General features: G+C 45.1%; 1 protein-coding gene and 1 pseudogene across 4 annotated transcripts; both read right to left on the bottom strand.

The window, feature by feature from the left end:
• Nucleotides 1-107594: 107594 nt before the first annotated feature.
• Nucleotides 107595-277758, bottom strand: STARD8 (StAR related lipid transfer domain containing 8). 4 transcript variants are annotated; one of them, XM_061598408.1, is made up of 15 exons: nt 277561-277758; nt 256418-256451; nt 152894-152965; nt 143127-143208; nt 135730-135793; nt 131159-132504; nt 128154-128327; nt 126878-127037; nt 122665-122863; nt 121339-121549; nt 120024-120138; nt 115362-115586; nt 112815-113032; nt 111479-111655; nt 107595-109685 (listed from the first exon to the last, which is right to left on the bottom strand). In XM_061598408.1, exons 1-15 carry the CDS (start codon nt 277603-277605, stop codon nt 109568-109570), a joined length of 3240 nt encoding a protein of 1079 aa, XP_061454392.1. In that variant the 5' UTR covers nt 277606-277758; the 3' UTR covers nt 107595-109567. The 4 variants fall into 4 exon arrangements, with proteins under 4 accessions (XP_061454392.1, XP_061454391.1, XP_061454390.1 ...); XM_061598407.1 differs by lacking the exons at nt 256418-256451; nt 277561-277758 and adding an exon at nt 242818-243019; XM_061598406.1 differs by lacking the exons at nt 256418-256451; nt 277561-277758 and adding an exon at nt 216988-217248.
• On the bottom strand, nt 196952-208380 carry LOC133371372 (protein phosphatase 1A-like; annotated as a pseudogene).
• Nucleotides 277759-288358: the final 10600 nt, after the last annotated feature.

Below are 288358 nucleotides of genomic sequence, written 5' to 3'. Positions count from 1 at the left end.
AGACAGGTTGGATGAGCTGTTGGAAGATGTTTCGGAGCGTGCGTTGACTCCCCCTTTACCAAGCGGCTCTCAGGATGCTTCAAGCGCATCACCGCCCCATGACCTCGAGCCGGTTACTAAGGAGAAGGTTCTTTCAGATGAGGCATTGGAAGCGCGCGCCCCATCACCCCGCTTTCAATGCTGCGAGAAGCGGACGGGACAGAGGCAGGACTTGCGAAGGAGTCAGAGATTACGATCTAAAACTTTCCCTACTTAAGACTGCAGCCCTCTGGCTTGAGCTGCTGAGTCAACTTTCTTCACACGTTGCAGAGCATGTCTAGAGTGCAGTTAGGGAATTCTAGTGAGCTAGCTTAGAAGTTTCTATGAAGTGCACTGCCTTTGATGTATCCATTACTTTAATAAAACAAGATTTAATTGCACCTGCATCTCAGCCTCGTGAATCCCGCTTTGAACAGGACAGGGCCAGAGTGTAATAGCCCCTGGAAAATTCTGAAGAGCTCCGCTGGGCGGCACATTGATAATTTGATAGCGGCAGCAAAATATTGTAATAGTTCTCTTTGTCCCTACATACTAGTCACTGTATTGTTGCATTTAGGATTCCAACCTTGTTTCTATCTCCTTTTGCTTTTGCTTTCCTTCTCTCTTTAACCATTTTAAGAGTTTCTTCAGTCATCCATTGAGGTCTTTCTCTCTGTTTAACTAGAGGTATGGTCTTTTTGCATTCTTCCCTGATCATGTCTCTGACTTCAGTCCATAGTTCTTCTGGTTCTCTGTCAACTAAGTTTAAACCTCAAACCTGTTCCTTATTTGATCTTTATATTCTTCTGGGATGTTATTTAAATTGTATTTTGGCATTATGATTGCTTTGTTATTCTTCTTTAGCTTCACTCTCATTTTCGATACGACCAGTTCATGATCTGTACCGCAGTCTGCTCCTGGTCTTGTTTTTGCAGAATGTATGGAACTTCTCCATCTTCTGTAAATTGATTCCTATATTGACCATTTGGTGATGTCCACATATACAGTCGTCTCTTCGGTTGCTCAAAAAATGTGTTCTCAAGAAACAAATTATTGGCTTCACATAATTCAATAAGTCTTTCTCCTGCTTCATTTCTGTCTCCAAGGCCCCATTTCCCCACAATTCCTAGTTCTTCTCTGTTCCCTATTTTTGCATTCCAGTCCCCCATGATTATCATCATATCTTGTTTTGGTGTGTGATCAATTTCTTTCTGTACTTCTGCATAAAATCTCTTCTGCACTTGCCATTGGAGCATAGACTTGGATGGTGGTTATGTTAATAGGTTTCCCGTTTAATCTCATTGATATCACTCACTCAGACCTTGCATTGTAGCTCCTAATTGCTTTTGCTACCTCACTATTAAAGCAACCCCATTTCTTCTTAATTTCTCATTTCTTGCATAAAATATTTTGTAGTTGATTGAAAATGTCCCATTCCTGTCCATTTTAATTCACGCACACCAAGTATTGTAATGTTGATGCGTTCCATTTCTTGCTTGACATTTTCTAACTTTCCCTGATTCATGCTTCTCACATTCCATGTTCCTATTGTGTGCGTCGTACAATTCCAGACTCTCCTTTCGCATCTTTGACCCAGCGCATCATTAGTCACAGTGCTACTCGTACTTGTCCTTTGTTCTTCCCCAGTAGCTCTGTGAGTGCCTTCTGACCTGGGATTCTCATCTTCCAGCACTATCTCATGTTGCATTTTGGATACTCTGTTCATAGGGTTTGCGTGGTAAGAGGTATTCAGAGGTGGCTTACCATTGCCTTCCTCTGAGTTTGGATGCATCTTAGTCTGGCCCTATTTAATTTTTTATTTGTGATTTGTACAAATATGGTACACAACCCTAGTGCAAGTACTCTTTGTAGGATAGAATTTGTATTTAAATGCTATTCTTATTAAATGTATGTGCTGTACCCCCAGGTACAGGGCCCATTAAAAGAGGGGTGTTTCATATCTCCCAGGGTCCCACAGCTGACTAAGGGGGTCAAAGAAGTCACAGTCTCACAAGTGGTCTGTTCCAAGGGTGGCTTTATTCTAGATCTGTTCCTTCACAGGCTAGCCTCCACCAGGTCCCAGATTACTTTTGCCCAAAATTTCAATCCTTCTGTGGGCCTACTTTCCTGAGGTGCCAGAGTTCTGTATTGTTGCCCGTGGCAGGCTCAAGTCAAATACTCCAGGGTTTTTCTGGGGAGGAAGGGGGCTGGGCAAATCTGAAAAGCTGCTATTCCTTCTGTGGCCCCATTCACTGAGGCTTGGGGAGACAGCACCTGCAGATAACCCTCAGCTGGGCAGCAAGGCTCAAGCATCCCTTCTTTTGGTAGACGACCCACTCTTAGAGTTCTAATTACTCCAGCCTCTCCTCTGGACTTCCGCAGCCCCCCTTCCCCTCTCTGGGGTCTTTTTTATCTTCCAGGTGTCCCTACCATTCATTGTGGCTGAGTCTCTGCAGCTGTCCTCATTCCTTTCTCTTAGCCAGATGACTGAGAGGGCCCCGCCCAGCTCCTCCTAACACAGGTGGAACATCCAGGCTGGTACTCTCCAGATGCTTTGGATAATAATTTCCATGCATACACCCCATACAAACTCCACTCTCAACATACTCATGCAGGTCACACATTCCAATCACATAGAGTATTCTGAGGGCTGATTCACACAGGAGCGGAAAGATGTAGTAAAGACTCAATTTTTGCCATTGTGATAGATTTGCAAGATTCCTACCTTCAAATCTGCTGTTTTCTATTCACGCTAGTTGGCGTTCCTCTGGGAGGGATCAGTGTTGCTGTTTCGTGCCCCCACCCCAAATTTACATGTTTACTCCCTCCGATGTATCATTATTGCTAAAGGAGAAGGGGAAGGGTTTTTTTGTCCCTTCCCCTTCTCCGTTTCAGTGTTTCTCGTCAAATGCACACCTCTCCCTGCTGAAGCCTGACAACTTCTGGGTGTAATTGATATGATACTGATTGGGGGGGGGGAGATGGTTTTCTTTGTCAGTTTCATTGTTTCTTCTTGTCAATTGTGTGCCTCTCCTGGCTGAAGCCCAGAGCCTCAGGATGCAATTGACACAAAAGTGATTAGAGAAGGAGGGGGGAAGGCTATAGCAAACTCCACTGTAGGAGGACAGAAAGGGAAGCAGAAGTGGCTGGTTAAGATGCAGGAAACAAAATGGATTTCATGGAGAGTTTAGAGAGCCAGTGTGGTGTAGTGGTTAAGGTGTTGGACTGTGACCTGGGAGACCAGGGTTCGAATCCCACACAGCCATGAAGCTCACTGGGTGACCTTGGGCCAGTCACTGCCTCTCAGCCTCAAAGGAAGGCAATGGTAAACCCCCTCTGAATACTGCTTATCATGAAAACCATATTCGTAGGGTCGCCATAAGTCGGGATCGACTTGAAGGCAGTACATTTACATTTTTAGTGGGCGGAGAAAGGGGAGTATCTGAAAGCAAGTATCCACCCGCCCAGCTAAAAATGTTGAAGCAAAGCACCTACATGGAGTAATGCTATGAAGCTGAGACAGTTTCCCCTTCACTTTTCGCATTATCCCCAGGTTAGTTTAATGTGGATTTAAAGGGGAAAACTGCATCCTAGCTTCTCTTTGCCTACAACGCCATGTGAACCATGCAAATTAAACAGGGATGCAAGTAGCATCAATCTCACAGTCAGTCACCATGTGAACGGGCTGTGAGTCCCAGAAAACAAAGGGAAAGTTGAGGATTGAGCACGTGGGGATTGCGTGGACACCTCTGCCCCCATAATCCATGGATATAATTGTAATGTCCTCAGGCACATGACTGAACATGCTTGCTGTTGGTTTCTCTTCCATTTCTAAGAAAACAACAATTAAACACATATGGGGGAAATAACAAAAACTGCAAGGTTTTTGGCAGAATCAGAGTGCTGTAAATGTTTGTAACAAACATAGGAGAGCAGCATCTCGTTGAACAGAGTTCCTTGGACTTCAGGAGGAGGTGGGGGTATCGTATGGGCAGCACTGCCTTCTGGGGCCAATAATGGCTGGTGCATTGACCCCTTGGCATCTTTGAGGCCTAAGTGGAGTGAAGTCTCCACTGAATTCAGGAATGGCTCAGATCCACAATGCTCATTGTAATATTTCTTTTGAGGCCATTTATTAAAATATTTTGTAGGTGTATATTATTTTTGCAGAGAGGCACATCTTCTAACCCTGTGTCATGGTCAGATCACTATCTGGTGAATATAGATCTCTAGATGCTGCACACCCTCCGCAGGGGACAAGGACCTATTAGGATGGTCCACCCCAGACGCCTGATGGAACCACAGGGATTCCTGAATGCGCTGGGTGATTTGGAGCTGACTGAAGGATGCCTGGCCGAAGCCCTGGTGATGGAGTGGAACAGGGAGATCACTGGGGCTTGAAATAGTGACCAGACCTGCTTCCGAGTCATCAGACATGCACTTACTTCCTCTCTGAGTATTCATACACAACAGTTAGACCCACAATGTTTCACTAAGTGGTACAGCTCAGTTTAAGTACCTGTTCTGTGCCAGACCCTAACAGGAAAGGCATTGCCTTGTTCAGTGCTAGAGGAGGGGAGGACAGACAGACAAAGAGCTTTTAAAGGAAATCCAATATGTGGGGCCTCTCAACACAGCTGCTAAACACTGTCTGCATCTGGAGCTACTGAATCACGGGCCTAAGTAGCTTCCTCTCAGCTTCACAGGGGATGTGCTTTTATGTCCAACTGAAAAGGTATCCTGCTCAAATAAGCAGAGACATAGTGGGGAGAGCATCCATTAAACAGAAGGAAACGAGGGCATGTTAAGCATTAAATATTCATGGGGGTGCTTGCTGGCTTGTTAATGCATTTGTGTTTGCAAAATAACCATCAGTTGCAAACCAGACTGGGAAAGGTTGGGGTTACATCGAGGTTTAGAAAGGGATGCGGAGAAAGCTCTTGGGAGGCAAAGCAATGGACAAAGAGAGGTAAGTAGGCAGTGAACAGAAACACCACAACTGCCTTGCTGGACAGGACCAAAAGTCCATTTAAGCCAGGCATACAAGAGTGTCCAGGAAGAAAGATACTGTGAACCTAAAAATCTATTTCAGATCCAAACAAAGGCACATTGATGTATAGGCATTTTTTATTTTTAAATCAGTTATGCAGAGCAGAGCAGAATATATTAAAACACTGCGTTCGTAGAAATACTATCATTCTACTGTAAAAACAGATGATTCCTAGGAGAGTTGAGAGTCAACTTTGCAGAAATCGTCAGCTCACTTAATGCTACAAAGAGTAATAAAATTGATGCTTCTAGCACAGGAGGAAGAATGATTCAGAATGTTATTTGAATATTAGATGGGATTGTCACACCAAGGGTCTGCCTTTTTCTTGTATGAGCCCACAAAGTATTTCTGGTTCACAGTGTTGGAAGAAGCAATGCCCACTCTACTGAGAGGGAAAGGCCACTAAATGGTTAATGTATCTAGCTCCAGGAATATAAGTGGCCTTCCTGAGTTGTGAGTTTAGTTTCTCTTTCTTCCTTGCTTTTTGCTGTGACAAGTGATGGGTGATGTTGTTAAGCAAAGGCCCAGTTTGAATCTTATAGCTTTGTCTACCTTCCTTGGAATAATTCCCGAGAGTGACATTTTCATTCTGAATCATCCTTGTGTGTTGCAGAGTAGATTCTTTCTGCAACATACACAACTCTGATTCAGAATTAACATGTCACTCTTGGGAATGACTGTTGAAACAGACTGTCACAGAGTGTGGAGGAAGTTTGTTCACCAAAGAGAAAAGGCAGGATATATTCACAAAATAATATATTTTTTAAAAATAAAATCTCCAGGGGTGGGGAATGCAAGGGTCAGGAATCTGTGCCCTCTGGTTTGTGTTGGGCTCTAACATGGCTAATGCTCATGAATAATGGGAGCTGTACTCCAGCAACATTGAGAGAGCCACAGGTTCCCCATGCCTGACTTAATTCAATTGTACTATTACTGTTTCAATCATTTTAAAAAGCATATATATACTTATCTCTCAGTTGCCTAATGTTATCTTTCTTATGAACCAATGGAATTTGGGGTGGGGAGTATTTTCAGCAATGCCAGAAGTATCTCTGATCTTGCAAGTCAGGGGGCATCATGTAATAGCTATGCTCTGTTCTTTGGCCCCAGCATCGAGCATGCAGGGAAGTACTGTCCTTTATCAGAAAGGCTCTCTCTGGCTTATTGCAGCTTACTCAGTTGATAGACCAGTCTTTAAATTTGTTTAATTCTCAAGCTAATGGCAAGCATCACATATCATAGCAATGATTTCCGTACGTTGTGTGAAACATGACTTTATCCTGAATATGTATCCCATCAACCTCACTAGATGACTCCAGGTTCTAGTTTTCTGTGAGGTATGGCTGGTGGGGAAATTTGGCAATCTCTCTCTCTCTCTCTCTCTCTCTCTCTCTCTCTCTCTCCAACTCCCAACAGTCCCAGTCAGCTGGGATGAGCTGGGATGATGAGAGCTGTAGTCTAAAACATCTGGAGAGCACCGTGTTGGGAAAGGGTGCACCACACTTTTATTTAGGAGGGCCTTTTATGATTAGTTTTAATCTAGATATGTTGACAGGAGTTTTACAAACACTTTTTAGCAGTGCTGTTTTATATTGTTTTGTTATGTTGCAATTATATTGCTTTTGCTGGTTATGTGATGTTTTCATTGCTTTTGAATTTTGCAGTCTGCCTTTTAAGGAGTAAATGGTGGGGTGTGTATAAATAAAAACAATGCTTTAGGGAGGGGAATGTAGCAGGAGCACATGCTTTACATATCAGGAACTCCAGCTTCATTTTCTGGCAAGCTCAGTTAAAAGGATCTCCAGTAATGGGGCTGGAAAAAGGTTTTTCCTGAGGCCACAGAGAACCACTGCCAATCAGAGCAGACAGTATTGGCGTAGATGGACTAACAGTCAGTCTAACATGTGAATGTTCAGAAATGACTGGATATTTCAGAGGCACCTGAGGCCACTCTCCTTTACACAGAGTGATCCACAACCTTATTACTATCCCCTCATTGTTTTTATCAGGTCCACTGCACACTCATCGATATAATATAACTATATAATCTATTACATTTTATAGGATTGGGGGGTTAGTCTGGATGATGACTTTGGGTTCCCTTCCAGCCTGTGATTTTGAATCTGTGTAGAGGGAGTTGTAGCAGTGAAATCTGCTGTCAAGCCAATTTCTTTGTTTGGTTAATGGGTCTGTCAAGTACCTGATTTACATGTCTACACGGGCTCCTTCTGGGAGGAAGGGTGGGCTATAAATTTAGAAAATGAAATGAAGTGAAATGTCTAAATCCCAAAGAAACCGAACCCTGGCTAAGCACCGGAACCCCTGAAAGTCTTGCACCCTCAGAGATTGGGGTGCATGAAACAGTATGTTTTGGAAAGCTTTTTGTCTGTCTGTCTGTTCTCTGTGCATTTGGACACCTCTGAAGATATGGTCACCCAATTTGGCATGATGGTTCCTGAGATGGAAGAGCCAGTTTTCATCTGCATTTGGATACTGTTGGACACCATTTTGCATCTAAATGGTGGACCAAACCATTCCAAACTGCATTTATTTGGAGCCAGCATGGCCACTGGATTGGGATGATGGGAGTTGTAGTTCAAAAAAGTAACTTTTCCAAGCTCTGATTTGGACACCTCTGGAGATAATGTCACCAAATTTAACACAATGGTCCCTGAGAACTGGTTTTGGTCTATGTTTGGATACTATCAGATGCTATTTTGAATCAAGATGGCCAATGGAATCTTCCACATCTGCGCTGCTTTGGACCCTTCTTATGATATCATAACTGTGATACCACTGCTGGAAGAATCCTATTCAGAGGAGGACCTGGTGCTGCCCAAAGCAAACCTTGCAGAGGAACAGGCTGTTTTAGTGGACCATATGTAGAGGGATTCAGGGCTTGCAGGGGTCACAGCACCCCAGCTTCCTCCACGAGACATAGAGGATCACTGCCTAGAATCAGAGGTGAAGGCTGAGCAGCATCTCCTAAAGATGCTGGCCCAGTAAGCAGCCGGATGCCAGACTGCCCAACTGAAGAACAAGGACTCCTTGTGAGGAATCTGCTCTTCATGAGGAGACCAGACTCCTGAGATAATCCAGATGCCCTGAAACTGTGCTCTGGGCGAGGCTCATTATTAAAAGTCTCCAGTTCCTTGTAGAGAATGCTGGAATAATATCCTTGTAACAGCTATCTGATTTGCATGGGAGTGTACCTGGTGACAGGACTTCTGTGTGTTGTGACCTTGACGTTTCTTTTTGATTGCCCCCGTGAGTTGACTTTGGATTAGTGGATTTGGTTTCATCTGAAGTAGGATAGTAACCAAACTGTACGATGCCTCCTGCGATCGAGCATGCATTTTTTTGTCTGTTTGCATACAATTGGATGCCATTTTGAACCAAGATGATGGTCTGAACATTTCAAAACTGAATTAACTTTAACCAAATTTGGTAGGATTGTATAATAGTTTACCCAACAGCATTACAATTTTTTTTCATTAAGAAACTTTGGTTTCTTAGAAATCCCGGGCAATGCCAGGTATGATTTACCAGTTGGTTTATAAATATGGAACATCAGCCTCTGAGCTGGGATTGGCCCACAGTGCCTCTGGATCTGGCATTCAGTCTCTCCTTTGTCCCCAGCCATGCCCCTCCTCTACCCTGTCCATGACTCCCTTCTGGCACTTACGCTGATGATCAGCCCATGACCTCATCCCTTCCTTCCTTTCTGGCTCTGTGGCTCCAGCAGGACAGAAGGCAGAGCAGTGCTAGCCAAAGAGGACGATCCTGTCAGGAACGGTGGGTGGGAGAGTGAGCTCCATCAGGATGGGAGCTGCCATCTCAATGTGTCCCCAGTGTTTTGCAGAAGGGCCTTGCAAGGCTATTCTGCTTTACCTTTCCCAGTGGGGACCTCTTCGTTGGCCAGCAACTTCCCTGTTCTTTCCTTCCCACGGCAAATGGCCCCAAATGTTTTGTGCATCCATATTTTTGCTCACAGTCACACCACATGATGTGTTCTGTAGCTTTTACGCCCTCATCAGGTATTCCTGAAGGCTATCTGAGGAAGGGCCATAGGGCCATGTATACTACCTGCAGCCTGTTGACCCTGACCTTCCTGACCAGAGGGAAGACTAACCTCATTCAGGGTACAACAATCTTTCAGACATGCCCACTCAATACAGCAAAGTCAGGGGTGAATGGGGCAGGGCGGTTCACCCCCCCCTCCCATGAATAGAGTTTAAGGATATTTGAAAGGGCTATTCTACAGTGATTTATATTGGTGCCTACGAACTTTCTTGCCATAGAAAGTTTGGCTGTGACTTCCTGACCATCTGAAAGGGCAGACAAATTCTCCAGACAGGAGAAAGGCTTTAGAAAGCAGTTTCAACCCTAGCTCTTCCTCTGTAGTGGGGTAAAATGTAGGGATGTGTTTTAAATTATCATCAATAAAGGAGAGGACAATACAAATGCTCACAAGGCTGTTATGAGGAGTGAGCAAATGATTGCTCTGGTGGTTTGAATTTGCTGCTGGTAAATTATATCACAAAAAAACAGTTTCTTTTTCCAGTGCCCAGTTACATGAAAGCTTTGGCTATAAAGCTGAAATGCAGCCCTAAACAGGGCAGAAGCAAATGTCAGAAGGCAGGAGCAAGATCCCTCCTTCTCTCCTTTCCATTACTGTCAAATTTCAGTACAGGGGTTGAGGTCTCTCTCAGATTCAGATGCTGACACAATGATGCTGCCTTTTCAAATTCCAGATTGGGCCACTGTAATAAACTCTATTTGTGACTGCCCTTGAAGACCACTCAGAAGCCAGCAGGGGTGGTGAATGTCAGTACAGGGTTAAATGAAATACTTTATAAATGCCTTGACAAACACCACTAGCCTCTAGTTTGCAATCAGCTAGAATTCAAGATGTTGATTACTATGCATAATTATATAGCCAGCATGGAGTTTTCACATTCTGTCATATTAAATTGAAAATACCCTCATGCCATTCTGCTGCTTTCCATAAACTCATTTCAAAACAAAATCTTCCAAAACTTGTACCCCTGAACTCAGAAAAGCTTGCTTAAGAACCCTCTAAGTGTTCATGGTGATATACAAAACACTCTGAGAGAATCCAGAGTTCAAAGTGTAAAACAAAAGAAAAAAAATCCAGACCCCTGTTAGACTCTTTCCTCTCAGTGGTCTCACAATTCGTTGAAATTAATTAAAAATCAGCCATGTTCATGTAATCCTATTCACTAATAGGCAAAAGACCCTTGCAGTTTAAGAACATATGTTTCTACCAAACTTTAAAAAGCAGGGAATTGGGCAGCTATAGTGAATGCACCAGGGGAACGGGAGACCTGACCTCCTCTCTGAGATATTGTACTGCCCTACAAATTTGTCAAAATGCAAACACAATTTGGGTCAGTCTTTCACAGTCCAATCCACTTGCTGTGTAGCTTGGAAGAATTTGGTAACATGTGCCTCTGAGCATATGGTGAGTGGTAGCAACACCTGCAATCAGCCTATATAACAGAAACAAGACAAGTGCTGTGCTGATCTTGTTTTAGTAGGGAGGAAGCAATCATATTAAGACAGTTGATAGAGTTCAGATAGTCACTATAAATAAGTTTGATTTACTTTGCAATTTTAATGAAGTTTCCTAGGTAAATTATTTTCTTTTGCGTCTGTTTCTGTGAATATATGAAGTACAGAATAATGGCACTGATTATTCTCCAGTGGATATGAGGAGTGTCTCAGTTTGCATAAGATAAAACAGTGGGAGGTAAAATATATTCTAGGAAATTCCTAGGTGTGCTCCATGTTTTTAATTGACAATCCCCACCCTTCCTTAACTGGAGTAGTTTAAGCATAGCAGGCTGAAAACTTGCATCTTGGGCAGGCCAAGTTTGTTTTTTCCAACAGCTAGAGTCATTGCTTAAGTAGCAACATATTGTAATCAGTCTAATTTTACATTAACGCTGCCATTTCAGACTCAACAATGCATCCAAACTAGAAATAGAGCATAACCTTCAGTTTGAAACACAAAAGGATGTCTTCACCATCATATGACATTGACCAATAAAAATGATTTGAAATTAATACAAATAAATTTGACACAGATTTCTAGGATGAAAAATGAATGAAATATAATTTTCTAGGTTAGATTATCTGTAGAAAGAGTAGTAACACTCTGTAGAAAGAAGCAAAGTAAGAACACTAACAAACATACAAAAATGTAATTCTCTATCTTTGGAGATGCATTCCTGATTACAAATGTAGCCACCACTCACCATATGCTCAGAGGCACATGTTACCAAATTCTTCCAAGCTATACAGGAAACGGATTGGACTGTGAAAGACCAGGAGGTCTTTAATCCAGAAGGTAAGAAATGGAATCATATGCAAGCTTGTTGAGAATGCATTGATCATTTGCATGTTTATGGAGTTCAATTTACTCCCCTGCAATCATGCTTCGGATAGATAAAACTGCCCATGGGAAAGGGGAAGGGGAGGGGAGGATATTGGGTGTGGGCACTGGGTAGAAGGAAAGCCCCTTTTCTTTCCAAAAGGAAAACATTGTGTGGAAGGAAAAAATACTTCAAAAGAGCCAATGTGCAAAAGACTGCCAAAATGACAGAAGTTTATTGATAAGCAACAGCAATATACTGATGGCCATCAGGAGAGGGTGTTCAAGCATGAACAGGTCTCTCCCCTGGACCAGGTTACAGAGGTTTATATAACAGTATCATTAGTTTTTGAGGTTTCTCCCACCTTTTTCTTCTACAGAAGGCACATATAGTCGCCCACCCAAATTTAAATCAAAGCTGTCCCTGACCACATCCATACCAGACAGTGATTTCACTTTAAATAGTCATAGAATCATAGAATGGTAGACTTGGAAGGGGCCTATAAGGCCATCAAGTCCAACCCCCTGCTCCATTAAGGAATCCAAATCAAAGCATTCCCGACAGATGGCTGTCCAGCTGCCTCCTGAATGCCTCCAGTGTTGGAGAGCCCTCTACCTCTTTAGGTAATTGATTCTCTTGTTATATGGTTCTACCAGTTACGAAGTTTTTCCTGATGTCCAGTCAAAATCTGGCTTCCTGCAACTTGAGCCCATTATTACGTGTCATGTACTCTGGGATCATTGAGAAGACATCCCGGCCCTCATCTATGTGACAATCTTTCATGTATTTGAAGAGTGCTATCATATCTCCCCTCAGTCTTCTCTTCCCAAGGCTAAACATGCCCAGTTCTTTCACTCTCTCCTCAGAGGGCTTTGTTTCCAGTCCCCTGACCATCCTTGTTGCCCTCCTCTGAACCTGTTCCTGTTTGTCTGTATCCTTCTTGAAGTGCGGAGACCAGAACTGGATGCAGTATTCAAGGTGAGGCCTAACTGGTGCTGAATAGAGGGGAAGTAAGACATCACGTGATTTGGAAACTATACTTCTCTTAATGCAACCTAATATAGCATTTGCCTTTTTTGCAGCCACATTGCACTGTTGGCTCATATTCAGCTTGTGATCAACAACAATTCCAAAATCCTTCTCACATGTCGTATTGCTGACCCAAATATCTTATAACTATGCATTTGGTTTCTTCTTCCTAAGTGTAGAACTTTGCATTTATCCCTGTTGAATTGCATTCTGTTGTTTTCAGCCCAATGCTCCAGCCTATCAAGATCCCTTTGAATTTTGTTTCTGTCTTCCACGGTATTAGCTATGCCCCCCAATTTTGTATCATCTGCAAATTTGATAAACATGCTCTGTACCTCCTCATCCAAGTCGTTAATAAAAATGTTGAAGAGCACTGGGCCCAGAACCAAGCCCTGTGATACCCCACTCATTACTTCCACCCACTTTGAGAAGGAACCATTGATAAGCGCTCATTGAGTTTGATTCTGTAGCCAACTGTGGCTCCACCTGATAGTTGTTCCATCCAGCCCACATTTAGCTAGCTTGCTCATCAGAATTTCATGGGGCACTTTGTCTGAAGTTTTTGCTGAAGTTGAGATATATTATGTCCACAGCATTCCCACAGTCTACAAGAAAAGTTACCCGGTCAAAATATGAGATAAGATTAGTTTGGCAGGATTTGTTCTTCATAAATCCATGTTGGCTTCTAGTAATCACTGCATTGTTTTCAAGGTGCTTACAGATTGACTGCTTTATAATCCCCTCCAGAGTTTTTCAAGGGATTGATGTAAGTCTGACTAGTCTATAGTTCCCTGGTTCCTCCTTTTTGCCCTTTTTAAAGATAGGGACAACATTAGCTCTCCTCCAGTCATCCGGCACTTCACCAGTCCTTCACGATTTCACAAAGATAATAGACAGTGGTTCTGAGAGTTCTTCAGCCACTTTCTTCAATATTCTAGGATGCAGTTTATCTGGCACTACCGATTTGAACTTGTTCAAAGTGATTAGGTATTCCTTGACCATTTGTCTATCAATCTCAAGCTCCAGTCCTACCCCTTCTACTTCATGTTTCCTGGGAGGGTCATAGACCCTTTTTTGGGAGAAGATTGAGCCAAGTAAGAATTGAGCACTTCTGCATTTTCTTTGTCATATGTTATCATTTTGCCATTCTCATTGAATAGCTGCACCACCATTTCTTTTCTGTGTCTTTTACTATGGATGTACCTGAAGAAAGCCTTTTTCTTGCTTTTAGCATCCCTTGCTAACCTCAGCTCATTCTCAGCTGTAGCCTCCTGACACCATCCCTGCAATTCCGTGATACCTGCCTGTACTCTTCCTTTGTGGCCTTCTTTCCTTCTTTCTACTTCCTGTATGTGTCCTTTTTTGTTTTCAAGTCATCTCTAAGCTTTTTGTGATGCCACATTGGCTTCTTCTGCTGTTTCCCCCCTTTTTTCCTTGTTGGAATTGCTTGCCATTGCGCTTTTAGAATTTCCTTTTTTAGAAACTCCCACCTATCTTGGACTCCTTTTCTCATTAGGATCACTTGCCATGGAACCATACTTACAATTGCTCTGAGTTTATTAAAATCAGCTTTCCTGAAGTCCAGGGTGCGTGTATGGCTACTCTCCGCTTTTGCTTCTGTTAAAATCAAGAACTCAAGTATGGTGTAGTCACTTTCCAGAGTTCCCGTAACTCCCACTTCATCCACCAAATCATCTCTATTGGTTAGAATCAAGACCAGGATAGCTGATCCTCTGGTTGCTTCCTCCATTTTCTGTAGGAGAAAGTTATCTCCAACACAAGTCAGAAATTTTGTGGAGGGGCCGTGTTTGGCAGAATTTGTCTCCCAACAGATATCGGGATAATTGAAGTCCCCCTTTACTACTACATCATGCCTCCTCGAAACATTGGCAATTTGCTTTTCAAAAGTTACACTCTCGTCCTCTCCATGATTGGATGGTCAGTAGTAGACTCCAAGCACCACATTTCTTTTATTACTTGCCCCATTAATGTTAATCCAGATACTCTCAGTGGAGCTACCAAGCTCATCTTCCTGTATTTCTGTGCAGGCATATATATTTTTAACATATAGCTTGACCACCTCCCTTTTTATTCCTTCTGTTCTTTTTGAACAAGTTATATCCTGCAATTGCTGTATTCCAGTCATGGGAGTCATCCCACCAAGTTTCAGTTATACCTATCAAGTCATAATTACCCTCCCGTATTAAGAGTTCAAGTTTGTCCTGCTTGTTTCCCATGCTCTGTGCATTAGTATACAGACATCGAAGACCATGTGATTTATGGCTTGGCTTCCTTACTACATTTTTCTGAGGACTGTTACTGGACCCTATTAGAGCCGATCTCTCTGTTCCCGTTACTGTGCATAAGCCTTCATCAGCCATTACCACCAAATTTTCATCTCCCTCCCCCTTAGGATTCAGTTTAAAGCCCTCCTGATGAACTTCTCCATGCTGTGGCCAAACACATTCTTCCCAGTCCTTGTGAGATGCAACCCATCACTTGCCAGCAGTCCATCTTCCAGGAACCATAACCTGTGGTCCCAGAATCCAAATCTCTCACATCGGCACCACCATTCATTCACATGGAGTATTTTTCTTTCCCTTTCTACTCCTCTTCTAAGTACTAGAAGGATGGATGAAAAAACTATCTGGGCCCCAGAGTCCCTTCCCAGAGCTTCAGATCTAATGTGATTTCTTCATAGCTCCTTTTGGCAGTATCTTTTGTTCCCACATGGATAAGGAGAAAGGGATACCTGTTGGTGGGCTTGATGAGTGATGGCAACCCTTCAATCACATCTCTAATCCATCCTCCTGGTAGACAGGATCTTGTCGGCATACTTGGGTTTCGATCCCACACAGTAGGGAGTCTCCTACTACTAGTACTCTTCTTGTTATGGGGTGTGGTTTCATTGCCACTGCTTGATTGAGCTTCAGCCTCTTGCTTCGTTGTCGCACGGGGTCTCCTGTAATTCTTCCACTACAGGCTGTCCTCCAGTCTCATCCTCGAGTGGTTGAAAGCGGTTCCATAGTTCCACTGGTGAAGGGTGTCTTCTAGCTCTTCTGCTCCTAACTGTCACCCTTTCCCATGGAGTTTCCTCCACTTCGTTGTTTCTCTCCAAAGCAGTCTCTTCTTCTGCTACCACAAGCTGTTGCTGTTGCTCTTCCACCTCCACTTCTCTTTGTTGCTGCTGTTCCAGTGTTCTGTCTAAGAACTCTTCATCTTCTCTTGTAGTCCTCAGTGTGGCCACCCGTCATTCCAGGCCTCTCACTTTTTCTTCCAACAGTGCCACAAGCTTGCACTTGTTGCACATGTACGCCATGTTGTTCTCAGGCAAGAAAACAAACATGGCACACCCCTTGCAGGTCACAACCACTGGAGTATCCTTCCTGTTCATACTCTCTTCTACCTTTTGTTTCTGACCACTTGTTTCGGAGTGGCCTGTGCTTTGTCTTGTCCTACTTCAGGGTAAACTTGAGAGTCCCACTGGTATGCGGTGCACTGTGGACCAACTGAGACAACTCCCTCTGCTCTGCTCAGTTAGGAGTCAGGAAACAGAATCATGGCTTCCCCCAAAGAATCTGGGAAGTGTAGATTGTGAAGGATGTTGAGAGTTGCTACGAGAGGCCCTGTTCTCCTCACAGGCCTTCAGTCAGAGTGGCTGACTGTTAAACCCCTCTGGCCACTGGAGCTCTGTCAGGGGAATAGGAATCTCCTCTCAGCCCCCTTCACAAACTGCACATCCCAGGATTCTTTGGGGGAAGCCATGACTATCTCAAGTGAAATAAAGGTCTGGTGTGGGTGTGGCCCCCCTGACTAACCAAGCCCAGCAGCTGTGTGTCTGGCTTTTAGAACACTGACAGCTAGTTCTTACTGAGCATGCCCGACACTATCATAGGGTTCCAGCCAAAATTTCTTAAATTAATTAAAAATCAGCCAGGCATTTTTTTTTAACTTTTAAACTGCAGAAGATGAAGGTCAGAGTATGGGGCAAGGTCAGTAATAGGACTACAGGTACTCTGTGAACATGGCTTATTGTTAATGTATTTCAACATATTATGAGAACTCTGACAGAAAAAAGTTCAAAAGGGCTCTGGGGTTTTCCTCTCTTTTTAGACTTTGAACTCTCTATTCTCTCTGACTGTTTTGTGTATCGCCATGAAAATTTGGAGGGTTGTTAAGCAGCATTTCTGAGTTCAGGACTATAAGTTTTGTATGGCTTGTTTGGAAATGAGCTTATGGGAAGCATCAGAATGGCATGGGGGTATTTTCAATTTAACATTGTGGAATGTGAAAAATCCACGCTGGCTATAGTATACAGCCACTCTCTTGGCTGTATAATCTCTAGTGCCTCTTCCCTTTCTAAATCCAGCTTGGATATCTGGCATTTCTCACTCCATATATGGTAAGAGCTTTTGTTGTAGAATCTTGAGCATTACTTTACTTGCATGGGATATTAAGGCAATAGTTTGATAATTACTGCATTCCCTGGGATCCCCTTTCTTTGGAATTGGAATATAAATTGAACACTTCCAGTCTGATGACCATTGTTTAATTTTCCATATTGGTTGACAAATGTTTGTCAAAATTTGGACAGATTGAGTCTCAGTAACTTGTAACAACTCTATTGGTATGCCCTCTGTTCCTTGTGATTTGTTTCTTTCAAGTATTTTGAGAGCAGCTTTCACCTCACATTCTAAAATTTCTAATTCTTCATCATACGGTTCCTCTGTGAATGACTTTTGCAATCTTTTGGAACAGAGCTCTTGTTCTACCTTTGTTGTTGTCCTCTTCTCTTTCTATGCAACAACTATTCTAATAGTTCTCTTTGTCCTACGTACTAGTCACTGTATTATTGCAGGTGGATTTGGAGGAAGCGGATTATCTGGATCCATTTCAATCAGGCTTCAGGCCTGGACATGGGACTGAAACAGCCTTGGTCGCCTTGGTGGATGATATGAGGAGGGCGTTGGATAGGGGCGAATGCACCTTCCTCGTCCTCCTGGATCTCTCAGCGGCTTTTGACACCGTTGACCATGGTATCCTTCTGTACGGCCTGAAGAGGTTAGGCATAGGGGGCACTGTATTGCAGTAGTTCCATTCCTTCCTCTCTGGTAGGTACCAGAGAGTGGCATTGGGGGATGAGGTTTTGGATCCTTGGCCTCTCACTTGTGGGGTGCCACAGGGTTCCATCCTCTCCCCAATGCTGTTCAACATCTATATAAAGCCGCTGTGGGCTATCATCAGAGGATTTGGGCTGCAGTGTCACCAGTATGCGGATGACATGCAGCTCTATCTCTCATTCAAATCTTCACCGAGGTTGGCTGTAGAAACCCTATCCAAGTGCCTGGAGTCGGTGAGTGGCTGGATGGGAAGGAATAAGCTGAAGCTGAATCCTGCCAAAACTGAGGTACTGTTTGTGGGAGACAAAGGAAGGTTGGGGGGTGTTGACCTGGTACTCAATGGGGTACAACTGCCCCTGAAAGACTAGGTCCACAGCCTGGGGGTCATTCTTGACTCCCAGCTGTCCATGGAGGCTCAGATCTCGGCTGTGAGCCGGGCAGCGCTGTATCAACTCCATCTGATACGGAGACTGCGCCCCTACCTTCCCAATCATCTGCTCCCATCTGTGGTACATGCCCTGGTCTCCTCTCGCCTAGACTACTGTAATGCTATGTACATGGGGTTACCCTTGAAAATGGTCTGGAAGCTGCAACTGGTACAGAATGCGGCAGCTCGCCTGATTAAAGGCAGCCACCGGAGAGATCACATCACTCCAGTGCTAAAGGAGTTGCACTGGTTACCAGTTGTTTTCCGGGCCCAATTCAAGGTGTTGGTTCTGACCTTTAAAACCCTATACAGTTTCGGCCCAGTCTATCTGAAGGAGCACCTCCAGCATCAGCAGCGATGCCGCCCAACAAGATCAGCCTCAAAAGGCCTTCTCTCTATCCCACCAGTTAAAACAGTTAGACTGGTGAGGACTAGGGAGAGGGCTTTTTCAATTGTGGCCCCCACTTTGTGGAATTCCCTCCCAAATAATCTCCGCCATGCCCCCTCTATGATGAGCTTCCACCGGGCCTTGAAAACCTGGCTCTTCAGGCAGGCTTTTGGGTGGGCTAGGTTTTATTATTGTTGTTGAGATTTTTAATGTTTTAATGTATTTTTATGTTTTTATTTTGTACGTCGCTCAGAGTGGCTGGACAACCAGCCAGATGGGCAACTAACAAATTTAATAAATAAATAAATAAAATAAAAATTATTGCATTTAGGCTTCTGACCGTATTCCTACCTTTTGCTTTCCTTCCTTCTTTAACCATTTTAAGAATTTCTTCAGTCATCCATTGAGGTCTTTCTCTCTTTTTAACTAGAGGTATGGTCTTTTTGCATTCTTCCCTGATAATGTCTCTGACTTCATTCCATAGTTCTTCTGGTTCTCTTTCAACTAAGTTTAAAGCCTCAAATCTGTTCCTTGTTTGATCTTTATATTCTTCTGGGATGTTATTTAAATGGTATTTTGGCATTATGATTGTTTTGTTGTTGTTCTTTAGCTTTACTCTGAATTAGGTATGACCAGTTCATGATCTGTACCACAGTCTGTTCCTGGTCTTCACTTCTCCATCTTCTGCTGAGAGGAGACTCCTATTGCACTGACAGAGCTACAGTGGCCAGACTGGTTTAACAGTCAGCCGCTCTGATTGAAGCTCTGTGAGGGGAAGAGGGCATATTTTAGCAACTCTTAGCACCCTTCACTAACTACACTTCCCAGAATTCTTTGAGAGAAGCCATGACTGTCCAAAGTGAAATAAAGGCCTGGTGTGGATGTGGCCTGGGACAGCTTTGGTTTAAATTTGGGTGGGAGGCTACGTGTGCCTACTGTAGAATAAAAAGGTGGGGAATGCTGAAAAGCAATGATACTGTTCATAGTGTTTTCTTTTCAGAAAGGAAAGGGGCTTCCCCTCCGCCCAGTGCCCGGCCACCCATTCTCCTCCCCCTCCTCTTACCCTCTCTCCCCCTCCCCTGGGTCAGTGTTGGACTATGACCTGGGAGACCAGGATTCGCATCTCCACCCAGCCATGAAGCTCACTGGGTGACCTTGGGCCAGTCACTGCCTCTCAGCCTCAGAGGAAGGCAATGGTAAACCTCCTCTGAATACCACTTACCATGAAAACCCTATTCATAGGGTCACCATAAGTCAGGATCAACTTGAAGGTAGTCCATTTCCATTTTCAAACATGATTGCACAGAAATAAATCCCATTGAACTCAAAAAGTATGCAAATTATCAAACCCACCCTCCCTCCTCCTCCTCCTCCCCATAGTCAGTTTTACCTATCTTAAGCATGATTGCATGTGAGTAAATACCATTGAACTCTATAAGCATGCAAATGATCCAACCTGCCCTCCCCTTCCCCTTCCTTTGCCCCCCTCCAATCTGCTCCTTCCCCTTTCCTTTCCCCCTCCCTCTCCTCCTTCCACATGGTCAGTTTTACCTATCCTAACCATGATTGCATAGCAGTAAATCCCATTGAACTCAATAAGCATTCAAAGTATCAGACCTGCCTTTCCCCTCCTACCCCTCTCCTCTCCCTTCTCCCCTCCCCTCTGTTGTTGTGTAAATTTGTATAAATATATTATTAGCAGAGAACGGCAACGGTCTGAAATGCGTGTGTGCCAGTGTGTGAGTTTACCTAAGTGGCAGGCTTTTACCCTGCATTGAGATCCCTGAGACTTAAGACTTAGTAAAATAAGAAAAGCTACTTTATTTATAGAAATACATAGTAGATAGAAAGGCATACCTAGTTCTAAAGCACAGGCTTGGGAGTTGCCCTCATGGCTCAGGAGAGAGAGAGAAGAGACAAAGCTGTCTTCTCTCTCTCAGATAGTCGAAGAAGAGAAGAGAGGAAAGGGTGGAAGGAGGAGGGGAAGATAAACTCCCTAAGACATATCAGTCTAGTGACAGAAGGAAGTCAGCCAGAGCATCACAGGTAAAGGTAATCAAGCCTATCCATCTGGAGGACCCTAACTCTATCTCCCTTCTGGAACATAAACAAAAAGAACAAAACAGGAGTTGCTCTTGCCCCATTTCCAGCACCCTCTTCCTTCTTCTTCCTCCCCTACCAATTGCAGTCCTCCCTCCCCCTCCAGTTGGTTTTACCTATCCTAAGCATGATTGTACGGGAGTAAATCCCACTGAACTCAATAATGATCAAACCTGTCCTTCTCTTCCCCTCCCCCTCCTTCCTGCTCCCCTCTGCCCTTCTTCCCCTCCCTCCTCCTCCTCCTCCTCCCCTCCCCTTCTCATCCCCTGTGGTCAGTTTCACTTATCTTAAGCATGAATGCAGGGGAGTAAATCCCACTGAACTCAATAAGCATGCAAATGATCAATCCATTCTCAGCAAACTTGCACAGAACCCCATTTCTTACCTCCTGGATTAAAAAGCAGAGAAATTCACTAATAGGCAAAAAAACCTTGTGGTTTAAGAGCGTACCAATAGCCCACAGATATTTCTATCAAACTTTGAGAAGCAGGGAAATTGGGCAGCTATAGTGAATGCACCAAGGGAGCAGGAGACCTGACCTCCTCTTTGAGATATTGTACTGCCCTACATATTTGTCAAAATCCAAACACAATTTGGATTGGTCTTTCACAGTCCAATCCACATGCTGTGCAGCTTGGAAGAATTTGGTAACGTGTGCCTCTGAGCATATGGTGAGTGGTGGCAACACCTGCAATCAGCCCAGATAATAGAAAGAAGACATGTGCTGTGCTTATCTTATTTTAGCAAGGAGGAAGTAACGTTATTAAGACAGTTGATATAGTTCAGATGGTCACTTTAAGTATGTCTGATTTACTTTGTAATTTTAGTGACGTTTCCTATAGGAAATTATTTTCTTTTGTTTCTATTTCTGTGAATATTTGAAGTACAGCAACGCTCTGCAAAATTTATACTAAAAAACCCTCCAAAAATAATTGTGTAGTAATGTCACTGACTATTCTGCAGAATAGTTTTCAATGGATATCAGAAGTGTCTCAGTTTGCACAAGATAAAACAGCGGGAGGTGAAATATATTCTAGCAAAATTCTAGGTGTGCTCTTTGTTTTTAATTGATCATGAACACCTTGCCTTAAATAAAGTGGTTTAAACATAGCAGGCTGAAAACATGCATCCTCTTTTTTCCGACAGCTAGTCATGGTTGAAGTAGCAACATATTGTAATCAGTCAGTTTCAGATTCAACTGTTAATGCATCCGAACTAGAAATAGAACATAACCTCCAGTTTGAAACACAAAAGGCTGTCTTCACCATCATATGACATTGACCAATAAAAAGGCTTTGAAATTAATAAAAATAAATTTGACACAGATTTCTAGGATGAATAATGAGGGAAATAAAATTTTCTAGATTAGATTCTCTGTAGAAACATTAGTAACACAGGAAAGAAGCAAAGTAAGAAGAACACCAACAAACATACAAAAATATAATTCTCTATCTTTGGGCATGGCAGGTGTTGCCACCACTCACCATATGCTCAGAGGCATATGTTACCAAATTCTTGCAAGCTATACAGCAAGTGGATTGGACTGTGAAAGGCCAGCCCAAACTGTGTTTGCATTTTGACCAATTTGTAGGGCAGTCCAATATCTCAGAGAGGAGTTCTGGTCTCCTGCTCCCCTGGTGCATTCACTATAGCTGCCCAATTTCCTTTCTTTGTAAAGTTTGATAGAAATATCTGTGGGCTATAGTTACGTTCTTAAACCACAAGGTTTTTTGCCAATTAGTGAATAATATCGCAAACATAAGTTGGATAATGGAACGGACCAAGGAATTTCAGAAGAAAATCACCCTGTGCTTTATAGATTACAGCAAAACCTTTGATTGTGTAGATCATGAAAAACTATGGAATGCTTTAAAAGAAATGGGGGTGCCATAGCATCTGACTGTCCTGATGTGCAACCTATACTCTGGACAGCTACGGTAAGGACAGAATTTGGAGAAACCAAGTGGTTCCCAGTCAGAAAGGGTGTGAGACAGGGTTGTATTTTAGTACCCTACTTGTTTAATCTGTATGCTGAACATATCATACAGAAAACGGGATTGGACCAAGATGAAGGAGGTGTGAAAATTGGAGGGAGAAATAACAATAATTTAAGATATGCAGATAATACCATACTACTAGCAGAAACCAGTAATGATTTGAAACGAATGCTGATGAAAGTTAAGAGGAAAGCACAAAAGCAGGACTACAGCTGAACGTCAAGAAGACTAAAGGAAAGACAACAGAAGATTTATGTAACTTTACAGTTGACAACGAGGACACTGAACTTGTCAAGGACTATCAATACCTTGGCACAGTCTTTAACCAAAATGGAGACGATAGTCAAGAAATCAGAAGAAGGCTAGGACTGGGGAGGGCAGTTATGAGAGAACTAGAAAAGGTCCTCAAATGCAAAGATGTATCACTGAACACTAAAGTCAGGATCATTCAGACCATGGTATTCCCAATCTTGATGTATGGATGTGAAAGTTGGACAGTGAAAAAAGCGGATAAGAGAAAAATCAACTCCTTTGAAATATGGTGTTGGAGAGAGCTTTGCACATACCATGGGCCGCGAAAAAGACAAATAATTGCGTATTAGAACAAATTAAACCAGAACTATCACTAGAAGCTAAAATGATGAAACTGAGGTTATCGTACACAACAGCTGGTATAGCACAGTGGGGAGGAGAGCCTGGTTGGGAGTCCAGAGTCTGTGAGTTCAAATCCCCGCTCGTATCTCCTGGGTGTCAAGTGCCAGCTAAAGATCACCCCACAGTGAGTGGCTCAGGGGTCATGTGCCCTGCCCACCTGTACAGCCGTGGGTAAGCTGCATAGTCCCAAGGAGCCCAGTTGCCCCCCAGCTGGCAGTTACAGACAAGAAAGGGGCTGGCTTGTGCAGCTGTGGCAAACTGAGCAGGCCCTAGCCAGCTGTGGAGGACTAGCTTCAGAGGGAAGCAATGGTAAACCCCCTCTGAATACCGCTTACCATGAACACCCTATTCATGGGGTAGCCATAAGTTGGGATCGACTTGAAGGCAGTCCATTCCCCACTTTGGACACATAATGAGAAGACATGATTCACTAGAAAAGACAATAATGCTGGGAAAAACAAAAGGGAGTAGAAATAGAGGTAGGCCAAACAAGAGATGGATTGATTGCATAAAGGAAGCCACAGACCTGAACTGAGAAGATCTGAACAGGGTGGTTCACGTCAGATGCTATTGGAGGCTGCTGATTCATAGGGTCGCCATAAGTCACAATCACCTTTAAGGCACATAACAGCAATAATAGGTACGTTCTTAAACCGCAAGTGTCTTTTGCCTATTCATGAATTTTTAACTGGATTCCTATGAAGGCATAGAGCTGGTGAGACAATCTCATAAGGCAATCAGGTTCCAAAGTGGCTAAACTGGAGAAGAGTTCTGAGGGAGGGTAAAGGCATCTTCTAGGGAGAATTTGAATGTGTTGACCATCTGATAGTAGCTCAAGATTTAAGAATTAACCGTCCTCTCAAATCAATATATGAATTGACTTCAACAAGAAAATCAACTTTGAACATACTGTTTCAGCAGACTGGCAGATTCTCAAGAGATTCTGAATGTTTGATTTAGGATGAAGTATAAGATATAAGATTCAGAATTAGTAGAAGATTCATGTTCTTTTTATTCCATCAGCTCATTCTAAGCCACAAAAGCCTCCATGTTGAATTTAATGGGAGTGAACTTCTCAATAGGAAACAGGATTTAAAGAATCTGTGATAGTAATTTATCTTTCAGTTGGTACTTAATCTTAAGCCTGGTGTGCTGATGTACATTCCTTTTGTGTGTGTGCATGAAGTTAAACATCCAACAGATTCAGCATCGTGGTTATTAAAGGTCCCTGAGCCCCTTTATTATGTGGACCATGTCCATCATCTCACTAGCTGAGCATATCATAAAAGAATTAAAAACAAAGAACTGTTGCCAATCGCTGACATAGATCAAACTCACCTCTTCCCCACGGCCTCCATTCAGTGATGAGTTAAATAACCACTGGGTTATTGGCGTCCAAATTAAGAAATAGCCAGAGTCAACAAAAGAGTGTTTGCCTTGTGCATAAGGGGGGAAATCTGAGTGCTAGACTGGCTTTGGTGAGATTGCAAATGCTGGAGGCACTGAAACAGCAGGGGCCTCCATCAGCTCCTAATTACACTCTCTCTGTCCAGCTATATCAGCTCTTGTTTGAACAGGGCTTACACCAAGAACACAACTTAGACAATTCTCTTAAGGCAGTCAGTAATGTGGGATTCTTGGGTTCTGGGCTAAGTGAAGCACTCGAGGCACAGAAAAGATGAGAGAGCTGTATTCCTCAAATTTTCTGAAATGCCACCTTTCTCAAATAGCTTCTACTCCTCCCCCAAGACACCTTGTCGTTGGTACCTTGTTTTTGCACTCTTACCTCCTTCCTATTCCAGTCCCCTCTCCCCTTCTCCATCTTCTACACCTCACATGCACACACACACACACACACACCTTGCTAGTTCCTCCCCTTCTCGCCGCCTCTTCCTGCACCTGTTCACCATACTGATTTCATTGGTAGGGAATTGCAGCCCTATTGCTCATTTTTGACTGGTGTAGGGTTGCAATCACATTCTGGGTAATGCCTGTGCAGGCCTGTTACAAAGTGGACACACACAATGATTTGTGAAACCTCTCCATTGCTGATGTTCCCAAATCCTTAGGGGTGCTGCATTTTGTGTTTCAGGAACTCTGGGCTAGAGTCTTACAGAAGAAGCACAATGGCAGGCCAGGCTGGGACAAGATGAGGAAACTGAGAAGTCAGAGAAGCATGGAGCAGGCCAACATGTATGTATTCAGGGCCAAATGTGAGGGAAACAGCAGGGCTCCCAGGAACTGACAAGTGTAAGTAGAGAAAGGAGGGTGGGTAGCTGGAGGGCTTAGCTCTTTCCCCACAAAGCTATTCTCCACTCTGAATACCTTTCCAGTAGTATTAGGGTCAAGGAAAAGTTTCTTACCCAAACTTTTTTGAGCAAAATTGGGGACACCAAAAAAAGGGATGGGAAGTTTCATGAAACCACCCTGGTCATCTTTTTCACTGCTGCTGCCACCTGTTTATAGTTTACATAGTTTATAAGCTACACATAATTGTTTATATTAATTGGTCCTCCTGAGAGTCCCAGCTTCAGCTGGCCACTTTTTTCTTCCCCTCACTCAGGTTGGCTTATTGGTGACATGACATGATCATGAAGCAAATCACAGTGAGAACAATTCCACTCATTCTTCAGCCAGCCAGCAACAAAAAAATTGTATCTGCCAGTCACTGAGACTACCCAGTTAACCACCAGTTTCACTGCCTTTTGCACACACACCCCAAAAGTCATCGGCATGCCACCCAAACGTTTGCAGCATGCAAAATGGTGGGAAAGTTAGGGAAGGCATTTTAGCTCAGCACTATTTTAAAACTGACTTTTCCCCCTCTCCAGCTGTGCTCCAAATCTGAAGCCAGTTTGGCTGATGGGAAACTGATCTAGACATGCGTTATCAGCCGATCATTGGTAAGGGCAAAAGTGGATAAGTGCACCCCCCTCCTGAAATTGGCCCACCCTGCATTCCCATGGAATGTGGTGGTTCCAACCCAATCGAATGTTGCCTGCATTGGACCACCTCTAGTATCAGGCACCCACTCCTGTACTGTCATTTGTTTTAAAAAGACAGATTAATGTAGGCAAAATTATACACAACAATGTGTACAGTAGTACCTCAGTTAATGAAGTACATCCATTCCTGGACATTACTTCTTTAACAGAAACTTTGGTACCAGAAGTAGGAATAACATGGAAAGAATAGGGATAGGTTCCTACACCACAAAAAAGATGAGTAGTTCAACATATTTCAGCAAACATTTTATTCACAACAATAACTGATGTCTAAAATGAAATTGGGTCAGGTAAGCCTAGCATAAGTAAACAAAAACATTTTGCAACTTCTACAGACCACGTGAAGGCTTCTTCCAAAGTGCACCCACGGATGCCTGCCTTGACTTTTTTCTTTTATTGCGTAGATGGTGGGGGTGAGAGAGAGAGCAGATGGAGGAAGGCATTGGTGTGTGCTTTAGGGAGCATCATGCATTTTGAACTGGGGCATGCCATCCTTCCCTACACTCAAGCAAGCAGGCAAGGGGCAACCCCCCCATGGTTGCTCTCTCTCTGTCTCTGTCACCATCTCCTACACTCAAGCAAGCAATCCAGCAGGCAAGGAGGACTGATCGACTGTGGCTGCTCCAGGTGGTTCTCACACCCGCAGCTAGAGTTGCATTCTATACTGGGTTGCGCAAGCATATCTACAGTAAACAGAGGCATCTGCACCACTCGGCAAGGACTGCGATTCCAGCCACGTGTGAGAGAGTTTTCTGCACCAGCCGCAATCCAACAGTCAAGGAGCCACATTCTGACTATGTTAGAGTGTGTGGCCTCATTGCCCCCTTCACCCAAAAAAGCCTTCATTGGAAGGAGCTTCGTTCCTGGAGCATTCATTAACTGAGGTATTACGGCATAATGTGTGTATGTGTGTGTATATATGCATATATATCTTTCATATAATAAAAATGTAAGAGTGCAATCACTCAGCCCCCATTGGAGGATTTGTAGTGCCTCATAATCCTTGCTTTGTATGAAGTCAAAGTGGGGTAGGAGAGCCAAAGAGAAGGCAGATTCCACAACAGCAGTGCCCATCACATGGGAGTAAGAAGGGAGAGACTTTGACAGGGGAAAAGTGACGGTTTAAAACAACAAGAGAGGTCTGAATAAATTGGGAAGGGAGGAACATTGAGGGCTGGTTTAAAACCACAAATGTCTTCAGTGTTCCTTAGGGATGGGATCTGCTTGTTGGTGCCTGTTTGATTGTATTCTGTCAAACTGGCACGTGGGTTCTGTTTGGGTTAGTTATTTGTCTGCTCTCCTTTGCGAAGCTGCAGCCTCTGGATCATCGTCAAGGGCAGCCCTATGTAGCACATGTTACAGTAGTCCAAGCAGGACATCACTAGAGAATGGATAACTGAGGCCAGGCTATCCTGGTACAGAAACAGCCTAGGTTCCAATGACAAGCTGAAATCCAGGATTACTCCCAGGCTACAAACCATTCCTTCAGGTAGAGTGAGACCTTTCCCAGGATAGGTTGTACACCTAATTCTTGGTCATGGAAAGCATCCACCCACAATATCTCCTCCTTATTCAGCCTCAGTTTATTGGCTCCCATCCAGCCCTTCACCACTTCCAGGAACTGGTCCAACACTTTCACAGCCTCTCATGATTCAAATGGTATGAAGAGACAGAGCTGCATGTCATCAGCATACTGATGACACTTTGCTCCAAATCCCCAGATGACAGTGCCTAATGGTTAAATAGCATAGGAGATAGAATAGACCCTTGCAGGAGCCCACAGTTCCAAAGCTACAAGGCTGAGCAACAGTCTCCTAGTAGTACGTTCTGATGCAGGTAGGAGCAGAACCACTGTAATATAGTGCTTCCAATTCCAATCCCTCTGAGTTGTTTCAGAAGGACTGTTGGCGTGTGTGCGTTGTTGCGTGAAACAGCATACATTACGATGGAGTTAAGTTGAGCAAGAAACTTCTTCAGAGCAATAGAGCATGTTAAGAGTCTTTATTAAGACATTAAGGCTTTTCAGCGGTTTCCCCCCCCCTCTAGCTCTACAGCACATTTCTCTTCAAAAGCAAAAGTAAGACAGCCTCTCAGGTCAGAGGCATGATGCAGAAGGAACCCAACTCACAGACTCTGTTAGAACTTTCCCAGTCTATATCTTGATGGTTACCATAACAACGGCCTTCACTGTCCGTTCCCAGACTGGGCAAAGACATAACTCCTCTTAACTTTCAAAACTTTCAGACTTGATGGAAAACTACTAGGCCTCATGCCAACAAGCCTCCCTTTTTCTCATCATGTCTGTCAATTACAAAGAAATCTCAACAATACATCTCCACAATACATAGTCATACAGTAATACATTTCTACAATACCTCTTGCAATACATTTCAGTACATTGCATCATACATTTTCAGTTCAGTACAGTTCAAAATTACATCTCAGTACAGTTCAAAATTACATCTCAGTACAGTTCAAAACTTTATTCACTCAAACTTTGGTTGAACACATGTCAAATAAAGTGTCTCAGGATCCATATCTACAACTTTATTCATTCCAGGACTTGTTATTAATCCCACGGTAAATCTTTCAGGCGGTTTGCCTAAATTTGCTCTTGTAGAGCACCTTAAAGCTGGAAATTCTGCCCTCTCAGCTCCTCCATCTGAGCTGCTTGTACTTGGTACAGCCTGATCAGCCAATTCCATTTCCTCAGCTTTTCGTTTCTTATTTCTACTGCGTTTCCCACAAATGAGCTCATTCAAAGCATCTCTGAGAGGAATTTGTGTACCTTCCACTTTAATGTCAAGATTTGGCTTAAATGTCTGTGATTGTGTTCATGTTTGTGTGTCATCTGTTCCTGTAAGAATGACTGTCTGCCTTTGATCCCAAGGCTTTTCTGAGACTTTAATGCTTCTGCTCAGACTTAACTGCTGTGTTTCTGGACACCAAACTCTGAAATATGCATTCTGAAATCCCAAAACAAAACCTTGCTGTGCTCTGGGCGCAAGCTTGCCTCTTCTTTTTCCCTGTGGAATGTGGATCCAGCACCTTGCCCCGAATTTTTGAATGTGTTCTATTTTAGGCTTTCTGCCAGTAAGTTTCTCATAAGGAGACATTCCAATTGCACTGTGTAACACCCTGTTGTGAATGTAATTCACATAAAGAATTGCTTCTGCCCAGAAAGAATTCCCTAAACTGCAATCCATCAGCATGGCTCTCATTGCTTCCCCAAGCACTCTGTTTTTGTTCTCTGCAACCCCGGTGGAAGGTTTAAGTGCTATTTTCTTACTTGCCAGCACTTCATGCAATGCTTTACCCATGAATTCTTCTCCCTGGCCTGAGTGTATAGCCCCCACCGTGACGCCGTGTTGAGTTTCGATTCTCTTAATGAACAGTTTCAGCTTCTGCTCAGCTTCACTTTTATGCTTTAACAGAAAAACATGACAAAATCTTGAAAAATCATCTACCAGTACCATGAAGAATTTCGCACCTCCTCGTGAAGCATTTATTGGCCCTGATAAATCAACATGAACTAGCTGGTAGGGAGCTGTTGTGGTTCTCTCAGCCTCCCGGTTTATTGGTGCAATAGTCATTTTAGCTTTATTACACGCATCACAATCCATTAACTGTCCACAATCCTTTAAACACATGTTTTCACTGTGCAAAGGGGTTTTCTTTATCGTGTCAAGGTTTGTATGCCCCAGCCTTTGATGCCATTCATGGACGCAGCCCTGATGTACCTGTGCCTCAGCATTTAACACAGCACACCCTGCTTGACTGCTCTTTATTACATACTGTGAATCATTAAGGCTTCCCTGCAAACACACTTGATCTCCCCTCATTATATAACATTGGTCTTTGTGGAACAAAATTGAATAATTACAACTCACCAGTTTGCTCACTGACAATATGTTATGAGCCAATTCCGGAACAAACAAACAATCTGACATTATTCCAAGCTTATCAAACTTCACCAGACCACGAGCTTCCACGTTCTTACACGATCCATCAGCAAGTAAAACAAAGTCTTTCACTTCTTCTGAAACGTAAAACAAATGTCTGTCTTTAATTAATATATGGCTTGCTCCGCTGTCAAGAATAAAGTTAATTTGTTCCAAGTCTTTAGACTTCTGTTTACAAACAAAGTTCACACTGCCCTGCTTCAAGCCTCCGTCCCTGGAGTTTCGCTTGATTGCAGTCTTTACGGAGATGCCCACGAGCCCCACAGCCATAACAAGACTTCAGCTGCTGCTGCTCCCGCTTGTTTTCCTGTCTGCTTTCGGCTGCCTCCTCCGGTTCGGCATTTTTCTCCTCCTTGCTTCTGACAGCCTCCATCGGCTCGGCTCTCTGCGCCTCCTGCCTCTGCTGCCATTCCTGGGACAAATCCTGCAACGCGTCCCACATCTGTTTAGCCAACGGCTCATCTCTCACACACATCAGTTGAGAATCCGATAGAGCCAAGATTATAAATGCCTGCGCCCTCTGGTCTCGACGCTTCCAGGCCGCGGTCAATACCGCCGGGGGTGGTTCATCTACAATGTCCCATAAATCCTCTGTTACCAGCAAAGCCCGCATCCTCGGCTTCCAGCTGCCATAATTCTTTTCATTAAGTCGTTCCATCGGCAAGCCTCCCCCAGACAGGTTTACAGCCATGTTGCTCACCTCCATCTGGTTCAATCAATCAAGCTGCCCTCTCTGGAACTCCGTCTGCCGTTCAGACCAGCAACTTACTCCCGTGTAATGCGCTGTGGATCTGGGCTCATAACCCCTGTTGGCATGTGTGCGTTGTTGCGTGAAACAGCATACATTACGATGGAGTTAAGTTGAGCAAGAAACTTCTTCAGAGCAATAGAGCATGTTAAGAGTCTTTATTAAGACATTAAGGCTTTTCAGCGGTTCCCCCCCCCCCTCTAGCTCTACAGCACATTTCTCTTCAAAAGCAAAAGTAAGACAGCCTCTCAGGTCAGAGGCATGATGCAGAAGGAACCCAACTCACAGACTCTGTTAGAACTTTCCCAGTCTATATCTTGATGGTTACCATAACAACGGCCTTCACTGTCCATTCCCAGACTGGGCAAAGACATAACTCCTCTTAACTTTCAAAACTTTCAGACTTGATGGAAAACTACTAGGCCTCATGCCAACAAGGACACCCTGGTCAATGGTTTCAAAAGCCACTGAGAGATGAACGAGAATCACAGGGATGCACTCCCCCCAGCTATCTCCCAATAGAGGTCATCAATCAGGGCAACCAAGGCTGCATCAGTGCCAGAACCAGGCCTGAAGTCAGAATGAAATGGGTCTAAAAAATCTCCTTGCTCCAAGCATACCTGTAGCTGGCTGGCCACCACTTTACCCAAGAAGGGATTATTTGAAACTGAACGGTCATTCTCTACAACCTCTAGATCCAGAGAGGGCCTCTTCAAGAGGCACCTTACCACCACCTCTTTCAAGGCATTGGCCATAACTCCCTCCTACTAGATTTTATGGGCAGGGATCAAGAGGGCATGTAGTCAGCCTCACTGCCACAAGTGTCCTGCCCACATCATTAGGCTCCAACAACTGGAACTGATTCCATAGGCTGCAACTTAATGCTGCTGCTACAACCTCTAGTGGACCTGGGCTAACTATGGCATGAAGTTTGACATAGATCCGAGCAATTTTGCCCTCAAAGTGGTTCGCAAATCTTTCTCAGAAGGCTATTGAGTGTGCACACCATAACTGAGGCCCCAAACCGAAATATAATCCTCCCGCACAAGACATATGTTGCCTTTTAGAAATTTGCTACTAAAGAAAAACTGACTAATTCTTTGCCATCTTGGAGCCCAATAGATATGAGGGACACCTATCATATTTTTGCAAGACTTGAGTGCAGAGATGCTCTGCTGTCACCAAGTGAGGCAGGAATTTGTTACAGATGGAGGTTCCTGTTTGTGCTATTTACTGAAGCAGATGGTTCCCAGCAGAGAGAAACAATGAAGAAGGAAATGTCTTGCATCTTGTCCCAGTCCAACATCTCCATTCCATGGGAAGAAGATGAGTGGGAATCAGATGATCTATTGGATATGGTCTCAACAGGGGAGGACTGGAGAACCTTTCTGCAAGCTACGAAATGTTGTCACCTGCCTTGGGCAGACTCCATTCCTCCCAGTTTCTTAAGAGGAATACAAGATCTGCTAATGTGAAGAAGAAATGAAGTTGGGACTTTTATCTGGCTAAGTTTTTCATGAGTGGAGTTATTGTTCCATAGATACTTATCTACAGTAATGTGTCTTGTTTTATGGTCTCACATTAGTTAGTTAAGGAACACCATTCCTGGTTGCAAAAGTTTTGAATGGGTAATTACACACATGGAGGGGAGGAGATAGCCAGAGACTGGCTGCTGGGTTCTGAGGATAGCTTCTATGCTAGTGTCAGCTGCATGCTGGATTCCCTTGTTGTGTCTGAGCCCAGGCATCCAGATGTTTCCCAGGAGCCTTTTGTTGGGTGCGTTTGAGGGGTGGGGGGAAGGGAAAGCTTCTAGAGTCACAGAATGATATTATGCAGTTAATATGAACGTCTATTTTTTCAGCACAAGCAGCACTGTTAATTCTCCTTGCTGATGGTCATGTTTGGGACTCTTTTTTCTTTCTTCTACCAAGATAGGTTATGTTTCTGATACCATCTTTCCACATCTGAATTTCTGACATTTAATATAAGAGGCTTGGGGGATGTTTTGAAGCAGTGGAGGGTCTCCAAATATTTGCATACTCAGGGGCTCTCCATTGGTTTCCTACAGGAGACATATAAGGCAGGAGATGAAGATTGTTTTTTCAAATATCCCTTCTTTGGGGTGCAATTCGTAGTTCTGGGCTCTACCCACTCACATGGGGCTGGAATACTTCTTGCGATATCCTTGGATTTTTGGGTACATACGATTAATCATGATGGGGAGGCAAGGTTTATTTTTGTCAGGTGCCTTAGGGGAACATAATCTTACTCGTACGTCCATCTACTCCCTGAAATCTAACTAGTATACCTTATCAGCTAAGACTTTGAAAAAGACTATTTCAGTTTACTACTGGAGATGGGGTGATCATCAATGCCAGCTGTGATGAGGCTGTAGACAAAAACACAAGAAGATCCTCAGTCCAGGTGCAAATTTTTTTGCTAATCTCTTAGATCTTTTTCATGTGGTGGATGCCTGGTGTCGTATGAACCAGGGTGGTGGTCAGAAATTATTCTTTATTTTTTCTCCCAGATACCACTCTTTTTCTAGGCTGCATTATATCCAAGTTTCTGCCCCCCTGGTTCAGAATTGATATGGGCTGACATCCTCCCAAGGGTAATCGTGGATCACAATGTTACACCAAAAAAAGGCTCTTTTCATCTGGGGGAAACTCCAATAACACCAGATGGGAAACCAGAAAATATAAGACAACACCTTTATTGATTACCAATACCTTTTGCAAAAGAGAGACCAGATATTCGGCTCGCGCCAGAAAGTCAGTCTAAAAGCAGGGTTACAATGATGCACTTGATATATGCTTTCAAGCCTCCTCACACAGCCCCTCCCATCTTGCTTGTTATTTTGCAAGTTTTCCCACTGTATTGCATTGAGTTAGCGTTCTCTGACCTTGACTATTCATCCGTGCTGTTCCTACCTCCCCCTAAAGCAGTAAATTCTAGCCCAGTCGCTATCTACTTGAATGTATCTTGTTACATGGGATGAAAAAGCTAACAGAACATTCAGCCTTCACAGGCACTGTTAGGAATTTTTGTTTTTCTGCTTTTATGTGGATCAGGTTAACTCATTCTCTGCTATGTCAAACTAACACCACATACTACAGTTCCCAAACTATATATCTCTTTTCATTACAACAACACAGTAGAAGTAGGAATGTGATCACCTCATTCTGGTCCATTCACCCCTATTTGGCATATTGATCCTGTACTAATGTCAAACCATTTTGCAAGCCCCAGCTGCTGCTCTTCCTGAGTACTTTTCAACCAATATTACTCCAGGCATAAATTTTAATACTATATTGGATGCAATGAAAGCAACCATTAGTGGGTACTGCATTGCCAAATAAAAGAAATGTATAAACCAAATTAAAGCTCAGTTATTGAAGGTTGCAGAACTACAGATACAACACAAATGGATTGGGTCCCAGAAATTGTATGCTCAACTAGGTAAAAAGTACAAAGAACTTGATGCCTTAGATTCTGCTAAAATTGCCAAATTTTACTTTATGTTCACCATAAATATGATGAATCAGGAAATTGAGGATCCAAACTTCTGGCTCATGCTGTAAGGAAACAACAAACTTTCTCCAGAATTAGCTCGCTGTACACAATACAAAGGTCATTCATTCTAACTGCAGATTTTTTAAGAGAATTGTATAGTTCCAAATCTCTGCTGGCTTCACAGATTGAATCTTATTTGACTCAATTTAATCTGAAACACTTAATCTGATAACCAACAAGCAGACTTTAATTTGCTTTAATTTGGATTTCTGCACTGAGCAGGGGGTTGGACTCAATGGCCTTATAGGCTCCTTCCAACTCAATGATGCATGATTCCAACATGGCTATATCAGAGGAAGAAGTGATGCAGGCCATTAAAAAGCTGAAGCCAAATAGAACCCTGGGCCCTGATGGATTTAATAACTCTTTTTACCAAAAATTTAAAGAGTGCCATATCTTACTTATTTGTTTAACTTGATACAGTCAGGAGGCCCAATACGAGACACATGGCATTCATCCCATAAAATTATACTTCCTAAGCCAGACAGATACAAGAGATTGGTAGGGTCTTACCAGCCTATTATGTTACTAAATGAAGACCAGAAACTTTTTACCTCCATCATGGCCACCCAATTATATACAATTATTCCGGACATGATTCACTCAGACCAAACAGGCTTTATGCCTAAACCACATATATCAGACCCAAAATTCCAGTTGTTAAATGTCATCCACAGTACTATACATTCTAAGCAACATTTAGGTTTGCTATCATTGGACATCATTAAGGCATTCAACTGTTTGGAATGGGGATATCTAGAAGAGATCCTTAAGAAATACCATCTTGGTATAAATGTTTTCTCAGCAATTTCTAGTTCTGGGCTCCTGCTGGGAGGAACGGTGGGATATAAATCAAATAATAAATCAAATAAAAATAAATAAATAAATGTCTAAGGTATATACTAACAACACAGTGATAATCTGCACCAATGTGCTGTATGCTTCTCCTACCTCAGCCTTTCCCAACTAGTGGGCCACCAGATGTTGTTGGACCACAATTCCCATATTTCCTGACCATTGGCAATGCTGGCTGAGGCTGATGGGAGTTGTGGTCCAACAACATCTGGTGGCCCACTAGTTGGGAAAGGCTGTCCTACCTTGATAGAAAGGGATACCAAACAAGGGTGCCCGTTGTTACCTCTGCTCTTTGTCCTCTCCCTGGAACTGTTGGCTGACAGACTGCCCTGCCCTGCCCTGCAAACAATGAAGGCTATTGGATGAAGAGCACTTGATGAAAATGTATGCAGACGACATGCTATTAATGCTAGGTAAACTGGAATGATGCATTCAAACTCTTAGAGAAGAACTTGACTATTATTCTCATGTGGAGGGATTTAAAATCATTTATGATAAATTGGTTATCATGTTCTTTAGCATTCCTCCTTGCATGCAGTTGGACATATATAGGTCACTGCAAGTACATCTGTGTGATAAAGTTTTTCATTACCTAGGCATCCTCATTCCTAGAAACCCTGCCAGAATATCCAAACTGAATTTCTGCCCTCTAGTTAATAAGATGAAGAAAGATATGTTCAGGTGGTCTAAATTGAAGCTGGGTAGAATTACCTCCCTTCAGATGAAAATAATACCATGGTTCTTATACGTGTTTCAAGTTGTCCTCATCTTCATTCATCTCCGATCATTTTAAAAATGGCAACCTTAATGTTAAATGTTTAACATTAATTAAATGTTTAATTCATTTATACTTCAAAAAAAGAGTCCACATATTGTCATGAAGTTATAATACAATATATTGGATAAAAGGGAATGGGGATTATCTAACTTGCAGGTTCATCATGAGGCCTTCCAACTGTGATAACTAAGCGTTATGATGATGTGGGCAGATAAGGCCTGGATACGCCTGGAAGAACATATGGTATGTTACACTCGGAGTCCCTGGGATAGCTCCCCTTTTTATCCAAGTTTAAACATTACCTTATTTACCAAACGTACCTTTTCGATTTGGAGAAAATGGCAACCTAAATTATCCCCAAAATGCTCCCTCTTGACTCCTTTTCAGCCTTACATGGGAATGTGAGATAGCATTACAAAATGAGAAGAAAACTGGTACTCTTATTTACATGATTTTTTTAAATCAGAGGTCTAGTAATGATAGCTCAACTCCAAACTGATCTCCCCAATCTGTGTCTAGGGTGGCTTCAAAACCACCAACTTGAACACTTTCTTAAATGCCTCCGTGTCAAATCACATGCTACAAGACCCTTAATGAGGTTTAAAAGAACTATTCTAGACACTGACATGGGGACAGGATCTAGTCTCAGCATTCTATAAAATGATGCTTGATGTACAAATGAGCCCACTGTCAGAATTGAAGGAACTGTGGGAGGATGACTTACAGTTAGAGATAGACAATCAAGACTGGATTGCTTTGAGCTCTAATAAGCTACTGTAGATACATCTGCATCAGCTAACTTTAGGAAAACCAATCTGAAAATATTCCACAGGTGGCATATCACATTTTATCTAGACTTAGCCCAAACTGTTGGTGAGGTTGTTCCACAAAAAGAACATATTTGCATCTTTGGTGGACTTCATGAATTTTGGGTGGCCATTGGCTAAGAATTGGCAAACTTTACTAAAGAAAATGTAAATCTGGATCCTGGGTTGTGTTTGTTGTAATCATAGAATAGTAGAGTTGGAAGCAGTAAAAGTAGAGTTGGCTAATAAACCCACCTGCATGTCCCACTTACCTTTATCATCCTTGTAAATGGCATGCCATCAGCCCCTTAGGGAAGCCTCCACCACCATCTTGGTTGCATGCATGCTGCATTCACAGGGATGAGGGAGAGAGGTGGGGCGTGCATGCAGACTTATTGAAGCCCACACTGACTGTATGGAGGAAGGTGCCTGGGAGTTCCCTCTCCAAGATCCATGGCAAGGTCAGGAGCTGACACTGCCATGGGTTGCACAATGGGAGCACGACCCTCCCATCCTAAAGAGGGGCCCCACAGGGGCCCTTGGCCAGGGCCCATTCTAGCTGCCCCCTAGCGCTGCCCCTGGTTGAAAGGGTCCATAAGGCCATCAAGTCCAACCCCCTGCTCAATGTGTGAAAGATGTAACATGGATTTGAAATTTAAAATGTTGACATCTTACATTCTGGTAGCTTACATGGCAAACCATTGTACAATGGGTGACACTTTAGAAGGACTTGACCAAATGGCTTTGTGTAGGAATGTCTGGCAAAATGTGGTTATGGGAAAAAATTACTCATGAACTCTATCTTATGCAAGGAAAAGGCAAACCACAAGGCTTTAGTGCCATCTGGTGGAGATTTATTGAATACTCTACTGAACATGGTTTACAGGACAATTTACCAGCTGCTACTTAGATGATTTGTTCTACTTAATGACTTCTGTTCATGTAAAACTGTCGCAGAATATATTGCATTTTCAGATGGTATGATGTATGTCTGACTGTGACTCTATCCTTTTATTGCAATAAAGGAAAATTACAAAAAAGCACAATAATCAATATAACTGCATAGTATGTGAGAATAGTTAGTATTTTTAGTGGAAAAAAATCACTGTAAAAAATTCCTCATTAACATAAAGAAGTGAGACAGGAATTAGAAAAAAAATTGTGCTGATAAGCTCAACATCAAGATTTTCAGAAAATTCCATCCCTAACCTCAACAAATATGGGGATGAAGCAGCAGAGATGCTTGTGAATTTCTCATAAACATCTTGGCAGCTGTAGGAAACAGGGCTAGATAGCTGGGGATGTTCAGTGACCATAAAATTTGCCTTGTATTTGTAGTGATTTGGAAGCAGCCCAATCTGTTTTAGATCTACTCTGTGTCATTCCAAATCAGTTCAGGTCTGAATCTGATCTGTTAAATCTGAAGCTCTGTTTCCCCCCATTGACCATAATGGGAAATCTATAAATGGCTATAACATTTTTCCTTTTCACATAAGTGAATGAAATTTGCAGACAAATGAGACTCTCCAGAGTATATTAAGCCTCCTAAACTTCAGTCAGATCCATTGGGGGGGGTGCAGGAAACCTTTACATTTACTTTATTTTGTTTTTTAAAGAAAGTCTCTATTTTTAATTTTTTTCTTCCAGAAATTGGATGCCAGTTTCAGGATGGTCAATCCTTCTGTGGGATGAAGCCTGCCAAATTTCAAAATGATAAGTGTTGCAGTTCTCCCTCAAGGACACACTTTAATGTTTTAGAGGGCAACATAGGGATCACATTTCCTCCCCAATTTTGAGGCAGACAATGAATTGGAAAAGTGGGGACTTGAAGGAAGTGCCCTTGGGTAAGAAATCTTCCAAAGTTCAGACAAATAGACCCAGGGGTTAATTGTCTAGGTGATTTTACCTTAGTAATAAAAACCTGGAAATGTCACTTTTTCCCCGTTGCCCTTCTTGCCTCCTGCAAGTACGCTCCATGAAAGAGAGAGTGAGAGAGAGCTGTGATTTTTGTTTGTTCGTTAGGGAAAAGAACATCTGGGAAAGAGGTAGGTCACCCCAATAACCTACCACTTATTCCCTGTTCTTGCAGCCAACCTTGGAGAAGGGAGACCCACATATTTCCTTGAATATCAATCCCCCAAATGTTTACTGTGATTAGAAACTAGACCTGTCCATCAAATGAAAGGCCCTGTACACCCCCTTACCCTCTTGATTTCTGGGTGTTTCCCCAGTCAGCATGATTTCATTTCTCAGAAAATAAAAGAGGGAAGGTCCATGCATTTAACCTGGGGAAGGGGAAAATGCAACAGAGCTACTCAGAAGTTTGGGCACACCCTGATCTGCCTTGGCACACCTTGTTAATGGTGCCATCCAACTTGGTAATGTGAAATCTTACCCCAAATCACCCTGATTTGCTTAGTTTGGGGTATACACAGAGCCCAAGCACAGCACTACTGGAAAGGGTCTTGGTCTCATCCAACAGGGCTCTCTGGTATTTTATAAATGTCGAGCCCTTAGTGGCCCACATGGCATGCTGCTCATTGCTGTGATGGCCGTTTTACTTCTGGGAAGCAGAAGGGATGGACAGACTGTGTGGGGAGGATGTTTTCTCTGCACTGATTGACTCCCCTTTTTGTGTGAGGGTTCCCCAGAAAAGAATTATGATAGGCTGCCACCATAGGCTGAATCTCACCTGAAAGACAAAGAAACTCCTAGGCTTTCCAGCTTGATTACTGACAAGCACCTCTCCCTGAAGCCCAGCTCTAGAAATAATAAACAATAAGGAACTTTTGTTGTTGTTGTTGTTGTTTATTTGTATCCCACCTTTTGGCCAAAAGGCCCTCAAGGCGGCTTACAAAAAATAAACATAAATATAGAAATATAATAATAATAATACACCATAAGGAACTTTACTTGCCAAAGATTAGTCTCTGCAGTCTTAGAATAACCATGCAGTCTAGCACACAGAGAAGATTTTAGTGAGAAATTCCGCATAAATGTCATGGTCCAAGCCGATGGTCCAAGTGTATAAAGAAAGGTTATTGAGAAAGGGATGTTTTTGTGACAAAGTGGATAAAAGGGAGAGGGAAGGAAGGCAATAAATTGCACCCAGACTTTCAAAATAAAGTGATAAAGTTAATCTGATTTAGCTAATTACATTTAACTGCTTGTGTAGAGTATTGGGTTTCAGAGCATGTGCAGATTTCCTGGCAGAAAATATAGTCTGAGAGAACATTAGTCTCTTTCATAGCATGTAGATTGCCTGATTTGTATTGTTTCAAAAGAGACAAGCGAATGGAGCAGAGGGTAATTTGGGCCATTGATGAAATAAGCATCTCTGATTTAAGTGGTCAAGGAAGCTGATAAGAAATTACTTCACAGGATGGTTTCACCTTCCTAATAGGTTTTCATTAGTGTTTTGTCTTCCATGACTAATGTAAAAAATGGATTAAACTAGCAAAGTGGATAGGAAATAAAATTATGGATATTGCCTTCAGGGTATTCCCAAGTAAGGACCAAGATTCTCAGCTACTCTTGATGATGCTGTTGCTCTATCTCAGAATGTAGGGGGTTATCAAAAATCTGCAAAAAAAGAAAAAAATAAGATATGTTTTGAGGCAAAAAATGATTCTTTATCAATTTATCACTGAGTAAAAATAAGACGAAAAATAAAACCATAGGGTTGTATTAAACTAATTGCTATTCAGAGTAGACCCATTGAAATTAATTACCCTAAGTTGGTCATGTCTATTAACTTCTACTCTAAGTAGGCCTAGTGTTGAATACCACCCATAACGTTATATACAAAGCAAGATATTTTATTTATCTATTTATTTATTATACTTGTATACCGCTGCATAGCCGAAGCTCTCTGGGCAGTTTACAGTAACTAAAAACAAATACAATTTAAGATACATCTTTTAAAAACCAATTTAAAACGCAATTTAAAAATTTAAAACAATATACCCTAAAATGTCATTATCTCAGACATATACAAGATAAGAAATGGCTAAAACAGCCCCTAAAAGAATCCTTTCAACTTTAGATGGTTAATTGTCTCCTTATTCTCACAGCTCTTGATAAATGGCTGCACACAGTTGCAACCTCAATATCAAAGCTTAACCTGCTATAACTCAGCTATTCTTCACTGAATTTCTCTGAAATTAGATCCTCCAAACCACATTTCAAACTTTTAAGATATATATTGTCTTGATTGTGTGACAAATAGAATTTTCAGGCTTTATAATAGCAGAATGCTGAAAAATGAAGATGCCTTAAGTTATGGAGCTGTTCCCATGGTGTCATAATATAGGAGTTGAAAGCACCCTCTCTCAACACAGGAGAACTCTGAGCCATACAATGAAATTGATTGGCAGTCGGTTCAAAGGCTCCTTCAGGAGGAAGAGCCAGACATAAATTGAATAAATTAAGTAAACTAAAGAAGATGGTTCTTATAGAGGTGATTTCCACAAGATGTGGTGACATTCTCCAGTTGTAGTGTGGAGCACAATGGTTGCCCCAAATTCATCACCCCATTCAAAGGTGGCCAAGTTGTGGACAGCTATTTCAGTTCTGTTTCAGCACCATTATTTGACCCCAGAAATGGTTTTTGAGGAGCCCTTCCTCTCCCTGTAATAGTGATCCCCTTACTCTCCATTTTGGGATTTACCCAAAGTACCCCCTCCCCCCAAAAACCAGGTGGAGTTGGAAATGGAGGGAGAAAATTCCAGTCCTATTTAAAGAAGATTAATACATTTGTGGAGAGAGTCTATCAGCCACAACAGCAAGGAATGGAATCCCCATATCCAGAAATTAGTCCAAGAGCATATGTAGAAAAATTGTGTTCCATGGCAGAATTTGTGATACGAATGTACAGTTGGTTTTATTTGATCAGAAACTACCTGTAGCCACATATTCTATGATATAACTCTACGGTATGTGGCGTATAGTTTTGATAACATCAAGATGGCCAATATTAAAATTCACAAAATCATGAATATCACTGTAAACAGTGGACAGATGTTAATGTATAAGGTTTCAATTTAAAGATAAATCACAGAACTACAGAATAACAATAATTTCCATGGTGTAACTGGTATGTGGTGCATAACATTGATGATGTCATCAAGATGGCCGCCATCAAAGTTCACAAAATCATCAATAACTCCATTACTAGTGGATTGATTTTAATTTTTAAGGTATCAGTGCAAAGGTAATTCAGAGAGCTGAAAAATAATAAATGTAACCCAAAAGTCAATAATTCTGACTGTACCTTTGTTATATCCACAGTTATTGGTTTGTAAGCATATAGTGTAGTGTCGTATTGATTGTGTTGTAATTTTTCTGTGTATATTTCAGATAAATTATTATTATTATTATTATTATTATTATTATTATTATTATTATTATTGAATTGATCAGCTTTCATCATCTAAATGCAAACACGAGACTATACCAGTCTTTGAATTGTATCTGTTGTGTCAAGGACAACAAAAGGAGGCTTTGGTTGAAAACTCTAAATCTACACAGAAAATACTAGATGCTGTAAAACTTTGACATAAATGTGAAGATGGTAATTTTGTGTCAATACAATGCCAGAAAAACTATACCAGTACAAAGCAAAGTGGCATCTGTCCTTTTACAAGAAGAGCACCCAAAGGTGATCTGGAAAGGTTACAGGCTAGTTATAATTTAAAAATGGCAGTACATTTGGCTGGTGAAAGCATAGTAATCAGGAATGAGACTCCCTACATGAGGTCAAAAGGTGCACAAGTACAAAAGAGTGCCTGCTTCTTTTGTGATAGACCTGAAGCTCAAAGACCTGTTTCAACAATGGATAAGGGTCAGAAGTTCTATGAGGCTGTTTAGTTAAGTGAGAACAGCCTATGGAAAGTGAAGCTGAGTGAGTGCATTGATCCAAAAGATGTTCATACATGAGAAATGTAACCAATGTCTTGTGAGGTGTGGAAAAACCTGCTCAAACACCACCTAATTTGGCTGAATGTGAAAGTCAGGTGGGGTTAGAGGCCCTTTTGGAAGGTAAGATTATTTCAGTGAAAGAAGCTGAGAGACATTACAAGGAAATATGTAAAAGGAATTGAAAAGGAAGACATGATGTCGAGAAAAACCGTGAAAACACTTATAGAAAAAGTTTTTGAAATGGACACAGAATTCAGCAATCCTGTCTCCAAAAACCATTCACGGTATATTCATTTGAAATCAGTTAAGGATGCAGTACTTTGAAATGCAGAAGCAACTGCCAACTTAAACTCAAATATAGAAATTCTATACCATGCTGCTAAAATACTATGGAAAACCTTACTGAAAAGAGGAGAGGTGGAAAATGACGGGTTCAGTTACCTGTGGACCAAATAAGAAAGGCAATACTGCAGGAACTGATATCCTTCTTCAAGTGGCAGAAGTAAGTTTGATACTATGCAGGGTGAGATCAAACATTTGGACCAGAGGGCAGTTGTGTTGTCACAAAGTCTTATGTATCAGTGCCTGACAAAAAGGCAGGCCTCATATTGCACTTAAACGTCGGTAAGGTATACACGGTATCTTCCACGTCAGGCTGCTGTCGGCCTAACAATACGTTCAAAAACTCATAGCAAATTCTTGGTGCAGCTTATGCATGGTTTAGGATCCTCAGCTGTCTCCAGTAAAGTTGTTTGGTTTGAGACAGCTTTCACTAATGAGGTTTTGTGGAACATGGAACATAATGGAGGAATATACATCCCACCAAATCTTGTGAAAGGGAGATTTGTCTATTGTGCTGCAGATACTTCAGGTTTTCTTGAGGATATACCAGATGGCAAGGGAACCCTCCATGCAACTGTTATGACTTGCTATCAAGAATGTCATGAAGAAAATTAATTACAGTCCATTACACTCTCTGAAGCAGGCATGCATAACTGCTCACTACAAGAACCACCTTACAACATGATGGAATTCATTCCTTACAATGGTCCAAAAATCCTAAAGCCAAAGAATACAGTTTTTAAAGAATCTGTTGTCAATTGGAAAGAAAAGTATTTGAAAATATTCCAAAATACAGACTTGGCTTGGTATCTATGCAAAAGGAGAAGTACAACAAAACCTGGTATTTTGCATATTGAAAGTACACAATGTATGAACGGGGAGGATGAAGATGCAATGATTACAGATGCCCTTAATGAAGCTGAGCAACAAAATACTCATCTGAACATTCTGACCTGGACAGCTTTCAGTGCAGCATTGCAAGAAGTTCCTAAGCAAATAATACATGCATGTGTTCAGCCAGTCATACCTGCTACCCCGACAGATAATTCAATTCAGTTGATATTCTTGCCCCAACTGGAAAATTTAACTAAATGCATTTGTGGACCAAAATCAAAATATGTTGTTACATTAGATTTTTGCTGTTGTTTGTACTTGTCCTTTGTTCTTCCCCAGTAGCTCAGTGAGTGCCTTCTGACCTGGGGGTCTCATCTTCCAGCACTATCTCATGTTGCATTTTGGATACTCTGTTCATAGGGTTTTCATGGTAAGAGGTATTCAGAGGTGGTTTACCATTGCCTTCCTCTGAGTCTGAATGCATCTTAGTTTGGTGTCTCAGCTTTGACCATTCCACCTTGGGTGCCTCAGCTACGAGTCTACCCTCTTGGTCTAGACTCCTGACAACATTGCTCTCAGCTTCTTCAACACTCTCAAGCCCCCTCCCCACGTTAAGGTGTGCATCCTAAAGGGGGTATAAGCCTGTACGGTAACTAATGAAGTCTCATCACTGTCTTCGTGATCGATTTCTTTTATGGCCTGGTGAACTGCACGTATGTGTAGCATTACTTCACGCAATTGGCACTTACACTGGTGGATCTGGTATTCCTGGAATGCGGGATGTTCAGTACAGTGAGAGCACTATGCATCACATCATCATGGGAAAACACCTTCAACATGCTGTAGAAGCTCACACATCTAGCATTGTACAACTACTATCTAGAAATATTCTTTAAGAAGCATCCATGTGAAGAAATTCGTAAGAAGGTTGAAAACCTGCAAGGTAAATCCGATGTTACCAAAGGCAGCGATACTGAAGATCAGTTAGCCACTATAAAAAAAAGCAATCTCTCTGGACAAAAAAGGGAATTTGATGAGATCCAAGGACAATCAAACCCAACATTTAAAATGATGCAAGAGTACATGGCAATGGTGGAGTGTTTGTTAATTCGGTCTTTTAGGAGTTGTGACTGGAATGCGCACATTTCATCTCTAGAAGCAATCATTGGGTATTTCTTTGCATTAGATCTACACAATTATTCTGGGGTAATGGTGTACTATCTTGCTGAAGTATGTGCTTTGAAAGATCCTGATCCTGAAATATGGAAGGAGTTTGAAAAAGATAACTGGGTTGTTAGGAAAACTATGGTTCCGTTCTGCACCCTTGGAGCTGATGAAGCACTTGAGCACCAGAACAGAGCGTCAATAAAGGCTTGGTAGGTATTGCACAGCATCCTAAGGCCCTGTTTAATAGCACCAATACTTGGCCAAGTACCTGAAGAGATGTCAGGCATGGCAGGGTATCGTTAGGGCCAGCACCATTGCACAAGCATCATGAGAACTCACAAGAAACAGTCACTAAACAAGATAAGGCAATAAATAAACTGCATATCGAACTGAAACGGATTGGAAATCCATTTTCATATGATGGACTTGAACTCATTAACATTGCAGCCAAGGGAGTTTTGAGTGAAAAAATTGCGAAGGATGCTAGGCGATTGTGTGTTCTCGGTACCAGATTGTATGAAGTTTTAAAAACACAGAGACTCATCTCAGAAACTAGTACCATGAATCAATAGGATCCAATTAAGAACTTACTACATTTGTGTTCAAGTGCCAAGAAGAAAATAAAAATGAATGTGGCCGGTGTTATGCAGGCAGATCACTATTTGCCTGACTATTGATTGTAGCTAGATCACAGCACTAAGTTGATTTACATGGGACACTGGGACGCTATGAATTCTCTGCTGTACCATGATCACTGTTTAATACCATTAGGACCATTCATCCATGTCAGCAAAAAAAGCAAATTAATTAAAATTTTGAAATCGCTTCCGCCACCAATACAAAGTATGAGCAAAGTACAGCAAAACACCTAAAACAGCATCACATCTGAAAGCATCTTTTCTGTTGCAATAATTGATGGCATGGCAGAGCTACAAGCTATAAAGAAATTAAAAAATATTCAGATGTGACAATCTGACTGATGTATTCATCAAAAAAATCAGAGCAAGTATTGGGTGCATGACAAAATGCACCTGGTGTTTGACACATATAAAGACAATTCTATTAAGAGTATGACATGACAAAAGAGAGCCCAGGGGATATCACCCAGCAAGTACAAAATCATGGACAGCACGAACATAGCAAATGTTACTATGAAGAAGCTACTTGTGCACATTAGCATCAATGATGAGTTAACTGCGTACCAACTCATAAGATGCTTCAGCATGCAAAAATGACTAGAAAGGACTTTGTAGCTGCATGGCTTACAAATATGGATGCCTCACATTGTTCTTTGGAGTTTCTTAGTAGTACCCAGGAAGAAACAGATACCAAGATAATTCTACATACCAACAATGCCATGGAAGGAGGAACTAAAAAAATTTATATATTTGCATAGCACACACATATTTTGGTTCCTGCTATATGAAGGTACTCAAGACTTTTTCCTGAGTCTTACTTTGTTCCTTCTTCAAATAATGTTGTATGGCTTGCGAATATATTTCAGTCACTGGGCCCTTTGAAGGCTTCTGCATGGCCTACATCTCCCACCTTCTCCAGATCTGATTGCACAGGTACTTTGTCAGGAAAAGGTAAAATTTCCTACTGGAAAGCATTCACTACAGTGACCAAAGACATCCTTCTTGCTTCAAACTCACTAGGAACACAAGACACAATCCCAGAGATGTTAACAACCTGGACCTGGCAAGAAAAGGCCCGACCACAATTTCATTTCATTTCATTTATTAGATTTATATACCGCCCGACTAGCAATAGCTCTCTGGGCAGTGAACATAAAATACCATAAAAAATACAATAAATAACAAAATAATACTAAATAATACAATCAAAAATCCAATACAATAACATTTTTAAAAGTAAAACAATTTAACTTAAACTTAAAATGCTTCAGAGAATAGGAAGGTTTTGACCTGGCGCCGAAAAGAGAGCAGAGTCGGCGCCAGGCGTACTTCCTCGGGGAGACTGTTCCATAGTTCGGGGGCCACCACTGAGAAGGCCCTAGATCTTGTCATCACCCTCCGGGCCTCCCTGTGAGTTGGAACCCAGAGGAGGGCCTGCTTGCGGGCTTCCCCCAGGCACCTGGTTGGCCACTGTGAGAACAGGATGCTGGACTAGATGGGCCACTGGCCTGATCCAGCAGGCTCTTCTTATGTTCTTATGTTCTTATGACGGCCTTCGTAGCAGAACGTAGTGTACGGGCCGGTTCATATCGGAAGAGGTGTTCTGCAAGGTATCATGGTCCCGCCCCGTATAAGGCTTTATAGGTCAATACCAACACTTTGAATCTGGCCCGGAAACATATTGGCAACCAGTGCAAGCGGGCCAGAACAGGTGTTATATGCTCGGACCGCTTGGTCCTTGTCAGCAATCTGGCTGCCGCATTTTGCACCAGCTGTAGCTTCCGAACTGTCTTCAAAGGTAGCCCTAAATAAAGCGCATTACAGTAATCCAAACGTGAGGTTACCAGAGCATGTACCACTGATGTAAGGTCCTCTTTACTCAAATAGGGACGTAGCTGGGCTACCAACCGAAGTTGGTAGAACGCATTCCTAACCACCGAGGCTACTTGAGCCTCAAGTGAGAGGGAAGAGTCTAAAGAGACTCCCAGACTATGAACCCGGTCCTTTAGGGGGAGTGTAACTCCGTCCAGGACAGGGTATGTATCCACCATCTGATCAGAGAACCCATCCACCAACAGCATCTCAGTCTTCAGTTTGTTAACTCTCATCCAGTCCATTGTCTCGGCCAGGCAACGGTTCAGCACATCGACCGCCTCACCTGAAGAAGATGAAAAGGAGAAGTAGAGCTGCGTGTCATCAGCATACTGATGACAACGCACTCCAAAACTCCTGATGACCTCTCCCAAGGGCTTCATGTAGATATTGAAAAGCAAGGGGGACAAAACTGATCCCTGCTGGACCCCATATTGGAGAACCCGTGGTGTCGAGCAATGTTCCCCAAGCACTACCTTCTGGAGACGATCCACCAAGTAGGAGTGGAACCACTGCCAAGCAGTACCTCCAACTCCCAACTCTGCGAGCCTCTCCAGAAGGATACCATGGTCGATGGTATCAAAAGCCGCTGAGAGATCAAGGAGAATCAACAGAGTTACACTCCCTCTGTCTCTCTCCCGACATAGGTCATCGTACAGGGCGACCAAGGCTGTCTCGGTGCCAAAACCGGGCCTAAAACCCGATTGAAATGGATCTAGATAATCGGTTTCATCCAATAGCGCCTAGAGCTGGCCAGCAACCACTCGTTCCAAGACCTTGCCCAGGAATGGAACATTCGCCACTGGCCTGTAGCTGTTAAAATTGTCTGGGTCCAAGGAAGGCTTTTTCAGGAGTGGTCTCACCACTGCCTCTTTCAGACAGCCCGGGACCACTCCCTCTCGTAAAGAGGCATTTATCACTTCCTTGGCCAAGCTACCTGTTCCATTCCTGCTAGTTTTTATCAGCCAGGAGGGGCAAGGATCCAGTACTGAAGTGGTTGCACGTACCTGTCCAAGCACCTTGTCCACGTCCTCGAGTTGAACCAACTGGAGCTCATCCAACAAAACAGGACAAGACCGTGCTCCGGACATCTCACTAGGATCAACTGCTATAACTTGAGAGTCTAGGTCGCGGCGGATACATGAGATCTTATTCTGGAAGTGATCGGCAAACTGATTAAAGTGGGCCTCCGATGATTCCACCGTATCCGGAGGGTTTGAATGAAGAAGCCTCCGGACAACTCGAAATAGCTCCGCTGGGCGGCAGAGAGATGATTTAATAGTGGCAGCAAAATGATTTTTTTTAGCTGCCTTAACCGCTCCTACATAAAGCTTAGTCGAAGCTAATTGTATCCGTCGGGAGTTCGTCTCCATTTCCGCTCAAGCCGCCTCCTATCTTGCTTCATCGCTCTCAGCTCCGGAGTATACCATGGAGCTGTATGAGCTCTACACAGGAGAGGGCGTGCAGGAGCGATCGTGTTTACAGCCCGGGTCATCTCCGTATTCCACAGAGCGACCAGGGCTTCAGCAGGAGCGCCAGTCCTATCAGCCGGAAAATCCCCCAGAGCCCTTTGAAAACCTTCAGGATCCATTAGTCTCCGAGGGCGGACCAATTTAATAGGTCCCCCACCCTTGCAGAGGGAAGAGGTTACTGAAAGTCTAAACTTCAGCAAGCAGTGGTCTGTCCACGACAAAGGGAGTGTTGTGAAACTCCCCACATCCAGATCACTTTCCCCATGCTCAGTAGCAAAAACAAGGTCTAGAGTGTGCCCCGATACATGCATTGGACCACTAACAAATTGAGACAGCCCCATGGCTGTCATGAAAGCCATGGAGTCCTGAGCAGCGCCAGACAAAGTAGTCTCGGCATGAATGTTGAAATCCCCCAGTACTAATAGTCTGGGGGATTTCAACAATATATCCGAGACCACTTCCTCCAGTTCAGTTAGGGAAGCCATTGGGCAGCAAGGTGGGCGGTACACCAAAAGGTTTCCCAGCCTGTCCCTCTGGCCCAACACAAGGTGCAAACACTCCAGGCCAGTAACTGCATGAACATGGTGTTTGGTGAGTGAGATGGAACTCTTATAGATGACAGCAACCCCACCTCCCCGACCCTCAGATCTACCATGATGCTTAACCAAGTACCCCGGTGGGCAGAGCTGAGAGAGACCAACTCCTCCCTGCTCACCCACCCAGGTCTCGGTTATACATGCCAGATCGGCTGCCTCATCCACAATTAAGTCGTGGACGAGGGAGGTTTTATTATATACCGATCTGGTATTTAATAGCAGCAACTGGAGATCTGAGAGTTGGCTGATAGGACTACCAACGACCTTGCGGGTGTGGGAAGGACCGGAACAAGACACAGCCACAACATGTCTGGACCGCGTTCCCCTTACCTGGCACGTCCTTCTCACAGCGCCATACCTTCCTTTGCCCGTCACTACGGTAATTGGGGCCCCCTCAAGTCTCCCCGCCTGATGGATAACACTTTCTCTGAAGCACATAATACAACTAAAATATACAACAATTATACGTATAAAAACAGCCATACATACAGCATATAAACATACACACTCACTCACACATACATTCATATAGCCAGCCACCCATTCATCTCAAATCACATCGACACACAACATAATCTCGCACTCTGTGCACATATAAGCCGGCTCCAAGATCTCTCTTCTTCGCAGGGGATATCACCCTGAAACGGCCAGATGACAATAATTGCAAAAAGCATAGGCCACCAATAAGGAGCAGCAACCACGGCAGCAGCGATGGGAGAATACAAACACAGCCACAAAAACGCCAACAGCAGCTGAAAGAGAGAGCCGCAGCTGCCACGGGGCACAAACTGCAATACAGCAAAGCACAGGGCAGCAGCAACAAGCAAGGGCCCGAGCCTCCATCCCCTCCTCCTGCTGCAAATAATGGCCAGATTGATCATGAAAAACCACAGAACGGATCCCTCTCTGTGTGTCTGCTCCAACTCCCACCCAAGAATTTGTTGCTTTGCGCTTTTCCCCCCTTTAGGTAGAATGAAAATCTAAAAATAACTGCACTTTCCATCTCTGTCTATAATGTAAAACCAGATTAATGTAATGGGACCAGCAGCCATTCTGTTGGCTCTGAAATCAAATTTATTAAGGCATTAGAGTCTCCCTCCCTCCCTCTTCCTCTTTCACATATACACATTAGTTTGCAGGCAAGAATTACAGCTTCTCTCCACAGAAAACAAGGTGAAAGAAGGAATGTCTCACATTTCATTGCCCAAAATATACTCCTCCCACTGCTGAAAAGTTCCACATACAGTCCCTAACAGAGCAATCCAACCTAGAGGAAGCCAGAGCAAGTGGTGCTGGCACGAGAGAAGCTGGTGGAGGGTTCCCCCTTACCCAATAGCCATCCTGGAGCCCCCAGGATGATGGAAAACCGGCTCAGCCGGCAGAGCTGAGTGCAGGGACCAGAAAGTGACAGGCTGCTCTCCCAAATAACACTACCAGGGACTAAGCCTCAGAAAATGCATTGGGACCCTTCAGGAAGAGGCAGCCACAGGAATGTGGTGTAAGATCAGTAGGAGAACACTGACAGCCGGCAGAGCTGCCATTCCTGTGGGAGCAGCCACAGCCACTTGCGGATGGCTGCAAGGGACTGTGCCCAGCCCCACCACCACAGGTGCTGAGAACAGTGACAAAACCCCACATGCAGCCCCTGGGAAGCAGCCAGGAAGAGCCAGCATTGGAATGCAAACACACGCCCTGCAGGGAGGCAGAGCGCATGTGCAGTGCCCATAGCAACAGCCATCCTGGCAGCCAATCAGAGTGGCACACACACCGCATATGCCCCCCAGACGACCTGCAGAAAGAGAGTTAATTGAAAGAGACACACAACCACAGGAGCTGGGAAGGACCAGAGAACAGGCCCTCACGGCCATCTGCAGCAAGGGCTGCCCTGGGGATGGCAACCCACAACACCGCCTCCCCCTCCCTGTCCCGAGTGGCAGCAGCACCCCGTCACCACCCACCACCCTCACCTGCGCACCGTGGCCACGAGGACGGCCAGTTCCATTACCTCTCACCACCTGCAGCAGGGCACAGAGGAGGGAAGTCATGGCAACCGCTCCCATGGCCACCTGGCCCGTGTTGTTCTGCATCTGCAGGAAGGCTTCCGACTGGCCCCAGGCAGTGGCCACACCACCAGCCACCATGCTCTGAACACCCTGCGCAGACACTGCCATCGCCCACAGCTGTGCTGCTGCCTTCCCAATGCCATTGTGGAGGGTGTGCACCTCATGCATGGAGGTAGAGGTGGCATGCTGCACAGGGGCCCAGCCTCCACACAAGCCCACAGTACAGCCGCTGTCTGACAAGGGGCTGCACAGGCTGAGATTCTCTTGCACCTGGGCGGATCCACTCCCCCTAGTGCAGCCCAGTCTCCCCATTGACCACCCAATTAGTGTTCCCATCACCATCATCATGGCCGTCATTGCCCTTCTCACCCTCCCCATCCTCTTCCTCCTCCCCACCCCATCCTGGCCCACCCCAACAGCCCTTGTCTTGTGGAAAGGGAGCCAGCAGGAGGCCTCCTCTCCCTGCTGCTGGGGCTGGGCTGGACATCTGTCCCCTCACTATGGTCATTGCCATCCTCAATATTGCTGCTGCCCCCGCCCCTGCTGTCTGGGGGGCCTCCACCATCACCACCACCACCCTGGGGCCCCAGCAGGATTGGGAGCGGCAAGGGGAGAGTGCTGCGGCATCTGCGGCAAGGGGGACATTCCTTGGCAGGATGCGCTGGGACGGAGAGCTGCCTGGCCATGGCAGGGGGAATTCTGGGGGAGCAGGTTCCTCGGGGAACAGAACCAGACCCAGGATCCCCACCACCAAGCATCATGGGGTATCCCAAGATGAGGGACTTGCTGGGGAAGAAGCCTCCAGGGACATGCAGAGCAGCAAAGGCTCGGGATCTGCTGCTGAGGGTGCCTTGGAAGGGCTAGGGGGCTGTCCTGGAGGGGGCAGCAGGACAGAGAGCTGGCAACAGCTGGTCCTGGGGCACCTACACCATCAGTGCAGCGCCAAGGAGCTGGCATGGGCTGGGGGGAGGGGGAACAAGCCGCCTGTCTGCAGCAGGCCAGGAACATGCACACTGGGAGTGCGGCCCCACCCACAACACTCACCCACGGGCCCGAAGAGGAGTCCCCCGGCAGCTGTGTGATGGGTGCTTGCCTCCTGGGATCATCTCAGACAGAGGGAGGCAGAGTCCGCCTGCTCCCACAGCCACAAAGCCGGGCCGATGCCAATCAGGGTCTGTGAGGAGTGCGACTCCCTGCCATCTCCCATCCGCAAACTGCAATGGATCCCCTCAGAAGACTGGCTGCCCCCCTTGCGGTATGTCTGAGCAGGCAGATAGGTCCATCGCACACTGGGAAGGGTGGGGGGCCTGGGAAGTGCCCGGAACTCACACCAACCACTGGGGTTGGGTGGGGGGGCGCATGAGAGTGTGGGGCACCAGGCTGTGTCTGGGGGGACCCAGGTGGGATGAGAAGGGCTGCCCCCTCACCACTGGCAGTGCCACTTCATCCCCAGTGCGGGCCACCAGGGCCATACACCTCTTCCCTCGCCTGTAATGGCTGCCCCTGTTTGGCCTCCACCTGCCCATTCTCCTAGACTACCTTCTCAAGCAGCGGTCACATTGCAGGATGAGGAGACATCAAAATATTCTTGTGTGCCTCCAGGCCCTCACCCTGACCAACTTGCAATGCTGCAAGTTCTTCTGACTGAACCAGGAGGCCATCAAGGAGCTCTGCATGATGCTGGCTCTCCATCAGCACACCCGGTGCCATGCCTGCAGCAACACCCCTGCACTCCAGAAAATGCTCCTAGGTCTGCACTACCTGGCCACAGGGGACTTCCAGTGGGATGTGTGCTGGGGAGCACACCTCACAGGGCCGCCTCCAGGCATGACGGGGCCCTTGGGCACCACCCTGCCCCGGCATTCCTTCCGCAATTCACGGCAGGATCGCTGCCACAGATCGCAGAGCCATTCCCTCGCTCAGCCTACCTTTCCCGGCTATGCCTGTTGTGTGCACAGGGCTACTTCTAATCGAGATGACAGCTGAGGAGGGCGCATGTGTGCCATCAACCAAGATAGCAGCAGAGGCTTCAGCCCCTTAAGGAAACCTAAGATCATACCTGGGCAGTTGCACTGGGACCCCCAACATTTTTGCTTTCTCTTCTTTAAGGAGCTTTTTTAAAAAAACCTCTAGCCAACTTTAGCGCTACACTGTACGCATTGCTTTGTGCTCACCCCTGTGGCTTGCCTTGGTTGGCCGGGGCGGCTGTTTGCACAGTGACTCCTTCTTTTGGACACATTGAGCTGGGTTTGCACAGGCTGAATCGATGGATGGGGCACTAGTAGATTTTATTTTATTATTATGGCTTGGCCTTCACCAAACAGTCTCAAGGAAGGTTATAAATATATTACAATCAAAAACAAATACGAGTTACACTAAAATTATAAAATAAACCTCCATAGCCTCTGGAGGCGCATAAGGCCAGCTCCCAGCTGAAGCAAAGCAGGGTCGGGTCTGGTCAGTGCCTGGATGGGAGACCGCCTGGGAACCATCTGTAAGCCGCCTTGAGTTTCTAGCATGAAAAGAAAGGCAGGGAATAAATGTAATAAATAAATAATAAAATGATAAAATAACAGAGCACAAGTGCTGAAGGGAAGGTCCATAGCTCAGTGACAGAACATCTGCCTTGCATGCAGAAGGCCCCAGGTTCAATCCCTGGGATCTCCAGGTAGAGCTCAGAGAGACCCCCTGCCTCGAACCCTAGAGAGCCGCTGCCAGTCAGTGTAGCCAATACTGAGCTAGATGGACCAGTGGTCTGACAGTTGCCTGTGTTTCAGTCCAACCTTTACATCCTGTCTTTCTTGCATCATGGAACCCAGTGCACCATGCCTGTTCTTCCCAGGCAATCTCCTAGTCAATGCATATCATTTGTGCCAGGGTCAACTCTGGGAAATAGGAAGCAACAAGAGATCAGAGCAGGCACAGAGTGTATTCTTCTCAGCACAGAGGAACTACCCATCTGGGTTAGGATTTCCAAACCAGAGGGTTAATCTTCCAGGCCGACTTCAGGTCCTGGTACTTGCAGACAGAGACGTTGCAGGGACGGACATTTCACCATTTCCCCCCAACAGCATTTTGGTGATGGAGCCCGGTTTCTTTCCTTTTTCTCTTTCTTAAAATTGCCACCGCAAGGCACAGCAGCATCTGTCTTGGGAGCCTTGCTGCATATGATGCCATCCTGGATGAAGAAACTAAGCAGCCCTTCAATCTGATGCCGTGAGGTTCATTCTGTTCACCTGCAGCTAAGGACAGGTGTCAAACATCACAACACAGGTTGCTTTGTGAGCTGTGGCTGAAGCAGATTTGTATCTTCCTTTCAGCTGCCTTCCTGTCTGCCCCTAGTTAAGGAAAAGTCATTAGGTGATTGTAGGAAATGGTGGAGGGTGAGAGGATTTACAACGGTCTTGCGCCGTCTTCTATTGCATCTTCTTACCAAGAAGCTAACTAAGTGAAAGGGGGGGTCTGAGTAAGGTGCAAGTCATGCGCTGGTATATTCAGACTCCAAGTCATTAGTCCAGTGGGATCCTTTCTAAATAATGAATCAGTATTGATTCTCTTTGCCAGTAAACACAGAGCGACCTTTATTAAAAATACACGAAAAAATGCATTTAGGGAAACTCACGGCCATTTAACTACAGACAGATTTGCACTAAAGCCTGATTTATCCTGCAGCAGCTGGAGACATAGAAATGGAGGGGCAGAGGGGAGCACTGTTCTGACAGGCAGTCGCCTGCCCTTATTCCCACCATTCTCCCCAGTCATATGAATTATTACTGTGTCATCCAGGCATGCTGCTGATTTTGAAAGTTTGCCTTTCCTGTCCTTGAGCAGCCAGCATTTTTTGTTCAGAATGAAACTGTCAGGCAAAACAGTTTAGGATTTAGAAGCAGGTATTAACTGAGGAGCAGGATGGGGGAGGAATTCAGTGCAGATGCGTTGAAAGCCAAATATATCAAAATTCGCACTTTGCACCTTCTGAAAAAACATGAGAATGGAAACAGCCATCTTTAGAAATTTGCACTTATCCACATTTTGTGATGCAGTTCTCTGACTAATGTTACAAAAATGTATATACTAGGCTAGGGGAAAGTATGCAGAAAAATGAAACTAATATATCAAAATGCAGTATATTGGGAGAAATTAGAAGAAAATGTGTGCATTGGTCAAAGCTGCATACTAAAATGTATCTATTAGGAGAAATTGGCACTCAGATGCTGAAGAATTTTCATGAGGTTTTTTTTAAAAAAAATTGCAAATTGCTGCAGAAATGAAAAGAAGTGAATTTAAGACAAATGAGAAACTGAGAGAACTGAACTGATGGATCCTTCTGCCCCTAATCTCTAGCATCCGTGCAAAAATATAAGTGGAAACCAGGTTGAGTGGCAGATATAATTGGGAAGGAGAAACTTGGCAGAAGACAAAGAGCCACAGAATGAACTCCAGGATGTTAAACACCCACCTAGAATCAGGCCAGCAGAAGTCTTGAACCATAAGTGAGGCATTAGGAGCTTAACCTGTAAACTGTATGCCATCACCCGGCTCTGGCCAACAGAGGAAACTGAAGGGAAACAGCTGAGGTAGGCATTTTGCACCCATAGTCTAGAGTGGTCATGTGATGCTATCTAACTCTTACCAAAGACTGTGGTGTAGGCTGGTTTGAGCAACTAGGCAACCTGCTTTTGACAGCTACAGGCTGCCTTCCAGCAGGTCTGACATAATAAACAGTTCAGATTAGGGTTGCCAGGTCAGAAGTATCCCAAACCCTGAGATTTGTGGGGTGGGTCCCAGTGATGTCATGGGGTGGGTCCTAGTGGTGTCATTAAGCATGATACATTAAGCATCAACCACAGTTTGGTTGGAGCATACCACTCAAACAAAAAAAATCTAAATAGAAATTAAGATAGAAATGAGGGTGTTCCCAGGTCCAGCTGAACTGTCTGACAGGATCATTCCTTCTCACCTGCTTAGGAAGCCTGGTAGGGAACATTTAATCCAGCCTAGTTACTTCTGACAAAAAGGGTTAAAGTACCCTCAGGCGGGTCACCAGAAGGCCATTGTAGGAAGAAAGCAACCTAGTGTTGTGGAGATGTTGGATGGGAGCACTCAGGAGTAAGGATGGATGCCCCCGAAGGGCTGCAATTCTAAACTCACTTACTAAGGGACTAAGCCCCATAGAACTCAACAGGACACACTTCTGAGTAGATATGGTTAGGATTACACTGTTGGTAAGGCTTGTTGGGTGTGCTTTAAATGTATTATGTGGATCTGCATTACTTCATAAACTTTGCCTAAATATAAATCATTTTAATTATTTTTTAAAATGTAAATCAGCGACAAAGTTTACTGGGGGACCATGGGCTACTCACCATCTCTCAGCCTAATCTGCCCCATAGAGTGAAAACAGCAAAGGAGGACCATGACCACCCCAAGGAAGAAGGGCACACTTAATGTAGAGGAAATAATAATGTACAACCATAGTGTGACATCAGATACATTGCAAGACATAGTATGAAGAAATACTTATATAAGGAAAAATGTCAAATATGTTTATTATTTACACCACATATAAATATATTTATGGTGCAATCCTATGCACGTTAACTCAGAAGCAAGTCTCAATAAATTCAGTGGGGCTTACCCAAACAGGGAAGCATGCACAGGACTGAAGTTCAGTGATAAGAAATTTCACTTACCCAACTCAAAATTCAGAAACAATGCTACTACAGGTTGTTTTGCAATCCTATGCCTGTTTACTCAGAAGCAAGCCCAAATGCATTCAGATCTCCTGCACAGAGAAAGTACTCTTGATGCAGCTGAAAGCTATAAATTTATTGAATTCCTGATGTGCAGACAAGCAGGAAAAGGAAACTATTTTTAGAACTTGCAAAGGGTTTTAGCTATATATTTATTTATTATTTAATTTGTATCCCGCCCTTCCTCCCAGCATGAGCCCAGGGCGGCAAACAAAGCACTAAAAACACTTTAAAACATCATAAAAACAGATCTGAAAATACATTAAAACAAAACAGTGTTAAAAACATTTTTTTAAAAAAACAACTTTAAAAAAGGGTTAAAAACATTATTAAAAAACATATTAAGCAATTCTAACACAGACGCAGACTGGGATAGGTCTCAACCTAAAAGGCTTGTTGAAAGAGGAAAGTCTTCAAAAGGCGCCGAAAAGATAGCAGAGATGGTGCCTGCCTAATATTCAAAGGGAGGGAATTCCACAGGGTAGGTGCTGCCACAATAAAGGTCCATTTCCTATATTGTGCAGAATGAACCTCCTGATAAGATGGTATCTGCAGGAGGATCTCACCTGCAGAGTGCTATTAGTGATTGACTGGGCATATAAGGGATAAGTCAGGTATCCTGGTCTCGAGCTGTATAGGACTTTGTACGCCACAACTAGAACCTTGAATTTGGCCCAGTAGCAAATGGGCAGCCAGTGCAATTCTTTCAGCAGCAAGGTGACATGTTGGCGATACCCTGCCCCAGTGAGCAGTCTCACTGCCGCATTTTGCATCAGCTGCAGCTTCCGGACCAACCTCAAGGGCAGCCCCACATAGAGCGCATTACAGTAATCCAGCCTGGAGGTTACCAGTGCATGGACAACAGTGGTCAGGCTATTGCCTGGAGGTCAATAAATCCCTTGTCAATCACATCCCTGACTTCACTTATTGGCTAAAAACCTGAAAGGGTGGGGGTTAGAGCAGCTGATACTAACAGAAATTGCACAGGGGCAGCTGACGGTTTGGTGTATATTTCTTGAACCAGATAACCTAGAAACTTAATTTTTTTTAAAAAAAAAAATGAAAGCTAAGAGTCCAGAGATTGCGGTGACTCACCCAGAGACCGCCCCTGAAAACCAGACTCTCCAGGCGAAACTGGAGACCTGGCAACCATTGTTCAGATATTTTTGAGGCAGAAATTTGGAACATGCTTCTGGTTTAGCAATGCCCTTGGAACTGCCCATTCAGCAACCATTCCTTATGCTCGTTTAGATATAGCCAACTGGATGTTTCTTATTCAGCTGGATGTTCTTGGAATGGGCTAAGATGCTTGTATAAAGCAAAGCATTTATCTGCTTGCTGCCCTCTCTTTTGTCTGCTCTCATAGGTTGCCAAAACAATTATTTTTGATACGTGTCATTTAATAAAAAGTGGTCATTTTTCTGGCCAAAGGTTAAATCCCAGCACAGCAGAAAAACATTTGAAATAGCTGGAAATAAATCTGTGTTCTCCAGATGATGGTGCTTTAAATGTTCTAGTCATTCAGAAATGTCAGGAGTGGGTCCTGTAGGTGGTGAGAAAAAAAGAAGAAGGGCTTGGAGGCAAATGGGGGGCAGGGAGGGAGGAAATCTTTCCCATTGCCAAGGAAAATTCTGAAATGAGGAGACTTCACTATGCTCAGGGCTGTGGGTATGCTGCAGTCCCACTGAAGCTGTGATGCCCTAGCCATGTTTCTCCTTTCCTCCATCTTCCACACTAGGTCGATCGATCAATTGATTATTTATTTATTTCAGGGATTTATTTACCACCCTTCAGGCCGGTGTTATAATACACCAATATATTGTAAGCTTTTGAGGAGCAGGGACTTCCTTGCATTACCTTTGAATGGTAACTCTGAATAGTACCATCTATTATTATTATTATTATTATATTGATGATGATGATGATAAAAAGTGTATTTGTATGTCGCTTTTCATCACCAGGTGATCTCCAAGCAGCTTCCATAGCAAGACTAATACAGTATCATAAAAACAACAGTGTACCGTGTACACTGATGAATCATTCATCACCCCCATCACCACTACTGCTCCTTTTAACAGTGCAGTTAGGAGGTGAATGTCACATAGATTGTAGCCAAAATAGGCCTTCAATAAGCCCGCATGTGTGCCCCGCCTACCCTTTGCGTTATATGAATGATGAGGCTGTCATCAACCAAGATGGTGGCAGGGGTTGCAGCCCCTTAGGAAAGCCCCTTCCACCACCTTGGGTGATGGCAGGCATGTGCACACAGCATGCATGGCATTCCCACTGATGGGAGAGGTAGGTGGGGGGCACACATGGGCTTATTGAAGCCTGTGCTGCCTATATGGGGGGGTTGCCTAGGAGCTCCCTTTCCACAATCCATGGTAGCATCTGGTTACAGGACCCAATACTGCCATGGATTATAAGCGCCACCCTCCCACGCTAAGGAAGGGTCCTTCAGGGCCCCTCTGGGTTGCAAGGGCCCTCAACCAGGACCCAACCTGGCTGCCCTCTGGCACTGGGCCTGAGCACTGAGGACCTAAACTAGCTTGGGACTTGGGAATGGGAGGGGGCTTTAACCTTTTGTCTGCACTACATCCCTAATTCAGATTGGACCCCACATCTGATATGTGCATAAGGGACCCAATTTCCCCATGTAAACATGAGCAACAGGGCCCTCAGTCTAGATCAAGATCACAGTGGGGGGCAAAGGATTAAAGCCCTGCACCAGAGTCCCAGGACAAATTGAAGGGATTATGGAAGCACTAATTACAGACAGTGCTCCAGACTTCTGGGACATGGATTTTTGCTCTGAGTTGCGGGGGCAGGTAGAGGCAGGGCATGGTCCAAAATGCACAAGGCCAAGTTCCAGAGAAGGGCCCTGAGACCTGGTTCTGGGAGGACAGAGGCAGGGGCAGCCGGAGGCAGGCAGGAGGTGATTGCCAGAGGTGTCATTTCAAGATATGTTGGGTTGGAGGCAGAATCTTGGTTTGGTCGAGCAAAGGAAAAAGAAGAGAGTCTTCAACTGAACACACATTTCTCAGATTGAGGGGCAGAGACCAGGCCTCTATTGCTTATAGCAGCCTTCCCCATCAGCCCCAGCCACCACTAAGGCTGGCTTATATGATAAGCTTGATTCATGGATGTTACTCTGCTAGGCAGGTCAAGGGCCCAGAGCACTGCAGGGTCAGGGGACAAGGTGCACTGGCAAAGCATTGCCAAGAAAGGCCCTTGATTAAATGGTATACTTGATATTTAGTTATTTGCTTAGGATTCAGTGTTCTCTAATTTCAGTGTTTAGGTAAAAAATAGCAGTGGGTTATAAACATTTACTGGAAAACAGTGCAAATATTTGCAATCACCTACCACCACCACTCCAATTTGTTTCCACATTAATTTGCAGTGTATGGAAATTCTTATTCATATATGTATTTAAATACAGATTGTATCACAATATACACATTTTGAAATGTCCTAAAATATGCACTGTTTTACACATTTTGATACAATTTGAGCCAAGAACTGTATCTCCAAATTCAGAGAAGTGTGAAATCCGAAGGGCAATTATGTCCCAATCTGCGTATTAGTCTGGGAGGAGTGAATTAGGTCAGCTGATTCAAAAGGGTGGGCCAAAGTGAAATTCCCCTCCATTCCTTCCTAGTACCAACTCTCATGTATTTTGAGCACCAAGAGAGGGCTTCTTATTTCCTCAGGACTTTGAAATTGTCAAACCTATGGTTAAATTTGATTTTAGTCTGCTGCTGTGATTTGCACTGTTGCTGCTGTTTTATTGCTGACAATTTATTACTTGATTTTACTATTACCACTCCTGCCACTTTGTCATCTACCCTGGAAACAGCGGTGCTGAAGTTGGGGGCAGAAAAATATGTCTTCATAGATAGGCAGATAGTTTCAAGAGCTAACACAGAATGCGTCTCTGGGTATCTCCTTGTGAAAGGAAAACATTCAGAGCTGGATGGTTGGGGAATAGTGAGTGTCATGAACAGAACAGCAGGATGCCTGACGCTGAAAGCCCAGTATGGATCAGGGCCGAGGGAAACAGTGCTTTTATTAGTTAAAGTGCCTGCAGGGAAGAGACATTGATTGCTAAAGTCAAAGGAAGTACATTACTTATAGCTTTTGAATAAATAAATGCTTGTGAAATCTATTTGGCTGGCTAGTTACCTGACTTCACTCTGTCTCACTCTCACCTCCTACCATTCCAGCCTGCCTTTAGGAGAGATGTGGATTTGGCGCATAAAGTCAAATATTTGTCAGTTTAAAAATCATACATTCCCTCTGCTGCAATTCAGTTAAGAGTTCTTGAAGGTCCCAGAAGCTACAGAGGTATCAGCTGGACGCCCCCACCCTCCAGATTCACTTAAAACCTTGTCTCTCAAGAGAGCACCACTAAATCCATCCAAATAACTCTAGTCCTACCAGCTCCCTGGCTGTTGGTTTGTTTCATTTTCCTTGCCAGGAACTCTGAGGATCTCACCAAGTGTTGGGGCCAAGCTTGATGAGCTATGTGGGCCTCTGTAACCCCCTTGAGGCAGCACAGAGGCAGCAGCAGAAGGAGGTGAGCAGGAGGGAGACAGTTAGCTGAGATAAGAAGAGTGGGGTGACCAGTGGTGGCTGGTTCCACTAGACTTGGTGGGGCTGCTATGGGGCACGGCCAATGAGGTCATGGCCAAGTTCTGGTTTCCCCCCATCCTCCTCCCTTGCAAACATACTGCGGACACTTAAGCACTGCAGTTTTACAAATAGCACCTAACTAAACTTCAAAGTGTCTTACTATGGTTCAGAAGGGGTCCTTGCGTCACAGTAGCTTCTCAGATGGGAGGAAACTTTCTATGTTTTTTTAGTGGCCTGGCTCTCTTATGCCCCATCACCTGCTCCCTCTCTCTCTCTGCCACCCGCAAAAGCTGCCACAGCCGCAGCCTACTTTGCCTTTTCTTACTCATCCCCCCTCCACCAGGCTTGGACAATGGAAGAAGGGGGGGTCTAGTCAGTTTCATTTTTTTTCTTGTCAATCTCACACTGAGGCGCTCTCCCAGCTTCAGCCTTGAACCGGAGGGAGTAAACATGTAAAATTAGAGGGCAGGGACACAAGGAAACAGTGACAGTAATCCTTCCCAAAGGAATGCCTACTTGTGTGAATGGAAAACAGAGGATTGGAAGCTACCATTGAGAACAAAGTGTGGACCTTGCAAATTTATCACAACAGTAAAAGCAGTGTCTTTAGTATGAAGTTAGGCTCCCCTGTTGATAAGCTCTTAGTCCTATGCGTGTGTGTGCACACGGTTAAGTCGTACCTCCTCAGCAGTGAACAGAAACCTAGATCTTTGCTCATTCAGTAATGCTGTCCCAATCCTGTTTAAAAACACACATAAAGTTAGTGAGTTGCTGGAAACTCACATTTAGAAGGCACTACAAAAGGATTTAGTCCTGTGCTTGCTGCCATGAATAAGCCCCACAGAACACGGTGGAGGTCTACTTACTTCTGAATAAGATGAAGAGGAACATGTTAATAACCAGCAGTGCTTGGAAAGTCCATTTTAAAAAGAAACAAAATAGTTCAGGCTTATTCCTTGGTATGCAGAAAGAATCTCCCTGACCTGGAGCACTGTGTTCAAGTTTGATGGATAATAGTCATTGCTGAAAGGTTTCCAGAGTTTCTTTTTGAAAAATAAAACCAATCCTGTAAACTGTAAGCTCCTATTGCTCAGAGACAAAGATGTGGCAGGTGGGAAACCATGTTAGAAAAAGGCATCTTTCACACCATATGATCAGTTCTAAATATTGTAGCAAGAAGTTCCACAGGTTCCTCCTGGATTCCACTGGTGCAGGGATTCAGACATACACACAAGATATCTCTTAAGTTTCTTGCTTTGTATAAAAGCAGGATTTGCTCAACTCAAAATCCCTTCTCCTTTTGATCAACCACATCTACACAGGTTCCACCTTCTTACTCAAAGTGAAATTGGGGCTAGACGTGAGCAACAACCCCACACAGGCCCTCCTAACTGGATTGCCAGGATGTCAGTGCTTTCAACCAATCTCCAGTTCGCTTCCAGACCGCATGACGACAGACAGTCCTGGGCTCAGGAAGAAAATAAACACCTGGTCCTCTTGGAAGTATTGCTATGGGTTTTTTTGTTTTAATTAACATAATTATAATAGGTTCTTGCTCTTGTCACTAATGGAAGTTAATTAACTTGCATAAGCCCATGTCAAATATTCAGATGCTTTAAATAAATAAAAATGAATTTTAAAGATCCAGTCCTGCCCAGTCCGGTAGGGGTACAGCATAAGGGATAAGTTTATTTAATATATTCACTAATAGGCACAAAAACCTTGCAGTTTAAGAACGTACCTATAGCCCACAGATATTTCTGTCAAACTTTAAAAACCAGGGAAATTGGGCAGCTATAGTGAATGCATCAGGGAGCAGGAGACCTGAACTCCTCTCTGAGATATTGTACTGCCCTACAAATTTGTCAAAATGCAAACACCATTTGGGTTGGTCTTTCACAGGCCAATCCACTTCCTGTGTAGCTTGCAAGAATTTGGTAACATGTGCCTCTGAGCATGTGGGGAGTGGTGGCAACACCTGCCATCTGCCCAAATAACGGAAACAAGAGATGTGCTGTGCTGATCTTGCTTTAGCAGGGAGGAAGCAACAATATTAAGACAGTTGATAAAGTTCAGATAGTCACTTTAAATGTGTTTGATTTACCTTGCAATTTTAGTGGTTTCCCCCTACACCACTTTTAAAGATACAGAAGACCTCCTGGTTGCCAGGCCCGGCCTCCAAGAGGTCTTCTGTATCTTTAAAAGTTGTGGACGGAGGAGGGAGAATTCCACTTTGTGGTTTTTCTCATTACAGAGTTGCAAGAACACCTGCACTTGGCAGACTTTCTCTTCTCCTAAAGATACAGGATCAGTCTCAGGCCATGGACCTGGCACCGCTAACTGCGTTACACCAGTCTCAGTCCTCAATATTACAGTGGGTCTTTGGGGGGGTGTCTCAGGGAGAGGGAGCCATGCCTAATGCACTTGGGTATGACTAACATGCATATACATGCTTCACGTTCATAGCTGATCATGCAAAAGACCCTGAAAGAAGCTAAGAGACAGCAATTAATCTTCCCCAGCAAACCAGAGAAGGCCTTTTGGGCAGGGGCAGGGAAATAATAACATTTGCAGACTGAAGCTGCTTTCAGCTTTATTCCGTTATTCTGACTATTTCTTATCTAGTAATTTGCGCATTATATTTGATCTTTCACACAATGTACAAGCTAGTTCTGAAATTCTAGTGGAATATAGTGCAAGCTTAACACTAATTTTTGAGATAAATGATACCAGAAATAATCCGTTTGCAAGCTTGGGAACCCGAAAAACCACAGAAGTTTTTCTCTAGCTGCAGCCGTTCATGTGACAGGCATCCCGCCATGCAGTGCAGTGTGTTCCCACCCTTTAGGTGCACTTTTTTTTTTTTTTTGCCTGAATAAAATTGTACCAGTATTCTGGTGTAGGTGTGGGTAACAGCAGCAATTTCCACACACTCCCCTGTGTCTGTACAACTAAATATAATGGGAGAGGGATTGCATGGGGATAGGACAAGATCTTAGACCTCCGACACAGTGGGGTACTAAAGTGAACATGTGTATAACGGGTGAGGGAAGAAAACAAGTCATTGTTCATTGCAGCTGCGTGAAAGACATTTGTGCAAAATGCCAGTATATCGGCTGAAAAAGCTGCTGTTCCTTAATGCAACAGTACTGCAGTGCGAAAGGAATTTGAAATCAGGACAGAAGCATTACTATTTTAATCCGTTAAATTAATGCAATAAGCCCCATGTCTGAAAACAGCCTGGTTATAACTTAAAGTATCCCAACTCTTCTCTAGATCATTCTCTCTACTAAAAGGGTGGAGAAACATTTTCTGTCCAGGGAGACATTCACCTGGGGGAATCTCTCAGAGGCTGCATGCTCCACTGGAGGTTGGGGGTAAAGCCAACATGGCTGGGGGTCTGGAGCCCAAAGCAGGCTGGCCCTTTTCTCTCTTTATGCCATCCCTTCTAGACTCCTGGGGAAGGGACAAATTGCTTTCACCAGAGGTCTGAACTGATTGATTGCAGAGGGCTTCCCCATCCTTCCATTTCAGCCATTTCCTCCTCTGGTCTCCTGCCTGCATGAGATTAGGCCAAGGGCTGTATGTGACTCTTGGGTTACCTATCCCTGTTTTACCCTCTGGGTATGTCTGGGGCCTGCTTATGCTCATAAGATCTTCTGCTACTCCAATTTCTCTGGCTGCTATGCTGTGCTACTTAATGACACTCTGCTGCATGCTCAGTTCGCTTTTTTAAAAATTAAATTAAAAAGCTTCCCATGGGACATCAAGCTGTTTGTTAGCAGGCAAGGAACATGGTGGCTGAGGCCAGGAAGTCAACAGGAGTGGGAACAGCAGCTCAGTTTGGGAGCACATGGTCTAGAGAGGAAGAGAGAGGGACCAGTTCTGGCTATTGGAGATGCTCATCAGACTACAGGAAATCTGCACTTCGGACTTAAACTGGTGTAAGAATAATTTGCTCTCCCTGGAGGACCAGGAACTTTAATGATAAGAATCTCTTATGGATAATTCTTAGCCAACTCAGTAAAATAAAATTCGCAGATTTCTTTGGCAAAGCCATGACAATTAAACTGGCATAAAATCAACTGATGGTTGTAGTAGCTATTCCCTGAGAAGTCCACTGGATTTTGCAGAAATGTGGCCAGAGAAGACATGTGAACAACTTGCACTTCCTTTCCCAGTTTCCCTTTCCTGCTTTGAAGAAATGTCCTTCTCACCATGAAGGCTCTCCTTCCTCCAGGCAAGACCAGGGAGGGAAATAAAACCCAGGCAATATCTTTCAGGGTTGGCCCAAGACATTTTGCTGCCTCAGACCATGGGCAAGACAGTGTTTCCCCATTCCATGTACAAAAGCTTGAGGGGCATTGGTGTATCCACATGATACACGCAGCTCTGTCCATTCTCTGCCCCTCAGCATCTTAGAGGGCTCATTCTGCCTCTTAGTAGGGCCTGCCTTGAATTATTTTTCCACTCTCATAATTTCTCTGGAACATTCAAAGCCACTCTGAATCTGAACTGAAGGCCATCTCCTGGGTATGTGTACTCTAAAAGGTATGCAGCGTAATGGCTAACCCTCTATCATTGGGGGTGGGGGGAATGGTTCATTGGCATGGGGTTTTCCAAGGTTTGATGACCTGGTTTAAAACTAGTGAACTGGCAACTTTAAATCCTTCTTTTTTAAGTACGGGGGAAATTGCATATATTTCCCCCCACCCCAATACCTTTAAGAACCAAGAATAAAATGGTAGCTTTTGGTTCTGAGTGGGAAAGGAAAAATATATTGAATCAGAGCAGGGTGGACCATCTGTAATTAGTACCCCACCAGCTAAATGTCCATGAAACCATTCTGATGAGCTGTTTAGAACAGGAGCAATAGGGAGATGGGACATTAACTGTACATTTGCTGTTAATTAATTGCCTGCCTTTGCCCCGTGATCCAATTCCAAATGGTTGCATGATCTACGAGTCGTGTCCCGGGTGTCTGAGCAAAGAAGCTTTTGATTGGCATTTGGGGGTTTATTCCAGACAGTGGCTGCACCAGAGAAAGCGGAACATGTCAGGAAAAGAGGCATTTTCTTCTACCCCACTGAAAAACAGATCTTCTGAGGAAAATGGCAGAGTCCCTTTGAGATGTTAAGAGGAGTCAAAAAAGTGGAAGAAAAGTATGACTGGCTTCAGTTTTACTGGATATCCAATAACTTTAGCATTCCCCCTCCTAGTAACCTAAAACCTACAAAGGGATGGTTTATTGGATGATTCTCTCTATCAAAGCAGGGTTGTAGGCTACATGTTGGCCACTGTTGGAGAATGATTGCTGAACTAGATTGAGCTATGATGTGATCCAGCAAAGCTCTTCAGGTGATCACAAACTGCGCACAATAATCATCTGTGGGGAAGACTGGGCTCCCCTTGACATTCTCATCACCTCCCTGAGTTGGAGGATGATGTTCCAAAGGAGGGACACTACTTTGCTTGTGTAAGCTCTCAGAGCATTTTAGAACCCAGAAAAAAACAGGATTCTAAAACACTCAGGAAACCTACATGAGTAGAGAAAGCTTCCTGCTTCAGAAAGGCACCCTTGTGGTGAGCAGGTGGAGCTAGCATACTCCATGCCCCCCTGCATAATTAATTGACACAGATTCTGATCACCTGAAAGAGGGTTATAGCCCCCGCTCAAAGATGTGCAGTAAATTGGCAACACAGAGTTGAGTGAGAAGACATGAAAGAAGACTGTTCTCAGTCTCATAGTTATTGACCATGGTCTCCTTCTGGATAAGCTGTCTCTGCATTGGCCTGCTTCACAACTAATTACAGAAAAGGGATGCAGGGGAACTTCTGCTTGATCCCTTGGCAATTGTGCTTTGGGTTCCTGCAGAAGAATATCCTGCCCCCCATTCTTTTTAACATCTGCATGAAACTGTGAGGCATCCAGGTTTTGGCCCATGGTGCTATCAATGACACCCAGCTCAATGTATCTTTTTAATCAAATCCAGGAGAGGCAATGAGTGTCCTAAATCAGTCCCTAACCATGGTTCTGAATTGGATGAGGGCCAGAGAATGGACTCATCCGCCCATCTTAGTGATGTTCGACCTGTTCTGCCAGGGTGGGTGGGTTGCACACTCCCTAAAGGACCAGGACCACCATTTGGGGATACTAATTGATCCAGCATTGATTGTCACTGGAGGCACAGGTGGCCCCTGTGGCTCAGGATGCCTTTTATCAGCTTCAGCTGATTAGTAACTACAACACTGCCTAAACAAAGATACAGTTATCCTGGTGATCTCCTGTTTAGATTACTGCAAAGTGTTATACATGGGGCTGCCTTTGAAAAGTCTGGAAACTTCAGTTAGTCCAAAAAAAAAAAAAAAAAGGATCACAAGGTTGTTAACTGAGAGTGGCAGTTGTGATCATATTACACCAGTGCAGTAGTGTCAGCATGGGACAAAATTAAGTGCAGCTGCTGAAAATAAAAAAAGTGATAAATAAAGAAAATAAAGAAGCTGCCCATTTGCTACCGGGCCAAGTTCAAGGTTCTGGTTTTGGTGACAAAGCCGTATACAGCTTGGGACCAGGATACCTGAAAGACCGTCTCACCCCTTACCCAGTCGATCACTGCGCTCTGCAGGTGAGGGCCTCCTGCAGATACCATCTTATCAGGAGGCTCGTTCTGCACAATATAGGAAATGGACCTTTAGTGTGGAGGCACCTACCCTGTGGAATTCCCTCCCCTTAAATATTAGACAGGCACCATCTCTGCTATCTTTTCAGTGCCTATTGAAGACCTTCCTCTTCAACAAGCCTTTTAAGTTGAGACCTTGTCCTAGTCTGCTTCTGTGTTGGAATTGCTTTTTAGTATGTTTTTAAACCTTTTTTAAATAAACAATATGTTTTTTAACCTTTTTAAAAAAATGTCTTCAAAGCTTTTTTAAAGAAGATTTTTGAAGTTGTTTTGATTTAATGTATTTTAAAGTCTGTTTTTATGATGTTTTAAAGTGTTTTTAGTGCTTTCGTTTGCGACCCTGAGCTCCTGCTAGGAGGAAGGGCGGGATATAAATCAAATAATAAATAAATAAGTTTGGCTGGAGCATCACCTCATGCAAATGTCTCACAGAGAAATGAAGCCCAGTTTAGCAATCCCTAAGGTTTACAAGCAGGAAGTAAGTTATACATTCAGGCAGGAAAACACTGTCTTATAACAGGAATGCCCAACTTCTGTGCCCTTGTAGGCTGGTACCTTCTCCAGGGCCGTATAGTTGCTCCACAGGCTAAGACAATCACATGTGGTCAGGATCCATAATAACGTTGACAAGAACTTCTGTACAGGGCAGGCTCAGGCCTGTGTGCAACTATGTACATAGGTATGAATATGCATATTGACATATTACTTTCTTGGTCTATAATACAACATTGAAGGCTAGTTCAATGTTTTAGGAATTACTGTGAGCTCTCTGTCTACCTTACTGTAAGTATGCATGAAATTATATTCTCTCACCCCCATATTGTTTTCCCAATTATGTCTTATGTAGGAAAATAAACTAGTCTTTGGAAACATGGCAGCCCTCCTGGAAAGGCTTAGTGACAGTAGCTGCTATTTGTCCTCAGTTATAGGATGTGTCTTGAGGGGGCTTCACAGGCTGAGCCTTGAGGAGTGTGTGTACTGAGATGCAGGGTCAATGCCAGGTTTTGCATCCCTCTAAGTCAGCTGTTCATCCCAGGGGAAGCACTTCATCTGGCATCATAGCAAAAACAAGGAGCTGTTCTCCCTCCTTGCCACATGTTCAGTTATCCTGACTTGAAAAAAGTGCCCAGGCAACATTTGGTCCAAATTAATGATAGTTTGTTTTGAAATGCAGATGGTTTTTAATCAGATGGGGAATGGTGGAAATAGACACTTCTTATTTGCTCTCTTTTTAATATTTTTAATTAAGTCATGTGTCCTTTTTTATTTGGTGAATAATTATAGTATGGCCTAAATTTTCTCTAAATAAAGGCAAACAAGTCATAATTAGAAACTGGTTTTCCTTTTTTCTTTTCTGTCTTCCTTTCCGCTTTTCTTTTCTTTTTTTAGCAACAGTGGATGCCATGCAGTAGACAATGCCACCCAAGAGTCTGGAGAGCTTTCATTTTGGAAGGATGAGATTTAGGAAGCAACCAAGAAGGCTGGGTGGGTGGCAGTGAAATAGGACTGGGGGGAGACCAGGGCCAAAACAAGTCATTTCTACCCGACAGGGCAACGCCCCAGTTTTTAAGAGCGTTCATAGCACCATCACTGAAATTTAATGTTTTCATTATTCAGGCTGAGGTTGCATACTCCTGCAGGACCAAGTGTGCAGCTTGGGGTTTCTTCTGGACTCAACACTATCCATGAAAGAACAGGTGCTGTTGGCAGTCAGGAGTGCTCTTTATCAACTTAGACTGGCATGCCAACTGCAAGAAAGTTGACTTAAACATAGAGAAAGCAGGTCTAGCCTCTCCATGCCCTAGTTATATCCAAACTAGACTACTATAAAACACTGTGTGGAGATGTGTTTGAACACAACAAAGAAACATGACCAGCAATAGTTGGGTGAGCTCTTTAGATCTAAGAACTCTGTTAGGTCCTAGCAGTGCCGGGTCTGGGGTTCTCTCAACAGTCTGTTTGGTAATGCTTTCGATTTCAGTAAAACCACTTGCCAGAAAGATGTTTCCTTTGCACATTCCCACCACATAGGGAGGTATGACCCATGGTGGCACACCGACACCAGCATGTGGCAGAAGATTCACACTGAACGTGAGAGAGGTGCCTAGGAGTGAGATACCACTTATATAGCACGTTGAGTACCGTCAATCTATGTTGGGCTGAAGTAGTTCAAAAAGGACCCTTGTCCCATAAAGCATTCCAATCTGCTCCTTCTATATGAAGCCTGTAAAGCTGCTGCGCCTTCCATCTAGCTTTCTCATCCGGCCTATATTTGTTATACAAGGTGGGGTGGAAAGCAAAGGTGATAAGAGGGGACAGACCAGGGGTTAGCAGTGGTGCTCTAGCTTCCATACCCAAAACATGGTGAGGGTGAAATCATTGTTTAACCAAGCAAGGGACATGAGGTTATGTTTATAAAAGGGGAAAACACTAAGTGGGGCACCATCAATTTCTGTAAGCTCCAAATGCACCCATTGGGACCATTGGGACAAATGGGACCATATGGCTGAGTTGGCAGGCCGTGTAGTACACCATTAAATTAGAGATATCCCATCCGCCCTGGCGTTGGTGTCTGTATAGCAAAGACTTCAAGATCCTTGGCTTCTGAGACTGAAACATAAATGCCATCATTTATTTATTTATTGCCATAATGCTACCTGGGGAGGGGGGATCCATACTGGCAAAGAGGTAGGTCAGCTTGGGTAGTGCTGTCATCTTGACAGCCACTATTCAATTCATCAGAGACAGATTTAACTTTGTCCACCCAAGTAGATCACAAGAGATCTGTTGCCATACAGGCCAGTAGTTTACATTTTAAAAAGACGGTTGAGGTTTCTACTAACAGTTATGCCAAAATATTGGAACGCTTTATGACATCTAGCAATAGCAGCTTCTCTGAGAAGGTTTTCTGCACACTTGGGGGTATATGGATCCCCAAGAATTCAGATTTTGTGAAGTTCACCCTTAGACTGGCCATTGCTTGAAATTCTGATAATTCTGTTTGTGATGCTGAGGCAGCATCTAGCGGATTTGATAGGGTTAGCACCATATTGTCTGCATATAATCCAAGGAGGTATTTTTTCCCTCTCACAGGTATGACTGATCTGAGGATTTGCCCTTAAAGGTAAAGGTAAAGGTGTCCCCGCACTTATAGTGTGAGTTGTTTCCGACTCTTAGGGTGACGTCTTGCGACGTTTACTAGGCAGACTGTATATATGGGGTAGGATTGCCAGTTCCTTCCCCGGCCTTTCTTTATCCCCCAGCATATGCTGGGTACTCATTTTACCGACCACGGATGGATGGGAGGCTGAGTGGACCTCGACCCCTTTTACCGGAGATTCGACTTCCTCCTTCCATTGGAATCGAACTCCGGCCGTGAGCAGAGGCTTGGCTGCGTTACCGTAGCTTACCACTCTGCGCCACAGAGGGCGTCTAATGGCCAAAATAAAAAGCAATGGCGATAGAGAGCATCCCTGCTTATTCCCATCTCCAGAGAAAATTGCTCTGTCATATCCATTAAGCCTAATATTTGCATAGGAAGCATTATAAATTTAATTTAGGCTATGTTTGAAGTGTGGACCGAATTTCAAAGGTTTGAATAATTCTGCTAAAAAGCCCCACTCCAAACAATTGAAGGCCTTGAAGATGTCTAGGACTAGCAATGCTAGAGGAGACACAGACATCTTATAATGCCTGAGAATGTTTAAGAGTTTGTGAATGGGGTCCATTATCTGATTCTCAATCTCTTCCACCTTACTCTTGAGACCTGTTTAGTCCTGCTTTAGTCGTTTATGGACCATACTTAAATCAAAGGCTGCTGTTGCTGTATCCACAACTCTGTCTACACAATTACTAGCCTCTAGGGTTGCCAGGTCTCTGGTTTTCTGCTGGAGTCTCCTGCAAAAGAGGGCCATCTCCGGCCTCTGGCAATACTTCATTTAAAAAGGTGGATATCCGGCTTTTCATTGGCCCCCTCAGCCACGCATGCGTGATTAACACATGCATATGTTGGGCTGTGGCTGGCCGCCTTCCCACCCTTTCTCAGTCAGGCAGCCGCAGGCAGGGACTAGAGATGAGGACTTGAGCAGCAGCCACCCCTGCAGGGACCCCTCCAGCAGCAGCCCCTGCCCGCTCCCGCCACCCACAGAAGTACAGGTGAGGGTGATGGGTGGAGGCGAGCGGTGGCAGTGGAGGCCAGGCTGGGCCGGCTCCTTCTTAGCCCTGGTCCGGAGCCAGTTCCCCTGGGGCTCAGCAGTCTCTGGCTGGGGGGGCCCATCACGGCTGCTGCCGCCCAGCGGCGCCCACAGCAGGAGGGGTGAAGCCGCCGGCCTTCCTTTCCTGAGCAGGGGAACCGGCTCCGGGGCTAAGAAGGAGCCAGCCCTGGCTGGCCTCCACTCCTGCTGAGGCTGCCAGGCCACGTGGGCCCCGTCTCCTAGCAACCGCTGCCGAGACAGGGCCCACGCGGCCTGGCAGCCTCAGCAGGAGCCGTGGAGGGCAGGCCGGGCAGGCTCCTTCTTAGCCCCAGAGCTCCTGCTCTGGAAAGGACGGCCGGCCGCTTCACCCCTCCTTTTGTGGGAGCTGCTGAGCAGCAGCGGCCGCGATGGGGCTCAGCAGTCTCTGGCTGGGGGGGGCATCGTGGCCGGTGCTGCCCAGCGGTGCCCACAGCAGGAGGGGTGAAGCCGCCGGCCATCCTTTCCGGAGCAGGGGAACCAGAGCTGGGCCATGGGAGTGCTCACAGCCCTTCTGGTCACCCTGGCTCAGACCTCCCTCCAGGTCCCTGCACTGGGGACTGTGGAGCTCCCTATCATGGTCAGGACATGTGGGATTCAACAGCCCCTGGGGCCCCAACAGTAGGCAATGGATTGCCATTGCCAAGCACATTCTGGGGCCATCTGGAACGATGACATCAGGGCATACATGTCTGCAACAGTGCACTTGATCATGCCCCTTCAGGCCACTCTGGAGGTCTGTGGTCGCTGTCACAATCTTGGTGATGTACCAAGCAATACTGAGCAGCAAGCATCTCTGGGCTACTGTTTTTGCTACAGATAACCTCTCATAGTGAAGGCTGACCTGACAACACTATGGGTATATATCTGTGGTAGCCAGTGTCCACAACAGTCCTGGCATACCCAATGCCAGGGTAGGTAAATGCCCATTTCCCTGCTGCCCATGCCCCCAACACATGTGCCTGGTTAGCATTCCACAGGCTCCTCAGGTTGCCCATTCACCATGGCTCAGCAATCATGGCCACACCCGCTCCTCAGTCAGCAGCAGGACTTCAGGATACCTGTCTTTTCCCCATCATTTTTCAATTTTCTACTAGTGTTTTTTCCCCTGCCCTCCCGGTCTGAGCACACAATGGATAAGGCAGCCGTTTCACCAATGCAGAGATGGCATGCCACAAGTCCCAACATAATGTGAGTATTGGATTGTTCTGCAAGTCTTACAGCATTAGTTTTCTTTTTTTAAAAAAAATTATACAAAACACAATATAACAAAGCAGCAAACACTTCATAAATGATACATGTACAGTACATGGCTTGTTTAGCACCACCAGAAAACAGTAGAATTCAATGGTTTTACCATTTTAATAATTTCCCAACTATGGGACCCCACTCTTCTATTGAAAGTGCATCGACAGATTTCCATAATTTGCTGAGCTCTGCTTTAGCTACTGTGATCAGATTAATGATTATTTCCACCCACATCTGTGATGCCCACACCCAGCCACCCTGGGTTCCTGGCCACCTGGGGGAAGGGATATCTGGCCACAACACAGAGATTACACCTCAGGTATCTGCCCTTTAAGAGTTTGTTGACACCAAATAAGGGGGGCAATTGATTTGATCATAGACTGCCCCTTATTAAGCAGCCTAACAATAACAACCTTCCTTGGGTCTCCCCAAAGCCTCTTGAGGCAGCTTGGTATAACAGCTTCTGGTGTGGGTGGTGAAAAATATGAGTCTTGCAGAAAGATATGCAATACAGAAAAATGCCACCACGTGCAATCAAAAATAAATTACAGTAAACCCAGTGTATCCTCTTGGAGCAAAAACAAATGCAAGCTAGATAAACATAATCCACTTGTCCTAGTCTGAACAGTCCCTAGACCCACCAGGTTGTCAAGAGAATCTTACTCTCCAGTAGCAGCCTTTGTTCCTTGAAGCCTTCCTTCCAGGATCAGCAAACTTCTGCTTGTTTCTCCTAGGTTCCTTATCACCATGAGAACCCACCTTGTTCTAACTCACTCCAAAATAGATATTATTCCTCCTCCTCCTCCTCCTCCTCTTCTTCATCATCATCATCGTTGTTGTTGTTGTTATGTGCCTTCAAGTAGATTACGATTTAGGGTGACCCTATGAATCAGTGACCTCCAAGAGCATATGTCATGAACCACCCTGCTCAGATCTTGTAAGTTCAGGTCTGTGGCTTCCTTTATGGAATCAATCCATCTCTTGTTTGGCCTTCCTCTTTTTCTATTCCCTTCTGTTTTTCGCAGCATTATTGTCTTTTCTAGTGAATCATGTCTTCTCATCATGCGTCCAAAGTATGATAACCTCAGTTTCATCATTTTAGCTTCTAGTGATAGTTCTGGTTTAATTTGTTCTGACACCCAATTATTTGTCTGTTTTGCCTAGAATGCCCTCCCTTGTCCTTAACATGGCTGCAACCGTATCTACTCAAAAGTAACTCCTATTGAGTTCTATGGGGCTTAGTTCCTTAATAAGCATGTTTACAGTTGCTGCCTTCAGGGGCATCCATCTGTGCTCCCATCTAACATCTCTGCAACACTAAGCTCCTTTCTTCCAGTAATGGCCTGGCCTAAGGGCACGTAAACCCTTCTTGCCAGAAGCAAGTAAGCTAGATTAAATGTTCCCTAAAGGTGTTGAACTGTGACCTGGCAGACCAGGGTTCGAATTCCCACACAGCCATGAAGCTGACTGGGTGACCTTGGGCCAGTCACTGCCTCTCAGACTCAGAGGAAGGCAATAGTAAACCACCTCTGTCTGAATACTGCTTACCATAAAGACCCTATCTGGGATCAACTTGAAGGCAGTCCATTTCCATTTTGCATCACCCTAAGCTTGTGAGAAAGAATGACCTTGTCACTTCAGATGGACCTAGGAACACCCTATTTTAGGTAAGATTTCTATTTTACAGTAATCTCCAATCAGAGAATTTTTTTTTGAATGGTATGCTCCAAGCAACTGTGGTTGATACAATGTATCATGTTTAATGACGTCACTAGGGCCCTTCCCATGATGTCACTAGGGCCCGCCCCCATTTTCTCAGGTTTTTGAATGGTTCCGACCTGGCAACCCTACTAACCTCATCCAGTTTCCAGGGATTGCATAAGTTCTTTCCCGGTATCCATGAGGACCTTTTACAAGGAGGCTAGTTCCAGATTGAATTTCTCCCAGAGGTTTGCACCATCACTAATCAAAGTGGGGCCTGGAGATGCCACCTGAGAGGGCAGCAATTGGGAAGTCACCATTTTGTTTCCTGCAGATTGCTGCTGCTGCTGCTGCTGCTGCGTGTCTCCATCGCCACAATCACATGGGCAAAAAAAGGTTGCCAGGCTCCCATTTTTTTGTTTTCGCGTGTCCAGGGAGCATTCCCCCGAAGTGGGGAGGGGAGAAACTGTGAGCATGGTCCCAGTGCAGAGGCCCTCAGTCAGCCCTGCAGCAGAGCTCTCTTACAAAGTGGCCATTACCTTCTTGGCCACACACCCCATAGCACTGGTTTTGACCTTTAAAGCCCCAGGTGGTTTGGGGCTAGGGACTGAAGGACCACATTTGCCCCTATGAAACTTTCCATGCTTTAAGATCAGTGTTGGAGGGCCTGCTCATTGCACCACCTTTATGATCAGTTAGACTGGCAGGGACTAGGGACAAGGACAGATTTGAAAATACATTAAAACAAAACATCTTTAAAAACAGATTAAAACAAAACATCTTTTAAAAATCTTTTTTTAAAAAATATTTAAAAACATCTTTAAAAAGCAATTCCAACACAGACACAAACTGGGATAAGGTCTCTACTTAAAAGGCTTGTTGAAAGAGGAAGGCCTTCAGTAGGTGCCAAAAAGACAACAAAGATGGCACCTGTCTAATATTTAAGGGGAGGAAATTCCAAAGGGGAGGTGCCACTACACTAAAGGTCTTCTTCCTACCTTGTGCAAAAACAGACCTCCTGATAAGATGGTGTCTGAGGGAGGCCCTCACCTGCAGAGCGCAGTATATAAGGAGTAAAATGAAATGGACTGCCTTCAAGTTGATTCTGACTTATGGCAACCCTATGAATAGGGTTTTCAAGGTAAGCGGTATTCAGAGGGGGTTTACCATTGCCTTCCTCTGAGGCTGAGAGGCAGTGATTGGCCCAAGGTCACCCAATGAGCTTCATGGTTGTGTGGGGATTTGAAATCATGTGTCCCAGGTTGTAGTCCAGCACTTTAACCACAATGCCACACTGGCTCCCATATAAGGAGTGAGACTAAATAAATGTTGGGCAAGGGCTTTAGCTGGGCCAGGCTGGCAGTGTCTACCAAGACTGAGGGCCTAACCCAAGAGCAAAGTAGGGTAGAGGACAGTGCAAGATAACTGAACTAATGGGCAGTTCAAAGGTTTGCCACATTTCCAGATTTTGGCCACATTAACTTAGTTTTATGTAAATTCCCTGTACCTTTGGCTATCGAACTGATCCTGGAACTCAGTACTGTGAACATGGACCATCATGGCATATGAGGAGGCAAAGCAAGGCAATGATGATTGGGAGAAGGGACTTTATCAAGCTGAAGCAGTCTGTTACAATTCTAAAATGGATAGATTTATGGAGATGGAGAGGACAGGGACCAGAGCAATATAAAAACCTACTATACAAGCAAGAATGGATAGAAATATTTTTTGGTAGTCAAAGATCAGTGAGAGACAGTAAGTAGTGAAAGCTGAGGCTCTATTTGGTCTCGTGCAAGGACACCAGAGTCTTCTGTTGCTCTTCCAGTGAGTGTGGTGCAGTGAAACGATGGCTGCTAATTCTGAGGCATCCATGCAAGATCAGCAGGTCCCAAGTCCATTTCAGAGACTTTATCCAGATCATTGGGAAAAAAGAGCACCCAAAGTGCATATGTTCCTTTCTCCTATGTGTGTGCAGATATCATGGAACAAGGAGGAACACCTGGCAGCATAGAGAGAGAAAATGTGCACTTCCCAAACAGAAGGAGGCAATATGACAAGTTGTCAGAAAGCATGAGTAAAGCATTGCCTGCTGGATTGTTGATGAATGGAGCATTGAAATTTCCCTGGATGTCTAACACACACGTGTCCTTTCCACTGCTAGGACATCCATCTCACAGCCTCTGGCCTCTAATGGGTCTCCCATTTCTAGATCTGCTCCTGTCCATTCTCAGAAAACAAAAGAAAGACCAATTCATCACTAAAGGTTTTGAGTGAGCTCTTCCACCATTCCTCCTCTCACATCTCCACCAGGCCCAAGTAATTGGATCAAACTGTCAGCCAGGTACCAGCTGATAATCATTCAACTCCTACCAAAATCTACCTAGCCAAATTATCCAACATGTTTGTAATGAAAACTCTGCAATCAGGCAAGATAAATACATTATTAAGCACTAGAACCCCATGCCCTTCACGGGGAGCGCACCGTGCCCCAGGACTATTAGCATTAGCCATTGCCTATCTGTTACAGGAGAAAGCAAGATATGCAGAATGCCTAAAAGACACGGATGCTTTTTGTCTGGTCACCTTCTGTGTTGTTCTTGCTGAGAATTTAATGATGCTGCCAAGTCAGCAGCAACCCAGAGCCACAGGCCTTTTTGGACAGAGGGTGAATGAATCAGCAGGCAGGTTGGGGGGAGGGGCTGGTCCTCGTCAGCAGTCTGGCTGCTGCGTTTTGCACTAGCTGAAGCTTCCGAACTGTCTTCAAGGGCAGCCCTACGTAGAGCGCATTACAGTAATCCAAGTAAGGGCTGGAAGGAGGCTCATTGCAGGGGGCATGGAATCTTGTAGCAGCAGAGTCAACAGCTGCTACAGATCCCCAGAGACATCTCACCATTTGGAGGCTTTACTGAGGGTTTTGACTGTAGTCACTCGCTATTCCGAGGAGCCCCATGTTTTCTTATTGTGCCTTGTGAGCTCAGAATTTGTTGTTTGGTGGCACATCTTACATGTGGGTGCTTCAGGTGGGCTGCCTGGTAATGCTGCTGGTGCGATAGTTGATGCCTGGGAGATCCTGAGGTTCTTGAGCCGATGCGTCCTTATCTCACCTGTAGCGTCTTCCACGGCTGTCTCTCTAGAAGCCTCCCTCATAATGGCTGGCCTTCCCATGCTCACTTCCCTCTATTGGTCTCTTGTCTACCATAAAAAATATAGAGCATTATTTTATAGCACACTATTAAAAACACCAAGATAACTAAAGGCGCAGGCCAAACTCAACACCTCATGTTGGAATGTTTTTGTTCAAACTGATCTCACGTGCTCTGACCATGTTGTGTCATGTGGTTTTGTAAATCCTGAGAGAAAGAAGCGGGGAGGGTTGCTTGAATCATAGTAACTTTTCAGTACACAATCCACCCAGTGTGGCGGAGATACCAGAACATGTATGCTGTTTACAAAAACAGAAAGAAAGAAAGAAAGATTTGTTTTTTTAAAAAATACTGAATGCAAAGTGTGAAAGAGGCAAGGCACAAAGGGACCAATCTACAGGGAATGTGTCCAGAACAGAAGTGATCCTAGGCTCCACCCCTGCAGGACTGAGCCAAGGCATCAAGTTTAAGTGGGAAAGCAGGCTGAGGTCAGCTTCACAAAAGTAACCAGGACAAGTATGGAGAAAGCAGCAAGAAGTAGGAGTGGGCAGATTGCAGTGAAAGCTTGCAGAGTCAAGAAAGCACCATGGAGCAGGCGAAAGAGAGTAGTTCATCTTTGCTGCCTCGTTGAACAAGGGAGGGAAAGGACCGATTGCAATAGAGCAGCTCTTGCCAACCTAGTCTCCTCCAGCTGTTTTGGTCTACAATTATCATCAGCCCCAGCCAGCATGGACGTTATTGCCGAAAGCATCTGGAGAGCACCAGGCTGGTGAAGGCTGTAGCAGGGAGTGGGTGGAAGAAGCAAAGAGTCCATAAAGTTACTTGAGCCGAATGAATGCCTCTGGTATTCCCAAAGAGGTACAGCAGCTTTCCGTCCCAGTTCTTGGAAGGTTTATGTGCCTCATAAATATGACACAAGGGCAAGTCTCATTGAAATGAATGGGATCTCTTGTGAAATTTACACAAAAAGGCGCCATATGTGTACATGTGTCGACATTGCCATATTATCCTCTGCCCGTCTTTATTTCGTAAGTTCAGACTAAAGCCCAATCTAGTTCAGCATCCTCTTTATTTTATTTTATTTTATTTATTTGTTTCATTTTTAAACCGCCCATAGCGAATAGCTCTCTGGGCGGTGTACAAAAGATTAAAAGTACAGAAATACAAAATATCACAATAAATAAACTGAAACAAAGAGATTTAAAATTGTAACATTAAACGCATTAAAATGCCTGGGAGCATAGCCAGGTCTTAACCTGGCGCCGAAAAGATAGAAGCGTCGGCGCCAGGCGTACTTCTTCGGGGAGGCTATTCCACAGTTCGGGGGCCACTACAGAAAAGGCCCTAGATCGAGTAAATGTCCTCCGGGCTTCCTGATGGGTTGGTACCCGGAGGAGGGCCTTAGATGCTGAGCGAAGTGACCGGGTCGGTTCATAGCGGGAGAGGCGTTCCACAAGATACTGCGGTCCCACGCCGTGTAAGGCTTTATAGGTCAAAACCAGCACCTTGAATCTGGCTCGGAAGCAAATGGGTAGCCAGTGCAAACGGGCCAGAACAGGTGTTATATGCGCTGACCGGCTGGTCCTCGTCAGCAGTCTGGCTGCTGCGTTTTGCACTAGCTGAAGCTTCCGAACTGTCTTCAAGGGCAGCCCTACGTAGAGCGCATTACAGTAATCCAACCTAGAAGTTACCAGAGCATGAACAACTGAGGCGAGGTCATCCCTGTCCAGATAGGGGCGTAGCTGGGCTACCAACCGAAGGTGGTAGAACGCATTCCTTGCCACCGTGGCCACTTGCGCCTCAAGAGACAAGGAAGGATCGAAAAGAACCCCAAGACTACGAACCTGTTCCTTCAAGGGGAGTGTAACCCCATCTAGAACAGGGTAAACATCCACCATCTGGGCAGGGAAGGCATTCACCAACAGTGTCTCAGTCTTGTCTGGATTGAGTCTCAGTTTATTAGCTCTCATCCAGTCCATTATCGCGGTCAGGCAGTGATTCAGCACATCCACAGACTCACCTGTAGAAGATGAAAAGGAGAAATAGAGCTGCGTGTCATCAGCGTACTGGTGGCAACGCACTCCAAAACTCCTGATGACGGCACCCAGAGGCTGCATGTAGATGTTAAAAAGCATGGGGGACAAAACCGACCCCTGAGGGACTCCACAATGGAGAGTCCAAGGTGTCGAGCAATGTTCCCCAAGTACTACCTTCTGGCGACGATCCGCCAAGTAGGAGCGGAACCACTGCCAAGCAGTGCCTCCAACTCCTAACTCCGCGAGTCTCCCCAGAAGGATACCATGGTCGATGGTATCAAACGCCGCTGAGAGATCAAGGAGAATCAACAGAGTCACACTCCCTCTGTCCCTCTCCCGACAAAGGTCATCATACAGGGCGACCAAGGCTGTTTCAGTGCCAAAACCAGGCCTAAAACCGGATTGAAACGGATCCAGATAATCGGTCTCATCCAAGAGCACCTGGAGTTGACCGGCGACCACCCGCTCCAGAACCTTGCCCAAAAAGGGGACATTCGCCACCGGTCTATAATTGTTCAAGTTATCTGGGTCTAAGGAAGGTTTCTTTAAAAGAGGTCTCACTACTGCCTCCTTGAGACTACTAGGGACTACTCCCTCACTCAAGGAGGGATTTATCACTTCCTTGGCCCAGCCGGTGGTAGTAGTCCTGATAGCCTTCACTAGCCAAGATGGACAAGGATCTAGAGCAGACATGGTCGCCCGCACCAATCCAAGCACTTTGTCCACTTCCTCAAGCTGCACCAACTGAAACTCATCCAATAATGAAAGACAAGGCCGTGTTCTGGACACTTCAATGGATTTGTCTGTCATAACATCGGAGTCTAGGTCCCTACGGATGCATGCGATTTTATTTTGGAAGTGCCCTGCGATGTCGTTACAGTGAGCTTCAGATGTTTCAATAGTATCTCGAGGACCAGAATGTAAGAGTCCTCGTACAACCCTAAAAAGCTCTGCAGGGCGGCAGAGAGATGTCCTGATAGAGGCAGCGAAGTGGAACTTCTTCGCCGCCCTTACCGCTTTTATATACGACTTAGTAGAGGCACTTACCAAAGCATAACTGCATCCGTCTGGAGTTCGTCTCCATCTGCACTCCAGCCTCCTTCTCTCTTGCTTCATCACTCTCAGCTCCGGGGTATACCACGGAGCTGTATGAGCTCTGCATCGAAGAGGGCCTGCGGGAGCAATCGTGTCGATAGCCCGGGCCATCTCCGTATTCCACAGTTCGACCAAGGCCTCGACAGGAGCGCCAGTACTATCAGCTGGAAAAACTCCCAGAGCCGTCTGAAAACCAATAGGATCCATAAGCCTCCAAGAGCGGACCAACTTAATAGGTCCCCCACCCTTGCAGAGGGAAAGAGTCATCGTAAGTCTAAAACTCAGCAGGCGGTGATCTGTCCATGACAATGGAGTAGATGAAAAACACCCCACCTCCAGATCACCATTTCCATGACCAGTGGCGAAGATCAAATCAAGAGTGTGACCCGACACATGCGTTGGGCCAGTAACAAATTGAGACAGCCCCATGGTTGTCATGGAGGCCATGAAGTCCTGAGCCGCCCCAGATAAAACAGTCTCGGCATGAATGTTGATGTCCCCCAACACCACAAGTTTGGGGGACCTCAGCAATACCTCCGAGACTATCTCTGTCAGCTCAGCTAGGGAAGCTGTTGGGCAGCAAGGTGGGCGGTACACCAACAGGATTCCCAGTCTGTCTCCTTGACCCAGCACAAGGTGGAGGCACTCTAGACCAGTTGCCATCTGGACAGGATGCCTGGTGAGAGAGAAAGTACTCCTATAGACCACAGCGACCCCGCCTCCCCGACCCTCAGGTCTACCATAGTGCTGCACCGTATACCCAGGTGGACAAAGCTGAGAGAGAGCAACTCCTCCCTGCTCACCCACCCAGGTCTCGGTTATATATGCCAGGTCGGCACCCTCATCCACAATTAAATCGTGGACAAGGGAGGTTTTATTATATACCGACCTGGCATTCAAAAGCAGCACCTGGAGATCTAAGGGCTGGCTGATAGAACAACCAGCAGTTCTGTGGCCTTGAGGGGAACCGGAACAAGGCGCAGACACAACTTGTCTGGGGCGAGTTCCCCTTACCTGGCACGTTCTCCTCCTAGCGCCATACCTCCCATAACCTGTCACTACGCTAATTGGGGCCCCCGAAAGCCCCCCCGTTAAATGCAAAATATGCTCTCCCAGGCACATATTTAAAAATACTGAAACACAACAGGCACATTCACACAACAACACATAAAATACACATAAACGCAATCTCATTCACACACACAATAAACAAACAAACTAACAAATTAAAATGCACCCAAACAACAACAATAGCAGCCGGTATTAAAAATACTCCTCCGCATCAAGCTTCGTCCATAAATAATGTCTTCAAATAAAGTTGTAAAATATCTGCCCACGACCCAATAAACAAACAAGTAAGCAAGCCAAAAGGACAGAACACGCCCCAAGCAGCGAACTTGAATGGAGTGGCGGCAAGCAGGCAGAAATCCACGATGAAGCAAGGACATAGGAGCAGGCAGAAGCAGTGGAACCCAGCAGCAACGATCCAGCGATGAAACAACAACAAGGAGCAGGCAGAAGCAGCCGAAGAATGTCCGGGCAACAGCGGCACGAAGGCCCCGGCAGTAGTGGAAAAGCAATGGGCCCGGCCGCCACGATGGTATTCCAGCGGCGACATGGCCCGCAACGGCGGGGGCGGCGATGGCGGCGGCAGCACAAGCCGCAGCGATGACGACCCAGGCAGGAGCACAGCCCGCAGCGGCAGAGGGGGTGGCCACAACGCCCACACACGGGCGGGCCCGCAACAACGGCGGCGACAGCACCAGCCGTAGCGACTGTAGCACAACTGTAGCGCAACAACGGCGGCGACAGCACCAGCCGTAGCGATGACGACCCAGGCAGGAGCACAGCCCGCAGCGGCAGAGGGGGTGGCCACAACGCCCACACACGGGCGGGCCCGCAACAACGGCGGCGACAGCACCAGCCGTAGCGACTGTAGCACAACTGTAGCGCAACAACGGCGGCGACAGCACCAGCCGTAGCGACACAGCCCGCAGCAGCACACGGGCGGGCAATTGACAGCAACAGCAGCACAGGCCGCGACGAAAAGCAACGGCCCAGCCGCCGCGACAGCACCCCGAAGAGCGGCCCGACCGCCGCAATGACGGCACCCCGGCGGCACGGCACGGCCCGCAGCGGCGGCGGTGAAACAGAGCCGCAACGCCCAGGCAGCAGCACGACCACGACAGCGGCAGCGGGCAGGCAGCGGCACAACCCAGCAACGACGCCCGCGCACAAGCGGGCAGCAGCAGCAAAGCCCCAGGCAGCACGGCCCGCGACGACGACAACAGCGGGCAACGGCGGCGACAACGGCCCCAGGTATGCAGCAATAACCAGCCCGTAGTGACACGCTTCTCACAGTGGCCAGCCACATGCCTGACAGAAGCCTACAAACAGGGCATGAACGCAACAGCCCTCGTCCCAATGGTGAGTTCCAGCATATGCCCTCTGATATTGGAGGCCAGGGCAATTGGTAGCCTTTCCTCCCTTAATTCATTGATTTGGCTGGCTTGATTTGCTAGGCACCTCATACTCTGTGGTCTCTGGGTGCTTACAAATTTGTGTACCCCCTTTATAGCCATCTAAGGTAGCGCCATCACCCCATAAATGAGAGTGAATTGCATAGTTTAACTATGCACCATGAGCAGAAATACATTCCACTTGCCCAGTGGCATCAATAGATGAGAGCAGCAGCAGTAGCATACAACCCACCTAGGAAAACTGGGAAGGACAGAGAAGAAGAGTTGTGACAGTGTTGTGGGTGCAGCAGACAGGAACACAGGAAGCTCTGCTTTCCACCAAGTCCATCTAGCTCAGTCCTATCAACACTGACTAGCTGCAGCTCTCCAGACAGGACTCTTTCCCAGTCCTGCCCAACCTGAGACCTGCATGCAAAGTACTTGCCATACCAGTGAGCTTGGCCCGTCCTCAAAAATGTGTGCCTGGAACTGTCACTGGATAGGACTACAAGGACAGGGCAGCAGAAACACATACTCTGAGCAGCCCAGTTCTCACAAGCTTCCTTGAAACTCACCAGACACGTGAGGAACTGCTGCCACATGCCAAAAATTAGTGCAACCCTGAATTCTTGCGTATGTACGTATGAAAGCACAAAGGAGCTCATATGTGGGTTCCTTGATTCTCCTACATAGACAAGAATTGTTGCATATCTCACAACTCTGGAACCTCTTTCCCACCAGCTGGCAGTTTTTACACCATTCTCTGTCCTACTTTGTGGTCAGCCTTTGCAGCTAATGACTTTGTCCATTTCCAGGCAGTTTTCTCTTTGGGGCTTAGAAGTAGACCAGTCCAGTGAATCCCCTCTGTTCTTTCTAGGGTTTCACTGACGCTGCAACATTGCTCAGGCCCTCTGGAGTGACCTGGCATTTGTGGAACTGTCTGCATTTCTTATAAGAGCAGATGCCAGACCATAAATAATCTGAAGAATGTGATGCAAACAACTTTGTAAATTCACTGTAAAAGCAAACCTGACCTGTTCTCTGCAAGCCTGTTGGTACTTAAGGCAGAGAAGAGTTGAGACGTATTATGGAATAATTCCATTTTGCCTGGTGTTGAAATTCCACAGATTTCCCACTAGATTAAAATTCCAAAAGCCTTGGGATTTTACAAAGCATAAGTGTTGGGATAATTTATAACCTTACTTACACTATAAATTTATATCTGTAGGAATATAAATCTTCATATATATGTGCACCCACCCAGCGACAGATGCAGAAGAGAAGTATGTACATTCTACAAGCAAGCACACTTGTTAATGAACATCCTTGTGTGTTGCTGATCCAATGAGTCCACTCTGGGAGAACCGAAGGCATCTAAAATGGTTTGGATTGCTTTCCAAAAGGGACTGGAAAGCAAATTCATGTGGACAGGTCAACAATTATTAACCAGGCTGGCAAAACAGATTCTCCATGTCCAGGAACTGTGTATCAGAGACTAGAATAGGCAACAGCAGTGGCCTGTTGTCCGCCTGCCCTGCTTGCACCTGGCCAGAGAATGTTGGCAGGACACAGGATGTGGAACTACATGCTTTTGGTCTGATGCAGAAGCGTTCTTATTCTGCTCATATACAGCAACTTGATTTCCAAATGAATTCGTTGAATTGAAACTTGATACATTAAACCACAACCCACTTGATTCAGAAAATAATATAAGCTTCAACATACAGTAAACAAGTAACTAATAATGCTAATAATATGTTAAGCAGGAGGCAAAAGGGATGTGCAGAAAAGCAGTGAGTGGCCACATCTGAGCTGAAGTGATTCCTGGGACTTAGTGTCTCAAAGGATAAAGCACTGAAACATTAAATTTTACCTTTGTTGTCCCTTTAGTACCAATCCCTATATATGTGTGTGTGTATGTATTTTATGTATTTTAATTTATTTTAATGTTTTATTCTTTTATTGTATACAATGTTATTATGTACGTGTTTGATTTTATTTTTGTAAGCCGCCCTGAGTGCCCTATTATAGGGTAGAAGGGCGGGATAGAAATATTTGAAATAAATAAATAAATAAATCGTATGCCCCATCTACGGCCTTCCTTCCAACTCTACAGGCAGAATCTCATCCATTCCCACCTCCAACCCCTTCCCACTTGCTTCTTGTGAAACTTTCTTGTAAAACTTGCAAAAATCCAAGCTTCATAAATCCCCAATTCATTCTGCAGATATTTCCTGCATGGGGGCTTTCAACAGCGTCTGCTGGTTTGAAGTAGATTTTCAATTTGTCCTGGGGGCACCATTACTTTTCAGCTTTCGCTGTTTTTCTCTGTCCCATGATCTCCAGAAGGTTTTGTCCATTGAAAAAAGTATTGGTGAAAGAATAATAATTATGATTAGTGTAAATACAGATTTCACTTCTATGACCACAAGGGATTGCGCTGATGAGGAGAGCAGAAACAGGCACCAGGAGGCACTGGGGAGTCATCTAGCTGTAGCTGCCCATATCGGAAGCACTGCTTGGCTCCTAGTGGGTGAGAGCACATAGGGAATTCCCAAGTGAGGAATGATGCTGGAACACCGAAGTCTTTAAGAGCAGCCTCTGAACTTTACAGGCTTATGGTGTTAGGCCTGGTGCCAGAGTTTGCCAGAGGGCGCAGTAGCCCTCCCTCTGTGCTCCAGGAGGTTGGAAGGGCCCCTCCTCACCCAACCCAGCTTGCAGCCAACATCCATTGCCCTTCCCAGTGGGGCCCCAGGTGCTTTCCAGGAGTGGTCAGTGGGGCCACTTTTGAATGGGAGCTAAGCTCAGCTCCCATCCATAGTGATCATCCAGCATCTTAAATTACCCAAGACGTATTGATTTCATAGCTCCATGGGCTGCAGCTTAGCATTCTGGGTACATTCAGATGGTGGGCAACCAGCATAGAGTGGAAGGGAATGAGTGCTGTCACAGTTGCTGCCAAAGCAGCGTCAACAAAGAACAAGCAGGGCAGTTGTCGCAGTGGCCAACATTTGCAGGACTGAGCTCTGACCAGGCTGGGGTTCCCCATTATTGGCACCATGCCCCAAGTCTGGTGCTGGCCCTGGGAGCTACAGATAACTATGCTAAGGGGCAGGGGAGTCAGTAAGGCTGACATCTCAGATTCTAGAAGCTCATGGCTAGCAGTCCATGTAGTCCAGTATCCTGTTTTCACAGTGGCCAGTCAGATGCCTCTGGAAAGCAGAACAAGAGTGCAAGGGCACTCGCCTCATTTGTGAACCCCAGCAACAGATCACAGGGCAGAATGACCTGACAGCTTGTTGCTGCTATTCACTATGGGTGAAGACAGGATGTGCTCTACCAGTGGACAGGCAATTGTGAAGGGGGGCAATGAGCACCTTACAATTCAGGGCAACATGAAGTAGATGAATATTCTGGCACATTATTTATTATTATTATTATTATTATTAATATATTATATTATATTATTTATTAAATTTATATACCGCCTGACTAGCAATAGCTCTCTGGGCGGTGAACATAGAAATACAGTAACATAGGAAATACAATAAATGACACAATATAATACAAACTACTGCAGTCTAAAATCAATACAGTAACATTTTTAAAATTAAATCAATTTAAATTAAAATGCTTCAGAGAATAGGAAGGTTTTAACCTGGCGCCGAAAAGAAAGCAGAGTTGGCGCCAGGCGCACTTCCTCGGGGAGACTGTTCCATAGTTCGGGGGCCACCACTGAGAAGGCCCTAGATCTTGTCACCACCCTCCGGGCCTCCCTATGAGTTGGAACCCGGAGGAGGGCCTTCGTAGCAGAACGTAGTGTACGGGCCGGTTCATATCGGAAGAGGCGTTCCGCAAGGTATCGTGGTCCCGCACCGTATAAGGCTTTATAGGTTAATACCAACACTTTGAATCTGGCCCGGAAACATATTGGCAGCCAGTGCAAGCGGGCCAGAACAGATGTTATATGCTCGGACCGCTTGGTCCTTGTTAGCAGTCTGGCTGCCGTGTTTTGCACTAGCTGTAGCTTCCGAACTGTCTTCAGAGGTAGCCCTATGTAGAGCACATTGCAGTAATCCAAACGCGAGGTTACCAGAGCATGTACCACTGATGTAAGGTCCTCTTTACTCAAATAGGGACGTAGCTGGGCTACCAACTGAAGTTGGTAAAACGCATTCCTTGCCACCGAGGCTACTTGAGCCTCAAGTGAGAGGGAAGAGTCTAAAAAGACTCCCAGACTACGAACCTGCTCCTTTAGGGGGAGTGTAACCCCGTCCAGGACAGGGTATATATCCACCATCCGATCAGAGAACCCGTCCACCAACAGCATCTCAGTCTTGTCTGGATTGAGCTTCAGTTTGTTAACATGCTGAACTTTGCCCTGATTCACTTAACCCACGTTTTCAACATCTCTTTGAAATGTTGCCATTGTTTTCCCCATCTATCAAAAGATTTTAGGACAGGACAGGTAGAGTTTCTGTCTCATGCCTCACACGTTAACCTCTCCTTCATTTCCCTCTTCCCTACCCAACCCTTGCTTTTCTTTATTCCTCCAAGTGTTCTAAAGAACTGTAGAAAAAGCAATTCTACAGAACACCCTGGAGGCAGCTGGCAAAAGATCAGGTCTGAGTGATTACTGACTAGATTAATCAGAAATTTTGTAATTTATCACGGTTGTATGGAGGATCAGAGAAGAAGGAAAGGCCCCTTGAGGGCAAACATTTGAGGAAGTGAAAGGTGAGGCCTGTTCAGTGATTCGTCATTATTTTTGCCCCCCGTGTAACAGAACAGAAAATAGCACTAGAAGCAACAGCTGACATGAAAGGCTGTCTTTGAAATATTTCACACAACTGGCTTGGAAACAGGTCATCATACCCTTGCAGTCAGATGATTATCTAAATCATTTTGCCATCTTAGAACCAAACGTTCTCTTATGTGGTAGAGCCCTTCTCTGATTGTACCACTTTGAAATGTGTGGATTCACTGTATGATAAAATGTACCCCCATTGAAAAAGTATCTTCCCATGGAAAGTCAGCATGTTTTAGTCAAGCATCATGTGGAGAAACATTCAAACATGTGGTGCTCTCACTTGCATTGAGACAAGAGTTGGGGTTGTTTACATGACACTCAGCTCACAACTGCACCTCTCATCTCCCGTCCGTTCCATAGTGTATGTTCATGGTGAGTAGATTTTATCATGATTCGTTCAGACGAGCCCAGATAGCCACATTGCATGCCACCATTAAGCCCACGTCTGAGATGTTTGTAGCTCTATGCAAAATTGCAAGCCATGCTTCCAGATTAACCATTTGCCATAATCATGTTAGGAGAAGATAATTATCTGCTGTTTTAGGAGTATATCAAGCTATCTTATAGTGATAATATGAATCAATCCTAATGACATAGAAATTGGCTTGATGTTAGAGATACAGCAGCCCTTGGCTATTTGTCATTTTTGTTTTCTGGCTGGGAGCCCTTCTGTAGGTGTCCAACAGGCAGACAATTCATTGGATTGTGCACCTGGATGTGTTTTGAAAAATTCTGCCAATATTTGTTAAAAGGGCAAGCCTAAGACTTGCCTACCTCCAATTAAAGAAGAGGCGGGATACAACTCCCCTTCTGCTTGTCTGCAGAAGGGGTGTCATGTTCACATCATGGTCTACCCAAGCAGGGGCCAGCCTGCTTCCTTTGAAGCTTGGCTTTCGTTGTTTCTTCCCCTTTTATTGACTTGTTTTCCAAATTTATTTTGCAAATGAAGTTGTTATTCTCTCATGATCCCAAAAATATCCCTGAGGATGGAAGGGGGAAAACAGGGAGAGGCCTTGTAGTTCTGTGTTCCTCCTCCTCTCGCACAACCCCTCTGCTGAAGCGCAAAATGTTATTTCTGTAAATACAAAATTCCCCACAGGAAAGCCCCAATTGCAATTGCTTGCCTGACTTTTGTCAAGAGAACTACAGTGGTCCTCTACTGCCATCTAGTGTTCAAATCTAACCTGCTTCTATGGCTACCACAATTCCTTGCCTTTGGACACAGTATAAGACATCTTTTTGTAACTAAGAACATAAGAACATAAGAAGAGCCTGCTGGATCAGGCCAGTGGCCCATCTAGTCCAGCATCCTGTTCTCACAGTGGCCAACCAGGGGCCTGGGGGAAGCCCGCAAGCAGGACCCGAGTGCAAGAACACTCTCCCCTCCTGAGGCTTCCGGCAACTGGTTTTCAGAAGCATGCTGCCTCTGACTAGGGTGGCAGAGCACAGCCATCACGGCTAGTAGCCATTGATAGCCCTGTCCTCCATGAATTTGTCTAATCTTCTTTTAAAGCCGTCCAAGCTGGTGGCCATTACTGCATCTTGTGGGAGCAAATTCCATAGTTTAACTATGCGCTGAGTAAAGAAGTACTTCCTTTTGTCTGTCCTGAATCTTCCAACATTCAGCTTCTTTGAATGTCCACGAGTTCTAGTATTATGAGAGAGGGAGAAGAACTTTTCTCTATCCACTTTCTCAATGCCATGCATAATTTTATACACTTCTATCATGTCTCCTCTGACCCGCCTTTTCTCTAAACTAAAAAGCCCCAAATGCTTTTTCCCTCTGCAAGGGTGGGGGACCTATTAAAATGGTCCACCCCCGGAGACTAATGAATCCTGATGCTTTTCAAAGGGCTCTGGGGGATTTTCCGGCTGATAGGACTGGCGCTCCTGTCGAAGCCCTGGCTAATCTGTGGAATGCAGAGATGACCCGGGCAGTGGACACGATCGCTCCTGCGCGCCCTCTCCTTTGTAGAGCTCATACAGCTCCTTGGTATACTCCGGAGCTAAGAGCGATGAAGCAAGATAGGAGACGGCTTGAGTGGAGTTGGAGACGAACTCCCGACGAATGCAATTATGCGCTGGTTTGTGCTTCTACCAAGCGGTATGTAGGTGTGGTGAGGGCGGCGAAGAAACAACATTTCGCCACCACTATTAAGTCATCTCTGTCCCACCCAGCGGAGCTTTTTAGAGTTGTCCGAGGGCTACTCCACCCTGGCCCACAGGACATGGTAGATACATCGGTAGCCCGCTGTAATGAGTTTGCTAAGCACTTCCAGCATAAGATCTTATGCATTCGTCGGGTCCTAGATTCCCATTTTATGACAGTTAGTCCTAATGAGGTGTCTGGAACACAGTCTAGTCATGTTTTGTTGGATGAGTTTCAGTCGGTTCAGTTCGAGGACGTGGACAAGGTGCTTGGACAGGTACGTGCAACCACTTCGGTACTTGATCCTTGCCCCTCTTGGCTTATAAAAACTAGCAAGGATGGAACAGCTGGCTGGGCCAAGGAAGTGATAAATGCCTCTTTACGAGAGGGAGTGGTCCCTGGCTGTCTGAAAGAAGCGGCGGTGAGACCACTCCTGAAAAAACCTTCCTTGGACCCAGAGGACTTTAACAACTATAGACCAGTGGCAAATGTTCCATTCTTGGGCAAGGTCTTGGAACGAGTGGTTGCTGACCAGCTCCAGGTGCTATTGGATGAAACCGATTATCTAGATCCATTTCAGTCTGGTTTCAGACCTGGTTTTGGCACTGAGACGGCCTTGGTCGCCCTGTGTGATGACCTATATCGGGAGAGAGACAGAGGGAGTGTAACTCTGTTGATTCTCCTTGATCTCTCAGCGGCTTTTGATACCATCGACCATGGTATCCTTCTGGAGAGACTTGCGGAGTTGGGTGTTGGAGGCACTGCTTGGCAGTGGTTCCGCTCCTACTTGGCGGGCCGTCTCCAGAAGATAATACTTGGGGAACATTGCTCGACCCCATGGGTTCTCCAATATGGGGTCCCGCAGGGTTCGGTCTTGTCTCCCATGCTTTTTAATATCTATATGAAGCCGTTGGGTGCACTCATCCGGAGTTTTGGAGTGCGTTGTCATCAGTACGCTGATGACACGCAGCTCTACTTCTCCTTTTCATCTTCTTCAGGTGAGGCGGTCGATGTGCTGAACCGTTGTCTGGACGCGACAATGGACTGGATGAGAACTAACAAACTGAGACTCAATCCGGATAAGACTGAGATGCTGCTGGTGGATGGTTTCTCTGGTCAGATGGTGGATACATACCCTGTCCTGGATGGGGTTACACTCCCCCTAAAGGAGCAGGTTCGTAGTTTGGGAGTCGTTTTAGACTCTTCCCTATCACTCGAGGCCCATGTAGCCTCGGTGGCACGGAATGCGTTTTACCAACTTCGGTTGGTAACCCAGCTACGTCCCTATCTGAGTAAGGAGGACCTTACATCAGTGGTTCATGCTCTGGTAACCTCACGTTTGGACTACTGCAACGCGCTCTACGTAGGGCTACCTCTGAAGACAGTTCGGAAGCTACAGCTAGTGCAAAATACGGCGGCCAGACTGCTAACAAGAACTAAGCGGTCTGGGCATATAACACCTGTTCTGGCTCGCCTGCACTGGCTTCCAATATGCTACTGGGTCAGATTCAAAGTGTTGGTATTAACCTATAAAGCCTTATACGGCGTGGGACCACGATACCTGCAGGAACGCCTCTCCTGTTATGAACCGGCTCGTACACTACGGTCTACTACGAAGGCCCTCCTCCGGGTCCCGACCCATAGGGAGGCCCGGAGGGTAGTAACAAGATCTAGGGACTTCTCAGTGGTGGCCCCCGAATTGTGGAATAGTCTCCCCGAGGAGGTACGCCTGGCGCCGACACTATTATCTTTTCGGCGCCAGGTTAAAACCTTTCTCTTCTCTGAGGCATTTTAATCTAAGTTATTTATGTAAATGTTGTAATTGGTATTTTAGATTATGTACTTTTATATTTGTTATATTGATCTTGTAATTTTATTATTGTATATGTTTCTATGTTTGCCGCCCAGAGAGCTGTTTGCTAGTCGGGCGGGATATAAGCTGAATAAAATAAATAAATAAATAAATAAATGCTGCAACCTTTCCTCGTAAGGGAGTCACTCCATCCCCTTGATCATTCTGGTTGCCCTCTTCTGAACCTTTTCCAACTCTATAATATCCTTTTTGAGATGAGGCGACCAGAACTGTACACAGTATTCCAAATGCAGCCGCACCATAGATTTATACAACGGCATTATGATATCGGCTGTTTTATTTTCAATCCCTTTCCTAATTATCGCTAGCATGGAATTTGCCTTTTTCACAGCTGCCGCACACTGGGTCGACATTTTCATCATGCTGTCCACTACAACCCCGAGGTCTCTCTCCTGGTCAGTCACCGCCAGTTCAGACCCCATGAGCGTATATGTGAAATTCAGATTTTTTCCTCCAATATGCATAATTTTACACTTATTTATATTGAATTGCATTTGCCATTTTTCCACCCATTCACTCAGTTTGGAGAGATCTTTTTGGAGCTCTTCACAATCCCTTTTTGTTTTAACAACCCTGAACAATTTAGTGTCGTCAGCAAACTTGGCCACTTCACTGCTCACTCCTAATTCTAGGTCATTAATGAACAAGTTGAAAAGTACAGGTCCCAATACCGATCCTTGAGGGACTCCACTTTCTACAGCCCTCCATTGGGAGAACTGTCCGTTGATTCCTACTCTCTGCTTTCTGCTTCTTAACCAATTCCTTATCCACAAGAGGACCTCTCCTCTTATTCCGTGACTGCTAAGCTTCCTCAGAAGTCTTTGGTGAGGTACTTACTATTTCTTACATGATGACAATTCTGTTTTTTTTAATTAAAAAAGAGAAAAAAATTACTGTGCATTCACTTTTTCATGCCCTTGACAGCTGTCTCACTTCACCACAATGTATCCTGTAAAGTGAGCCCTTTGACACAACATGCCCGTTATCAGCTGAAACATGCCTTGCTATCCAGAGGGCCAATTATCCAGTTTACCAACTCTGGATGTAAGGGGATAATCATTGGTCCAAATTCTGTTGGTAAAGAAGCTTTCAACTTACACATCTACATCATCTAACAGTCTGATGAAGAGTTCAGTATAACTCAGAAACCTGGTCATTTGAAAAAAAGGAAGAAAGAAGAGGCCTTCTTTAACAGTAGCTTGAAGTACAGAAATGAGCAGGTGAAGCTTTTAACAGCTGGAGATATATACCATATATCACCTGCTGATATCTGCACAAAGCCGTTTAGGGCAGAGCTACCATGACAGCTGAAGTTGGCAACTTTAGGTCAATCCTAAGCATTTCTGACAAACATCTAAAGAAATCAGTCACATTTGTGAGTGCCAAACCAGTGATGGTGGTGGTGGAACGTCATACCTCAATTAATGGAAATGGAATGTCAGGGTGCGACCGTGTGTATGATGTGCTTTGGACAGGGGTATTAAACAACAACTTTTTAACATGTGATTTTGTTTTAAAACTGCTTATTTTATATTTTGATAAATTTTATGTCAACTTGTTTTTAATGAATATTTTGTATTGTTTTATGTAAATGGCTTAGAGGTTTTTTTGTTGAATAAACCATATATAATTTTTCTGATAATCTGATTTTATACTGTGTTTGTGCATATATTTATGTATATGGATATTGTTTATGTATTTTGCTTTGTAAATTAATTTGATATGTTTTTATTGTACCTTGTAAACTGCTTTGAGATCTTTTAGATAGTAAGTGGTCTATAAATGGAAATAATAACAATAACAATAATAATAATAATGACCACCAATTTGGATCACTTTAAAAGGGGATTAGACAAATTAATGGCAGATAAAGACTGTCGGAATTTCAGTTGCTGGGGGAGTTCTCTCTCTCTCTCTCTTTGTCACACACACACAAACACACACACATCATATGTGTATGGAAGTGGTGGCCTAGCCAACGCCATATCCACCATTGTCCATTGGCGTTTCTGCAGCAATGAATGAGAAAGGAAATGGGAACTCCTGTTGCTTCCTTTGTGAATATAGAAAGAAGCACTAGGTTCAGGTCCACTGGAACACCCCAGTGCATGATTTGGTGAAAGCACTGGAAATTTCCCCCCAAAAGCCCTTCATGCAGTCACACAACCACTAATGATGAACTAATTTGCCTTTAATTGGACAACCTCTCCAGCACATGGGAGAAAACTTAGGGTTAATATATCTGAAACACGCTGGAGCTGAATGCTACCTATAAATTAATTTCAACCCACCTTTTTTGACTTGCTGATGTTGATCTTAGGAGAAAGCTAGACCATATTCTGAGTCAGTGAGTCATGTGTCAGGCATGCTCCTGTAGAGCCCTTAAACTTCCTCTAACAGAGTACATCATGTCTACAAGTCATTATATACATTTGCAAGATCACCCTCTTTGTATCTACTGCATAGTCCTTCAAATAGAGAGGGATTTCAGTGGGTTCTCCACTCTGTGTAAATATCTAGGATAAATTCTGCGAAATAGACTTGAGTTTCTCAGGTGAAATGGAATGCTCCTTGTCAAACAAATCATGTCCTGTTCACAGCCCTTGGGTTGTCTATTCCTTAAATCTTCCTATATAATATTTTTGCAAGCATTATGCTACCACATTTTGCATGACCCTGCAAAGCAAGGCAGAACAGTGGTGGTGCCCCCTCTCACTCGAGGTGCCTGGCGGTGGCAGTGGAGGGCAAGTTGCTCAGGTTGCCCAGTGGGGTCATGCGAGATGCATGGATTGCCCAGCAGAGTTGTGTGTGTCACCCTGTGAGGTTGTGTGAGTCATGTGGGTCATCCAGAGAGTGAAGCACCTGGCCTGTGGTGGGGAGGGAGAGCTGGTCACCCATGGAGGGGAGTGCTGATGACCCTTGTGCAGGGAGGGAAGTGGGACCGCTGGTGATCCATGCAGGAGGGAGGGGTGCACTGGTGACCTGTGGGTGGGATGCACTGGTGACAGTAGCTGGGGTTGGTGAGCAAAGCGAGTAGGGGTGGAGCCCCTAGTAATTCATATTTATTTGGGTGCCTAAAACCTGGGTGATCTAGAAAAGAAAGAGTGGCAAAGGGGCAGGAGCTAAATTTCTCACCAAGTGCTTCCAGACCAAAAATGTAACCTGCAGGAATAGCTTTGAGAGCTTACTAAAAGCAGGTTGAGAAGAAGGTAAATAAGCCAATTAAAAATTAAGAAAGCACATTCAAATATTACTAAGAGAGAATTTCACTGAAATTCTCATGAGTGAGGTGTGCAGGGTTTTTGTTGTGCTTCCCTTACTTTCAGGGTGACCAAGAGATGTTTATAATAATAAGCTTAATAATAAATAAAAAATTATGAGTCTTTCACTCTACAAAACATCTTTCCAGGAGTCTGCACTCTGCAGCCTCCCCAGGTGCCCACATGGGAATGTGGGGGAACTGCCTGTGTGCTTGCCTGTGATTCTTTTCTCTTTTTCTGTAAATAATTATTTTAAAGAAATAATTGTAGAAGGATGTTGGCGGGGGGGGTTTAAGGTAACAGCGATATCAGCGATATCAGCAAGCACACCAGTCTCAGACATTGTATCCAGCCTGCCCACCTCCGCATGCTTCAGAGGAAGACATCTGAGGTAGCTCCTCACATGGCGAGAGTGGTTTCGGATCAGGAAACACAGGCAGCTGGGGAGGCTGCAAATTGCCAGATAAATGTTTGTTGGAAAGTCAAACACACCCTCAGCCACCTCACAGTGAATCCCACACCCACTGAATTAAAAAGAAAATCAAAAGAACTATGAGATTGAGACAGAAAAATAGAAGCCTCTTTCAAAGAACCCAGAAGTTGCAGGACAGCTTTTGGCATAGCACCAGTCTCTGCCTGAAAGTGGTTTGTGGAGGGAAGCAGTCACCCCCACGTTTCAGGCCATGTGTATTTATCAATTGCTTCTTTTTAAAATGTATCTCTTTTATGATACAAGCATAAGAAAAGCTCTGGCACATTAGACCACAGGTCCATGCAGACCAGCCTCCCCCTGTCCCCCTCTTCCCACAGTGCACAGCCAGATACCTAATGGATTCTCCTAGAGGGATGTGAAACCAACAGCATTCTCATATTGTATGTCATCCTGTAAATGGTACATCACGGTAGACTGTTTCTGATCCTGGAGGCTCTTTATAGCTAGTAGCCATGCATAGACCTCTCTAAGCAAGTGGACATCATATTGTGGCAGGGAACTCCATCTATCAACACTAAATTCTTCAAAAAAGGGCTTCCTCTTGCCATTCTTCAACCAACTGACCATCAACTCAATGGATTGACTGTGAGTTATTCTAGTATTATGAGAGAGGGAGAAAACTTTATCACTCCTCTGATTCTATCACGCACACCATTACCTGCCTTTACTGGCTTTCTCCTTTCATTGAAAGATGACGACACAATTAAAATAGCCATCATAAAGTCAAAATAAAAGCAAGGAATGAAATCAAAGCCCTTTGAAACTGATCCCTTTGATTCCAAATTACAGTGGGGTTTTAGACAGCTTTACAACTGCCTTCAGAAGCTGATGGCCCTGTCCTGGTGAAGGATGTCCCACTCAGCCCAATTTGAATGTACATTTTGCTCTTGGCTTTGCCACCTGCTTTTAATTAGATGGAGGAGTTGCAAAGGGAAATAAGGTGAGATAACATTTTGCTGGCCACATGCTCTGTGCAGGCACACCATTAAAAGGAAGGGTTTTTAATTGTTTCATTTGCAAGTTTGTTCATCTTAGTATCAAATCTACTTCTGGAACATACAGTGTAGTTTCCCTGCAGTACATAAAACCTCTTCCAATAATTTTAAGATGGAAATTTTGTTCCAAAGGGGGAAATTTTGGAGTAACACAGGTGTGTGTAACATTTGATTTGGCAACGTTTGACCTCTTATTTGCATTTGATACAAGCCCATGCAATAACTAATTCATCCTAGCCTGCACATATCATATGAAAATGATAATAATCTGGGATTCCAAAATTATCAAAGATGCTGACAAGAATCTTATGAGGATATTGCAGTGTCACAGGAATCCAGACTCAGAGGCACCAACATCTTTACTCTTAATATCCAACTCAACTTATTTTTTTTATTTATTTTTTATTTTTATTTAATTACATTTCTAGACCGCCCTATAGCAGAAAGCTCTCAGGGCGGTGTACAACAAATAAAATCACAATTAAAATATGAGCAAGTCAGTTTCCATTTAAAACCAAATCTATCAGATTTGCATTTTCTGAAACATTATGAGAAATTCTTACAGTACTTATCCTAATTTTGTGATGCAGCTGTCCTATGAATGTATATTAAAAAACCATATATTAGGAGGAAATTTGCTTAAAAGTGAATATATTTAGTGAAAAGAGCATAGAAAATAATATTCAGAAATGCTTGCAGAAATGTGTACCTTAGCCAAAACAAGCAAATTGGAGAAATTTACAGTAAAATGCTAAAGAATTTTTATTTTTAAAAAACTGGGGGGCTCCCCTCTCCACTCAATTTGCTTGCCAATCCCCCTTACAACAGACACACACACCAGGCATCCCCTCTCCTGTCACTGCCAATCCCTCCCTCCCTCTCACACATACAAACACACACATCCCACACATATACAGTATATGTTATCCACACAGAGAGATATTAGATTCCAAAACACACACACACACACACACTCACAAATGCCCCCCAGGTACCTCATTCCCCTTGCCAACCCCCCTTGCAATTCTACCAGTGCCTCCAGGACAGAGCTTGGAAAAGTTACTTTTTTGAACTACAACTCCCATCCGCTCCAGCCAGCATGGCCACTGGATTGGGCTGATGGGAGTTGTAGTTCAAAAAAGTAACTTTTCCAAGCTCTGCTTATTCCTACATTGCTGCCACCACTGCTGCACTGCCACTCCCCCCTGGACAAACAGTGTTGCCGTGCAGCTCCACACACCTCACCTAGGCTGCCTCCCCACCTAGGCTGTTTACTTGCCTCCCACCCAGGTTGTTGTCACCGCCGCCACCACCACCACATGCCCCCCCCAGTCACTCGCCATCCCTCCTCCTTGCTTGCTCCACACTGACCCACTCGCCTTGCTTGCCGTCCCCCCACTGACTCAGTCACCCCCCATCAGCCATCATTGCTACCCTTACAGCCTCGCCTCACTTGACACGCTGCTGACACACTACACCACACCTCTGAGTTGTGTGTCATTAGGATGCTGGTCACACTGCACTCTAATCCTTGGGTGACCTCACTCATCACTTTCATGTAGATGTGAGAGATAGAGTAGAACCCATCAGGACCTCAGTGCCACTGAGCTGAGAAATCCATCTTAAGGAAATGGCGGGCCAAGCAAGAGCAGAACCTCACACAGCCAGTTTGGACAGTCTCTCCAGAAGGCTATCATGGTCATGGAAAGCCCCTAAGAGATCCAAGCAAATTAACTCCCCATGCCTCTCACAGAGCGGGCAACCAGGGCGGTTTCATCGCCAAAACCCCAAATGAAAGAGATACAGAAAATCCAATCGCGCCTGGAGTCCATTGGCAACCATCTCCTTGAGCAGTTTGCCCAGGGAGCACAATTTAGCCACTAGCCTGTAACGGTTATCTCCTGCATCCAGAGAAAGAGGGACATTGTGGAAAGCTGGTCCTGGGTCACTACTTTTATTGCAGCTTGCTCTTTTAGCGCTTGAAGCAGGATGTTTTCCATTGGAAAGGTTTTCCTTGTGACTTCTATAGGTTTAACAAACAACATCTTTGCTGATCTTGTGATGGCTAATAAAAAAAAGGTACCTTTCATTTTATTTCTTATTGGTATATGAACCTGAAGCAAATAAGAATTTAGATTACAAATTAGAAATTAGATTACAGCAAAGCGTTTGATTGTGTAGATCATGAAAAACTATGGAATACTTTAAAAGAAATGGGGGTGCCACAGCATCTGATTGTCCTGATGAGCACCCTATACTCTGGATAAGACGCTACTGAATATGGAGAAACCGATTGGTTCCCCATCGGAAAGGGTGTGAGACGGGTGTATTTATCACCCTACTTGTTTAATCTATACGCTGAACATATCATACGGAAAGCGCGATTGGACCAAGACGAAGGAGGTGTGAAAATTGGGAGGAAGAAATATCAATAATTAAGATATACTACTAGCAGAAACCAGTAATGATTTGAAATGAATGCTGATGAAAGTTAAAGAGGACAGCACAAAAGCAGGACTACAGCTGAATGTCAAGAAGACTAAAGGAATGACAACAGAAGATTTATGTAACTTTAAAGTTGACGATGAGGACATTGAACTTGTCAAGGATTATCAATACCTTGGCACAGTCATTAAGCAAAATGGAGACAATAGTCAAGAAATCAGAGGAAGGCTAGAACTTGGGAGGGCAGCTATGAGAGAACTAGAAAATAGAAATGGACTGTCTTCAAGTCAGTTCTGACTTATGGGCGACCCTATGAATAGGGTTTTCATGGTAAGCGGTATTCAGAGGGGGTTACCATTGCTTCCTCTGCTGCTGAGAGGCAGTGACTGGCCCAAGGTCACCCAGTGAGCTTTATGGCTGTGTGGGGATTCGAACCCTGGTCTCCCAGGTCGTAATCCAACACCTTAACCACTACACCACACTAGGTTCTCAAATGCAAAGATGTCTCACTGAACCCTAAAGTCAGGATCATTTAGTATTCCCGATCTCTATGTATGGATGTGAAAGTTGGACAGTGAAAAAAGCAGATAAGAGAAAAATGAGCTCCTTTGAAATGCGGTGTTGGAGGTGTTGCGTGTACCATGGACTGCAAAAAAGACAAATAATTGGGTGTTAGCACAAATTAAACCAGAACTATCACTAGAAGCTAAAATGATGAAACTGAGGTTATCATACTTTGGACACATCATGACAAGACATGATTCACTAGAAAAGGCAATAATGCTGGGAAAAATAGAAGGGAGTAGAAAAAGAGGAAGGCCAAACAAGAGATGGCTTGATTCCATAAAGGAAGCCACAGACCTGAACTTACAAGATCTGAACAGGGTGGTTTATAACAGATGTTATTGGAGGTCGCTATTCATAGGGTTGCCATAAGTTGTAATTGATTTGAAGGCACATAACAACAAATTTGAACCTGCAGTTGGTTGTGGTTGTTTTAATCCTGGTTTGTGGAATTGTTTGTTTTTGTACTTTGTTTCAGACACCTTTTACTGATGAGGCCCTTTATAATCTTTTTAAAAATTGTTTTTAAAAAAATCCATGATGTCATACTTTTCCAGGGTCCTGAATAGGAGTAAGATTGAGTGGATCCAGGGAGGGTCGTTCTCCAACCACAATTGGCTGGTGAAATACTAAGTGTCTCCAGTGAGCCTTCACAGTTACAGCCCAGGATATTTTGGTGTCAAAGGGAGAAAATCCCAGGGATGCCTCACATTGCCATCCTCATTGTTTCACCTCCCCAAGTTCAGATTTTATTAATTTTGACGTTTCTGCACTGCTCTCTCTACTGCTCACTTATATCGTTCTGATGGTTTACAAATTAAAAAAATTAAAATACAATCACAGTCATAGTACTATAACAATCAATCCAAAAGCAGCACCAGTATAAACCAGCATCATATAACCATAAACAACAAAATAGCACTAAAATCCAGCAAGGGTGGAAAGGTCTCTTTGTCTTCCATGCTGTTGCTTTAAATGACCCCCCCTCCCCTAAATCTTCCATCTGAGAGGAGCACCCCTTCCTTCATGGTCAACCTCTGCATGCACTGGTGTTTTTTTCCCCTGAAATCCAAATGCTGGTTGTCTCCAACCTTTGAAATTCAGAAGCTACAGACCTTTTCCACCTTTTTCAGTGAAGTCCTGAGTGTACAAGGATCTCCAGGATGTTTGCCAATTACTTTGAAGATAAAATATCAACCTGCCCAGCAAATGATAATGTAGATGAGATACTCTGTCCTACAGGTTCAGGTGGTTGGGATTTCTGAGGTTGTCCTTATGCTACAGTATTTATATAAACGAATATCAAGGTGTGAATTGGTGTGTCACAATTACAACTCCCTCCACACTGAATTAAAGCCAAAGCAGAAGTTGACAGATGCTTTATATGGGTTTAAAGGGGGATTAAGGAAATTAATAACGGCATCAATGGCTGCTAGTCATGATGGGGGTATAGTGTACCTCTGCATAACCCTCATTGGGTATCCTGAGTGGAGCATGCTGTTGTGTCATGCTGTGTTTGTGAGCTTCCCACTGGGCCGTCTGGTTGGCCACTGTGAAAACAACTGTTACCCTAGAGAGGTCTTTTGTCTGATCCAGTGGGGTCCTCTTATATCCTCATGCCATCCTACACGTTACAGGTTGGATCCTAAGGACCTGTGCAAAATGGGTTTTACAAAGTTCTTTTTTATTCCATCCTACCTTTCCTTCAAGAAGCTCAAGGCAGCATACATGACAACCCCGAACTATGTTTTTCATCACAACAGCTCCATGACGCCAGTCTGTCTGTCTCTGCCTGTCCATATGTCTGCCTGCTTGTCTGTCTATCCGTCTGTGTGTCCGTCCATCCATCCGTCTGCTCTCTGTCTGTCTTTCCATCTGTCTCTGTCTCATTGTCTCTATGTATATGTCCATCTGCCTGTCTCAATGTCTGTCTGTCCATTTCTGTCTGTCTTTCTATTTGCCTCTCTCTGTATGTCTGCCATCTATCCATCCATCTCTTTGTCTGTCTCCGTCAGTCTCTTTGTCCTTTCCGCCAGTATGTCTATCTCATTCTGTCTGTCTATCACTCTGAGTGTTTCTCTATGTCTCTGCCTGTCTTTCTGTCAATCTGTTTGTCTCTCTCTCTCTCTCTCCATGTCTGTCCGTATGTCTGTCTGTTTCTCTCTGTTATCGCTGTCTGCCTGCCTATATCCGTCTTTCTCTCACTGTGTCTCTCTCTGTCTGTCGCTCCTTCTGTCATTCTGTCTGTCTGTTTTGTCTGTCCATCTCTCTCTATATATGTCTGCCAGACCATTTCTGTCCGTAAGTCTGCCTGTCTCATCTCTCTGTCCCTCTGCATGTCTCTCTCTCTCTCTGTGTATCTATTTGTCTGTGTGTCTGCATCTCCATCTCTGTCTCTATCTCTGTTCGTCTCTCTCTGTCTGTCTCTGTCCATCTGTCTCTTTTGTTTGTCTGATCCAGGAGCCAGGCTCGTCTTATGTGGATCACCACAGCCAACAGAAGTGGATAAACTGAGTCTAACCAGCATGATGCCCTTCAGATGTTTTAGCCTTCATCAGCCCCAGTTATCGTTACTAATTTATTACCTGTTTTTCACCTTGAAGCCTCAGGGCAAGGCTACAACAATGTAAAAAAACATTAAGAACAGTTTAAAACAAATGATAATCACAAAAGTAGGGTGAGTCCTAAAACTAGATCTCTTGTATGTGAAAGGACAGGGTAAAGAGGTTTGTCTTCAGCATAAACAAAATCTGTATAGTGAAGGTACCAGATGCACCTCTGTGAGGGGGAAGTTCCACAATTTAGGGGCTGCCACAAAGAAAGCCCTCTCCTGGGCCACTACCCTCTGAGCTGCTGAGGGTGGTAGAACCACAAGAAGATCCCCCTGTGATGATCACCTCTGATGATCTGTATGAAAGGGCCATTTTGGCCATAAACAAGCATAGCCATTGGCCAAGGGATATAGTCCACAACACCTGGAACCACAGTAACTACCCTTGAGGCAGATTGCGTATGAAGGAGGCAGAAGATTGTGAAGCCAAAGGGAGACAAAAATGTTACTGAAACAACATGCCTTTAGCACTTTCTGACACTGAGAAAAATGATCACAAAGTGACAGGTCTCTTGCGCGCCATCCCATCTAAGAGGCAGGCTCTTCCAGCTCCATCACTGAAGAAGTCCCGCGAGTGCCCAGGATTGCCCATGTTCAGAAAGAATTAAGTATGGGAGGGGGCCATTGGAAGCAGCCCAGTCCGTTTCATTCGTTTTTCAAATTCGTCAGTTGATTCTTTCTTCAGATTCATTATTTGATATATTTGATTCATTATCCAGATCCAAATCTGATCTGTTAAATCCAAAGTTCTGTCTTGTCCCCAAAAATGGCTTTCTCTTTTTCACAGCCTCTCCAGAATGGTTTAAGCCTGCTAAGTTTTAGGCAGCTCCATCCTGGGATTTTACTGCCAAGAACCTTTTAACTTTTCTGAAGAAAAAAAAAGTCTCTTTTTATTTTCTGCCAGAATTGAATGCAAATTATAGGTATCCAAAGAGATGAAGCCTGCCAATTATCAAAAAGATGGTGCAGTGGTTCTCCCACAGGGGTAGACTTTACAATTTTGGGACGCAAAAATAGAGATCATGTTTCCTCCTCAAGTTTTCTGTAGGCAAAGAGTTTGAAAAGAAAACATGTGAGGGAGAAAACCTGCTAAAGTTCAGACAAATAACTCCAGGGACTATCATGCTAGGTGATTTTCCCTTTGGGCACTTCCACACTATAACTATTTTCGGGTGGGATTCAACCACATATTGGGAAATTGAGGTTGCACAATGTTAGTTGACTGGGAAGTCTTGCACAACAAACTTGCTCCTTCAAACTATCAGACTTTTTGCTGTAGGAAAGTGAACTGGAAAGTGTGAGATAACAGTTGATTTGATGCAATGTCATCTAGCCTCCTAGCAAACAAATCAGAGTAAATGCTAATTAAGCAGGCAACATTGGCCAACCCCCTCCCCCACCCCCGCAAGCACAGGATGAAAGCTCCCTTTGTCAAAAAACTGGACTTTGCTTTTTATCACCTCCTCCCCTTCCTCTCTGAAGAAAAAAGAGAGCTGTGATTTTGATTTTTGTTAAGATTCGTTAGAAAGAAGCAGGCCTCCTCTGTAGTTATAATGGTAGAAACTCCATCATTTCTGCCCTGTGCTCACAGCCAAATCTCAGAGAACAGTGGCGGCTGGTGTCCTCTAAAATTGGTGCTGCTGCTATGAGGTCACAGGGGCGTGGCCAATGAGATCACTGGGGTGTGGCCAAGGTCTGGTTTTCTTCCCATCCTCCTGCACTGAAAGATTCTGTGGATACTTAAACATTGCAGCTTTACAAATAGAACCTAAAGACACTGAAAAGGGCCTCACTTTGGTTTAGGGCTCCACAAAAGGCAATAAAATTATCGATAAAACAAAATGTGCATTTATATATGTATAAATGCAACGGCTAGAGCTTTGGACTAGGATCTGGAAGATTCCCACTGAGCCATGAGCAACACTAGAAACTCTTTTAAACAACTCTCTTCTTCTGCCTGCCTACACACATAGACACAGACAACACAGTGGCCACTCTTTTCTTTCAAGCTACATCTGGTTAGATGCAAAACATCACACACATGCACACAGAGTGATCCATTTGCATTCTGCTTTTCCCTCCTCCTCCTCTCCCTCCCCCTCCAACAGTCAGCAAAAGGCCCATCAGGACCAAAGCATATCCCCCTGCAAGCCACTCTGCGGGTTTTCCCCTCGCTCCCCCTGCAGCAACGCACACCCACCCACCCACTCTGCACAATCAAATACTGAACTGAACTCACACGGAAATCTTGCTGCTGCTTTCAAAGGCTGGCTGCAGGGAAAGAATCGTGCTTCTGCTGTTTTTAGCCTGCTGCTTCCAAGAGCGAGGGAACAGCAACGCAAACTCAGAGAGGAGCAGGTTGCAAATGCATGCATCTGATTGGCTCAGACTGAAATGCACTGGGGAGGCTCTTCACAGTTCTGCCCCAATGCCATGGAACTTCCAATGTGTTTCTGAGGGACTGCTCCCCATTGCTTAGAGCTTATTCTGTGGGAAATAAAACCAAAAGGGAGGTCCTGAGGGGACCCCCACCCTCCTTAAGCTACTTCAGTCTTGGGAGTGGCAGCTGCTGGGAGAAGAGGGAACCCCTCTGTATTTTAAATCCAGGTATGGAGAAAAGAACAGAAAGTCAAGCAGTGTTTGAGGTGTCATTGACTTTGAGATGGAGACTGTACCATATTCCTTCCTTCCTGTCCTGTGACCTACAAAACTGGGACCTTTGGCGCCACTTTCTAGTGCTTAGGAAGCAATATTACTGCACACCCAAAAATTGTCCATAGATCGTCATACCTCTGCATGCCTCTGTACATGGTCAAGATAGACGTGTGCATGTGGTGTATTTAAGCACAAGTGGCCTGGTCGATATCGAATTCAACAGCTCCCCCCATCCACAGAAGCTGGGAGACATTAAAACGGCCTCTGACTTATCTGGACAGAGTCAGAGCAGTGTGGAAGAGCTAACAATTGTTGAAAAGAGACCTTAGCAAGCTTTTGTGTTTAGCCAGGGCTCAGCACTGCGAAGTCCAGTAAGAGTTAAACATGCCTCATACTGGGGCTTCTTTTAACTAAATCTCCATGCCCATGTCCATGCGAGCATCAGTCCAATCTTGACTCACAGACACGTGGCTGTTCTAAAATTTGTGTGCTGTGGGAAAACAGCAGTCAACTCAAGGCAAACATGACTGATATTATCAAACCAGCCCTTTGTGGGAAGCACCTACGTGGCCTATGAACATCAAACAGTTCTTTAGGCGTGACCAGAAAAGGGGACTTCTGCACCTTTGGTTGCCTATCGTTTTACTGTGATCTCAGACCTGTCCCACCTATTTGCCCAAGCAGATCTCTATCATTTGCCCTTTCTCCAAGTCTGACCCCTTATTGATCATACCATGCTGCTGTCTCTCATTAAAAAAGTCAGTGGACATTCAGAACCTATCTGGGTAAATTTAAGACTAAATTCTAGTATCCAAGGCAAAGTATGTTGGTTTTCCAAGTTTCTGATGCAGGCTTTCATCCCTTGTGAATCCAAACACCATAAAAAGCAAACATACACATTTGTCAAAGAAATCCTTAAGTTTGGAACACAAGATGAAACAATATCTGAATTCAGGATTTTATTTCCCCAGAGTTGGCTGAGGGAATCACAGAAAAAAGTGTTGAAAAGTACATCAGATATTCACCATCAGGCCAATGGCTAGATTAGTAATTTATTTATTATACAAATAGAGATGGAGGAATTTATCTTTCCTTTTGACACTCTGCTGTGGCTTTGGTACAAAAAAAAAAATCCTTAAATACAATATTCATATGCATCTTCCTCTCACACACACATTCATCAGTTAACATCCTCTGTCCAAATGCTCTCACACTTAAGTTATATATTAAATTAATATTCCAACTGTACAATATTTATAGATATGAGAGGAAATTTTTATATTGATTAGAAAATAACAGTCCCCAAAGACATTAATACTACAAAAAAGTCCCACAAACAGAATACAAGTTGCTTCCCACTTGGGTTGTCAAGAGCAATGAATTTATCACCTGCAAAACAGACATTGAAAGATTTCTAACAGATTAGAATTTCATTCTTTCCACTTGGAATGCTATCTAGTCAGTTGAGCCCCTGATTAAGAAAAACAACAACTGGGTTACTTACAGGCCAATATTAGCCAATGTCAAACTATTAATTTAGAAAGAGCAGAGGATGATAACCACATGATGGAGAATTCTGGAGATCTATTTATTTATTTATTATTAGATTTAGATCCTGCCTTTCCTCCTAGTAGGAGCCCAAGGCAGCAGCGATCTAGTGACAGCTCCCCCCCTCTGCCCCCATAATGGAATAATATAACATAAGATTTTGGTCTGCATCTGCCAACCTTTTGCTTTGCCAAAAGCATCATTAAATATCTGCTAGCTAATGGGCCCTTTATCACACTAAGCACAAGACAGTCAACATAAAGGTGATGAATCCCCCAAATGCTAGATAAAATGGCAGAGATCCATGAGGCCATAGCGTCTGAGACACAAAGCCTTTTACCTGAATTAACACAGGGTCAGGATTTAAGAAGATCCCTGGTTCAGCTGTGTTTAGCAGAACCCTGGGTTCAGATCTTCTCTGCAAGAAAGGGCATAAGTGCAAGAGTTATAGAGGCTTCCTGCATCAGATCTATTCTAGTCCTTTAACATTAATGGGAAATTCTCATCAATCTTGAAAAACATCCCATTGGAATCTTACAAACAAGGGCATCCATCCATCTGGACTAAAGAAGTCCAACGCACAGGACTGGAAGCATTTGAATTGAATTACCAGGTATTTTGCCACTCAGCTGAGGACCGTCAATAGAAATAAAAAAGGAGTAAGAATCTCTCTCTCATCCACAAGCTCATATAAACACATGTGCTACAAGACTGTAGTACCTCCTACTGCAGCAGCTCCTACACATACTTGACCACCAGCTAATCTTCCCTGTTCCCTATGATATCCCCCCTCGAAAACTTTGTCCTCTGCCTTCTCTGTCACTCCTATGGTCATTTCAAGGCACTGCACGGTAGAGGTGAACCCCACCATACAGAATTGGTTCATCTAGCCTAGGACTGCGTCTGTTCTGACCTCTGGTGCTTTTCAAGGTCTCAGGCAGAGATCCTTGCCAGCCCGCAATCTTAGAATATTTGCATCCAGAAATGCTGGACACTTGCTAAGTGCAAGGATTCACTGCTCCTTGCCTGCTTCACCCTATGGTCCAGCCCCTTTCCCCCCCCCCCTTGAAATGGGTGTGTGAATGCTGGGCAGAACGCTACCTGTTGGTGACACATGGGAGAGGGTGGGGGGCAACCACTCTGCATCTTTGAGAAAGAGACTCCAAGATCCAAGTGGTAAAATGTGTTCCTCAACCAGGATATGGCATCATGAATGTGGACCCTTCTGTTCATGTGAGAATAACAGCGACTGCTTCTTGGCAGGAGGGGTGAAGGCAGGTGCCTGGAAAAGCGCTTTCCTGTAGCAAAGGACCACGTTGCTCAGGTCTGTCTTTCTGCTCCAACAGCACCAGAAGTTGTGAGGCAGCACTTTCAGATCTTTGTTTCTGGGCCACTAGAGCTGAGCACCGGGAAAGAATCTCGAATTCTGGCCAACTCCATAGCACAAAGATGGCCAAAGACTTTGCCGTACCAGTCCGGAGACCGCCCTCTAGAAACACAAAAGAGCAGCAGATTAGCTGTGGGCAGAGCAAGGCCAGCAGTTGCAGAAGCAGAATTTACTACACTCAGACTCCGGTGAAGTCTCAGAAGCAGTAGAATTAGCAGCGGTGATCTGCAACTGCCTTTGTCTTTGACCTTTCCCATGATTACCAGAAGGAAAGAAAAATGGAAACACACGTAAGGGTATGCATACTGATTCATCTGCCTCTTTCACTGAAGCACTAGAGCAGCCTTTGCCAACCCAGAGCCCTCCAGCTGGCATTTGCTATTGTGAGCTGTAATCCAAAGCATGTGAAGGGCACCAGCGGGGTGAAGATGGCATTAGATCAATGCTTTGCTTGGCCCAGAATATGGGTTGTCTTGGTGGACAATGGGCTGGCTCACACGAGGGGAGGAGGAGGAATTTATCTGGACTCCTTTTTGGCAGTGGAGCATCCCGATCCAGTGGGTTTTTCTTCATGCAGCGCATAGTTAAACTATGGAATTTGCTCCCACAAGAGGCAGTGATGGCCACCAACTTGGATGGATTTAAAAGAGAATTAGACAAATTCACGGAGAAGAAGGCTATCAATGGCTACTAGCCATGATGGATGTGATCTGCCACCATAGCAAGAGCCAGCATGCTTCTGAAAGCCAGGTGCTGGAAGCCATGGGAAGGGAGAATGCTCTTGCACTCAGCTCTGCTTGCGGGATTCCCATGGGCATCTGGCTGACCACTGTGAGAACAGGATGCTGGACTAGATTATTTATTTATTATTTGAGTTATATCCTGCCCTTCCTCCCAGCAGGAGCCCAGGGCGGCAAACAGAAATGCTAAAAACACTTTAAAACATCATAAAAAGACCTTAAAATACTTTAAAACAACGTTAAAAACATCTTTAAAAAAGCTTTAAAAAATCTTTTTTTAAAAAAAGGGTTAAAACATATTATTAAAGAAAACATATTAAAAGCATTTCTAACACAGACGCAGACTGGGATAGGTCTCAACTTAAAAGGCTTCTTGAAAGAGGAAAGTCTTCAAAAGGTGCCGAAAAGATAGCAGAGATGGCACCTGCCTAATGTTTAAGGGATGCACCACACCTGATCCAGCCAGCTCTTCTGATGCTCTTATGTCCTCAAAGTTCCTAAATCTGCTTGCAGAACAGAAGAAAACTCCCAGTCAGACTATGCACTTCCCTGGATTGTGCAATGCAGTTTTGTTGTGCAAAAAGAGCATATTTTACATGAAAGATGCATACAAAATGTATATTTATAATGAAATGCATTAAAATGCATGTTTTAAAGTGCATGCATTAAAAGTGCATACAAAATGCGTACAATTTAAATGCAGACCTTTTTGTGTGCCCTTTCAAAGCATCCTCACAAAACAGGATAGAACGGATTTATGACTGAGTGTCAGTGACGCCGGCTACTCTTTATGCCATACAGCAGCTGAATGTGTGGATGGTCTCCCTTGAAAGGCATTATACTTAAGGAGATGGACAAGCTCAATGTCACACCAAAGGCTGGAAACCCTCCCCCTCCGTTACAGCTGCAGTTCAGAGCATGCCTTGCATCACAAAGAAGGGGCTGGGGGAGCCACAGATGCCACCTGCAGACCCCAGAGAGTTGGAGGACGGTTGTTGGTCCAAGTGAGCTGCTGTCTTGCCTTGCTGCGGAACTGCAGGGGGAGGGGGGCTTGGAACATGTGGAATGACTGGCTGCTAGGGCAGCGAAGACGCCTCTCCCATCACACCTTTGCCAGAACACAAGCAGATTCAAAAGGCCTGGTCAGAGGCTTACTTGAGATCTGCACGGCAGATGTGTGTCACCTTCGAGCGTCCCATCCCACAGGGTTCCATCAGGTACTGGGAGGTCAGGACCACTGCCCTGACTCCGCCTTCCAAAGGCAACGTCTTATGCTCCAGGGATGAGGAAACAAGGAGGCAGCCCCCTCGCGGCAGGTCCGTGCGCCACTTCCTGCAAGCGGGCAAAAGAAAACCAGGTCAGCAGCAGCAGTCAGGCTAACATGTAGAAACAAGGCCCCCTAAAGTTATTTTTAAAAATATATAAACCACCTTGAGCACAAAATGTGGCATATAAATATTTAAATATGTAATATCAATATAAATATTATTTAAATATAAACCATCTTGAACACAAAATGTGGCATATAAATAAATACTTATTTAAATATATAATATAAATATAAATATTATTTAAATATATTTTAAATATAAACCACCCTGAGCACAAAATGTGGCATATAAATAAATAATTAAAATATATAATATAAATATTATGTTAATATATTTTAATATAAAACACCTTGAGCAGAAAATATATATAAAATGACTGTGAAGCTAACAACAGGTCAAAGGGGCAGAAGGGCTGAGAAGAAGCATTCTTGGTTCTAAATCAACTTGTTTTCAAATCAAGTGTAATCATGTGACATTTTGCTTCATTTTTTGAATTTATTTTAGCAGTTTTAATGTTTTTTTTAAAAAAAACCTTTCCCCCTGGCTCTATACTCTGAAGCTTTAAGACATTTGCACAGGGGTTTTGCAAGAGAATGCTAGCGCCCTATCGCAAGGGTAGACAGTCGTGAAGCAAACTAAACAGAGCCTCAAAATGACTGTCGCTAGAATGTACAGAGCATGGTGGAAAAAGGAGATCTGCAGTGAGAACTGGTACAGTTCGTGCAATGTGCTGATAGAAAACTCGTGGATAATTACGTAGTCAAAGCCGCACAAGAGGGAGATATCAGTAGTCTTAGGGGAAAGAATAAAACAAGTATTTGTGTGTGTGTGTGGCAGGGGGAAGACCCTTCCCAAAACAGCTCAAAGTGTAGCCATGGAACTCTGACTGACTGTTGGGGGGGATGGAAAACTGGGGGCTTGGGGAAGAGAGAATGGAAATGGTCATGGCAGGCATTCTGAGCAAGAGTACTCCACACTGCAACATTTTGTTGCAGGCACCACTTGTTCTCCCTAAAGCACGCCTCCATTTTCTAGCATGATCTTACTAAGAGTAAAAATGACTTTCAGAGGCTTTCTGAACGTCCATGAGCAATGGAAACAGAGAGGTGAGTAGAGAAGAGACGGGACAGGAGACGACACTGGCATTTCTTGACTCTCACCGGAGAACAACAAAGTCTCGCTGTGGGTGGGGCCCCATGCTGTCTGTCACGTAGTGATGCACCTCAGTGTTCTTGTCCAGGGCCTCAATCACTTCTCCCTGCAGAAGGTCTTCGTCCCAAAGGTGCCGCTCCCGGAGCACCCGCTGAAGCACGGTGTGGGGAGGCGCCTCTACTTCTGTGGACACCTTCCACAGACGCAGAGGGTGCCCATCCCCAACCTGAGCAAAGACGAAGGCAAGACATTATTTAGGGACCATCTGGAGGTAAGTGTGTGTGTGTGCACAGGCGATTGTGGCATACAGCTTTAATCTGGCAGGTAGGCAGCATGCGAAGGAGCCAAGAACTGAACCACAGGCGTCACTTGGTTCTTGTCAGGTGTCCGGGCAGGGGAGGGGGTCCTCACTGATTCCATATTGCATCTGTCTTCCTTCCATGCTGCCCTTAAAAGTGTTGCTTGGCAAGGCCACGTGACTGCAAGTGTTTCTGCCGTCAGGAGAGCCTTCAGTTCCTGCTAGTAATATGCTGAAAATGTATCTCACTTTTTTCAAACATTCTCCATCAATGAATGAAAAAAAGAAATTGCATTTGAAAATGATCGAAAGGGAAAAGAACATTTCAGTGAAATTATCATGGCTGGACTCTGCAGGGATTTTGTCTCACCTTTCCTTTGTGGACACTGAGGGAGGTTTCTTTCATTCTGCAAATCATCTCAGCAATGGTCTGCCCTCTGTACCTTCCTAGGTAGCCAGTTACCTTTTGCCAACCCTCCAGGGTCCACATGACAGCAGTGGGCGTGGCCAACCGTGGATGAGCTCACACACTCAGGACAGGCAGCCTTCCCTCCTCAGCTGAGCCACGTAGATCAGCTGACGAGGGGGGTTACTGTGCTCTGCTCACCAAATGATCAGTCTGGTGACTGGGAAGTAGGCAATTTGCATCCCAAACTGGTGCTGTGTCTATGTTGTTGTTGTTATACTGCCACAATTGGTGGGTCAGAAAAATTTGATTGGGGGGCCCACACCAGCCCCTGTATTATGGGTTAACCCCCCCTTAACAAAATAGAAGACATCAAACTGAGCATCCATTGCTCAACAAGATTGCTAGGGGTGCAGAATGTCCCAGGTAAACACACTTCTGGAACTCCAGGGGGCAAAGCAGTGAGGGAAGAGGGTGATTCTGAGATTTCTTTTAAAAAATAAAATAAAACAAATCAGGGCTTCAGTGCATGCCCGTGTATGTCATGTGTTGTTTGCCCTAAGGCAACTTAACATGCACAACTTCTAGGGAGGCTGCGTAACTCGGTTTGGTGGTGGGGCACATGCCTGCATGCAAGAGGCCCCACGTTCATTCGCCAGCCAAAAGGACCCCAGACAACCCATCTGGGGATGAGCCCCACCTCAGACTCTGTAAAGTAGCCTCTAGCTAGACCCAACACCTGTCTACCCAGCCCAGTGCCCCTCATTCCATCAACTGCCTCAGCTCCATTTTTAGCGCCAGCTGAAACCAAGATCGCTGCTTCTTTAGTCGCTAATGGATCCGAATCATCTACTTTAACACACACAGACACCATTTTGGTTCACCGCTACACAGCCAGTTCCAACATCTCAGGCAGCTGCTTGCCTTTAACATTGCAGCAGCTCAGTGCCTCCTGCCCTGCGAAGACGCAGGTGGAACGTAGGGGGCTCATCCTGTCAACGTCCCTTTTGCCCTCCTTCCTGCTCCAGATGGAGTTTGATCCTATCAGAACTACAACTCTTCTACATGCAACCTTTTTTCCTGTAACTTTGAACAGATAAAGTATAGGAGCAATGCCTGCCCTCCAAAAGGAGCTGGAGACTCCAGAACGCAGGGCTGTGTGCATTTCGTACATTCCACAAAAGCAGAGAGTGTGGTATTAGATGCAGAATCAGCTGTCTGGATATTTCAATGTTTCCATCTGCATGCACCCTCTGCCAATCTGTCTTTCTATTCATACTTCTCCAGTGAATCCAGTGAGGCACACAGGGCTGTCTATGCTTCCCTTTCCAAATTCACAACTACTCTGTACAGCGTGTTAAGTTGCGAAGGAGTTCACCAAACGGCATGGCAAAGAGGGTACTTGAATTCAAGTCTCCCCAACCCAAGTCTTTTCCAGTCCTTTTCACTGTAAAGTTTCTACCTCTTTTGACTTGAAACTATACTTGTAAATGTGAGAGTGGTATCAGGTGAAACCTCAGAAACTTTGTGCCAGTACACACGATGAGCAGGAACAGGCATTTTTGCTAAATCAGCCAAATTATGCAGACCCGCTTCATTCACATAATGTATGCAGCCACAGAATTTGGCTTCTCTCAATTTGGCATTTGAGTTCCATCCTCTCTGAGTTCCTATTTAGATTCCAAATTCTTCCTAATCTTTTTCAGCCTGATATTCATCCTTCACTGCACCCCCCCCCCAGGGAACATATAAGTGGTGGATGTGGCCAACCACACTCTCATAGTAACTTTGTAACACGTGGACCAGACTCTGGAAGACACAGACCTTCCATTGCCTTAAATGTCCTCTTACCTTCTTGCACGAGAGCTCCGTGTTCAGGGGGCCGGCTGTGCCAAGCCAACCCTTGAAGCGCTCTGATGACTCCTTGAGCAGGCCTTGGATGCTGGCTTCCAAGTTGACCCGGGAATCCTGCCATTCATCCTGCAGGTTTCGGCCCATCAGCTCAGATAAGGAGAGTGGTTGAGCATCAGCCAGCATGTAGGAACTGTAAAGCTGGAGCATCATATCATGGGAAATCTGGAGAAGCAAAGCCATGCCTTTGAGCAGTTGCAGGCCTTGAGACCAAATTCCTGCCTACAACAATTTGCAAATATGTCCCCTAAACAAATCATGCTGGGTGAATCCATTCCATACACACCAATGGAACCCTGGAAGGAGAACGGAGGGCGGGGAGGGATGATCTAATCAGAACAAATGCTTAGGGATATTTTGAGAGTTGGGTAAATTTTGCAGCATCAATGAAGTTTTGTAAAAAATCTATAGAGTGTATCATATCCCTGGTGACTCTATGAATCTGCCACAGTTTGAAGGATCCCAGTAGCAACAGAGAATGTTGCTAGAGCACAGAATTCAGGGTTTTTTTTAAGCATTCTTCTAGCTCTTAAGGCTGTCGAGATTATGTATGAAAGCATGTGGGTCACAGTTGCTGAAATCTCAGAAGCCCAAAAAGGGGGCTGAATTAAGGTTGGAGCTTCAATGCTCCATGCCTTGCTGCCAGTCCCAGAGGCAAATAGCAGCAGAAGAAAGAACAAATGTGCAAATTATGCAGATAACTTATGTGTATGTGCTTAATTGCATCACTTCTATAAGCTGCAGGATTTGTGTCGTTTTAACACACTTTGCCATCTCCAAAGATGAAGAATTACATTTTTGTAGTTTGTTGGAGTTCTTCTTACTTTGCTTCTTTCCTGTGTTTCTACAGAGAATCTAACCTCGAAAATTATATTTCTATCATTATTCACCCTAGAAATCTGTGTCAAATTTATTTTTATTAATTTCAAAGCCTTTTTATTGGTCAATGTGATACGATGGAGAAGACAGCCTTTTGTGTTTCAAATTGGAGGGTATGTTCTATTTCTATTTTGGGTGCATTAACAGTTGGATGTGAAAATGCAGTTTGTTGTAAAATTAGACTGATTACAATATGTTGCTACTTAAGCAATGACTCTAGCTGTTCGAACAAACAAACGTGGCCTGCCCAACATACATATGTTCAGCCTGCTATGCTTAAACTGCTCCACTTAAGGAAAGGTGGGCATGGCCAATTAAAGCATAGAGCACACCTAGAATTTTGCTAGAATATATTTCACGTCCCACTGTTTTATCTTGTGCAGACTGTGACACTCCTCATGTCCACTGGAAACTATTCTGCAGAATAGTCAGTCCCATTTTTCCACAATTGTTTTAGGAGTTTTTTAGTGTTGAAAGGGTTGCTGTACTTCACATATTTACAGAAACAGAAGCAAAAGAAAATGATTTATTATAAAAAACTTCACTAAAATTGCAAAGTAAATAAAACATATTTAAAGTAACTATCTGAACTCTATCAACTGTCTTAATATTGTTGCTTCTTCCCTGCTAAAACAAGATTAGCACAGCACATGTCTTGTTTCTGTTGCCACCACTCACCATATGCTCAGAGACACATGTTATGAAATTCTTTCAAGCTACACAAGAAGTGGATTGGTCTGTGAAAGACCAACCCAAATTGTGTTTGCATTTTGACAAATTTGTAGGGCAGTACAATGTCTCAAAGAGGAGGTCAGGTCTCCTGCTCCCCTGCTGCATTCACTATAGCTGCTCAATTCTCCTGCTTTTTAAAGTTTGATAGAAATATCTGGAGGGAGGGAGAGGGGAGGAGATTGGGTGGGTGGGCACTGGGCAGAGGGGAAGCCCCTTTCCTTTCCAAAAGGAAAACATTGGGAACAGTATCATTGCTTTTCAGCCTTTCCCCCCACCTTTTTATTCTACAGCAAGCACATGTAGCCTCCCAATCAAATTTTAAACCATAGCTGTCCCTGGCCACATTCACACCAGACCTTTATTCCACTTTAGACAGTCATGGTTTCCCCCAAAGAATCCTGGGAAATGTAGTTAGTGAAGGGCGCTGAGAGTTGCTAGGACAGGCCCTGTTCCCCTCACAGAGCTTCAATCAGAGCGGCTGACTGTTAAACCACTCTGGCCACTGGAGGTCTGTCAGGGGATTACAAGTCTCCTCTCAGCACCCTTCACTAACTACACTTCCCAGTATTCTTTGGGGGAAGCCATGACTGTCTCAAGTGAAATCAAGGTCTGGTGTGGATGTGGCCCCCTGATTAGCCAAGCCAAGCAGCTGTGAGTCTGGCTTTTAGAACACTGACAGTTGGTTCTTACTGAGCATGCTTGGGGTTAGCATTGATTCCAATGCTAAATTTCTTAAATTAATTAAAAATAAGCCAGTTTTTTTTTAACTTTTAAAGTGCAGAAGATGAAGGTCAGAGTATGGGGCAAGGTCAGCAATAGGATTACATGTACTCTGTGAACATAGCTGATTTTTAATTAATTTCAACAAATTAAGAGAACTCTTGACAAAAAAATGTCCAACAGGGTTCTTGTCTTTTTCTTGCTCTTTTTACACTTTGAACTCTCGATTCTCTCTGACTGTTTTGTGTATCGCCATAAAAATTTAGAGGGTTGTTAAGTAAGTGTTTCTGAGTTCAGGACTATAAGTTTTGTAAGGGTTTGTTTTGAAATGAACTTATATGAAGCATCAGAATGGCAGGGGGTATTTTCAATTTAACATTGAGGAATGGAAAAAATCCATGCTTGCTATAGTATACAGCCATTCTTGTGGCTGTATAATGAAATTGTTGGGAATGGTCATTTGTTATGGAACATAGTGCCATCAATATGCCCAGGACACACAGCTCTATTTCTCCATAACATCTGAATCAGGAGAGGGTGTGCAAGCCCTGAAGCAGGGCCTTAATGCAGTGGTGTACTGGATGAGGGTCAACAAAATCTGTCCTGGGAAGACAGAGGCTTTGTGGATAGGTGGTTCCCGGGTCTGAAAAACAGGCCGGTTGTCTGTTCTGGATGGAGTTAACCTTCATCTAAAGAACTAGGTACATAGCTTGGGAGCGTTCCTCGATACATCTTTGTCACTAGAGGCTCAAGTGACCTCTGTGGCTAGGAGTACCTTTTACCAGCTTTGTCTGGTACGCCATTTGCAGCTATATCTGGATCAGGACCACTTAGTCACTGTAGTCCATGCACTGGTAACCTCAAGAGTGGATTACAGTAATATGTTCTATGTGGGGCTGCCCTGGTCCTGGTCCAGAAGCTCCAGCTGCTGCAGAATGCAGTGGCTAGACTGCTGATGGGGGCAGACAACCAACAGCATGGAACACCTAAAACATCTGCATTGGCTGTCCATATGTTACCAGGACAGGTTCAAGGCTCTTGCACTGACATACAAAGCACTGAACAAATTGGATCCAGGACGACTTAAGGGCCACCCGAGACCTTATATCCCAGCTCAATCACCAAGAGCATCCAGAGGAGCACCACGCCAGAGGAGTTGTTTGTTGTTACAGACACCCACCTGGCCTCAGCCAGAAGTTGGACATTTAGTGTCGCCGGTGCCATACTGTGGAACACCCTTTGGGAAGAGATTACATCCTTGCTTTTGACTTTCAGGAATCTCTTGAAGACCGTTTGATGCCAGACCATTGTAGCTGTTTAATTTTTAGTTTTGATTAGCTAGTCACCTTAATGATTATCTGTGTTTTTATTTTTAATGGTGTTTTATGTTTTAACATTGCCCACTGCCTTGATACTTTATATGGCAGCCTAGAAATACTTTTATAAATAAGAAAAATAAATAAATAAATTATCAGGGGTTGGACTAGATAATCCTTGAAGTACCTTCCAACTCTATGATTTGAGTCAAAAATTGAGAATTTTTGGCTCAGCCTTAAATAATTGCACTCCCCCCAATACCCCTTATAACTGGCTTAGCTCCAACACAAACTCAAAAATTAGAGGAACTGGAAGACTTGCTTTGGGAAAACTGCATTTTAATGAGCAGTCTGCACCTTATTTTATCAAGTTTTAATTTAAGTTTGTTTTTTCCATCTTTGCAATAGTACTGGGCTGTATGTTTTTGGTCTTCTGTTGCCTAATTTAATCTGTACTCAGTATTTAATATTTTAAATCAGATTAGTCTTCTTTTGGCTTGGCTCAGTTATGGGGCTGAGATACATATTTAATAAAATGGGGGGAAGGGAGTTAATTACAGTATGTTGGCATTGGGATACTGGACTGACCAGGTAAGGGGATTTAAGCACTTAAATCCTGTTCTGTTTTCCAGTCCTCTACTCAGCCACAGTGACTTGGGTTGTTCTGCCAACTTGTCTGTAGGTGTTGTGGTTGTGTTGTGTTGTGTTAAATGGTTGGCTGGTCTACAATAAACATCAACTTTCCCTGATTTAATTGTGCATGAGGGAGCCAGCCTGGTATGCCTTACTAAAGATCAGAGTGGATGAGCTGGTTCTTATGAGACACATTTCAGTAGAGGTACAGCACACTTCTGTTAGAAGGATGAAGCTAATTCCCATTTTGTGTTGCTGTTGTTACTATTGTTATTATTCTAACAAAAGAAAACCTGGACAATGTCAATCCTTGTGGTGGTACCTGAAAGAGTTTTTTGCAGTCTGCGATCATATGGGAGAGAGCCTGGGTGGCAGCCATGTTCTCGTTCAGGTCCTTCTGGTCAGGCTTTCCAACTGTGGCCCTCCTATGAATCATCCTGCCAGGAACGAAAGGGGAGAAGAGCGTTTGGTTATGGCAATTTGGCACAGAGTCAGGAACAATGCAGAAGGCACCCCGAGCAAAGGCAAAGCTATTTTCTCCCAGGCTACCCCTGCACCAAAACAACGAAGCCTCCACCAACCATGGAAACAGAGGGCAGGGTGGAGGGAACCTAGCACCAGTTTTTAAATTATTTATAAAACTTGTTGGGTGCATTTTCTAACCACACAGTGATCCAAGACAAAGAACAATCTTCCTCACCTTCTTTTAGAAAGCATTGTTAAACGAAGCACATAAAGCTCTTGCACAATCAGCCCAAATGAGCAAAAGAAGCTATAGATATGTAATGCTGGATAAGCATTTCTAAGCTATGGGGACACCAAACTTCGGTGGAAGTTTTCAGATGGAAGGAGTCATGGATGAAGTTGTCTGAGGAGTGGCTACAAGCTGTGCTACCTATTGCAGAGATCAACATCCACATGGGGAGGTCTCCGGTCCCCACGCCTGGACCATGAGATGCTGTATTTCCTTACTCCATTTATCAGCGGCTGTTGTTGATGGGAGTGGGGAAAGCTGCGATATATTGGTCCCAATTCCCACAATGAATGCTATTGTTACGTCAGCTAGGGGAAAGCCTGTGGGAAACCAACCAGGCAGATGCAGATCTCTATAGGGCAGCCTTGGCCAAACCAGTGCTCTCCAGACATTTTGAACTACAACTCTACCCCAGCCAGCACATCTGGAGGGCACCAGGATGGCACCGGCTGTTGTAGAAACGGTAATGTGAAGCCTTTCTCTGAGTGACTCCTACACATCAAGTACCTTTTTGTACTTGCACTCACTGGTGAAAAATGGATTTTACTCCAAGTTTGCTGGGTGCCCACAGGTGAACCAAGGATCCCTGTCTGATAGCAAGAATTAGGTGGGTATGCCGGATTCACTGATTTGGAGTTTTAAAAGGCATTGGTGTAGGACACCATATGCACGGTAACATATGCATACGTTTGGCCTTGTTTTCTATAGAGAGCTTTTTTTGGTCACTCGTGGTCTCAAGTAGTATCGGTTTGTGATCCTGAGTATGCATCAAGCAACACATACAGTCAGTTAGCCGCAGGTGGCAACAGATGGGAGTGGAGAGAGCAGAGAGGAAGAAGACCCGATGTGTGGATTGGCTGCAGCCTCTCTAACTCTGCCTCACCTTGGAGAAGTGCTCTCCTTCTTGGACACATTGAGATGAAAGATGGACGGGGCCAGGCACACCGCCAAGTTTCCAGCTGTCATCTGGTTCTCCTCAGCAGAGGCAACGTCACTCAGGAAATAGAGCAGCGTCTGCAGCACCTCTCGGTTCTCATCGGGCATCAGTACAATTGCAGCTTGCACGGCTTGCAGCCTGTGCTCTTTGGGCACAGCTGAAAGGTCCAGAGAATAGGTCATCAGTGGGGTGGTGGGTACGGGAGTGAACTTCAACACCAAACCAACTTCATATGGAGAAAACATGCTGGATTCTGCCAGCCTGAATGCAACCAATGAAAGTTAAACAGGTGCACAGAGCTCTCCTTACTTGGCACACTTGATGCTATTCCTGCTCATCAAGAGGAGGGTCAAAGAACGTTCTAGCCCTGCCCCCAACACCTGGAAATCCTGTTCAGCCATCCCAGAACTTGAGATGGCACCACACCGTGTCTGCACATGTTCCCAATTATTTGCCTCCTGAAAACACAAAAAGTGATTCCCTTCTTCTGCCACACTTGGATGTTCCAATGTGATGGACACAACCAGCCACCCAAATAGGAGGTTTCTGGTAGGGTAGGAGAAGCTCCACTGCTGAACACATCTGCTTGGGTGGCAGAGACACTCCCCTCCCCATTGTTCTACATCCATACCACGGCTTTCCCCGTTTCCGGCAGTAGCAAAACCAGCAGCATCAGAGGTACGGAGGGTAAGAGCCACTGCCTAGAATTGGGGCAGTCAATGTGGCGCCATACAGAAGCTGCTGCATTCTGTCCCCCATAAACTCTGACTATGCTGGATGGAGCTGATGGGAGCTGGGAGTCCATCAACTTCTGAAGGAGACCACAGTGGGTACCCCAGCCTACAGTATCTTTGTAAGTAGCACTGGTCCTGGCTAGCACCCTCTCCTCATCACGTGGGGGAAAGGAAACATGGAAAGGCCTTCTCCTCACCCCTTGTTTGGCCCATATGCTGGCAATAGCTGCAGCTGGAACTGGTGAAACCCCTGAAAACCCAGAAAAGGAGGAGGGGAGCACTTAGCAGGGTTTCCAGACTGATCAGTAGTGAGGCTTCAGGGTTCTGCATAAATTCTTTAACTGTAGTATATGCAGAATATAGACTGCAGGACCAGCAAATACTGAACAAATGTGACGTCTACACAGGCCACTAAGTTCACTGTCTACGATCCATAAAGCCCCCAAAGGAAACTGGAAATCCACAGGCTGAGAGGTTTGCAAGCTTAACTGGCGCAAATCCTAAATCTGTCCCCTCCCCTGTTGTTTCCTCCACTCACACTGGTAAATCTGTAGAAATGTATCCGTGAGTTTGCTGGTGAAGACAGGCTCTGGTAGGTCACGGAAGTATTGCTTCAGCATGTCGGCCACATCATAAGCTGACTGTCCCTCATAGCTGACGTTGTCAGGGGAGGCTTCGTTCATGTGTCGCAGAGCCTGGATCCGGGACTTCACCCCTGACTTGCGGAAAATGCCGACCTGTCCAAAGACCAGACAGAGAGAGAAGGAAGGAAGTCACAAAGGAAAAGCACAAGGACACTTGACCCAAAGAACCTTGAGGGCCACCTTGCATGGAATGAACATACGATTACGACTTATGGCAACACTATGAATCAGTGACCTCCAAGAGCATCTGTCATGAACCACCCTGTTCAGATCTTGTAAGTTCAGGTCTGTGGCTTCCTTTATGGAATCAATCCATCTTCTGTGTGGCCTTCCCCTTTTTCTACTCCCTTCTGTTTTTCCCAGCATTATTGGCTTTTCTAGTGAACCACGTCTTCTCATGATGTGTCCATCGTATGATAACCTCAGCATCATCTTTTCAGCTTCTAGTGATAGTTCTGGTTTAATTTGTTCTAACACCCAATTATTGGTCTTTTTTGCGGTCCATGGTACATGCAGATTCATTGTATCCTGCCCCTAACATCTCCAGCTTAGAGTGTATATGTGTTAGGTCAGAGAGAGTGGGGATTCTGTTGGTGTACCATCCACCCCACTGCCCAACTGTCTCCCTCCCTGAGCTGGTGGAGCTGGCCTCAGTGGTGGTGGAGTTCCCCAGGCTGGTTGTACTGGGTGACTTCAACATACACGCTGATGCTAGGCTCACAGGTCTGGCTCAGGACTTCATGGTTACCATGACAACCATGGAGCTGTCTCTATCATCTGGACCAGAGCACGTGGCAGGACACACACTTGATTTGGTGTTTTGTTTGGGACAGGAAGAGGGTGATCTGAGGGTGGGGGGTTCTTAGTGACTCTGTTGTCATGGACAGATCACCACCTAACAGTTTAGGCTTTGTCCCCCTGGTAACCTTTGCAGGGGTGGAGGGCAGATTAAGATGGTCTGCCCTTGGAGACTTATGGATCTGGATGGTTTCCTGAATGCTCTGGAGGATGTTCCCAGCATGGCTGGTGATACTGCCAAAGCCCTGGTCAATCTCTGGAATACGGAGGTTGCCCAGGCCATGGACACTATTGCTCCGAAGCATCCTCTCCCACCAGGGAGGGCTCATAACACACCTTGGTTTACTCAAACCTTGGGCCTGATGAAATGGCAGGGATGATGGCTAAAGTGTTGATAGAGAAACAATCAATCTGCTTCTGACTGAACACAGGCTAGAGCTCATTTTCGAGCCTATCATGCGGCGGTGATGGCAGCAAAGAAAGTGCCTTTCTCTGCCACCACAGAATCCGCTCAGTGTCATCGGGCAATGCTTTTCCGGGTGGTCCGGGGTATTTTGGGCTCTGGCCCCACACTGGACCTGAGCCGCTTGCTGTGACTTGTTTATGAGGCACTTTGCAGATAAAATTGCCCACATTCAGACTGACTTGGACTCCTCATCAACTGCAATTGTGCCAGATGTCTCCGAGGCTTCCTCTGGGCATTTTTCTATGGACTTGTAAAGCCTGAGGATGTGGACATGACTGCGGGAGAAATGAGGGCCACTACTTTTTCTCTTGTCCTTTGCCCATCCTGGTTAATCAAATCTGCCAGATTGGGAGTGGCAGGCTAGTTGGCATGTTTAATTAATACCTCTCTAAGGGAAGGTTCTATGCCAGCATTGTTGAAGGAGGCTGTGATAAGACCTCTGTTAAAGAAGCCTTCGTTAGATCCTGTGGATCTTAACAACTTCCGCCCAGTCTCTAATCTCCCTTTTTTGGGCAAGGTGATTGAGAAAGTAATGGCTGCTCAACTCCAAGTTCTCCTGGATGAATCGGACTATCTAGACCCTTCTCAATCAGGCTTCAGGCCTGGCCATGGCACAGAGACTGCCTTAGTTGCCCTGCTTGATGACCTACGCTGAGCATCAGAGAGGGGGAGTGCATCCCTGTTGGTGCTGCTGGACCTCTTGGTGGCTTTCGATACCATCAACTATGGTATCCTTCTGGGCCGTCTAGCTGGAATGGGATTGGGAGGCACTGTTTTACGGTGGCTCCAGTCCTACCTGACGGACAGGACCCAGAAAGTGGTGCTGGGAGACTACTGCTCGACCCCCTGGCTGTTGGCCTGTGGGGTACCGCAAGGTTCAATTTTGTCTCCCATGCTCTTTAACATTTATATGAAACTGCTCGGAGAGGTCAGAAGATTTGGAGTGCAATGTCATCAATATGCTGATGACACTCGGTGCTATCTCTCCCTACCACCTGATTGCAGGGAGGGAGCGCTCATCCTAAACCGGTGCCTGGAGGCTGTGAAGGGCTGGATGTGGGCTAACAAAATGAAACTTAATCCAGACAAGACAGAAGTACTGCTGGTCAAGGGAAAAACTGCATCAGGGATGGGGTTGCACTCCCCTTGAAGGAGCAGGTCCGCAGTTTGGGAGTCCTCCTGGATCCTGCCCTGCTGCTTGAGTATCAGGTGGCTGCGGTAGCCAGGAGTGCTTTTGGCCAACTCAAACTGGTCTACCAGCTGCGTCCGTTCCTGGAGGCAGTTGACTTGGCCACAGTGACACATGCATTGGTGACATCGAGCCTTGATTACTGTAACACACTCTACATGGGGCTGCCTTTGAAAATCATTCAGAAATTGCAGTTGGTTCAAAATGCGGCAGCCAGAATGTTAACTGGAGCACAGTGCAGGGAGCATATCACCCCTGTGCTTTATCGACTCCACTGGCTCTCAGTTTGTTTCCGGGCCACCAGAACTATACATGGTTCTAATCTTTAAAGCCCTAAACACTCTTGAACCAATGCTTACGCCCATATGTACCTGCCCATGATTGAAGATCAGCTGCCTCTGGTCTCCTCTGCATGCCTGGAATGAAAGATGTCAGACTGGCAAGCATGTGGGAGAGGGCCTTTTCAGCTGTGGTCCCCAAGCTCTGGAATGCCCTACCCCAAGAAGCCTGCTCTGCTCCCTCCCTGATGTCGTTCCAGAGACTTCTGAAAACGACTTTGTTCTGGAGAGCCTTTGGGAGGGACCGAAGGCTGAGCCTGAAAATGGTTTTATCTCCCCCCCTTTTTTAGTTTTTTTACCTCTTTAGTCCCTTTTAATATCACTCCCCTATATTTCTTAACTGTCTTTTACATATTTTTATCTATTTTAATGTTTATTGTGTATGATATTATTGTGTATGATTTATTATGAGCCACCCTGAGTGCCCTGTTGTAGGGCAGAAGGGTGGGATAGAAATATTTTAAATAAATAAAACAAATAAATAATCTGTTAGCAAGATCTGCTGGTTATGTGTGTACATACTGAAACTAAAGCAAGTGCCTCTCCAAACTAAGGTGGCGAGTGGCTGGAGTTTCACTGGCATCTGCACCTTGTATCAAGTCAGCCTAGTTTTTTTTAAAAAAAGTTTTTAAAACTTTTAAGGGCAGTCCATTGATAATCTTTTAATTCAGACCAGGTGCAGCTGAGATGCAAATGAACAATTGACAGCCGAATGCCCTCTTCCCATTTTGAAGCCTCATTCAATAACTTTGTAAAAACATTAGCTTTGGCCTATTTCAAGACATTATGCCTGGATCCCATTAAGTGCACTTGCAAAAAAGGATCTGTAGCCATTCCAGGGTTTCCCAACAGTGAACCTCTGTGGTATGCATTGCTAAAAATTCTAGTTTGCCACATACACACTATACATTATAGGTATACCCTTGAAATATACCACCCCAAAACTATAATGTGTGAAGAAGGCTTTGCCTAGGAAACATCAGTGAAGCTGAAACTGGTAATAGAAAAAGCAATTAAGGAACGTTTGCAATACAACACTTTCCAGTTCAGCCCTCCTCAGCCACACGTATTTCCTTCTGCATCAGCTGTCAGCAATAGCCACGCTGGCTGGGGCTGGTGAGAGTTTGAGTGCAAGACATTTGCAGGACACGGAGCTGGCAAAGGCTGCAGTGGGAGATGGACCCGGTGCCTCAAGATCACCAGAATCCAGAGATTTAGGAGCAGTTGTTGCCCAGGAAAAGTGCGCCTGTGGGGAAGCTGAGCATGGAGGCCCAGGCCTGAGGCAGGCCAGGCAGCACCGTGCGCACGGCTCTCACCTGGTCAAGGCACTGGCCACGAATGTAGCGCATGGCCTGCTGGATGCTCTGGGGCAGCGGCTGTCCTGTCCTCCGAACGTTGACTGTTGGCGGGACCCCAAAGACCACCCTGTCCCTATAGTCTGGGTTCTTGCTCCGCTTCATGAACTTTGGGACAGCCCTGCCAAAGGAAAGGACGGCTTTCACAAGGGAATTGTTCACCTAAGCAGTAACCTCCTCCCCATTCTGTCTGGTGAACGCATCTCCTCGAGGTAGCAGCAGACACAGCCTTGCAACAGGAGGGCTCCTGCCTTGCACAAACTGTGCCTGGAGCACTGCAGGAATTTCCCCATCTCTTCCCTCCCCCCAACTAAAACAGTTATTCACTGAACAAGTGAAACTTAGAATCAGAAGAATCTGATAGGAGAGACTTCCCAGGGTTCTCCGCTCCTTTTTTAAAATTTATTCCTTATTTCTCAAAACTATATACTGCTTACCCTGACCTGTGCTCCAGGCATTAGCATGGTGAGCCAGACCGTCCTCTTTCCACCAGTGAGAGGGTAAATTCACTGAGAGGTTTAAAACTACCTTTCCCCTCCCTTTTCTGTCCCTGCAATCTGCTGTCTAGTAGAGGTACACAAACATCCCTCTTCCCACCAACATTTACAACACTTCTCCCCCCTGCAAAAAAAGAAAAGGTTTAATAATTTGCAACACACACTGCAGAGACAAAAGGAAGTGGAGGCCTCAGAGATGCACTCGTTTATTTGGCCCAGCAAGGGCCGCAGTTACCCTCTGAATGAAGAAGCGCCAGATGATTTGGCACATACGGCTCTCAGGGCACTTGTGAGGGGTCCAATGGGTATTTCAGACCACAACATTCCTTGGCAGGTTTTATTTGGGGGTGTATGTTCTGGTCTTTGAAATACACCCATGATAAGGCAACGTGAACAGGTTTTACTAGTCTTATTAAAGCTTAGAATTCCTCAGATGTTTCTCCTGAGCTGCAACCACAATATTTGGTAGCAAACCAACTCTGACACTGGGGGACAGAGCAGTCAAAGTGACAAAAGAGCAGCTGCCACACGAGGGAAGGAGAAAGCAAAGGCCTGTCACCCGTCGTCACCTGAGGCTTCTTTGGCCTTCCCCTATGGTTATGGAGCGCCTTCAAGTTGATCCTGACTTATGGCGACACAACTGGTGCAACTGATGACTGGCTATTTGATCACTTATTTGAGGGCTGGGGGACCCTCTCTCTGCCCAGTGAGTCCTCTCTTCTTCCCCTGTGTTGACTCACCATGACCAGGTCTGCTTATGGGGGGCAGAGTATTTCTCCATCATGGCCGTGAGGCGAAGGAGGGAGCACTTCTGGAGAAGACTGAGCTGTGCGGCAGATTGGCGGTTGATCTCTAAGGAAGCTGAGCTCAAGCTGGGCCGGTGGGAGTTCTGGAAGCTGTGCCAGCGAAGTTTCCTGGGCAAGGAGGAAGGTCAGAAGTTATTCATTTACCTGAGTGCCAGCCCGCTTTCCCACCTTCCATTCAAAGTGGACCCTCAAGTCAGTTTGCCAAAATAATTACAAAACATTTAAAGACCATATTTTAAAAATGGAAATTCATTAAGATGCAGCACAGCTCATAGGACAAAACAATGAAAGATGAAAAATTTAAATCAAACTCTTATCCAGGTTTTTTGGGGAGGGGGATGCTAAAAGCAGCTCAGTCTGCCAGGTTTCTCTGGGACACTCCCTGAAGGTGGAGATCACTGTTGACCTTTGTCAGATTGCAACTGGGCTTGGAGCAGGCTAACACTGTGGGCCTGAGCAAGGAATGGAGATCATGTCATAAAACCTCAAAACGTATACTTGAAAAGTAGTACAAGGTGTTTAAAATAATTTGAGGAAAGGTCAGGGATCCAAGGGCCCCTCATCTCCCTGTGTTCATTGACAACACCAGTATCCATCCCCTTCTTTTGCAACAAATCCAAAGGAACTGACTCATAAAAGAATGCTCCTAGGACAGTAAGTACTGATTGCCAAGAAGACTAACAGAATGCAATTGTCGGTCCACAAAGGAGCAGAAAGCAAATCAGAACGGAATTCATTGTTTGTTCTTAAAATGGAAAAAAAAAAGGTGTCTGGCTATTTTGAAGGGTGGCTGCAACAAAGTGCAAATAGCAAACTTTTTTGAGGGGGGATGCTATCACAAATATGCAGAGAGGGAGGGCATCTAAATGGCACTGCAAATTGGGGCATGCTGTTTCAATTTCACCTCACTAGAGGGCACCAAACACCGAGTCTGAATTTTGAGATGTTCCTTTCACGTCATTTTAGCCACCTTGCAATGAGCAAAGACCTCGTGGGTCCTTTCCATTTACTGTCTTCTGCATCAGCACCGCTGCTTTCCCACAGGGTGCCTGTGACTGGCTTCACACCAGTGTACAGCCAACTGATGGCAACGGGCCATGATGGTCCTACATTAAGGTAGCCAATCAACAGACTGATGCAAAAGCTGGTGCAATCATGCTACATCTTGGTCTGCATCACGGACAGAGGGTAGAGGAGGCACATCTCACACCACACCATCTTGACCTTTCCACGTATTAAGTGCTTTATAATTATGTCCTGGGGCAGAAGGAGATGGGAGGGGAATAATCTTGTGGACCTTCCATTTAAAAATGTCCCAGAACTCTAAGACAGTACAGCAGAAATGCGTCCCACACATGTTACTTCTGCAACTGACAACTACATCATTTAGCTTTGATGCTCATAGTGGCAGAAGCAGCAGTCATCAACTTTAAGGCCACGTCTGCTTGTTAAAATTAAACATGTCAAGGAACTACTATCAAAAGAACTTGCATGGTGCAAATCCAGATTTATGCCATTCGCATTTTACTTCAGTCATGATCATGGTGGGTGTGCCTTCTGTCACAGTCTCCCCCTCTGCAAAATAGGCTATAATAATATTAGCGTTCCTTAAAGAGGGGCAGGGATACCTCAGGCTTGCAGGATCTACTTTGTTTACTTACCAGATCACTATGATCCACCAAAAGGAGCCAGGTGCAAAATAGTGGTGGTGGTGAGTTGAGGCAACATAGAATTAAGGACCAGGGTGCTTCTGAAGACATGCTCAGCCCAGGAATTTGAGCTCACAGTCCTGTCACACAAAAATTCCACTCCTTGTCCGTCCCCCCCAAGCTTCTTTTCAACAGCCTAATTTAAAATTGTTGGTGCAATTGTTAAACATCTGGTGATCTACCACAAATCACTCAGAGAAATGCACCAGTAGATATACTTTCTGCCACCTGTACCTTAAAATACTGTTGTAACTCTGAACTCTGTAAATCTATTATATAAATGTTATTATTAATATTGTTAACATCAACTGCATTTAAAATGACTCTTTCCTTCCTTACGTGCCGGCACTGACCATATCCGCAAATTCCAGCCCCACCCTAGAAAAATATCTGGAAGTACAAGTGCCATCTTAGGGCTCCTTAAAAGTGTTGACATTTCCACATGAAAGCACACCTGTGGTTTGCGTTTACATGTGTAAATTGGATCTAAGAGCCACATGCTCCAAAATAAAGCAAAAACAGCATGGGCTCACTAGCCAATTAATTGCAGGGGTGGGGTGCGATTCTGTCCAATCTCTACATATGGTCACCCAGACTATGAGAAGCACCACAGTTCTGGCAGTCTTTGATGCTTCAGACTGTGTTACCAAGGAGATCGGCCTTGCTGTCATTTTAAGTATGCTGTCTCCAGAAATCTCAGAAGCGTGTAAAGCAAAAGATCAGGCACTCAGGGCAAGGTTGCAGCTTGTATCTGCTCAACAAAGAAGATGCTGATAGTTACACCTAACAATTGAGGGTATAGTGGGACCGACAAGCGGCTTGCACGAGTCCTGAAACTCAATGAAGTGCCTCCAAACTTTCCACGAGCCTGGCTGGGAGTCCAGAGTCTGTGAGTTCCAATCCCTGCTTGTGTCTCCTGGGCATCAAGGGCCAGCTAAAGATCACCCCACAGTGAGTGGCTCAGGGGTTACGTGCCCTGCCACCTGTGCAGCCATGGGCAAGCGGCATAATCCCACGGAGCCCAGTTGCCCCCCAGCTGGCAGCTGCGGACAAGGAAGGGGCTGGCTTGTGCAGCTGTGGCAAGCTGAGCAGGCCCTGGCCAGCTGGGAGGACTAGCCTCAGAGGGAAGCAATGGGAAACCCCCTCTAGATACAGCTTACTATGAACACCCTATTCATAGGGTCGCCATAAGTTGGGATTGACTTGAAGGCAGTCCGTTGCCATTTTTACCTGCAAGGCCTGGTGAGTGACGCGCCCACTCCAGAATCTCTCCGTTCTCTCATTTCTATGTCCTCGACCTCATTCAGAGAGTTAGCGGCACTGTCAAAGTCACTGGTGGACGTGCCGATGTCAGAGACGGACTGCTCCTCGAAGTTCAGAGGGGTGGGATCTCCTCCAGAGTCCGTCTCCTCCTCTTCTGCCTCTGCCCCGACACTCTCGCCCTCCAGCCGTGCTGCCTGGGACCACAGCTCCACTTGCTGCTGCAGCCCCCAGACGTGCTGCAGAATGTCGTCAAGGTTTTCGTAAACCACCTCCCTGTCCAGGTCAAAGAGGTCATCATGGCTGCCAAATTCAGGCACATTGTCGTAGAGGCTGGCACAGCTGCCCATGGAGCTGCAGGAAAGCCGCCTCTGTCGGCATTCAAAGGCTCGTGGGGACGGGTCATCCACGCTGCTGCTGCTGCCACTGCCAGCCCCACTTGTGGAAAGAGCTGAGGCTGTGTGGCTGCATTTCCAGGTGGCCAAACAGCCGCTCTCAAGGGGGCACAGGCTTTCGATGGAGAGAGATTTGGGGAAAGTGCCTGGCTTGTAGTCCCCAGGGATATGGATCCAGTAGTCCCTTTTAAATGGATCCCGGTAGCCCAACCCGCTGGCATTCCAGCTGTTGCCTTTGTCGTGGGCTGCTTCATAGTCTTCCAGATAAACGCCACCATGTTTGGGCTCAAGCCGAAGCTTGTTTCCCGCGGAGGCCAGAACCCGGTTACTCCAACATCCTGCTGAGAGGAGAGTGTTACTGCCGCAGAAAGAGGATGGCGTCCCCATTCTTGGTGGAGGCCCCTTGCCAGGAGTTTCTTTTGAGGTGTTCCACCATGACTTGGTGTCTGCTGCATCCTCTTCTGGGGCTCTAGCAGAGTCCAATTTCTCCTTGTTTTTCCTTCGCAGAGACTCAATCCTCTTGAGGAAGCTCTGGGTCCGACATTTCTTGGGGTTTTCCTTGCTGTCCCTGCTCAGGTTTGGAGACTGGTCAGTTAACAAGTGGTTGCTCAACCTTTGGACAGGCTTGGTTAAGGTTGGGGAATTCTGGGCGTTGGATGGATTAGGAGGCGTGTCCATGACAGCAAGAGTTCCACCTGTGCTGCCTGTGCTGGCATTGCTGTGGAGTGATGTGGCCTCCAGGTCAGCGCTGAGATCTGTGAGGCTGCTCTCCTGGCTGGACACCTTTCTCATGGCAGAGTCTTTCTCAAGGCTGTGGGAGAGGAAGTCATCAGAGCCAATTCGAGACCACCTTTTGCTGTCCCTTTGGAAGGCCCACCGGTCACTGATGGCACAGAAGTCTTCATCTTCCAAGTCTTCATTCTAAAACAAGTACAGGGATCAGAATCTAAGAGAACCCTCCTGCCCCCATGTGAATAGCATCTGGGTCAGATGAAGCCATGGCCTGTTCACTCATTTTTGGTCATCACTTGATTGCTGCAATTAGACTATCAGCATGCTCAGAACATTTCCTGAACATGCAAATGCTTAGACTCTAGACAGGGACAAGGGAACAGGGTGTGTGGCTCCTAGTTAGATCTTTGTGTGTTTAGTTGGAAAGTCCAAAGGGTTTTAAAAAGCACATTTAGTTGACTGTGTTCAGAAATCTCCCCATGATCAAGAGTCTTATCAGGGTTCCTGACTGCAGAGAGGTTTCTAAGCGTCTTCAAGTGCAAATGTCTAAACAGCAATCTGGGGACACTTGGAGCCCGCCTTGTGTGCTCCTGCCTGTCCACGATTTGTGTGTTCACGCATTCTAGTAAACACCTGGCCACACCTTGTCTATGACAACGGATTCAACAAACACATTCTGAATATGGATTGGCAAAAAATGGGCAATGGATTAATCAACCCATCACCAGCACCCATTCAAGAGTTAACTTCAGAAACTCTTAGAAAGGGAAAATTATTGATGTCTGCTGGGGATTTTCATTCAAACTTATGTTTGGTTTTACAGAACATATGATACCATCATTTAGAGAAGAATAAGTTAAGAATGCGGGATGTGGATGTGATTTTTCCAACTTCTTATAGTTTATATGCAACAATACAAAATGGATACTGGCTTTGTATTGGATGTCGTTCGGGTCCTCAAGTGTTACATATTATTCTGAATATTACCTCTGGACTTCATTTTATCTTATATTCTGCATTAGGCCTTTGTTGTATTTACTGAGCAATACTATTTCAATACTGCTCAAAATGTACAATGGTCGATTCTGTTCCAGGTGGTTATGTGTTGCTTAGTCATATTCAAAACTGACACAACATGCAATGCCTTGCATGAGTGAAATGACCACCCCAGATTTAATGCCACAGTTTTCCAAAGCACCTCAAGCAAAATATGTTTCAACTGATTCAGTCCAGATTTCCAACTTCTTAACATCAAGTGTCCGAGTAAACATAATATGTTTTCAAGGTTCACTTTAAGGTCCTGGTGGTCACATTGAAAGCTCTACAGTGTAGCTGCTCCCCCAAATGCAACAATAATCTCAGAAGGCCTTGCTGAGGAGCCCTTACTCGCAAGAAGGACCATTGGCAAATTCCTGAAACTCACCTTTGCAGGGATGTCACAATGGAATTTTTTTCCTTTGCAGGCTCTACCCCAAAAAAGTTTCAGATAGCTTGTTTTAAAAGATGTGACTTTTTAACAGCGTTAGGCACCTACGCTTTCTGTTTTTCTCCCCCTGCTCCATAAACTATTGGCTGCATTTTATTGGTTCGATATTTGATATGCCTGTGCAGGCATTCAAAACCTCAAGTGAAAGAGGAGAGAGGGGATGTGCTTCCTTGTCACCTTTGTTGCCTCTCCATTGCCCAGCCCCACCATTCTCTAGGCAGGCTTCTAAACCCCACGGGGAGCCTACAGCAGTAAAGCAGCCTTTTGCCTTCCAATGTGTGTATGTGGGGGGGGGGGCAGGACTCCAAGGGGGCAAGTGGGCCCAGCAAGCACATCCCTCCTCTCCCCTCACTGCACAAGAACAACCAAATGGGGTTGTTTTCATGCTGTTCACTTAGTTGCAAAATAATTTGTTTTATTGTTATTACCCTGAATGACTTTTGTTGCTAAAGTAGCATATACATTTAAAAATTATTATTCAACTAATTATGCAAAGGTGTTGTATGCATATGTAAAACACTCCCTAATTTAGCAGTATGAGCAGTGTTTCATTGTTCCAGATGTGCAAATAAGTCATGCCCCAGCCTGGTTCCTCTATGCCCACAAACCTCCTTTGAGATTAATTTCCTCATTAATCTATCCTGCCTGAATTTGCTCAAGGAAATACTCACATGCTGTAAAGCAGCCAGCATGTATGTTTGTCTGGTGGCATCTGAAGGTGGCCCAGATGGCAGACCCTGAAAGCCTCTGAATGCCACTTGCTGGGGAGCATGAGCGTTTGCACTCAGGTCCACCTTCCAGGTTTCCCACTGGGGCATATCTGGTTGGCCACCGTGAGAAAAGATGCTGGACTCGATGGGCCTGTGGTTTTATCTAGCTTCAGGGCTCTTCATAGGTTCTTTTTTATCTTATCCTCCAAGGAATTTTATAGGAGTTCGATTTCTAATTATTTCCTTCATTAAAATCCTTTCCATACTCTGTGTGTGTGTAATGGATGTTATTGTTACCACAACCCTTATGTTACCAGCTCCTTATGTTACCACGGTGCACCCATCGTTACCATCAGCTAAAGTGCCAGGAAAGCATGGTGCTCACAAATATTCTACCAGCAATAGAATGATGGAAAACTGGTCCTATGAGGGAAGAGAAACGTCTGTTTGGATGGGAGAAAAACACAACACCAGGAGCTCTGTGTTATGTTGACTTTAAGAGGGGCAGGGTGACAGGGAGAAGAAAGGCAAGAAACAAGGAGGGCTGAGGAGTCAATGGGTAGGCATTAAAAAGAGCCAAAGGACACTCTGGAAGCTTTAGTCTAGAATGCAGCAGCAAGGATGATCACAGGAACATGAGCACATGTTTGTGGTTTGTCTCACTCAGACAAACCATGAGTCCATGTGCAGATGTAACACCAAGCTAACCCATGACTTAGCTCTTAGCAGTGTGGCAGCAGCAGAACTGGAGGAGCAGCAAAGTGGCTGCAGTTTTCTCTCCGAGAAACGACGGGCTCGCTCATTCATGCTAAGCCATGGTTTGGCTCATTGTTATGTGAGAACTGGATCAACTAGCAACTTGGCCAGTCACAGAGGTGTCTGAGGAATAGCATGGGATCTGAAACATAAGGGGACTACTACTCCCCCATCCCCGCTCTCCCTAAGTGATGCCCCCTGGAAAGTTCATGCAGGGCCTTGGGACAGAAGGGTGTGCGGCTGGCAGGGAAGGCACAAGTAGGCAAGGGAATCTGGGAGGGACTCTCGGCGGGGAAGCTCATGGGGGCTGCAAAACTACTGAGGACAAAGGGGGGGGGAGACGGGGCAGATCTTTCACAGTTGACCAGCATGTGCTTCCCACTGGGCTGGGCCTGTTTGTGGGATCCTGGTCCAATTCATTTGAGCCCATCCCAGTTTTCTCCTCAAAGGGCCGTAACTTACCTGTTTCTGCTGAAAGTGGACCTCCAGCTTCATCGAGCTGCACAAGTTCAGGGTCATGAGCCTCCTGAAAGCAAACATGAGAGGCTTTTGTCTCGCTTCCCCATTCTGGCGCAGCTGCAATTGGCTGCGCTATTTAAAAACAAGCAGCTCTGGATTTAGGTCACTGGCATTTGTCACACAAACAGCTGGGGATCAAGTGACCACACATGGCTCCACATGCCCTCCTGGGCTGCCTCAGGGGATATAGACTCAGGGTAGAAAAATACTCCCTGTCCTGCCGGTTCCAGTGCGTCTCCACCTCTCTTTTCTGAAATTGGGGGCACACGATGCTAGTCAAACCCTGCCCCTTTGTACTGTAAAACCTGGTGGGAGCAGCTTGAGTGTGTGCTTGTGTGTGTTTTAATTCAGCTTCAAAGAGATTTTGCAACTGATTGGCAGATCAACCCGTCCCCTCCAGGCGTGGCCAATGGAAGCGTTTTGCTGCTGACAACTAGCGTGCTCACAGCCTCAGGCCAGTGGAGGGCTCTCCGCTCCAACAAGAAGATGGCCCAAGTGTGCCTTGGCAGCTCCTGCAAGAAGCTGCAAGCTGCTCAAACATGCCAGTGACCCACCAAGCACTTTCATCTCATGTCAGCAACGGCTGCCCAAGTCCAGAGAAGTGCTTGCCTCCTTCCTCCCATCCCTTAAAAAGGATCCTGGAGTTTGGGGTCAGCCGACAAGTAGCTTAAAGCATTGTGCCCGAGTGTGCTTTAGTCCTGAGTCGCAGCAGTTCTCATCTATCCCTCCTAGAAAGCTGAAGGGTTACAGGCCTGGAAGGTAAGTTAGGAGTCCAGGCCATTTGGCTTCTGAAATCAGCCCCTCCCCAAAAAAGATGAACACACATCCTGTTTTATTTATATGTTAAAATTAAAGGCCACTTTTTGGCAGAGCTCAAAAGCTGCATAGTTAAAATTAAAATAGACACAGAACAACAATAAAATAATGTTGGCAATAATAAAAGGACAACAGAGAATAGCAGCAGATCAGGGAAGGCCGAACCAAACAGGCGTAGCACCTCCACCACCACCAGTCATCATAACATTTAAAAAGATCGACCAGTTGATAATAAATCTATTCAGAGGGGGAGCATTTTGTTATGTTTTGGAATATGAAGGCGTTGGACTCTTGTACACCCATTCTAAGTGTTATGTGCATCTTGTGAAAAGAATGCTTTATGTGGATGTAGTAGGAGTAGGAGTCTTCCACATACATATTTCAAACCAAAGTACAAAGTACAAAATAAAATAAGGATAACTAAAAAAAACTAGTGATAAACAACACAAAAACCAAGAGGTTACCTCTTTTTTTAAAGCTAATGTATGGGTCCTTATGTTGCCAAAATGGCCCCATCCAAATACAACAGGGAAGAATCAAAAGGCTTAGGAGAACCCCAAGGTTTGCAGAAGTACAAAAGGGAGGTCTTTAGGAGGAAAAAAAGACCTGAGGGGGGAAACTCCCCCCAAAATACAATGAAGAGCTGGGAGGGGCAATGGAAAAAGATGGAGGGGCAATGAAGTATTCTGGAAAAGGGTATAGCTGGCTGGAGCCTTGACCAGAATTCCACACTGCAACATTTTGCAGCATATCCCACTTGTTATGGCTAAGAGCCATTGACAGAGCTGTCCGTACATTTGTCTAACCCTGAATAGGAGTGACTGCAGTACAGCTCCAGCTTGTCTGCAAGTGGCATCTGGGGAGAAAAACTTGATTTCTAAAATAAATATGAAGAAGGGGTGGAAAAAACAGTATGACGACACAGGAGGCGTAGAAGGAAACACAAGGAAAGAAGAATTAACTGTGTCCTTAAAGCAGTGGCTTAATGACAGGTGCAAAGATTGCAAAAGGTGAGGATGTGCTGGATTTTGTCTTGGTCTTTGCTCCTGTGGAAGACACCTGACCAGAGCAGCTGACTGAAGCCCCTTTGACACTCAGCTGACAGGAGCGTCTCCCATTCACTTCCTTGTTTTTGCTGGGACTCTGGGTAATTTCTAACAGCCAATAAAATCCATGTGGAAACAAGGGGCAAGCAGGGAGGCAAAAAGAAGAAAATCCCCTGTGGGATGTTAAATCCTTAGAACGAGTTTGATTAAGTCACTGTGGGGCTCCATCAAGGCCACACCGATTCCTAGAATGTTCACCTCAGAGGTGCGGAAGAAGCCACCCAAATCTATTTATTTATTTATTATTTGATTTATATACGCCCTTCCCCTGGGTCCTGCCCAGGGTGGGGCCACAGTTCAGGGGCAGAGCACACACTTTGCAAGCAGCAGGTGCCACTTTCAACCCCTGGCATCTCAAGTTGAAAGGGTCAGTTAGCAGCGGACAGGAAAGACCCTCTCTGCCTGAGACCCTCCCACTGCCAGTCAGAGCAGACAGAGGAGGTGGACACACAATTCTTGGCACTTGCAACAGCTGCGACCCAGACAAACTGGATGCCTGTTGCCATACACCGTCCCAAAAATGTTGACCTCCCTGCTGGAAATCCCCAAGTAGGCTAGTGCCTAAAATATTGATTCTGGTCCCTGTGACTTTGATCCCAGTGGTTAGGGGTGTGAAGTATCCCCACTCCAGTAGCCCTGTATGGCTTGCTTGCATCTGTTAACTGATCTACAGCCACATTTGGACCTTTTGCTCAGTCATGGCACGATGCGCAAGGAGAAATAATGGCACAATAGCAGGTGCTCGGTTCTACTGCCCGAATCCTGCAACAATTCTAGCTTTTCTGGGATTCAGTTTTGGGGAGGAAGCCTCACGTGACCCTCAGATGCAGCTGGGCATTCACCATTGGCACTGCCTCCAAACAAGGCTGACCCCTCTCATGGGTTATCCCCCACTGAGGCAGAAAGCAACCATGACTCTACCATACGTTGGGCCTTCTCCTCCTGGGCCGCTATCTTTGCCCACCCCAGCCAATATCCCAGAATTCCCTGCCTGCCCCTTTGCTCCCACTACCAGATGTTTCTGGAGCTAACCCTTCAGAAAGCACACGGCCCGGTTGGATTTCAGGGTGCAGCCAATGCTCACGTTTGCTGGCAAAGGGTCACAAGAGGCTTGAAAGTGCAAGAAACGTCAGCCCTGAGAGGGGTGGCTGAGGTAGATGGCCAGGGCAGGGGGTGTCGTTAGTGCTCAGCACTGCTCTTGACACTTCTCTCCATGACCACAACAGAATGGAATGGACTCATGTTGTAGAATCCACCTGGTACAGAATTTCAATAGCCAGCACAGAACTGGGAAGGAATGGAGCTCAGTGGTAAAGCCGGTAAAGCTTTGTATGCAAAAGGCCCCATGTTTAATCCTCAGCATCTCTAGGTATGAACAGGAAAACTCCTGTCTGAAACTCTGGAGAGCCACTTCCAGTCGGCACAGACAACACTGAGCCAGAAAGATCAATGGTCTGACTTGGGATAAGGCTGCTTCCTCCACTGGGTGGGACCAGAGCACATGCGTTGCGTACAGAAGGATGGAGGTCCAGTCCCTGACCAGGCAGGGCTGGAGAAGGCTCCTGTGAAATCCTGGGATCCTGCCAATCAGTACAGACCAGGGGTAGCCAAAGCGGTGCCCTCCAGAAGTTGTGGACTACAGATCCTATTATTCTTGGCTATTGGTCTTGCTGGCTGGGGCTGATGAGAGCTGTAGCCTCAAAATCTAGAGGGTACCACGTTGACTACCTCTGGCACAGGCAGTGCTGCACTGCATGGCCCAATGACTGACTTGGTATAAGACCAATGTTCTTAATCCTTAGGTTATCTTTAACTTCAAGCTAAGGATGTGGAGAATACACACTGAGAAATTCTTCTGGCCTCATAACTTATTAAAACTATTTTTGCTTCCCTTACCATTCCTCAAATGTTTCACCAAGTTCTCCTCGAAATTTCCATTTGTTCAAAAGGATGTGCCAATATCCTGACAGGGAGATGCCTACAGCTGGTTCAGTTTAGCAGGTTGCTATGAATTGTACAGCAGACGGACGGGGCTTTAGTCCCCAAAAGACCCTATGCTGATGTGAGGGGGGGGGAAAGTGTGGGAGGGACATATTTTAGGAGAGCAACCAATAGAGTTTAGGGAGAAAAGAATGGTGGCTCTAAGCCAGCACATGCCACTGGAATGACAGAGATGCATCCGGACCGTCACCCTTCTGGAGAAAAGTCAAACAGCCTCCCTTTTCCCCCAGTTGTGCCAAGTGAAGCCCTCTTTTTCCTGCTCTGTACAAGTGAATTGAGACTTCTCGTATTGAGGGGGAATACAATTCCCTGTCTGCCCCAGAAAACATAACATCAATAGAGCCCCCATATGTCAGACCAAAGGCCTACTGAGTCCAGAGTCTTGCTTCACACAGAAGTCAACCAAATGCCTCCAGAAAGTCCACAGACAGGGCATGAAGGCAACAGCCCTCCACCAATGTCCCCCCCCCCAAAAAAAACCCTAGCACTCAGTGGTACATTGTGTCTGAAAGCCATATAGCCATCATGACTAACAGCTAGCTGACTCCACACTGCCTTTCATGCTCCAAGGATTATAACATGACTTTGGAAAGCTGCCCTTGGTAAGACCTCCCACCTGCTAGGCATGCTATCCCTTGTGTGCTTGTCTCAAAGCCCCTGGAAAAGCTTGCTTGCTCGAATGGCACTCCTGAGCACCTTCACCAGGTTAACAAAGGAAGACAACTCAAACCAATTGGAAGGGAGTTCAAAATCAGGCATATTATGCCACATCCCTGCAGAAAACATGCCTGACTGGACCGGACTCAAGATCAGCCTATTCCCACATTCCATCTTTCCCCATGGCCAGCTGGAGAACCCCAGGAAGCTCACAATACAATCACAATCATGACAGGTGGCCCCTAATAATTTCTCCCTAGAATCCATAGGCGGAGGCAAGTCTCACTCGCCCTCACCCTGACCTGCCCAGCAGACCACATGCAGGCCAAACACTTAACCGGGCCTTGCTTCTTTTATCCATGGTTAAGCATTACACATCGGAATGCCATAGCCATTGGAGTTAAAGGCTGGCTACAAATGGCCAGGACACAGAAGCAGGGTCTGAAAGCTGCAACTTGCAAACCACAGTGAAGGTCACTTCCCCGCCCTTTTATCCTTTTTGTTCACAAGCTGGTCTCAAAGGTACCTCCCTAAACACACACTCTGGAGACAGGACTTAGCTCAGTAAGCTAAACCTCAACCATAGCTGTCCCGTATGGGGTAGGATTGTAAGCTAGGTTTAAGCAACAAACTATGGCTATCACAAGTGATGGTTAATCATCAAGTCTGTACACAGGGATAAAAAGAAAACCCATCTCTGCTGCTCTAAGCAACGTGTCTGGAGGGGCTGGGGAGCCTTTTAGAACCAGCGTCTGCCGCAGCTTCTTCAAGTGTACTTGGGTCACAGGGAGGGGGACCTTCTCAATCTCATAATGGGGTGCAGCTGAGTATAGAGGCAGGTGGATGTTAAGTGAAGACCAAGTGGTCTGGTCTTCCAAAGTCCCTCTCAAAGTCCCTGGCAGGGATTGCACATAGCTTGTATTTTTATGACTGTCCCCTGTGCTGTTAGGAGGATTTAATAGAAGGTGCTCTGTGATGGAATGTTTGGGCGTGGGGCAATATGCATTTTGATGGTGTGTTGGGTGCCACCATTACATGTGCGGTTGGCAGGGGGGGATATAGTAGTGAAACGAGAATGTGATAGCACAGCGGTTATGGGCGAGAGAGCAGACAGCTGAGAACTGATCCGCCTTCCAGCCAATGGGTTCCAGGTTGCTTCAGAGCAGCACCCCAGGTCTCAAAATGAGCTACTCAATCCCAGGTCAGTAAGTAGTAAGGCCTCTGCAAGTCAGGGCTTGATGCTGGATAAGCACACCAGCCTAGTGTGCGTGGCAAAAACTGGCTAGACCAGGAGGGTGGAATTAAGATATACCAGCTGCCTTCTAGATTTCTGGGTGCAAGAGCAGTGTGATCAGCTGAGTGAGGAGCCAGAATAACAATGGACTATCCTTAGTCCATTTTAAGATGATGGGTCTGGCTGTCTCCTTAAGGGCCACAGCTCGGTGGCTGAGTGCATCAGCACTGGGGAATCTCAGACCCAGGGACTGAACGTGCCCCAGCAGGACTCTCCTCAGGCCATATCCATGCCTCTCATTGGCCCTGCTCTGTGCCCTCCTGGCTGGAACTTGATGAGCAGTTCTGGGAAAGGCCTCTCCCTTCCTGAAAGCCTGCAGCAGTGCTGTGCTGAGCAGGACTTTGGCCTGATCCAGCAGCGCATTATTTGGGTCCTTTTCAAAGTGCCACTTCCCGCCTAAAGTCCTGCGGAAAGGTCCTATGAGGTCTCCTCAAAACAGTCTCTCCCCTGGGATCCACTCAGGGTAGCAGGACACAGGTCGAAAGCATGCAACAATGCTCTTTCCCACCCAGTGGAAATTTTGAAAAAGGAGGGCCAAGATAGCACAGAGTTTCTGTTTGCAAGGCACAAGAGATTTCTGAAGGAGGCTGATCACTCTTGGCCATGCCATACCCTTTAAAAAGATGAATCGACAATGCTGATGATCATGGAGGAGGAGGCGACATACAGCATCACCAAACACTGACCACTTAAATCGACACATGGGTCCACGGAAACAGGGAGGTAATGAGACCACAGGGGGAAGACAAGGGGGGGGTCAGAGATCTGACCAGGGGCCGTTTTGACATGTAGTCAGAGCCACCTGTCAGATCGCCTGATGTCACAATGACGTCAGATGATTCCTGCACATGTGCAGCTGCAGCCTGAGCCAGCGATTCAAAGGAAGACTCGGGGCGCACTTTGAACACACTCCCAAGACTTCTTCATTTCAGCCGCGGCTTAAAGTTCACTGTGCTTGATGTCATACATGATGGCAGGTGCAAGAAAGGTGGGCATGGCTTACTCTAGATGGCCGGTGGGCCAACCACTGAGGCTCCCACACCAGAGGCTGTCTACCCCGAGTAAGATTGACAGAGGTTTGTCAAAGCCTCCATCCCAAGAGCAGCCTAAGTGAGAAATTGTCCAAGACTCAGGCCCCAGTCCAGATTTAGCCACTTTAGAGGCCCAGGAAGTGTGGGTCTGCCCGTCCAGCTCCAACTCTTGCAATGGGGCATTGTCTTACACCAGACCCAAGGACAGCAAGCTGCCCACAGCTCTATCCTCCCCACCTCCCCATCTGCCTCACTTTGCCTGTTTGGAAACAGCCTGGTTCAAAGCCACTTGCTTTATAGGACAAGGAAAAATTAGTCCTTCACATCACCTGACCCTGGGTGAGCTGTCATCTGCAACACAACCCTCTGCTCCTAAAAACATTTACCAGTTTCCTTCTATATCAATCATTTGACAATAGTGATTTTTTTAAAAACCTGCAAAGGGATTTGAGGGAATCCTGGTCCAAAAAGCTGTGGTCCTTCTTCACAGAGGTGATATCGAGAGGGAACAGTGATTCTAAGGACAAAAAGGAGGAAAGAAGAGTTAGAGGTCGGGCTACTGATATATATATATATATATAGAGAGAGAGAGAGAGAGAGAGAGAGAGAGAGAGAGAGAGAGAGAGAGAGAGAGAGAGAGAGCTGGTGGGGGTGGTGGAAGGGATGCCATTATTCTGCTGCAGTGCTATATACCCCCTCTATACTAACTTCCTGGTTCCAGCAAAAAGTGGATTCACCACCCCACTCCCATTTTCTATAAGGCTGAGCTTATATCTGCAATTCTGTGATCATATCTCTCAAATTTAGAAATTAGTATTCGATATCCTCTAAATCTTACTTTCCATTTTATACAAAGCAGGTTTCTAGCCCTTAATACTGAAAAAGACAGATGTAAAAAAATGAGAGCAACATATGCTGAAATTTTGAAGGCTGGTTCAAGTAGTGCTTCCATATTTTTATTTATCTATTTAACAAAAATTATATACCACTTGAATGTAAAGACCTCTAGATCAGCTTTTCCCAACCTTGGTTCCCAAATGTTGCTGGACTACAGTTCCCATGATTCCTGACCATTGGCCTTGCTAGCTGGGGCTGATGGGAGTTGTAGTCCAGCAACATCTGGGGACCCAAAGTTTGGGAAAGGCTGCTCTAGATGGTTAACAGAACATGAAAATTATTCACTAATACGCAAAAAACCTTGCGGTTTAAGAATGTACCTATAGCCCACACATATTTCTATCAAACTTTAAAAAGCAGGGAAATTGGGCAGCTATAGTGAATGTACCAGGGGAGCAGGAGACCTGACCTCCTCTCTGAGATATTGTACTGCCCTACAAATTTGTCAAAATGCAAACACAATTTGGGTTATCAGGGGAATAGGAGTCTCCTCTCAGTCCCCTTCACAAACTACACTTCCAGGATTCTTTGGGGGAAGCCATGACTGTCTCAAGTGAAATCAAGGTCTGGCATGGGTGTAGCCTCCTGACTAGTCAAACCAAGCAGCTGTGAGTCTGGCTTTTAGAACATTGACAGTTGGTTCTTACTGAGCATGCCTGACGTAATAATAGACTTCAATGTTAAATTTCATAAATTAATTAAAAAACAGCCAGGCATTTTTTAAACTTTGAAACTGCACAAGATGGAGGTCAGAGTATGGGGCAAGGTCAATTATAGGATTACAGGTACTCTGTGAACATGGCTGATGTTTAATGAATTTCAACAGATTATGAGAACTCTGACAGAAAAAAGTCCAAAGGGGCTCTGGGTTTTTTTCTCTCTTTTTAGACTTTGAACTCTCTATTCTCTTTGACTGTTTTGTATATCACCGTGAAAACTGAGAGTGTTGTTAAGCAAGCATTTCTAAGTTCAGGACTATAAGTTTTGTAAGGTTTTGTTTTGAAATGAGCTTATGGGAAGCATCAGAATGGCATGGGGGTATTTTCAATTTAACATTGCAGAACATGACTGTGGCTGTATAATAAACAGTAAAAACAGTTAAACACTCCTGCATGTATACAAAGGGAGCCAGACAGAAATCTGTCTCTTGTCTCTAAGCAAATATAATTCTGGAGTGCTGCAGGAGTAAATTTTTTAGATTATGTTTTTATCTTGTACAAAAACCCCTACATGTCCTATTTTTTATAGTTTGCCCAGGATTTCAAAATAGAAAAACAAGACATAACGCAAACATTTAAACTGATATTTTTTCTTGGTGATTTAAATCAATAATTCAGATTGCTTTGATTGATTTTTAAACATTTTTACCCTGCTTTTCAGTCGAAAGGATCCCAGACCAGTTTACATGCAAACAGCAAAAAAAGAGACAACCCTTGCCTTCAAAGTTGCAACAAACAACAGAAAAGGAAAACAGGATGAGGAGGGAAAATGAAAACAAGCAAACTGCACCAGTGCTTAACATTACAAAGTCCTTGCAGTGACCAGCTTGGAGGCGAGGAGAAGCCAAATAGAGCTGGTCTCTCAGCAGTCAGTGGGACGGGCCTGTGGGAGTCTCCCTCTGCCGCAGTCTGATGGAATGGCTGCTGCCAGGTGATGGATGCGGGAGGTAAGGAACCTGATGGCAGTGGCCTGTCAGGATCAAACCACCATGGATTTACACATCACACTCATGTGAAGTGACAACGCACACAGACACCCCCCCCAGCTCAGCATGGATGGTGGGGGACATGTGTGCCAGGGTGGCCACAGGGGCAATCCATGTCTGTAAACGATACCCCTTCACATCTTACTCGTGTGATGGGGGCTATTAAGGTATGGAGATGGCCAACACTTTTAAGAGGCATTATTGTCTAGGATACATAGACTTTCAAATCTTTCGCCCCATTATCATCTCTGGTCAAAAAGATTTCTGAAGCACTGCAAAAATATGTAAACCTTGTTAACAGAGACAATGATGGGGCTCTTCCTGGAATTCCTGCTGTCATGTTTGTGTGGCCATCAGTGCCTCTTATGACAACAAATTCCACTGAAGTAAAAAATACATCATGTGTGTGAGAAAGAGGGGAGAAACCTGTCTGCCATGACCCAAAGGAAGTCAAAGCAACTGTTTTCTCAAGGACAGCTGGAGCTGCTCGCAGGAGACGAAGAGTCTGATGTGAGCCAGGCCCAAATGTACTCTGCATCAAAAGCACACTCCTACATATTCACACACATTTATATCAAGTATGCCAGCACAATCTGCAAGCCAACTCTATACATGTTTATTCAGAAGTTACATTCTACAGAATTCAACAGAGCTCACTCCCAAATAAGTGCACCTAGGACTGCATCCTCACCCTCCGTCCACAATTTGCACAGAGCTGTAGATTTTGCTAAGGCCTGTGGCAACAGGCGGAGTGCAAGGTATTAGGACACGGTGTGTGGGCCAAGGAAAGGAGGGAGGAATGCTGGCAACAGCAGGCAGGGTTGGTGAGCCCCCAGTGTTTAACAAATTACAGCACAATTCTAGCCCTTCACGTAGCAGCAAGAGTTTGAAAACACGGGGAGCAATACGAGGCATTGGAGAGGAGTGGGACCAGGTAGGACACCCATCACTACTTGATGTCCTGCCTTGTTCCACGGCAGCCACAACCAAACACCTCGTGTGCCACCACAGCCACCACCTCTGCCCCTCTCGCACGCTGCTGTCACCACTGCAAGCCAGCACCTTGCGGCCACTTGTCGCTGTCCTGCCTCACCTAGTAGCGTCACTCTACTTGTGAATATTTCTGCGCAGGCACACACTTGCACAGAAACATTCATGGAGAGCGTAACATTTAGAAAAATATTATATAGAAAGATAAAGTATTATATAGGAAGAAAAATTGTTGTAAACCGCCCAGAGAGCTTTGGCTATGGGGCAGTATATAAATGCAATAAAAATAAATAAAGCTTGATATTGTCAGGAGGCTACATGAAATGCCATTGAGAATGCATGCATCCCTAAAACAGCCTTCCACTTCAAATACCAAGGACATTTCCCCCTAAAACAAAACAGAAGCCAAACACCCTCACAAAGAGAGACATCAGCCAGCCTTGCTTTCTGCCGATGAGTTTTTTTTTTGGGGGGGGGGAGTGACAGTGTCTGACCTGCACAATAGTTGGCTGTTGTTTGCTCCAAGCGCTTCCTCCCGTTGTCCTTTTCCCATCTCCCCTTTCCTCAAGCGAGGCAGGGCTCGGGCTTTCATTCATTCTTCACTGTCTGGGATAATGATGGTCTCCACCATGTTTTGATGGGAAACAAAGCTAGCCTAGAGAATCAGAGCTTTGCAAGGTCTGCTTTGCAAAGTATATACCACAAGAAGAATAAAAGATATGGGCAGGGGTGTGTGTCTGATGCAGTTATGTGAGAACACAGTATTTAGAATTGGCTACAACATTTATAGCACAATCTTTATTCTGTTTATTCAGAAGTAAGCCCCACTGAATTTAATGCGGGTTACTCCCAAGTAAGTGTACAGAGGACTGAAAGCTTTAGCTTCACAAGGCTGGCCTTTTCCTTTCTTTAAGCAATTCCCTTCCTCTTATGGCTGGGAAGATGAGTTTGAGCATGTGGTGACAACACATTAAGAACTTAGAGGAGCCAAAGGAGATGGTTAAGGAGATGACCAGAGGATAGGGGCTGAATTATCCCCATCCCTGGAAATATGAGGCAAGTCTCAGTCACTTGGCTTCTCTCCTTTCTGGGCTAAAGCCACTCCACTGATAGGTACATTAAGCCAGTAGATATTTTGTCTAGATAGAGAGGCCATGCCCCAGAAGAGTTGGGGAAGAAAAGGGATTCCCCATCGAAGGAAGATGTGCAGAGAACCACACCAGTTCTGAAGCTCCAGCAACCGCAGTCCATGTGCCCACATTACCTCCATCCGTCATCTACTCTAGCCAGTGTCTATCAGGGCCTGGCCAGGAATTCAGTGAAATCTCTGGCAAGAGGACTACTTGAGGGGGAAAGGTTCAGGGATGCAAAACAGCTGAGAGCAAGGGCAGGTTCCCCAGAGCTTTCTCAAGGTGGATGTTTTCCTTAGTAGCAAAATCCCCCTAGAGTTTAGCAACTGGCCTTTGAGCTCCTTGGAGAAATGATGAAAATACAAGAGATACGTGCACAAGAAACAAAGACTGCTTCCAGATGGAGTAATTGGCAACAGAGCTTTTTTTTAAAAAATCAGATTTTTCCCAGACCAAATGCACAGTTATAAGATGGGGGATACTTAGCTCAGCAATGCGACATGTAAGAAGGCTCTTGGGATTGTTGTTGATCATAAGCTAAATATGAGTAAACAGGGTGATGTGGCTGCAAAAAAGGCAAATGCTATTTTAGGCTACATTTACAGAAGTATACTTTCCAAATTGCATGAAGTATTGGTTCCTCCCTATTCGGCACTGGTTAGGCCTCATCTTGAGTACTGCGTCGAGTTCTGGGCACCACACTCCAAGACAGATGGAGACAAACTGGAGCAGGTTCAGAGGAGGGCAACGAGGATGATCAGGGGATTGGAAACAAAGCCCTTTGAGAGACTGAAAGAACTGGGCATGTTTAGCCTGGAGAAGAGGAGACTGAGGGGAGATATGATGGCACTCTTCAAGTACATGAAAGATTGTCACATAGAGGAGGGCCGGGATCTCTTCTCGATCGTCCCAGAGTACAGGACACAGAATAACGGGCTCAAGTTGCAGGAAGCCAGATTTCGACTGGACATCAGGAAAAACTTCCTAACTGTTAGAGCCATACGACAATGGAACCAATGACACCACATGTCAAATGAGTTGATTTTTCTCTTATCCACTTTTTTCACTGTCCAACTTTCACATCCATACATAGAGATCGGAAATACCATGGTCTGAATGATCCTGACTTTAGTGTTCAGTGATACATCTTTGCATTTGAGGACCTTTTCTAGTTCTCTCATAGCTGTCCTCCCCAGTCCCAGCCTTCTTCTGATTTCTTGACTATTGTCTCCATTTTGGTTAATGACTGTGTCGAGGTATTGATAATCCTTGACAAGTTCAATGTCCTCATTGTCAACTGTAAAGTTACATCAATCTTCTGTAGTCATTACTTTAGTCTTCTTGATGTTCACCTGTAGTCCTGCTTTTGTGCTGTCTAACTTTCATCAGCATGTGTTTTAAATCATTACTGGTTTCTGCTAGTAGTATGGTATCGTCTGCATATCTTAAAATATTGATATTTCTCCCTCTAATTTTCACACCTTCATCTTGGTCCAATCCCGCTTTCCGTATGATATGTTCTGCGTACAGATTAAACAAATAGGGTGATAAAATACACCCCTGTCTCACACCCTTTCCAATGGGGAACCAATCGTTTTCTCCATATTCTGTTCTTACAGTAGCCTCTTATCCAGAGTATAGGTTGTGCATCAGGACAATCGGATGCTGTGGCACCCCCATTTCTTTTAAAGCATTCCATAGTTTTTCATGATCTGCACAGTCAAAGGCTTTGCTGTAATCTATAAAGCACAGGGGGATTTCCTTCTGAAATTCCTTGGTCCGTTCCATTATCCAATGTATGTTTGCAATATGATCTCTGGTGCTTCTTCCTTTTCTAAATCCAGCTTGAACGTCTGGCATTTCTCACGCCATATACGGTAAGAGCCTTTGTTGTAGAATCTTGAGCATTACTTTACTTGCATGGGATATTAAGTCAATAGTTCAAAAATTACTGCATTCCCTGGGGTCCCTTTTCTTTGGAGTTGGGATGTATATTGAACGTTTCGAGTCTGTGGGTCATTGTTTCGTTTTCCATATTTGTTGACAAAGTTTTGTCAAAATGTGGACAGATTCAGTCTCAGTAGCTTGTAGCAACTCTATTGGTATGCCATCTGTTCCTGGTGATTTGTTTCTTCGAAGTATTTTAAGAGCAGTTTTCACCTCACGTTCGGGTTCTTCATCATACGGTTCCTCCATGAATGAATCTGTCATCCTGGCATCTCTTTTATGGAGTTCTTTAGTGTATTGCTTCCACCTTCCTTTTATTTCATCTCGGTCAGTCAGTGTGTACCCCTGTTGATTATTCAGCATCCCTACTCTTGGTTTAAATTTCCCTTTCATTTCTCTAATCTTTTGGAACAGGGCTCTTGTTCTTCCCCTTTTGTTGTCCTCTTCTATTTCTACACAATAACTATTGTAATAGGAGAAAGTATACCCCCATAATACTAGAACTTGGGGGGTCATCCAACAAATCTGAAGGGTGGGAGATTCGGGCCAGACACAAGGGAGTACCTCTTTACACACTGCAGAGTTAAACTTTGTAGACAAAGATGCTGAACCAGCTGGGCCTTTGGATTCACCCAGCAGGGCTTTTATGTTCTTAAGCCTGGCAATGCCATGCACATGCCAGGATTCAAGTAAGCTCCCTTAGCACACATGCAACATAATGCATGATACAGAAATGTAAACATATGGATATGCATGCATATGCTAGAATCTTGTAACTGTTCCACCTTGAAATTAGGGCAGAGGCACTGTGGAAGTCAGCCATATGGATAATTGAGTTGTGCTAAAATTATGGGGGAAGGCAGAAGGACCTTAATGAAATCCACAAAGCTCACCTTTTGCCCAACAATTTTAGCCCCTCTGACTGGTCCCCAAAAGCTTCCCCTACAATGAAAAGGGAGAATTGAGGACAAATTATCCTCAACCTTAATCATGTGTAGGCAATCAATATACACTTAAAAAACCCCTGGCCATTCACGGAATGGGCGAGACTAGAACTGCAGCAAATAGATTTTTTTTAAAAGCCAATTCCTCCTTGCTGGGGTTTTCCCCTGCCCTCCCCCGCCCCCCATGGCCCAAGGTGCTTCTTGCTCTTGGAGGGATATTCCCACTGGCCACACTTGTAGCTTGGCTCTTAGTCTATGTTCTCCTGAGTTTTATTTTTGGTGCCTGTTAACAGTCACCCAAACCTGCTCCCTTCTGCCTTGTTCCCACTATGTTTGTGAGATGTGGGAGTCCAGAAAGGGAAATACACTGTCACCCTAAAGGTAAAGGTAAAGGTAAAGGTGTCCCCACACTTACAGTGCGAGTCATTTCCGACTCTTAGGGTGACATCTTGCCACGTTTACTAGGCAGACCATATATATGGGGTGGGATTGCCAGTTCCTTCCCCGGCCTTTTTTACCCCCCAGCATATGCTGGGTGCTCATTTTACCGACCACGGATGGATGGAAGGCTGAGTGGACCTCGACCCCTTTTACCGGAGATTCGACTCCCTCCTTCCGTTGGAATCGAACTCCGGCTGTGAGCAGAGCTTCGGCTGCATTACCACCACTTACCACTCTGCGCCACGGAGGGTCACTGTCACCCTATGCCACCCCTAAATCAAAGCAGGACTCTGAGAAGAAATGTGCACTGAGTTCTAGGATGGGTATGAGTGGTGCTCAGTGGACTCATCCTGTCACTACTCAACCCCCTCTCACACACCATGAACAGTGAGATTACTGCACCAGCCTCTCTCCCCTCGGTGACCAAGAGCATTTCACAGCTGGGCCCATCTTGTTCTGGGCAGGATGCAGCCCTCCTGCCACCCCCTTAAAGCGAGAAGAGAGATTTCAGGGGGCTGTTCTTAGCTTAAGCATTTCTTCTGCAGCAGAGGTTCTGCTCCCTCCAGCCCACAGAGACAGAATCCAGCCCCTGCTCTGGGAAGGTCCTGATGGCCATTTGAATCAGACCCCCTGCCACCCCAAAACACACACATGGCAAACGCACTCCTGTTCATTTCCTTGCTAGAATTCATGATTGTCCTCACTTTGAAGCCAAGGATCTCTGGGATCTCTCTGTCTCAGTTATCAGGGAGGTCACTAGTTGCTTCAAAAGCAGCAAGAATTGCTTTTCTGGCTGTGTTTTGAAGCGAATCTCCCCTCGGCTAGACTCACCTCCCTTCCCCACTGCTGACTTCAGATCCTTCAGGATTGCCTACAGTAAAGTGTTGAGCCAATCACTGTCTGAGCAAAGCTTGTAGCCACACCTGGAGAAGCAATGGGTTGATCTACCAATCAGTTGCAAAATCTGTCTGAAACTGAATTTAAAAAAAAAACATGCACTCGAGCTGATCTGACCAGACTGCAGAACAAAGCATAATTCATCCCTTTCCAGCTTTTGCAGTTCTCCTTCCTCCCCTCCCTTCATTGTCTCTGCCACTGTCAAAGTTGACACTGTTACGGATGAACCCCAATGGCAGCAACTGTTCCATCACAAGGCCTCAGTAGAAGAGATGGGAAGCAGAGCTCCTTTCATCAGCTCTGCTGAAAGACCAGCTGAACTGTTTCTATGACTGCTGGTCATTACAAGAACTACTATTTAAGAATGGGTGCCTGAGTTTCATTTTTTCTCTTCCCTCCCTGCCCCTTTCCCCTTGTGTTGTGTTTTTTAGATTGTAAGCCTGCAGGAAGCGACTGCCTTGTACTAACTGACTGTATGTAAGCCACTCTGAGAGCCTTTCTGGCTGAAGAGTGGGTTATAAATGAAATAAATAAATAAATAAATAAATAAATAAATAAATAAATGGGGCAGCGTTGGACTAGTATTGTGTGACCCCATTTTCAGAAAGAGGTGGAGACGCACTGGAACAGGCATAACAGTAAGTGCGTCTCTACCCTTAGTGAAGCTGGGAGACACTGATTAATAGGAGGTAGTACCTACCCAGTGGACCTGAACCTACAAGATCTCAACAGGATGGTTTACAACAGAAGCTACTGGAGGTTGCTGATTCATAGGGTCGCCATAAGGTGTAATCGACTGGAAGGCACATAACACCCACACACCTATACAGTGGGAGTGGTATGTGCAAGGAGCAGGGGGGGAGATAGCTAGCTGGAGGGGGGCCCTACCTGAGGACCTAATAAGGGTGGATATTGAGTAAACAAAGCAATGCAGAACTGAAGACTAGCCAGTCACATAGTCACAGAGATCAAGACAGGGAGGCTGGGTTGAATATTACTGGGAGGAACCTTCTACAACAGTAGCTAAGGGGGCATCTCAAGGGGGCCCCTGGCCCATCAACCCTCCTGTAATTTGAACACTAGTTCTTCTTACAAAGAGTGGGTGGAAACCACTGCCCATCATGCAAGACTCTGAATCAGTCTGCAGCAACTCTAGAAACTTGGAGCAGCATGCCAGTGAACAGGGCTGGGCATCCCCTTTCTGTTTCCTCAGTCATCCCAGAGGAAATGCAACTAATTCTGCTTGCTTACCTTTATAGAGCTGGGCATACTGAGGAAATCCAGCGGCTCGCAGCCAGTCACACGCTTTCTTAGCTTCAGTTTCTGCAACAAAGCAAATTAGCAGATCTGAGGAGCTGCAGGCATTAGCGTCTCAGGCAAAAACAAATAACCTGCAAAGTTTGCACCTGGCAAAGGCATTTACTACCAAACAATGGGAGGGCAGTGCAGAAATAAACACCATAATAGAGATCCCTCTGGTCTGTGAAGCTGAGAGTGTCCTGAAGGGTCTCCTTGTTCAATTTACTCCAGCATTTTGGAATGAGACTCAGGGCTAACCTACAGAATAAAGTACAGCAGGGCCCCACTCATATGGCAGGTTATGTTCCAGACCCCCGCCTAAAAGCAAAACCTGCCGAAAAGCAGAACTCATTCGATGGAATGGTGCTCGATGCCCGAAAAACGCTGTAAAAGCAGAACAAGCGCCGTATGAGTGGGGCCTTACTCTAACTGAAAGCCGATGTATTAGCGGAACGCCGAAAAGCGGGGCCCTACTGTAAATGTGTAATGGCATTTAATATGAAAATATTTTTTTCATGCGGAGAGCACAGTTAACCCTTTGCCGCGGCAAACAAAATCTCCCCCGGCTACCTGCTCTTTGTCTGGATTGTGATGTTTTCCTCTCAGGGCAAATAAATACTTAAAGGAGTTACTTCTGCTGGGGCCAGAGTAGAGAGGGGAAGGTTAAACTCTGCTTTTCACACTGCATGGTTTGGATCCTGATTGCCTCTTCCCTATGGCTGTTATTTAAAAGGAGGAAAAGTATGTTAAATATAAATCACTTACTTAATTTTCTTCCTTGGGCTCCTTTAGGAAGGGCATGATATACTTCCATACTAATAAATACGTAATAAATGTATTCTTTAGTTTGGCTGTCATACCCTCATACCCCACCTTCCCTTCTCTAAATTATCAAATGTTCACATAGTGAGACTATCCCTAAGAGTTCATCCACAATATTTGCAAATGTTATGGAAGAAAAAGTGCACTTTACTATTGGGAACAGGCAATCTTGCATGCTTCCACTAGGGGGCAGGTTTAGTACAGTTAAGGGAGAAGGGAAACTCTATAGTTTGCTGTGCTGTAGTTTCTGGTTGGTTGGTTGGTTTGTCTGTCTCCTCTCCCCTTCCTCCTCCTCCTTGCTCTGCTGCCTTTTTGAATCCTCCATTACCACATGTGCAGGGGTCAGGCTGTTTCCCAGAAGCTAAACTGTGGACTGAAATAACTTAGATTTTTTCTTTCTGATTTCCTAAGCTGTGCCTGTACCGCTGTATACATGAAGGTTATGAGTAATCTAATTTTATATACTTTACCAGAGATAGTGAGTTTGCTTTATTCTGCTAGACCGTGTGAGTATGGAGGTAGGGCTGATGTACTGCTCATTCCATTTTTGCCATTTTTACTCTGCTAGAGATAGAACCACATAATTGTTTTACCCCATAAACCCCAACTGTTACATTGTGTTTTACTTTTAAAAGTGAGGAAAACACAGCTGAAGGTCGCTGCACTTAGATGGACACAAGGCTCAGGAAGAGAAGAATTTGGGATGTTCTTTGTTTAAAATATACACTGCTCATGCTTCAACAGCCATATAAATGTGAACTGCTAGTTACTTCCAGGGCAGTGTTCTTGTCCAGAACAAACTAAAGCATGCCCAATGTGTGTTTAAAATCCCAAGATTATTATACCACTACTAAAATGCACATATTACACATGTGAATTTTACAAGGCATAAGGTGTTTATTTCAGCTCTGCACATAGAGGTACACTGTAGCCCCTGCTCATCTCTGTTAGTGAAGACTGGGCCATCCAGTGTCAGTGGTAAAAGGCAGGTAAGTCCACACCGGTTGACTCTTCATTATAGGAGTGAATGGCAACAATTTACATATATGAACTGTTATTTTTTTATTAAATTTATTTCCTGCCCTTCCTCCCAAAGGAAGCACAGAGTGGCAAACAATGACAAAACACACACAGAGAAACTTTTAAAAAAATCTTGAAAACAAAACATCTTTAAAAAATATCTTTAAAACAATTGCAATACAGATGCAGACTGAGATAAAGCATCTACTTAAAAGGCTTATTGAAAGAGGAAGATCTTCAGTATGCACTGAAAACAGAAATGGTGCCTGCCCAATATTTAAGGGGAGGAATTCCAAAGGGTAGGTACCACAATACTAAAGATCTACTTCCTGTGTTGTCCAGAACGGACTTCCTGATAAGACAGTATCTGCAAAAGAGCCTCACCTCCAGAGCACAGTGATCGACTGGGTATGTAAGCCGTGAGACAATCTTTCAGGTATCCTGGTCCCAGGTTGTATAGGGCTTCATACACTGAAACCAGCACCTTGAACTTAGCCCAGTAGCTAATTGGCAGCTAGTGCAATTATTTCAGTAGCAGGGTAACATGTCCTGCCCCAGTGAGCACTTGTACCACCACATTTTGCACCAGCTGCAGCTTCTGGACCAACCTCAACAGCAGCTCCATATAGAGTACATTACAGTAATCCAGCCTGGATTGCATGGAGGACAATGGTCAGACTATCCCAGTGTGGAAACAGCTGCAGCTCTCTTACCAGCTAAAGCTGGTAAAAGGCATTCCTAGCCACAGAGGTCACCTGGGCCTCTAGCAACAAAGACAGATCCTGCTCTTTCAGAGGGAGTACAACCCCATTCTGTATCACTGAACACCAAAGTCAGGATAATTCAGATCATGGTATTCCCGATCTCTATGTATGGATGTGAAAGTTGGACAGTGAAAAAAGCAGATAAGAGAAAAATCAACTCATTTGACATGTGGTGTTGGAGGAGAGCTTTGCAAATACCATGGACCGCAAAATCCAAATTAAACCAGAATCATCACTAGAAGTTAAAATGATGAAACTGAGGTTATCATACTTTGGACACATCATGAGAAGACATGATTCACTAGAAAAGACAACCATGCCGGGAAAAACAGAAGGGAAAAAGAGGAAGGCCAAACAAGATATGGATTGATTCCATAAAGGAAGCCACAGGCCTGAACTTACAAGATCTGAACAGGGTGGCTCACAACAGATGTTATTGGAGGTCACTGATTCATAGGGTCGCCATAAGTCGTAATTGACTTGAAGGCACATAACAACAACAAACAACCCCATCCAAAGCAGGCAGGTAATCAATTAACCAGACTTGGGAGCCACATACCCACAGTGCTTCCATCTTGCTAGGATTCAGACTCAGTTTGTTGGCCTTCATCCAGCCCACCACTGACTCCAGGCACCAGTCCAGTCTCCCCCAATTCAGCAAAGTATTATCAGATACTGATGACACCTCTCCCCAAGCTTCATATACAGTAGGGCCTCGCTTATACAGCGGGTTCCATTCTGGACCCCCGCCGTAAAGCAGAAAATGCTGTAAAGTGGAACCCCATTGACTTTAATGGGCCGCATCGCACGAAAATGATGCGAAAACAGCGCAAAACATCGCAAAAGGGGAAAAAACCCTTTAAAATGGAAAATGAAAGCCGCCGCATCAGCGGAACGCCTTAAAGCGGAACACTGTAAAGCGGGGCCCTACTGTAGATGTTAATCAGCACTGGGGACAAGATGGTATCCTGAGGCACCCCACAGCACAACTTCCAGGGGATCGAAAGGCAATCACCCAATGCTATTCTCCAAAACTGACCCCGGAGATAGGATTGGAACCACTGTAAAAAAGTGGTTGTAAAAAAAACTGATATGCATTTCTCCAAGTCGACTCCGAACGACACCATGGTCAATGGTATCAAACATCACTGAGAGATCAAGTAAGAATATCAAGGTTGCACTCCCGTCCTCCTAATAAAGGTCATCCATCAGGGTAACCAAGGCCAATTCAGTCTCATAACAGGCCTGAACCCAGACTGGAATGGGTCAAGACAATCTGTTTAATCCAAGGTTACTTGTGATTGTTGCGCCACAATCTTCTATATCACCTTTTCTAAAAAGGGGGTATTTGCGATGGGGCAGCAGTTGTCACAACTAATGGGTCTAGGGTCAAATCACTGCCTCTTTCAAGGTGGCTGGGACCACTGCTTCCCACAAAGATCCATTGGCCACATCCTGGATCTACTTGTCAAACCCCCTCAGCAAGCTTTAATGAGCCAAGAGGGGCAAGGGTCGAGAAGACATCATTGCAAGCACCTTGTCCACATCATCAGACTGCATCAGCTGAAACTGATCCAAATATCACTGGGGACTACAGTATATGTGGATGTAGCATCAAGATTACTATGGAGGCAAACAACTTTACTGTCTAAGTGCCTTGCAGACAATTCACAACAGGCTTTTACATGATGAGCCAATTATTTGGGGAGCAGGTGAAAGAATTTATATAGTCACTAGAGGTCAAAAGGCCAAAGCTGCTGAGGATGCCTTGGAGACCCAAAGCCAGGGTGACACTGAATCAGTTCTGTCAGAGACTAAACCTGCTGACCACACGGAATATGTTGTTTCTGTGGAGTCATCTCTGGAGCGAAAGTTAGATACAGATGTACCATCTCTCCCAGAGCAAGGCTCCTGCTCCCCATATTAGGACTGCCAGATGCTGGACCAGCAGGACCCCTCAGTGGTATCCTGTTCTGATGTCAACATATTGACGTAAGAACTAGTAGACATTGTCTACTTGTTAGGAATTTATTAGGAAAGTGTTAGGAAAGAGTGATTTGTTATTGTATTTTCATTGGAAGTTGTTATTGTTGCCTTTTAATAATGTTATTACCGTATATTCCGGCGTATAAGACGACTTTTTAACCCAGGAAAATCTTCACAAAAGTTGGGAGTCGTCTTATACGCCGGAATATAGTATTTCTCCTGCTTGCAGCCTGGCCCGGCATCCCCTCCCCTGAGGGGAATCCCCATTGCTCCTCCGTCCCTGCCATCTCCTGCGCGGCCTCCTCCACCGCAAAATGGCGGCCAGGGTGGGGAGCAGCAGCAGCAGCAGCAGCAGCAGCCTCCCCGCATCCTTCTCCTCCGTGGCGGCCTCGCCTGCGCCGCCTCCCACCGCTGCTGCTGCTGCTCCTCCGCCTGCGGCTGCTCAGGCGAGCGACGGGGCCGCGGCGGCGGCGGCTGCTCCTCCTCGGGTGGCCAATGGCGGGCCGCTTTCGCTGCTCTCGCCGCCGCAGGCCGCGCCGGCACCTCCGCTGATGCACAACCACCGGGCGGCGGCAGCAGCAACAGCCTCCCCGCGTCCTTCTCCTCCATGGCGGCCTCCCCTGCGCCGCCTCCCGCCGCTGCTGCTGCTCCTCCACCCGCGGCTGCTCAGGCGAGCGACGGGGCTGCGGCGGCGGCGACTGCTCCTCCTCGGGCAGCCAACGGCGGGCCGCTTTTGCTGCTCTCGCCGCTGCAGGCCGCACCGGCGCCTCCACTGACGCACAACCACTGGGCGGCGGCGGCAGCAGCAGCAGCAGCGGGAGGCAGCAGAGGCGGGAACCTGCTGCCGACAGCTGCCCCTGCGGCCTCCTCCTCGTCGCCCTCCGCCGCCGCCGCCGCCGCCGCCTCCGGCCTGCTGGCGCCGCGGGAGCCGGCCTACAACTGGCAGGCGACGAAGCCGACGGTGCAGGAGCGCTTCGCCTTCCTCTTCAAGAACGAGGTGCTCAGCGACATCCACTTCTTGGTGGGCAAAGGTCGGTGCGGGCTATGGGGCGAGGGGGCGCTGGCCACGCAGGGAAGAAAGGGGAGAGGGACGCTGGCTTTTTAAACGGGGATCAGGGTCTTTCTTGCGGCTGGGGGCGGGTTGCTATGGGGGCAAGCGGGTTGAAGACTTGTGGCTGTGGTTGGGGGGCTGTTATTCCAGCGTATAAGACGACTTTTTAACCCAGGAAAATCTTCTCAAAAGTTGGGGGTCGTCTTATACGCCCAGTCGTCTTATATACGGTACCTTGTTATTTAATTTTTGTAAGTTGTACTGTTTTTATTGGTATGTATTTCTATATTTGTGCTTTTTTGTAAGCAGCCTTGAGGGCCTTTTGGGCAAAAGGTGGGATAGAAATAAACTATAACAACAACAATAATAAAGCTTGTGTGAAACAGGATATTTTAAAGCAGAGGTGAATAATGACACTAGTTTAAAGGCTATCAGAGAACAAGTCTTGACTGGGGAAATTCCCTTAACGGATGTGATAAAGGAGCAAATTGCGTGGAGGAAATGGCTACTGCACAGGCGGTGGATGCCTAGAGTGGGACACACAGATTGTGAGCCAGTGAAACAACAGGCATTCCCCCCAAAATACAGGCCACAACTGGTTGAAATAGCTCATGACATCCCCTGAGCAGGTCACCCGGGCGTTAAGAAAACTAAAACGAGACTGACTGCACATTATTACTGGCCCAGCATAGCCCAGGATGTCACCAAATATTGCTTGTCATGTCCTGTGTGCTGATGAGAAAGGAAAAGTGGAGTAAAACCAAGTCTCCCCTCAAACCATTACCCATCATTGGGCAAGCTTTCCTAGGGTGGGAACGGACATAGCTGGGCCCTTTGTCAAACCTTCAAAGCATGGGTGGAGGTTTATATCTTGGTCGTAGTGGACCATGCCACCAGATTCCCTGATAATGAGCCTTTAAGAGCAGTGGATGCCCAATCAACGGCAGAGGCTCTATTTTTTTTTTAAGGAGGTTAGGTTTCCCCACTGAAATACTGAGAGATCAAGGCAGTGTCTTCATGAACCAAGTCATGCAATGTTTTTGGAAGTGTGGGTTAAGATATCTTAAAACCACTACATATCACCCATCCACTAACGGCCTGACAAAAAGTTTCAATGTGGTTCTGAAAGGCATGATCAAGGCATACCTGCAGGATCATCCAAATGAGTGGGATGATTGGTTAGGGTGCTTCACATAGGGAAGTGTCACATGAATCTACAGGGTTTCCCCCTTTGAGCTCACATTTGGGAGGAAAATAAGGGGATCTCTAGAAACTGCTGAAAGATTCTTGGAAAAGAAGGTTGGCCAAACAAAAAACTCAGTAGTGGAAAATGTACTGGGGTTTAAAGCCAAACTTAAGGCCATGATACAGTTGATGCAACAGAACCTCAGCTTGGCTCAAGAACACCAGAGCTGGATACCCAGGAAAAGGTCCAATGAAGTGGGAGACCTAGCAATGGTCTATATACCAAGGAAACACATCAAGCTGCTTGTAGCCAGGGAAAAGCTGAACACCCTGACATATGCACTATCTGTAGGAAACCAAGCAAAAGGTAAAATTGTGCATGTCAACATGCTTAAGCCATACAGAAGGAGGGAGTCCAAGGTGCTACAATTACATTTATTCCCTGAACGTAGTAGACCAGATCTACCCAAGTTGTTGCAGGAGAGCAAACAGGAGGGGGGTCTGGATCAGTTGGTATGGTTCGATGGGGAGAAAGTGAATGTAAAGAATGAAATAATGAACATGCTGACAAAATATGCCAAAGTAATTAGCAACAAACCTGGTAGAACGAGCATATACAAACATGACATAGACACTGGGGATCACCCTCCCATTAAAACAACTCCACACTGTGTAAATGGCAGTGTGCCTGAGTCAACAAAGTGAGAGATCAATGAAATGCTGGAACTGGGGGGTCATTTGGGACTCTATTAGCCTTTGGTCATCATAGGTGGTGCTAGCCCCTAAGAAAGATGGTACTATTCACTTTTGCATAGATTTCAGACCCATAAACAAAGTGACTGTCCCAGCTGCCTACCATATGCCCAAATTCAATGATATGCTAGAGTTACTCGGGTCTGCTGATATCATCTTGCCCACTACCCTGTGCAAGGGATTTTGGCAAATGGAACTAGAAGAGCAGTCACAATGAAAAACAGCCTTTAGCACCGAAGACAGGTTGTTTAGTTTACAGTGCTCCCATTTGGCTTAAGGAACTCTCCTGTTTCATTCCAAAGGCTAATTAACACTGTAATGGTGAGGAGGACAGAGTTTGCCATGGCCTATACAGATGATGTTCCATTTTTAGTAAAACCCTATCAGGCCATCTGCAGCATTTGTCAGTTGTGTTGGAGGCCATGGACAAGGCAGGGTTAACCATCAAGGCCAACAAATGCCAGTTTGGGTTACTCAAAGTCATCTATTTGGGTCACACAGTGGGCACTGGAAAACTTTCTCCATTATGGAGTAAAATTGAGGCTATCCAGGAAAGGGCCATTCTGAAAAATAAAAGACAAGTATGTGCATTTTTAGGATGGTTGGATATTACAGACAGTTTATAGAAAAGTTTGGTGACATAGCTGCCCTTTTACATGATCTCACCAAAAAGAAGGGGCTAGAGAAAATAGCTGGGAACAGCAGATGTCAAGAAGCTTTTGATCATCTGAAACAAGCCCTCCGTCAGAGCCTAATACTGATAGCTCCAGGTTTTGACCAGCCCTTCTTTGCAGCATCAGGTTTCAGGCTTGGAGCTGTGCTTTTGCAGGAATGGGAAGGGATAAAACATCCTATTGCATTCCTGAGCTGCAAGCTGACAACCAGAGAGAGAAACTTTGTCAGTGCAAAAAGAATGCCTCTCTATCATATGGACCCTGAACAAATTATGCCACTATGTTTGGGGATGAAAATTCACCGTGCTGATAGACCATCAGGCACTGATGTGGCTAGAGACTAAGGAACAGCACAACCACGCTGCGATGGTTGTTGTGGAGTTTCAAGTGGACTAACCAGCACATTAAAGGCAAAAACAACATGATCGCAGACGGCTTGTCAAGACTTGGAACAGAGACTTTTATCCCTTGGACCTCCAGACTGAGGCTACATGGACTCTCTTCCCTAGAGAGAAACAGGAGCTCTCATTTTGGATGCTGCATGTCCTACTTGGGAACAAGAAGTAAATGATGCTTATATATGGGGGGGATGTGATGTTCCGTACTTTTATGTAAATGTTTCATGCTTGTGTATCATATTATGTATGGCAAGTTGTTCACAGTAGAATGTTTAAGGTAAGTGGTGAGCGTTGGGAGGGGGAAATTAGTGAATGGAATGCTGGAGTGTGCTGGATGGTGATTGGCTGAGTGTGAGAGGTTTATATTTGAGTGTCTGACTTTTTTGGGAGTTCGGGTATTGCTGGAGGTATGGGGAGAGTTAGTGTTGGATTGCTTGAACTTGCTTAGTGATAAAGAGTACAGGGTCAACACTGGTTTATAACTTTGGATTTAGTTGGTGAAAGAGTGGAGTAAGAGTAGGTGTATTTTAGGTGGGTAGGTCAGGCAGAATCTCAACCAGTTTTAGAATACACTGTAACTTAGACAAAATAACAAAAGATCTATTTTGAAGTCATATGCTTATGACCATAAAGCAATCCTGCTCACTTTAAAAATACATCCGTTCTTAAATAAATATTGTTTTATTTCACACAAGCACCTCGCTAATTGGCTACGCTAAAAGTTGATTCAGATACATAGTACCTGTGGTGGCAGGTGTCATATGAGCAGGTTACAGGACTCAGCTCATAGCTGTGAGCTTTAAAGCGACAAAGTGTCACGGGGAGCTTGAGGCTTGCCTGGATACCTGAGCCATTATAGCAAAAGGAATCCCTAACAGCATTCCCATATTACTATGCCTAATGATGTAGACAAGGTGCTTGCAATGATGCGGCCAGCAATGTGTCCCCTCGACTTTTGCCCTTCTTGGCTTATTAAAGCTTGCCGAGGGGGTCTGACCAAGTGGATCCAGGGTGTGGTCAACGCATTATTGTGGGAGGGAGTGGTTCCAGCCGCCTGGACCAAGGAGGTGATCCGACTGCTCCTGAAAAAGCCCACCCTGGACCCATTGGTTTGTGACAACTACCGACCGGTCGAAAATACCCTTTTTAGGGAAGGTGATTGAGAGGGTTTTGGCGCAGCAATTGCAAGTACTCTTGGATGAAACAGATTATCTTGACCCATCCCAGTCTGGGTTCAGGCCTGGTTATGGAACTGAATTGGCCTTGGTTGCCCTGATGGATGACCTTTATCGGGAGAAGGACAGGGGGAGTGCGACCCTGTTATTCTTACTTGATCACTCAGTGGCTTTTGATACCATTGACCATGGTATCCTTCTGGACCGACTTGGTGAGATGGGTATTGGAGGAACTGTTTTACAGTGGTTCCGATCCTATCTCCAAGGTCATTTTCAGAGAATAGCATCGGGTGATTGTATTTCGGCTCCCTGGCAGTTGTGCTGTGGGGTGCTGCAGTGTACCATGTTGTCCCCAACACTGTTTAACATCTAGATGAAGCCCTTGGGAGTGGTCATCAGGAAACTTGGGGTGAGGTGTCAGCGGTACGCTGACAATACCCAGCTCTATTTCTCTGTAACATCTGAATCAGGAGAGGCTGTGCAAGCCCTGGACCACCGCCTGGACTCGGTGGTGGGATGGATGAAGGTCAATAAACTGAGTCTGAATCCTAGCAAGATAGAAGCACTGTGGGTTGGTGGTTCCCAAGTTCAGATAATTGGTCAGTTGCCTGCTTTGGATGGGGTCGTACTCCCTCTTTAAGAGCAGGTCTGTAGTCTGGGAGTGCTCCTGGATCCATTTTTGTCACTTAGAGGCCCAGGTGACTTCAGTGGCTAGGATTGGTTTTCACCAGCTTTGGGTGGTAAGACAGCTGCAGCCATTTCTGGACTGGGATAGCCTGACCACTGTTGTCCATGCACTGGTAACCTCTAGGCTCGATCACTGTAATGTGCTCTATGTGGGGCTGCCCTTGAGATTGGTCCGGAAGCTGCAGCTGGTGCAAAATGCAGCAGCGAGACTGCTCACTGGGGCAGGGTATCGCCAACATGTCACCCCGCTATTGAAAGAATTGCACTGGCTGCCCATCTGCTACTGGGCCAAGTTCAAGGTTCTAGTTTTGGTGTACAAAGCCCTATACAGCTTGGGACCAGGATACCTGAAAGACCGTCTTATTCCTTGTATACCCAGTCGATTACTGTGCTCTGCAGGTGAGGGCCTCCTGCAGATACCATCTTATCAGGAGGTCCGTTCTGCACAACATAGGAAATGGACATTTAGTGTGACGGCACTTAAATATCAGACAGGAGCCATCTCTGTTATCTTTTCAGCGCCTATTGAAGACCTTCCTCTTTCAACAAGCTTTTTAAGTAGAGACCTTGTCCCAGTCTGCGTCTGTGTTGAAATTGCTTTTTAATATGTTTTAAAACCTTTTTTAAAATATATATATGTTTTTAACTTTAAAAAAAAGATGTTTTGAAAACTTTAACAAATATTTTTAAAGATGCTTCGGCTATGGGCGGTATATAAATTTAATAAATAAATAAATAATAAATAAATAAATAAATGGTAACATATCACCTTCCCTTGGCTATAGCTCCTGCTACTCACAATCACTGAGATTAGGACGCCACTGCCCGCATCTCTTATTTATTTATTTATTTATTTATTATTTGATATATATCCCACCCTTCCTCCCACCAAGACTCCTCCTGAACATGTGATATACAGGCATACCCCGCTTTAACATACGCAATGGGACCAGAGCCTGTATGTAAAGTGAAAATGTACTTAAAGTGAAGCAATTATCTATGCATGTACTGCACGCAATCGCCACTAGATGGCAGCGGCGTCATGCCATTAAGTGTCCGTAATTGCGAAGCACGCATACATTAAGCGGGATATGGTGGCGTATGGCGCATGTACGTTATAGTGACACGACGTTAAGTGAAGTGACATTAAGTGGGGTATGCCTGTACACAACAGTCCATCAACAAAATCTAGCGGAACCAGTTATCCCAGAAGGCATCTGACAGAATTTGGAACAGTGTCACCAGAAATACACAAGACCCGCCCAACTCCTGTCATACTGGGCACATCTACTCCTCCCCCCCGGTCTCACACCCAGGGAGGGCCAGCCTTCTGCCAGTTGCAGACTCTCACTCTGAAGGCATCTGGCAAGTTTCTCCTATCACACAGGTCACTGAACATGCTCTTATCATCCTGCACAGGAACCACATATGCATCCTAGGCCCTCCCCACTATCTAATCTACTCTTGACTGGGTGGGGAAATAGAAGGGGAGAGTGCCTTCACCCTCATGACTCCCAAAGAGAATCCCCCAGGAGACAAAGCCCTTTGGGGGCTTCCCTGTGATAGTGACCCTTCTGGTGGCAGGCCCGCCACCCAAGGACTGCCAGGTTTTATGCCCTCTGACCCAGCCAGGAGCTAATGCAAGAGGCTGCAACACAGAGTGCAGCCTCTCTCTGGACAGGGGATCCCAGTCCTTACAGCTCTTACCAGGGACCTCAGCTGTCTCAAGAGACAGCAGCCCAGGGGAGCAAGCAAAGCATCCAGATGATCAAGTACTCACTCCCAGGGTAGGTGAGAGTCCCTCAGTGCTACAAGCGTTCCCCTATATATGGGAGAAAGTAAAAGGGTTATAATGAGTTTGCTAATGCCAGGGACACCTAAGGAATTTGTTCTTTAGAAATTACGGGATGAATTGTCTGATCAATACTTCCTAGACTAATGTGTGGAATGTAGCCATCCTTTCAATTTTGCACTTCTCAGAATTCTGCAATGCAGTGGTTCCAAAATGTTTCTAAAAATAGAGTTTAAAATACATATTTTGGCTAAAATACAGTTAAAACTACATATTTTGAATAAAACACGTTCAAAACAACTTTTTAAATATGAATTTTCCTGCAGTTTTTTTAAATTCACCGATTAATGAGGAACCAGGATGGAACAGTCTTATGAACATGCTCACGTAAAACTGACATGAACTGGAAATGGGCGAATCCACCCATCCCTAACTAATGTTCATCACCCATGGTGATCCCAGGGACTGCTACCATCAAGAAACTGCTTCTATCTGTATAGCCCCATCTTCAGTTTTCTGTAGATGTTGTGCCTTAGTTATATTACTGCACACTGTGATGCAATATTGACAACTGACATATTATATGCAGACACATACAAGTGTGTGCATAATACCACGATGTTTGCTTGGGTCTCTTGGACTCAAGAGACTATCAAATTATCAGATATTGTCCCATAAAGTAGAACCTTGAAACTGGCGCGCGCGCACACACACACACACACACACACACACACATAGATCAAGATTTCTGATTTACTAGAAAAACTAGATATTTATATTTTTCTGTACTGCACTGCTCCAGGAAACAAGGGACTCAAGAGTGTCTTCTGGAATTGCCAAGCTATTTCCACATTATTTCCAACATTGACATTTGGTACACAAACAATCTCAGATACTTCAACTGCTAAAAACATCTGAAAGAGACATTTGTACATTTTTTTTTCAAAATACGACATTCAAATGTATTCCTCTGAAGTGCATCCAGGCCATGCAAAAAGTGGAAATTTGACACACATAATCCAGCATACTGTAATTATTATAGAAGTGTGACAGGGAGATATTTTTAGGTCAGCCATGAGAAAGCAAGTCGCAAATGGTTAAGGTTATCTCAAAAGGCAGTACAGTGATTGCTATAAAAGTCTGAAAATGATCCAGTATATACTGTGAGGAAGACACAATAGGCAAATCGTGCAAACTTTCTGTAAACACAAGGGTTTTCCACATAAGAATTTCCGAACATTCAGAGCTGCTTTACTTGAGACATGCTAAATATAACCTTTTATACCTAAGACTGAATTATTATTATGTAATGCCAACACACAACAAAAGGAAATATAACCAAATATATATATAAGAAATATAACATAAGAATATATGAAGTACATGAAATATATCACAAGCTGAATATGAGCCAACAATGTGATGTGGCTGCAAAAAAGGCAAATGCTATTTTAGGCTGCCTTAATAGACGTATTGTTTCCAAATCACGTGAAGTACTACTTCCCCTCTATTCAGCACTGGTTAGGCCTCATCTTAAGTACTGCGTCCAATTCTGGACACCACACTTTAAGAAGGATGTAGACAAACTGGAACGGGTTCAGAGGAGGCAATGAGGATGATCAGGGGTCTGGAAACAAAGTCCTATAAGGAGAGACTGAAAAAACAGTGCATGTTTAGCCTTGAGAAGAGAAGGCTGAGGGGAGATATGTGAAAGGCCACCACATAGAGGAGGGCCAGGAACTTTTCTGGATCCCAGAGTGCAGGACACAGAATAATGGGCTCAAGTTGCGGGAAGCCAGATTTCGACTGAACATCAGGAAAAACCTCCCAACTGTTAGAGCAGTACGACAATGGAACTGATGACACAGGGAGGTGGCGGGGTCTCTAACACTAAAGGCCTTAAAGAGGCAGCTGGACAGCCACTTGTTAGGGATGCTTTAACTTAGAGTCCTGCATTGAGTAGGAGGTTGGACTCAATGGTCTTATAGGCCCCTTCCAACTCTATGATTCTATGATTCTAACTCAAATAACGGTGAAACCATTTTTACAGGGAATGGAAAAATACCCAAAGATCAGATCATTCAACACATCAGAAGTTCAGAGAAGCCTCCACGACTTTCTTTATATGGGGGGGAGCAGAAGTAGGTGTCTGGAGAGATCAACTTCCCCACTTAATAGTATCCTCAGTCTAACAGATGCCGGCAACAGGCAGAGGTACAGCCCAAGGTTCGGAAAGAAGGTCTCCGACACTCCCAACCATCTATACTTCGCTGGAAACTTCCAGGGCATGCCTGTTCTCTGCCCAGCTAAAGAAACAAAGACTGGATGGGAAACATTACTTTGAAAAATATAGAGCATGAATAAACAATGGGGAGAAAGAGACCCAAACTTTCCCCGCAACTTTCTTTGCTAATTTCTGCTGTTTAAAACCTCAACCCTATTGGCAAGGCCATTTTTCTAGACAAGAGAGAGGCTAGACTCTGTTGACCAAGGAAGGCAGGACCCTGCAAGCAGTTTAGTCTGGTGAGTGACAACCATACATTTTAATTACATTAAGGCAGCCTTCCCCAACTGGGATCCCCCAAGTGCTTTGGACTACAATTGCCTTGGTGGAAAAATCTCTCTGTTTCAGTTCTCTCCATTTCTCATTTTTCCAATGTTAAATTCAGTTCTCTACATTTCTACAGCGATCGGTGAATTTTTAAAAAAAATCCTCATGAAAATTCCCCACCATTTTAGTGCAAATTTCTCCAAATAAGCACATTTTTGTGGGCAGTTTTGACAAAGGTACACATTTTTGCAATCCGTTTCTCATCATTTCATGCCTTTTTGCATATTACTTTCACTCTTGTATTCATTTTTATGCACTTTTCCCTAACATTTGCATTTTTGTAAACGTTGTTTAGTTGGTGAACTTCATCCCAAAATTCTAATAAATATGAATTTCGAAGGATGGCTGTGTTTCAGTTCTCATGTTGTTTCAGAAAGTGAGGATTTGATAAATTCTGCTTGAAATGCAAACTGAATCGAAATTCTCATCAATCCCTAGCTGAGGCTGATGGGATCAGTTATAGTCCAAAACATCTAGGAAGATACCAGTTTGGGATGGGGTAAAACCTGCTAGTATTTTCATTAGTAAGGAAAACAAAATATTTTTTCAAAAGTAGTTACATGACAGAAATATTCAATAATTCAATGCTACATGTCTCTTTAATTTCCATAAGAAATGTCTTAGTTATGCCCTGGATCTATGAAGTGCATTAACTTTATTATGAACATTATTACAGAGTCTAACTGCCACCCACCCACGAATATATCAGTTTATACAGATCACCAACTGGAGAACAGAACTGACCATTCCCATTTCTCACTATTTAGACATCAACTCCAGTTTTTACTTGCCAAATAAGGTCTTAGAGATGGCTTGATTCCATAAAGGAAGCCATAGACCTGAACTTACAAGATCTGAACAGGGTGGTTTATAGCAGATGCTATTGGAGATCACTGATTCATAGGGTTGCCATAAGTCATGATCGACTGGTAGGCACATAACAACAATAAGATCTTGTCCCAGTGAATTCTGCTACACGAATACCATCCATTTGCAAAGAACTAAGTTAAGACCCTCCCTATGCAGCACAGTTTCACTAAGTAAAACACCACTGTCAGCAACAAAGCTATTTTACAAGAAAAATGAAGAAATAAGCCATGGAGCCATGAAAGGGCTTCTGTCATTTCTTTCAGAGCTTACTGGAGAGTCATGCTCACCCTTGAAGGTAGACAGATTGCGATGATAAAATAGCATTGCTGAGTTGAAGCATTGCAGGTCTGAGCACTAACATAGACTACAATGTTCTCTTGAGTCGACAGTTCACTTGCTGGTTTCCAGGCGGAGGCAAGGTGGAGAAGTCAGGCTCAAAGAGGTCTCTGCAAGAACAGCCAGGCAGGCAAGCTCCCATCCTCCACTCCAGAATAGCAAGGAAAATGGGGTGTGTTCACTAGGCTGGCCCTGGGATCCTAGCTGAACTCTACTTCACATCAGCAATGGAAATATGAATTCAGAGCATGACATTTCCTTCCTTCCCAGTGTTCCAAAGAGCACTGGATGTGGGGTGGGGGTCAGGAAATGAGGAAACAAGGAAGAAATCTGCCTTTCCTCTGGCCTGTTGGAACAGGGTTTGGCTTTTTTGTTCTTGTCAAGTACTTCAGCCACTCATGGCTGCGCATACAAAAATCAGAAGCATTCTGGCGGACGGCAGGGCGACTGAAACATGCCTCTCAGCATCAGAAAGACATCCAAGCCAAGAAACTGCAAGAGCTCTCTTACCTCTCCCCCCCAAGGATTTATAGAAACCTTTTCCCAGTTGCAGAGCAAACTATTGAAGGACTAAGATTTCAGCAACTTTTTATCCCTGTACATTGTAAATATATTAAAACACAACAGACTGAATTTGGGCTCATCCAGATGACTGCAAAATGTGTGACACACCTGTTATGTGTGTTCATTATTTTTCGGCCGTCCAAATGACGTCTCGCGCTGTTACGCATTTTCGTGGGTTAAATCCGCTCCTTGCAATACTGGCAAAAATGCAATTTGCTGTTTAAAATCTGGAATCATCCGCTGTGCCTTCAGGAGGTAGGATGCAATATCGCTGACTTTACAGCTGATGGGTGGTTCTTGGGCGTTTCCCCTTGCCCCTTCTCCTCATTCCTTCCAATCACGTATCTGCACTTTTGCGCATGTGTGAGAATAAGCCCGGGAAAATTGAACCAATCATCACAATGGTGGGGTGTTGGGGGGTGTCTGCAACTACTGCGCAGATGCATTTTATTTTTTGCCAGCCTGCAAACTGGGCAGCCACTCTGGGTAAGATCTGCAATGCACAGCAAGGGAGAAAGGGGCTGCTGGTCGGTTTCACGCCTGCCTCCGGAAAGCTTTGTCAATTTTATTCTACTCGCTGGGTTCACAGCCGGAAGGAAAGGGAGAAGGAGGAGTGTGTGACACATTTCTTGCTTTATTGGAGAAATAAGTGCAATTGCCAGCATGTGTATCTCCTTAAATATCCATAAAGGCAGAAAAGCATACATTCCATAAAGGCAGGAAAGCATACATAAGCGTAATATTGCAAATACAAACAAGAAAGCAAGCAGGCTTCAAATAGGTAGACCTGGTGGCCTGGTCTACCCATTGAAATGCATAGACTTTCCAGACACCAGGTCTACCCATTGAAATGCCAGATCTACTCATTGAAACACATTGGCTGTTGTGACGCTAGGTCTACCCATTGAGACGCATGGGCTTTTCTGCCCCCAGTTCTACCCGTTGAAAGTAACGGGCATTCCCTGCCCTGCATATGAGTGGTTTGTTACAGTGTTCCTGCTGCCCAGAACCATAGAGACTGGAGAACCATAGAGCAAGAAACGTGTCACCCCCCTCCTTCTCCCTTTCCTTCCAGCAGCGAAATGATTTGAAACAAAAACCCCAGTGAGTAGAATGAAATTGACAAAGCTTTCCAGCGTCAGGCGTGAAACCGACCAGAGCCCCTTTCTTGTTTGTATTTGCGATATTACTCTTAAACGAATGTATGCTTTTCTGCCTTTATGGATATTTAAGAAGATACACATGCTGGCAATTGCACTTATTTCTCCAAAAAATCAAGACACGTGTCACCCCCCCTCCTTCTCCCTTTCCTTCCCAAGGCCAAATGATTTGAAGCAAAAACCCCAGCGAGTAGAATGAAATTAACAAAGCTTTCCGGAGGCAGGCGTGAAACCAACCAGCAGCATTTCCTTCCAAGGTGAGAACTCCTTTACAGCCATATTGTGCTTCGTTGCAAAGGGGGAGAGGAGCATACGTAATTTTTTTGCTGACCAATTGGTTGATAGGGGGAGGTTTTAGAGGCGGAGCTTGGAAAAAGCAAAAGGAATGTAGGGATCTTATCGCTGCGTGTGCGGGTGCAAACAAGCATTTTTTTTAATTGGGAAAGAGTGAACTAAAAGGCAAAGTGAGGACTATCAGATGACAAACCGAATATGGAAACCGTGGATTATCCCGCTCCGTTTGGATAAGCCCTTAGTGTATTGGAATTCCAATATAAACATACCTTATGTTCCAAAACGTTGTTAATCATTGGTCCTCCTTTATGTGCTGGATTTATATTAATCAGGTTCAACATTTCCGTTACAATCTAATTACAAATAGGCAGAGGTTGTTACAATTTCCATTTCTGAGTTGTTTCTAGTCTTGCTGAAACTCACAAATTATATACTAACTCCAGTCCAGATCCTTGCATTTTACACTTTTGTAAACAGCACAATAAACTACCAACTGGACACTGTAATACCTTATATCTGCATGATCCTAAGAATTTGATGCTGGTGCTTCAGAATTTACATGTTCTCCACTTTTCCTTCAATAGACTAGTTGCAGTCATCAAGGGAGCAATTTCCTGCATTTCTTTGCCTGCTAAGGAACCTCTTCACATTTGTATATTGGCAGGGCAGTTCACTCTATTCATGCAGAATGCTCTCCAGGCTTGATGGTCTTCACTCACCTCACTTGACCTGAGAGAGTGTGTGTCCTAGAACACACCACACCCTCCTCTGGGGGCAACATCAGTTCAGGTGGCATCTCTATTTGTGCTTGCTGTGGTAAGAGTCTGCATTTGATCATATTGTTATAGCTGTATATTGCAAGAACGTCTTGGTTTTTTAAAATTACTTTCGCTTATATTGTTATGCTTCAATTGTCATATTGTTACAATATTGTGTGGACTTGAAAAACTTAATAACTTTTTTCCTAAGTGCTGTTTTGTGAGTGCAGTTGTGGGAAAGCAGTTTATACATTACATCGTAATCTAATTCCCAGTGAGGGAAATTGGCAGTAGTAACTGGTAATTCTAGAAGACTTGCTCACTGTATCTTACCTTCTACTTGAACCCCAGTATGCTTCCATTAAATTAAAATAGTCCTGCCCCAATATCAGTGCAATGGAAAAAAACACTGCAAATAAGCGTATACCCCCAGAACTAGGCACAAGTTTCTTTCACTGCCAAAAAGCCTGGAAATCACACATCTCAATATAGACTGAAGCATTCATAGTAGCATTCTGACTCATATGTCTTAAATCAGAGGAGCAGACCATTAAATTTTCAGGTTCAATTCCAGTTCAGGCTTAGCAAATTGGAATTGTTCCCAGTGCTTAAATGGCCTGCCAGGGTCTTTGTGTGCACACTTTCAGCCACTGGAGTGGCTCTGCAGCAGGGCAAATGACAGCAGTGCAGCAACCACCAGGCCAGAAAGGAAGGGGGCAATTTGTGCCACAGCACTAAGCCTGTGGCTAGCAGACCAAGAGTATCAATTCTAAGAATTTATGCTCCACCCACAATGCCCCAACCTTATTGCCTCACAGTATAATTCCGCTGCCATCTATGGTGAAGCAGGCAGTTTCCTTAGTGGAAGAGCCTCCCTCCCCCATGAGACTTACCTGGTGCCTCCCTTGTGAGGCAAAAGTCCATTATATTTTCTTCGACTTTTTAAGTTTTGAGTTTGAACTTTCTTCTAACCACTACATTTTTAATTGTGATATTTGCAGTTTTAATATACAGCCATTAGAGTATACGATACTATAGCCAGCATGGATTTTCCGTCATATTAAATTGAAAATACCCCCATGCCATTCTGATGCTTCTCCATGAGCTCATTTCAAAACAAAACCTTATAAAACTTATAGTCCTGAACTCAGAAATGCTTGCTTAACAATGCTCTAAGTTTTTGTGGTGATACAGAAAATACTTGGAGAGAATCCAGACTTTAAAGTCCAGACACCTGTTGGACTTGTTTGTATCAGTGGTCTCATAATTTCGTGCAATAAAATTAAAAATCAGCCATGTGTCTGTAATCCTATTTCTGACCTTCGTCTTCTGCAGTTTAAAAGTAAAAAAAATGCATGACTGATTTCTAATTAATTTATGAAAATTAACATTGGAGTCTATGATAGCACACATGTTCAGTAAGAACCAACTGTCAGTGTGGTAAAAGCAAGACTAACAGCTGCTTGGCTTAGCTAATCAGAGGACCACGCCCAGGCCAGATATTTATTCATCTTAAAACAGTCATGGCTTCCCCCAAAGAATCCTGGGAAGTGTAGTTTGTGAAGGGTGCTGAGAGTTGCTAGGAGATTCCTATCCCCCTGACAGAGCTCCAGTAGCCAGAACAGTTAGCCCCTCTTCCCAGAGAATTCTGGGACTGTAGCTCTGTGAGGGGAACAACTCTCAGCACCCTTCACAAACTACACTTCCCAGGATTCTTTGGGGGAAGATGTGACTGTTTAAAGTGGAATCAGTGTCTGGTGTGGATGTGGCCAGGGACAGCTTTGGTTTAAATTTGGGTGGGAGACTACACGTGCCTGCTGTAGAATAAAAAGTGGGGGAAACTCCAAAAAATAATGATACTGTTAACAAAGTTTTCCTTTTGGAAAGGAAAGGTTTCCCTCTGCCCAGTGCTCACCCACCCAATTTCCTCCTCTTTCCCTCCACTCTTCCACCTCCTCTCCCCTCCCCTCCCCTCCCTGCCCTTCCCCCAGGTCAGTTTCATGATTGCAGGGGAGTAAATCTCATTGAACACAATAAGCATGCATTATTAACAGTTGAATCTGAAACTGCACTTATGATGCAAAATTAGACTGATTACAATATATTTGTTACTTAAGCAATGAATCTAGCTGTTGCAAAAAAGCAAACTTGATCTGCCTCAGATACATGTGTTCAGCCTCCTACGCTTAAACCACTTTATTTAAGGCAAGGTGGGCACGGTCAATTAAAAACATAGAGCACACCTAAAAATTTGCTAAAATATATTTCACCCACTGTTTTAGCTTGTGCAAATTGAGCCGCTCCTCATGTCCACTGGAGACTATTCTGCAGAATAAGTTTAGTCATTTGCATGCTTTTTGAGTTCAGTGGGATTTACTCCTGTGCATTCATGCTTAGGATAGGTGAAACTGACCTGGGGAGAGGGGATGGGGAGGGAGGGAGGGGGGAGATTGGGTGGGTGGGCACTGGGCAGCGGGGAAGCCCCTTTCCTTTCCAAAAGGAAAATATTGTAAACAGTATCATTGCTTTTCAGCCTTTTCCCCACCTTTTTTATGTACAGCACATGTAGCCTCCCACCCAAATTTAAACCAAAGCTGCCACTGGCCAGATCCACACCAGACCTTTATTTCACTTTAGACAGTCATGGCTTCCCCCCAAAGAATCCTGGGAAGTGTAGTTAGTGAAGGGTGCTGAGAGTTGCTAGGAGACACCCTGTTCCCCTCACAGAGCTTTAATCAGAGTGGCACTGTTAAACCCCTCTGGCCACTGGAGCTCTGTCAGGGGAATAGGAGTCTCCTCTCAGCACCCTTAACAAACTACACTTACCAGGATTATTTGGGGGAAGCCATGACTGTCTCACATGAAATCAAAGTCGGGTGTGGGTGTGGCCCCCTGATTAGGCAAGCTCAGCAGCTGTGAGTCTGGCTTTTAGAACACTGACAGTTGGATTTTACTGAGCTTGCCCGACATTATCATTGAGTTCATCAGGCCATCCTGACTGGGGCTAATGGCAGTTAAGTCCAGCAGTATCTGGAGAGCAACAGATAACTCACCTGGGGAATCAAAACCGTGCCACACTTCCAGCAGAAATAGAATAAATTATGAAAAACAATAACAATGAAGAATGAGGCAAAATAAGAATTGTGCAAAAACAATCTCACAACTTTGATTGTTTTATAGGACACCGATGTTGTCTTTCCTTGGCATCATATTTTGAAAGCATAGGGTAGGGGGTAGCATTCTTACTTAGAATGATTGTAAATTCCTTCCAAACTGTCTCTACCTAGTCCAAACTCCCTGTTTCAAAGGGAAAAACGCCTCCTTTCTTGAGAGGTGGTGCTTCACTCTATCTACAAAGTCTCCAGTAATTGCTTTGGCTTTTTGTGTGGGGAACCTTTGGCCCTGCAGATGTTGCTGAACTACAACTCCCATCAGCCCCATCAAGCATGGCCAGTGGCCAGGGATGATGGGAGTTGCGGTTCAGCAACATCTGCAAGGCCAAAGGTTCCCCACACTTGGTGTACCAGTTTGAGAATTCAAAAAACTTTTTTCTTCGTCACATGCATAAGAAGAGCCTGCTGGATCAGACCAGTGGCCCATCTAGTCCAACAGTTCTTACAGTGGCCAACCAGATGCCTATGGGAAGCTTGCAAGCAGGGCATATGCACAAGAGCACTGTTCCCCCCTGCAGTTTCCAGCAACTGGTATTCAGAAGTATTCTGCCTCTGACCATGGAGGGAGAGCATTGCCATCATGGCAAGGAGCCATCAGTACCCTTATCCTCCATGAATTTGTCTACCCCTTTACATCTGCTAACAGGGATATTTTAGAGCAGGGATGGGCAACCTTTTTGGCTCTGGGGGCCAGACCTGTGGGCCAACTTTGACAGGTGCACGGGGCAACCCACATGTCAATCACATGGCATCATTATGATGTCACATCCTTGACAGGTGGATTGCCCCACCAGTCAAAAGACCTTGTGTGGGATTTTCAAATATTGCTGCTTTGTGTTGCTCCTCTCTTTGATCTGTTTTCTTATTAACTAATGGAGAGGGGTTAAAAAATGCCGGGGGAGGGGGGAATTTAGCACTAGTCTGCAGTTCTGAGCAACCTGGCCCTCAGAGCTTGGAAAAGTTACTTTTTTGAACTACAACTCCCATCATCCCAATCCAGTTGCCATGCTGGCTGGGGCTGATGGGAGTTGTAGTTCAAAAAAGTAACTTTTCCAAGCTCTGCTGGCCCTTATTCTGGCCCTTATCCTGACTAAAGAGAACTTCCTCTGTACCAATTACAACTTATGCTGTCAGGGCCTGAGCTGATCAGCTGAAACGAGGGGGTTTGGCTGTGCATTTGTGTGTCTTGTGTACCAGACGCAGTCCTGGATCAACTACCTTATCCAAGCAAGCCCTTAAGAGGCAACCCAGGATTTGATTAGTACATAACAGTGTAACAAAGGACTATCAGATGATGAGCAGGGCTGCAGGAATAGAAATGTCTCAGCTCAAGGGAGGATTGAGGTGGGCCCAAAAACCACTAGAGAAATTCATGAAAATTTATCTGCACAATGTAAGGGGCAGCACTTTTTCTACAACCACAGCTTCCCAATTCGACTTTGGCATGACAAATAACTTGCCACATATTAGCGAAATCTTCCTTAGATTGTGTTGTGCAGGAAAATTTGCATTTTAATTTTTAAAAGGGCACAGAGAAGGATGGGGTGGAGGAGGAAAGACACCATACTCAGAATGACATCTCTTAGCAAGATATGTGACAGCAACAGTTATCCGATGACAACGCTGTCCAACCCTGGGCCTCCCAGCATCAGTTCCAAGGACCAAGGGTGCTGCATGAAATTTCCACCCACACAGGAAGAGTGAAAAGTGTGTTCCAAATATGATCTCATGGAATTGCAATGCAACAGAATAACACCATTATGGACAAGAGCTAGTGGGGTGTTTTTTTTTTTTAGAAATGAAAGTGTCCTGCTGCTGAAAGAATTGCACTGGCTGCCCATCAGCAACTGGGCCAAGTTCAAGGTTCTAGTCTTGGTGTACAAAGCCCTATACAGCTTAGAACCAGGATACCCAAAAAGATTGTCTGACCTCTTATATACCCAGTCAATCACTGCGCTCTGTAGATGAAGGCCTACTGCAGATACCATCTTATCAGGAGATCCAGAAACAGACCTTTAGTGTGGCAGCACCTACCCTGTGGAATTCCCTCCCCTTAAATATCAGACAGGCGCCATCTCTGTTATCTTTTTGGCACCTACTGAAGACCTTCCTCTTTCTACAAGCCCTTTAAGTAGACACCTTATCCCAGTCTGTGTCTGTGTTGGAATTGCTTGTTAAGATGTTTTTAAAGCCTTTTTTAAAATATGTTTTAAAAGATGTTTTGTTTTAATGTATTTTAAAGTCTGCTTTTAAGATATTTTAGAGTATTTTCAGTGTTCTATTTGCCTCCCTGAGCTCCTGGGATATAAATCTAATAAATAAAATATAAATTTAATAAAATAAATAACCTGCAGGTGACTGGCATTCATTAAAGCAGTCATCAGCGCCTAAAACAAAAGGTGCCAGGTCACCAGCAAGCCCCACTAATGATTATTCTCAGATCACAGGATCCTACAGTGGCACCCTAACTGACCACACTCAGGTTGCTTGCATGATCAGACAAGTCCTGGCTGTCAACTTTTGATTTAGATAATAGTGGCCCCCATGAACAGGACTGGGGCAAGGCTAGGGGAATCTGGAAACTCAAGGGGTGGCGCCACGATGGACTGTGCCAGGTGAAGGGTGTTCCAGAGTTTCCTGGGAAGAGGGATTGACTGCTAGACCACTCTGAGAACTGCAGCTCCATGAGGAGAATATGAGTCACCTAAGAACTCGCAGCAACCTTCACAAGCTACCCTTCCCAGGCTTCGTGGGGTGACGCCGTGACTGTTTAAAGTGGTATCATAGAGGAATAAATGTGTGGTGTGAATGTGGCCTGGGAGCTGCAAATTAGGGCAGTTTGTTTAAAAAATGGACAATGGACTGTCTTCAAGCCGATCCCGACTTATGGCGACCCTACAAATAGGGTCTTCATGGTAAGCGGTATCCAGAGATGGTTTACCATTGCCTTCCTCTGAGGCTGAGAGGCAGTGAGTGGCCCAAGGTCACCCAGTGAGCTTCATGGCTGTGTGGGGATTCAAATCCTGGTCTCCCAGGTCATAGTCCAACACTCTAACCACTACACAAAAATATCCAGACCAAACCAAATCCTCCTCCCTTCTTCCATGATCACAATGCTCCCTAAGAGAAAGCTGTCATGGCCAGCATCATCAACCAAAACAGAATTTGTCCTGGCTCTGAAAGTTCAAAAGGGTCCTTCAATCCCCCACCTTCTTTCAATGCCACGGAACATTGTACAGTACGTGGTAACATACTTCCCCCACAATGTTTTCAAGATTTTTTTTTAAGGATTCTACACTTTTATAAGAACACAAGAAAAGTCCTCCTGGATCAGACTAAAAGTGCATCTAGTCCAGCGCCATCTTCCCAGATGCCTGTGGGAAGCACACAGGTAGGACACAGGTGCAACAGCTTCTGAGCCCCAGTAACTTGTCTGCAGAGCCAGTTTGCTTCCAGTACTGGAGACAAAATGTAGCCATCATGGCTAGTAGCCATTGATAAGTCAGACAAAGAGGAAACAGGCTCTGGTGCTCATGGCTTATTTATTGTTGCTGCTCAAAAGCCTTTGATAACCTTATCTCTAAAGCCCTTTTAAAGGCATCCAAGTTGGCCATCCTTGGGATAGCAAATCCCATTGTTTAGCTACACGCGTGTGAAGAAGTGCCTCCTTTTGTCTCTCGCTAATATCCTAACTTTCAGCTTCATTGAATGTCTGTTGATATTATGACAGAGGGAGAAAATCATATCCCCATTTACTTTTTCCACACAACACACGACGTTATACACCTCCGTTGCGTTCCCCCTACTCACCTTCTCTCTAAACTAAAAAGCCTAAAAGCACCTTTTCCAGCTCTACAACATCCTTTCTTAGGTGAGGCAACCAGGACTGTACACAGTATTCAAAATGTAGCTGCACCACAGATTTGTATAATGGAGTGATGCTATCGGCCATTTTTATTTTGAACCCCATTCCAAGGAACTGCCCTTTTTCACAGCTGTTGCACACTGGGTCGACAACTTAAAGTTCAAAGCCCAATTCTTTCCCATTTGGGTAGGGCAAAGCAGAGGGACAGAGTGGGCACTCAAGCTATTTGGGGTCCCATCCTCGCCTTCTCCCTCCTTGCTGGGAGCTCAGCCTAGTTCTCCACAGGAAAAGTCTCCCTTACGCTTGCTCCTGGGTGGACCTTCCCGTCACTCGGGATTCTCGTGGCGCCAGGAAAGGAAACGAGACTGTCATTTCCTGTGGCAGCGGAGAATGATTGCCTTGAAGGATTCCAGTTATCCAGAATGTGGGGTGGGGAGGGATCAGAATTCTGAAGAGCTTTGCTCTGCAAATACATTAGAGCTCCCAGAGCAGTGGTTCCCAACCTTTTCACCCCTTACACCACTTGAAAACTGCTGAGTCTCTTGGTGGGCCACTTACATTATTTTTAGCCCATTGTAGCAATTGTAATGCACTGTGCCTAGATGTCTGATTTTAAGTGTATTTTTATTGCTTCTACTATTTCTTATAGTATTTTATTGTATTACAACTCTCAATTCCATAGAATAATACACAACACGCTCTGGTAAGCTCTAGATTGGATTACTGTAATGTTCTCTACGTAGGGTTACCTTTGAAGACGATTCGGAAACTTCAGCTAGTGCAGAATGCTGCGGCCAGAGTTCTTACTGGGATGAAGAAATTCGACCATATAACACCTATTCTGGCCCAACTGCACTGGCTACCTATATGTTTCCGGGCCAGATTCAAAGTGTTGGTTCTTACCTATAAAGCTCTTAACAGCATCAGACCGCAATATCTGATGGAACGCCTCTCTCGCTATGTACTTACCCGTTCACTGCGCTCGACATCTAAGGCCCTTCTCCGGGTCCCAACTCATAGGGAGGCCCGGAGAACAACAATTAGATCTAGGGCCTTTTCAGTGGCGGCCCCCGAATTATGGAATGCCCTCCCAGATGAGATACGCCTGGCGCCTTCTTTGTTATCTTTCCGGCGCCAGGTAAAAACCTACCTCTTCGCCCAGGCATTTTAAGTTTAAGTTTAAATTTAATTTTATTTTAAATTTAACTGTAATTGTATTTTTATTTTAATTTGTATTCTAATTTTGTTTTTAAATATGTTTTATATTGTATGCTGTAATCCACACTTGTTCGTTTTTAAATGTGGTTTTATCTTGCTGTACACCGCCCTGAGAGCTCGTTGCTATAGGGCGGTTTAAAAGCGTAAATAAATAAATAAATAAATAAATAAAAACAGAAGAAATAAAAGACGCAACAAAAACACATTTAAATATCAATAGGAACGTTTAACGCAATGGGTGTGCTCTCACCCAACTTGAAGCACAAATCCAGAGACATTCTTTGGGCCACCTGAATGAACCTTGCAGACCAATATGGGAACCCCTGTATTACAGCAGATTGGTACATGCTGTGTGCCCTGAAGAACAGCTGCGGGGACAAGGACCCAACAGCAACAAACAGGACATGAGCAAATTTACTGCGTGTGTTTATCCAGGTGCAAGCCCTACTGAATCCAATGGGACATTCCCAAGACAAGGTAGCAGCTAAGCCATGGTGAAGGGGTGAGCTTCAGTCTCACTTCAGCCACAAGGGACTCTGTGCAGTCTTAGGCAAGGCACTCCAATAGCCACCTAGAAATGGGCACCGGTGGGAGTTCCCCCCTGGGGGCTAATAGCAGGCATGTGCTGATTTTTGCCAGGAGCCTGGCAGGGAAGAAAATTAAACCACCTTTCCTCCCAATGGTCCCAGACAGAATTGGGGCCTCCCAACTATACACTGCTAACAACAACAGCAATAACAGTTTAAGGTCACTTCCAGTATGGTCCTTCTATTTAAGTTTGTGCAGGAGGTGAAGGTGTAGAATGAGGAGGAGGAGGAGGAGGTTCAGTTTATGAATCAGAACAAGGCTTCTCCCAATTTCTGGGATAATAAACAACATTACCCAACATTTGCACAGGATGTGTTCAAAGTGCACCAAAAGCATTATTTAGTTTTAATAATCCTTACAAAAATCCTGTAAAATAAGTTAGTATTATTACTTCCTCCCCTTTGCAGGTGAGAATAGAGGGAGAGAACGAGACAGGCATCCCTCAAGCCACGTAACAAGGCCATGGCTACATTAGCATCTAAAAGACCCTCAAAAGGTGTCCAGAAGATCATTTATTGCCCATCGCATTTCCAGTCACCAGGCTTTTCTGAGATGGTTGGAAGACGTTTTGGGATTTTATTTGAAAAAACAGAATAAGATTCAACTGTGAGAATTACTTATAATACTCCAAACATGTTGGGCAGCAAATTGTCTTTATGCACCATTAAGGGCTCTTTCCCTTTCATTCCAAATTATGCGTGGTGGGGAGGAAGGGAATAAGGAACTGCTTTTCTTCCTCTCTCAACATACTAGAACCCAACAGGGTCATCCAATGAAGCTGAAGATTCGACACAGACCAAAGAGAGTCCTTCTTCACACAGCTTATAGTCAAGCTATGCTACTGGCTCCCATGAGATGCAGTGATGGCCACCGACTTGGAGGGCTAGCTCTGCTGTCGGACACAGTATGCCTCTGAATGCTGGGAACCACAAGTGGGGAGACAGCTATTTTGCTCAGGTCCTACTTGTGGGATTCCCAGCAGCAGTGCAGAATTCCTGTTACTGAGCCGATTTAATGAATTAATTAAATTTCCATCCCACTCTTCCTCTCAAACACATCAGTGATAAAACTATTAGGCTGAGCATGGGCCCTAGTTTGGCCAGTGAGGCCATTTCCCCCAAACACCACCCTTATGTCATATGGGGTAAGTGAGGGCATATCTGCAAAGGACCACTAAGGAGATTAAAGTGTTCCTTTAAAGTGTTCCTTGGAAAGAGGCTCGCTGATACAGTCGATTGGCTCTGCCAGCAAGTCCCACTGCAATTGGCTGTCGTAGGGAGCTCCCCATCGGAAACTCCTTGGGGTAGCCAATAGAACTCAGTGCTGATCAGCTGACTGGCACAGAGAGTGAGCCCCATGGATGCACAGGTGGAGCAAAGAGCTGGGTGGAAGTGGGCTAACCGGCAAATTTCCCAATTTACTAATAGACTGGGGATTTCCTCACTCACAGCTCATTTTTCTTCACCACTAACTTCATCACACTGTTTTAGTATTTTCAAACTCTTCTCAGCTGCAGAAGGAGTGGAAATGTGGCCGAAAGGGGCAAGAAGGATAGAAAGGCAGCCAGTGGCAAACACCTTTGCATTAAGAGTGTAAGCACCAGCAATGTAAGGAGCCAGGAGGGGCCAAGCATCCTTAAGTTTCTTCCCATTGCACAGATAGGAGCAGGTACCAACAGGCCTGATAGAATGGTTTTAAAGTGGGTTCCAAAAAAACAAGACAGCAATCATTTTTACACAGCAACCTCATTGCCAGGAATGCAAGGAATATTACAAAACAGGATGCAAAGAGTAACTGGCCCCAGGCGACATTACCAAACTGACACTCGGAGACTGTGCGCTGATGGATATTAGCCAGCAAGCCTCCTAGATTGTCTGTAGCCAACTGTTCCTCCATGGTCACCCACTCATAAAGTGTCTTTGACATGACCCCAGTGATGTGCAAATTAACAAGGTCCATTCAACTTGGGGTTATGTCAAGGATATATATATATATATATATAAAGGGAGGGCTATAGTAGACCCCATTAACATATATGTGAAATCAGGATTTTTTTGCCCCAATACTCGTCAGTTTATACTTGCTCGCACTGAATCACATTTGCCATTTTAATGCACCCTCTTTCTCTTTCACCTTTTGCAACCTAATATGTAAATGTACAAACCTGTAGGTAATACTCTATGTCTAAGTGCATATATTCCCCAACTGGGAAGTCCTTTTTTGGGAGGTACTACTCCTGAATGCACACACTAGGGGGAGGAGAGACATGTTTCATCTCCACTTTATGCATGTCTTATAGGTATATCTGCAACCACGTGTGTAACTCGTATGCACATTGCAGTTAAGGAAAGGGACAAGCAAATGGAGGAGGCGGAGCTTGCCTTTACAGAGTTGCCATCCACATCCCATCTGCGATCATGGAGCAGAAACCATATAAAACCAATATTAAAACGAAAGCAAATAAAAAATTAAAAAACACAATACATTAATTTAAAGACAGTGGAAAAACCCACCCCCTACAGGCTACAACATCAAAAGGCCTCCAACCCCCCCCCAAAAAAATTAAGATCCAAATGCCTAGAAGAAATGATTTTTCCAGGTGCCTAAAGACAGATGAGAGCACCAGGCGTGCCTCCCTGGGAGCGTCCCATAAACAGCGGGCCCCCACTGAGAAGGCCACCCTCCACACCTAGTCACAAAGACGGACCTCAGATGCTGAATGCAGGGTCTGGGTTGGTTCATATGGCAAGAGGTGATCCTTGAGGTATTGGGGTCCTGAGTCATGTAAGGCTTTATAGATGAAAACAAGCACTTTGAATTGAACCCAGAAGCTAATTGGTAGCCAGAATTGGTGTCATATGCTCAGATGGTCTTGCCCCAGTGAGCAATCTGGCTGCTGAATCCTGCACCAGCTGCCATTCCCAAAGTGTCTTCAAAGGCAGCCCCACAAATAACGCACTGCAGTAACGCAGCCTAGAGGTCACCAGCGTGTAGGCCACAGAAGTCAGGCTATCCCTGACTAGATGAGGCTGTAACTGCACCACCAAGGCCACTTGAGCCTCAACTAGGGATGGGATCTGTTGGCAGGGGCTGGTTTGAAAGCTGCTCTGTCAACCTAACAGGCCGGTATCGATCCGATTCTTTGTTTGCAAGCTGCTGCTTTTACGGATCCAGGTTTGTTGGGGAAATTTTTGATAATATTAATATTTTAAAAGAAATCTTGATAAACCGAAGGAAATATCAATAAAAGTATCAATATTAATATCAGTATTTCAGATGTGGAAAATTACTGTGGAAAATCACTACATAAAAATCCAATCCGCAACTATACTGAATAAGCAAATTAATGGAAAATTCAGTACCAAATCTCAACTGGGTGGAATTCTAGCACATCCCTAGCCTCAAGTGACCGTAACGGATCTAGAAGTTACCCCCAAGCTACACACCTGCTCCTTCAGCGGGAATGTAACCCATCAAAACAAGGCCATTTGGACTAGGGATCCACCTACTAATAGTACCCCAGTCTGGTCTGGATTGAGCTTCAGTTTATTCAGGGATGGCCCCAGAAGGCAGCTAGGTTGGGTGGGAGAGTAGCACTCCTGGTGTCATGATCCGCAACAGCATCGACTCAGCTGCCACAGCAGAGTCGGCTGCCACAGATCGCAGAGAGGGTGCTCCAAGGTCCCCCCCCCATGCAGACTGCACAGGCCTGCAGCACCCATCCACATGCCCCACCTATCTGTCTCCTATGAGTGCAAACCTGCCATCAACCAAGATGGTGTCAGGGGCTTCCTTAAGGGGCTAATGCCCCTGCCGCCATCTTGCATGATGACAGGCATGTGGCCACATAGCGTAGCGCGCATGTGTGCCATCAACCAAGATGGCAGTGGGGCATCAGCCCCTTAGGGAAGCCCCTGACACCATCTTGGTTGATGGCAGTCCTGCGCATGCAGGGACTCACATGAAACAATGGGAGAGGTAGGTGGGGTGTATGGGCGGATGCCACAGGCCCGGAGCAGGCTGATGCCCAAGGGCCCAGGTATGCCTGGCACTGGCCCTTAGTTTATTGGCTCTCATGCAGTTCATTACTGAGGCAAGACATTGGTCTAGCACATCTATTGCCACACCTGGAGATGTAAAGGAGAGACAGAGTTGTATATCATCATCATATTGCTGACAATGTATTCCAAATCTCCAACCACTCAGTGGTTGCATGTAGATGTTGAATAACATGGGGGATCACATCAAACCCTACAGAACCACATACTGAAGGCTCCATGAGGCTGAACAATATTTCCCAAGCACCATCCTCTGACATTGGCCATGCAAGTAGAACGGGAACAACGGCAAAGCAGTGCCATCCACCCCCAGCTCAGACAGGCACTCCAGGATAACACCATGATGGATAGCATTGAAAGTAGTTGAGAGATTAAGCAGGATTAATAGGGACACACTCCCCCATCTCTCTACTGACAGGTCATCATACAGGATGACCAAGGCAGTTTCTGTGCCCAAACCAGTACTAAATCCTGATTGAAATGCATCTAGAAAACCTGTTCCATTCAAGAAAAGCTGGATCTGGCCTGCAGCCCCGTGCTCCAAAACCTTGCCCAAGAAAGGAACATTAGCGACTGGCTGATAGCTATGCAGTTTTTCCAGATCCAAGGCGGTTTCTCAAGAACTGGTCTTACCACTGCCTTTTTTAGGCAAGTGGGAACCACCCCCTCTCACAAGGAGGCATTAATCACCTCCCTAGCCCAGCCACCTGTTTCTTCCTTGCTAGTTTTTATCAGCCATAAAGGGCAAGTGTCAAGAGCACAAGCAGTTGCCTGAACCAAGCCAAGCACCTTGTCCACGTCCTCGAACCCTACCAACTGAAACTCATGCAACACAAGAGCACTAGAGAGCACTCTGGGCACCTCTTGAGATCTATCTTCTCTAACAGCGGAGTCAAGTTCCCAGCAGATGCAAGCAATTTTATCCTCAAAGCATGTTGCAAACAAGTCACAGAAAGCACCAAAAGTTCCACCACCTCCATTGGCCCAGACTAATAAAGGCGCTGCACTACCTGGAAAAACGACTCTGGCCGACACCGTAAGGATGCATGGGAAGCAGCAAAGGATGTTTTCTGTGCCACCTTCACTGCCACTAAGTTGGACAGCGAAAAAAGCGGGTAAGAGAAAAATCAACTCATTTGAAAAAAATGTGGTGTTGGAGGAGAGCTTTGAGCATACAAATAATTGGGCGTTAGAACAAATTAAACCAGAACTATCACTAGAAGCTAAAATGATGAAACTGAGGTTGTCATACTTTGGACACATCATGAGAAGACATGATTCACTAGAAAAGACAATAATGCTGGGAAAAACAGAAGGGAGTAGAAAAAAAGGAAGGCCAAACAAGGGATGGATTGATTCCAAAAAGGAAGCCACAGACCTGAACTTACAAGATCTGAACAGGGTGGTTCATGACAGATGCTCTTGGAGGTCACTGATTCATAGGATAGTCGTAATCGACTTGAGGCCACATAAAACAACTTGTGTTTGGTTGCATTTGTCTGGAATTTTCCTCCACTAGCATTCAAGCTGTCTCCTAGCATGTTTCACTGCCCTAAGCTCTGGTTTGTACCAAGGAGCCAACTGGGCTCTATCCATTGGGCAAGGGTGCTCAGGAGGGATTGTCATCTGCCTGGGTCATCTGTGCATTCCACAGATCAGCCAGGGCTTCATATCAGCTGGAAAATCCCCCAAAGCCATCTGGAAACCAACTGGATCCATCAGCCTCCAGGGGTAGGCCATCCTAATAGGTCCCTTGCATCTGCAGAGAGGCAAAGCTGCTGAAAGTCTAAATCTCGACAAGAGGTGGTCCAACCATGGCGAGGGACTGATATCAATATCCCCCACCCTCAGACCACCCTCTTCATGCACGGATGAGAAAACCAGGTCCAGAGTGTGGCCTGACACATTCATCAAGCCAATGACATGTCCGGACAGTCCCTCGGTTGTCATGGCAGCCATGATGTCCTGAGCTGCCCAAGAGCTAGTGGCCTCTGCATGGATGTTGAAGACCCCTGGAAGCAACAGTCTGGTCCCCCGAGACCAGCTCCATCGGCTCAGGCAGGGAGACTGCTGGGCAGTAAGGCAAGTGGCAAGCCCGCAGAATCTCTAAGCTGCCCCTGTTGCCCAATCCCAGGTACAGACACTCTAGATCCCCACTCAAGAACACACTTTGTGGACTCCCTCCTTTCCAAAGTAATTGAGACACCAAACGAATGTGGCCCGAGCATCATTTGTGCAATTGCAGACTGCAAGGTCACAAGAACAGAAAGCCCACACATGCCAAGGTCACATCTGTGGGGAAATTCGTTCAGAAGGAAACTGCCTCATATTCCAACACCGTATACCAGCATTTTGCAACAGAAGCATAGAGGAGAGTCAAAGCCACTAACTGGCAAAGACAGCCTCATTTGGCAAATGATAGCTTGTTTTTACCAGAATTATTACTGTGGAAAATGTCCCTCTTTATCTAAAGGAAACTGTGATTCCAGCATCACATTTGTCATATCAGGGTTTTTTTAGAAAACGAAAGCTGAACTAACTGAATGGCTCAATGGTTTGCATTTCAAGTTTGAAGTCAGAAAATCTATCGCATTAAAATCCAACTGGTGCAAAATGCTGCTGCCAGGCTGGGAATAGATTGCTGAGGTATTCCAGTGTTGTGTGATCTGCTCGGCCTGCATATCCATTTGCGGGCTGAATTCAAGCTCCTGTTTGATTCATCAGGATATGCACCTGTCATCTGAGTTGTGAAGCCAGGAGGTGGCACCATGGCCCACAAACATGTGTTGAGCTCTGACTTCATTTTACCTCCACCTTCAACATTTGAGCATTCCGAGTGCTTCACATACATTACCTTAGCACTGGTAACAACAACCCTGTAAGGTAATGCATCTTGTAAATTGGGGGGGGGGGGCTGAGAGAAAAAAAATGATTTGCCCAATAGGCCACAGAGTGATTTGACGGGAGATGGGAGATGTTAACTGCAACCTCCAAGCTCACAAAGCACTGCACAACAAAAGTTCCAAAAGTTGTGCCAGATGCAAATCCCCACCCATTCTGTATGCATATAGCAAAGAATTTTCTCTTGCAACACAGGGCTTTGGATGACCACAGGTCTCAGAGCTGCCCATCTTTACAATACAGCCTACAAAGAAATGAAGGCTATGAGTATATGAGTATACTAGCTGCCTACCGCAAAGTGCTTCCCATTGGCCACACCTAGAGGAGCAACGGGTTGATCTACCAATCAGTCGCTATATCTATCTGAAGCTGATTTTTTTAAAAAATGTACTGGAACTGATCTGATCAGGTTTTAGAATAAAAAGGGGTGGAGTTTGATTAGCGTCGTGTGCCCCCCCCTTTCAGAAAAGAGGAGTGGAGATACACTGGAGCCGGCAGAACAGGAGGTGTGTCTTCATCCAAAGAGTGTGAAAGAAGAGACAAAGGCACCTTTTGGGACATTCCAGGGCCCACTGAAGCTTTAAAGCATAGAAGGGAAACAGCAGCCCGTCAATAAGTTTCAGAATATGTAAGTATGCAATTATAGTCACCATATCTGCCCATCTATCATGTGTTGCCAAAAGCCATTCACAAGCTCAGCCTCTGTTCACGCCATAACAGGAAAGGTGATTAGGAAGTGGGTGATAATTTCTGCTAACGAGGCATGCTGGAAGCCATGGAGGGGAACCCTTTCCCAGCCCTTTCCCCCCAATTAACATTTTAGTAACTCTTCAGTATCACACCTGAAAAGCGCTTACTTCTGGAGAGTGCATGACCTGAAAGCAGCTCAGCCTCCTTTCTGAGTGGCTTTTTTGGCATCTATCCCATTGGATAAAGCAGTGGTAGCTAACCCCAGGTCAGGGGCCTGGTCCATCTCCCCGTCCATGCAAATACCAGCCAGGCTGACAGCACCTGGGATCTGCCACAGCAGTTTCCTCCTCCATCCCACAGGAACATCTAGGAGTGACCAGTTGGAGCTGCACTGTACAAGGAGGCAGCACAGGGGCAAATCCCACATTATAGGGAATCGACTTGAAGGTGCATAACAACAACTAGCAAAACTGCTCCATAATACAACTGACACCTTTTTATTGGCTTAAACTAGAGCAAAGCTAATGGAAAACTGTGCCACAACATGCAAAACATTTTCACCTGGCATGAAGAAAAAGAACGAGGAAGCCTTCATTATCTGTGACATGCTTGTGTGACAGGCTGCTGCCCTTAAGAGTCAGGAAGCAAGGCCAGGCACAAGTAGCAGGGATCAGTAACTGGGGGCCTGATCCCTAGTTGGGCCAAATCCAGCAACTGGAGAGGTATGTCCTGCCATCACCAACCAAACGCAAGCTGTGCGTAACGGAGATGGCATCTCAACAAACATCCTTGACTCCCTTCACAGTAATAATAATAATAATAATAAATTTTATTTCTGAGTCGCCTATCTGGCCGAGTTAACGGCCACTCTAGGCGACGTACATAATAAAATGATATACAACATACACAATATAAACCAGAATACAATATAAACCAAAACCGGAATCCCTAATTAATCTAAAACCACCCACATCTTATAACAAAAGAAAACTAGTCCTCCCCAAGAGTCCTGTAGGCCTGCCTAAATAGCCAGGTTTTCAAGACTCAGCGGAAACTTCCCAGGGAGGGGGCATGGCGAAGGTCATAGGGTAGGGAATTCCAGAGGGTGGGGGCCACAATCGAAAATGCCCTCTCTCTGGTCCGCACCAGCCTAGCTGTTTTAACTGGTGGGACCGAGAGAAGGTCTTGTGAGGCTGATCTCGTTAGGCGGCATATTTGGTGATGCTGGAGGCGCTCTGTGATGCTTCCTTCCCTGGCTCTCCCTGTCAGGTTCCTACCTGCTCGTGGTTACTGCCTGTCTCTAGGCACCACCAGGGACTCCACCAGTCCGGACCACTCTCTCTTATGGTTTCTCTCCCCGCTCTAGCACAGATCTCAACAGATCCCCCTGCTAGGCAACCACCAGTAACGTCCCAATACTAGTATTCCCAGAGACTCTGAATACTGGTATTGTTATTCTCTTCACCGCTGCCACCATTTGTTACAGTTTGTTGGTCTGTGAAACCCCAGCCAAGGATCAGGCCTTTGGTAAACCAAATTAAGTATTTATTACAGATAACAAAGCTAACAAGATTAACAAGATTTCTTCTTAAGGCACATAAGCATATGGTTTTACTCAATACTAATCCGAACTCCACCTCCCTCCTGGTAAACAACTCTCTAAACCCCACCAAGCAACCCACTCTTTCTCTTCTCCCCCCGATTCCACTCTCACTCTTCCTTTTATACATTCAGCCATTTTAAACACTCAGCCAATCATCTCGCATTCTACTGCCCATTCACTCCCTCTCCTCTTTCACTCCACTTACCATGTATCTTCTAAAACAACAACACTTACCATATATACATTAATATAGGAACATCACACGCTCCTTCAGATAAACTGGGCCGAAACCGTATAGGGCTTTAAAGGTTAACACCAACACATTGAATTGGGCCCGGTAAACAACTGGTAGCCAGTGTAGATCTTCTAACACCGGAGTGATGTGATCACGGCGGCGGCTGTTCTTAATCAAACGTGCCACCGCATTCTGTACCAGCTGTAATTTCCGGACCGTTTTCAAGGGTAACCCAACGCAGAGCGCATTACAGTAGTCTAAGCGAGAGGAGACCAGGGCATGTACCACCCGTGGGAGCAGATGGACAGGAAGGTAGGGTCGCAGTCTCTGTATTAGATGTAATTGATACCAAGCTGCCCGGCTCACTGCCAAGACCTGAGCCTCCATGGACAGCTGGGAGTCAAGAATGACCCCGAGGCTGCGGACCTGGTCCTTCAGGGGCAATTTTACCCCATTAAACACCAGGTCTATATCTCCTAACCTTCTCTTGTCTCCCACGAGCAGCACCTCGGTCTTGTCGGGGTTCAGTTTCAGCCTATTACCTCCCATCCATTCACTTACGGACTTCAGGCACTTGGAAATAGTATCCACAGCCAACTCTAGTGAGGACTTAAATGAGAGATAGAGCTGAGTGTCATCCGCATATTGGTGACACTGCAACCCAAATCTCCTGATGATGGCCCCCAGCGGCTTTACATAGATGTTAAATAGCATGGGAGAGAGGATAGAACCCTGTGGCACACCACAATTGAGAGGCCAAGGGTCTGAAACCTCATCTCCCAATGCTACACATTGATGCCTGTCTGAGAGATAGGAACGGAACCACCGTAAAACAGTGCGCCCTATTCCTATTCCCTCCAGGCGATCCAAGAGGATACCGTGGTCGACGGTATCAAAAGCCGCTGAGAGATCCAGGAGGACGAGGAATGCATGTTCTCCCCTATCCAATGCCCTCCTCAAATCATCCACCAGAGCGACCAAGGCTATTTCAGTTCCATGTCCAGTCCTGAAGCCCGATTGGAATGGATCTAAGTAATCTGCTTCATCCAAGTGTGTCTGTAACTGTTTGGCCACCACTCGCTCGATCACCTTGCTAGGGGTGTGGAACCTTTTTGGCTCCATGGGCCAGATCCTTATCAACATCAGCCTTGCAGGCCAAATTTGACAAGTGGACAGGGCTGTCCACTTGTTAATTTCATGATTTAATTATGACATCACAGGATTGACAGGTAGGTGGAGCCAGCCACCTGTCAAAAATCCTTAGACAGAATTCCAAGTCTTCCCCCTCCTCTCCCTTTAAACCCCTGATATTGGAGGGTTAAAAGAGGAGCACGGTGAAACTTGCACACAGGCTTTAAGACAGCCCCTCTGCTCTCTTTTGATCCTCTGCTTCTTGAAGCGGTGGCTCCCCCTTCTGCTTGTAAAATTCACAAAATAGCCCTCGGAGAAATCTATCATGCACTCATTCCCCAGTCACCTGACATTCATACAAAGCAGCTGACAATAAATACAAATAAAGCAAGACAACAAAATATGAGTAAAAATCCAATTTAGAAAACAGTGCAGAGAGACAGAAACAGCAGCAGTTGAGGAAGGCATGAAGGGGGTGGGTGAATGACATTGGGTGCTTTAAAATCCCATTTACTTTAAGGAGAATGATTAATGGATGTGCTTAACCCTCCCAAAGGAGAACTTTGGCTGGGTTGCATCTGCTTTTGAAAGGCTATGCAGTGCTCTACACTACAGCCAGGAGGAGAGATAAGAGCAATATCCCAACAGCTGCTTCTCTCCAGAGCTAAGCTCCCCTGAAAGGGTCCTGGGAACAAGCACCCTGTTCAGTCGCATACCCTGAGAACAACGCCTACAAAGAAGCCACATGTTGGTACAGAGCAGCTGGCGAAAGCTTAACCAAAAAGGCACACAATCAGCTTAAAACATTCTGCTAATCAAGTCCAGTTCCACCAAGTCTCAGCAGTGGGGAGTCCCTCCCATTGCAGCAGCTCCAGCAGACTATCCTGAGTTGCCGCCCTTGCACCAGACAGTCTGCTCAGTGAACGGCCTGGCAGGTGCTGTCTTCCAAGTACACACATCAGAGCCAGCCACAGCAAGTGTGCTGTGCAGGGGGGAAGGAGCCTGAGATGCAGGAGCGAAGTACGACGTAGGATGGCCATTTGCCAACCAAGAACATCATACTTTTGGCCCCCAAACATGATGCAGGCCAGCTTTTTCATGAAGAGGGAAAGAAGCAACAGGTTTTAGTTTCTACAAAAAATAGACTGATGAATGATGATCAACCTCAGCAGAAAACTAGTAGCAGTTCAGTAATAGACTATCAGTTTATATTTAGCCACACTGTCTGGGGAAGTGATGCAATCTCCCTCTCCAGAGGTTTTGACCATTTATTTATTTTTGATTTGGGTGGACCTCTTTCTGGTATGTTTTGTGGATAGGACGCCAGGGCTGCCAGCTTTTCTCTTCAGAAATTCTGGCGCCACAAGCAGAGTGCCTCTGAACAGGTCCAAAGTTCTTCCCAGGAAGACAAATGAAAAGCGCAGAATACCATGAAACATTTGCAGGACGCCTGTCCTCCTGAATGGAAACAAGAGAACGGCTGGGCACGCTGCTGAGTTTGGCAGCCACTGCCTTCCTGACCGCTGCCTGGAAGGAGTGCTGATACTGGTGGTCCCATAAGTATTTCCACAGGCTGGAAAGGAAACCATATAGGGCTGCAACCCAATCTCAGTTAAGCACATGAGATTTAGTCAACACTGATTAATGTACCGGTTAAATTTGCATAGGGGTAAAAACAATATTTCAGGGCCAGGAAGTGCATTTTGCTTCCATTGTTTGAAGAAAATCAACACAATGGATGCCACCGACATTGTTTTAGGAGAAGATTTGCATCCTCCTGTGAGAGCAGAAAACAATCGTTCTCTTTTCCTAACGTCATTCAGAGGATTTTGACCATTTTGGCATGGCCAGTGTTTATAAACTTGACAGAACCCCTCTGTGGGCTCCTCTGAACAACGTGGAGGAGACTGGGAACAGCAGTCTCGGGGGGGGGGTGAATGTGAGGATGGTGGGGTGGGGCTTGCGTGCGTGCCCCTCCTCTGGTTCGCACTTCAAGTCTACCCTTGTTCAGGTGATGCTTGGCCTCCCTTCAATTTTTAGCAATTATACTACAACAGGGAGAGGGGGCTGCAGCCTAATCTTGGCTGGTCAGAGGGTCCAGTTTGGCCCACATGGCCATTTCCCCAACACCACGCCCACCTGCCCATCAGCTGGCATCACTTGGTGGCATAAGCTGACGGGCAGGGGGATGGGCTTCCGTTCTATATTGGCCATGCAGGCCAATCCCCCACAGAGAACTGCAGGGTTTAACACATGTACACACCTGTCACCGATGAGCAGGGTTAAATCCTGCTCTGTTAGTTAGAATCAGCTTGCACTGTTACTGCTGCTAAAACAAAGGCTTTCTCCTTTGATTTAGCAGGAGTGTCAATGCAGCAAACTCTTTCCTGATCGATGTCTTGCCCCTGCTAAAATGAAGGGGGGGGGAACCGCATTTTAGCAACAGTTTCAGGGCTGCAAACCCTGATAAACAAAGGGGGAAAATAACCAAAAAAACTGAAGGGAAGGTCAACCAACTTTACTATAATGACAGCATTAACAAGAAAGCCACAGTTAATTTACCCAAACTAGAAATACTAGAGAGCCAGTGTGGTGTAGTGGTTAAGGTGTTGGACTACGACCTGGGAGACCAGGGTTCGAATCCCCACACAGCCATGACGCTCACTGGGCGACCTTGGGCCAGTCACAGCCTCTCAGCCTCAGAGGAAGGCAATCGGAAATCCCCTCTGAATACCGCTTACCATGAAAACCCTATTCATGGGGTTGCCATAAGTCAGGATCGACTTGAAGGCAGTCCATAGAAATAGCCGAGCGATGGAATAAGCATGTTAAAATGGACAGCTGAAAAGCTAAAAGTTCCCAGAGCAATAAAAATAAATTCAGATTTTTAAAAAATGGCTGTAAGCCAGCCTGCCTTGCTACACCTGATTGCCCTGCTCCATCATGACATGAGGGCCAGCTGAACCTAGAGAAAGTTTTTAATCCCATTTCTGTAGCTATCAGGTGCAAAGTCACTGATTTAAGATGTGGCCTCCCAAGGTTAAGTGCCGAATTCCTATGGCTTTTTGCTGATATGCCCCCAGTAATCAAGTTAAGTGGGATTTGCAGGCTCATGCTAATGAGAGATTGGTTTTACTCCCCTGTTCTCTATTAGGTAACAAAGCAAAAACGTTGTGCCTAAATCTGAGGAAAATTTGGGGCCACAAACATTGACAGGAGGCTCCTTATATTAATGCATAGTCTCAAACACACGCTTGAGGGTTAAATGTGACCGTGTTGGTCACTTAACAGGTCCCACTCCCACTTTTAATGGAGTGAAACAGGGATGCATTTTAGCTCCCATGTTGTTTAACTTTTATATCAATTCATTGATCGAAACCCTAGCAAAGGTAAATTCACATCCTCCCAAGTTGGCAAATAGACCTGTGTCAATCCTTCTCTATGCAGATGATGCGGTACTTCTATCCTTGTCAAGAATCCTTTTAAGTGCTTTAGCCTCATATTGCAAAGAAGAACGACTGACAGTTAACTATGACAAGTCTAAGGTCCTAATTTTTAATAGGAGGAGGAATAGGCATCGATAGCAGATTAATGACCATCAAATTGAGCAGGTTACCTTCTATAGATATTTAGGTGTAACCTTTCATTCAACAGGCTCATGGAAAGTTCAAATACAAAATGCCATTGTGAATGCCCAGAGAAGTACAAAGGCACTTCTATCATTTTATTACACCAAAGGTGGCCAATATATCCCTGCGGCCCTACAGGTTTTTGTTGCTAAGATCATAGCCCAGATGCTGTACGGTTCCCAACTATGTGTTTTTGATAATTTTGCTCCTTTTGAGACTGTCCAAACTAAATTTATAAGAGCAATATTAGGTAGGAAAGAGGAAGGCCAAACAAGAGATGGATTGATTCCATAAAGGAAGTCACAGACCTGAACTTACAAGATCTGAACAGGGTGGCTCACAACAGATGCTGTTGGAGGTCACTGATTCATAAGGTTGCCATAAGTTGTGATCGACTTGAAGCACATAAGACACACACACACAACAAATATAGAAAGACATCTTCAGATAATTTATCAATTATGTAATTGGCTCTTTTAAAAATGCAAATAATGAAGGCATTTTTATTCCCAAGATTTGCATTTTTATGGCCATGTTGCAAGGTTGATGAACCTGTCCCTTCCTTCCACTGAACCTCTCACATATTTCACTTAGATGCTGCAGACAAAACCAAGAAGCAATTAACAGTCAGATGTGAAATGACCAGAATTCCAGCATGTCACAAACAACACCATCCTATCCCAACACCAACCCAGTAGGAAGGTAGCCCTCTGGTAATGGGGTACTGTTGCATTGCCTTCTTCTTGCCAGCACCAGCTGAGTTGCCCTGGGGTCAGGGGCTACAGGATTCCCACTGGCTTAAGGGGGTCTATCCAGGGTTAGGGGGGCTGCCAGCCAGATTCCATGTGCCCTGCTGGCAGCTTCAGTTGGTCACCTCTCCTAGTCTCCCATCCACCTGAATCTGGTAACACATCCCAAACAGATGAGTCAATGGGGATGGGCTAGCAGAAACCAGTGCAGCCCAGGAATCCAATTCAGTATATAAAGGAGAAAGTGGAAGAAACAGCAAGTTATGTGTAAGCAAAAGGAACATAAAACACTAAACCAGAACACTGGTCTATCTAGTGCTCTACTAGGCAAAGTAACTTAGCAAAGACTTATTCCGAGGGTCACTTCTGCAGCTGGTAGCCTCTGGGGATTGGCTGAAAGATGAGTGACCGGACATGGGCACGATGCTATGCTGTATGCCATTTAATCGGGGTGATAGTGACTGACAGCTAGAATGGCAATTGACCTATGAGAAAGGACTCACAATTATAATTATTTATTAATTAGCCAATAAGAAGTGAGAGGTGCCTAGGCTTTTCCTGCTAAACCGTTATGTGGAGTCAAAGAGATGCTGTTTGGCTGAGTATCGTAATATGGAATTTGCTGATGCAGCCAAGGACTTGAGATTTACAGAGTCATGGTTCTCAAACTCTGTGATTCATGGCACTGTTATTTTCTATACTATGTCTGCCTTTGTATCCTTTACACAGTTTCTGTGTGTCTCCTGTCCATTTAGCTGGCTGTTGCTCCCAGAACACCAGATGCACAGATACTAAAGGGGAGGATGTGACGGCTGTTGCCTTCAACAGCAAACCAAGCATTCCTAACCTTAAGTGATGAAAAGCAATTCTGTTTTAAAACAAATATTTGGTACAACCACAATTTCAGTTTTATAAAACAAAATCATACAAACATAAAATTGCCAAAGTCTAATTGACAATGTTATCATTTCAATATCACTTTAACAAAAGTCTGTTTTGCAAAAAGAAAAAAATAGGCTCCTGGGCTGCCTGATATAGGTCACTTTCAACCATGTTTTCCCTTCAAGTAAGATGGAAGGTGAATGTCCAGGAGTGCTATGATCATCTGGGTGCACTCCCCATAGGGAGGACAGATATAAATTCCACAGGGGTACCACATACATCATTGGTTGATGTAGACTGAGCATAATTTTTCTAGAAGGATTCTGTTCATTTTAAACTGCTTCAATCACACTTGGTTTGCTTGCCAAGCTACCCACTGGCAAAAATGTCAAATCCTTTCCCTTGACCACATCAGCACAATGTGGGTGACATCTGGCATTCCTTTGCCTCCGCTGCTTAGGCTGCTTTCTGCTCTGCTTTCCAGGTGCTTGTCCAGCTCTGCCTCTCTCTTCCTTGCCTCTGGTTATACCTTTGGATGCATTTGGAAAACAGATCAACATCATACTCATGTTGTCTTGGCTTCTTCATCCAGGCCAATGATTACTTTTCACATTGCAAATTTTCTGAAGGTCATCAGTGACGTCAAGCCTTGATCTGATAAATTCATAGTGTATTTCATTTCCCATGACATCCCAGATACCATTAGAAGGCAATATGATGAATTGATAGACATCTTCTGGCCACTTAGTTTCATAAGCATCAGGAACGGGAACGCAAGCTGCTTTGCAAGGCCTTTCCTTTACTCTCATTTGTAATCTAAACACAAGACACCCATTCCACACTATCTCTTTGCTGAACCACACACTTCTCTCCAGTGGATTATCTCGTTTGTGATCTTCTGTAAAGAAATAATGCTTTCTTGTTCTACAAAGTAAGCCTCTGGAATTAGCATCCTCGATAAAAGCAATGCACTGGCGATAAATCAAGACTCCTACAGGGGTTGACCCACTTTCATCCTCACCATATCCTGCTCTGTTCATCAATTTGCAGAAAACCTTTCAGAATTCGAGTCTTTACGCTGCCCCCAAATGGTGAAGGCCAATTGTGATTGTTCCCAATGTGGTTTAATAAATGCTCACAGCAACACTTGGCAGCTTTGGATCTGGAATGACCATTAGACACAGCAAATAAATAAATATTTTTTTTAAAAGGGAAGGGGAGAAAAGCAACCCACCACTCTCCAACCTGGCATGCCTACTTAGGCCATAATATAGTCCATTGCTCTGCCTTTGGCTTATCTAAATGTGATCCCATCATGTTCTGTCATTATAAATCCCACTGCCTGAGTGGCAAGAAAGGGAGAGAACTACTCCCAGAATTGTTTTCTGTTATCTTCTATCCTGACTTTCCATTTTCTTGGAGGCAGAACGTACAGCACTGGGAGAATATTAGAGAAAATATTTTGCAAGAATATCATCTGAAATCAGGGATATAAAGTGAAGGCACCTCTCATTTCACTTCTACCAGATCTCTAACCCAAATAAATGCCCAGAATTTTCACATCTAAAAAGTTGTGAGACAAGATTTCAATTCTGCCCACACCAGTCTTAGAAGAGACAAGGCCAGAAGCCAAAAATGAAACAATGGAGGCCATTTACAACGGGTCAGGAAACAGCATCTGTGAGAGGAAATACTATCTTCAAACAAGTTGTGTTTGGATAAGTCCAGTTTCATAACCTGCTCCTTCGGATGTAAAAATTCACAGTAACAGGGGTAAAAAAACCAGTGTTGGAAATTCATACATTCCACACAGGGAAATGGTTCCCCTCTTTCATTACATGCAAACAAGGGACAACTCTGCTCAACCTCACTGGGCCATGGTAAGTGACCCATCACTATCTGGCAAGGAGGCTGAGTTGAGTCCCACCATCCTCTCCTGCTAAGAACTGGGGAGAAGGTGGGCACATCCCCCTGAGCTGTATTGACCTTCTGAGGAGTCAGAAACGTCTTGATCTGTGTGCATCTCCTTTGAGGCACTGATGGTAGCTTCTCAGTGAGGAACCTTCAGGCCCTGGATGAATTTCCCCCATCCAGGCTGGACTTTAGATCCTCCTGGACAAAAACAAGGAAAAGAAGGTTGCATGCTCCGGTTGAGCTTTGCTCAAGCAACTTGGACTTTCTGAGCTCTGGTGTATTCGTAGACCCTTTGGTTGTTCCTCACTCTTGCCTCCTGGGTTGTCCTTTGGTCACGACTTACTCCTGAGTCCTGACTATTGGCTTGTCTCATGGCCCCCTGGTTCATCTCAGACCCAGCCTGGTTCATGTTTGAATGCATACAAAGGAACACATGGACATCATTCTAGTAAATTACCCCCTGCTCATCTGCCAATGGGATAGAATCATAGAATCATAGAGTTGGAAGGGGCCTTGTAGGCCATCGAGTCCAACCCCCTGCTCACAGCAGGAAATCCATAGCTAGAGCATCTCCCGCAGATAGCTGTCCAGCCTCTGCTTGAAGACATCCAGCAAAGGGGATCCCACCACCTCCCTAGGCAGTCAGTTCCATTGCCGAACCGCCCTTACTGTCAAGAAGTTCCTTCTAATGTCCAATCTGAATCTACGCTCCTGCAACTTAAAACCATTAGACCTAGTCCTACCCTCTGGGGCAGCAGAGAACAAATCTGTACCCTCCTCTATGTGACAGCCCTTCAGGTACTTAAAGAGTGCAATCATGTCACCCCTCAGCCTTCTCTTCACCAGACTGAACATGCCAAGTTCCTTCAACCTTTCCTCATAAGACTTGTTCTCTATACCCGCTATCATCTTCGTCGCCCTCTTCTGAACCCGCTCCAACTTGTCTATATCTTTCTTAAAATGAGGCGCCCAGAACTGAACGCAGTATTCCAGATGAGGCCTGACTAATGCAGAATATAGTGGGACTATTACTTCCCTCGACCTGGAAACTATAGCTCTGTTTATGCAGCCCAAAACCACATTTGCCTTTTTTGCCGCAGCATCACACTGCTGGGTCATGTTCAACTTGCGATCCACTACAATTCCAAGGTCCTTCTCACACGCACTACTGCTAAGCCGGGTATTTCCCATCCTGTACCCGTGCATTTTGTTTTTGTGGCCTAAATGCAGAATCTTGCATTTGTCTTTATTGAATTTCATTTTATTAATTTCAGCCCAATTTCCTAGTCTATCCAGGTCCATGCTGGCTCCTACTAATCACAGCATTGTCATCTAGATAGTTGCCAATGGACTCTTTTATTATCTGTTCTAATATCTTTCCCGGTATTGAAGTCAGACTGACCGGCCTGTAATTCCCCAGATCTTCTTTTTTACCCTTTTTAAAGAGCGGGATGACGTTTGCCCGTCTCCAATCCTCCGGCACCTCTCCCGTTCTCCAGGATTTCTCAAAGATGATGGCAAGAGGTTCCGAGAGTAAATCCGCAAGTTCCTTCAATACTCTGGGATGCAGTTCATCAGGCCCTGGAGATTTGAACTCATTTAGGTTAACTAGGTATTTCCTGACTATCTCTTTATCAATCTCGAACTGCAATCCCGACCCCTTACTGAGATTGCTACCGATGCAAGGTTGCACACTGTTCCCTTTTTGGGAGAAAACTGAGGCAAAATAGGCGTTGAGCAGTTCTGCTCTATGCCACCATCTGCTAGCAGTGTCATTCTGCATGCTACCTGGGACAAACAAGCCAGTCTCTTTGCAAAATAATACACAGATTCAAATCTGATATCAAAAATGGCAATACTCAAAAGCCAGGGGCAAGAAGACATATCAGCCCATCGCAGACCATCCCTGAACAAAGAAACTTCAAAAGGAGTCTGAATTGTGAAAACTGCTCAGTTACAATTCATTCATCAAGAGGTTCAATGCTTGAATGGAGGCAAATGTTCCCATTGGCTTACCAATGCCAGGATGTCTGCATTATCAATAACTGTTTTGTGAATGGTCACTGTCATTCACATATCAGTCTCTGTACTTTCTGCATTTCATTTCCCTCTAGCCTTATTGTTGTCAGTACCACCCCCACTCCTTGTGTAGCTCAGGATCTTCATGCATCTGATGAAGGGGACTCTGGTCCACAAAAGCTTGTGCCATAATCAATTTATTAGTCTATAATATACCACAAGACTCTTTGTTGTTTCTGTTTCAACAGATGAACACAGCTACCCCTCTGGAAATTTCCTACGTGGCCTGATCCAAGTTATCATGAATCCACAATGTCTAAATAAAAATAATCACTCGAGAAAGTCCATAACACTGCAATACAGTTTATATGAAGCACACATAGAGACATCTGCAGTAGTTGGGTGGGGGAGCGGCTTGCATGACTACCTCTCTATTTCAAGATAATTCACAAAAGGCAAGGGATGCAGATTTATTTGAGGGAATTTGCGGTGACATAAGAAAAATCTGGTTCTCTCTGTTCCAAGCCCTTTTGCTCTAACCTTCTTCCACTTCCATCACTAAGCCAAATATAAACTTGCATACAGGAAATGCCTTTAAGAAAACGAGCACCTCCCTGAATCCTGAAGAATGTCAGAAAACAAACTGTTCCTGGACATGAAGAAAACAACTCTTTTCAATGACACTGGAGAACAGCCTCAGCTTCTTGCATCCCAGCAAATGCTAATGGAATCAGTCAAGAAAAATTAATAAAAGTGTGCCATTCTACAATATTTTTCTTTGTATTACCTTCCATCACTTAACCTTACAATTTCACTTAGATTTGCAGCAAAGAAGTTTGAAATTAATTGTGCGGGTTTTGTATGATTCGTTGGATCAAGGTTCTAAAATGCCTGGCTCTCTACATGTCCCATCTCACAGACAAGTGGTAATTTCAATAAAGGGGGAGGCTTAAAATTGATTTACTTATGATGCTCACATATGAGCATGCACACTCAAGCACTCTCACAGCCAGAAAACTACATCACGAACACTAGTACTAGGGATGTGCTAGAATTCTCCCCAGCGGATTTGGTACCAAATATTCCATGAATTCACTTATCCTCTGTCATGGATCAGATTTTTATGTAGCAATTTTCTGTGGCTATTTTAAAAAATAGATTTTTTTAAAAAACCTCTAAAATATTGTTATTAAGAACAATAATTTTATCAATATTTCCGTTCATGTATCGATACTTCCTTTCAAAATATCGATATATCCTTTAAAATTATTGATATTAATATCAATATTTTTAGTGAGGAAAAAATGGCTTGTAATAGCAGCAGCTAGTGGACAAAGAACAAACTCAAATCAATATCAGCTTGTTAGGTTGACAGAATTCTTCTGAACTGGCACCGGCCAACAGATCCCGTCCCTAGTTAAAACTTTTATGTAGGAGACCAAATGTAAACCATGTGTGTATATCATCATTTGTGATTATTTGTGATTATTCATACCTGTGAATACAGTTGATCCACAAAGGATTTGTGTTTCTACAACTTATACAGTTTTTTAAATTAATAGTTTTTATTAAATTTTACAATAGCATAAACAAAACAAAACATTGGTAACACCACCTATAGCATGAAACTGTGACAAACAGTTAAGTACACAAGTGTACAGCAAGGCAATACAAATCCATACAGGCTGAAAAAATGTGAAGGTTAACGTCTCTGTATAACACCTGACCAGCAAGGGAGCTGGGGTCAGGTGGTGCATTCATCACCATCTGTGTAAATAAACAATGGCCACCAAGTTCTAAGAAGTTATCTGCTTTAATTATTCCTCTTCAGTTTTTCAAGCAAAGCCCAGTTCCAAACTTCCAGCCACCCAAAATGGAGAGCTGTGATTCCAGTGGTGGGTTATTTCACGTCTAGCCACAGTTGACAGAAATACTATTACATATTTATAAGATAATTTTTGCAAATGTTCTGGGAAGGGTGACAATAATGCTAATAATCGTAATTATAGAGATGGTGGAACAATGTGAGACACTATAGCTGAGATTTCTTGGAAAATTCTAAATCAAACAGCATTCACAATAGGACGCCCCCACCACATGTGATAAAATGAACCAATCATAATGCATCCCCACCAACATAACACAGACCTAGTCAGATCAAAGTGTCCTAGTTTGAGTGGAGTACAGTGCAAATGTAGCACCAATTTTGTGGTCACTCACAGACCCTAGCTGAGACAGAGTGCGTTGGAGACTTCTACCAGAGAGCTTGCCATGCTGGCTCAATATTTTCTCCCATATCAATCTCCCAAAGTTCCCAAAGAACCACTGTCAATCCACTAGTTAAGGAGAGAAGCCCCTTATAAAGAACAGACACCCCCTTCTGATTGCCAGAACCAATACAAAACTTTTCCAAAAAGAAGTACAAGACCTAGTAGGTCCCTCCATTTTAGTAATATGTACACAAAGCACCTGTACTTGGGCTAACCAGCACCAATTAACCTGAATGGGACAGTTAAAAGTTTATCATTTTCAATCGCTTTCGCTTCCCATTTACCAAACTCTAATGTGGGGATGTTCTAAAAAGAGAGAAGGGTGAAGGACACAGGACCAAATGCTTAGCTCACCTCAGGCACACTTTAAATGTACTTCATAGGAAGGGATTAGAATTTTTTCCAAAGATCTTCAAGATAACAGAAGAAATGGGAGCGCACACATGTAACAGCCATTGTGACTCAGCTCCATAACCACCCATTCCACTGATTTGTTTGAGCAGATCACTAGGATTAACTGTTGTAGGTTACAGGCATCATAATAAAGTTGTAAGTTCGGGATTCCCAAGCCCCCCTTTCTGAGTTCGACATCCTGTGCATTTGCTGATCTGAGACTTCTTGCCTTCATAAATAAAAGAGAGAGGAGTGATTGCTGCCATAGTATCAATTCTTTGAGGGAGATCCATAGTAGCAGTGTTTGGAATAGGTACAAAAATCTCAGTAAGACAACTGTCTTAATGGCTGCTATACAACCCAACCAGCAAAGATCTACCCCCTTCCAGCTTTTCAGCTCTTGTCTCGTTTGTTTGAGTAAAGGACCAAAGTTGTGTTTTTTAAGCTGCAAGAGGTCTTTGGGTAGCACTATCCCTAGACATTACACTTCTTGGTTATGGTGAAAGCCCATTCTCACTCATTAACACTCTTTGCATCTCCAATGGAATAGCAATACATAATATAGTGCATTTTTAGTAATTAACCACCAACCTTGAAACTTCACTAAATTTATTTATTATTTATTTATTTATTAGTTGATTGATATCCCGCCCTTCCTCCCAGCAGGAGCCCAGAGCGGCAAACAAAAGCACTAAAAACAATTTTTATGAATGGGGATCAATGTAGCGGTAGACCACCTAATGCACATAACCCATGGGGGGGGATGTTTCAGAGACAAGCACGCTCCTTCACTTGACTGATATCCTCTGTCTATGGAAACTTTAGTAATCATGTATGACATCTTTGTTATTTTTATTTTCCACTCTGCATGCTGTACTAATGCTACCAGACAATTATTGGGGGGGGGTAGTAATGTTTTTGTTGTTGTTATGATGTTTGGATCTAATTCCCTTAATTCTCTTTTTTCACATTCTATTTTGCATATGTTGTTTGTAAGCACAGTTATAATGAAAAAATAAATACACATTTTCCAAAAAAAAGAATACACTGCTAATCACATGAGGTAGCATATGCATACCAACTGCATCCATTGCAATAGTTCCCCAGTGCACAATACGGCTGGACAAAACATACACAGCAGTTGCCTGCACTGGCCACCCCGCGTCTCCTGAACTCTCTCTTCCCTTTTGTTGGAAAAAAACATGCAATGCCAGTCGGTCACATTATTTGCATACACCACCCTCAAAGCCATTCACAACAATGCATGAAAAAACAAAAATATAAATGTTATTTAATATAATTATTATATTTACACCAAATAATATATTATATTTATATTATATTTGAAATATATGATAAATAGTGCTTCCAGTATTGTTTAGACTCAAGTCTGAAAACATTCCTGTTCATTCAAGGCATTCAGCACTTAAATAGGGGCATGTCCAGGAGCTTGAAAATGTTTTAAATATACTGAAAATATGTTTTACCTTCTTGTAATATTTTCAATTACGCTGGATTATTTTTCATGTTATATGGCAGCCCTAGGATCCTTCGGGAGGAAGGGTGGGATAAAGATAAACAACTCACCCATAGCATATCTCCATATAAAAAAGTTTTACAATTGTTCCCTATTTTTGAAAGAGAAGAAAAAGAACGATGTGACATCTGTGGGGCCAGAGGAAGAAATCTCTCTCCCAAAATTATGTGGAAACAGTTCATGCACGCACAGCCCTGCTCAAAGAAAAGTGGCTTACAAACTAGAAAAACAGGAAAACATTAAAACATCAAAGATAACTAAAAAAGCAATGAAATTAGACTAAAAAGAAAATAAACAAGCCTAAAGCATGAAAAGCAGCAGCAGCAGCAGCAGCAAGACTGAAATCCAAGTGGGAGCATAAGCAACTAAAAGAAGCGCTGAGCTAAAAAAACAGAGCAAAGTGTCACTGTGTGTACCTGGTAGCTACAACTGAGACAAGTTGGCACCAGGCTGTACTGCTTGACCTAGATATGGGCTAATTAGATTCAACCTGAATAACCTACTCCGTTCACTGATTTTTCTGCTGATGAGACACTTGCTGCAGAACCTGGATTAAGAAACAACAGCACTCAGACGTCCAGGCACATCCCAAGGTTCAGATGTCCAAAGAGCAAAAGGGGGATCCACTACAACTTGGTGACAACAGGTCAGGAAAGATCCAAGAAAAGGAAGCCACCGAACACTAAAAAGCGCTATTAACATCGTTCACTTTTCAAAGAAAACAAAATAAATAATATTAAATAAAGCATATTAGGTAAGAGAACAACAGGACATACAGGCTGCTTCTGAGGAAGTTCAGTCTTGCATCACCCAGAGAAAAAGCATGCTGGTTACGGGGGTGACGGCGGTTTGCAAAGGTGGCATTCAAAATCAAAGCCCTCAAAATGTAAACTCTCAAAATCAACCTTTTGGCAGTCAGCAATATATATATATATATTACGTACCAGCCCTTAGGAAGGATGGAGGGGAAATGTCAGAGTTCTCAGGGGCCAACATCAATATTTTAGGGGCCTGGGGTGTCTTTTCCTAGATCCTCAGAAAAGTCCACAACAGATTTTAAATGACTATACCACATGCTTATATATGGGTCTTTACTAACAGGTCACATTCCTTCGAAACAGTAACTCACCTAGAAACCAACTAGGTCAGGGGTCTCCAAGCTTTTGGGGCCCAGGGCCACTTTTGGAAATCTAAGAAATTGTTGTAGATACCACAAAACACCCATTTCACAGAAGAAAAAGTGGAACAAAAAAAGTAAGGCAAAAAAGGCAACCCCCCCTTCTCCACACACAGAAAATAGGCAACCCCATCAACAACTCAAAAAGCCAAAACACCTTATTAAAAATTTTAAAAAAGGCTAGTGACAGGAGGCTTTGGTAGGCACTAAAGGGGTTGTTTGAGGGCATAGTGGTACCCAAGCACCATATTGAGAACTTCAGTGCTAGGCCATGTTCAGATTAAGGATGCATTCCAAAGAATTTAAGGGATAAATTGCCAGATGAGAAGGGGTGGTGCCATTTTCATCACTTGCCACAAGCTGGAAAAAATCAGGATTCCGAAACATGCAGGGGTGCCTCCACAGTACAAGAGTTTCACACACACTGCAGTCTCCTTCCAGCTGAGCTTCAGTGGAAACATGTGTCCGTGCACAACCATCATGCCATTTACTTCAAGCTAAATCAGATTATGTAGAAGAAAGTCCTCAACGGCAGAATAGGTGGAGGATAACAATGTGTACGTTACAACGGCTGTGAAGGCGGATGAAGGCTGCAGCATTTAAAAACTTCCAATCGTCATGGTACCCATGCCATTGGATCAAAGCCTTTTTCTGTCAAGATTATGTACTGATCGTCGTGCGCAGATCTCCCCACATAAAACAAATTCACACAAAGGCGTCTTCCAAGCAAATTATCTTGGAAGACAATCTTACTCAGCCACGAGGGATCACCAATGAATGAATGAATGTAGAAGAGGACAGAAAGTTATGATGCCATCAAGTCACAGGCGGATGGCTTCCACAACACTATCATCGTGTGCTCCAAGCGTCCTCACAAACACCAAAGTATGACAGCAGATGGTTCAACAACTCAGGCAGCGGCGGGCAGCCCCAGTCCCAGCTCATGCAGCTGCAGAAACAGGACTATGCGCTAGTGATGTTTGGCAGCATCCGACTTCGCATCAGTCACTTTCCTCCATTCAAGAGCCCCATTACAGGATTCCTCAGTCCTCACAAATGCTAAAGTGAATGATACTCTCTCCACTTCACCTGTAAGCACAAACTGACAGAATCCTAACTGTGCACATGGCACAACACAGCGCTGAAACTGTGTTAAAAAGTGTTGATTTTGAGCACGTCCTTAATGTCTGAAATGGTAGTATTCATTAACAGTGACACGGAATAGGCAATATTTAAGGGTGCTTCTGGCAGTGACCAGTTGCTCTAGTTCGAGGAAAGCTGATTCCCTTTGGGTGGGGGAGGAGGCTGACTTAAGCTGTCTCCAGTCCAAGTGAAGAACTTGGCTACTTGCCCGTGGGTCAGATTTTCAGCCCTTGTTTCTACATGTGTGTTTGCATACTGCTGGTGCAGTGGTAAAGTTGTACTCCCATACAGGGCAAGCATCTTTCTAAAGTTCACATGGGTATTATGTTTTAGCTGGTGCCTCAAACATGCCCCAGAGGTTTTGTAAATAAAGAGAACATCTGGATCTGGAAAAAATGTAGACTTTGATTGGCTTAATTGGGGCCAGAGACTCTGCAGCTCTATCCAGGATGCTCCTTCATACAGCTGCTCTGTGCTCAGCTCAGCGGTCCAGTTAAGCTTGCATCAAGGGATTTCCTGCCATTTATCTTGGCGGGGGGGAGGAGCAGACTGGAACCATTTTTCTCACCTGTGTGTCTCTAGTCTTGCTGAGCCAGAAGACGAAGACAGCGATGAATGCATTTACAACCCATTTCTAAATATGAAAATCTTAAATGACGTTTTACACCAGAGTTTTGTGGAAATGCTGCACCTCAAAACTGCATTTTGTCCTTGCACGGAAATAGGAATGTTATCATCACAGCCAGATGCCAGAAATTAGAGGATTTCAAGCCAAAAATTTCAGCAGAGCCATTCTTACTATTAATGTGCATGCTTACAATATTACAGAACATAGCCGGGCATCATGTGGGGAGAGTGTTTGTGGCATGCACTGCAAAGACTGATAATCCTCGTACAGACACATGCACACTGTGCTGCCACAGGAAACTGCATATCCTAAAAAGAGCATGAAAGTGGCTATCAAATGTTTTCATCTTCCAGCTGCTGCGCATATGCAAAAACCAAGTTATTCCTGCTGCAGCAAGAGACTGCCAGCAAGCAAGGTGCAGAGCACCAAGGTTACCTAGCACATTGCACAGTCTCCAGTAGGGAGGAATTATTTCCTACGTGACAGAACGGTCCTCATCATGTGTTCACACCTTATTTACCCTCGAGGGGAATTCTGAACATCCTCAGAGGCGCTCAGTACCAAGTGCCCCTGAGATGCTATTGGACTCCAGCTCTTACCATCTGTTCTGTCTGGGTTCTGTCCCAAACTCTGTTATGAACAGGGACCAGCAGAAGGACTTTGGGAGACTCACAAGCAGGCCCTGATGAGGAACACCCTTGCGCACCTGGTACTCGGAAGTCAACTGCATCAGCATTACGAGGATGTTGGGCAGGAGATTTTGAGTGTTGTATAATAATGTGCAGGAATTTATTTATTTTGAGTTCTCTCATTTTTATTTTATTTTTTTGTGGAGGGGGAATCCTGACTAGATATCATTGGTCACTCTCTTTGACATAATAGAGGGGTGTGGGGGTGACTGAGAGAGAGAGAGATGGAATATTTTTAATCTTGTAAAAAAATTAAAGTGAAAAAAGCAGCATACTGCCTCTGGCCATGGGAGTTCCATTATTAACCATTATAGCTAATAGGTATTCAAACCTAGCCCCATGTCCACACTAGTCCTCCACACTAGCCTAGCAATAATTAGAAATGGGTCCTTTTGTAAACTTTTTCAACTCGCACCAAGCCTGGATGCAGATGGGTGTAGAATCAGTGCCCTTTCGAGCTTTATCTGCTAGATTAAAAAAAGGTCATACCACTCTTTGTCTTTCGCAAGGCACTTTCCAGAGCCGGCTAGCAATATTTCCTTCCATCTACTCAGACTGCTTCTGGCATCAAATGACAAGTGCTGTTTCCTGATAAGCAACCGTAAAAATAGATAGTTAAACAGTGCCGTTCCTGTATACCCCATAAATGTTCCCGGCACACGCTGGCAGGATAATGTGTCACTTATTAACTTGCAGCAAAGATGAACCAGGCACCATTCACTCCAAAAAATGGGGGCTGGAGGAAGGAGGAGGAGGAGAATTAGGTAGGAAGGGCAGAATAGAATATTCCCCAATGTTGTTTCATTCACAACTGAGAGATTATCTCCAGATTAGTTAGTATGTGAACGTCTGTGATCAGCCAATGAGCAGGAAAGAATAATTTGTTGTCCTAAGAAAATAAAGGGGTGGGCCATATCTGTCCATGTGCCAACCAACCAGAAGCCGACACAACAGCTACAGGGAGTAACTGGAGACAATGACTGAGAGATGGTTCGAGGAAAGGAAAAGAAGGAGGCAGGATGGCAACTTTCTAATTGCTTTTGCAATCCCAAGGCACCACAATTCTATAGCCATTTCTAAAAAAAAAAGAAGTAGTCTGGAAAAGAAATAAAGAACAACTGCTGTTATGACCCTGGCCAAACATACTTCATTCTTAACCCTACAAAAAAAGGCAGCTCTGTTAACCTTGAGATCAAGACCAAATGCACAGTTATAAGATGGGGGATACTTGGCTCAGCAATACTGCATGCGAGAAGGATCTTGGGATTATTGTTGATCACCAGCTGAATATGAGCCAACAGTGTAATGCAGCTGCAAAAAAGGCAAATGCTATTTTAGGCTGCATTAACAGAAGTAGTTTCCAAATTGCGTGAAGAACTAGTTCTCCTCTATTCGGCACTGGTTAGGCCGCATCTTGAGTACTGTGTCCAGTTGTGGACTTTAAGAAGGATGCAGATAAATTGGAACAGGTTCAGAGGAGGGCAACGAGGATGATCAGGGGACTAGAAACAAAGCCCTACAAGGAGAGTGTGAAAGAACTGGGCATGTTTAGCTTTGAGAAGAGAAGACTGAGGAGAGATACGATAGCACTCTTCAAGTACTTGAAAGGTCGCCACACAGAGGAAGGCCAGGATCTCTTCTCAATCATCCCACTGTGCAAAATACAGAATAATGGGCTCAAGTTTCAAGAAGCCAGATTTTGACTGAACATCGGGGAAAACTTCCTAACTGTATCACCCTATTTGTTTAATCTGTACGCAGAACATATCATACGGAAAGCGGGATTGGACCAAGATGAAGGAGGTGTGAAAATTGGAGGAATATCAATAATTTAAGACATGCTGACTATACCATACTATTAGCAGAAACCAGTAATGATTTGAAAAGAATGCTGATGAAAGTTAAAGAGGAAAGCACAAAAGCAGGACTACAGCTGAACGTCAAGAAGACTAAAGTAAACAGAAGATTTATGTAACTTTACAGTTGACAATGAGGACATTGAACTTGTCAAGGATTATCAATACCTTGGCATAGTCATTAACCAAAATGGAGACAATAGTCAAGAAATCAGAAGAAGGCTGGGACTGGGGAGGGCAGCTACGAGAGAACCAGAAAAGGTCCTCAAATGCAAAGATGTATCACTGAACACCAAAGTCAGGATCATTCAGACCATGGTATTCCCGATTTCTATGTATGGATGTGAAAGTTGGACAGTGAAAAAAGCAGATAAGAGAAAAATCAACTCATTTGAAATGTGGTGTTGGAGGAGAGCTTTGCGCATACTGTGTACTGCGAAAAAGACAAATAATTGGTTGTTAGAACAAATTAAACCAGAACTATCACTAGAAGCTAAAATGGTGAAACTGAAGTTATCATACTTTGGACACATCATGAGAAGACATGATTCACTAGAGAAGACCATAATGCTGGGAAAAACAAAAGGGAGTAGAAAAAGAGGAAGGCCAAACAAGAGATAGATTGATTCCATAAAGGAAGCCACAGACCTGAATTTACAAGATCTGAACACGGTGGTTCATGACAAATACTACTGGAGGTTGCAGAGAGCAAAGCCTTCCCTTCCCTTTCCCAAACACATGCCAAAGTGTTAATTCTTATTCCGTATCTCTCTTGTCCTCCCCGCCCCAGATCCATACTCTGCACCAGCCTTCCCCAACCTGGAGCCCTCCTGATGTTTGTTTCTTTTGGCTACAGTTTCCATCATTCCCAGCCAGCATGGCTGTTGTAGTCCAAAAACATCTGGAAGGCACCAGGTTGGGGAAAGCTATTCGGTACCATCTGGGAAGGCCTTAATCTGTTTCTTGGAAGCATCCAAATAAGGAGATTCTATATCCTCCCTGGAGAGATCATTTCATTGCCGGGTCCTCCCCCACCAGTTTAACCTAAATCTTTGTCCTTTTAGTCTAAGCCTACTGATTTTTGTTCTATCTGACCTCGTCTGGTTCTGCCAGTTCCGCTGTTCCACCAGAACAACTGCATGGAGCCACCATTTAGAAGCATCACAGAACGTGCAATGTCTGAATCGAGTCTTTAAACTTACGATGTCATGTCCCGGGCAGAGAGAGCAAGAAAATAAAAAGGAGACTCTCTCTTTAAACCTCAGAAGCCTCAAGTGCCGGCAGACAATAATATAATTATATGGAAGTGACTTTCAGCACAAGGAGGGCAGTTGTGGCTCAATTATTAACTGGGCTGGAGGGGGGACCCCTGACTTTATCGGAATGCAACCTTACTCAACAGCAATGTTTAAGTTGCCAGAGAATGCACCGGAACTGTGCGCAAAGGTTAATGAATTCACACTCGGTGCTAGACTTGGCCCTCCAACCACCTGATCTCCGAGAAACCTCTTTCCATAGGTTGCAGTTCCTCCCCTGCTGTTAAATGTAGCTCACCAGTCGTTGCCTCAAGTTTCCCCAAAGGGAAAAAAGGAAGTGCCGGTTTGAAAGTCACAGAGCTAGCACAGCCCTGTTTAGTTTATCAACAGACAGGAAGGCACGGGGCTACATGGAAGTCACATTATGTGACCAAGATGCCTGTCCTGCAAATACTGAAATGTGCAGGGACTCACAGCGGTTACTCATAGGTGAGTGAGAAGGAACTCTGCACATCTTCAGAGGCACTGTTATTAATTTCCAAGCCAGAACTCTGGTGAGTCCCATCCTGACTAACCCTTGCCAAAGAAAGAAGAGCTGTATTCTGGTTTCCCTTCTCAATAGATAATGCCAGGAGACCCACTGCTATAGTGCCTAATCTGTCTACAAGCAGAAGGAATGCACAGCTGCTACGAATACAGGGAGGATTGTCCATCTCTGTCTACCAAGAGCTTTGACTACCACAAGTGTATTTTGTTGTGCTCAGAACCCTCCAGAAGGAATTGTGATGGAAAACTGTTGATACAGACTGTGTTGGTCTAATATGCTCCTAAAAAATTAAGAGGAATAGCAAACAAAAACCCCAAGCTGTTTGTTTACATTTATTCCTATTTATTGCTGGAACAATTCTTATTTCATTAGAAATTGCAGGCGCTGCCACTAGAAGAGCTATTACCATGCAGGATGCATACCCTCCAAACACAATGCCAACTACTAGAGCCCCTGTGCACAGTGGCGTTCCAAGTGGCTTGCCGCCATGGGCTCCTGCTGGGAGGAAGGATGGGATATAAATCAAATAATAAATAAATAAATGAGGGCTTCCTTTGAAATGTATTAGACAAATCTTTAATAAAAAGATCAGTAATGACAGCCAAGTTTCCATGGAAGACAGCTGACTCATTGCTACTTGTGCACTCTTCCCTGACAATGCACTGCCACAGTGAAGTGCGCATCACACTCTGGATTTTGCAGTGCAATGGTGAGGTCCAACAGGGCTGCCCAGTGCTCTACGGCAGCCAACAGAGCATCACAGAATATGTCCTGGGATGTTCCACAGTGCACACAGGTTCCTTAGCTAACAAGTGAATGTGGAAAATATATCCGAAAAGGCAGAAAGTATGGATGTAGGCAAAGCTCTCCCAAGCCAATCTGGGGAAAGAATCTCAAAGCTTCTTATAATCTCTTTTTAAATCAGAGGTGAGCTTCAAAAGTCCTGGAATTCTTCACCAGCTCAGATTAAAATCTAAACCAGAGAAAAATTCACGGTTTTCCTCCGCACCAATAATCTCCAGTTCCCATGCCCCTCCCCACAAGCCCCTTACTACTCTTAACGCTCTCCTCCTCTTCCTCTGAAGGGCACAGAGAGGTGACAGGTGACATGCAGAGGAAAGGAGGGAGGCCACTCAGCGCCGCCACCATGAAATTCCAGTAACCTTTGGGATAACCACTTCATTTATGCCAATCAGGATGCTGAAAAAGGCAGAGGAGGAAAACATTCATCCTTCCTCTCCCTGCTGCTTCGATCACTAGAGTGACTGTGTATCCTACTTTACAGGGAACAGCCCTCTGTTTGAAGGAGTCCTCTATTTGAAATTATGTCCAGCACAAGATAAAGGCCCATAAGAAGAGGGGCAGAGGGTTGGATGTTGCCCATCAATAATCAGGACCTGGACAGCAAACTGAGTAGGCCACCTCACCCACTACCACACCAGGTAAGGTCTTAAGGGGAAGGGGAGAAGAGTGCTTGGTGGCAAAGGGGTTATTTACCAAGCCCTGGATTGCTCAGGAAATGAACCAAATTATCGTCCCTCCCCCCCCGTAATAACTCAGTTTGTTCCCCAAATCAGTCCTTGTCAACTGAGGGGCAACCTGTCTCTAGCAGTAAGTTTGAAAGCCAGCACTATGGAGTGTCTGGTGAGAGACCAGAGATGACAATAGGCAGCTATTTGCATTCCCGTCTTTGGGGCCTACTTCCAATCACCCATTCTTTAATTCAGATGTTCAATCTGGGTTTCCACATTTCCTCTGCCCACTCCCCAGAGTTTTCCATGTAGATGCCCTGAAACTCAGAGAGTCCATAGTTAGACTATGTGTTATTTTGGGGTATGACAGACACCAAAGCCTGGCCAAAGGGCAGGCTATAAACTAAAACATGAAAAATCATTATCTGAATTTTCAGACTGACATCTAAGGCGTGCCAGTGCAGTAGAGGCCAACCACTTCAACAAGAGCAAAGCAAATCAGGTCCAATGGATGAAGCTGTGCCTCTCCAGCATGAAGTATGCCATAGCCAAGTGCAAAGATCCTCCATTTCCCATCCAAGAGGACCCTAACTCCGCAATTCTTTTACCATTTCTGGGGGCTATGCTATTGGTTCGACATCCGTGTGCCAACATATCTGAATGTTGCTATTCCAGCACACCATTTACACTTCACCTAATCTGAAAGGCAATTCAATACTGCCGTGTCCTACCCAAGCTCCAGTGAAATGAAAAGGCCCTGCAAGTGGTCTTCTGCAGGCAGTCAATTCATTCCAGTGAATTTTGTAGCAAGGTTCTTTATTTTTACATTCTTATCACACACACAAAATTACAGAGCAAAACCAGCAAGATTATATTTGAGAACATCAGAAGAACACTAAAATTAAAATATGGGCATACACAAGTAGAAGCTCTCAAGGCAGAATGGAATAGTCTACCTTACAAGGATTTAAGAATTATAAGAAACATGTATGAGCTGAACAATGATTTATCAGGAGGGTTTCTTGTCAGTATATAATAGAATAAGTCAGCAGGCACGTCCTGAAGCTTATAGGTTGGGAGGTGACTTGTTGAGTTGAGACTTCCTCCCTCAAGCACCCCAATATGCTATTTGGACTAGATCCAAAGTTTCCTGAAGACCAAAACCTCCATGGGCTTTACATAGGATCTCTCTCAGGCAACACATTGTTGTTGTAGATCTATCAGTAATAATAATAATAATAAAATAATAAAATTTAATTTTTGTGTCGCCTATCTGGCCGAAGCCACTCTAGGCGACGTACAAACTAAAATTCAGTAAAATACATTACAATGCAGATAAAATACAATGAAGTCATTAATCACAGCAGCATGAGATCAGTTAGGGCAATCAATAGATAATAAGTATCCCAAAAAAGTTAGCCCTCCCCGGAAATCCTAAAGGCCTGTCCAAAGAGCCAAGTTTTTAAGGCCCGGCGGAATGTATCCAGGGAAGGGGCATGGCAAAGATCGAATGGGAGGGAGTTCCAGAGAGTGGGGGCCACCACTGAAAATGCCCTCTCTCTAGTCCCTACCAACCTAGCTGTTTTCGTTGGTGGGACTGAGAGAAGGCCCTGTGTGGCTGATGTAGTTGGGCGGCTTAATTTGTGGTACTGGAGGCGCTCCTTCAGGTAAACTGGGCCGAGACCGTATAGGGATTTAAAGGTTAATACCAACACCTTGAATTGGGCCCGGAAAACAACTGGAAGCCAATGTAGGTGAAATAATACTGGCGTGATGTGATCACGGCGGCGGCTGTTTGTAAGTAACCGAGCCGCCGCATTCTGCACCAGTTGTAGTTTCCAGACCGTTTTCAAGGGTAACCCCACGTAGAGCGCATTGCAGTAGTCTAATCGAGAGGTGACCAGGGTGTGTACCACCAGTGGGAGCTGATGAATAGGGAGGTATGGTTGCAGCCTCCGTATGAGATGTAATTGGTACCAAGCTGCCCAGCTCACTGCCGAAATCTGAGCCTCCATGGACAGCCTGGAATCAAGAACCACCCCGAGGCTGCGGACCTGATCTTTCAGGGGTAAACTTACCCCATTAAACTGTAGGTCAACAGCACCCAACCTCCCCCTGTCACCCACAAGTAGCACCTCGGTCTTATCAGGATTAAGCTTCAGTCTGCTCCTTCCCATCCACCCACTCACAGATTCCAGGCAATTCCAGTAGTGGTGCAATGGGGTTCCAGAGGCCAGCAAAGAGTCAAGGTCACAGGTAGCCAGCAGGCTGACCTCCAGATGTTGCTGGGCCACAACTCCCATCGTCCCTGACCACTGGCCATGCTGGCTGCGGGCACCACACTGGCTACCCCGATCAAGGTGGCTGGACCACTGGTTCTTCTTCAAAGAAGCACAGAGACTTTACAACCAAACTGTTAACGCCAGCAGGTGGGCATTCTGGGCTAATGGGAAGGGCTTTGTTTGTGCTCAACAAAACAAAGGAGAACTCTGCTGTGGAATCTGTAAGGTTACAGGATTGAAATGGAGGCATTTAGATACACAGACTATGGGAAGGCCTGCACTGGTTTCACCCATCTAAGGCTCAGAAAGAGAAACAATCATGATGGAAAAAGGAGCAGAAATATATTCTGCTTCAGCACTTGATCTTCAATTGTTTCCTTTTTGCTCTTCTTGTTAAAAAGAGAGGGATGGGAGGAGAATTGCCAGTTGCCAAAAAAGAAGACCCCTCTGCATTTTTATCACTGGGTGGATGCCCCATTTCAACTGTTTAGCTGGGGGGAGGCGGAAAGAGAGAAATACTCTCTTCATCCACATCTGATAACCTTTTTCATAGAAATAACCCCCCCCCCGCTTCCCAGTGAATGTGAAAAAGGACCTCAAAGAGCAGGTACCAGCCAAGGTGGGCTGCGCCGTGCATGTCTGATACAGCCACTGACATTTTGTGCCATGTGCACTGATGAGCCCAATGCCTCCCATATGGGTCGACTCTTGCCAGGTGTACTGGATCGCGCTGCTGACTCACCTTGCCTGAAGCTGCATGGACATTTCTTAGCCTTCCAGCAGCATAAAGCAAGCATAATGTAGCACAAAACTCCCCAAATCACACACACATGCAGCTCTTCAGTAGCAAAAGCCAAGAAAGAGGAATCACAGATGGATGTTTAACGTGGCCTCCGTTTTGTCGTGACTCAGTCGCACAACGCTGGAGCTTCTGTAACAGTTTATGCTTGTTATGAAACTTCTGTGCAAGCAGAGAAGTTCTTCCTTGTAGTACACCCAAACAAAAAAACAAGTAATGTCGGGGGGGGGGGGTGGAGAGCCTCAGAATCGTGCCTTTCTCATGTAACACACACACTACCCTTCGCCATCATTTGAAGGCAAATACAGTTCACCCTGGGAGTGCCAGTTACGTCTCTTCAGTTCAAGAGCCAAAAGAGAGAAGAAGCAAGCAAGTATGCAATGTAACTATTAAACTGACAACATTGGAGTGCGTTGTGCTGAAATGAAGATGTCTGGTTTACCTTGAAGCTGTGCTGCATGCCCCGCGGTAGTCTCTCTCACACACACAATCACTGCAGGGGAAACTTGTTGGACATCAATCCTTGAAAGGTTCAATCGCTTTCTCTGCTGCAGCACAGACAGGGCAAAAACCAAACCGCACATGCCATGGAGTGACAGACAGACAGACAGACACACACTGAGTTTGTTGCAAGCTCCAGAGCAGCAGAAGCAGCTGCTGCTCGTTGGCCGTTGTCAATGCAAATGCAAGTCGTCTGTCCCGGGCACAGGTGGCCAAACTGCTGGCACTTCCCTCCTTCCGCCCTCCTCCTGATGCTCTCAGCCAATCGCTGGAATCCCAGGAAATCCTTCCAAACAGCTGTGCGTTCCTAACCTCTTGATGTCCTTTTGACTATGCAACGTCACAAAACAGCCTTTTTTACTTCAGCACAACTGCTTGCTAATCCAGAATTCTAAGGGTGCTTTCAGCCAGGGACTTAATATCTCAAACAGGTTGTTGAGCTATTGCAAATGAGATATTATGGGTCACAGGTTTTGAAAACTTATCAGATTTTCCAGGGTAAATACACTTTAAATGAGGCAAAAACACATAGTTGTCATTTTGATGTAGATGCTGCAAAAAACTTGCATGCATGAGGAGTACTGGAAACCAACCACACACACCCCTATTATCACACTTTCTTTAGTAAGTGGAAGGGGAGTTGACGGAGGGCTCTTCCAGCTTTCCCTGTGGATAAGTCATTTTTTTAGGGTTAGGTTTTGTTTATAAAACTTGCAACACTCACTTGACCAGAGATGACAAGGACAGGGAGGAAAAAGAAAAGTGTGTTCCTGCATGTCCACACAAGACGTGATGCTTCTTTCAAGACACCTTCATCTCTCTTCACAACAAATATCCCCAGCATCAATTTCACAATTGCCTCTCTGGGAGACACATTTACAGACAGGAGAATATCTTCCACATATGTCTGTGACAATTAAAAATAAAATAAAATAAACTTATTGCCAACTTCAGATTCATGCACATGCTTGGCATGTGGTCTGCTGTCCTAAGCAAGTGGCAGACTAGATCAAGCGCAAAGCTCTGTGGCATTGCACCACTGCAACAGAAAAACCTAGATGGTGCAGCGACTGAAAATGGTGCACCAGCAACGATGCACTTTTGCTGGTGCAGTTCTGGAGACACAGCAGGACTGTCCTGGCAGTGGAAAGCACAACCATATTTTCAGACTTGCCCCACCCCGTATCAGCCATTTTAATGCTGCACTGCCAAACCACAAAACATAAACATTAACCCAAAAGTAGAAGTGACAAGTTCCACAGCTGGGACAGGATGCTGACTAGCAGAAAATAGCTAACTACCACATTTGCATCCCACCCTTCCTCAAAGGGCTGCCTGGGGTTCTCCCATTTATTTTATTTTTATCCACATACTTTTGAACTAATGCTGTGGTTAGTCAAGTCTGACTCTGCAGTTTGGACAAAGCCACCTCGTGAGTATCATGGCTGGGTAGGGACTGGAAACCAAGACTCCTTCATGCACCCATGCTCCGCTTCACTTTTGATGGCCAGAATCATGGGCTTATTCTCTTTCCAGCATTCCCTGGCACAGGAACGCAACAAGCTCTACTTCTCATCCTAAAATAGATCAAAGAACTCCCACCCCTCAAGCTTTGCAGTGATTGCTATCTGCTCCTCAGGCATGCCAGATCTTAAGGATGGATTCTAATTGCTAGCTGGCCTGCCCTGACCTTTTGCTGCTCCAAGAAGGATTTGTCCAACCCAGGTGTGAAACCACTGACACGCATGATCACCCTACCAGACATTTCCTTCTGTTTTGCCTCCCAGCAGCTCCACCTGTTCCGTTTACTGGCCCTCCTCCTTCCCGGCAGCAGAGACTACTACAGCCTCCCTCTGTTCTCATGCTAGAGTCTGCTCAGAGCGCACACAAAGAAAAGAAAGCAGAGTTTGGTAATCTAAGGGAGGTCCTTCAGCAGGGGGTGTTTACACACACTCTATACATGCAATTGTATATACATTAGTGCTGTGCCAAAGCTTTCTCCTACATTTCTTTTGGCCATTCTCCGTCAATTAATGTGAACAGAAATTGCATTCAAAAATTGCCAAAGGAGAGAAAATTCTTATGGGTGGAATGCAGGATAATTTTTGCACTTACCTTACTTTCGGGGAGACCATGGGTGTCATTCCTGCATTCAACAGGTCATCTCACCAGTGCCCTGCACTCAGCAGCCTCCCCAGGTGCCCACACTTCAATTAAATCCAGGGGGAAGGAATCATGAGGTAACTCTTCAGAACATAAGAAGAGCCTGGCTGCTGGATGAGGCCAGAGGGGGTTCCTCTAGTCCAGTATCCTGGTCTCACAGTGGCCCACTAGATGCCCCAATGGGAAGCCCGCAAGCAGGACCTCAGCACAAAAACGCTTTACTTTCTTGCAGTTTTCAGCAATGGGTATTCAGAGGCATGTTGCTTCTGACCCTGCAGGCAGAGTATAGTCATCATGGCTAGTAGCCACCGATAGCCTTTTCCTCCATGTATCTGTCTAATCTTCTTTTAAAACCATCCAAGATAGTGGTGATCACTGCCTCCTCTGGGATTGAATTCCATAGTTTAACTTCATGCTGTGTGAAAAAGTACTTTCTTTTGTCTGTTCTGAATCTTCCAACATTCATATTTATTGGATATTGACAAGTTCATAGTGGTTAGAGCAGCCTTTCCCAACTAGTGGGCCACCAGGTGTTGTTGGACCACAACTCCCATCAGCCTCAGCCAGCACTGTCAATGGTCAGGAAAGATGGGAATTGTGGTCCAACAACATCTGGTGGCCCACTAGTTGGGAAAGGCTGGGTTAGAGTGTTGGACTACAACCTAGAAGACTAGGGTTCGAATCCCCACACAGCCACGTAGCTCACTGGATGACCTCGGGCCAGTCATTGCCTTTCAGCCTCAGAGGAAGGCAATGGTAAACCCCCTCTGAATACCGCTTACCATGAAAACACTATTCATGGGGTTGCCATAAGTTGGAATTGACTTGAAGGCAGTCCATGTCCATTTTCATTACTTCAGTTGAGCTTTTTTTTTTCAATCAGGAAATGCAGGCATCTGAGGAGGCTGCCAAAGCCATAGAAATGTTTACAGGAAACACACACACACACACCTTGTAACAACAAGATAAATTCAAAACCTGCACTCCCCAAATTCTCAAGGAATTCTCAAGTACCCAGAGAATAAGTCTGAAAAAAAGGGAGGTTTCTTTCTCAGAGGAAGAAAACCTCCATGAAAACGGAGGGCAGATTTTGGCACGATACTAATTTGAGTCATCTGAATGCTGTTTTTTAAAACCAGAAATAACCCTTCTCTCTGCAGTAGACAGAGGCACGCTGAAAAGGAGTGAACTGAGCCACATTCTCACACATATACATACATAAATCCCATGGTATTGTTCATTTGAAGAAATAGCCCAGAAGTTGGGAATAGTCTAAAATATAATGCACACACACATATGCATGTGTGTGTGATGCCCCTGTATTTTGATTACTGTAAATATGGTAAGTGCAGGTTTTGTAGGGTAAATGCGGTAAGTAGAGTGAGTGAGAGGGGGGAGCACATCGGCTAGAATGCTGTAGAATGCTGTATTGTGATTGGCTGAGAGTTTGAGTGGCTGAAGGTATAAATGAGAGGATGACAGTTGAGAAAGAGTTCTGTTGGTTGGGTTGGTTGGTTGTGGAGTGTGGACTGGAGTTGGTTGTGGGTTGGATTATATTTGGCTGGTATTGAGGCAGATTATATATGCCTGGAAACATAAAGAGTGACACAATATGAAACCATATGCTTGTTAAATATCCCATAAGTAATCTTGTTATTTCCTGGTGTTTACAAATAAATATTATTCTTGGTTTACCAAAAGCCTGATCCTTGGCTGGGGTTTACACAGACCAGAAGGGAGGGCAGGGTAATTGCCAAGGTGCAGAGAAACAGTATCAAATGGTGGCAGCGGTGAAGAGATAGTGTATCACCGAGTATCCAGGGCAACCCAGGGCTGTATGCTTTATAGACAAAGATACAGGGGGGTTGTGGCCTACAAGTGCACCCAGACACAAAGTAACAATAAGCCAGAAGGAGACTAAGGCAAAGTTCCCAGGCAATATTGTGAAATAGGGAGTGGCTGGTGGTGCTGCCTAGCAGTGGGATCTGGCGAGATCTGTGCCAGAGCTGGTGAGAGAACAAATAAAAACCAGGATCCTGACTGGAGGGACCTGACAGGTGGTGGGCAGCAGGTTGGGATCCTCACAGTGTGCACACACACAAAACTAGGGGCTGCACCGTTGCTTGCTCTGCTTACCAACCCCCTGCCACTCTCCCACATTAGCTCCCTAGAGCTTCCCCTTCCTACCCCACGCAACTACTATGCTCTTTTTCACCTTCCCAACTTCGTTTGTGGAGCCACTTCAACTGCTTTGCACCCGTTTTCACTTTCACCTCCATCATCTCCGTGCCTCCTTCCCCTCCTTTTGTGCAACTCCCCCTTGCCCACAGACCACCCCCTGGTAGCCTCCTGCATCTTCCTCCTCCCACCCACTGCAACTAGTAAGCACCTTTTTCACCTTCCACCCAATTATGAAGCCACCATCCCCTCCTGTTCTGCAGCTCCTTTCATAGCTCCATTTTCACCTTTGCGCCCTTTATCTCCTCCTTCCCTTTCTCAACTCCCCCTTGCACCCAGACCACTCCCATTCCCATGCCTCCTCCTCCCTCCTATTCCGCAGCCTCCTTTGAGCACACACACCATAATGAAACAAGCTTTATGCGACTAAGATAAACAGAATCTTAAGAGTAAGTCCGTTGTGTTAGAGAAGGTTAAGTTCAGTCGATGGATGTTGAACATACATGGACATTTGCTTGTTAATAAAACACCTGTTTTAAATTACTACATTGTATCTGGAACTTCATGCTGAAGACAACACGTGGTCCCAGGAGTGAACTACATTGTGTGAAGGCACTATGGAATATCTGAGGGCTACACATCTCTGACACACAAGACAGCTGAGAAATGGAAGAGGGAGAAGTTTGAGTACAGCAAGAAAGAGACGGCGCTGAAATGAAAGAAGTGGCTGTTTAAAACAATAGGCAGAGTTTTGAGCAGAGTGAACAGGGATTTGAGTACAGCAAAAAGGGAGCTGGGACAGGCTGTGTTGTGTTCGCTTCTGTGTTGTATCCATCTCTGCTATTTCTCCTTGTTAAATCTTTTTTCTAAAAAAAAAAAACACCCTCAGTGCTTCTCAGTTTCCATCTATTCCACCCTCTCTCATTGTTTTAGACCACCACTTTCCCCTTGCCAAGGTCCCTCCCCTCTCAGCTCCGTGCCATGTGCAACCTCGGCCTCTTTTGCTGCCCTACCCCCACCCTAACTTCTTGCAAATCCAGGATTGTGACACGGCACCACAAATCCTCCAATGGGGGTTATGTGATTACACTCTTACAATTTTATCATATGCAACACACGTTATAAGGATTACCAAGCTCATAGTAGCTGTTAATTGTTTTAACTGACGGGGTTAACTGCATGGGTGTTTGGGTGGTGATTTTTATGATCTTCCATACTGAGAGACAGATTTACTTTTTTTGCCAGTCAAACATTGTGATTATGGCTGACACTAGCCACTGAGCTCTGAATTTCCCCATTCACATGCAACTTCAGCAGCTGCCACTTAATTGGGGGTGGGGGTGGAGAGAGAGATGGGGAAGCTGAGTGCCTTTGGCATCTACCAATGTTTTCTGTGGTCCAAAACAGCGAAACAATTAAAAACATTCTACAGTTACAGATAAAAACATGTTTCCATCCAGTGATCTCTGGGCTGCTACAACAGTCTCCTTCAGCCATCAAATGCCTGGATAGACTCATAGAATCATAGAGTTAGAAGGGGCCTTTAAGGTCATCGAGTCCAACCCCCTGCTCAATGCAGGAATCCAAATCAAAGCATCCCCAACAGGTGGCTGTCCAGCTGCCTCTTGAAAGCCTCCAGTGTTGGAGAGCCCACTACCTCTCTAGGTAATTGATTCCATTGTCGTATGGCTCTAACAGTTAGGAGGGTTTTCCTGCTGTTCAGTCGAAATCTGGCTTCCTGTAACTTGAGCCCATTATTCCATGTCCTGCACTCTGGGATGATCAACAAGAGATCCTGGCCCTCCTCTGTGTGGCAACCTTTCAAGGAATTGAAGAGTGCTTTCATATCATCCTTAGTCCTCCTCAAGGCTACACATGCCCAGTTTTTCCAGTCTCTCTTCAAAGGGCTTTGTTTCCAGACCCCTATTCATCCTTGTTGCCCTCCTCTAAACCTGTTCCAGTTTGTCTGCATCCTTCTTAAAGTGTGGTGTCCAGAACTGGAAGCAGTACTCAAGAAGAGGCCTACCCAGTGCCCAATAGTGAGGAATTAGTACTTCACACAATGTGGAAACTATACTTCTGTAAATGTAGCCTAAAATAGCATTTGCCTTTTTTGCAGCTGCATCTAATAGTTGGCTTATATTCAGCTCCTGATCAACCACTATTCCAAGATCCTTCTCTCATGTAGCATTGCTGAGCCAAGTATCCCCCATCTCATATCTGTGCATTTGGTTTCGGTTTCCTAGGTGTAGAACCTTCCACTTATCTATGTTAAATTTCATTCTATTGTGTTCAGCCCAATGCTCACTTTGAGTTTTGTTTCTGTCTTCCCAGGTATTAGCTATCTCTCTCAATTTTGTAACATCTAAAAAACTGATAAATATTCCCTGCATCTCCTCATTAATAAAAATGTTGAAGAGCAATGGGCCCAGGACTGAGACACTGATCAGACTATGTTCCTTCAGGGGAATACAGCCCCTCCCAGAACAGATTGTACACCTAATTCCCTGGCACGGGAACTAACCGCCCACAGCACTTCCGTCTGATCAGGATTCATCCTCAGTTTGTTGGCTCCCATCCAGCCCATCACTGCCTCCAGACACCTGTCCAACACCTTCACAGCCTCTCCTGAGAGCTGCATGTCATCAGCATAATGATGACCCTGTGCTCCTAATGCACGTGTGACAGCTCCCAACAGTTTTATGTAGATGCTAAATAGCATAGGAGACAGAACGGACCCTTGTGGGACCCCACAGCCCAAAAGCCATGGAGCTGAGCAACAATCTCCTACTACTACTTTCTGGTAGTGTCCTGCAAGTAGAAGCAGAACCACTGTGACACAGCGCCTTCAACTCCCACTTCCATGGTCAATGGTGTCAAAACCACTTTAGGATACTCAAATCTCATTGCCTCCACCCCAGCAAAATTCCATCACATCTAACCCTATACAGACCTGCAGGGTCAGTCTTCATTGGTTGCCAGTTCATTTCTGAGCCCGGTTCAAGACGCTCACATTAATGTTTAAAGCCCTAAAAGACTGAGGTCCAAAATTTCTGAAAGACGGTCACCTACAGACCCTCTCAGGTGTTGAGATCAGCAGACGGGGCCCTTTGGGTAGTTCTGCCACCCTCAGAAGTTCGGGGTATGTGTGGCCTGGGAGAGGGCACTCTCTGTGGTGGCCTCTAAGCTGTGGAACTCCCTCCCCACTGAGGTGCATCCGGCAACTTCAATGTTCAACTTTCAGTGAATGCTGAAGATGCACCTCTTTGCCTGGCCTTCAACACCTGAGATGGATATGTTTAGGACCCACCCTATTTTTCTGTGATGTTGTTTAGGCTGCTTTTAAATAACAACAACAACAATAACAATAACAACAACAACAACAACAATAATAATAATAAATATGTTCATCAAGTAAAAAGATGCCTCATTAATCAGGCAGCAATTTTAGTTTTTTTAATACAAATACTTACAGGAACTGCAGGCACATCCCTTTCTACTATTGACTATTACATTTATATCCCACCTTTACGTGATGGAGCTCAAGGTGGTATACGTCATTCTCCCCCTCTCTTTTATCCTCCCAACAGTCCTGTGAGGTTGGCTTGGCTGAGAGACAGTGACTGGCCAAAGAACATCCAGTGCGGTTCATGGGGATCTGTGATCTTCCAGGTCCTAACTTTCTAACCATACAACCTCTTCTAAAACGGTGCCTGCTGCAACATATGTGTGTATAATCTAAAAATAAAGGAAGTATGGGATCCCTTTCAGAATTATTTACTCATGTGCAAATCTGTGCAGACTTAAGTCTGCAACGCTATGCTTGCCTTATCATAAGTACGTTTCAGTAATTTCAAAGGGATTTACTCTGAGGTAAACATGTATATGATTGGTCAATCTGTTAAAATGGGAGTCTATTAAAAATCTCATCTGTTTAAGTCATCTAAGATTTCTGGGCTTCTTCCCCCACCCCAAAATGAAGCCCACTCCCTTTAGAACAGAGAACACAACCATTCCGAGGGACATTAAGTCATGACAGGGAAGTTGCAACTGCTCCATGTGTGGCTTTCTCACTTTCCTGCACCCCCCCCCAAAAAAGCTTTGATTGCTGAGGACTCCTTGCCTGGACCACAGCTGTGTTTTCTCACCTGTCAAGCGGCAAAGAGCAACCTCCCTCTTTCTCCCCCCCCACCCCGCCCACTTCCTTGGCAATGAAAGCACAGCTCGGGTTGCCCATCCAAGAGCATCGCCCTTTCCGGCCACTGCGCTGGGCAGTTCCATCTCCAACATGAATGCACCCGCCAAAGGCAAGGCAGAAAACCAATCACCAAACATTATGAAGCATTTCAAAGATCCTCAGTTGCTCCAGAGATGTCCAGAGGAGGCATTTGTATCGAGCCCTGTTGGGAAGGTTCCCCCCCAGCCACTTCCCCCCCCCCAAAGCACTCTCAAAGCAATGTACAAAAAGGGGGGGAGGAATAGGATACAGATTAAAGACCTCAGTGAACCAGTGGAAGGCTGGAGTAGGTAGGCCCTTGGTCTCATCCGGTAGGCCTCTTATGATTATTTATTTGGCAAAATTTATATTATTATTATTTCCATTTATAGACGGCTTACTATCTAAAAGGTCTCAAAGCGATTTACAATAGAATACACAAGGTACAATAAAAAAATGTCAAATTAATTTACAAAGCAAAATACATAAACAATATCCATATACATAAACATAAACACAGATTATCAGAAAATTATATATGGTTTATTCAACAAAAAAACTCTAAGCCATGTACATAAAACAATATAAAATATTCATTAAAACTCCAGGTAAAAAACAAGTTGACATAAAATTTATCAAAACATAAAATCAGCAGTTTTAAAACAAAATCACGTTAAAAGGTTGTTGTTTAATACCCCCGTCCAAAGCACATCATACACACGGTCACACCCTGACATTCCATTTCCATTAATTGCGGTATGAAGCTCCACCACCACCATCATTGATTTTGCACTCACAGCAACTAAGGCGGACTAGAATCTCTGCTTCACCCGTAAGAAGGCACATTTCTGCAGCCACTTGTCAGGATAGCTAAAGCAGCTTTCCCCAACCTGATGCCCTCCAGGTGTTTTGGACTACAACTCCAATCACCCCTATGGCCATGCTGTCTGGAATTGATGGGAATTGTAGCCCAAAACATCTGTTGATCCTGAGGCTGGAGGGAGCTGAGTTAAAGAGTGTTAAGCATGTGGCATTAGAGATTTTTAGGAGCTCTCTTCCTTCCCTCCCCCTCCCCAGTACCAAACCTTGCAGCAGGAACTTTAGAGTCCCAAACTCAGAGCAACACAGGCTGCAATCCAAAACATATTTACAGGACAGCAAGTCCCTTTGAACTCAACAGACGATGTACACCGGATGGCATCGAGATACTCCGCAAATTCCACCATGGGGAAAAAAATTAACAAAGCATGACACTGTCTAATCATTTGTTACACCGCTAATGGATCTGGATACACTGAAACCCAACAAAGTCAATGAGCAATGCCTAATTCTGCCTTGAAATGTGTGACTAAAAGGTACAGAGCATATGGATTTAGGGAGGGAACTGAATGGACCGAAGGGTCCCCTTCTGAAGGCACAACTAGGGTATTTAGAAGCATGCAACGTCAGAAATACTCCAGAGCAGGTGAAATGCTCAGAAACAACTCCTTGCATTTAGTCTGACTTCTTAGTTCCAACAACAATCCCTCCCTATCCGCAGCCTCTGCCTGCCTTGCTGCTTTCTCCTCCTCCATTGCAGAGGCTACCGGACAAAAGCGACACCTGCTGCATAGCCACATCTGGCCCTCAGCTTCCTCTTTGCCTCCAAAGGGTCCGTGGGGGGTCCCTTATCTGCAGACCCCACCAGGAGCCTCCTTGACACTTCTTTCCCCACTGGATTCTTACAAAATTAAGGTGAACAGATGGCAGTCTCCGCTGAATGGGTGGGAAGAGGAGAGAGTCGGGGAGTTCCTCAGAGGGCAAACAGCTTCTCCACACAAAGGAGGTTGGGTCTCCCCTGCAAGGAAGTCGGCAGATTTTGTGCCAAATGTTGGCGAGGAGAAGAAGATGCTGGAATCCCATATAAAAAACAGGTGCTACTTCTAGCATGTGCCTGTCACAATATGGCCTAAATGGACATCAAGTCACACCCTTCTGGCCCACTTTGGGGTTAGCCTTTGCAAGGCAGACAAAGGGCTCATTCACACGGGAGCTGAACTTCACAGTAAAGACACAGTTTTTGGCATCGTGATAGATTTGCAAGGTTCACACATCCTACCTTCAAATCCGCTGTTTTCCTCGCACAAGTAGGTGTTCTTCTGGAAAGGTTTGGTATCGCTGTTTCCTTGTGGCCCCGCCCCTAATTATACATGCTTACTCCCTCCAGAGTATCCATATTGCTAATGGAGAAGGGGAGGGGCTTTTTGTCAGTTTCATCTTTTCTTGTCAATTGCATGCCTCTCCTGACCCAGAGCCTGGGGATGCAATTGGCATGAAACTGTATGAAACTGAATAGAGGGGAGAGTGAGTGAAAGGCAGCTTTTGCAGGCGGCAGAGAGAGAAGGAGTAGGCAGTGGGGCATAAGAGAGCCCGCCCACTAAAAAAATCGAGGCAAAGCACCTACATGGAGGAGCACAGCGAACCTGAGACAGTTTTTCCCTTCCTTTTTGCATTAAAATTGGATTGGTTTGATATGGGAAAACTGTGTGACAGCTGCTTGATTGCCTGCAATGTCACGTGAACCATGCAAATTAAACAGGGGTGCAAGTAGCACCAATCTTACAGTAAGTCGCCGTGTGAACCAGCCCAAAGAACCAAACTAGGAAGTGACTTGGGGACATATATATATAAATGTTGGCAGCTGATGAAGGCGGAAGCTGAAATGTTTTGTTAATATAATAAAAACCTCTGTTTGGTTAATCACAATTATGTTTCTAGATATATATATATATATACACACACACACATCATAGATCTGACTAGAGGTCTCCAGACATGGGGGGCTCAAGCCATAGACTTCTCTCATCCTGTCTAGTTTGGCCCAGAGCCCCCCACATACATTCGCTGGGCTAGTGGTCCAGTTCAGGAAGTGCCCCTCTCCTGCGTAGGGAAGGAACAACTATACGTGTCAGGCTCTGGCAATGGCAGTACGAAGGTCCTGCCAGCCACAAGTGGCATTAGAGGCATGGAGGGGGTGCTCTTCTATCCATCCCATGGACTAGGAGACTCTGTGGCTCCAGGGCCTACAGACACCATCAGAAGGCAGAGGTGGCTTTTTGTATTAAGCAACCCCTGGGGACACAAACAAGGGTCCACACACACCTACACATACCTTTTGGGAAGAACCCGCCATTTCTTTCTGCTACGGGCTGGCCCCATCCAGAGTCACAACTCTGCCTCTGTTTCCTTCCTCCCTGGCTAGAGCGAACAGCATGTCAAATTAAGGGTGGATTTCCTGACTGTGAACATACTGCAGCCTCAACTGTGACCCTGGTTGTGTCAACTAGGTGGTGAATGCACATGTGGGCCAATTATTCCATGTGCGTACTTATGTGCCATCATTGAGACATGACTGCTTTCAATGTTGTGCTTCTGAAATCTGTCTTAATTTTTCTGCCCACACTAGCGGACGGTGCTTGATGGGATGATTTGCACTGCAAGTTGTCATCATCTCTCCCTCCCCTCCATTCATACTTCCCCTCTATCTGTGAATTCCAGAAACTTAAGGTCCACTGTGGGCATGTCCAACCAGTTGTTTATCCACATGCACATACCATACAGACAGAGTGTGCGTCTGTGGAACTGCACAATAAAATGCCACCAAAGACAACATTTCAACCATGTTTTGTGGAGGGCCATTTGAAATCAACAATTTTTGAAATAACAAGGTTTTCAAGCTACCAGATTTCTACAAAGGAGCAGGTTAAAAAATAAGCCCACCAAAGAGCTCCTTGCAAGGGCAGTGAACATCCAGGCCGGCAGGAGCATCACTGATCATCAGCTCAAGAAAAAGGCTTTGGGGTGGAATAAATGGAGCCAAGCAAGTATGTCACTCACATGAAAGGCTGCTGCTTCCATTTCTGAAGGAGACAGAAAAGCAGAGGGATTGCTTTGTCTCAGGAAAGTTTTTTCTTTCCCCCTTTTCACCGCCTGCATTAGGAAGAGCAAATTTTATTTTTAATACAGCTGTTTTTAAAAAACTGAAATACCGCCAATGCTGTACCCTTTCCTTTGGACTGATGGAAACAAAATGGAAGTAGGGGGGTGTAACAACAGATGGCACCACACACACACACACACACACACACACACACACCTACCTATGCAATGCACTTCAGTGCATCCAGAGTTGGGTAACATGCAAATTTATACTGGATTTACTTCCCTTATTGGTTTATCCTGGAATCAGGAAAATCCGGATTAAATGGGGAAAGTACAGATTACCAGTTAGACGAGGAGAATGCCAAAAATGCCCCCCAAAACTGAGACACAAGCAGCTTCAAAACCGCATTAAGCTCCCATATGGACAAGCCCCTCTTAGAGGAGTGCCAGGTGATCAGGATGGGGGCAGCGGGGAGATGCTGGAAGCATAAAGTATTTCCCAGCAGTAAACTTTGAAAAGGAACGAGCTGCTGGAAAGGCAGCCACGCCAGCGTGGCCAGCAGTGAAACACTAATGCTTCAGTTTATACTGAGAAGACCGGCCTCCCAGATGCTACTGCTGCAAGCAGCTGGGAGGATAAAAATACCATGCATGCCCCAAGCCAGCCTCAGCCAGCCTGATGAATGGGGAGTATTGAGAAAATCCACACACAGGGAGATATTAATAGTTCCTAGCACATCACTGGGGAACGGCAGCGTACCCAAGGGCTATGACTCAGCTGACCCAGGCGCACGTGAACATGTGCGTGTGTGAGAGAGAGATCTCACAGAAGCAGGAATGGGGCCTTTACAGGAGACAAACAGCTGAAAGGGGAGAGTTTTCTCAACGGAAGAATAAACAGCTCTGCAAGGGCCCTTTGGACAGTGACATCGCCTTCACAAAATGCATTACGTCTTCTTGGTCCCATTCCCAAACCCCACATGCACACAGCTCAAATGCTGTTGGAGACATGATGATACTTCCATTCAAACATAAGCTCCCATCATTTTATTTATTTATTTTTATATTTTTATATATCCCGCCCTTCCTCCCAGCACGATACCATACTACTAAGAGAAACTAGTAATGATTTGAAAAGAATGCTGATGAAAGTTAAAGAGAAAAGCACAAAAGCAGGACTACAGCTGAATGTCAAGAAGACTAAAGTAATGACAACAGAAGATTTATGTAACTTTACAGTTGACAATGAGGACATTGAACTTGTCAAGGATTATCAATATCTTGGCACAATCATTAACCAAAATGGAGAGAATAGTCAAGCAATCAGAAGAAGGCTAGGACTGGGGAGGGCAGCTATGAGAGAACTAGAAAAGGTCCTCAAATGCAAAGATGTATCACTGAACACCAAAGTCAGGATCATTCAGACCATGGTATTCCCGATCTCTATGTATGGATGTGAAAGTTGGACAGTGAAAAAGGCGGATAGGAGAAAAATCAACTCATTTGAAATGTGGTGTTGGAGGAGAGCTTGGCGCATACCATGGACCACAAAAAGGACAAATAATTGGGTGTTAGAACAAATTAAACCAGAACTGTCACTAGAAGCTAAAATGATGAAACTGAGGTTATCATGCTCTGGACACATAATGAGAAGACATGATTCACTAGAAAAGACAATAATGCTGGGAAAAACAGAAGGGGGTAGAAAAAGAGGAAGGCCAAACAAGAGATGGATTGGCTCCATAAAGGAAGCCACAGACCTGAACTTACAAGATCTGAACAGGGTGGTTCATGACAGATGTTCTTGGAGGTCGCTAATTCATAGGGTTGCCATAAGTCGTAATCAACTTGAAGAAGAACAACAGCACCAGAGCCTGAACTTTTTTATTTTCATTGTAGCGAGTGTCTTCTACACTGCTCAGAGATTATTGTAATTAAGAGGTATATAAATTGTTGAAATAAATAAGCAAGTGGTTGATTGGCCACAGCTCTCTGCAGATGCAAAAGTGGAGGGGGGCAATGCACATCCCCCCCACCTCTCTCCTTGAAGCCCTCCCTATCTGAACAGCATTTACAGCTGGAGTAGCAACACCCCCTTCAGTGAAGCCTCAATAGGGGCAGGGATGCCCTTGCGTGAACAAGAACTTTGTAGTACAAATAGCAGGAGGGCTGGAAAATGCTGTTCACAAATAGTTAAAAGAAAAAGAATATACAAGAGAATATACAAGCACCTCTGCATTTTGAGAGTTCATGACTGTTGTCACAGATGAGTACAAAAGGAGCAGCAGAAAATGGATAGTGAGTGGTTCCCTTCCTGCTTTGATGTCTCTGCTTTGGCTGACACTGATTGCCCCAGACGCAGCTGTGAATGACCAGCCTACAGCTACTGATGCGAAATGAAAATGTGGGGGGGGGTGCTATCCTGATGAGCCAGTGAAATTCCTTCAAATGGCAATATTCTAGTATGGAAACGTTCACTTGAACAAGTGGCTTGGCAAGTATTTCTGCATTTGAGGTAAACAAGACCACAGCCTTTAGGCAGATCAGAGAAAAGGACACTTGGAACACACCAATCTGGTTCACACATAAAGCCAAAACATGGTTTAGGATTTCATGGGTTAGCCTCCCTATCTTCCAGTTTCAGGCAAACCATAGTTTGCCATTGCACCTGAAGCAGCAAACTATGGTTCAAATTATGATACCACCTTCTAACTGTGGCTATGAATTCTTGTTTGGAGGGCACATATAAACTAGCTGGCCAAGTTGGATACAAACTATGGTTTGCCTAAAACAGTAACTCAGGGAGGGAACTGGGGCATGCAAAGCAAGCGAATGTGCACACTTGAGGCTTACTCACATCATGCCAAACCAGTGGCATCTGGTGCCCTCTAAGACTGGTGGGGCTGCTATGAGGTCACAAGGGCATGACCAATGAGATCACGGGGTGTGGTCAAGGTCTGGTTTTCTTCTCATCCTCTGAAACTGAAACAATCTGGAAACTCCCTTTGTCAAAAAGCTGGTCACTGATTTTTATCACCTCCTCCCCTTCCTCTCTGAAGAAAAAAAGAGAGCTGTGATTTTAATTTCTGTTAAGATTGATTAGAAAGAAGCAGGCCTTCCCTGTAGTTATAATGTAGCTGTAATGATAGAAACTCCATCATTTCTGCCCTGTGCTCACAGCCAAAACTCAGAGGAGGTGCCTGGTGCCCTCTAAAACTGGTGCTGCTGCTATGAGGTCACAGGGCATGGCCAAGGTCTGGTTTTCTTTCCATCCGCCTGCATTGCCAGATTCTGTGTATATTTAAACATTGCAGTTTTACAAATAGAACCTAAAGACACTGAAAAGGGCCTCACTTTGGTTTAGGGCTCCACAAAAGGCAATAAAATTATCAATAAAACAAAATGAGCATTTATATATGTATAAACGCAACGGCTAGAGCTTTGGACCAGGATCTGGAAGATTCCCACTCAGCCATGAGCAACACTAGAAACTCTTTTAAACAACTCTCTTCTTCTGCCTGCCTATAGGATGGCTACCTTTGAAAATGGTCCAGAAGCTGCAACTGGTACAGAACGTGGCGGAGCACCTGATTAAAGGCAGCTGCCGGCGAGATCACATCACTCCAGTGTTCAGAGAGTTGCACTGGCTACCAGTTGCTTGCCGGGCCCAATTCAAGGTGTTGGTTTTGACCTTTAAATTCCAACACGGTTTTGGCCCAGCCTATCTGAAGGAGCGCCTCCAGCATCATCAGCTATGCTGCCTAACAAGATCGGCCTCAAAAGACCTTCTTTCTATCCCACCAGTCAAAACAGCCAGACTGGTGAGGACTAGAGAAAGGGCTTTTTCAATCGTGGCCCCCACCCTATGGAACTCCCTTCCAAATGATCTCCGCCAGGCCCCGTCTACAATGAGTTTCCGCCGGGCCGTGAAGACCTGGCTCTTCAGGCAGGCCTTTGGGGTGGGTTAGATTTTATCATCGCTTTTAGATTTTAATGTTATTTAATGTTATTGATGTGTCATTTTGTGCTATTTTGCACGTCGCCCAGAGTGACTGGTTAGCCAGCCAGATGGGCGACTAAGAAATCCAGTAAATAAATACACACACAGACAGAGACACGACAGTGGGCACTCTTTTCTTTCAAGCTACATCTAGTTAGATGCAAAACATCACACAGAGAGAGCGATCCATTTGCGTTCTGCTTTTCCCTCCTCCTCTCCCTCCCCCTCCAACAGTCAGCAAAAGGCCCATCAGGACCAAAGCATATCCCCCTGCAAGCCACTCTGCGGGTTTTCCCCTCGCTCCCCCTGCAGCAACGCACACCCACCCACCCACTCTGCACAATCAAATACTGAACTGAACTCACACAGAAATCTTGCTGCTGCTTTCAAAAGCTGGCTGCAGGGAAAGAATCATGCTTCTGCTGTTTTTAGCCTGCTGCTTCCAACAGCAAGGCAAACTCAGAGAGGAGCCAATGCAGGTTGCAAATGCATGCATCTGATTGGCTCAGGCTGAAATGCACTGGGGAGGCTCTTCACAGTTCTGCCCCAATGCCATGGAACTTCCAATGCGTTTCTGAGGGACTCCTCCTGATTGCCTAGAGCTTATTCTATGCCAAATAAAACCAAAATGGAGGTCCAGAGGGGACCGCCGCCCTCCCTAAGCCACTCCTACCAGAATGTATTATCATTACCACCCCTGGAGACAGGGATAGGAACATAGCAAGCAGCTTGTTTATCTAATGTTGGGAAGAAATTGCTTTGTATGTTTGTTTCTTATTGGCAGTATGGCACAAGTGCTCCCAGTATGACAATTCAGTTTGCGCTTATGTGATCAACTGTGATCTACAGGTTGCAAGTTGAACTGCAAGACAGCACTTAAGAGTTGCCACCTGGTCTTGTCTAGGTTTCTATAGCCTCACTTCCTTGCTGATGTTTCTTATCAGACTGCTGTAAATTCAAGATGTCCCTGGCTGTTTTCTCAGAGGGAGCCTTCTTCTCTAGTCTTCGATTTAGGGTCTAGAAGCCTTACGGCTAAAAAATCCCACCCTGTAATTAAGCCTTCGTTACCTCACAGTGGCTGTGTTCGCACATAACACAAAGCCATAGTTTGTTTTAACCTTGGGCTGTCCCCGGGTTGTCCCACTGACAATCAAACAAACTATGATATGTTTTGCCAAAGCTTGGCTTGTTTTCCAGCTGCTCTTGCCTCATGACTTTGTAGCTTGGCACATGCGCGAAATAGGGTAGCCAAGCAAAACAAGGTTAAGCACAACCACTGGGTTCAGACATAATGCCAAACACATAGTGCTTTGCACTATGTTGTTGTTTGTTGGCAGAAAACAGGGACTGATGTCAGGCTGACTGGTCTGTAGTTCCCAGGTTCTTCCTTTTTGCCCTTTTCAAAGATAGGAACAATCTTAGCCCTCCTCCAGTCATCCAGCACTTCACCCATACGCAGCGATTTCACAAAGATAATAGACAGCGGTTCAAAGAGTTCTTCAGCCAGTTCCTTCAATACTCTAGGATGCAGTTCATCGGGCCCTGGAGATTTGAACTGGCTCAAAGTGATTAGGTATTCCTTGACTGTTTGTCTATCAATCTCAAGCTGTAGTCCTGCCCCTTCATCTTCACGTTTCTCAGGAGGGTCATAGACCTTCTTTTGGGAGAAGACGGAGCCAAAGTAGGAATTGAGCAAAGTAGATTTTTTTGTTGCTTTTGGCATCTCTCGCTAACCTCAGCTCATTCTCAGCTTTAGCCTTCCTGACACCATCCCTGCTATTCCGTGATACCTGCCTGTACTCTTCCTTTGTGGTCTGGGCCTTCCTTCCACTTCCTGTACGTGTCCTTTTTAAGGACAGAAGCAATTTAAGGCACTAGAGACACTCTTACTGATAATGGGTTGCTTGCCACAGAACCTTACTTACCATTGTTCTGAGTTTATTAAAACTGGCTTTCCTGAAGTCCAGGGTACACTCAGCTTTTGCTTTCTTTAAAATCAAAAACTCATGGTCACTTTCCCCCAAAGTTCCCGTAACTGCCACTTCGCCCACTAAGTCATCTCTACCAGTTAGAGTAAAATCAAGGTTAGCCAATCAGGGCTTCCCCCTTTTAAAGATGACTCAGACATCCCAGATGTAAGAATTAGCACGGAGCCCTTTTAGAATCCAACATGTGACGTTGATCTTGCAAGTGGGGTTTTTCCCTGCAGCAAAGCATGTGGCTGCAACTGGCCACAACTGTAAGCTCATACAGTGGACACACACACACCCGATTAAACACATGTCACAGTTTACATGGAGTCACACAAGAGCTCGCCTGGTAGGCTGAAGGGAGCTGAACTCGTGCCGACAGGGGGCTCCTTCACACACCAACGGGTAGCCAACTGTACACTTGCAGCAAAACTACACATGATCCTGACGGTGGTCCTTTTAAATTGCATCCCCATGATGCATTTTCCCTGCGAAAATGCCGGACCACTTACCCGCCCTGCCTGGGCCATCGTTGCAGCCTCCTTTCCCCTGCAACCCTCTTCTCTACATGCAACAGAGGACGCTGCCTTGTTCCATTTAGTTCTTCTATACAGGCTGGCAACAGCTGTTTTATTTTTATTTATTTATTTATTTCAAAAATTTATATACCGCTCTAGTTCCGAAACTCAGAATTCAGAGGGGTGAACATTAAAAAACAGAGATAATACAAAAACAGCATAATAGAATACCTAAAAACAAATAAGTAAATTAATACTAAAAAGTTCGACAACAATCTCACTTCAAACATTAAAAGCTAGTTGAAACAGGTATGTTTTAATCCGCCGACGGAATTCAATGAGAGACGAGGAACGTCGTATCTCAGATGGTAAATTATTCCAAAGAGTAGGGGCTATGACTGAGAAGGCCTTCCTCCTGGTGTTCATTTGGCGGATCATGAAAGTTGAGGGAATAATAAGAGTGCTTTCAGAAATCGATCTCATAGGGCGATAGGTTTTGAATTCAACGAGACGGTTTGTCAAATATACCGGCGCCAGTCCGTGAAGAGCCTTAAACGTTAGTACCAGAATCTTAAACTGATGTCTGGAGCTAATAGGGAGCCAGTGAAGATGGTAAAGAAGAGGTGAAGTATGAACCCGAGGGCCAGTTTTAGTGATCATCCTCGCGGCCGCTCTTTGTGCCTGCTTGAGCGGTCGAAGTGCTCTAGCAGAAAGGCCAACATATAAAGAATTACAATAGTCCAGTCGAGAGGTTATTAAGGCCTGAGTTACTTTCATTAATTCTGATGTTCCTAAAAATGGGCGGAGTTGACGGACCAGTTTTGGTTTTGCAAATGTGGCTCTAGACACGGCTGCAACCTGGGGTTCAAAGGTTAGGGCTGAGTCCAAGATTATACCTAAACTACGGACTTGAGATTTTAAAGGGAGAAAAACTCCGTCAAGTGAAGGCAGATGTCCAGTTCCTTGGGGGAGATTTTTGCCAATGAGAATGACCTCTGTTTTTTCTAGGTTTAGTTTCAATTTGTTTTTATTCATCCAACTTTGCACTGCTAGGAGACATTGATTAAGGCAGTTGACAGTCTCTACAGTGTTCGGTGGAAAGGAACAATACAGTTGTGTATCATCGGCATATTGGTGATAATGAATCCCAAATTTTCGAATGATTTTTCCTAAAGGGCTTACATAAATATTAAATAACATCGGGGATAAAACAGAGCCCTGTGGAACGCCATATTTTAATGGCCAGGGTTTAGAGCAATGATCCCCGAGGGCAACTCTCTGAAGCCTTTTTTCCAAAAAGGAGCGAAGCCATTTTAGTACTGTACCTCTGAGACCCATTTTAAAGAGATGGTCTAACAGAATGCTGTGATCAATTGTGTCGAATGCGGCAGATAAATCCAATAAAACTAGAAGGGACAGATTGCCTTTGTCATGTTCTAGTCGAAGATCGTCGACTAATGCGACTAGAGCCGTTTCAGTCCCATGATTCGGTCTGAAACCAGACTGGAAGAGGTCATAACAGTCGGAGGTGTCTATAAACTTTTGAAGCTGTGAGGCTACCACTCTCTCAATGATTTTACTCAGAAAAGGTAGATTAGATACCGGTCAATAATTATTTAATATTTTGGGGTCGAGAGAGGTTTTTTTTAGTAAAGGTGTAACCATTGCTTCTTTTAGGCATTCCGGTAAGTGGCCTTGTTGAAGAGAAGAATTTACGATTGTACTAATCCAGCTTGCTAATTTCAAATTTGATGTTTTTATCAACCAGGAAGGACATGGATCAAGTAAACAGGTTGTTGGATTCATTCCATTTAGAAATCGAGGAATGTCGTCTGGAGAGATTAATTGAAAGGTGGCAAAAAGCGCAGGGTAGTCATTTTCTGATCTGATGTTCTTTTCCTCTGCCATTTCAATATGATCTATATTAAAACGAATCTGATCCACCTTAGCTTCAAAAAATGAGGCGAATTCTTGGCAGTGGTCTTGAGAGCAGATTAAATGAGAGTTTGTTTGTGGTGTTTGAAGGAGATTATTCACTATCCGGAACAGTTCTTTTGGATGATTACTCGATGAGGCAATAGAGGTCGAATAAAAAGATTTTCGGGCTGCCATTCTCATCGAGGCATAGGTTTTTGCACATTTGTTGGCTTGAATCTTATCAAATGAGCTAGTTGACTTTTTCCAGCGCCGTTCTAGACGCCAGTAGGAACGTTTCATTTTTAATAGGTCTTTTGAGAACCATGGAGCTAATTTCGATCTCACCATTTTCAGTGGACGGAGAGGGGCCATTTCATCCACTATTTCGGACATCCTATTATTCCAAGAGTTGGTCAAAATTTCGATTGACTCTCCCATATGGGGGTCAGCATACTCTTGTAGCCTAGATGCGAATATATCTGGGTCTAGTAATCTTTTTGGACGATATAATCTAGAGGAAATATTAGTCTCAGTAGAGAAGGGCGGAATTAATAATTTGAATTGGATCAAATAATGATCCGACCATAATAATGGCGAAGTAGCCACATTATCAATTTGAAAATTCTTAGCATCTGGATCTGATTGAAAAATAAGGTCGAGAGTGTGGCCCGCCATATGAGTTGGAACACCTACTAATTGTTGAAGTCCTAAGGTGGGCATCATGGTCAAGAACTCTTGTACCAACTTAATAGAGGGGGATTCCGCGTGAATATTAAAATCTCCTAATACTAACAGTTTTTGGGATTCTAGCCATAATCCTGAGATTAGGTCAAATAGCTCTGATAAGGATTGATTTAAAATATTGGGGGGGCAGTAAATTAACAAAATAACAATAGGGTCTTGTGAATTAAGCTTAAGGCACAGGGATTCAAAGCTAGAGTACTGTTGACATGATAGTCTAGAAAAAGGAAGTGATTCACGATAAATAATTGCTACACCCCCTCCTCGATTAACAAGTCTGGGTTGATGGAAAGCTGAGTAACCTGGGGGGAAGAGACTGTTAAGATTCACTCCCCCTGGTTCTTCCAACCATGTTTCAGTTATACATGCAAAATCAGCCTGTTCATCTTTAATCAGATCATAAATGATTGCCGTTTTGTTATTCACTGATCTTGCATTAAAGAATAAAACTGAATGATCGGTGGATATTTGTTTTTCCGGGGCGGGTTGATCTATGCTTCGAGGAATACGGATAGGTGTTATAATGTCATAAGATGGATGAAAGCTCTTACAATGACTGCAACTAGTTAACTTGCTATATCTCCCTTTTCCTAATACTGTTAGTATGGGTCTGATCATTCTATTACTATCGGTTATGGAACACTGCTGCTCGGTAATTCAACATGGAAGGTGTTCCTGGGATGATGCTAATCTAGTAGTTGGATGTGTAAGATGAGAATGTTCCAAACATGCCTTTTCCACAATCACGGGGGGTGGTTGTGGCATAATAGTATGTCATTTATCATTAGCATCTGGCTCCAAGTGAGCAGAGGGTTGCTTGTTCTGTACAAGAGTCTTTCCAGCAGCAGCATGTTGTAATTGAGGTGTTAAATAAGTAGTCTGAGTGTCTGAGCTTGAGGACGTATGTTCATGGACAATGGTCAAAAGGTTAGGTTTAGCCAAGGATAGGGTTGACTGAATAAGATTTCGATTAAGAGCTGTGTACTCTGGGATTAAGGAGTAAGGACCGGTTGTGTTGATGAAATGTCTATGAAGCCCTATGCCTAGATCACTAAAACGGTGTTTATTCTTTAGAAGTGTGGTTACTACATCACTGGTTTTGAAAGTAAGAAGAACTGACATGCCACATCCTGTGTTTGACAGCATTTCAGCCTTTGTTAAATCACTGAACCTAAACCAGTTTAAGTTTAGAGTCTGCAAAAGATGTTGAATATGTCTCTTGATGTTGAAAAATTTGTGATTGTCATGATGATATGTTGAATGGTGGTAAGGTACTTGCGATAGAATTAAAGTATTGGTACTAAGTTGTAATTTCCAATTTGTATGGACCTCTGACTTTTTACTAACAAAAGAACAAGCTGGTGGACAATCTAATGGCAAAGAAACCTCAGAATCGGAGGTTGGAGTCATAAAGACGGTCTGCTGGTCAGAAACCTGAGATGTCAGTACATCTGTTTTTTTTCCTTGAGTTGAACAGGTTCGATTTGAATTTCCTCTGGTTGAATTTCCTCTGGCTCGTTCTATAGTAAGTAATTCATCTAATAATTTGAAGAGTCGATCCTCATCAGGATCCAGAGGAGAGCCTTTTATTCATTTATTTGTTTTATTTAAAATATTTCTATCCTGCCCTTCTACCCCATAACAGGGCGCTCAGGGCGTCTTTTCCCAGAGCCTTACCTGGAGACGGTGGGGATTGAAGGTGGTGTGAGAAGGGAACACAGAACTGGGATGCAGCTGCAAGATCACACTGCTGAATGCACGGCTACCCGTGTTTCATGTACATCATGAACCTGCCTGGCTTAGAGCCTCTCTCCCTGGACAACTCTTTCAACTCGCAGGGACCTGCTTCTCCGGCTGAGAACCCTCAAAAGTGACCCTCTGCCTGCAGTCTGTCATTCTCCCACCACCAGTGGCATGATGGCAAATTCAGAAGCACAGGGTCCCTTCCTGATAGACACAGGCATGCCCCTCCATGCTTTCTTGCTGCTGGGTTAATGCCTTCTCCCACGCCAGCAAAAGGATCAAATAAGCAGGAGAGAGTGTTAGCTGCTGAGAAGAGACTTCTCAGTGGCTTACCTCCTTTCACTCTGATTGGCTCCAATCAGCAGAAAAGGACAAGGACGCATGTTGGACGACTCTTGTCAGTGGCTAATACACTCCCCTTTCATGCTGATTAGCTCCTGGGGCCTCGGAGACATAGGGACCCTGCTCCCAAAAAAGGGGGCCAAGACCCGCGGCGACGACACCCCTGCCCCCCGCAGCCTACTGGCCCTGGAGGCCGGACCCCCTCTGCCTGCCTCGTACAGTGAACAGTGTTGCTTCGGTGGCATGGGATCGGTTCCAGCTTCTTCCTTCTGATGAAGTGGACAAGGTGCTTTCAACTCTAAGGCCGACCACCTGCTTACTTGATCCTTGCCCTTCGTGGCTCATTATGAGCTGCAAAGATAGACTGGGAGAGAGGATCAAGCTGATGATAAATGCATCACTTGAAGAGGGAATAATGCCATCAGTGCTCAAGAAAGCGATAATAACACCAATTTTTAAAAAGTCCTCCTTGAACCCTCAAGATCTGAACAACTTCTGCCCAGTCTCAAATGTGCCATTCTTAGGCAAGGCAGTTGAGCGGGTGGTGGCTAAACAGTTGCAAGCACACTTGGAAGAAGCAGATTATCTGGATCCATTTCAGTTGGGCTTCAGACCGGGACATGGGACTGAAACAGCCTTGGTCGCCTTGGTAGATGATATGAGAAGGGCGTGGGATAGAGGCGAAGGCACCTTCCTTGTCCTCCTCGATCTCTCAGAGGCTTTTGATACCGTCGACCACGCTATCCTCTGGGATCGCCTGCAGAGGTTAGGTATTGGGGGCACTGTATTGCAGTGGTTCCATTCCTTCCTCTCTGGGAGATACCAAAGAGTAGCATTGGAGGAAGAGGTTTCAGATCCCTGGCCCCTCACTTGTGGGGTGCCACAGGGTTCTATCCTTTCTCCAATGCTCTTTAACATCTATATAAAGCCGCTGGGAGCAATCATCAGGAGATCTGGGCTGCAATGTCATCAGTATGCGGATGACACGCAGCTCTATCTCTCATTTAAATCTTCACCAAGGTTGGCTGTGGAAACCCTGTCCAAGTGTCTGGAGTCGGTAAGTGGCTGGATGGGAAGGAATAAGTTGAAGCTGAATCCTGACAAAACCGAGGTGCTGTTTGTGGGAGACAAGGGAAGGCTGGGAGATATAGACCTGGTGCTTAACGGGGTACGATCACCCTTGAAAGACCAGGTCCGTAGCCTGGGGGTCATTCTTGACTCCCAGCTGTCTGTGGAGGCTCAAGTTTCAGCTGTGAGCCGAGCAGCTCTGTATCAACTCCATCTGATACGGAGGCTACGCCCCTACCTTCCCAATCATCTGCTCCCACCGGTGGTACATGCCCTGATCACCACTCGCCTAGACTACTGTAATGCGCTCTACGTGGGGTTACCCTTGAAAACGGTTTGGAAATTACAGCTGGTACAGAATGCAGCGGCGCGTCTGATTGCAGGCAGCCGCCGTAGAGATCACATCACTCCTGTGTTGAAGGAGTTGCATTGGTTACCGGTTGTGTACCGAACCCAATTCAAGGTGTTGGTTTTAACCTTTAAAACCCTATACGGTTGTGGCCCAGCCTATCTGAAGGAGCGCCTCCAGCATCGACAGGGATGCCGCTCAACAAGATCGACTTCAGAGGGCCTTCTCTGGATCCCACCAGTCAAAATAGCTAGGCTGGTGAGGACTCGAGAGAGGGCCTTCTCAATAGTGGCCCCCACCCTCTGGAACTCTCCCAGGTGATATACGCCATGCCCTGTCTATAATGAGCTTCCGCAGGACCCTGAAGACTTGGCTTTTTAGGCGGGCGTTTGAGATGGGCTAGTTTTTTACTGTTTTTAAATTTTAATTGTTTGATATACTGTTTTATCTTGTACGTCGCCCAGAGTGGCTGGACAACCAGCCAGATGGGCGACTAACAAATTTAATAATAAATAAATAAATAAATAAATACACACAACTGCAAAGGCGCGTCGGTCTCACCCGTGCCCGCCGCTACTGCGTCCCGACCTCCCCCCCCCCACGAAGCCAAGCCGGAGGCGAGGAGCCGTCCCGTCGGGCGCTTACCTGGCTTCCCCCGGGGCCCGCGGACGCCCGCTCGGCGCAGCCACGACAAAGAGCGCCAGCGAGTCCCGCCGCTGCCAAGCGGGGCGCCCCGTCGGGAGCCGCTTACAGCAGCGCCCAAGCCCTCCATCAGCGCCAGGGCCAGCGCCAGCCGCGGGCAAGAGCAAGAGTGGCTCCCCCACCCACGGCCGGTCGGCCGTCCCGCCAGACTCCTCCCCGGCCACTCCCTCCCCGGGGATGCAAAGCCGGCGCAGGGACTGCACGAGGCCGGCCGCTTCTCTCCTTCCTTCCTGCGCAGCGCGGAACAGCCTTTGGAGACGAGGGAGCGCCCTCTGAGGTCGCTGGTTTACTCCAAAGTAAAGCTCTCCGAAGTCAGGCAAGGGCTTATTCTAGGGTAACTCCTGACCACGGACTCGGCAGAGCGCTCTCTCTCTCTCACACACTCACACACACAGAGGGATAAACATGCAGAAGATCGTGAGACTCTCAGCACCCTTGCAGTGGAGGGGGAGATGAGTGCACCGCCCTTCCTCTAGATCTGTGCTTTGCCCCTCTAGGGTTTTTTGGTTTTGCTTGTTTTTTTGGAAAATTGACTTTTTAATTTGTGGCTGGAGTGACTCGATGATGGCCTCCATTTAAAAAATGACAGCTCATTTTAAGGACAGAAGCAATTTAAGGCACTAGAGACACTCTTACTGATAATGCTGATTCCAGTGCATCTCCCTCCACCTCCCTTTTCTGAAAATGGAGGCACAGGGTGCTAATCAATGTCCACCCCATTTTACTCTAAAACCCTGGTCAGATCAGCTCAAGTACATTTTTTTTTTAAAAAAAATCAGCTTCAGACAGATTTAGCAATCGATTGGTAGATCAACCCATTGCCCCTCCAGGTGGGGCCAATGGAAAAGCTTTGCTGTAGGCTCAGGCAGAGACAGTGATTGGCCCAACACTTTGCTATGGGTGGTCCTGAAAGGTCTGAAGTCAGCAGTGGGGAAGGGAGGAGAGGCCAGCGTTGCTTCAAAATGCAGCCAGAAAAACCATTCTTGCTGCTTTTGAAGTGACTAGTTTGCCTACAGGCTAAGAATAGGACCCTCTGAAAAATTCAGTGAATAAGGCAGGGCAAGTGCACAACAAACGGCTCATCTGGAACAGCCCCCAAAAGTGCTCACTTAAGATTTGCCCTGACTGTGCTTTGATTTTTCATTATCACAATCACCTTATAATTACTTAAGTGATCCTAAAAAGAAAAGAAAAAAGCCTGTATAGTAACATGACCCTTGATGCTATAACTATATTAGAATTTTGTATTATGGGCTACAGTTACATTTCACCCCTTGGACTATCCTTTGCTCTGCTTTTCAGATTTAGTTTTGTTCTCTACCCAGCCAGCAATAAAGAAGCATGTCTGCCTGCCTGCAGTAAGAGTTTGTTTATTCTTCAGTTGTTATGATGTGTAGAGCAGGATTGGGTGCTTATTGCTGAAGGGTGAAATAAAGAGATAAAATGATCTGGAAAAAAATCTACCCTAAGTTATCCTTTACTCTTTTTTCAAGCACTCACAAAGTATACAATCATCATGGCAATTTTTTTCTTTTTATTGATGGCAAAGGAAGAAAGCAGCCCTAGGGGGATAAAAACACTGCTGTGCACACTACAGTTAGCTGGCTGGCAACCTTGCCTGTAACTCAGGCTTAACTCCTGATTTCCCCAATGTGTGCAGCTCAGCATGAGGCCTTTTCAGAATTAGATCACAGGGACAGACCACAGGTGAAAGAGGACTGTAGCTTATAGGCAAAGTCAACCTTTTCAGTCTGATATTCTTGGGGATCTCTCTGATTAGCAAAATCAGTGACCAAATTCCGTAGAACATCAGAAATAAGCATGCAATCAATTACACTAGAGTTGTTAATCGAATTTAACATGAATTAAATATAAATTCACTATAACAATCATTAAAGCTTGAACCATTAAGAATATTTAGCCCCTGTTGTTGAGAATGTTGCACCAAGTGCACCCCCGATTCATTAAGAACTCTTTTAGAATTTCTTGAAGTTGAGGATTTCTTATCCCAGAATAAGAGGGAAATCTAATCTAATTCACCATTAGGATCTAAACAAATGCTGCCACTGGAAGTTCATGTCGCCCTTTCAGAGGTGTTTACTCACGTGAGCAATGTAATATCTGAGATCTCAGCCTTTAATAATAATAATAATAAAATTTTATTTGTTAGTCGCCTATCTGTCCGAATTAACGGACACTCTAGGCGACTTACAGCAGCAACAAAGTACAATACACAATACAATAAAATACAACCACATTCATCAATTAAAACTAACATCAAAACATCAGTTAATACATTACAAACTAATCTAGCTCGAAGTTCCTGTAGGCCTGCCTGAATAGCCAGGTCTTTAAAGCTCGGCAAACATCAGCCAAACTTATACATGTTGCTGCTCTAGAGATTGTGAATTTGCTGCAAATGAGATCTGTGAGTTCACATGTTACACGGTTACGCACTTTGCAATCACGTTGTGTGTATTCCAAAGTTCTGTGCAAGGTAAGAGAAAGCACAGAAGTTTGTGTTGAGTACAGAATTCGGTACCCTACAATTGTTTTTATTATTTTATTTGGAAGGGGGGAAAGCACACTGCTAGCGGTGAAGACTGCAGATGCATTTGGGCAATGCCCAACAGTGGGAAGATTAAATAGGGCTTCCAGGGTTCGACAGTGCAGCTCCTTGGCTTTCCACTCCCATACTAGCAGAAGCAAGATCAATTAATCTAGGGGCAGATGTGTATAATTAATGTGTATAATTTATACAGATTGCAGAACATGGGCAGGTGTAGAGGGTGAATTTGGGTTACTTTTTACATGTGTTTGTGGTATAATGTCAAAGTACCATTTCAGCACTTTACATTCATGCCCCTCCAAAATGTCAAATATTGCTCTGCTCAGATCTCACAGCCTCTGCCAAGACATTCTGTGCGTCAAGCAAGCAGGCGGCATTTCTAGACCTGAATGACAATATGTGTTTAGGAACTGAATGAGCTGGAAATCATGGCTGTGTGTGTGGAATTAGTGGAAATCTTCACAACTGGGGAATTAATGAAAATTCTGAGTCTTCCAAAAGGAGAAATGAGATGTTTTGTAACTGGCTGGTTGTACTACTTCTTCTGACACAAGAGTTTCCCCATCACTATATACTGGAAAGTTTGAAGTTTATTGTTAAGTTACACATTTTAAAAGCTTACTTTTTCTATTTTTGTTGTGCTTTGTGACATCGCTGCCGTGTGAATTTAATATTAAACTTGCCAAGAACCTTTTGGTACCTCAGGCAGAAAATCCAAATTCCCCCACACCAGACCACTAGCGCAGTGGCAAATTCAGAAGAGCAGGGTCCCTTCATGATAGTCATAGCCATGCTATGCCATGCCATGCCATGCCCCCTCCCCTCCCCTCCCCCTCCTTTTTTGCTGCTGGGTTGAAAATGAGATCCTTGTTAATGCCTTCCCCCACCACAACAGATGTTCCTAGGAGCCAATAGGGATGAAAGAGGAGTATGTTAGCTATTGAGAAGAGTCTTCTCAGTGGCTGACTCACCTACTTTCACTCTGATGGGCTCCAATCAACAGGAAAAGGCAAGGAAGCATGTTCACTCTCCCCTGTCATGCTGATTGGCTCATAGGGACTCTGGAGACATAGAGACATTTCTGGGACCTGGTCCTAAAAAAGTAAGGGGTCTAAGACCCCCAGGGACCCTGGATAACTGCACCCCTGCAACAGACACTAATTAAGATAGGACACAATCCACAGAGCAGTGCTTCTATCCATACCTCATCAAAATGAATTGAGACCTTTCCATTCTTATAAGCACAGGACCTTCAGAGGATGATTTGGGGCAGGAAACGAGTATGGCATCCCCAATCCAAACTGGGGCCCTCAGAATAAAAGTGGCAATGATAAGCACTCTTTTTAAAAATACACATAGTTTGGCAGAAGTGACATTTGGGCTGAAGGCAGATCAGGCCACCACCTGCTTGCTGAAGCGAAGTAGGTCTGGGTCTGGTGAGTGCCTGGGATGTGTGGTGCCTTTGATGAGGAAGACAGGCTATATATACAATCAAATAAATAAACCAAGGACTACCTGGTTTATTTTATGAAAAGGGCACCTTGATTGTTTCATGCCAAGAAAGAAAGAAGCTTTGCTATAGCACTACACCAGCTCCAATGTCATCTAATACCGGCTCTTGTGGAGAAAGGTCAAATAGCACTGAGATGCAATAACGTCCCACAACATATAACAACAGAGTACTGTATGGTGAGGCCTGATAAGATAAAAATTGCAACGCACATTGGCAAGATAAGATAGCAGATAAGCAGCCATGATTTGCAAATTATATCCTGAAAGGCGAAAATAAGCAAGCACTGCTTTCTCCTTCACAAACAGAACTGGAAGGAAATCCAGGGAGTCTCTTGTCTCTCAACAGCAAAGTCCTCCAAAGTGCCAAATATAAGCAGACTGGAGCTACACATCTGGCAACTGTACCCCCAGTTGTAGCCTGGAGCCAATAAGATAGAAAGTCCAAATCCATACAGTCAAGGTCAACACAGCTGCAATAGATCCTGCAAGCTTTTCAAAACGGAGTGGGGGAAAACTGTCTAGCCATTTGGGGTTGTTTTTTTCTTCTTGAGGTCAGACACGTTGGTATTGGAAGGGTTGTTTTTAACAAGGATATCAGGCATAAATCACCCCTGAATGACTCAGGGGCAAAGGGTACATATTTAAGCACACAAGTGAATCAAGTCTGGAGAGTCCCTCCGATTGCGCGTATGAGAAATGGTGGCTCCAAATGCTCACAAACCAAATCAGTTTTAGTTTTTCTTTTCACTTCTGGCATATTGTTGAGCTTTCCATTATGTAGCAAAAAAGAACCACTTCCTGGTTCTTTCTAAGCCGAAAAGCTGAAGTGTCATGAAGCCACCTATCAGGATAGTATTTAATGGGGGCAATCTCTCTCCCAGCCCCCTTTTCAGATTACACTTCATTGCTGTTGTTGTTGTTAATATTGTTATTATTATATAATTTATTATTAATAATATATTATATTAAATAATAGTATCATCCAAGAGCATCTATATGTCCTGCTATCATGAAAGAATTAAATACATCACAATGAATGCTCTTTACATATACAGATTTATTTTTTCCTACCATATTATACAGTCACAAGAGTGGCTGTATACTATAGCCAGCGTGGATTTTTCACATTCCGCAATGTTAAATCAAAAATACCCCCCATGCCATTCAAGCTCATTTCAAAACAAAACCTTACAAAACGTATAGTCCTGAACTCAGAAACGCTTGCTTAGCAACCCTCTCAATTTTCATGGCGATACACAACACAGAGAGAACAGAGAGTTCAGTCTAAAAAGAGAGGGAAAAAACCCAGAGCCCCTTTGGACTTTTTTCTGACAGAGTTCTCCTAATCTGTTGAAGTTCATTAAAAATCAGCCATGTTCACAAAATACCTGTAATCCTATTACTGACCTTGCCCCAAACTCTGACCATGTTCTGCAGTTTAAAAGTTTAAAAAATGCTCAGAGGCACATGTTACCAAATTCTTCCAAGCTACACAGGAAGTGGATTGGACTGTGAAAGACTAACCCAAATTGTCTTTGCATTTTTGTCTTCTGATAATCCGAACAGGGAAGGAAAAAAGTCTCCACTCAGTATCTCTAGAGCTTGCAGACTCTTTGCTCCAATGCTTTTAGGTAGGGTGTGTCAATCGTTCCCCTCTCCATACCCACTCCCTCCTCCTCCCTTCGGTCATTCATTTCCTGTGGACTGAAGAGACACTTCTGCTTCTCCCTCCCATTCTGCAAGCTTCTTTTATGCTGTTGCAAACAGTGCTTTTATTTTCTTTTTATCCCTAACTTGTGCGCAAAAGCATAACACTGCTCAAACAAAGATTTGTATTTCATCTGTATTGTGCAAGTGAAAATACAAATAATCGCACTTCCCGGTTGTTGTTTTTTAAAATGAAACTTACGGGTAGAACAAACTGAGCATGCTCAGTTGCCAGGTAAACAGAGGGAGTAGAAATGTTAAATTAGAGGGCGTGGTCTTATGAACTGCATGATTGATGCTTCAAGTGTGAATAGAAAATACCGTGTTTGCAGCTGGCATTGAGTTCTTACTGTAGATGGTGCATACAGAAAATGGAGGTAAAAACAGTGTCTTTAGCACAAAGTTATGCTCCCACGTAGATAAGCCCTCAGAGGATTGGGTTAGTATGGATTTACAGAGGGGAAACTGTGTGATAGCTTCCATTTGCCAGTAACATCATATGAACCATGAGAATTAAAAGGGGGTGTGAGTAGCACCAGACCCACACCAAATCACCATGTAGATGAGCCCTTATTCCCAGGTGTGTACTGGACTGCAGCCTCAGAATTTCTTTTCTTCTTCTTCTAATCTTCAATTAAAGACCTCTCCAAGGAAATAGACAATAGTTTAATGACCCTTCATTTTACTGATAGTTTAGTAAAGTGAGAAGAAATTTTATGTTAGGAACAAATTCAGATGAGCTTAGGACAAGAATACCTATGTTGGTTGAGCGTGTTATGTTGGTCACAAAAACACATACTCCCCTCCCCCTCAACAAATGAAAAGAAAAATCTATAAATTTTAATTTTATTCTCTTCTTTCAAGTTGTTAGCCTTAAGAAAATATTACAAGATGTTACCTAAAATGTGTTTTACATGCAGCAGTTCTTTTGACCAACACAATACCACAATGTGCAACTTGCATAGCATAAATGTGTTGTCATGTGTGTCATTTCAATCCCTTTTTAGGACTATTGTAATTCCTTCCTGAGAATTTAATAATTATTAGGCCTATTATTGTACCATACCATCAGTGTGGAGCATCTTACAGGGTTTTACAAAAAGAAACAGGTCCCTGCCCTCAAGGAGCTTACATTGCGAAAGACAAGTTAAACAAGGGGAGGGTGGACACATGTCACTGCTTTTAGAAGAAAGATAATATATGTTAATATATTTAGTAATTACGTAACTTTTTAGATTACTTATCTAAGTTCAACCTGGGTGTGGTTTAGAAAAGTGCAGCATTGATATTTCTCTACTAGACCCCAGTCCCTTTCTTGAATCATGCAGAAGTTTCTATTAGAGTCCCCACAGGTTTATCAAGGAGGCAGAGCTTCCCCGATTGGCTTTCCCTAGCTAGGCAGAACAGGTGGGCTCATGCAGAGAGACAAAAATTCACCGCAGGATCTGAAGGTCTCTTGCCTTGCCTCAGGTTGAAGGCAATCTTCAACACAAATGAATTTTTCACATAATTTAAAACAAACACCACAACCACAAATAATAATCTCCATATGGGAAATGTTATCATCTTGCAAGAAGAGCGGAGCAGAAACAATCAAAGTCCTGCTGTTAGCACTTGGTTATTTCTGAGTAATTTGTTGGCCAGGTGATGCAATAGGATGATCATTAATATAAAATCCTCTTCTTAAAAAGGGGGGCTTATGTGACATTTGTCTTCCCTGAACATGATAATAAATGTTGGGTTGAAAAGAAACACATTATGTTTGTCACAGGTAGTTGGCTAGAAAGCCTTTTCTCCAGAATTTCCAATAAACATTACCGTACGTTGGACACTTGCCCATGAAACATCAGCTCTTTACTTATTGCCACAGGTAACAGTTTCACAACCTCATGAATTTATGTTGGTCACATCTTTTAAAACAGCATGAAAAGAAAGCATTTAAACTACCTGTGGCATGCTTCTTGATGGTTTTTGTAGGGAACATCAGTCCAGTTAAAACACAAATAGTTTAATGTTAATGTTAATTGGAGTTCAAATAATATTAACTACAATACAATATATAACGTAAAGAAGCTTGCAAATGTTATCTTGGTCACTATAGAATTACCCTGCCAAATGTGAGAATTGAAGAAGTAGTTGAAGGAAAGCACTCTCACAAGAACTGATATTGCAGACAACATAGCGGCTGTGGTGCGTGGAGGTGCATGTGGTACCTTTCCCTTTTCACTAGTGGTCAGGATTGCCAACTTTTTAATTGACCTTGCTTCTGTTCCTTAACTGCAGACTGATATGCATGAGCAAGAGGCAGTGCTCATCTTCATGGTGTGAACAACTTCAGCTTCTCAATTCTCCAGATCAAGCCACTGTTAAAAGGCACAAAAACAGGGCAGGCTGGATTTTTCTAATTAGTTGTCAACCTTACTGGTAGTATGTGAGCCCCACTGGGTATAGAAACATTTCCCCCCACAATGCTATTCTAGAACTGCTGCTAAACATGATTTTGGTTCTTGATCTCATGCACACAATCCTAACAGGAGTTAAAAACACTACAGTAGTTGCATTTAAGACAGACATCAAGAGGTCTTCACCCCAGAACCTTTTTTAGATGCCATATCAGGTTGCTCACTTAAAACACTGAAGTGAGGAACCAGGGGCGGGTAGTCAGTGGGAGCAGCATCTTTCATCACTGCATTTTCAGTGATTCCACTGCATATATCAGCCTTCGCCAACCTGGTGCGTTCCAGATGTTTTGAACTACAACTCCCGTCATCCCCAACCAGCACAGCTCCACCAGGTTGGCAAAGGCTGGAATACATTAATAATGAATAATAATGAATAGAGCTTCCAGAGCAGAACTAATCTAAGGCCTGGCATCTCTCATTTTGCAAAGCAGGCTTTGCCAGAAGTGCCATGACTGTTCAACACAACAAGAGCATATCTGTAGTAGAAGGGGCAATTTTCATCCCTTTTCAATAGCTTACAAGGTGACTGTATTAAGTGAATTTGCTCACTGACCTTCTCTGAGAAGGAGCGAAGGGCACTGTTCCAAATCCCAGTCATTTAAACAAACTCTGTTCACTGCAAAGCATTAGCCAGCTGTATTGCACTTCAAGATTCTTTGCTTCTTGTTTACCCCAGAACAATAGAGGGGACGTTTGGCTAACGTCACTGAGGAAATGGAAGGAAGGAGGCTTTAGAGAATGTAATCTTTGGTCTTGAATGGAACATCTTTGGAAAGGACGGCAGGTGGTGGTGGTGGTAGCATGGCATTCCTTGGGTAAGAAAGGGGTGAAGGCAGCCAAAGGAAGGTGGAGAAACAGCACCCCCTTCTGGGGAAAGCAGGCAGGTTTATATGGTTCAAATTATTTAACAAGGCACTGTGAGCCGTGAGTTTGGAGCAGCGGCTTCTCAGACACATCTGCCAGCATCCTCCATGCCTGCACAGCTGTTCAAAGAGGGAGATCTGATGTGGCATTGTGAAATTTTCTTGAACCCCGTATGGTGCCACTGCACTGCACACCATCATCGCTTGGGAACTAAATGGAACAATGCAAAGCAGTGTTGGGGACTGGTGGGACAGAAGGCATGTGCCCAAACAGGAGGCGCAGGCAGAGCCCACAAGAGGCAGTGCCAATTCAGTCTAGTTTTGCCCCCATCCTCCCCCCTGCTGAGTTCTACTAGGGCAACACAGAGACTGAGGAGGATGCTGAAGCCAGGGCCACCCCTGGATGGAATGTAAGCCAGAAGGCAGCCAGGTGGGGGCTGTCATCCATTTGCCCTCAGGGGCCAGACTCTGCCAATCTGAAGTGGTTTCCAAGTGGTGACTGCAATGCAGCCTTTCCCAGTCTGGTGACCTCCCCATCCGTTTTGGATTGCAGTCCATCAGCCCCAGCATCATACAACCATACTAACTAGGGCTGATGGGAGTTTAGTCCAACACACTGGAGGGCACCAGACTGGTGAAAGATGTTGCAATGCATAAAAACTGGAATCCGTTCTTACCGTGAACCTCTGTTTGCAGAGGACATTCTGTGGTCAGGAATGACGCTGCCCACTGGACACAACAGGCGGAGCCTCTCACCTCCTCTGCCAGGGGAGAAGTTCCCCCAGCCTCCAGACTGAACTGGCAGAGCAGAAAGAACTCCTCAACCCCACAATGAAGACACTCTCCCCAAAACCACTGTAAAGCCATCGAGGCCAGCACGTCCAAACGGAAAAGGAAAAAGAGAAAAGTCCAGAGGGAAAAACAGGCGAACAAGACAAACAGGTATCTCAACAACATGTGCAATATGTACAGCGCAACCAGAAGGACCTTACACCAACCAAACCCAACTCCCGAGGGTAAGAGCAGAGGAATGGGAGGCAGGCAGAATGTCCTCCAACCTACTCTGCAAATAGAAATTCATGGTAAGAACCAAATTCTGTTTTTGCCAGAGTAGGTTGGAGGACATTTTGTGGTCAGGATGTATTAGAGCAGTATGCAGAATATGAGGGTGGGCTTCCTCTGCCAAACAACTAAGGAACCACCTCTGAGGTACCTTCCTAACAAAAGCAGCAGCATCTGATGAAAATCAGTCATTTTATAATGTCGGACAAAGGTATGTGGAGATACCAAACTGGCCACTCTGCAGATCTCCAATATCAGAAAGCTCCTTTGAATGTTGCAGATGCTGCAATACCTCTCAGGGAATGGGCAGTGACCCCACAGAAGGTATAGGAGGCTGGGCCCAATGTTCTATAGGACCCTGCAGAGTTGCGTAGCAGAACGGAGAGTTTCGAGCGAGCTTATGTGTGTGCTTGAATCTTTGCTAAGATTCTACCTTCCCTGTAAATTAGTCAGACAAAGACTTTAAGCTTTAAAATAAGAAATAACTACTTTATTCTGGAATTACATACTTGATAGGAAAGAGTCCTACATCTAGCTAACTAGCTATGTTGGAGCTGCAGACACTGATCCCAGTGTCTGCCCTCATGCTTGGAGGAGAGGAGTGACAAAGGAAAGATGTCTGCTCCCCTCTCGAGAAAGAAGACAACGACTGGGAAGGAGGGAAGGAACTGGGATCAACATCCTCTGCATATCAGTCTAGCAGGAAGGAAGAGACAGCAGGAGATCAAAGGACAGGTATAGCCTAGCAACCAAGAGGTCTCCTCTCTAGCTACCCTTTTTAACCCCATGCAGCCTCAAACCACAAGTTGGAGTTGAACCTCATACATTCCAACAGAAGGATCCTTGCATAGCAGAAAGGGCTTCCCCCAGCCACTGAGGAAGGGAAGATGATGACACCTTCCAAACCCTGGAGGGGCCAGAGAAGGCAAGAAACAACAGCTCAGACCTTCTGAACTCCAGACTCCTGTCCAAGTAATAACGCAAAGCATGGCAAACATCAAGGCAATGCCAGGTGTGCTCCTGGTGACACGATGGGTTGGAGAAGAAAGAGGGAGGAACCACCTCCTGAGATCTGTGGGGAAAGGAATTAACCACAGAGAAAGGGCCCCCAACTCTAAGACCCTCCTTGCAGACGTAACTGCCACTAAGAAGCTCATCTTCAGTGTTAACAAACTCAATTTACAGATGGCAGTGGGCTCAAAAGGAGAAGCTGTTAGGGCAGCTTTTTTCAACCTTTGGGTCCCCAGATGTTGCTGGACATCTGTTCATAATGGACACGGGTCTTTTGTCCCCCCTCCCCTTTGGAAGGAATGACTGCAGATGAGGCCAGCGCTGCCACTGGGGGACCCACAGCTGGGAAATCCAGTTGCTGCGTGACACCATCGGTGAAAGTGTAATCTTTCTTAGTGAGCTTAGACCCCCATTTAGACCTACTGAGCTTGGTCCATTCTTCCTTTCATGCCATCACAAACTGCTGGGGGAAAGGAACTCTGGCTGGACTGGAAGCAACCAAAGGAAATGCCTTCTTTGGACCAGAGGTGCCTGTTGGCAGAGCGGCCATGGTGACAGAATCGCCCTCCTCGGTTAACTGTAACACCCTGCAGGCCTGAGCTAGTAGATGCTGAAAAACCTTGGAAGGAAAGGTGAGGCTGAGATTGGGCAGTCTCCACCTCCTCATTCGAAAGCACCGTCTCCTCCTTGGAAGGTGGCAGATCTCAGTCGGAGAGCTGCCCTTCCACCTCTGCCTGCACAGACCTCTGCCTGCAGGGACCTCAGTCTGACCAGAGGGTAAAGGAACCTGTAGAGGGGAAGTACGTATCGAAGCAGATGGGGGCGGGCGGGGAGAATGGGACTTTCAGGCTGAAGGTCTGAAACTGAGATCCAACCAAGACATCTTATGCCCATGACCCCTACTGACAACAGTGCACACCCAAGACAAGTGAGGATGGAAAACTGGAGGATCTATGAGACCTCCTTCCCCACTTCCAGATCCATGGTGCCTGGACTTATGTTGCACTTGGATTTAGCCCTATGGCACCCAGGCAGATCTAAGAGACCCATTCATTTCTTTAGTAATAAAGTTCTTCACCCATGACAACCCTCAGGAAACTCCCCTCCCTGCAACAAACCTTGGGGACTGCAGGGGAAATGGATTATTCACCCCAATGCTGACCGCACTAGAAGAAAAACCACATGAGTCTGATGCCTTGTGGTGTCCAAAACAGACTCCTCAGACACAGAGCAGACCTCCCACGATGCACAGCTGAGCGGGAGGCTGATGACGCAACAGGAGAAGCCATAGAGCCAGCATAGGCTCATATGGGATGCAGGGTTTTAAAAGGCAGGGAAAAGCACTAGCATGCCGCTGAGAGCAAGCAGAAAGGTGGGTGACAATATCCCAAGCAGCCACACCCCTATTCTGGGACCCTCAGACCAACCACTCTTACCTGTAACAAGAACCTTGCAAAGTCTGCATTAAGGAGCTTAATGTACAGCAGTGAGTAAACTGTTTGTGTGGGGAGGGGGAGAGAGGAGACCCCTGCAAAAGAAGCTTTGAAGTACTGATTTCAAAATAAAATGTCCCTTTGCTAAGATGCCATAAATATGCATATATATTTTTTAATTGCTGCATTTTTATCCTGCCCTCAAAATAGCAATATTTCAGGAACTTCAGACTGCAGTATTCAAAGCAGTATCACAAGATCCATTTTCCACATAAAAGAGGCAAGTCAGGCATATGAGGTCAAGAATCAGGTACAAATTAAGCATTCACAAACAATCTGTCTATACTTATACAAAAGTGTAACTGGAGAATGGTGAGTGGGTCCCTACCTTTTTCTAACCATCAACAAGGTACACACAACACCAAAATATGGAGCAACAAGTGACAACACACATTTTAGATGGGGAAATAATGGGGCTACCTGCATTTCCTGCTTCCCTCCCTGATTGTGGCACACGGCACCAGGGAATTTGATATCAGGTGCAGAATTTTGTATTCGGAGCATCCCATTTTGGACTATCAATCCCTTTAAACAAGTTTCTAGTCCTTATGTCATTCAAGAAAAGCATGAAGATGCATCAGCAATGCCTGGTGAAATCTCAGAAGCCCGAAGAACTTAGCAATCACCAGTGTGGGGCAATCCATACCACTCTTTCATCCTTCCCCAGGGCTATTGGAAATTGACTAAATTATACAAAATAAACCAATAGATGAAAAACTTATTATTAATTCAGATTCTCTTGGCAATGATTTGTGGTTAGTTTAGTGCATAGTATTTAGTTTATTTTGCCTTTGGTACACAAAGTCAACCCAGTCCTAGCAATGAATAAATGCATGAAGACAGACAGAGGCAACTGTAACTCACCCACATCCTGCTTGTCTTCTAGTGCTGCGAAACACTGTCAAAACAATAACAACAATTAGGGTAAGTTTTCTCTCTCTTCCTCCAACATTCCATGCAACCTTTTGAAACCATTGGCAGCCATATATTCTGTAACCTTTGTCATGTAAAAAGCTCTAAACAAAATTTCTGGAGCCATTTTTACAAAGATGCTTCTGTCAGCTAATACTGTGCCAAACTATCAACTGCCCCATGAAACAATATGTATGTATGTATGATTTGATTTATATCCTGCCCTTCCTCCCAGTAGTAGGAATGGGAGCAATACTGGGAAGGGGAGCAATACTGGCAAATAGGAGTGTGTTTGTGTAATTACAGTTCCAAAACGTTTGTTGGGGACTCTGTGCATGAAGGTCAGTTGTAGAAATAATGTGGAAGATCCTCCCCCATCTCTCTATCACAGATGATGATGAACAGCTCACAGTAACCTTCAGGCACCCTCAAAAGCAGAGAATGAAAACTTGGCACTCTAAAAGCTTACCTAAGAACAGGGAAGGTGAGCGACTGGGAAGGTGGGAAGTTTGGAATTGGATTACTGAAAGCTTCCATCGCAGCCCAGTCCCGGCACCTAATACCGTTGGAATAGGCAAATATTGCATGTTCCCTTTGAGGGATATTTGGGGAATATCCCATGTACCTGTTTTACCATGATGTAACTTCCTAATGGGTGGGGTTACTTACCTGACTTCCTCCTCCTTTGTCCTGGGGGATTTTTGAATATTCTCCTTTGCTGATCTATCCACCATTGAGAGAGGCCGCATGGCACAGATGCTCTCTGAGAGCATCAATACTAAACCACTAAAATGAACTGAGACTCCTATTTTCTTTCTTCTAAGCTAGAGCCTATGTTTCTGAACATAAGAAGAATTCATGAGTAAATGTTTTTATCTTTTACCTAAAAGATTGTGTCTGTTGTTATTTATATAGAGAAAGGTGGGGCTGGTTTACATTCTCATTCTGCTGCTTGTATTTTTATATCTCTGCTAAGAAATAGGACCAACCAAATTAGTTCCTATTTCCGTGTGTATTTTTTTATAATACTGAACAAATACCCCCTTGATTATTAGCTCAATCTAAGAGGGCTCTCTAGAATTCCCTAAAAATTTAACCTTGGACAGCCATGCGTTTTTCATGAGACCTATCCTGACATATTGCTATGAAGAGAAAAGTCTGTTCTAATACTTAAACTGGAGTTGAGGCTCACAAGGCATGACCTGCTAGTCCCTTAAGAGGTGACAGCATCTCATTCACTTAGCAAACTGAGTTACTCTCCCCTCTTTTTGCAAGCATCACCTTAAAGCAGCAGCAATCACAATCTTTTTTCTTTTCTCTTCCATGACTAGCCAGCCTAACAACAATGGACTGCCTTCAAGTTGACCCAGACTTATGGCGACCCTATGAATGGGGTCACAAGCTTAGGGAGCATGGATGCAAAATGGAAATGGTCTGCCTTCAAGTTGATCCCGAATAGGGTCTTCATGGTAAGCGGTATCCAGAGGGGGTTTCCCATGGCCTTCCTCTGAGGCTGAGAGACAGTGACTGGTCCAGGGTCACCCAGTGAGCTTCATGGCTGTGTGGGGATTCAAACCCTAGTCTCCTGGGTCCTAGTCCAACACTCTAACCACTACCAGTCACATTTCATTGAGAGGAGGAGGAGTGAACGATCCCAAAAGCATGTTTAGCTGGTGTAGGGTGGAAGCTGGTTTCCTCACAGGCCGGGCTGGGCCGTATTTATTGTAGAGGGGAGAGGCAGGAGAGGAGATTCTTGGTGGCAAATGCCTCTAAAAGGGTTTGGCTGGCATCGTAAGGCAGATGGAGAATCTGGTTTCTTGGTGAGCTTGGACCTGGACTGGAGCTTTTTGATTGTCAGGGTGGGAGGGAGATGAGATTTGTGGTGGCAAACAGCCCCAAGAATGGACTGGGCTGGTCTCAACCGTTAACATTTATTTTTATTTATTTAAAATATCTGAATATTTGACATGGGCTTATGCACGTTAATTAACTTCCATTAGTGACAAGAGCAAGAACCTATTATAATTATTTTAATTAAAACAAAAAAAACCCATAGCAGTACTTCCAAGAGGACCAGATGTTTATTTTCTTCCTGAGCCCAGGCCTGTCTGTGGTCATGCGGTTTGGAAGACAGCAAGAGACTGGTTGAAAGCACAGACATCCTGGCAATCCAGTTAGGAGGGCCTGTGTGGGGTTGTTGCTCACTTCCAGCCCCAATTTCACTTTGAGTAAGGAGGTGGAACCTGTGTAGATGTGGTTGATCAAAAGGAGAAGGGATTTTGACTTGAACAAATCCTGCTTTTATACAAAATAAGACACTTAAGAGATATCTTGTGTGTATGTCTGAATCCCTGCACCAGTGGAATCCAGGAGGAACCTGTGGAACTTCTTGCTACAGTATTTAGAACTGATCATATGGTGTGCAAGACGCCTTTTTCTAACATTGTTTCCCACCTGCCATATCTTTGTCTCTGAGCTTACAGTTTAAGGATTGGTTTTGTTTTTCAAAAAGGAAATTCTGGAAGTCTTTAGCCAATGACTATTGTCCATCATACTTGAATACACTGCTCCAGGTCTGCATACCAGGGAATAAACCGGCATAGCTTAAAACATAATATTCCTGAATATAATATTTGCTGTGACACATAGCCTCATATATAATGGTTAACTACACTGAAGAAGTATTTAGATGTAGAAACAATTCTATTCATTAGAAGTAAGCTCATTTAAGTGGGTGTAGAATTGAACCAGGTCCTAGTCCTACACTCTAACCATTACATTTATACAATTACAGATGCTCATTTTAAATGTGTTTTAGTTTAGAAATGTATTATCAAGTTGCCCAAATGTGCCTTTTATCTTATTTTATTTTTACTGTTCACTTGAGTTCTTTGTATGGTTTAGGGTTGGCACTGGGGGACAAGACCACTCTTGTGCATTGTGTATGGCAGAAATTATTATGAATTAAAAGTGCATTTGGATGAACTTGAACGGAACTATTTTGTTCCTTTTAAAAATGAACTTTCCAACCACTGCTGGTTACTAACACAATCCTCTTCATCTTGTTCAGAAGTAAACCTCAACTGGGTTCTGTGGGTCTTACTCATGAGAGCAAGGATAGGACTAAATCCTTTTGTAGTGCCTTCTAAATGTGAGTTTCCAGCAACTCACTAACTTTATGTGTGTTTTTAAACAGGATTGGGAGGATATTACCAAATGAGCAAAGATCTAGGTTTCTGTTCACTGCTGGGGAGGTACAATTTAACCATGTGCACACTCAGGAGAGCAACCAAAGGACTAACGCTCTGTTAGGTGTTATGAAAACTGCCATTTTTAAGTGTCCACCGTATGTTTGCAAGGGGGGAGGACGGGGAGGGAACTCATTGGCCACACCCCCATAGCAGCCCCACCAAGTCTAGTGGGCACCAGCTGCCACTGGTGAAGTCCAACATCATCTGGAGGGCACCAGTCCCCCAACCCTGTTGGAATGTATGAAGTTCAACTCCAACTTGGTGGGTTGAGGCTGCATGGGGGTTAATAAGGGTAGCTAGAGAGAGCTAGACCTCTTGCTGGTTGAGGCTATACTTATCCCTTTGATCCTGCCGTCTCTTCCCTTCCTGCTAAGCAACAGGATGTTTGATCCCAGTTCCTTCCCGCCTCTCTCTTGTTCTTCTCTTTCTCTCGAGAGGGGAGCAGACATCTTCTCTTTGTCTCTCCTCTCAACCAGGATGAGGGCAAGTACTGGGGCCAGTGCTCATTTCTCCAGCATAGACCAGTTAAGCTAGATATAGGACTCTTTCCTATCAAGCATGTACTTCCAGAATAAAGTAGTTGTTTTTTATTTTAAAGCTTAAAGTCTCTGTCTGGCTAATTTGCAGGGAAGGTAGAATCTTAGCAAAGATTCAAACACACACACACAGCTCGCTCAATACTCTCCGTTCCGCAGTGCTACACAACTTTGCTATGCATCTCAATAGAGAGCAAAATTCTGACAATCCCTGCCATTTAGAATGGATCAAGGATGAAGGAGAAAGCGGTAGCAAATCCCTCTAGATGCATGAACACAGCCTTGGTGCCACAGCGTTCAAGGCTAGTGGTGTGGAACAGGGACTGGCAGGGAGGAATCAGCCAGAAAGGACAACAATCTCATCTCACGGGGCACTATTTTCCAGGCCTGGGTAGGCCAAATAAATAAGCTTTTCTCGGGGAGACCCTCATCAAATAAGCTTAAGCAGGGGAACAGACAGGTTACATGAGCATGTATGTCTAAGGGTTAAATTGCCCCTTTTATTTCGATAAATTCCAAATTCCTTTTATTATGATCAATTCAAAATGTCACAAATAGCAAGCAAGGTTTTGAGTTCACCCAAACATTTCATCAGGCTGGATTTTAAGCAAAGTGGGGGGGGGAGAGAAAACACCTGGCTTGATATTGAAGTCATAATATCTACATTTGTCGGAAATGATTTTTTGTTATGTAGTCTTAGAAGGGGTGTAACTATTGGGGTTGTCATAAAGAGCGGCTGTACTCACAGAATTTGCCACCACACAGCACTGCTCAGGGCCTTGCCACAACTCCAGAGTACAGAGAAGCTCAAGAGTAGATGGAACACAAAGCAGGTTCTTGGTATTCCAGATCTTACCATATTGGGGGGTGGAATTATATGTGTGCACACAATTTTGGGGTTTTCATCAACATCTCATGGAAAGCCTTTCAAGGAAAAAAAATCAAGCCTTGCCTGCTACTATGGAATCTTCCAGCCACTGGGTACCACTTTGATGCACCCAATGGAAACACAACTGGGACTTGCAATAAAGAGCAAACGATCTCCCAGCAGAACTGTCGTCTCAATCTCACACCTGCCTCTCTGCAGTGGGACCTTCTACACATTGATTCATTGACTGATTGATTCAGTTGACAATATTATTAGCCCACCGTTCATTACAAAAGCAATCACAGGGCAGGGTACAACAAAATGAATTAAGACCATAGGCATCAGCAACTAAGCATATAAAAGAGAAGCGAATGCAACTACATCAGACTCAATATCAGTGATAAAAAAAACAAGTGCCAAACCCCAGCCAAGGCATCAGTATCCTCTTCAACTAAATGGATGTTCAGCTGGTTCTGGAAACTCACTAGCCGTATCTCAGAGGGGAGGGCATTCCAGAGCCAGCGCACCACTAGAAAAAGGCCCTTCACCTGATTGCCACATTACAGATCTCCTTTTGCTATGGAACAAAGAGGAGAGCCTCTGTTGCTGATCATCAACACATGGGCAGGTCAATATGGGAGGGCTCACTCCTTCAAATATCCATGTTCCAAATTGTTTAGGGCTTTGTAAGTCATTATTAGTACCTTGAATTTGGGTCGGTAGCAGATTGGGAGCCAGGACAATTCTCTCAAGGTCTGTATAAACATGATCCGAAGGAGCAGAACCAGTCCACAACCTAGTTGCCATATTTTGCCCTAGCTTCAGCTTACAAATTGTAGATGACATACAAGGAAATTCATTAATCTGAGCATGGGTTGAACGGATCTGGATAAATATAAAAGGAGAGGGAAATAATAGCAAAATCACTGTGGGAATCCAAAGCCAGCAGGAGAATTGGATGTTGCTTTCATAGATCAGATTGCCAAACATCCGAGAAGAGAGGCGCAGTAGTAATGGCAGACTGTTTGAAGTCAAATTCTGCTAAAAATGAAAGGTCTTAGAAATTCCCGACTTGCAATTTCATCTTCCAGGAGGTGAAGGAAGAAAAATGGAGATCAAGATGTATCAGCTAAGGGTGAAGAATATACAAGCCAGCCTTTTACCACCAGCTGCCTTGTGGGAAGGAACCTGATGACTTGCTAATTGCTATATATTGATATTGCTTATCGTGTGTTGATGTTATGAACCACCGTGGAAGGATTTTTGTCTTGAAAGGCAAGGTATAAATAATTTTAATAAATAAATAAAGGTGTTTGCAGATGTAATTTCAGAGCATCTCCATATAAATTCTTTTTTTGAAAAGCCTTTTAAGTATTTTCTGTTGCAACAATAAATGATAACAACTTTAACAACAGATGACACCCTGCAAAACTGGAGGTGGACAAATGCCACATGACCTGAAAAATCCCAGACGGGCCTGTTCCTGTCCCTTTAACAACCATATAATGTCCAAAAAATCAGCTGAGATTGTTGTAAGGCATAAGAATCAACGTGCCCCCCTGCTAATATCTATGAATCAAACAATTGTTAGAGGTAGAGAATCAATGGCAGCCAGTTGGCTACCACATAGAAGACACGGGAGCGGCTTAGGGCAAGAATTTAGCAACCCTTAATTCCAACCTCATTTCACTTAAGAAATTAGGCACTTAGTGTAAGTTGCATGTGAATTCTTGCTCTTCTAAATGGTGTGTGATTTCTTATTCATCAGGATGCTTCTTCCCCCCGCCCCGAGTTTCTCATTTTCAGTTTCAAGTTTGCCTGAGAGAATTGTAAGCACAGACTTCCAATCCAGTTAAATCTGGGACGTAGGTCCACCTCTCTGCCACTGACAGCCATCCGGCTCTAAGGTACTGATGAAGCTGGAACTACAGGATAGGATCTCAAACTATATTAATATTGCCTAATTAACACATCTGTCTGTTCACAGTGTGGCCTTTAACAGCTATTTCCTGCTCAGCACCCTCTTCGGGTCAGCGAGGGGCTCCCCTCAGCTCAGCCCCCCTTCGCCTACCACCCTTGGCAATCGCCATGCCTACAGCCCTTTCCACCTGACCAGCTGCCTGTTCCTGCTTGTCTTGTGGATGATGCTGTCTGCTGCTTTGTCTGTTCTAGTTTTGACTTTGTTTTCAAACCAGGCTTATGAACACAAGAGCCCTGCGGGATCTGTTTCAGGGGTGGGGGACCTTTCTGGTTCCACAGGCCAGACCCTTATCAGAATCTGCTTCACAGGCCAAATGTAACTGTCAAAATCCCTTGCGCTTTGCAAGTCTCGCTTGCACTCCCCTTTTAAGTCTCCGAGAATGGGGGGGAAACTCATAAAGCCTTTTTTCACTTCTCCCCGTGCTTGAAGCCCCCAATCTCAGAAACCTAAAATGGGAGACATGCAAACAGCTCTCCAGTTCTCCTTCCCCTTTAAGTCCCCAAACTTGGAGGCTTAAAAGGGGAGCAGGAGGAGAAGCGCAAAAGCTGTTTGTATGTCTCTCCATGCTTCCTTTTTAAGCCTGCAAGATCAGGGAGTTGAAGGGAGCTGTCTTAAAGCCTTTGCAAAAGTGTTCTTTGAAGAAGGTCACATGAGCCAGCTGCTTAAATCCTGCACAGGATTTAATCCCTGCTCACCAGATTTTAAATGGGGATTAAATCTTGCAGCCTTGGCTGGGTGATCTTGTTCCCTCCTGGGAACAGGATCCTGCAGTCAATGCAGGATTCAACCCTGTCCTCCTGCTCATCAGCTGATGGCACCAGAAATAATGTCTGACGGACAGGTGAGCATGTTTTGTGGGAAATGGCCTCACAGGCCAAACTGCCCCCCCTGGCAGACCAAGACTGGGCTGTGAGCTGGAGGTTCCCCATCGCTGGTCTATCTAGTCCAGCCCTGTTTCCCAGAGTAGCCAGTCAGGTGCTTCTAAAAACCCACAAGCTTTCATATTTGTTCTCCCTTGACCCCCTTCAGATTGCTGGGTGTTTCTTAGAAGTTGAAAGACAGGACAGAAATGAAATTATCTTACATAAGTAAGTGAAAGAATGGCTCAACTGAACATTTGGGGTGGGGTTGCTGACTTTCCACCTTGCACTTAAAGAATATAGAAAGCAACAAACAGGGTAATGAACTGCAGTTCAATAAGTTTCAGAGCTACCGCTCTTCCAAAAACCTTCATTACTGAGCAAGGTTCTTCCTGCAAATCGCTATTTCTTCCCCTTCCGCTCCCCGCCAAATAAATCCCACTTCTCTTCTTCATAAAGACAGACAGACTTCTCTTTGATGGAGTATACAAGTTTCTTACTGCCCAGAGACTTGGGCTCAGGAGTAGTCATCCAGGGTCTCAGAAGTAAGACCTCTTACTTTTTTGGGAACCACGTCCCAGCAGGGTCCCTATGTCTCCAGCATCATTAGCATTCGAATTCATTAGCATGAAAGGGGAGTTTCTTAGCCCCTGAGAAGAGTCTTCTAACATGCTTCCTTGTCCTTTCCTGCTGATTGAAGCCCATCAGAGTGAAAGGAGGTGAGTCAGCCACTGAGAAGACTCTTCTCAGTAGCTAACACTCTCTCCTTTCATGCGCATTGGCTCCCAGGGACATATGTTGTGTGGGAGAAGGTATTAACAAGAATCTCATTCTCAACCCAACAGCAAAAAAAGGGGAAGAAGGGGTGTGACTGTGACTGTCATGAAGGAATCCTGCACTTCTGAATTTGCCACTGCGCCACTGCCTGGTCCAATGTCTCTGCCAACAAGAGTGGCATTTGTCCTGCTTCCACAACTTAAAAGCTGCCACGGCAGGAAAAAGAAAAGACAAACATTTTCCAGTCTCACGCTCTGAGCCAAAAGAGAGGCCCTCCTAGCACAAGAGGGGAAGGGAAACAAGAGACACTAGCAGAGCCAACCTGCTGGACAACAGATGTTTTGGACCACCGTTCCCATCTGCCCAGCCAGCATGGCCATATAACACTGGGAGGACTGTGCTGACTGGAGCTGATGGGAGTGGTAGTCCAAATCGTCCAGAGGGAGGCATCATTTTGGAGAAGGCTGCTGTAGGGTGTTGCATGAGATGTCAGAGGGCAGAAAGGACAGGAAATGTCTGCAGGAAATTTATCCCGTTAGCTGGAGAGAAAAATGCAACCCAACAAAGTTGCACTCCTTGGGAGTAAGCCTCATCGAATGGGGCAGGGAGGTGCACTTGCATGGGATGAGACTGAAAACCTCCACATGGCTTTGAGATTGCTTGTACACTCTCTGTGGGAGGCCACTCCAGAGCCTCAAGAGACCTTGGAGAAAGAAGTTTAGGAATGTCACATCCTCATGAACTTAACTTTCCCACAGGCCATTAGAGACCCTCTTTCCTGTCTGCAGCTCAGGGGCTTCAGGGTGTAGCACAGGAAGAGGGTCTAAAACACTGCTGTCTAGCAGTTGTGATCCAACAAAAGAAAAAGAAGTAGCAATAGAAGACTCGAGAGGAGATCTGGAAAAACGCAGAAGGTCAGTTCAGATTTGCATTCAACCAGGTGGAACTTACCTCCCATTTGGAGGGCACGCACTACCCTCTCCAGCACGCTCTTCCTGGCTCTGCAGCAGCCGCCGCTGCCAACCTGGTATCCTCCAGGTGTTTGGGCTCCAACTCCCATCAGGCCCAGCTAGCATGGCACTGCTGGCTGAGGCTGATGGGAATTCTGCTCCAAAAGATCTGGAGGGCAACAGGTTTTGGGACGGGTGTCCTGAATACAGGGTTCTGTGATGCCTGGAGTCCTTGCTAGGATTTTGACTGCAGATGCCTCTAGGTGCCAGCATGTGCTGATGATATTATCAGCACATGCCAACACCAAAAGGCTTCTGCAAAGTTTGCCGGTTAGATAGTACAGCCAATCTCAGGACATCATAAACTGGCAAAGATGAGGACCAGATGTCAGCTTTGGAAGTCTTTGCAAAATGAGTCCCTGAATGCTCCTACACATGCAGAGTGCAATTAGGGCCACACCAGGAATGATAAGTACAGTGGTTACAACAACTGCCAAGACTGGATGCTGTACAATCCCAAATGGCAACTGCACAAGAAGTATTCCAAGAGGTGATTAGTGTGCAACCTCACCCTTGAAGGCTGCAGGCTTTGCAGAAGAATAAATGTGTTGGAGCATATGAGAACATTCTGGCATCTAAGGGCCTACAGAACTCTAGTGCAATGGAGAGAGTCAGCCAGAGCAAGGTGTGACATGTTTCTTGCATAATCTGCCACAGGTCAAGACCAGGAGTAGTCAACATGATGCCTCCCAGATGTGGACCACAACTGCCATCACTCCTGACCGTTGGCCTGGTGGCTGGGGCTGAAGGAGTTGAAATCTATCTATCCCTGGTTTCAACATTCTGCAGAGATGCAAACCCAACATCGGGGAGAGTGGCTTGATCGGCAGAACTGCTCAGTACCTACGCCAGAAAAGAAGTTCAACAAAACAGAAACGGAGGAAGCTGCCTCATACCATTTGGTCCATTGAGCTCAGTAATGTCTACACTGACTTGCAGCAGCTCCCCACTCTCACCCCTTCCTGGAGAGGCCAGGGATTGAACCCAGGTCCTCCGGAATGCAAAGCAGATGCTCTGCCGCTGAGCCACAGCCCTTCCCTGTCTCACACTGCTACTGGCCACCTGCAGGGCTGAGGGTGGAGCACCTGGAGTCAGTGCAAGCATCCCCCCTTTCCTGACCCCAAGAGACCATCAGTGATGCTACTAGGGTAGGGGTGCCGCTCTGTAACCTGGGAGTGTGTCTGTGTGTGTCTGTGGGACAGCATTCAACCCCTTAGTACTTAGAGCGATTGTGCTGGACAAGGAATCGTGCCCTCCTCATGCCAGACCACATTCCAATCCGAAACACAACATGGTCGCCTCATCTCAAAAAGGATATTCTAGAGTTGGAAAAGGTTCAGAAGAGGGCAACCAGAATGATCAAGGGGATGGAGCGACTCCCTTACGAGGAAAGGTTGCAGCATTTGGGGCTTTTTAGTTTAGAGAAAAGGCGGGTCAGAGGAGACATGATAGAAGTGTATAAAATTATGCATGGCATTGAGAAAGTGGATAGAGAAAAGTTCTTCTCCCTCTCTCATAATACTAGAACTCGTGGACATTCAAAGAAGCTGAATGTTGGAAGATTCAGGACAGACAAAAGGAAGTACTTCTTTACTCAGCGCATAGTTAAACTATGGAATTTGCTCCCACAAGATGCAGTAATGGCCACCAGCTTGGACGGCTTTAAAAGAAGATTAGACAAATTCATGGAGGACAGGACTATCAATGGCTACTAGCCGTGATGGCTGTGCTGTGCCACCCGTCAGAGGCAGAATGCTTCTGAAAACCAGTTGCCGGAAGCCTCAGGAGGGGAGAGTGTTCTTGCACTCGGGTCCTGCTTGCGGGCTTCCCCCAGGCACCTGGTTGGCCACTGTGAGAACAGGATGCTGGACTAGATGGGCCACTGGCCTGATCCAGCAGGCTCTTCTTATGTTCTTATGTTCTTAAGAGGCAACCACACCCTTTCACACCCAAAGCGGCACCCTTATCCCAGGGCCAATGTTCTCACAGTGGAATCTGTGATATTGCTGCAGTCTAAAACCAGGAATAATTACCTCCCCCGTTTTCCCCTTCAAACTTCCTAAAGCCCCCCACCCCAACCCTGTACAGTGTATTCTACCATCCGGAACCTCCCCCCAAACATCCTTCTATATGAGTGTTTAAAGATTTATCCCCCTGTTATCACAGGGAAGGGATGTTAAAGGTAGATGAGGTTAGTGGAGGCATCAGTCCCTTTATTTCACCATCTGCCTACTCTCTTGACTATCTGCAGGGGCCCCTGTGAAGGACAGAACTGAGGTGCTGCTTCCTTCAGCTGCTGCTTGCAACTAAGAGGAGGGTAGGGATGGGATCCATTGGCCGGTGCCGCTTTGAAACATTCCATTGACCTAAAAGGCAGTATTGATTTGAGTTTGTTCTTTGTCCGCTATCCACTGCTTTTATCGGTCTGATTTTTTCTCCTCCCAAAAAAATCAATATTAATTGATATTTTGAAAGGAATTATCAATATTTTGAAAGAAACTAACAATATTTTGAAGGGAAAGTGGCTTCGCATCCTCCTCCTCCTCCACTATTACCGGCTATTATAGGCTTGGCTTGCTTCTCCCTGCTTGGAACTTGGATTATTCAAGTGGAGGGGGGTGGCAGAGAGCAGAAGAGCGCTGAACTGTGAGTAAAATCAGTAAAATAACAATATAGTCAAAGGAATATTCGAGGGGGAGAATCCACCGGGTCTGTGCAGGTCAACTGAGGGGGGTCATTGCCCCTCCCCATTCATCAAATGGTGGATCTGATGACCGCAAGTGAGAGGGCAGCAATTTGCAATCTCCACCATGGTCCTGGGCTAGGTAGAGAGGTTTAAAAATCCACCCATCCCAGCACCATGTCTACTTTGTTTTTTTTTCCTTTTTGTTTCCACCACCAAAGTTTGTGGGGTCCTTCAGGAGGCTAAAAAAAATGCTTGGGAGCCACAGAGCGCCCCAGGCTGAGGTTCCCTTGCTTTAGGGCCTAATCACAAGAATATACAGCCATGAGAGTGGCTGTATATTATAGCCAGCATGGATTTTTTGCATTCCACAATGTTAAATTGAAAATACACCCATGCCATTCTGATGCTTCCCATAAATTCATTTCAAAAAAGGCACAAATTACCAAATTCTTCCAAGCTACACAGGAAGTGGATTGAACTGTGAAAGACCAACCCAAGTTGTATAGCAGATGCTATTGGAGGTTGCTGATTCATAGGGGCACCATAAGTTGTAATCCACTTGAAGACACATAACAATAGCAACAATATCTCAGAGAGGAGGTCAGGTCTCCTGCTCCTCTGGTGCATTCACTATAGCTGCCCAATTTCCCTGCTTTTTAAAATATCTGTGGACTATAGGTACGTTCTTAAACCGCAAGGTTTTTTGCCTATTAGTGAATAACATTTCTAACCCAAAGGAACACCAAGAAGGCATTGTATGTTGGGAAAGTTCACAATGAAACTCTTAATTTTCTGCAGGAAGGGACATTATTTTCTGTGGAACCATCACATTCCAGGACATAGGTGTGAGCTGTAAAAATAAGAGCCGTCCCTTATAACACTGAACACCTTGATACTTCATGCATGTCACATATGAGGTTTTCTTTACATTTTCCTTCTGCAAATACTCCTCTCCTGTTCTAGTCCCTCCTCCCCTCCCTTTTCTTTTAGAACTGTGAGGCCATGGGCTTTAGAACAGGGATACTGGCCATTTAAGCAGGTCAAAACCATGCCAATGTCCAGCAGTGTTGCTAAGCACTAAAGATTTGGAGCCTGGACGCACAGACACAAATTTGCATATGCTTATTGGTATTTATAGAATTTAAGAATTTAAGCAACATAGAAGGCCAACTAATTTCCAATACAAATCACCCCACATAATTTTTTCAATTACCCCAGATCAGTTCCTCTTTAATTCATTTACCCCCAATTAGTTTCTCAACAGATCCTGCTCTATATCAGTTCAATTCCCATTCATTTACCCGATTCATTACTCCCCTAGTTCACATCTAGATAAAGTAATTTTAAATTAATTTATTTCCCCAAATTAATATCCTACCCAGTAAACCAAATCACCTTCCAGTTCAATCCCCACTCCACCCCACCCTGCAGGAAGTATCCACTCAAAAACACTTGGAGGGGGAGATTTATGGCCTGTGCCCCATTGGTCCAACCTTTCTGCTGTTGTCCCCAGCTTTTGGACAAAGATGCTGACCCTCCAAACCTCTGACTCTGTCCTCCCCCCCCCCTGCTGCTCAGCCTACCCACCCTCCAAATATCTGAAATGGTGGCTCTGTCCTGGAAGAATCACCAACCATCTTATGGGGGCAGGGAGTGAGAGGATATCCAAGTCTCCTCCTGCCATAAAAGAACCACGTGAAGAATGCCTGGTCCATCAGTGACCAGGAACTGTCTACTAAGGACATATTTATTTTTAGTCTCCTCAATACATACAGGTGTGCAACAGGTGAGATTTGGATGGGAGGATTCTTTCTATAGAAATGTTACTAAAGGGCAGGAAGAATCACAGGCAGCCTCCAAATTACCAGGAACTATCCAGAAATCGTTTATTTTTTTCCCTTGAAAGAAGTAAAGGAAAACTGGGCTTTGCTGTAGGAGAAAAAAAAGATAGCTTCCTATTGTCGCGGAGGCCAAACAAGTGACCTGGGCATCATGCAAATACAGCCAGATCCCACCCATGTCTACTCAAAAGTCCCCTAATTTCAGTGGGCCAACTGAATGTGCCTAGAATTGTAGCCTGAGTTTATTACATTCAGAGAATCTTCATATCAGGGATGGGAACGGAGTATTTGCATTTCATGCACAGAAGCAAACACAAGAATCTCCCCTACATCAGAAATAGGCAACAAGCAACACAGAGCTCAGGCTGGACCATGAGTTAGATCCCCCCAGCACCAATCTCCCCACATTTATTATGCTCCTCAGCAACTGAAGGTGATAAAATGTAGGCTGGAGGACCCTAAAGTAGATCCACCACCAGTTGAGCAACCATATCCAATGAATCTTCATTAATGCCTTTGGGCCAGCCTGGAGAGACGCCTTGAGCAGAGCGCCACAGGGCTTTGTTCTACATTTTTATAAATGACTTGGGCAAAAGAAATTGGGGATATTTATTGAACTGAAGATGAAATGAAGCTGGAAGTATCAGCTAACGCCACACAAGAGAGAATTAAGACAAGCTGGACAAGCTGGAACAAATATTGAAACCAACAAGACGAAATTCAACAGAAACAAATGTAAACTCCTGCATTTAAATGCAAAAAATAAAGTAATAATAAAGTAAAATGTGTAAGTAGAAAATGTGGGGGTAGGGCAACCTGGTTTGGCAGCGCTACACATGCAAAGAATTTCGATGTCTGGGTGGATCACAAGCTGAACAAAAGCCAGCAGCATGATGCAGCTGCTAAATGAGCAAATGCAATCTTAGGCTGCATTAGAATCACAGAGTTGGAAGGGGCCTTGTAGGCCATCGAGTCCAACCCCCTGCTCACAGCAGGAAATCCACAGCTAGAGCATCTCCTGCAGATAGCTGTCCAGCCTCTGCTTGAAGACATCCAGCGAAGGGGATCCCACCACCTCCATAGGCAGTCGGTTCCATTGCCGAACCGCCCTTACTGTCAAGAAGTTCCTTCTAATGTCCAATCTGAATCTACGCTCCTGCAACTTAAAACCATTAGACCTAGTCCTACCCTCTGGGGCAGCAGAGAACAAATCTGTACCCTCCTCTATGTGACAGCCCTTCAGGTACTTAAAGAGTGCAATCATGTCACCCCTCAGCCTTCTCTTCACCAGACTGAACATGCCAAGTTCCTTCAACCTTTCCTCATAAGACTTGTTCTCCATACCAGCTATCATCCTCGTCGCCCTCTTCTGAACCCGCTCTAACTTGTCTCTATCTTTCTTAAAATGAGGCGCCCAGAACTGAACGCAGTATTCCAGATGAGGCCTGACCAATGCAGAATATAGTGGAACTATTACTTCCCTCGACCTGGAAACTATAGCTCTGTTTATGCAGCCCAAATCCGCATTTGCCTTTTTTGCCGCAGCATCACACTGCTGGGTCATGTTCAACTTGCGATCCACTACAATTCCAAGGTCCTTCTCACACGCACTACTGCTAAGCCGGGTATTTCCCATCCTGTACCCGTGCATTTTGTTTTTGTGGCCTAAATGCAGAATCTTGCATTTGTCTTTATTGAATGTCATTTTATTAATTTCAGCCCAATTTTCTAGTCTATCCAGGTCCCTTTGGATTTTATTCCTGTCTCCCATTGTGTTAGCTATCCCTCCCAGTTTTGTATCATCCGCAAACTTCATAAAGCTTCCCTCCACCCCATCATCTAAGTCATTGATAAAAATGTTGAAGAGTATCGGCCCCAGGACAGAACCCTGTGGCACTCCACTCGAGACCTCCTTCCAGTCCGAAGCAGAGCCAGCGACAACCACTCTTTGAGTACGGTTTTCCAACCAGTTGTGAATCCACCTGACAGTATTTCCATGTAGTCCGCATTTGACTAGTTTGCTAATCAAAAGGTCGTGGGGGACTTTGTCAAACGCCTTGCTGAAATCTAGATAGATGACATCTACAGCATTTCCACCATCTACTAAGCTAGTGACCCGATCAAAAAAAGAGATGAGATTTGTTTGACAGGATTTTTTCTTGACAAACCCATGCTGGCTCCTACTAATCACAGCATTGTCATCTAGATAGTTGCCAATGGACTCTTTTATTATCCGTTCTAATATCTTTCCCGGTATTGAAGTCAGACTGACCAGCCTGTAATTCCCCGGATCTTCTTTTTTACCCTTTTTAAAGAGTGGGACGACATTTGCTCATCTCCAATCCTCCGGCACCTCTCCCGTTCTCCAGGATTTCTCAAAGATGATGGCAAGAGGTTCCAAGAGTACATCAGCAAGTTCCTTCAATACTCTGGGATGCAGTTCATCAGGCCCTGGAGATTTGAACTCATTTAGGTTAACTAGGTATTTCCTGACTATCTCCTTATCAATCTCGAACTGCAGTCCCGACCCCTTACTGAGATTGCTACTGATGCAAGGTTGCACACTGTTCCCTTTTTGGGAGAAAACGGAGGCAAAATAGGTGTTGAGCAGTTCTGCTTTTTCCTCGTTATCTGTCAACATTTTGCCATCCTCATTGAGCAGCAGACCCACCGTTTCCTTGGTCTTTCTCTTGCTTTGAACATATCTGAAAAACCCCTTTTTGTTGTTCCTCGCTTCCCTCACCAGCCTCAGCTCATTCTGGGTTTTAGCTTTCCATACACAATTCCTGCAAGCCCGAGCCGTTCGTCAGTACTCTTCCTTGGTGATGCGTCCTTCCTTCCATTCTTTATACATGCTCTTTTTTACTTTTACCTCCTCCACCACCGTGCAGCCACATTGGCTTTTTCCGATGTCTTCCGTTTTTCTTCCTCTTTGGAATTGTTTGCGATTGTGCTTTTTGTAATACGTTCTTCATGAACTCCCACGCTTCTTGGGCTCCTTTTTTCTTTAGTCTATCTAGCCACGGGATCCTTATATTTACGTTAAATGTAAACGTACTGCCTTCAAGTCGATTCCGATATGGCGACCCTATGAATAGGGTTTTCATGAGGCTGAGAGGCAGTGACTGGCCCAAGGTCACCCAGTCAGCTTCATGGCTGTGTGGGGATTCGAACCCTGGTCTCCCAGGTCGTAGTCCAACACCTTAACCACTACACCACACTGGCTCTCACTAGGCTGACCTTTGGCCTGGATATTATCTCTAGGCTGCATTAACTGGAGATAATTTCCAGGCCAAAGGTCAGGTCACATCTGGAGTCTTGTGTCCAGTTTGAGGTGCCACATTTTAAGAAGGAAATGTCCAGAGGTGAGTGACTAGAATGGTGAGGGATCTGAAAACAGAGTCTTGTGAGGATAGGTTGGGAGTGCTGGTTATGTTTTGCCTGGTGACGGGAAGATTCAGGGAAGACATGATCGCAACCTTCAGCTATCTGAAGGGCTGTCATGCAGAAGATGGATGAGACTTGCTCTCTGTGGCTCTAGGGTATAGGCCCCATTCCAATGGGTCGAAATTGCAGGGAAGCAGATTTTTGGTTAAACGTTAGGACTGGTGTTCCCATAAATATGATCTGTGCGCTAGCAGTGATTCACACGCTTCATTCAGGTGGACCACAGCATGTTTGTATTAAATATTCATATTGTTTTTCAATTGCATTGTATTGCTTTTATAAAAGAAGCAATAAAAACATAATTAAAAATCATACAGCATCTAGCACAACTCATTACAATTGCTACAACAGGGCACAGGTAGAAAACTGATTGAGAGACCATCAGCATCAGGAGAGACTTCCTAACGGTTAGAGCTGTTCACCAGTGGAACAGACTGCCTTGGGAGGTGGGGGGGGTTCTCCTCTTCTGGAGGTGGTTAAGCCAGGGGCGTCACAACCAGGGTGCGGAGGGTGCGGCCTGCACCCGGGTGTCACCATGAGGGACGTGACACCCAGAGCCGCCCCACCCCACGCCATTGCCCAGCAAGGCTGCTCCAACTCCTCCTCAGAGGCGGGCGGGCGGGCGAGACTGGGAGCAGCGTCGGCGGGACGAGGGAGGCGTACCAGCGTTCCCAGGCCTTCTCCGGCTGGGTGCCCTTCCGGCGCGTGCCCCGCGCACGCAAGCCCAGCTACCTCGTCCATGCCCCTGGGAGGGTGCGCACCGGAGGTCCGCACCCCCCCTGCACTCCCACTAGTGACGCCGCTGGGTTAAGCACAGGCCAGACAGCTGTAGGTCGGGCCTGCTGTTATTGCATCTTGCATTACAGACCCGGCACCCCCAAGGTATCTCCTTCCCTCCTCCTGCTAGGGTGTGATCTCTTGGTAGCTGCCCAGTCACGCCTGACCCTTGACACTGGCCGTGGAGAACGGAGCTCTCTTGCTTGCTGCCACTAGTGAAGATGTAGGCAGTAGAACAGGGGTTGGAAAGCTGCTGTTGCCTCCCAGATGTTGCTGGACTTCAACTCCCATCATCCCTGACCATGGCCATGTCTGCTGTGGTTCATGGGAGTTGAAACTCAACAACATCTGGATCTGGAGGGCCACAGTAGACAATAGATGATGACACTTGTGAGAGACAATGCATTTATCAATAGATGCACAACCCTTGGAGAAAATCTCCTCTTCAGCAATCTCATGCTTTTTTCAAGTGCTTACATAGAAATGATATTCCCACCACCAAACTGCTCCCTAAGACTAATCACTGGGATCCACCACAGCAACTGAGTAACACAACTGTACAACTTCTGATTTTTTTAAAGCAGCAGCTGGAAATGCCTTTTGGCACGCTTGTAGCGGGGAAGAGAGGGGTCTCTGTGGCAAAGTTGAAAACTCCACTTGTTTTTTTTAACAAGTTGTGTACTGAAGTTCAAGCTTACCTAGAAATCCTACCCAGTGGCTGGGAATGCCTTCTCCCTAGTGATGATGCAAGTGTGTGGTGGCTGTGGTTACTCAATAATGCAGAAAAGGTACTCTGCACATGTTCATAGAACTCTGTTCACACAGGCTGGGCATACAGGTTTGGGAATTAAAGCTTAGTGTATGAGCACTGTATCTAATAATAATATACAAGGAACTCAGTTCAAATTAAGAATGTAAAGAGAACCTGCTGGATCAGGCCAGTGGCCATCTAGTCCAGCATCCTGTTCTCACAGTGGCCAACCAGTTGCCCACGGGAAACCCGCAAGCAGACCTGAGCTCTTTTTTTGATCGGGTCACTAGCTTAGTAGATGGTGGAGATGCTGTAGATGTCATCTATCTAGATTTCAGCAAAGCGTTTGACAAAGTCCCCCACGACCTTTTGATTAGCAAACTGGTCAAATGCGGACTACATGGAAATACTGTCAGGTGGATTCACAACTGGTTGGAAAACCGTACTCAAAGAGTGGTCGTCGCTGGCTCTGCTTCGGACTGGAAGGAGGTTTCGAGTGGAGTGCCACAGGGTTCTGTCCTGGGGCCGATACTCTTCAACATTTTTATCAATGACTTAGATGACGGGGTGGAGGGAAGCCTTATGAAGTTTGCGGATGATACGAAACTGGGAGGGATAGCTAACACAATGGGAGACAGGAATAAAATCCAAAGGGACCTGGATAGACTAGGAAATTGGGCTGAAATTAATAAAATGACATTCAATAAAGACAAATGCAGGATTCTGCATTTAGGCCACAAAAACAAAATGCACGGTTACAGGATGGGAAATACCCAGCTTAGCAGTAGTGCGTGTGAGAAGGACCTTGGAATTGTAGTGGATCGCAAGTTGAACATGACCCAGCAGTGTGATGCTGCGGCAAAAAAGGCAAATGCGGATTTGGGCTGCATAAACAGAGCTATAGTTTCCAGGTCGAGGGAAGTAATTGTCCCACTATATTCTGCATTGGTCAGGCCTCATCTGGAATACTGCGTTCAGTTCTGGGCGCCTCATTTTAAGAAAGATATAGACAAGTTGCAGCGGGTTCAGAAGAGGGCGACGAGGATGATAGCCAGTATGGAGAACAAGTCTTATGAGGAAAGGTTGAAGGAACTTGGCATGTTCAGTCTGGTGAAGAGAAGGCTGAGGGGTGACATGATTGCACTCTTTAAGTACCTGAAGGGCTGTCACATAGAGGAGGGTACAGATTTGTTCTCTGCTGCCCCAGAGGGTAGGACTAGGTCTAATGGTTTTAAGTTGCAGGAGCGTAGATTCAGATTGGACATTAGAAGGAACTTCTTGACAGTAAGGGCGGTTCGGCAATGGAACTGACTGCCTAGGGAGGTGGTGGGATCCCCTTTGCTGGATGTCTTCAAGCAGAGGCTGGACAGCTATCTGCGGGAGATGCTCTAGCTATGGATTTCCTGCTGTGAGCAGGGGGTTGGACTCGATGGCCTACAAGGCCCCTTCCAACTCTATGATTCTATGATTCTAGGGCACTTGGCTGAAGCCATGGTGGCACCCACTGCAGTCAGTGCCTCCTACCCTCCATTCCTACCCTCCAGCTGGACCTATTTTCTGCACCCCATAACTTTTATGGCAAAAACACTGCCTTTCTTTTGCCTGCAGTTTATCTTTTGGGGAGATTTAGGGTGTAAGCTTCTTCCCTCCCCCCAAAACAACCCCCATAGTATGTAACATGCACATTGGGAATAATCCAGGTTCCTCTTCTAGACACCAGAAGTTAACTCTCTTGTGCCTCTGCTGCAGGAAAGTGCAGGGAAATGCAACATTCAACGGAGGCTGCTCCCATCCTTCCATCACCCCCAAAACAAAACAAAAACCCTACTTTTTCTGACAGCAAACTTTGTGGAATGCATCCGAGCTGCAGCAATCTGGTAAGAACCCATCCCAGGATGAAGTCCTAGTCATATGCACGCTTACATGGGAGTCACTCCTGTTGAACTTCTAAGTAAACATGCACAGGACTGCTGTAAAACCTCTATAGCATAGAGTGTTTTTATTTTGAAATGTTTGAAAATCTTAAAATCAAATACATGTAGGAATTATTTTATCATCATCATCATCATCATGCTGTTAACTATATTTAAGAAAAGAAGCTAGCTAGCTAGCTTCTGGTTAGTTTAACACAACAGAGGCGGGTCAGAGCAGGAAAATATTTGCTGAATAAATTAATGCAACATGAAGCAGAGAGGGGAGATGGGGCTCAAGGCGTCTGGCCCCTGACAATAGTGCCCGTTTATCACCTCTGAAAGCATGAGGGACCTACAGACAAAAGCTTACAGAAATTCTGAATGGAAAGATCCTTACTTTTGATCTTTTGAAGCAAGCCCAGACAAAATCCAGCCATGGCATGATGGGGTGAGACGTTGCACTCTAGAGGTGAACAGGGGCCAGCAGCCAGCTATGGTCTAGGGGCATCTCCAGCCCCAGGTAAGGCTCTCCCCATCAGACCCATGAATGCCTGCCCGGCCGCAACCGTCTGCTCCCGGACAGAGGAGGAGATGGAACAGCCACTGACTCCAGTGACTGTACAGAAGAAAAAAGAGGAGGGAGGGAGGAAGAGAGGAGGAGGAGGAGGAGGGTCCTGAGATTCAAACCCTGCACTGTTATTCAGTTGGCTAGAAATAGGCCTGGGATGCCAATTGAAATTCCCCGAGCGTTGCCAGTTCTAAAAAATACTTCAGGCTTTCCTTCCTCTTTCTTTAAATGCACCATTCAGGCTGCTGTGAGACAAGCGGGGGGGGGGGACGGAGGGAGGGAGGGAGAGGAAAACAGAACTCGCGAGCAAAGAGAATTCCTCCTACCGAGGCACCGGATTCACAAGGGCGGCATCTGAAATCGAAGCCCAGCTATGGTCTGCCTTGACAGCAAAGCGCTTCCCACCTCTCCTTGCTCCGGTTGCATTCCAGAGCTACTAATCCAAGCCAGATCTGTGGACCTCTGAACACATGCAAACAACTCAAAAGACTGCTTTGAATGGGCAAGAATGCAGTTTTTAAATTCAGCTGAAGGAAGCAGCGGGGATTCACACTTGTCCTGCAATCTTGTCTGGTTTCCTCCGCCGGCCACCTTTAGAACAGATCCCCTAAAGAGTAGTGGGCCACAACTGTACCCCCCCTAACAGTCGGCTGGTTTGCAAGTCCCAGGGCCACGGGGCCCATCTTTCAGCACTTTTCAACCTCCGGTATCCCTGAAGCTGCTCACTCCTGTTTTTTTTTTTTTCACCTTTGAATACGCATGCTCTGCTTCAAACAAACGGCTGCCTCTCAGCCCAGTCTACCTCATAGGGTTGTTGTGAGGATACAATGGGGAGGGGAGAATGAGATACTCCACCTCAATCTCCTTGGAGGAAAGGTGGGATATAAATGTGGTAACAAATCAAAATCCCCATTGCAGCATCTGGGGAGCATCTTTCCCCAGACTACAGTGGGAGGAGGCAAATCATATTAACAAGAGAAGCTGCATCTCCTGAATGGAGATCACAACAATTTGCCACTTTCATGTGTGAAAATTCCCCAGATAGTCCGGACTGATTCTCACATACAAAAGTAATATTGTGATAGATATTAGATAGCATTGCTGCTGTAAAATAATTCCTGGAACAACAACATGGATACCTTCAAGTCGATCTCAACTTAAGAACATAAGAACATAAGAAGAGCCTGCTGGATCAGGCCAGTGGCCCATCTAGTCCAGCATCCTGTTCTCACAGTGGCCAACCAGGTGCCTGGGGGAAGCCCGCAAGCAGGACCCGAGTGCAAGAACACTCTCCCCTCCTGAGGCTTCCGGCAACTGGTTTTCAGAAGCATGCTGCCTCTGACTAGGGTGGCAGAGCACAGCCATCATGGCTAGTAGCCATTGATAGCCCTGTCCTCCATGAATTTGTCTAATCTTCTTTTAAAGCCGTCCAAGCTGGTGGCCATTACTGCATCTTGTGGGAGCAAATTCCATAGTTTAACTATGCGCTGAGTAAAGAAGTACTTCCTTTTGTCTGTCCTGAATCTTCCAACATTCAGCTTCTTTGAATGTCCACGAGTTCTAGTATTATGAGAGAGGGAGAAGAACTTTTCTCTATCCACTTTCTCAATGCCATGCATAATTTTATACACTTCTATCATGTCTCCTCTGACCCGCCTTTTCTCTAAACTAAAAAGCCCCAAATGCTGCAACCTTTCCTCGTAAGGGAGTCGCTCCATCCCCTTGATCATTCTGGTTGCCCTCTTCTGAACCTTTTCCAACTCTATAATATCCTTTTTGAGATGAGGCGACCAGAACTGTACACAGTATTCCAAATGCGGCCGCACCATAGATTTATACAACGGCATTATGATATCGGCTGTTTTATTTTCAATACCTTTCCTAATTATCCCTAGCATGGAATTTGCCTTTTTCACAGCTGCCGCACACTGGGTCGACATTTTCATCGTGCTGTCCACTACAACCCCGAGGTCTCTCTCCTGGTCGGTCACCGCCAGTTCAGACCCCATGAGCGTATATGTGAAATTCAGATTTTTTGCTCCAATATGCATAATTTTACACTTGTTTATATTGAATTGCATTTGCCATTTTTCTGCCCATTCACTCAGTTTGGAGAGGTCTTTTTGGAGCTCTTCGCAATCCCTTTTTGTTTTAACAACCCTGAACAATTTAGTGTCGTCAGCAAACTTGGCCACTTCACTGCTCACTCCTAATTCTAGGTCATTAATGAACAAGTTGAAAAGTACAGGTCCCAATACCGATCCTTGAGGGACTCCACTTTCTACAGCCCTCCATTGGGAGAACTGTCCGTTGATTCCTACTCTCTGCTTTCTGCTTCTTGACCAATTTCTTATCCACAAGAGGACCTCTCCTCTTATTCCATGACTGCTAAGCTTCCTCAGAAGCCTTTGGTGAGGTACCTTGTCAAACGCTTTTTGGAAGTCTAAGTACACTATGTCCACTAGATCACCTCTATCTATATGCTTGTTGACACTCTCAAAGAATTCTAATAGGTTACTGAGACAGGTCTTTCCCTTGCAGAAGCCATGCTGGCTCTGCTTCAGCAAGGCTTGTTCTTCTATGTGCTTAGTTAATCTAGCTTTAATAATACTGTCTACCAGTTTTCCAGGGACAGAAGTTAAGCTAACTGGCCTGTAATTTCCAGGATCCCCTCTGGATCCCTTTTTGAAGATTGGCGTTACATTTGCCACTTTCCAGTCCTCAGGCACGGAGGAGGACCCAAGGGACAATTTACATATTTTAGTTAGCAGATCAGCAATTTCACCTTTGAGTTCTTTGAGAACTCTCGGGAGGATGCCATCCGGGCCCGGTGATTTGTCAGTTTTTATATTGTCCATTAAGCTTAGAACTTCCTCTCTCGTTACCACTATTTGTCTCAGTTCCTCAGAATCCCTTCCTGCAAATGTTAGTTCAGGTTCAGGGATCTGCCCTATATCTTCCACTGTGAAGACAGATGCAAAGAATTCATTTAGCTTCTCTGCAATCTCCTGATCGTTCTTTAGTACACCTTTGACTCCCTTATCATCCAAGGGTCCAATTGTCTCCCTAGATGGTCTCCTGCTTTGAATGTATTTATAGAAGCTTTTGTTGTTGGTTTTTATGTTCTTAGCAATGTGCTCCTCAAATTCTTTTTTAGCATCCCTTATTGTCTTCTTGCATTTCTTTTGCCAGAGTTTGTGTTCTTTTTTATTTTCTTCATTTGGACAAGACTTCCATTTTTTGAAGGAAGACTTTTTGCCTCTAAGAGCTTCCTTGACTTTGCTCGTTAACCATGCTGGCATCTTCTTGGCCCTGGCGGTACCTTTTCTGATCTGCGGTATGCACTCCAGTTGAGCTTCTAATATAGTGTTTTTAAACAACTTCCAAGCATTTTCGAGTGATGTGACCCTCGGGACTTTGTTTTTCAGCTTTCTTTTTACCAATCCCCTCATTTTTGTGAAGTTTCCTCTTTTGAAGTCAAATGTGACCGTGTTGGATTTTCTTGGCAATTGGCCAGTTACATGTATGTTTAATTTAATAGCACTGTGGTCACTGCTCCCAATCGGTTCAACAACACTTACATCTCGCACCAGGTCCCGGTCCCCACTGAGGATTAAGTCCAGGGTTGCCGTCCCTCTGGTCGGTTGCATGACCAACTGGTCTAGGGCATAGTCATTTAGAATATCTAGAAACTTTGCTTCTTTGTCATGACTGGAACACATATGCAGCCAGTCTATGTCCGGGTAGTTGAAGTCACCCATTACTACCACATTTCCTAGTTTGGATGCTTCCTCAATTTCATATCTCATCTCAAGGTCTCCCTGAGCATGTTGATCAGGGGGACGATAGATCGTTCCCAGTATTAAGTCCCTCCTGGGGCATGGTATCACCACCCACAACGATTCTGTGGAGGAGTCTGCCTCTTTTGGGGTTTCGAGCTTGCTGGATTCAATGCCTTCTTTCACGTATAGAGCGACTCCGCCACCAATACGTCCTTCCCTGTCCTTCCGATATAGTTTATATCCAGGGATAACTGTATCCCACTGGTTTTCTCCATTCCACCAGGTCTCCGTTATGCTCACTATATCAATGCTCTTCTCTAAGACCAAGCACTCCAGTTCTCCCATCTTGGTTCGCAGGCTCCTAGCATTAGTACAGGCACTTGTAAGCAGTGTCTCTCTTCAAGTGTCTTTGGCACTTGTGATTAGGCCTGTGGTAATTTTGCTCTTCTGAATTTATATCCTGTGCCCCTGCTCTCACAATGCCTACTTCTAGGCCTACCCCTTTTAAAATTTCATCATTTCTTTGGTTTTTATCCCAGGGGGGAGGTTTATTCCGAACCGGACCTTTCTCAGCTCCTGTCGGGTTTCCCCCCTCAGTCAGTTTAAAAGCTGCTCTGCCACCTTTTTAATTTTAAGTGCCAGCAGTCTGGTTCCATTCTGGTTCAAGTGGAGCCCGTCCCTTTTGTACAGGCCCGGCTTGTCCCAAAATGTTCCCCAGTGCCTAACAAATCCAAACCCTTCCACCCGACACCATCGTCTCATCCACGCATTGAGACTGCGAAGCTGGGCCTGTCTGGCTGGTCCTGCGCGTGGAACCAGTAGCATTTCAGAGAAAGCCACCTTGGAGGTCCTGGCTTTCAGCATCCTACCTAGCAACCTAAATTTTGCTTCCAGGACCTCACGGCTGCATTTCCCCATGTCATTGGTGCCAACGTGCACCACGACCACTGACTCCTTCCCAGCACTGTCTCCCAAACTATCTAAACGACGGGCGATATCCGCAACCTTCGCACCAGGCAGGCAAAACACCTTGCGGTCTACACGCCCATCACACACCCCACTGTCTATGTTCCTAATGATCGAATCACCCACTACAAGGATCCCTCCACCCCCTGGAGATATATCCTCAGCACGAGAGGATAGCTGCTCATCCCCCAAGGAATGGGTCCCTTCTAAGGGATCGTTTCCCTCTTCCTCAGCTGGATGCTCTCCTTACCCGAGACCATCGTTGTCCATGATAGCAGGAGAGCTATCATCGTTGGAGTGGGACATAGCTATAACGTCCCTGAAGGCCTCCTCCACACACTTCTCTGCCTCTCTCAGCTTTTCCAGGTCCGCCACCTTGGCCTCAAGGAAATGAAGTCGTTCCTGGAGAGCCAGGATCTCATTGCACCGAGAGCACACCCACGACTTCTGTCCAACAGGCAGATAGTCGTACATGCTGCAGGCGGTGCAAAACACTGGAAAGCCCCCACACCCCTGCTGGCTTCTTACCTGCATAGTTTTGTTTAACTTATGGCGACCCTTTGAATAGGGGTTTCATGGTAAATGGTATTCAGAGGTGGTTTACCATTGCCTTCCTCTGAGGCTGAGAGGCAGTGACTGGCCCAACGTCACTCAGTGAGCTTCATGGCTGCATGGGGATTCAAACCCTGGTCTCGCAGGTCCTAGTCCAACACTCTAACCACTACGCCATACTAGAGTAGAAAAAACAAATCCTTGCCTTAACTCATCTCTAAATAAAGGAGCAATAGAGTTTTGGCAAGTACTTATTTGAAGTGAGCAGAGAGTTCCAATATATCCCCTGCAGAAGCTTTTGCTTGTTTGTTTGTTTACTAGATTTATATCCTGCCCTTCCCTCCAGTAGGAGCCACAGGCTTCTATGCCAAGCGAGGATCATTTTGCACGTTGTTGATGGGACTGAGCCACTTCCTTGGGGTGCAGGTGGGGGGGCAGCTCTGGTGTTCTATGGAGTCAGGAGCCTCCCGCCAGCAAGTTATTATGGTCTCCTTCCTCGCCTGCGCTAGGATCACTGCCCTTGACGTGGGAGACCCAAGAGCAGGCTATTCATAGCAGGTTACAAGCTCCAAGGCGCCAGAGGGGTGTCAAGTGCAAAGGGTGGCAGCTGCAGTTGCCTAGAGTCAAGTTTGACACTTTCAGCCTTGGGCTCAAAAGGAACCGGGAGTAGCTCTGACCTTGTTAACAAAAATAAACTGTCCCCCTGTAGGTGTTTATGTGCATCATTCACCTTGCTGTGGGCGTGCGTCACACAAATGCCCTGCTTGGATTCCTTGCATTGTTCACCCTGCTCTTGTTTTCATTTGTGTGCTGCATAGCTTGATCTTCTGGCCTCACCTCTATCTCTGCCTGTCTACCTATATAGGTTGGCCAGTTTCCCATCGGCAAAGAAGAGGAAACGCATCATCATAAAGGGGGACAAAAGAGGGCACAGAATTTACATATGATCATTTCAATGTATAGATGCCATTTTTAAAATGTATTACTAGAACTGAAATAAAAATAGAGCACATCTCACTATAGTGGAGAAGACTTGACCAGACGAGCTCTGCTGCTGCTCAGTCTGCTGTTCAGGTACTAAATGGTGATGGGCAATTTCAAGCCTCTCCTCCGTGTCCTCCCTTCTTGTGGTTCTTTATATTTAACCAGCCTTGGACCAGACAGCCCTTCCAACAGAGGACTCCTTCCAACAGAGGACTGTTCCCTGTAAATTAGGACACACGGCTGCCCTACTGAGGTTACCGCTTCAGGCATCTGACAAGGTAAGCTCAGTCCTCAATACTTTTTGTTGTTTTCCTGTAGTTGTTTGCAACCACAATTTAACACAGCTTCTCCATCCGCACAGCCTCACAACTGCTAGTTAAAAATGAAGGGAGGGATGAGCATCAAGCCTCCATGTGCCCGGCAGGCAGCAATTGGACATACAGTGAGTTTCCACTTTCTGCTTGGTGTGGGCATTTCCCAGAGGTCAGAGAGGGAGAGGCTACTTGTGGAGCAGGCATTCCGGCCTGTTAGCACAGAGGGAACAGAAACCCTTTTATTTTCCTCCTGCTGAATTGCCGTGGAGGCCCAGGGAGAAAAAAGAAAGCTGGAAGACGATTGGAGAGAACAGGCATTGGCTGCCCTCCTCCTGCCCACATGAAATGCCAGGCAGGATGGCATTTAGGAGAGGAAATGCCAGTCTGGAGGCAGCAGCTCAACGTCTTCCCTGCCGGACCATCCAGGCAAGCGAGGCACATGATTCATTTGGATCCTGGCCTCAGCAGGCAAGTGTCAGGGCCCAAGTGAGGAAGAAATGAAGTGGCATAAAGGCTGGTGAAGGATTCCAAACGTTTCAATGGGCACATTTATTTTAAACTAGGGGTAGCCGATGTGATGTCCTCCAGACATTGCTGGACTCTGATTCCCATCATCCCTAGCCATTAGCCATGCTTGCCGGGGCTAATGGGAGTTCAACAACAGGCTACTCCTGATTTAAACATTTGGATGCCACCTTGTGTTGATTATTTCATGGTGGTTTACAAAAACTGGAACAAGTAGAACAATAAGCAAGAGAAGCAGCAGATAAAAAGCACAATTATTATTATTATTATTATTATTATTATTATTATTATTATTATTATTATTATTATTATTAAACTTTATTTATACCCCGCCGTTTTTCCAAATTGGAACTCACGGCGGCTTCCAGATAAAAAACAGATACAATTAAAACCTACCAAAGTTAAAAGCATATAATACATAAATAAATAAATATAGACAGATATAATTAAAAAATGAACTCTAATTTAAAATAGCATTAAACTGTTTCTGATAATTAAAAACTATACTCATAAAATCAGAATAATTAAAAAATAAACAAGCAAGAACAATATAATCTCCTTTTGGGCCTATCCTTAGCCGCCTTCGGAATCTAAGGCTTGCTGAAATAAGAAAGTTTTTACCTGTCGACGAAAGGACTGCAGAGAAGAGGCCATTCTTATCTCCTTAGGGAGGGAATTCCAAAGCCTAGGGGCAGCCACCGAGAAGGCCCTATCTCGTATCCTCACTAGTTGTACTTGTGCAGATGAAGGTATTGAAAGAAGGGCCTCTCCTGAGGATCTCAGGGCCCGGGCAGACACATAGAAGGCGATGTGGTCTGACAAATAGCCTGGACCCAAGCCATGTAGAGCTTTATAGGTCAGCACCAGCACTTTGAATTGTGTCCGGAAACAAACTGGCAGCCCGTGGAGTTTTTTTAACAGGGGAGTTGTATGGTTCCTGTAATCAGCCCCAGTTAACATTCTGGCTGCAGCGCGTTGTACCAGCTGAAGTTTCCGAGCAGTCTTCAAAGGCAGCCCCACGTAGAGCGCGTTACAGAAATCTAAATGGGATGTGACTAAGGCATGTGTCACCGTGGCCAGATCGGATGGGTCAAGGAACGGGCGCAGTTGGCGCACTAATCTCAAATGTGCAAAAGCCATCCTGGCCGCTGCAGAAACCTGGGAATCCAAATTTAAAGCTGAGTCCAGGAGGACACCCAAACTGCGAACCTGTGTCTTCAGGGGGAGTATAACCCCATCCAGCACAGGCTGTATCCCTATTCGCTGATCTGCCTTACGACTGACCAGGAGCACCTCTGTCTTGTCTGGATTAAGCCTCAATTTGTTCACCCTCATCCAATCCACCACTGAGTTAAGACACCAGTTTAAAACCAAGACAGCTTCCTTGGAAGAAGGTGGAAAGGACAAATAGAGTTGGGTGTCATCAGTATACTGGTGGCACCGAACTCCAAACGCCCGAACAACCTCTCCCAGTGGTTTCATGTAGATGTTAAATAACATAGGGGACAAAACTGAACCCTGAGGGACTCCACAGGCCAACAGCCAAGGAGTCGAACAGGAGTTCCCCAATACCACCTTCTGGGTTCGCCCCTCCAGGAATGACCAGAGCCACTGCAAAACAGTGCCCCCTAGTCCCATCCCAGCTAGGCGGTCCAGGATACCATGGTCGATGGTATCGAAAGCTGCTGAGTGGTCCAGTAGAACCAACAGGGACACACTACCCCTGTCCAGTTCTCTGCGTAGGTCATCCACCAAGGCGACCAAAGCCGGCTCCGTCCCATACCCAGGCCTGAAACCAGATTGAAATGGATCTAGATACTCCGTTTCATCCAGGAATCCCTGGAGCTGGGAGGCCACCACACGCTCTATTACCTTACCCAAGAATGGAATATTGGACACTGGCCGGTAGTTATCCATGTTTAAGGGGTCCAGGGAGGGTTTTTTCAATAAAGGTCTCACAACTGCCTCCTTTAGGCACCTTGGTATTCTGCCTTGTTGTAAGGAGGAGTTGACCACCCACTCAGCCAGTCCCTCTCTGGCCTTTTTTATAAGCCAGGAAGGGCAAGGGTCCAGCAGACATGTGGTGGCTCTCACCTCTCCAAGGATCCTGTCCACATCCTCAGGCTGCACAAATTAATAGAAGGGTTTAAAATATTTAAAATACGCCAGTGTGGTGTAGTGGTTAGAGTGTTGGGTAGGACCTGGGAGACCAGGGTTCGAATCCCCACACAGCCCTGAAGCTCTCTGGGTGACCTTGGGCCAGTCACTGCCTCTCAGCCTCAGAGAAAGGCAATGGTAAACCCCCTCTGAATACCACTTACCATGAAACCCCTATTCGTAGGGTCGCCGCAAGTCGGGATCGACTTGAAGGCAGTCCATTTCTGGGTTTTTTTTAATATTTGAGATCATTATAAAAGTTTTAATGTGCCTGAGTGAACAAAACAAAAAGGGTTTGCCTGACCACCTAAAAGACAACCAAGTTGGCATCAAGTGTACCCCCCTGAAGAACACCTCTACGTAACCGAGGTGCCACTGTTGAAAAAGCCCACCCATTGCAGATGCAAACCACGCCTCTGACAGAGGAGGGCATCAGAAGATGGCTTCAGCCTGAAGACAGGGGATATGGGGCAGGAATGAAGACTTGTGGTCCTTGCATCTCCAGCCCAGACGGAAGACTCCGCCTGACACTGTGGAGAGCTGCTCACAGTCAGTACAGACAGTGCTGAGCCAGGTGGAGCAGCGGTCCGACTCACTAGGGCAGCTCCCTGCCATCTTCCTACCCTAAAGCAGCTTCCTGCCATCCTTACCTGTCAGCCATGCCAGCTCAGGGGACTGACAGCCGCCCAACATACTCCGAGAGAGGTGGCACTGCAGGGCCTCTCCGCCAGCTCTACTGAAGACCTCTCTAAGCCTGAGGGCAAAAAGCACCAACCTTTGGAAAGGGGCCTTGGGAGCCTCTGCAGTGGAAGAGAGGCTTGAAAATGCCTGAAATAGTAGCAACAGCACCTGGATGCCAGAGGTGCCCCAATCCCTGACATGGAAGGAAGGTGCTCCTTCAGCCTTGGTTAGGAACGCACTCCTTGTTCAGCTGGTTGTCTCCAGGGGGGAGAGAGAGATTGGCTTGCTCGAGAACAGATGGAGGACTGAGGAACAACCGTCTAGCAGTGAGGGACAGCTGCTCTGCCACCCCAGCCCTCTTGGAAGAGGCCCCCGTGGGACTGGGTCTGACCTAAAGGGTCTTAAGGAGGAGCCAGCAAGAGGGCCACTGGACTTATTGCTCCACAAGCCCCATAGCCTGAGGAAGGAGCTGGTGGGACGCCATGGAGATGAGACGCTGGAGAGCCCTTGTCACCAACCACCAAATAAATTGGGACCAGACTGAATTCTGGGAGCCACAGCAGACTGCAGGAATAAAAGAGACTTTGCTCGTAGCGGCTTGATGCTTAATGTATTTATTTCAGAAGGACCATTTTGAATAAGCTCCTTTGTCCCCCGGCACGCCCA

Source organism: Rhineura floridana, chromosome 16 (genome assembly GCF_030035675.1).
Source record: "Rhineura floridana isolate rRhiFlo1 chromosome 16, rRhiFlo1.hap2, whole genome shotgun sequence".
Classification (NCBI taxonomy): domain Eukaryota; kingdom Metazoa; phylum Chordata; class Lepidosauria; order Squamata; family Rhineuridae; genus Rhineura; species Rhineura floridana.
The sequence above is the reverse complement of the archived record's forward strand: the minus strand, read 5'-3'. Positions and strand labels throughout refer to the sequence as shown.

Coding starts and splice junctions, on each gene's coding strand:
- STARD8 (XM_061598406.1), bottom strand. CDS start 217,129: ATGTGCGGTTTGGTTTTTGCCCTGTCTGTGCTGCAGCAGAGAAAGCGA. Junction 127,038..128,153: donor CATAAGCAGACCTGGTCATG/GTGAGTCAACAC, acceptor TTCCTTTGGCAG/GGCTGTCCCAAAGTTCATGA. Junction 115,587..120,023: donor ACTGCAAAAAACTCTTTCAG/GTACCACCACAA, acceptor TTGCTTCTCCAG/ATTTCCCATGATATGATGCT.